This window comes from Myotis daubentonii, chromosome 3 (assembly GCF_963259705.1).
Source record: "Myotis daubentonii chromosome 3, mMyoDau2.1, whole genome shotgun sequence".
NCBI lineage: Eukaryota > Metazoa > Chordata > Mammalia > Chiroptera > Vespertilionidae > Myotis > Myotis daubentonii.
The window spans coordinates 112,158,409-112,446,766 of NC_081842.1; the positions used below are offsets into that span (position 1 = coordinate 112,158,409).

The window sequence follows — 288,358 nt, forward strand, 5'->3', positions numbered from 1 at the left end:
AGAAATTCACCAAGAGTAAGAATCTAGAGGAAATCAAGAATGACATAGCTGCAAAAAAGAACACAATGGAAGGTTTCAACAGTAGACTAGAATAGCAGTCGCCAACTGATGGTCCACGGACCACTGGTGGTCTGTGAGGTCCGAAAGGTTGGTGACCACTGGTGGTCCATGAGGTCCAAAAGGTTGGCAACCGCTGGACTAGAAGGAGGTGAAGACTGAATTAGTGAATGAGAAGACAGAGTAGTAAAAACACTCAATCTGAACTGCTATTGGGGAAAAAATGTAAAAAGCAGGAGGACAGTTTAAGGGAGATTTGGGACAATGTGAAACGAAGCAACATAAACATAATAGGGGTGCCAGAAGTAGAAGCTAAGTAAGGAATAGAAAACCAATTTTAAAAAATAATGACAGAAAACTTCCCTGACTTGGGGATGAAAAAAGTCACACAAACACATAGAGTCCCAAACAAGATGAACCAAAAAAGATCCACACCAAGACACATCATAATTACAATGGCAAACATTAACGACAGAGAAGGAATCATAAGGGCTTCAAGAGAGAGAGAGAAAGTTACCTACAAGGTATCTCCCAGTAGACTATCAAATAATTTCTCAACAGAAACCCATAAGACCAGAAGGGAATAAAATGAAATATACAAAGTAATGAAAAGAAAGGGACCAAATCCAATAATATTATATCCAGCAAGGTTACCTTTCAAAATGGAAGACAAGATAAGGAGTTTTGCAGACAAAAACACACTAAGGGAGTTTATTAGCACCAAACCAGTAATGCAAGAAATCCTACAAGGACTGGTGTAAGAAGAAGGAATAGAAAGATAGGGAGAAACAAAGACATAAGGAATAAAAATGGAAACAAAAAAAGTACTTAATAATAACAACCTTAAGTGTAAATAGATTAAATGCTCCAATCAAAAGACATAGGGTGGCTGAATGGATAAGAAAACATGACCCATATATATGATGTCTAGAAGAGACCCAGCTCAGAACAAAGGACTCACACAGACTGAAATTGAAGGAATGAAAAAAACAATTTTAGACGAATGGAAATGAAAAAAAAAGTTGTGGTAGCTACACTTATAGATGACAAAATAGACCTCCAAGTGAAGGCCATAACAAGAGATAAAGAAAGGCCATTTCATAATACTAAAGAAATATATCAACAAGAAGATTTAACTCTGGTAAAAATATATAGATCCAACATGGGAGCATCTAAATATATAAAAATATTTCTGGAAGATATCAAGAGAGAGATCGATAGCAATACAATCATAGTAGAGGAGTTTAATACACTTTTGACATCACTGGAAAATCTAAAGCATCAACAAGGAAACAGCAATTCTAAATGACTCACTAGATCAGATGGAACTAATTGACATCTTCTGAACATTTCACCCCAAAGTTATAAAATATACATTCTTTGCAAGTGCACATAGGATATTTTCAAAGATAGAACACATTAGGACACAGGCTCAGTCTCTACAAATTCTAGAAGATTGAAATCATATCAAGAATCTTCTCAGATCACAATGCCATAAAATTAGAAATCAACTACAATAAAAACACTCAAAAACAATTAAACACATGAGGGGCTAAATAGCATGCTATTAAACAATGAATGGGATAACCACAGAGATCAAGTAAGAAATATAAAAAACATTCTTATAACAAATGACAATGAAAACAAAACAATCCAAAATCTATGGGACACAGTGAAAGCAATCCTGAGAGTAAAGTTCATAGCATTCCAGTCCTACCTCACAAAACAAGAAAAGAAAATGGTAATAAGTTATCTAACCCCTAAAAGTTAAGGAATTAGAAAGAGAGCAACAAGAGAAGCCTGAGTAAGTAAAAGGAAGACAATAATAAAGATCAGATTGGAAATAAATGGCATAGAGACACACAAAAAAAATACAAAAAATGAATACAGACAGTCCTCGGGTTACGTTGGACTCGATGTATGTTGTTTTGTGGTTACATCACCATCTCCCATTTATTTATTTAAAAAGTTCTGTCATTTCAATGTATGTACATATGTGCTGTATGTTTTTATTATTTATTTACCACAAGTAAAGGTCAGGAATTGTTATTTTTCTTTTAATTTTTTTTACTGTTTCACTTCATTACTGCTGTGTATGTGCTCCATGTGAGTGACATAGGTGCTTATGTAGGTGGGTTTGGACTTATGTTGAAAATTGCATTACATCGCCCACCATAGGAATGGATCTCCAACGTAACCCAAGAACCTACTATAGAACCAAAAGCTGGTTCTTTGAAAGGATAAACATGTAGAGAGCACCTGGGAAGGCATGTGAGCATTTCTTTAATTATTGCCAGCTGAATCCAGTGGCATTGGCAGAGCCACATCCTGGAAATACACCTTGCTAGAGGCAGGTGTGTTGTCAGCTTGACCTTCAGCTCAGGCGTCAGGAGGTGGGTTTCATTATCTAAATCCAGCCAAGCACCAGGAACAAACACAATTATCTGGGCCCACCCAGAAGTGATAATTACAAAGAAGTCACAAGAATGCACATAATCTCCTTTGTCTTGGGCTTTAGTAAAACTTCCTGGTTTTTGCTATATAAAATAAACTCGCTGCTGTATTGACTCTGGGTCCCTGTCTCTCCATCAGAGGACAGTGGTCCCACCCAGTCCCAGCTTTCCCTACTGTATTTGTGTCTGTCTCTTTCATTTTCTCAATTCCCCATCATCCTTACTCAGGAACTGGACCGCTGTCTAGCCACACTGGATGCAAAAAAAAGAAATATTTATATTGAAATATTTATATAAACAAGATTTATGAACCTCTAGCCAAGCTCACCAAGAAATAAAAGAACAAAATCAGAAATGAAAGAGGTGAAGTAACAACCAACCCCACAGAAATACAAAGGATCATAAAAAATTACTATGAACAAATCTATTCCAACAAACTGGACAAGCTAGATGAAATGGACATACTCTTAGAAGATACAATCTTCCAAAACTCAATCAGGAAGAATCAGAAAACCTTAATAGGCCAATAACTGTTATGCCCAGATTTCAGGATCCCCAAAAGACCACCAGGGAGCCACCCGAGACTGATGAAAAAGCAAAGAGTTTTTATTCGAGCTAGCTCGGCTCCCCGACCACACTCACCGACACAGCGGCAAACAGCAGAGAGAGAGGGAGCTCTGTGTGGAGAGGGGTTTTATAGGGAGGTTGGAGTAAGGGGAGGAGAGAGTACTGTGGGCCCTGCCGATTGGCTGGGCGCAAGTCGGTGTCTTGTTACACAGGATGTGGTTGTATCTATGGCGTGCACTTCCCTTGATTATCATTGGTTAGTTTAAAGAAATCCTAGGTGTGGCTAGCAGAGGCTTGGGCTTCTGGGAAGAAGCTCCTTGCTGAGCACATGGCTAATGGCTGCTGCCCAAAAATGGAGGATCCGGGGTAAGATGGAGGGCGTAGCCCTTGCCCTGGGGCAAGATGGAGGGCGTAGCACTCGCCCTTTCATCCCCCCCTTGTCTTGAGAGTTACAGGCCCAATCATGGGTTGGTTTGCATTTCTACTTCACCTTCTGCTGCTAGAGGCCTGTACTGGGTACGCAGAACTATCAACTGAACCACCCCTATACACTTCTTGACAAATTGGACTAGTCTGTTAATAATGCAAGGGCCGAAAGTCAACAGCATTAGGAGGATTACAAGGGGTCCGGCGAGGTCCGCTGTCCTCCCGAGGGTGACCTGGCCAGAGGTCACCTTCCACTCAGGCTCCCTGCTGTCCTGGGCACAGAAGGAGCTGGGCCTGTGACCTGGCAGAGACAAACTACAACAAATGGTCTGGTGGAAGGGAAAGAAACCATTTCAGCTTCAACAACTTAAACACAACAAGAATGGTAACTGACCACCTTCCAGGACAGCTAATACATAGCTATAACAAAGTCCCTCAGTGTGGGAGACTGGACACTTGCCAGTTACTCCCAAAGACTACCAAGGATTGTAGACCATCACCGGTCTACAGCAACTGCTGGCAGCTACAGCTACATTTAAACCTGTAAGAGAATAAAAGGTTAATACAACATATTAATACAGTGAAACATAATACTGGCACCATGGCTGCTTCAGGCAGCCAAATCCTCCACTACTAAACATGAGATATGGCAGGGCTATACAAACATCTTAGGGAGGTGACTAAAGTCCACTCCTGACCCTCCTATATAAGGCAAAATTGTCCTCGCCTCTCTGGAGCCATGTCCATGAAGATGTAGGCATCACCTGAGTCTATTATACAGTTTTCTGCAGGTCACTGTCAGGGCTGTGCACTGTGGCCAGTTCTTCTTTCTAGCGGCAAACACAGTCTGTCCAATTTCCTTAAAATGTATTCTGGCATGGGAGAAGGTTGTTTTGCTGAACACAGGTAGCTCAACCCCTATGCAAATGGGCTTGGATCTTTGCCCAGCATACTGCAGTCTACAAGCTCAACATTCAGCCTCTGGTTCTCCTAACCCAACGAGGTTTCGGCCAGTCTCTGAGTCAGACTCCTACTCTCTTGGAGAACTTCAAAGTCCTGATGGCTTCCAGGTCCAGGGAGAGTGCCCCTTTGTTAACCCTGCCCATCAGCCACAGCACTCCACTCTCCTGCCTTTCCACCAGTTCCCTTTGTGGCAGAGCAGCAACCAGGCCTCCTCCAATGGAGCGCACCAGAAGGGGACATCAGCCCCCCTTGCGAGCCAGCTGCTTTGCCTAGGGTCTCCCGGGGGCCCGACCAGAGCGTCCCCCAGCAAATCCGGGAAGCCGCTGCCCTCTTGCAGTGGCATGGACTCAAGCAGGTGGTTCAGGAGCTGGGCGGTGTTGTGACTTCAGCTTTGTTCCTCCTCTGCTTTTCTAGCGGTCTGCAGCTGGTAACATAACTGCTAACACCCCCGCCCCCTTGTCTCAGCCCAGGCCGGTTGTCTCCCTTTAAGCAATGGGAGTTTCAAAGAAAACTACAGACTGCTCCCATAGAGTCCTCCCTCCCGGAGGCTGGGGTCCGACCTGTGGGGAAATATGACTCCTAGTCAGCCTGGAAATACAACGGGTGCATAGGGAGGTCTCCTGCAGACAGAAAGCCTGGAGATCACCTGAAATCCAGCTATAGACACTCTCAGAATCAGGAGGAGGGAGGAAGGGAAAGACCAAGCCACATCCTCCATGAGGATTCCAACAATTGAAAACAGCAAGTCAAACAAAACACAGTCACAGACAGGGTTAGGAATGATAGGGGGTGGCCTGCCAAACATGATTTCATAGGGAGTAAAGCCCAGGGTGTAAGGGGAGTTCCTTACCCAGTAAAGGGCATATGGTGGGAGAGCCACCCAGTCCCTGCCAGTCTCCATGGTTAATTTGGTAAGGGTCTCCTTTAGAGTTCTGTTCACCCTTTCTACCTGCCCTGGGTAGGTAGAACTCTGGGGCCTATAAGAATTTCCAATTTGCCCCAATAGCCCTGGATACTACCTGTGTTACCTGTGAAATAAAGGCTGGTCCGTTGTCAGATCCTATCATAACAGGAATACCATACCTGGGTAAGATGTCTTCCAACAGCTTACCACGAAATGAAAATTTTGGTTAATACCTTTTGAATAATTACCTATTTCAAGTTAGCCAAATTTAATTAATTTGAAAACTTGACAACTATTTTACTGTCAAATTTAATACTCTAACAATAATTTTAATTTACATCCTTGTGAAGGCTCTGAGAATTCCTGTTGTTAGGCTAGATTTAGACATAGGGTCTGTTAGCCAAGCCTCCGTTTATCTGGATTCTGATTTCAGCTGGACCAAATCTCTTTTGTTATTTGGTTCCTGATCGGGGCTGGGCATGGGAAGCAAGAAGCAGCCATGGGGACAGGAGACCTTCCTCAGAAGGGGCGAGTGTTCAAGCCCCTGCACCATTGAGGGGGTGAGGATCTGTGCCCCACCTCTGTTGAACCCCAAGTTATCTCCTACTGTCCCCCCAACTGTGCCTGTCTTAGGTTGCCCCTCCCTGAGGGGTCTTACCCATCATTGACTACCAGCCATCCTCTGGGCCAAGTAGGGTGATGTGAGGTTCAGTTCTGTCTCCTTGTTAACCTATGTCCCTCTGGCCTCCATGCCCAGCAACTGCCTTTGCATCCCCTCACCTGCTGGCGGGGCCCTGGCATTGATCATGGGGAACCCAGGTTTCTTCTCCAGAGAGGGTCCAGCTTACGCCATTGGGCAAGAGACAGATCCATGGTACCAGCTTTTCATGATCTCAGCTTGAACGGAGAGCTCAGATAACAGCTGTAGACAATTGGAATCCTCTTGGCAAAAAAAGGTCAAGAGAGGTCAATACAGAATGCTTAAGTGCCTTCCCAGGGGGCCTTCCACACAGTGGAAGAGAATACATCCTTTCATGTTTTACCTGAAATAATTGTTACCATATTACTGCTATCAGTCCCTTTTAAAGACTTTGACATAAGCTACTTAACTTTTGTTTAGGGATGGAACATATAGCCTTTAATTGTCCTTAGTTTAAAGAAAGCAGGGTTTTTTAGATTTACTATTGCCAGCTCTTATAAAGTCAACTGCTCAGAAACATTGGTCTATCATATCACTGAAATTATATTAAGACCGTGATTGCTAATTAAGTATTAAAAATATCTTCTTAAAAATAGTATTAAATAAATTTGCGAGGCAAGCACACTTTCTGCCCCATCCACATTTCTGTAGTAAAACTTTGCCTTAAAGCTCCACCCCTGAAATTCCATCCTGCCTCAGTGAGCAGACATTCCTTCTGTGATTGACTAAATCAGAGGGAGGGGCCTTTGCTGTTTCTAGATGGTGGCCCCCAGGGGCACAGCAAGCCATGTGGCTGACATGGTGGCTGCCAAGTCATGCAGCCCAAAATGGTGGCTGTCTACACTGTTGTTTTTTTGACCGAGCAAACCAAAATCCCTAAAAGATAGATGGCCAACATTATATTTCAGACAAAGTGAAATCTCATTAGCTGTTTATACCTTTTATAATTATCTCAAAGAATATCAATTAAATTTAAACTGGTTTTTGTATTAAAAATTTTCAGTTGAGGTCATAAAATTAATCCTCTTTTTTCATCAGACCAATAAGCAAAAGCATTTAGCTACCACAACACACAATTTTTCCCAATTCAATCTGAACCTTAAACATTTAGCTGGCAAGTCAAATATTCAGCATTTCTCAATCAGTAACATTTTTAAGAATAAACTTCAAAAATGCAAGACATAATCAACCAACAGATTCAATTCTGTCCTGTAGCAATATTTCAGCATTATTTCACTTCAAAATACCTAGACATAAGTTTTTATCATTTGAATTCAGTAAGCTCCAAGGTCCCAAGTTCCCAGTGGTTCTGGAAAACCACACCTGAGGCTGGCAAGCAGGTTTGGCCCAGCCCTTGATATTAAAATGACCATAATGCTTAAAGAAGTAGTTTGAGTCTGTCCCATAATGTCCGTCCAGTAAGTCCACAGAATAAAACAGAAAAAAACAACACAAACATAGACAACTTAAGGGCCCAAAAGTACAGTCTTCCAACTCCATGGAAGCAAAACCAAAAGCTAGATGATGGCCGTACGTCAACCGGCGGGAGCAACCTGCCTCATCTCAGATCCTCGAGGGGAATATACGTCCCTCCTGGGGAGCAGAACGTCTTCCGACTCTCCCTGCCCGTGGTCCTTCAGCAGTGCATCCACTTAGACCACTCCGGGAACTACAGAATTTCAGAAGTGAGCTCACACAGGACAGAACACACAACACAGGACAGAACATATAACACACAGAACAGAATACACAACACACAGACACCTACTGCGGCCAGTCAGGCTCTCTGGATCAGGGGTCCCTTGAGGGTCTTGGGGATCCCGGGCAAGCCCCCAAATGTTATGCCCAGATTTCAGGATCCCCAGAAGACCACCAGGGAGCCACCCGAGTCTGATGAAAAAGCAAAGAGTCTTTATTCGAGCTAGCTCGACTCCCCGACCACACTCACCGACACAGTGGCAAACAGTAGAGAGAGAGGGAGCTCTGTGTGGAGAGGGGTTTTATAAGGGGGGTTGGAGTAAGGGGAGGAGAGAGGACTGTGGGCCTTGCCGATTGGCCAGGCACAAGTCGGTTTCTTGTTACACAGGATGTGGTTGTATCTATGGCGTGCACTTCCCTTGATTATCATTGGTTAGTTTAAAGAAATCCTAGGTGTGGCTAGCAGAGGCTTGGGCTTCTGGGAAGAAGCTCCTTGCTGAGCACATGGCTAATGGCTGCTGCCCAAAAATGGAGGATCCAGGGTAAGATGGAGGGCATATCCCTTGCCCTTTCAATAACTACTGATGAAATTGAAGCAGTGATAAAAAAAACTCCCAGCACACAAAAGCCCTGGTCTGGGTGGCTTCACAGGTGAGTTTTACCAAATATTCAAAAAGATTTAACACCTGTTCTCGTAAAACTATTCCAAAACATTCCAGGTGAAGGAACACTTCCAAGCTATTTCTATGAAGCCAGTATTATCCTAATCCCAAACCCAGATAAATACACTACAAAGAAAGACAATTACAGTCCAATATCCCCTATGAACATAGTTGCTAAAATCCTCAACAAAATATTAGCAAACCGCATCTAGCAATACATGAAAAAGATCATACACCATGACCAAGAGGGATTTATTCCAGGGATGCAAGGCTCGTACAATATCTGTAAGTCAATAAACATGATACATCACATAAACAAATTGAAAGATAAAAATCACATGATCATATCAATCTATGCAGAAGAAGCATTTGACAGAATCCAACACCCTTTCTTGATAAAAACTCTCAGCAAAGTGGGAATAGAGGGATCATACCTCAACATAATAAAAGCCTTATATGACAAATCTACAGTCAACATCATACTCAATGCGCAAAAAATAAAACCATTTCCCCTAATAACAGGAACAAGACAGGGATGCCACTTTCACCACTCCTGTTCAACGTAGTACCGGATGTGCTAGCCATAATGATCAGACAAGAAGAAAAAAACAAATGGTATCCAAATTGGAAAAGAAGAAGTGAAGCTGTCATTATTTGCAAATGACATGATATTGTACATAGAAAACCCTAAACATTCTATCAAAAAACTACTAGACTTAATAAATGAATTTGGCAATGTAGCAGGATACAAAATTAACACCCAGAAATCTATGGCTTTTTCATACACCAATAATTAACTCACAGAAAGAGAAACTAATCTAACAATCCCATTTCCATTGCAACAAAAAATTAAGATACCTAGGAATAAAGTTAACTAAGGAGGTAAAAGATGCAAATTATAACAACAATGAGATATCATCTCATACCTGTCAGAATGGATACCATCAACAAATCAACAAACAGCAAGTGTTGGTGAGGATGTGGACAAAAAGGAATCTTCAAGCACTGTTGGTGAGATTATAAATTGGTGTAGCCATTAACAAATATAGTATGGACAATCCTCAAAAAATTATGGAACAGTCTTATGACACAGAAATTTCACTGCTGAGTATTTATTCAAAGAAATCTGAAACACTAATTCCAAAAGATATATGCACCCCCTATGTTAATTACAGCATTATTTACAATAGCCAAGATACGTAAGAAACCTAAGTGTCCATCAATAGATGCATGGATAAAGAAATATCCAACATTCAATGAAATATTGCTCAGCCATAAAAAAGAACAAAATTTTGTCATTTGCAACAACATAGATGAACCTTGAGACCCATGCTAAGTGAAATAAGCCATGCTGTAAAAGACAAATACCTTATGATTTCACTTACATGTGGAATCTGAAAAAACAAAATAACAAACAAACAAAACAGAAACAAACTCATAGACACAGAGAACAAATTGATGTTTGCTAGATGGGAGGGGTGTCGGGGAATGGATGAAAAGGTGAAGAAATTAAGTGTAAATTTCTGGTTACAAAAAGAGTCACAATGATGTAGAGCAGTGGTTCTCAACCTTCCTAATGCCGCGACCCTTTAATACAGTTCCTCATGTTGTGGTGACCCCCAACCATAAAATTATTTTCATTGCTACTTTATAACTGTAATTTTGCTACTGTTATGAATCATAATGTAAATATCTGATATGCAGGATGTATTTTCATTGTTACAAATTGAACATAATTAAAGCATAGTGATTAATCCCAAAACAATATGTAATTACATATGTGTTTTCCGATGGTCTTAGGTGACCCCTGTAAAAGGGTCGTTTGACCCCCAAAGGGATTGCGAACCACAGGTTGAGAACTGCTGATGTAGAGTATAGCATAAGGAATATAGGCAATAATATTGTAAAAACTATGTATATTGTCAGATGGTTACTAGACTAATTGGAGTGATCACTTGTAAGATATAAAATGTCTAATTAATATAATTGAAACTGACATAATATTGTAAATTAACTATTATAAAAAAATAAAAAGTTGTGTCTTTATTTAAAAAGAAAGAATAAACAGATGTCAAGAAAGAACTCATACTGGATGTTCTGGAGTGCATACAGGAAGCTTTCTAAAATAGATGCAAATTCCAGAAGTCAAAAGTGGAAAACACTGTAAAAAATGATTAAAAATGAAAACTATGTATTGCTAAAGCAACTTACAATTAGACCTAATTCAGAGACCATCTAGGCAAAAGGATTGTACCTTATTAATAAATCATGGATTCAATCCACACTATATAAAGAGCACAACAAATAAGAAAGGGGGAGTAAATGTCCCAATCCAACAGAAAACTGTATTAAATACCAGACATATCACAAAAGAAAGTGGTATAATGTTCAGTAATAATATGAAAAAATTACTCAGTATTACTAACAATCAGAATTAACAAAAACAATAATAAGTTAATACTTGCCAATCAAAAGAGCAAATATTTGGAAATTATATTTATGAGGTGGAGAGATCTGGTAAAACAAGCATTCTCAGACTATATTGGCAGAAGAACAGAATAAGTTTCTATGGTCTGTACAGAAAGATATGTGCAAGGTTTATGACCATGAAATAATTTGTAGTCATGAAATTGGAATCAAAGTATACTGTGATGACTAGATCAACATTAAGTTCTGTATTAAAGGTAAGGAGATTTCCAAGATGTATCATAAGGTGGAAACACATGAGAGAATACTTTATATAAAATAATCCTGTTTATGTTTTTAAAAATTTATTTAGTGCTTACTCTGTGGCAGACATCACTCTGAACTTTTTGTATATTTTACCTTTCTTAATCCTCATAAAACAGATTAATGAATCTCAGAGGGAAGGGGAGGCACGGGAGAGTTTAACCAAAGAATTATATGCATATATGCATAACCCATGGTCATAGACAATAGTTTGGTGAAGGCTGGGGGGAGAAGTGTGAGGGAGGAGGGCATCAAAGGGGGGAAAAGGAATATTTGTAATACTTTTAACAAAAAAGATTTTTAAAAATTCTACGAGTAGATAGTATTGCTACCCTCATTTTACAGATTAAAAAATAGACACAGAGAGTGCAATTTGCATAAAGTCACACAAATGAGAAGGGATTCAAACCAAAGTGAGTTGGTTTCTGTTAGGTCTGATCAAATAATTGAATCCATGTTCCCCTCCCTGGGAAACTGACCTTTAGATCGTTTGGCAACTGACATTCCCTTTAGCTTAGACCACCTTCTATTTGCTGAGACCAGGAACTTTCCCCTCCTGACTTGCCCCAGATCTGGACCTGTCCAGAGAATTCCCTCTGAAAAAGTCTTCCTAGATTCTTTTAAAATCTCTGACTCCCCATCCTTGGGTGCTGGCGCCACTTTGGGGCTCAACCCATCTGGTTTCTAGGTGACCTAATCCTATCTAATAATAGACAAACATGGTAATTAACCATACCTCTGCTATGCTTCCCATTGGCTAATCAGGGCGATATTCAAATTAATTGCCAACCAAGATGGCGGCCGGCAGCCAGGCAGCTGAAGCGAACATGAGGCTTGGTTGCCCAGCGATGGAGGAAGCCAAGATTTCCCGCCTGTCGCGGGCCCAGCTCTGAGCTGCACTCTAAGCAACTATGTTGCAATTATAGAATCTAAACACCCCAGGTACCTGCTTTCAGCCAGCCAGCCTCAGAGCTGGAGCCACAACAAAGTTTCAATTACAGAAGATAAATCAATCCCAGAATAAAAAAGAAAAAAAGAAAAAAGGAGAGACTGAGAGCTTCAGTTTTAGGCTTGGCCTGCCTAAAAACAGCCCTCAGCCCCTCATCCAGACTGGCCAGGCACCCCAGTGGGGACCCCCACCCTGAAGGGGATGTGGGCAGCCTGAAAACAGCCATCAGCCCCTCATCCAGGCTGGCCAGGCACCCAAGCAGGACCCCCCACCCTGATCTGGGATACCCTTCAAGGCAAACCAGCCGGCCCTCACCTGTGCACCTGGCCTCTATCCTATACAGTACAAGGGTAATATGCAAACTGACCCTAACAGCAGAAAGATTGGGAATGACTGGTCACTATGACACACACTGACCACCAGGGGGCAGATGCTCAATGCAGGAGCTGCCCTCTGGTGGTCAGTGAGCTCCCACATGGAGGAGCTCTGCTCAGCCACAAGCCAGGCTGATGGCTGCCAGTACAGCAGTGGTGGTGGGAGCCTCTCCTGCCTCCTCAGCAGCACTAAGATTGTCTGACTGCAGCTTAAGTCTGCTCTCCGCTGGCAAGTGGACATCCCCCGAGGGCTGCCGTGCTGCCAGAGGGATGTCTGATTGCCATCTTAGGCCAAATCCTCCGAGAAGCAGGCCTCAGCCAGCAGATGGTCATCCCCCGAGGGGTCCCAGACTGTGAGAGGACACAGGCCGGGCTGAGGGACCAACCCCCCACCCCAAGTGCACAAATTTTTGTGCACCGGGCCTCTTGTACTCTATAATAAAAGGCTAATATGCAAATAGACAGGAATGTCTGGTCACTATGATGCACACTGACCACAGGGGGCAGATGCTCAATGCATGAGCTGCCCCCTGGTGGTCAGTGCACTCTGTGGGAGTGCTGCTCAGCCAGAAGCCAGACTCATGGCTGGTGAGTGCAGTGGTGGTGGTGGGAGCCTCTCCTGCCTCTGCAGCAGCGTTAAGGATATCTGACTGCCAGATGTCAGTCAGACATCCCCCGAGGGCTCCCAGATTGTGAGAGGGTGCAGACTGGGCTGAGGGACACACACACCCTCCACCCTGCCCCCAGTGCACGGATTTCTTGCACCAGTCCGCTAGTAAATTTATAATTCTTTACCACTTTCCTCCCTAACAGTTTCCTCCCTCCTTTTTCAGTCTTATTTTCTCAATGTCCCTATATCCCTCCCTTCCAACTCCCTTCTCTCTTACCACCTCCTTATTCTCTCAGTAAATTTCCAAATGTCTATTAAGTGTCATGGGGAGAAGAGCGGGGTGCAGAAAGTATGTTTTGCTTCTTTTCTCCACATTTGGCTTTATTGTGTGGAAGATCATGTGTTACTTTTGTAAATGAAAATTTTATTTATTATTATTATTTTTAAAGTCTTTATTTTTGAAAGTATTACAGATGTCCCCTTTGTTTGTTTTCCCATTGACCCCCTCACCCCGCACTGCCCCTCCCAGGCCTTCACCAGGTGTCCTTGGCCAATGCATATATGCATATAACTCCCTCAGTTAATCACTCCTCCCCACACCCCCACCTTCCCTCTGAAAATGCTTCTATATCTCTGGATCTATTTTGTTCATCAGTTTATTTTGTTCATTAGATTCCACATATGAGTGAGATCATGTGATACTTGTTTTTCTCTGACTGGCTAATTTCACTTTTATTGTGTGAAGATCAGGTGTTACATTTGTAAATGAAAATTTTAAAAGAAAAAAGAAATCAATGAATTCTTCAGTTCAGTTCAGACATTTATTGTGCTTGGTTGCCAGTCCGAAGGACCTGAAAAACTAAACATTCTAAACAAATCTGGTCGGTTTAACTCTTAAAAAGAGTTAAGACTCAAAGATGGAGAGAGACAAAGAGCCAGAGAGCAAAAGGAAAAGGCCCCATAAAGAAAAACTTGTGTGCTCTGAACCATTCACTGCTCCCACCCCTGAAAGTGACAGGAATGTAAGGTATGGAGGTCAAGAGTAGAGTCAAAGAAGTGCTTTCAACCCCACCCCTGACAGCCAACTCCAGGTAATGACCCTCGGTTCCAGTGTAGTCGCCCCAGCGCCCAGCTGCTCTGAGCCGCAGAGCCAATGTTGCTGCATTCAGTCCAGAGAGCAAGAGGAGGGCGGGCAGTGAGCTCCCTGCAGCTCCCCCTCCAGGAGCCACCGGACGTGCGCGCGCAGGGGACACTAGGGAACCCTTTTGTGTACGTAGGACCCAGGAAACGAAACCAGCGCCTCCATTCAGCGCCAAGGTCGCTAAGAGGCCCCTCCCTGGTGACTTCCGGGGAGGTTGTGTAACCGGACACGCAGGAGCCACTCAGGGGCCAAAGGCAGCAGAGCCACTGCCTGTTGCCGGGGTTCTCTTTTCTGGTCAGCGCAGGGCGGTCACGGAGCAGCGGCAGCCACAGGTGAGCTGGGGGGGAGGGGGAGGGCTTCTCTGCCTCCTGGCGCGGGACTTCAGGGGCGGCTTGTGACACAGGGGCGCGAGGGCAGCGGGTTGCGCTGGCACTGAGATTGGCGGGTACCTGGTGGGACAGAGGTCCTGGGGGCCAAGGGAAGCCGCCCGGAAGTGGAGCCAGGGCTCAGGAAGGGCACTGCTGGCCACCGGGTGCTCCAGGCCAGGAACTTGCCCTGACAAGGATCCCCGTCTGAAACCGCCAGCCAAGCTCCGCTTCTAGTGGGTGTCTTAACAGCCCCGAAAGCACCTTGAATCAAGGCACGAACCTGGGCCCAAGGGGATCTGCCAGCCCATTGGGGAAGTTGGAAGGGACGAGTAATAGAGCCTGCTAGCTGTCGTTTAACAGTAAACACTAAATAGGAGTGTGGGTGGAACTATGCCAGACACCCTGGAAAATCAGCATTGGAAAGGGAGAGGCGGTTTGTAGAGGCCAAGACCATTATCTCAGGAGTCCCCCTGCCTGACTGAATCCTGCCTGTACTACTTAATATGGGGACTTCCAGCCAGTTTCTTCAAAGACCGTCCTTCCTTACCTCATTCTGGAAGTTGTACAACTATTAAGATTTACAAGAGTTAGAGTATGACGTGAATTAGTGAACTTTGTTAGGGCAGGATCTGGCACTGCAGAAAGTACTCAGTGAAAATCAGTTCTTATTGTTTGAATATTTGACTAAGTTCAGCTTCTCCATGCTTACTATCTGGTTCCCTGGGGTTTTATTTATACATTTACTTATTCCTGGAATTCTGGCATGGTAACTTCCCAGTTCCAGGAACAGGCAGGAAACTATTGTTTCTCCAAGTTTAGAAAGATCCGGAACATGATTAGTACTGTGCAAAGTGTCACTTACTTAGTGTCAAGTGTCAGACGATTTGGGATCACTTTTTCTCCCTTGAATTTTTGTAACAGCATAAGTTCCTCTTAATACTAACCTGACGATTGGAGGAGTTTGAAGGCTGAACTAACACAAGGCTGCTTGTAAAATGAGTGGACTTTTGCACTTAGGTAGAAAAGTGGCATTTGAAATAGCTAGGTCATAGGAGATTAAGCAGCCTTCAAATCTGTAAGGCAGCTGTTCTTTCTGACTGAAAGGAATGAACTAATGCAGTACACACCCTGTTGAATCAACAAGCACAAATTAAGTGCTTTGCCTTGGACTGGCTATGCTCTGGCCTTTCAGAGTGTAAAGTGCAGCTGGAGACAGTGAATGTGTGAGAACTCCATCCTCAAGTCTAATGACCTCTCCCTCCTAGTCCGTAACTCACAGAAATTTCCTTTTCTTGAATGAGACAAGCTCCCTCGGCCTCAGGACTTCTACCTATTCAGTTACCTCTGTCTGTAATGCCACAGCCTACCCACTCTTCACACACACTTCCTTCAGCTCTGGGATCTCTCTTCCTTGACACACACATCCCCACTACCTAACCCAGTGCCCCCATAACTCTATTATAGCAACATTGTACTTATTCATAGCACTTAGAGTGTTCATAATAAAGTATTGTCTGTCATTTTGTTCTAGTAATTGTTACACTGTTTTACATGCTGTATGCCTCTCATCATTTAAAAGGCACAAGTTTTATACTGTTAATATTTTACACAATATTTATAAATGTACATGTGCATTATATGTGTATATGTACACACACTGTATAGCAATTTCTTAAGTAGTACTAAATTGAAAAAGTCAAAGTACAGCTGTTAATTAGTACTAACAACTGTGCTTTTCATTTTTAAAATTTTGAATGTAGTAAGTGCTTATGAAATTTCTAGCCTGGCTAGAACTAAAAACAAAATGGCCATGAGTAAATATGAAATTATTAAGAGAGATACCATACAGATAGTCTTTTAACAAGTTTTACTGAAACTGGACAATTTGGGAGATTTTTTTATTTTTATTTATTTATTTATTTAATTTTTTTCCCCCCATCCTTCCCCTGCCCAGGAGATTTTTTTTTTTTTCCAATGAATCAAGGACATGAGCGTAAAGTACATGAACCATAAATCATTTTAATTCAGCTAGTGAGTGAGCATTAAGTAACCATTCATTTTTGGGGTGTAGTTTCCTCATTTATAAGGAGGAAAGGAAACAAATTTGTGAGGGACCTCTGGGAATTGTCAGCAAAGGCTTTGCAGAAGGAATAAAGCATCCATGCCAGGGTGACTGACATAAAGTTGTTTTTGTTTCTTTTGTCTTTTTGGTTTACTTGTTAGTTTTGTAGAACACTCGACCACCACTTTCTCAATTGGTCCCAGTTGATGCAATATCTACTTTTGTCTTCAAAATTTACTGTAAAATGTTATCTCAAAGTGGTTCTGAGCATGTTTGTTTTGTTTCCTTGAACATGAAATGCAGGAGTAGACTTTTATAGGAAGACTCCCCATTACCAGATACTTTGCTTTTGTAAATCAGCCTTAGCCACCTCACTTCCATCCCATACCTTGTACATGTATTTGGTGGACTGGTGAACTCAACATCTGTATAAATTCATCTGGTTTTAGTATACTTATCTTTTACCAAAACTACAGTTCAACAGATGAAGTATTTTTGTCCTCAGTGTTAACTAAAGCTTTTTAAATGCACAAAATTTACCTATGAACACAAGCTGAGCAACATAGAAAGTATTTTTTATTTTATTTTTTACAATTTCCTTCTTTTTTAAAATTTATTTTCTCTTTATTGATTAAGATATTACAAATGTGTCCTTATCCCCCCCAATGTCATCTCATCCCCCCAATCCTGCCCTCACCCTCACCCCCTGTTGTTCACATCCATCGCTTATGCTTATATGCATGTATACAAGTCCTTTGGTTGATCTCTCCCCAAAGTATTTTATTTGTAACCTACCTCAGCAAGTGTTCCTGTGCCCAGTTTCTCCCCTCCTCCAAGCTTAATAACTCATTTTCACTTATTCGCAGGAATTTAGGAACATTTATGTGATGGACTGTAGAGCAATAACTTGCTAAAATAATTTAGAACATATATCCCCCATCTTGGGAATCTGAGAAAAAATTTTAACTAGTTTGTCTAGGGCCGGCAATTAAGAAGCAAATTTGGATAAATAGTTCAAATCTAATTTTGCCTAATTTGTAGGCATAGTAATTTTAGGATTTTCCAAAATGAGGGATGCTTCCCCCTTGGGTTCCAGATTTTACAGTCATACTTTTTTAAAAGCAACAAGATAGAAATTTTAGAACCCCAAGACATAGTCAAAAGGGTTTCACTGTATTATGAACTGTGGAACAATTTACTGGATATCAGCTGAACTATTTCTCCTCCTGGTCATAGAAGTTTATAATTTGAAGTTTTTATTTGTCCTGAGGTAATTAATATTTCAATGGTACAGTATATAATATGACTTCATTAGAGACTATATAGGATAAATATGACTTTCTCTGTCTTAGAAGATTTTTTTGGAATTTGTTTCTTATAGAAGTAGTGGAGGCATTATTTAATTAAGGTATCATGTTAATTAAATAACTAATTCACCCAAGACTCAGCTCCGTCATTTCCAAAGCTGAGTGATGTTATGTGTTGTGATAGAATCATTAAGTTTGAGAAAATCAAAAGATCCTTAACACAGCAAATAGTGTACAAGGATGAACTTGGTGGATATCTTTAATCCACAAGTGCTTTATTCCACCTGGCATACACACAGGTACAACTGTCACTTAAAATTTTGCACCACAGCTTATGACATAACCATTTTTATGCTTGAGGCATTATGTAATAGTGAAAATTCTAAACGCTATGGGAAAATGAGGGCCCAGATTGTGTTCCACAGTATTTTTCCCAACAGATACTCATCCTTACAAACTTGTAGTTTAAGACTCAAAATAATGTAATCAAATAGGAAGGAAAAAAGCAAATAAGAACAAGTGTGCTCTGTTTTGGGGTCAGTTTAGTTTCTCTTCTTTGGATTTCTGTACAGGGAGGGAATGATCTCTGACCCTATGAAAGAAAGATATTCAAGTTGGCACTCATTTGGCAAGGACTTGTTAGGTCATAGCACTCCATTGCTCAGGAGCTTTTACCTTTTCCTCATGCGATTCACAGCATTTGTTAATGATTTCCTCTTTCTGGCATACTTGTTCTTTCTGACTGGTCCTGGACTCCCCAGGCTCAAACAGCTGAATGTAAAAACATATATTCTTAAATTAAAAATATTTTATTTTTTAAGTAAAATTCTTTATTTTAATAATTTTGAAGTCCTCTCTCCCCCCACAGACACACACAGGGGGGACTTGTCTGTGTTCCTCCTCCAGGTATTATTCAGGATTTCTCCTTGAAATTAGTATACATTTTTGACATTGTAGGCAAGTAGAGAATGATGGAAACAATGGTCCCTTAAAATTGTTGTAAAATTGGTTAAAGGTATAGGATATTTTTTGACTAATCATATTAAAGAGGGCTGTCCTATGAACAATCGAGGATAAATAAAAACTTTAGAGATGTCCTTTCCAGCATGTTGATAAAAGGATATACTTTAATTCTACTCCACAACCTTAATCTTTTAATTTTATATATCTATGAAGGTACTCTTAGCATATTTTAAGTTAATGGGTATTACTTTTAATGTATAATATTTGATCATGGAAATGTGAGATTAACAAAAGTAACCATGGCATGTGTTACATATGACTTACTGTTCCTAACCTAAAACATGAATGTGGCCTATAAAAACTTTTAGCCAACTTTGGTTGCATATATGTTTATTTAATTATTGATCATCTTATAGATTAACTGAAGAAAAACATAAATTTTAGTCTTTTAGCCTGATGAGGTCCACAACAGTTGGTTTCTGACTAACTAATGAAAGCTTAGGTTACTATTATTCTACGAAAATCCAGGAAGTCGAATTAGTAACTCAAACAAATGTTTTGCTTTATTCAAGAGCCAAGTAAACCCATTCCTAATTATTCAACCATTGCTGAATTTCTTGAGCACACATAATTAAGAGGTGATTATAATTGGAATGTTCATAAGAGTTTTACTAGTTTATAGAATTTTATGCTTAAAATTAAAATGAACCCTGGCTGGTATAGCTAAGTGGTTAGAGCATCTGCTTGTGCACCAAAGGGTCACAGGTTCGATTCCTGGTCAAGGGCATATACCTGGGTTGCAGGTTTGATCTCTGGCCCCTATTGGGGAGGCATCCAAACAGTGTGTCTCTCTCACATTGATGCTTTTCTCTCTCTCTCTCTCTCTCTCTCTCTCTCTCTCTCTCTCTCTCTCTCTCTTTTTTCCCCCTCCCTCCCTCCCTTCCTCTCTTTCTGAAAAATTTAATGGAAAAAATATCCTTGGAAGAGGATTAATAAAAAAAAAATTAAAATGAGAGGAGGGACATGAGTTCTTCCTAGGAACACCAGATTTTAGTAAAGAATATAGAGGAAAGTGTTGATTTTTAAAAATTTACCATTTAAGACACCACAGGAAGAGGCATTAATAAAGTGGTTGCAAGACGAGAGGACTTGGGAAGGTCGGGTCTGGTTTATGTTAGTGTGTGAGTCCAAGATAAGAGTCAGGTAACAGAGTTTTGCTTCATGTGTTAATTGTAATTAACAGGCACATAGGGGGTTGGGATATAAAGTATAGAGATAAGAAATGTAGTGACAGGATAGGAGTGGGAAAATATAGGATGGGATCAAGGCACTGGAAGGCAGAAGTACTGAGTACAATGTTTATTATTATTATTACTACAGCCCCGGTGCACAAAATTCAAAATTCATGCAGGGGGAGGGGGGAGCGGTGGGAGGTTCCCTCAGCCCAGCCTGCACCCTCTCCAATTGGGGAACCCTTGGGGGATGTCCAACTGCCGGTCATCCCTCTCGCAATCTGGGACCACTGGCTCCTAAACACTCACCTGCCTGCCTGCCTGATCGCCCCTGACTGCCTCTGCCTCTGCCTGCCTGCCTGATCACCCCTAACTGCTCCCCTGCCAGCCTGGTCGTCCCCAACTGCCCTCCCCTGCTGGCCTGTCTCGCCCTCAACCGCCATCCCCTGCCAGCCTGGTTACCCGCAACTTCCCTCCCCTGGAGGCCTGATCATCCCCAACTGTCCTCCCTGACAGCCTGATTGCCCCTAACCCCCTGCCAGCCTGATCTCGCCCCCAACTGCCCTCTCCTGCTGGCCTGATAGCCCCTAACTGTCTCTGCCTCGGCCTCCACTACCATGGCTTTGTCCAGAAGATGGCTGGTTGACCCAGTCTAATTAGCATATTACCCTTTTATTTATAAAGATAGATTATATAGGATAGGATTGCTTAAATGGAGGGGGAAAGCCTTTTTCATCAGGAGGAGATGCTCTTGGCAGACAAAAATACATAATCCCTATATCTGGACTGATAGCCATATGCACTATACTGCCAAACCGGTTATTAAAAAATTGAACCGCTTTCTTACACCTTACACCAAACAGCTATTGCCCTTAGAACCCCTCCTCAGCTCCCACCTTAGGTTCTGCCTTTGCAGTTCACCCAGATTAGATTCTGATTGGTCAGTTTCTATGCCAGTCAGTGTCAAAAGCTCTGCCTCGTAGGCAGCCATTGGCTCCTCGCAGTTCCCCCAGATTTGGTTCTGATTGGCCGGTTTCTATGCCAGTCAGCGTCTCCAGGCCTGATCTGCAGCCTCTGTGGCAGCTGCGGATCAGGCTTTGCCTCTCTCTCTCCTGGCCTCGCCAGCATCCATGGCAGCTGCTGATCAGGCCCTGCCTCTCTCCCTGGGCCTCATCCACAGCTGCTGCGCCCACCTCGCCCTGCCCACCCCCCACTGCTCTGCCTGCCGGCTGCCAGCCTTGCTGTGATAGGATCCTGTGGGCCACAGGGGAGGGACGGAGAGGTGGTCATTTAGGTCGTGACGGCCCCTGGCCTTTTATAATGTAGACTAGAGGCCCCCGGTGCACAAAAATTTGTGCACTCAGGGGGGTCTCTCAGCCCAGCCTACACACCAAGGGAGCCCTTGGGTAGGGTCCTGTCTGATTGCAGCATGGCTCCGGCTTCCCAGAGCTACAGGCGGGGGGAGGGACCAAGAGGCCAGTCCAACAGCAGCATGGCTCTGGTTCCCCAGAGCCTATGGAAGGGGGGAGGGACCAAGGGGCCAGTCTGAGGCAGCATGGCTCTGGTTCCACAAAGCCTGGGGGCACGGGGTAGGGACCAAGATTCCCAGATCGCAGCATGGCTCTGGTTCCCTGGAGCCTGTCGGGGAGGAGAGAGACCCAAAGGCCAATCTGATGGCAACATGGCTCCATCCCCACAGCTCCCTCCCACCACTGTGCCGCAGGTGGCCGGGACCCAGACTGACGCCCACCACGCCGGCCAGGACCCAGAACAACTCCCGAGCGCTGACCGAAACCCAGACTCAATCCCGTCGCAGCAGCCAGGACCCTAGTCGCTGTTCAGTCATCCGTCTGGTTGTTTAGGTCATGACGGCCCCTGGCTTTTTATATATTAGGATTATTATTATTATTATTATTATTTATTCTTCAATAGAAATAAACAAATACAAAATTTCAGTTAGATTGCCATGGAACTATAACTATGACAACCCCTGAGGGTGGGTTATCTGGCTAAAAACAGGTATTAAAGCATAGAACAAAGGTTCATGCCTTTTCAGATTTACCATCCACACTGGGCAGAACACATCCACAGGACCTGGAATTTCCAGAGGCATTTGCAGTAGTGGACCTGATAGCTAATGTTTCTCTCTCTCATGCTGGATCATGCTTGGAGCCCAGCCCTGAGCTATCCACCACCTGGCTGACCCACAACTTTCGAAGTTCTACTCAGAAACATAGCAATAGGGAATGGATCAAGACCAAAGGGTTGAAATGACCAGATTCTGGTAAACTAGATGAAAAGAGGATTATCTTATGTGCATATGTTCTTTCAGAGTATCTTGTTTTAAAAGTCATATTTGACCTATAAAATTACAGCCGATGTATTAATATCTGGTCTTCTTTTTCAGAACTTTGATAATCATGGACAAACAAAGTAAGTAAATTATGTATTTACTTTTCTCCTATAATGCTAAATCTGCTGTTAGTATATTATCAGAAGTTTTATTGAGTTTCTGAAATAATATAATTTGTTTTGTGTTGTTTATTCTTCAGAATCCCAAAGTCTAGTTCAGTGTTTTGATATACAGTATCCACAGATATTCACTACCAATAATTTTTTATTTAAAAATACAAACGCCTTAAACTTAAGAAATTTTAGGCCTACTGGAAAATATGTTGTATAATTTATACTATATTTCATCCAGACCAGTTTTCCCTTGTATGTGTATTTCATTTACATAAAGATAATTCAAGTCATATTAATTAACATAATACATTTAATATGTCAGTTCATTGTAATAAAATCCTCACATAAATCCCTAATATGTGTTTCATAACATACACATGTGAATAGTTTTAAATAAATACCAATCATTATATTCTGGCCTTTTTTTCTTTCAAGAAAAATTTAAATAAGTTAGGTATTGACCAAGCATGTAATAAGACATTGTCTGATTAAAAACCTAAAGCAGCCCTGACCAGTTTGGCTCAGTGGATAGAGTGTCGGCCTGCAGACTGAAGGGTTCCAGGTTTGATTCTGGTCAAGGGCATGTACTTTGGTTGTGGGCACATCCCCGGTAGGGAGCATGCAGGAGGCAGCTGATGGATGTTTCTCTCTCATCGATGTTTCTGACACTCTATCCCTCTCCCTTCCTCTCTGTAAAAAATCAACAAAATATATTTAAAAACCTAAAGCAATATGTGTGTGTGTGTGTGGGGGGGGGGATATTTTTTAAAAAGTCCTGTGTTCTAAAAGGATTTATATTCTCTCTTTAACTTTATGTAGGTAGCCAAAGATGTTTATCTCTCACCACAGTGTCAGCCTTGTTACATGTATATATTTATTAGGACCAGAACTTTGGCTCTTCTTCAGGAAGTTTCATGTTTTTCTCTTAGTGTTTGCTATGTTAACTTAATCTTAGTTACAAAACTCAAAGCTTTTTAAATGTAAGTTATATAAAGCTTTGAGTTTTGTAAATAAGATTAAATACATGTGTACATTTCACTTGTTTAATGTAAATTTTAGGATGCTTCAAATCACTTTTGAAAGATTCTTTCAGCCACAGTCATAATCACCTTTTAACTCTTCAGTTTCACATATATAAATTGTATGTACACGTGTGCATCGATAGAAGTGAAATGTACATATGTACATAAATATACATATATAAATTAAAATGAAATACCTTTACAACAATGTGATACTCCTATGACTTTATGTTATTTTAGGCTGCATTTCACAAATTCATTTTTAATTCATATGCTCTTTGCTCTACTTGACCACTTGCCCATTCATGTATTTATCTTTGTATAAATTTCCACTAATCCTGTTACCAGGATCATTGTTCTGGTACAAAAATCCCAGAGATAATGAGGTCCTAATTTCTTGATTCTGTGATGTCATGGATATATGTTTATCTTCACTATTGTGGTGAACAATGGTATTTGCTCAGAAGTGCCAAAGTGTGACATATCATTTACGGGTAGGTCTTAAAGTCAGATTTGCAGTTTGTTTCTTACAGATCCATTGAGTCTGATCCTGTTGTCTCTAACTCACGCTGAGAGTGGGGACTCTGGGCAGAGCCTTGAGAGCTCGAGAACTAAGCAAGGCCACTCATGTGATGCTGAGAAACAGAAAGGAATGTTTGGGAAAAAATGGCTTGCAGTAATTCAGAAATCTGTGACAATTTGGTGTGTCTATCCAGGGGAAAGTCCTGATGGAGGTAGCTCTGTTGCCTGAATTTGCAGTCTCCATGGACTCCAATCTGCTGAACTTATTATGAAGCAATTGAATGGAGGAGAGAGTGGGCCCACAGTCCAGTCTTCCTGCTGAAACCACGAATTGAGTGATCTTTAAAATCTCATGAAAGAGAAGCATACAGGGGAGGTGTCAGGTTGAATATTAGGCCAACATTTTCTTCTGTATTGATGCCATGTCCCCATGATTCAAAAAGAAATTTTGAATTTACAGTTATTAAGTCATATGAAAGAGAGGAGGACATAATAAAAATGGAGAGTCCACTAGACTTTATGTTCCATGAAGACAGAGCCAGTGTAGCTCCAGAGACTAACTCAGGGTTGAGACAGGAGATAATTATTGTTCAGCTGGGTTGGCCACTAAATGAATAATTGGAGAAACCTAAATATAAAGAACTAGGATGTTGAACTATTTGTACATATATTAGGATTAGTTATAGCACATTGTATATCATTTGATTAGCAAATAATAACATTTAACCTGTTAGTTTATTGTACTTAAGTCAGTTTTGATTTTTATAAGTCAAAATCAGTCAAATATTAGAATTCACTTTGATCAACCTTATTAGGGAAGTCCCAGAGTAAGCATGAAAAGGATATTTAAATACAGATATAGCCCGGCTGCCGGCATGGCTCAGTGGTTGAGCATCGACCTATGAACCAGGAGGTCAGAATTCCATTACCGGTTGGGGCCTATGCCCAGATTGTGGGCTCGATCCCCAGTGTGGGGTGTGCAGGAGGCAGTCAATCAGTGATTCTCTTTTATCATTGACTAGAGGCCTGGTGCTGGGGTCCCTTGGCCTGGCCTGTGGGGATCAGACCAAAACTGGCTCTCCGACATCCCCCAAGGGGTCCCAGATTGTGAGAGGGCACAGGCCAGGCCAAGGGAACCCACTAGTGCACAAATCTAGTATGCATATAAGATCTTTGGTTAATCTCTCCCCGCCTTCCCCCTCCCCGCTTCCCTTTGAGATTCATCAGTCTGTTCCATGTTTTCATGCTTTTGGTTTCCACTCCTACATTGAGCATCTGCCTCCTCGTGGTCAGTGTGCATCATAGCTACCGGCTGGTCAGCCGGTTGGCTGGTTGCTTAGGCTTTTATATCTATAGATGCTTCTATCTCTCTCTCTCCCTCTCCTTTCCTCTCTGAAATCAATAAAAATATATTTAAATACATATATATGCATTATTTTAAATATTAAAAAATTCCTAGAGCCATGATTATAGTTATCTTTAAAATCATCTATAATTCTTCCATTACCATTCTCACAAACCCTAGTTTTATTTATCTCTTCACACTCTATATGTGGTTTTCAAATCTTCTCTTTTCTAATACCAACAAAATCAGAGTATGGAAGTGAACACTATCCAGCACAGTTTAAAACTAGAAATTCAAGCCCTGTGAATTAAGCTGTTTCATTTTATCCAGAAGGGAATATGTTTACCCTGGTTGGTGTGTCTCAGTTGGTTGGGCATTGTCCTGCGCACCAAAAGGTTGCCAGTTTGATTTTTGATCAGGGCACATGCCTGGGTTGCAAACTCAATCCTGGTTGTGGGGAGGAACAGACATGTGGGATGTTTCATTCTTGAATCAATGTTTCTCGCCTCCCATTCCTTCTCTCTAAAAATCAGTTAAAATTTTTTTTAAAGGGAATTTGTTTGACACATGATTCTGTGTCAAAATAATTCTGATAACAGGCACAACGTGTATTAAGTGAAGAATTCCCTCTATTTCAATATAGCACAGATCATGCAAATGAAGTTACCTATCCACAGACATTATATTTTTCTTTTTAATGTGTATTTTGTTAAAGCTTAACTCTCCTTGAATTACAGATGCACAAATGAATGCTCCTCACCCAGGAACAAATTTCCCAGCTGGGTATCATCCTCAATATCCTCCGGCAGCATTCCAAGGTAAAAGCATTTGTTCAAAGAATAACGTGAAAATAAATCAGTCATTGATATTCCCCAAAAGGAGTGTGTGCATGTCTGTCCATCTGTCTGTGTATTTATTATAGTACTACTGGCCCCATGCACAAAATTCGTGCCCATTAAAGGGAATTAATTAGAGGAAATATTTTAATATTGCTATTTGCCCTTTCTCTACAGTAGAAGTGTCAGAGATGAAAGAAAATTAGTAAAATGTATACGAAAATCTCCCTCCTGTCTGAGTCTGGGGCACGCTGTGGGACCCAGAGTCAAATCCCCACCCACCCGCATGCGCCTCGAAATCGCACAAGACCCAGACCCTGCTCCACCCCATCAAGCCCCGCAGGGCAGGGGGCCCAGCCTCAGGTCCCCCAACCCCATGCCAGGGCGGGGGCGGGGTGTGGCCTCAGGTCTTCCTGCCTGGCCTCAGGCACGAGGGTGTGAGGGCGTGACGACTATTTGCATATTAGCTCTATTATGTAGGATTGCACTTTGTTGAAGGTGCAGTAATGAAATTGGCAGAGTAGTTCTTGATTTGTTTTGGTTGACTATATATTATCATCAATAGCATTAAAGTATTTTTTTATTGATTCTCCATCTCTTCAGAAAATTGTGATCATGAAATCAATCAGTTAAGAAATTTGATCCTGAGTGTTTTTGAGTCATGTGGAGCTGAGGTTAATTGTGTTCAGAGAGAGTCACAGAAAAGACATGACTGCTTTAAAGGAAGCTGCAGGCTATAGAAATGCAGCTACCTAGGGATATTCTCATCTTCATCTGATAGCAAGTGAAAGCTGTCCTTTTGTATACATGCTGGACCATGCCTTACATGTAGAGGGTCTTAGGAATGGACTATACAGTGGATTAAACTCCAGGGAAATTGTTAAACCAGAAAATTACATGGACAGTACTGGAAGGAATGACATGCCTGTACCTCTATACCAGGGTTTCTCAAAAGCGGCATTGTCATATTTTGGGATGGATAATTTTTTTTCATCAGGGTGCTATTTCGGGCATTTTAGGATATTTAGCAGCATTTCTGGCCTCTGTCCACCAGATGTCAGTGTCACCCTCCCTTCTAGTTGTAACAGCCAAAAACATCTTTAGAACTTGCCAAATATACCTTGAAGAGACAAAACTGTCCCCAGTTCTCTCTCTCTCTCTATATATAGAAGATATGATTTTTTAGAATTCCAGAATTTCCAGTTTTACAGAGTGCTTTGATCCTAGAAATGCTGGCTCCTAAAGCCTTTATGTTGGACCTTCTACTCAATGTTCTCTCTCTTTTCCATGAAGGCATTCCAGAATATTTGTGCAAATGACTCTAGATCATTGCTGATTCTTTCACTTTCTTAGGTATTAAGCATATTTTCATCTGAGTGTTGAATAGTAAAAATAAGGCCAGGGCCAATTCTATTCTGCCCAAAACTCTCAAAATATAAATGTATATGAAACCACAGATATTTCATTGAAAATTTGATGAAAGATAAAAACATGAACTTTAAGCTTCATAGAAACAGGATTCCTAAACTGAAATTTCAGTTTGTAGATACTGGGGTAAACCCAAAGACTTGATGTTTCCATTTTTCGGTATAGTTACAAATTATTTCACTTGTTCATATTGCAGGACCTCCAGGACATACTGGCTACCCTGGCTTGCAAGCTGCCTATCCTGGGATGCTAGGAGGCTATCCTGTCCCCCAGGCTGACTATTCAATCCCACCACCTGGCTGTTCAAGTGCTGGTCCAGTGGGCTTTCCTGTCCAACACCAGCCAGTATATAATCAGCCAGTTGGACCTGTAGGGGTACCATGGATGCCAGCACCACCATCTCCATCAGACTGTCCACCAGGGTTGGAATATTTAAGTCAGGTAATTTCAAATACCTCGAATAGTCATTCAAATAAAACTGTGCTTCCAGTTTACTTATTAACAAATGACTAATTAGCAAATGTCTGAAATGGTAAAACAACATTTTTTTGCAAACAAATTACTCTAATTCTTCTAGGTCAGGTTTACTTTTATTTTTATTTTTTTTTAAATATGTTTTTATTGATTTCAGAGAGGAAGAGAGAGGGAGAGAGAGATAGAAACATGAAAGATGAGAGATATTCATTTTTCAGCTGCATCCTGCATGACCCACCCTGGGGATGGAGCCCACAACCCAAGCATGTGCCCTCACCGGAAATCGAACAGTAACTTCCTGGTTCATCAGTCGACACTCAACCACTGAGCCACACTGGCTGGGCAGATCAGGCTTACTTTTAAAGCAAACTACATATGGCTTAAGAAATTGAATTTTCTATGATCTTAAATATAATCTGATACTAACCAACAGCAAACACTTATTAAGCACCATTTTCCAGGCTTTGTTCCTAAGTATAATACAAGTATTAACTCATTTGATCCTTATAAAAGCTCTATGATATTTAGGTGTTATAATTATCACTATTTATCACTCAACCACTGAGCCACACTGGCCAGGCCATTCAATAGATATTTTTAATTAAAAATATATTAACTTTCAATAAATATATATTGACCGGTGTGGCTTAGTTGGTTGGGCATTGTCCCATGCACTGAGAGGTTGTTGGTTCAATTCCCAGTCAGGGCACATGCCCGGGTTGTGGGCATAATCCCCAGGGAGGAGTGCAGGATGCAGCTAATGGATGTTTCTTTTTCCCCTTCCTCTCTCTCTAAAAATCTATAAACTATTCTTTAAAAAATAAAAGAAATAAAAAATATAAAGTATATATTAATTTCAGGTATACCTAGAAGTAATATAAATTATCATTAAATATTGATAATATTGGTAAGTATTGTTAATTGATTATATGTATTCTTTAAAATATAAAAACTGATGTTAATTTGGTTGGCTTAAAAATGTGATATATAATTTACAGTTTAACTTTTTGTTTTTATTATAATAGATAGATCAGATACTGATTCATCAGCAAGTTGAGCTTCTAGAAGGTATGTATTGATTGTGTTGATTATATTTCTAGAAAGAGAAGACATTTGTGCAAATAAAGGCATATCAACAGCCACAATTATAACACTTTAACAGATGTGGAATGATTAAAACTGGTTATTTACAAATGTCTCTCATCCTGATAATTCGTTTCTTAAACTTAGGAATCAAGTGGTAAAATACTATTACTCTGGGCATCCATCCTCATGATATAGACCCTAATTTAGAAGGAAACCAACCAAAATTTACTTTTGCTCCCTCTTCTCTCTAGAAGCACTTCAGTGATTTATCACTTTATCTAACCTCTCTCACTCTGGCTTTTCCTCTCCTAATATGTGATAACCTTGAGATTAGCACAGAGCCACGTGCGGTAGTGCACTTATCATAGTGCATTTCCAAAGTGAATACATTTTTTGAATATGGATGGGTATGTTGTAGAAAATTACAATCCTGCCAACAGTTTCTCTTGGGAATTCAGATGAACCCTGTAAAACGTTTTTGCCATGGGCCGAGGATTATCACTTAGGATGTTGAAGGATGCTGATCCTAGAGATCTGACTTCCTAAAACAGCATTCCTGCTCATGTGAATGGGTCTGACTCCAACAGATGTCTCTCTGGGTACAGTACTCCTCACGTATAATATGAGCATAGGAGGTCACCAGATGTTTCAAAACTCGTGACAGGAAGATTCATGAACCATAGTGTTTTTTTTCCTAGATATAGACTTTAATGAAAACTCTTCACCTCTCTGCAAAGTTTCTTACCACTAGTAGAAATTATAATGTTAATTTCACTAGTCGGTGATAGATTCAATTACAATAAAATTATTGTCTATTGTATTCAGATTACATACAGCATACATTGGTAGGTATTTATAATGTTCTCATTATTGTTAGTTTGTTTAAACTCCTGGAAAGGAGTTCTTTGTTGTTGGATAAATTGTATTCTGAATTTTTTTTCATGTTTTATTTTAGGGAATTTATTTTTGAGATTATAGATCCTCCCAAAAGACCCTATATAGTACAGTACTCCATTCATAGTTTTTAGATTTATAACATATATATATTTTAAAGTGTATACTAGTATATATTAATCATAAAACATAAAGTTCCAAATTTAGTAATTATTAACTATTTGTATGGGTTGCTCAGGAGCTGGAAAGACATTCTAAGGTGAGCAAATAGTATGAGCTCTTAAGTCTCCCTTTTAAACACAATTCTATGGAATTAGGAGAATATGGGTTTTCTTTTCCATGTCTCACACAGGACTCTTAATTTTGTATACTTTCATACTCTCTCCTAATTCTCTTCCTTTGTTGTTTTTCCTTTGTTGGAATCATCTCCAAACACCTTTCCTTTGCTTTCTCCCAATGTGACATGAAGTATCATCTAAAAATTGTATAACTAGATATTATAGTACCTTAGGATAGATTCAATAGTCTTTTATCATAATGGTCATAATGACTCCCTTTATGTTTTTAGTCTTAACAGGTTTTGAAACAAATAACAAATATGAAATTAAGAACAGCCTTGGACAGAGGATTTACTTTGCCGTGGAAGATACTGATTGCTGTACCCGAAATTGCTGTGGGGCTAATAGGCCTTTTACCATGAGGATTCTTGATCTTATGGGCCGAGAGGTCATAACTCTGGAGAGACCACTAAGATGTACCAGCTGTTGTTGCCCCTGCTGCCTTCAGGAGGTCAGTGAGCATTTACCTGGGTAATATGTAAAGTAGTTCAACAAGAATTATCACCCTTTCATTGAAACTGTATAATCAAATAAGATTTTCTAAAATTTGGTCCATGAACTATTGTTTTATGCTTGAGAGTAATTGGGAGAAGAAGGGTGGCAGGTGAAAAATAGTGAGCAGTTAGGCCCCTGGCCCTGAGAAGTTCATCTCATGGGAATGAGGTTCTGCTCAGAGTCAGACTTTGGGGAGAGTTGAGAAGATAAGGCATGTTGGTAAAGTCCCTTACTTTAAATGACCATGAGAGGTCTGGCTAAAGCCAGAGGAGGGCACTGCAGAGAATATCCTAGGATACAATTCCAGGATCAAGTGTACAGAAGAATGAAGAAAAGAACAGATATGTCCATCTCACAATTTTGGCCAACCTATTATGGAAGATACCTAGGAGATACCACCTTTGAGAAATGCCAACTCCTGTGTTCTTAAGTTCCCCATTAAAAAAATTAATATATTTGAGCACCTGAAATAGATATATGCTAGGTGTGGGTGCCTTCAATTACTTGTCAGCTCACTGGTACAGAACGTGGATCTCAGGGGAGGCACCAGTGAACAGAGAGCATACAGGAAAGTTGGTCTTTGCCTCTATCCCCACAGCTACTTGTCACAGCTGTCATTCCAGACAAGTAGCTGTGAGACCAGGTCACAGACTGACCGAGGCACAGGCACATAGATATTCGAAGTCTAAGACTGCATTTATTTTCAAAAGATAACTGAAGCTATTCCTACTGAATTATGTTGTGTTTCGTCATTTAGGTTAGGTATAATGGTATCTATCCATAGGAATATCTGAGGAAAAACAGAGTTTGGTGGAATATGCTCTGAATGTAAAAGGCACATTGACAAACATTATACTATTGACTTTAGAAAATAGTTTATGACAATGTCACTTACACATGAGCATTCTAAGGAACTCCCTAATACAAGCATGTCAAACTCAAAGGCTAACATGGGCCGAATAAACAAGGTTTAAGTTTATGTGGGCTGCAAAGTAACAAAAGCCTCAATTTTCATAGAAATATAGGTTTATTTCAATAGAGACATGCTGAATACAAAGAGCTGAAATAAGTGAGTACTTGTTAACATAAAATAATAGAACATTTTAATAAAAATTAATATTTTTTCTTGAGCATTAACTTACCAGACACTGAATACTGCACAAATTAATAAGCATAACAAAAATAAACCTATTTTTCTTGTTCTCCAAAAGCAAAATATTTCCCGTTGCGCACACCAAACAAATCAGTACAAGACTAATGACGTGGCAATCAGCTGCTAAAATATTTGCTGCTAGTATTAGTGGAGAGAAATTGTGTGCCTCTGTGTACAACGCATAAGGGAAATGAATGCAATACAATTATAGTAATCAGTCATTAGTGAATGTTGTAGTTCATCCTATCTAATAAAGAGTGAATGTGCTAATTGACCATCATGCCCTCAAAGATGGCGGCACCCACAGCCACAAGATGGCAGTGCCCAGTCCCCTCAGCTCTGCTGGTGTGGCAGGCACACAGCACGGCTGGGCCCGCCCCCAAGCGGGTCCAGCCTCTCCACATGACTACCTCCAGAGTATTCCAGTTTCTTCAACCCCTAGCTGCCCAGGGCCTGCCCGAGGCACAGGCAAGCCTCGGATGTCGGCTGCCCAGCTGATGCCCAAGGTGCAGGCAAGCCTTGGATGTCAGCTGCCCAGCCTCCCAGGGCTTCCTGAGGCTCAGGTAACTAGGGCCGGCCGAGGCTTGCACTGCTGGCAGTGGCAGCAGCAGAGGTGTGATGGGGGCGTCGCCTTCCCCTGATCCCCAGGTTGCCTCCTTCCCCTGAGGCCTCCCGGACTGTGAGAGGGGACAGGCTGGGCTGAGGAAATCCACCTCCAGTACATGAATTTTCATGCACCAGGCCTCTAGTTATTAATAATTATGTATAACAGGATATTGAAAAAATTAAGTTATGCAATTTTTATTAAAATATTTCTTACATACCATTATATTGGCCAGGCTACAAAAATATTTGTTGTGGACCATATGTAGCTCATGGGCCGCGAATTTGATATGCTCGCCCTAGGTTACCCCGCTAATAGCAGAGCCAAGATTCTAGGCCCCAGTTCCTTTCCATTATAGAGCCATTGCTACTCAGATTTGAAAATTGCACCAGCAATCAAGATTCTATTCATACATCTAAGCCACTGTTTTTATAGGAGTTTGAGAAAAACAACATCCTATATAATAAAAGCCCAGTGACCAAAATGGTGGAACGACCAGAGACCAGGGAAATCAGGCAAGCAGGCAAGTGGTTAGGGGCGAGCAGGCAAGCAGATGAGAGGTTAGGGGCGATCAGGTAGGTAGGCGAGCAGTTAGGAGCAATCAGGCAGGCAGCCGAGTGTTTAGGGGTGATCATGCAGGCAGGCGAGCAGGAGCCAGCAGTCTTGGATTGTGAGAGGGGTGTTCAACTGCCAGTTTAGGCCCAATTGGGCGAGCAGGAGCCAGCAGTCTCAGATTGCAAGAGGGTGCAGGCTGGGCTGAAGGATCCCCCTTCCCCCCATGCAAGAATTTTGTGCAGCAGGCCTCTAGTGTTTGATAAGTATGGAAATTTTTAATTGTACAGGTTTGGAGAGAAGTGCTGAAGAGTGGAGTCTATGCATGCAGCCTGTCTGAGTGTGTGACTCATCTCATCTACTTTGTAGCTAGGGAATCTGATAAAGTTAGTTAACTCTCTGTTCTTCATTTACTTCCTCCATGAATAGGAATAATAGCACCAACTTTTTGTAAATCAAGTGGTGCTTAGAACAGTGTCTGACACTTAGAATGTATTCAATAAATAAGAGCCATTATTAGACATCATTATTATTATTACAATTTACATGTTCTTTTGCTTTTGTAGATAGAAATTTATGCTTCTCCTGGTGTACCAGTGGGTTATGTTATTCAAAATTGGCACCCATGCCTGCCAAAGTTAACCATTCAAAATGAAAGGAGAGAGGATGTACTCAAAATTATTGGTCCATGTCTTGTGTGCGGCTGTTGTGCAGATGTTGATTTTGAGGTAAGAGATGTAATCATGTTAATAGGTTTTTCTTTCCTAATATAATAATAATATAAGTTGTGAGGATGTTACAAATATATTGAATAAATACGTGTATCCTAATATCTCAAGAGGGAGACACTGCTCATATATTTAACTTTGGTCAGAAAGGAAGTCATTAATCTCATTGAGCTTCAGTGTTGATTATGCTAAATGAAAAAAAAAAAAAAGCAGAGCCTTGCCTCACCCTCTTTACTGAGTGTTTGGTGTTTGTATTTGTTTGGTTTATCTATTGGCTCTGTGGTGTTTTCTCCATAAATATATATTCTCCTTTTTCTTTTCTCTCCTATCTTTTTTTCTCTCTCTTAGATATCATTTGTGCTCTCTTTTCTATCCCCTAATTATCTTTTCTAGGGTGGTTGCTTATATGCAGTTATCGGTGCCATGAGTACATTCATGCTTTGTTCCCTTTGGGTCATGTCTTGTTAAGGTGAATATTTTGGAATTAGTGTTCTACATTCTATTTTCATATTTCCTTTAGCATCCTTTTACTCTACCTCAACTTTACCTTTACCCCAAAACTCTCTTCCCCACTTTTCCCCTTTTGTTGTCCTGTTTCTCTTACCCTATCCCTGCTTTAGATTTTCCCTATTCCTTATTTTTACCCCCTGTTAAAATTTCACCCTACTTCTATATCTAATTACCAATCTCCTGCTTTAAATCTATATACACCTCTCTCTTCTCTTTCTTCACTGTACAAAGTTATTTTTCTCACTGTCGTTTTGTTGTTGTTTGCTTGATTGTTGAGTATATTGGGGGTTTTTTATGCTTGTTTATGAGATTGTTTTGCTTTTTATTTTTATTTTTCTGTTGTTTTTTTTTCTGGTTATTATTTTGCTTCTGTTTTCCCTCACCACACTTGATATTAGTTGTTGTTTGCAGTTTGCATTCATCTCCAGGGATCTGTTGCTGGAATTTGTTGGGATTAGTGGCTGTTCTATTGGAGTTTTCTCCCCATACAAATAGTTTCTTCCCCTCTTCCATTTCATCCTCTTTCTTTTCGCTCTCACTTTTTTTTTTCCTTCTCCCAATTTCATTTTTGCACTCCTTTTTTTTTTCTTTTTCTCTTTTTTCTTTTTCTCCTCTTGCTCTTTACCCCCTAATTCTCCTTGATCTGGTGGTCACCTTTATTTGGGGTTATTAGTATTGTGAATACATTTCAGTGCCTTGTGCATTGTGCCTTGTTGTGTTGTATTTTGTGCCTTTAAATCAATGCAGCAGAGAGAGAACTACATAACCAAACACCTGGAGAAGAGAGATCATGGGGAGACAAAGAAACAGCCCACATATGAAAGAAAAACATGCATCACCAGAAAAGGAAGTAAACAAAATGGGGGCAATGGAGGCAAGCAACCTGTCAGAGAAAGAGTTCAGAGAAATGGTCATAAGGTGGATGAAAAGAATGGAAGACAAATTCAACAATATGAGTAAGAACCAAGAGGAAATGAAGAAGGACCAAGAAGAAATGAAAAAATGACATCACTGCTATAAAGAACTCAATAGAAAGCATCAACAGTAGACTAGAAGAAGCAGAGGACCACATCAGTGAGCTAGAAGACAAGGTAGGAAAACATACCCAAGCAGAGCAGCTTCTAGAAAAAAAAAATTAAAAGGCAGGAGGAGAGCCTAAGAGAACTTTGGGACAACACCAAACAAAACAACATCCACATAATAGGGGTGCCAGAAGGAGAGGAAACTGAGCAAGGAATAGAAAACCTATTTGAAAAATAGTGACAGAAAACTTCCCTGATATAGGGAAGAAAAAACTGACACAAATTCAAGAAGCTCACAGAGTCCAAAACAAAATGAACCCCAAAAGACCAATGCCAAGGCACATCATAATTAAATTGGCAAACACCAATGACAAAGCAAGAATCTTAAAAGCAGCTAGAGAGAGACAGAAAGTTACTTACAAAGGATCCCCCATCAGACTAGCGACGGATTTCTCAACAGAAACACATCAGGAAAGAAGGGAATGGAATTAAATATACAAAGTCATGCAAAGGAAGGGTGTGAATCCAAGAATACTGTACCCAGCAAGGCTATCAATCAAAATTGAAGGTGAAATCAAGAGCTTCACAGATAAAAAGGACTACCGGAAGTTATTACCACCAAACCAGCAATGCAAGAAATGCTAAAGGGTCTGCTGTAAAAAAATAAATAAATAAATAAGAAGAAACAAAGGAGGAACAGAGGGGTAAAGAATAAAAATGGCGACAAACAAGTATCTATCAATAATAACTTTAAATGTAAGTGGATTAAATGCCTCAATCAAAAGACTTAGGGTAACTGAGTGGATAAGAAAACATGACCCATATATCTGCTGTCTACAGGAAGCCCAGTTCAGAAAAAAAAACATGCACACAGACTGATGGTGAAAGAATGGAAAAAGGTTTTTCAGGCGAATGGAAATGAAAAAAAAAAGCTGGGGTAGCAATACTTATATCTGACAAGTTAGATCTCAAAGTAAAGGACATAAAAAGAGATAAGGAAGGCCACTTCTTAATACTAAAGGGAGCAATCCAACAAGAAGAAATAACTCTGATAAAAATATACGACCCAATATAGGAGCACCCAAATAAATAAGAAAACTTCTGGAGGGGATCAAGGGAGAGATTGACAGCAATACAATCATAATAGGGGACTTTAACACCCCACTATCATCATTGTACAAATCCTCTAAACAAAAAAATCAGCAAAGAAAAATCAATCCTAAATGACTCACTAGACCAGATGAAATTAACTCACATCTTCAGAACATTTCACACCAAAGCCACAGAATATACATTCTTCTCAAGTGCACATGGGTCATTTTCAAAGCTAGACCATATATTGGGTCACAGACAAAGTCTCTTCAAATTCAAGAAGATAGAAATCATATCAAGCATCATCTCAGATCACAGTGGCATAAAACTGGAAATCAACTACAATAAAAACAATCCAAAAAAATCAAACCCATGGAGACTAAATAGCATGCTATTAAACAATGACTGGGTTACCAGAGAGATCAAAGAAGAAATAAAAAACATCATGGGAACAAACAACAATGAAAACACAGCAATCCAAAACCTATGGGACACAGCGAAAGCAGTCTTGAGAGGGAAGTTCATAGCTCTACAAGCCTACTGTAAAAAACAAGAAACAATGATAATAAATTACCTAACCCTATAACTCAAAGAGTTAGAAAGAGAGAAACAAGAAAAGCCCAGGGTGATGAGAAGGAAGGAAATAATAAAAGATCAGAGTGGAGATAAATGACATAGAGACCAAAAAAACAATACAAAAGATCAACAAAACCAAGAGCTGGTTCTTTGAAAGGATAAACAAGATTGATGAACCTCTAGCCAGGCTCACTAAGAAACACAGAGAAAGGACCCAAATAAACAAAACCAGAAATGAAAGAGAATAAATAACAACAGACTCCACAGAAATACAATGGATTGTTAAAAAAAAAATACTATGAACAACTCTACTCCAACAAACTAGACAACCTGGAAGAAATGGATATATTCCTAGAAAAATACAACCTTCCAAAACTCAATCAGGAAGAATCTAAAAATCTCAATAGGCCAATAACTATGGAAGAAATTGAAGCAGTCATCAAAAAGCTTCCATCAAACAAAAGCCCCGGACCAGACGGCTTCACAGGGGAGTTTTACCAAACATTCAAGGAAGAACTAAAACCTATCCTCCTCAGACTACTACAAAAAATTCAAGAGGAAGGAACACTTCCCAGCTCATTCTATGAAGCCAGCATTACCCTAATACCAAAACCAGATAAAGACAACACAATGAAAGAGAATTAAGGCCAATATCCCTCATGAACATAGATGCCAAAATCCTCAACAAAATCTTAGCAAATCGGATCCAGCAGTACATCAGAAAGATCATACACCACAACCAAGTAGGATTTATCCCAGGGATGCAAGGATGGTACAATATCCGCAAATCAATAAATGTAATACATCACATAAACACTTTGAGAGATAAAAACCACATAATCATATCAATTGATGCAGGAAAAGCATTTGACAAAATCCAACACCCTTTCTTGATAAAAACTCTCAGCAATGTAGGAATAGAAGGATCATACCTCAACATAATAAAAGCCATATATGACAAACCCACAGCCAACATCATAATCAATGGGAAAAGCTAAAACCATTTCCCCTGAGAATAGGAACAAGACAGGGATGCCCCCTCTCACCACTCCTGTTCAACATAGTACTGGAAGTACTAGCTGTTGCAATCAGACAAGAAGAAGAAATAAAAGGCATCCAAATTGGAAAAGAAGAAGTAAAACTGTCCTTATTTGTAGATGACATGATACTGTACATAGAGAACCCTAAAGATGCCATTGAAAATTATTAGACTTAATAAATGAATTCAGCAATGTAGCAGGATACAAAATTAATGCCAAGAAATCTATGGCATTTCTTTATACTGACAGTGAACTTACAGAAAGTGAGACTAAAAAAGCATTCCCATTTACCATCACACCAAAAAAATTAAGATACCTAGGAATAAACTTAACTAAGGAGGTAAAAGACTTAGATGCAAAAAACTACAGGACAATGAAAAAAGAGGTAGAGGAAGACATAAATAGATGGAAGAACATATCGTGCTCATGGATTGGTAGAATCAACATCATCAAAATGTCCATACTACCCAAAGCAATCTATAGATTCAATGCAATCCCCATTAAATTACCAATGGCATATTTCACATATCTAGAACGAATGTTCCAAAAATTCATCCGGAATAAAAAAAGACTTCGAATAGCTGCAGCAATCTTGAGAAAGAAGAACAAAGTAGGTGGGATCTCAATACCAGATATCAAGCTGTATTACAAAGCCACTGTTCTTAACACTAGAAAGACTGAAATTTAGTATATACCTATATTGCCCAAAAGCAGTCAAAATGACTGCATTGTGAAAGAATAATATCGGAGCACTCTTCACTTATGTTCCTTAGCTTTTCTAATAACTCACTTCTATTTGACATTTCTTTCATGAATTTAGGGTGCAAAAGAAATAAAATAAACAACTTATTAGAACAAGTATCACTGCATAAAGATTCGAATAACAAGTACTAGTTTAGCTTATTGAGCAACTGCAACTTATCAAGTATCGACAATTTATCATGTACTTGTATGTTATCATGTGACGGTAATCAAAAAAAAAATGAAAACTGTTATTTCAATACACAGCTGAACTGGTCATATAAGAAATTTACTCAATTCAATAATAAGAGTCTAAAATTTCCCAAGCAGTCAAAATGACTGCTTTTGGGCAATATAGGTATAACACACACACACACACATATATATATATATATGTATGTATATATACTGGAAATGAAGGAGGGGGAGGTAACTACAATTATTAATAAACGCATTTATATGTTGTACAAAAAGTCACAAAATTCTAAGACATTGTGTCCTTATATACATAATTGTTTTTCTAATTTAAATCAAAAATCAGTCAAAATGACTTCCTTGGGCAATCTAGTGTTAAAACAGATTGGTACTGGCACAGGAACAGACATATGGATCAATGGAATAGAATAGAGAACCCAGAAATCGACCCAAACCACTATGCCCAATTAATATTCAACAAAGGAGGCAAGAGCATACAATGGAGTAAAGACATTCTCTTCAATAAATGGTGTTGGGAAAATTTGACAGATATATGCAAAAAGATGAAACTAGACCACCAACTCACACCATACACAAAAATAAACTCAAAATGGATAAAAGACTTAAACGTAAGACGGAAAACCATAAAAATACTGGAGGAATCCACAGGCAGCGAAATCGCAAACATATGCCGTAGGAATTTCTTCTCTGATAAAGCTCCAAGGGCAATGGAAACTAAAGAGAAAATAAACAAATGGCACTACATCAAAATAAAAAGCTTTTGCACGGCAAAGGAAACCATCAACAAAACAACAAGAAGGCCCACTGCATGGGAGAACATATTTGCCAATGATATCTCCAATAAGGGTTTAATCTCCAACATTTACAGGGAACTCATGCAACTTAACAATAGAAAGATAAACAATCCAATAAAAAAATGGGCAATGGACCTAGATAGACACTTTTCAAAAGAGGACATATAGAAAGCCGAAAGACATATGAAAACATGCTCAAAGTCACTAATTATACTAGAGATGCAAATCAAAATGACAATGCGGTATCATCTCACACCCACCAGAATGGCTATCATCAACAAACAACAAGTGTTGGAGAGGATGCGGAGAAAAACGAACCCTTCTGCACTGCTAGTGGGAATGCAGACTGGTGCAGCCACTGTGGAGAACAGTATGGAGTTTCCTCAAAAACCTAAAAATGGAACTTACATTTGACCCAGTGATCCCACTTCTAGGAATATATCCCAAGAAGCCAGAAACACCAATCAGAAAGGATATATGCACCCCTATGTTCATAGCAGCTCAATTCACCATAGCTGAGATTTGTTAACAGCCTAAGTGTCCATCAGCAGATGAGTGGATTAAAAAACTTTGGTACATCTACACAATGGAATACTACACTGCGGTAAAAAAGAGGAACTCTTGCCATTTGCAACAGCATGGCTGGAACTGGAGAGTATTATGCTAAGTGAAATAAGCCAGTCAGCGAAAGATAAATACCACATATTTTCACTCATTTGTGGAATATAGAGAACAACATAGACTGATGAACAGGGACAGATCCAAAGACAGAGAAACAGCGATCAGACTATCAATTCCCAGAGGGAAAGTAGAGGAGGGTGGGGGTAAGGGGAAGAGATCAACTAAAGGACTTGTATACATGCATATAAGCCAAACCAATGGACACGGACAACAGGGTGATGAGAGCATGAGTGTGTGTGTGTGGGGGGAAGTTGTGGGTTAATGGGGGAATGAGGACACTTTTGTAATACCTTAAACAATAAAGAAATTAAAGATAAAAAAAAGCAGAGCCTTGCACTCAAATAAATATAAGCAAAGCAACTAAATTTAAACGTGGTTTTGTATAAAAGTCCTATACATTATCCATTTTGAATAGAAGGTTAACCTTGTTATCTACATCTGATTGCAAAAGCCTGTGATCCTTGCTTAGTCTGAAACACAGGCTGCCAATGCTCTTGGCCCTCTTCAGAAGATCTAACATGTTTGAATTCCTACAGAAAGTCCAATTATGCAAAGAGAGTTTTCAGAAAGATAGTGTAAGATGAGCTACCCAATTATACTTCTCTGTGGTCTTTCTTTATCTTTGTATTAAATTTGATTGTTAGAGCCCAGTTGGCATTGCTCAGTGGTTGAATATCAATCTATGAACCAGGAGGTCATGGTTTGATTTCCAGTCAGGGCACATGCATAAGTTGTGGGCTCAATCTCCAGTGTCGGGGGTGCAGGAGGCAGCCGATCAATGATTCTCTCTCATCATTGATGTGTCTATCTTTCTCTCCCTCTCCCTTCCTATGTGAAATCAATAAATGTATTTTGGGGGGAAAAAAAGATTGTTAGAAACCACAATATATCTTTGTACTTACTACATGGAGCAATTTCATCACAGCTGTTTTCCAACAGATGGCTTAACCTTAATAATTCATGTTATTTAGTTGCAAATATTAAAAGTCAGAAGGTTTTTTAACTGAATCTTGATTATCTTGTTCTATTGGAAAAGAAGAAAATGTGGTAAATTGGGCCCACATTTCTATAAAAGGGGCAGAAAACAGGCTGAACCTAAGTGGTGCTGCCCGTTGTGAATAATATGTGGGAACTCTGCCAGTCTCCCATGACTTTCTTAGGTTTTCCACTAGCCAGTTTCTTTCTGTTATATTATCTGCCTGGTTACATGATACTGAATTCCTGTGTTAGACCCTGGTTATATAAAGACAAATCATTTAAAAGTGATATAGATTGTGGAATAGGATTTATGCTATGTATGTATAAAGACTTTATAGATTTATGTATAATGATAGTTCTTTACATAGGGGTTATCATTCCTATCAAAGATCCAGAGGAGTAAAAAGGTAATTGTTTTTTCAGGGAGTATTAACAGAAGTTTGGCTAACATATATTTTATTTGTTTAAAAATAAGTGAAAATACTAGTGAAGCAAGCCAGACTTGATTGTGAAACTCTGATATTAATGCTAAGGAATTAGCAACCCTTCTCAATGGATGATTTAGAGCATCTGTTATAGGTAATAAATTAACTCTACTTCTGTGTATCTAGAATAGTGCTATTAAGTAACATCTTTGAGTGAAAATAGCACCTTGAAACATTTCTGAAAGCTAGCTGATGGGAAATGGAATGCAGAAATTATCAATATGAGGAACCATTATGGAATATGAATTCTGTTTGAATATGAATTGGCATGGCAACTTGGTATATGTAATAAATAGCAAGAGCAGAAGTTATGCCATAAGGAAGAAATAATTCAAGAGATATTTAATAAATGTACTAAGTGGAACTGATTCATGGATTTGATGTCAGTTGAAGATGAAAGAAAATTGGGAGAGCTGATCTCTGAAGATAAGAAGCTGAATGAATAATAATGCCATTGGCCACATTAAGAATCTTGGAGGAGAATTAGTTGATGTATGAAAAGCTAATAATTTGTATTTGAGTTGTATTGGATTTTAGGTATGTAGAGGGAAAAGTTGAGGGGTTTTCAACACACAGATGATAGTTGAAGCCATGAGTACATAATGCTCTAGGAACTAATTCACCAAGAACAAACTTCATATAATGGAACAATCTGCAATCGATCATATAAGAAGTATTTAAAGAAACATTAGACAAAACAAGAACCATAAGGAGAAGAATGAAACTAATATTAAAGGACAGGAAGTTTTGAAAACAAGACAGGTAGTAGAATGAAGATTGATAAAAACTCATTGGAAAGGACTTAGATACAGATGAAGATAAATTACTGAATGAAAATCTATGTTAGGAAAATAAAGGGGTATAATTTAAATTTAAAGTGATAAAACAAATTTGAAGGGATGGGAAGCTAGAATAAACTACTCTTGCATACATGCCAAAGAGGAGTACAGAAAGAGGACAGAGAATGTGCTGAGATAATGTTCAAATAGATAAATGGCTAAGAATCTCTAGAATACCTTTATCAATTATTTTTAATAATTAACATTTAAATTAAATAGTAATATCAGTTTATTTTTTCAGAAGTTAAAATCATTTCATTATATAGATTTTCTGTTTTTTAAGTATCTAGAATTTAGCTAAAAATTACTTAGTCCTGTTGACTTTTCAGCTGTAGATCATTTTTCACATTCTGAACTATAGGAATAAAAAAGAAAATATTAATATCTATTAAATCTAGTGCAGCATTATTGTGGCTCATAGGTTATCCTCTGTATTGTTCATTTTCAAAATTAAAAATAAATTTAAAAAACAAAATAAGATTACTTTACAAGCTACAAATACTTAGATTACAGCTATTAGCAGATAAAACACTAAAGGGTGCACAAGATTTACTTAGTCTGTTTTCCCAGAACAGTGTTGTATAACATAAAACCCCTAAAGATCAGTAGCTTAAAACAACAGGCATTTGCTATCATGCTTGTGAGTCTGCAGGTCAATTGTGTCTCAGTGGATACACATAGGCTTAGCTAGATGGCACTGATTTAGGCTTGAAGTTGGCCTTGGGCCTGCTCCAAGTGTGCTCATTCTAGAGCTCTAGCAAGAACTACATGATTTTATGGTGGCTGATCACTGGAGAGCAAGAGCCAGGCCAAATCGCTTAGCCATGTTTAAGGTCTCTGCTCACTGTCATATACACTAACATTCCATTGGTCAAACAAGTCACATGGCCAACCCTAAGTATCAATGTTCAGAGAAGAATACTGGGCCTACAGTGGGAGGGGTGGATGAATATTGATGAACAGCAACCCATGCTGTCACAGTTTTCATATTAAAAGAGTATTTCAGGTTTGTTAAGAACTTAAGCACCCACACTGGAATAAAATGAGTCAACTGTTTTTAGTTTCCCCACATTTATTTCGCAGTTCCAACTTGAGCTGGAGCTTCAAAGGATTTTGCTGTCACATGTGCTACCTTGTGTATATTTGAAAAGGACTTTTCTCTTCCTGAGTTGACACAACCCTATGTGTACACACCATGGTGAGTGTGGCTACCATCAGCTGCCATATGCCCACTTGGTGAGGTGCAACTGTCTAACTCTTTATAGTGATCCTGGAGTTTCTTCAGGCAGAACTGTAAAATCCAAAAAAATTACTTCAGAGCTTTTTTTCATACACCTTTCCTATTTTATTGTTCCGTCACTCTCCTGTTGTCCAATCTTACCCCAACCCTGGACCTGTGGCATCTCTTTAAGTTACTTATTAGACACTTTCCTTCACTAAAAATTGCCAGTCCTCTTTCCCAGCACCTTAGCACTTCCTGTTTGTCTACTGACATTGAGTGGTAATGTCCTTCCCATCACATGTAATCACTCAGCCTATGTACTAGTAAACTCTGTGCTTGTCTTAAAGCAGATGTCACATGGTGTTTAGTTTGCTACCTTCTTGATGGCTTCTAGAAATTTCATCAAAGAAATATTTAATGTTTGTATCTTTTCCTGCTTAAATTTTGTTTTAGATCACTTCAAATAATTTAGTATTGTGTCTTAATATACTAGTACAATATAAAATGTTAAATATTTCAGTAAAACTACTTTCTTTTTTTAAATATTTTTACTGATTTTAAAGGGGAAGGGAGAGAGAGAGAGAAACATCAATGATGAGAGAGAATCATTGATTGGCTGCCTCCTGCATGCCCCCTACTGGGGATCGAGCCTGCAACCCAGGCATGTGCCCTGACTGGGAATCATGTATCTATAAATACAGGAATTTATATACATCCAATGAGCAATATACTCTTCATAGTTATGTATTGCACATAAGCTTAATAACACATTTGTTTCATTTTATTCCAAATTTGAAAGTAGTTTCATTATTAGTTTTCTAGAATTCTTTAAGACCATCATTTTTTTTTTTTTTTTTTTTTTTTAGATTAAATCTCTTGATGAAGAAAATGTGGTTGGCAAGATTTCCAAGCAATGGACTGGTTTTGTGAGAGAGGCATTTACAGACACTGATAACTTTGGGATCCAGTTCCCTTTAGACCTTGATGTGAAAATGAAAGCTGTAATGCTTGGCGCATGTTTCCTCATTGTAAGTATATTCTTGCTAATGTTGGGTATTTACTTAATATCATTCTGAAAGATTCAGTAAAGTGTACCTTTTTAAATGACTTGCTTAAATTTATAGATTATATTCAAATATTCAATATTTAATGCTAGCTCTGAAATTCCATTTTCTCCTGATAGTCTGGATTCACAAATGACTAATTTCTCTGGAAATTCTATAGTTTCTCATGGCAATAGAAGGACTGTGTGTTATGGAGAGGCTCTGCTCTTTGGGGCTTCTATTTAAAAATCAAAATAGGTGCACTCAGATATGTGCTAAGGTGGAGTAGAACCCAGTGAAATGGGGAGATTTTGTCCTGATTCTTTATTAAATTAACTGTTCTACTACTTGAGTGCGAACTGCAATAAAAATGCATCCAATCCAACCACCAGATAGAACTGCCAGTTGACACACACAGGATAGAGCAGTATTCTAAACTTGTCTTCCATTAAATCACTTAGTGGTTCTCAACCTTCTAGTCCTTTAAATACAGTTCCTCATGTTGTGACCCAATCATAAAATTATTTTCATTGCTACTTCATAACTGTAATGTTTCTACTGTTATGAATCATAATGTAAATATCTGATATGCAGGATGATCTTAGGCGACCCCTGTGAAAGGGTCGGTCGACTGCCATAGGGGTCGTGACCCACAGGTTGAGAACCGCTGACTTAGGGAGATTTCAACGCCCCCCCCCCCCAAGTACCAAATCATACCCCCATTCAATTAAATCAGAAGCTCACAATCAAAAGTTTGTTGTTTAGCTCTTAAGGTGATTCAGTATGCAGCCAAAATCAAGGACACCTGGAAGAGAGCAACAGTTCTCAATCTTAGCTGCACAGTAGAAACACCTGGGTAGCTTTTTAAATTCCCTGTATCAAGACTGCACCCAAATAGTGAATCAAAATCTCTGGAGATGGGACCAAGCCTTCAAGCTGTTTACATCACTTCCAGGTGATTCTAATCTGCAAGCATGGTTTGGAACATCTAAATGAATATCTTAAATATTTATTTGGGGATGCACTCAGAAAAAAATAAAATATGAGAGAATATACAGCAAAAAGATCCATTTCCTTCAACAAGTAAATGTCTGGAAAATAAAAAGATAATAAAATGAGAGAGACTTAAAAGACAACTTAATGCAGTTTGTAGACTCTGCATACTGAATCGAACAAACCAGTATAAAAAGACATTTACACCTTGTGCTGTTAATTAAACTTTGGAACATTGAAACAGGCTAGGATAAATGAATGGGTAGAAAAATCTGACTCTATTCACTTATCTCCAAGCCTATAAAAAAAATTTACAGGCATTCATAGAAATTTCAACATTGACTGGCTATTGATGATTAATAACTTATTGGTTTTTTTAAGATCTGATATTTATGTAATGGTATAGGGAAGATAAGGCAGTCAGGATGTTTGGATAGATAGGACATGGGATTGGGGGTGGTAGTGGGATTGTTAGTAAATGACCATGGAATAGATTGGGCTTCTACTAAAGGACTATTAAAGACTGTGCAACCTCTAATAGACATTGGGAATACATTGAAATAGTTTTAGTTAACTCATTATGTTTAAACTAGATATAAATAAAATAGTTATAAATCCAAATTTTAGAAAGATAAATCCTGGTGACTGTGTGAGAAATGGATTAAAGAGAGGTATAATTGTAGTAGAGTAATTGCAAGTGATTGCAAATAAGGATTAACTTATTTCTGTTGAAGGGATAAAGGAAAATGATAGATGTGAGAGATAAAATCCATAGGATTTGACTTTAAGTCATGGAAGAGAGAATCTAATTAGGCATTGATGGAGTGAGACCAGCTGGGGACACAGTGGACAAATTTGGAAGAGAAATCATAAAACTGGGCCAAACAGTTCTAAGTGGTATTCTAACTCTAAGATGGCTTTCATTCCCCTGAAATAAATCTAAAAGTTGTACATGGTATTCCAGTCTTAAGAAAAGTTATATTATTAGAGAAAGAATATAAAAAGTTTAGGAAGAAAGGTTCAAAAAGAGTCATTACACGAGACCTGAGAAAAAGTGAAATTGAGAGAAATTATCAGATGACTAATTAAATCCATACAGGTATTAATAAGTGATTAGAATTATAGGATTTAATTGCTATTGAAATGGGAAGCTGAAGCTATCAACTTTTCCCAGATCTACTTATAATAATCAATTTTCTTGGTTAGCAGATATGTCATTCTGTTTCATCATATTTCATATCCCTTAGCATTTATGCATCCAAGAATTGACCTCAGTTTTATTACTGAAAACTTATTTCTGTATTTTGTTTTTATTTAGGACTTCATGTTTTTTGAAAGCACTGGAGCCAAAGAACAGAGAGCAGGAGTATGGTAGTGGATTAATAAACATCTCTGAAAATGTGAAGTTAGAATATTGATTGGGACTATGTACAAGTAAAAAAATTAGTTTTCTTTATTGAAATTACTTATAAAATACGTGAATTATACTGTGATGCCTGAAGCTTCGGGTATATGATTTCCAATTTCAAACCATATAGTTTATTTTCTGTATAACTTATAAATTTGCTTATACATTTGCTTTCATTTTATACATTTTGTATTTCATTGTATATTGCAGAGAAATAACATAAGGAGCTTTACTTTTAAACATTGATAAATGTGCTTTATTTTCAATTTTATAGCAAAATTAAAATAATTTCACATAAAATTATGTATTATTTTATTAAATTTAGTTACAATTACATATGTAACAACTAATGTCATTTTGCAAATATTGTATATTCAAAAAAGTTAAAACTGAACATAACTTCAGTTTTCTTTACAATTATGTTCAAACTAGAGGCCCGGTGCATGAATTCATGCATGGGCAGGGTTCCTCAGCCTGGCCGTTGATCAAGGCCTATTGGGGGACTGGCTGGCCAGGGGGGAGGGGCCGTGGGAAGTTGGCCGGCTGGGGAGGAGGAAGGGCTGCGGGAGGTTGGTCAGCCAGGGGGGAGGGGCTGCTGGATTTTGGCTGGCAAGCCCTCCGATCAGGGCCAGAGGGGAGGGGCCACGGGAGGGGGACTGGTGGGCCAGGGAGGGCGAGAGGCCACAGGAGGTTGGCCAACCGTGGGGAGGGGCCGAAGGAGGTTGGCTGTGGGAGTGCACTGACCACCAGGGGTAAGCTCCTGTATTGAGCACCTGCCCCCTGGTGGTCAGTGCGTGTCATAGCGACTGGTCGACCAGTCGTTCTGGTCATTTGGTCATAATGGTCGCTTAGTCTTTTATATATATACTAGAGGCCCTGTGCACAAAAATTTGTGCACTGGCGGTGGGGGCAGTGTCCCTCCACCCCACTTGTGCCCTCTCACAGTCTGGGAACCCTCGGGGGATAACGACCTGCTGTCTTAGGCCCGGTCCCAGGTGGTAGAGGGCAGGCCCAATCCCTAGGTGCAGCTCCTGGTCGGGCTCAGAGCAGGGCCGACTGCGGAGTTGGGGCACCACCCCCTGTCATGCACAGAGCAGGGTGGATCAGGAGGTTGCGATGCCACCCCCAGTCATACTCAGGGTAGGGCCGATTGGGGGGTTGGGGCACTGCCCCCTATCACACTCAAGGCAGGGTTGATGGGGAGGTTGCAGCGCCACCCCGTCACACACAGAGCAGGGCCAATCGGGGGGTTGGGGTGCTGCCCCCTGTCACGCACAAAGCAGGGCCCATCAGGGGGCTGGGGAGCTCCCCGCTGTCACGCACAGAGTAGAGTGGATCAGGGGGTTGGGGTGCTGCCCCCGTCACACTCAGGGCAGGGCCGATGGGGAGGTTGTGGCTCTACCCCGTCACACACAGAGCAGGGCCCATGGGGGGGTTGGGGCACCGCACCCTGTCACACACAGAGCAGGGCCGATCAGGGGGTTGGGGTGCTCCCCCCTATCAGGCACAGAGCAGGGCTGATCAGGGGGTTTGGGCGCTGCCCCCTGTCACGCTGCTCCAGGGTCCAGGAGGCCTCGCGGCTCCGCTGATCCCAGTGCTGGGAGGCCTCGCGGCTCCGCTTGACACAGGGGCAGTGAGGCTACGCTGCTCAGCTGATCCTGGTGCTAGGAGGACTCACTGCTCCGCTGATCCCAGTGCTGGGAGGCCTCACTGCTCAGCTGATCCCGGGGCAGTGAGGCCTCGCGGCTCCGCTGATCCCGGTGCTGGGAGGCATATTACCCTTTTACTATATAGGATAGAGGCCTGGTGCACAGGTGGGGGCCGGCTGGTTTGCCCTGAAGGGTGTCCTGGATCAGGGAAGGGTAGCGAAGTTACGGTTAATTACCATGTTTCTCTTTTATTATATAGCACTAGAGGCCCGGTGCACAAAAATTTGTGAACTCGGTGGGGGGGAGGTCCCTCAGCCCGGCCTGTGCCCTCTCACAGTCTGGGACCCCTCGGGGGTGACCACTTGCTGGCTTAGGCTGGCATCCTGGGGGATTGGGCCCAACCTGGCAATCAGACATTCCTCTGGCAGCCCAGCAGCCCTCGGGGGATGTCCACTTACCAGCGGGGAGCAGACCTAAGCTGCAGTCAGACATCCTTAGCATTGCTTCCACCACCACCGCTGTACTGTCAGCCATCAGCCTGGCTTGTGGCTGAGCAGAGCTCCTCCATGTGGGAGCTCAATGACCACCAGAAGGTAGCTCCTGCATTGAGCATCTGCCCCCTTGTGGTCAGTGTGTGTCATAGTGACCAGTCATTTCCAGTCTTTCTGCTGTTAGGGTCAGTTTGCATATTAGCCTTTTACTATATAGGATAGAGGCCTGGTGCACAGGTGGGGGCCGGCTGGTTTGCCCTGGTGTCCTGGATCAGGGTGGGGGTCCCGCTTGGGTGCCTGGCCAGCCTGGGTGAGGGGTTGATGGCTGTTTGCAGCTGGTCACAGCCCCTTCACGGTGGGGGTCCCCACTGGGGTGCCTGGCCAGTCTGAGTGAGGGGCTGAGGGTCATTTTCAGGCTGGTGGGCGACTGAAGCTCCCAACCTCTCCTTCTTTTCTTTTTTTTTTATTCTGGGATTTATTTACCTTCTATGGCTGTCACTGGAGCTGAGAGCCAGCTCCAGCTTGAAGCCTCAGCTGCTGAAAGCAGGCATCTGGGGTTTGTTTGGCTTCTATAATTGAGACACTGTTGCAGCTCCAGCTCTGAGGCCTCCGCTGCTGAAAGCAGGTATCTGGGGTTGGTTTAGCTTCTATAATTGCAACATTGTTTCTTAGAGTGCAGCTCAGAGCCTGGCCGCAGCAGGCGGGAAACCTTGGCTTCCTCCATCGCAGGGGCAACCAAGCCTCCTGTTCACTTCAGCTGTGTGGCTGCCGGTTGCCATCTTTGTTGGCAGTTAATTTGCATATCCTGCTGATTAGCCAATGGGAAGCGTGTCAGAGGTATGGTTAATATCAGGGCCAGCCTGACAAGGTTGAGCTGGGCTGAGGCAGGGAGGTGGGAATTGAGAAAAGAAAGAAAGACAGGAAAGCAGGATCGGGAGGACCCCAGTTCTTGAGGAACTGAAGCAAGTTTATTAGCCACACAATCTTATTTATACACAACACACTGAGTAGGAGGTCTGTCAAGAGGAATGTATTCTTTGTTCCTCTTAATCTCTAAGGGAGAGACACAGAAGAAGGGCAAGTTCTCAGTACAGCATATCTCAGTAAATAGTTACAGACTTCTTGGTAAGCTATGAAAGGCTGTTCTTATTCTACAAAGGTTGCTCTCATTCTACTGATAATCGCCATCCAAACAAGTCTGGGAAAACTGTGTGGGTAAGGGTCTCAGCCTTGCTAGCCTCTTCAGGTGCAAGGACCTTGCCAGCTTACATCTGGCTTCCAACAGATCCCCCTTCTTTGTTTTTTAGGCAAAGTTCATGTTTCAGGGTCTGACAGTTTCTTATGTGTCCATGTCAGCAGTAATATTTCAGTTCTGGATGGTGGACAAATGGTGAAAATGCAGGTCCAACCCTCTCTGGTTTGGTCCTGGGCAACCTGCAGCGACGCACAGCTGCTGACTGCTAGCATGATAAGGTGTCTTCACCATCTTTATTTCTGGACTGCTTCTCTTCTTGTTGTCTCATGGGGCCACTGCTATTCTATGGCTGGAGCAGTCCTGATAATTCCTCTCTGTTGCAGGAATCCACATGGTCTTGGAGTTGTTTTCTGAAAATATACAAATGTATTCTCGACCAAAGGTTAATAAAGGAATCATATCTATAATTTAGACTTGGGATTCTTTTAATTTTTGTCCAAACGATTTTCCTTTGGCTTATTTTGACACCACATATGTTTTTCATGGGTGTCTTACTATTAGCATTATAAATGAAAAAATTAATTTTCAAGTAAAAATTTTAAAGCAATTAAGGCATTTACTTAACAGGTTATTATTCCACTATCCCCCATTTTTTTGTTTTTTAGTATTAGGAGGTTTTTGGAAATTTTATAATGTAGTCTAGATAACTTTTAATTTTAATTTTTTTGTATAAAAATATGACTGCTTTAGGTTAACTGTATGTTAAGCAAGGAATGACTTTAGGACATTTCATGGGCTGTCAGCCAAGTCTCTGTTTTCTGGGTACCGATCTCAGCTGGTTCAAGTCTCTTTCTGTTATCTGGGTCCTGATCTGAGCTGGGCATGGGAAGTGGAAAGCAGCCATGGGGACAGGAGACCTCCCTCAGATGGGACGAGTGTTCAAGCCCCTGTATAGTTGGAGGGGTGAGGATCTGTGTCCCACCTCTGTTGACCCCCAAGTTCTCTCCTGATGGCCCCTCTGCAACTGTGCCTGTCTTAAGTTGTTCCTTCCTTGAGGAATCTTACCCGTCTCTGGCTAACCATCCATCCTCCGGGGCCAAGCAGGGTGATGTGAGGTTCAGTTCTGTCTCCTTGGTAGCCTATGCCTCTGTGGCCTCCATGCCCAACAACTGCCTTGAAATCCCCTCGCCTGCTGGCAGGGTCCTGGCATTGATCACATATCTTGGGGAATCCAGGTTTCTTCTCCAGGGAGGGCCCAGCTCATGCCATTGGGCAAGAGACAGATCCATGGTACCAGCCACCATGAGGCTTCAACCTCAGCATGAACAGAGCTCAGGCAACAGCTGTGGGCAATTGGAAGAGGGACCCCTTGGCAAAAAGGGCAAGAGAGGTCAATATAGAATGCTCAAGTGCCTTCCCAGGGGGCCTTCCACACAGTGGAAGGGATTAAATCCTTTCATGTCCTTATTAAATTGCTGCCAAACATTCAAAGAATTAGTTTGTAAGTTTGTTTGGGATAAATGTACAACATGCTGTTGTAAAATATCAAAAAATATTAATGACATTGGAGAGTAATATCATGTAAGGATATTCTTTGCTTTAGGCCATGGCAATTCAATTTTAAACGGGAAATGACATTAATTAAATTTCTTCAATTAGTCTTTCAGTAACTTTACACTAGCTATATTCAGGAAGGCAAAAACCCAAATTTACTTTTCTATATTAAACCTTTACAGCAAGTAACCTACAGGGTTACTTCTCGGATGTTGACTGATAGTGCCGCAAGGTCATGTATTTCAAGTCAAAGTTATTAAATTTGGTTGAATTAAAAAATCCTTTAAAAAGAGAGAATAAATTTTTGAAAACATTTCAGGGCCTGTGAAATGTCCCAAAGTCATTCCTTGGTTATAGTTTTGAAATTAAACTTGATAGACCATCAAATACATATGTGTATATAAGATTTAAGTCTATATTCAATTCTGTCCTCTAGATTTTTCATGAGGCAAATTTAGATTATTGAACAATTTTTAGTATTTTGTTATTTCAGAATATCTAATTCAATTTAGCAAACTCCCAAAGCCTTAGGCTGCCATTGACTGGAAATAATTAGTCTTGGGCTTTATTCTGTACATTTGTAAAGAGATTCCAGCTCAAAACTCTTATCTAAATGTCCAAAAACAGGACAGTTGCACGCATTAGTTTTAAGCCAACCTTTTCTCTTCACACATGCACAGAAATCCCAGATGCATTTTTAAATTTTGTAAAACTTTTCAAATGTGAGAAGGAGACTTTAAATTAGAATACTTGGGGAGGAGGCGTCCATATTGGATTGCCATGTGCTCCCTTCTTCCCTTCCCCACATGCTTTGGGGGAAACTTCCCTAGGCAATATTACTGTACATATGATTACTGCTAGCATGGCAGGAAAGACATTCTCAGGTGTCAGGCATCTGTACCGTCTTCTTTACCATGCCCCAGGTGGTCTCCAGGCTGTTTGTTGTCCGGCTCATCCTCCTCCTGCTGCTCATCTTCAGTGGACTGCTTGGAGTAGCTGTTCTCTGTGGCTTGATGTAGTTGATTGTCTGCAGCTGCATGGTGTGGCTCCAGGCGCAAGGTCCTCAATAGTCTGCCTAGTTTCTCTCTTGGATCCCTGTTGCAGTTTAATATTTCTAGCAGGAATCCACACAGGTTTGGAAAAATTCTCTGGGAATATACAAGCATACCCTCTGCCAAAGGTTAATAATGGGTCAGGTCCCTTCCATAAACCAGATTCCGGATCATTCCATTTAAGTAGACCATTTTCTTTTGTTTTATTCTGACACCAATGTAGCTCCATAGGTGTCTTTCCATCAGCATCACAAGTGAAAAAATTTAAAGTAATTAAGGCTTGGTGCAGCCTACCCGTAAGTGATTTCTCCATCATCCCTCCTTTTTGTTTTTCAAGTTGGGATTTTAGCTGCTGATGCTGTCGTTCCATAATGGCCTGTCCTTGGGAATTATATGGTATTCCTGTAATGTGCTGAATTTTCCACCTTTTATAAAATTCCTGGAATTGACAGCTTATATAAGCAGGCCCATTATCAGTTTTAATAACTTTTGGAATTCGCATGATGGCAAAAGCAGCTAGGCAATGATTAATAACTTGTTTTGCCATTTCTCCTATAGAAGCAGTAGCCCATAGGACTTTTGAAAAGGTATCTACAGAGACATGCAATGCCCCAAGACGTCCAAAAGGAGTATAATGTGTTACATCCATTTGCCAGATATGGTCCCTTAGCAAACCTCTAGGGTTGACTCCTGTGCTAGGCCCTTGAGGTAGATGTAACATGCAAGTGGGACATTCCTTGATAATCTGTTTTGCCTGCTGTCGAGAGATTGAGAATTGTTTGGACAACATTTTGACAGGCTGATGTAAAAGCTGATGAGACTCTGAGGCCTGTTTTAATAAAGCTACCAATTGATCAGCATGTGCATTTCCTTTAGTTAATGGGCCAGGTAATACACTGTGAGCCCTGATATGAGTGATATAAAAAGGGTATTGCCTCTGCTGCACAATCTGCTGGACTTGTTGAAATAGTAAGAATAAACTTTTGTCACTAAGCCATTTCAACCGGGCATTTTCAATTCTACTTATAGGCCCGAAGCATAAGAGGAATCAGAAATTATGTTAACCGGCTGTTGGAAATCTTGCAACACAGCCTTAATAGCTTCCAATTCAATTCTTTGCACAGCAGTATGATTGGTCAGTATGACTCGGTCTGAATTTATTGTATGATAGGTGGCTTTCCCATTAGATGACCCGTCAGTAAAAACAGTTCATACTCCAGGGATAGGTTCCTGCCTAGTATTTTTTGGTATAATAATGGGGGTGTAATATAAAAATTGTAGTAGTTTATCTTTTAATAGGTGACAGCTAAGTTCCCCTGAATAGCCACTTAACCCAATTTGCCAATTTAAATCAGTCTGAAATAACATTTCTAATTGCTTCCCAGTGAGGGGAAGATAGATGCATTTTGGTTCTTCTCTAAGCTGCCTGCAATGCTTTCTAAACTGAGATATCAGTTGAGCCATCAGTTCTACATAAGTAACAGCAGTTTTAGAAGACTGATGCCCTAGGTGGACCCATTCAATAATAGCGGGAGAGTCTTTATTTTGGAAGATGACTCCAGTGGGACTACTTGCAGTATGGTTAATCTGTCTCAATAAAGGCAATTCAGGCTGTACCTGTGCTACTTGGGCTAAGGATATTGCCTGCTCAAGTCTTAGAAACTCCTTTCTGGCGTCATCTGTTAGTATTCTGGGTGAGGAAAGGTAAGAGTCAGCCCTAAGTATATTAAATAAATTTGTCATATCTCACGTAGAGATTTTTAGGTAAGGTCTTAACAGTTAATGTCCCCTAATAATTTCTGAAAGTCATTTAAAGTTTTAAGGCTATCTTTTCTTAGTTCTACCTTTTGCGGCCTAATGCATTGGTTTTCAATTGTGGTTCCCAGATATTTAAAAGGTGTCTCTTTCTGTACCTTTTCTGGAGCAATTTTTAAACCCCATTTAGGGAGCTCCTTTTCTAATTGGAAAAACATTTCCAAAGTCTGCTCTTCCCGTGGACTTGCTAAGAGCAAGTCATCCATGTAATGAATAATGTAACATCGGGAATATCTGTCCCTTAAAGGCTGAACAACTTGAGCCACATATTTTTGGCACAAGGTAGGGCTATTGGCCATTCCTTGAGGCAAAACCTTCCACTGATATCTTCTCATGAGTTCTATATTATTAATAGATGGCACTGAAAAGGCAAATCTTCGTTTATCTTGAGGTGCCAAGGGAATGGTGAAAAAACAATCCTTAAGATCTACTACTATAAGAGACCAATCTAAAGGGATTTGCGAAGGCGCTGGGAGTCCAGGTTGCAAAGCTCCCATGGTATGCACGGTAGCATTAGCTGCTCTAAGATCATGTAACAATAGCCATTTTCCTGCCACCTTCTTAGGTATAATAAATATAGGCATATTCCAAGGACTATTGGAAGGCTCTATGTGACCAGCTCCTATTTGCTCCTGTATCAATTCATGAATATGACCTAATTTCTCCTTGGTTAATGGCCACTGATACACCCATATAGGTTTATCGTCTTTCCATTGTATAAGATCAGCATGGGGGTGAGGAGATTGAGCAGTGACCACTCCTAAAAAGGTTGATATCCTAATCCTCGTCTTCCTGGGTTTTTTACGCTTTGACCAGTCTGATATCCCTTCTGAGCTATAAACTGCTGTCCTTTGCCGGTAATAATACAAGCTTATAAACCTTCTAAGACATCCCGGCTCCATAAATTGACTGCAATTCTAGAGACAATGTAGGGCTGAAACCATCCTGTCTGTCCTTCCTCATCTTGCCACCTTAAGACTGCAGCACTACGTTGTGTGTTATCAGGAACTCCCCCCCCCCCCCCCAATTGAGTCCATAGCTTCTGCCATGGACCAACTTGGAGGCCAGAATTCTTTGCTGATAATTCTGACATCTGCCCCAGTGTCTACTAGGCCCTTAAACATTTTTCCTTCTATTCTTAAATTAATCATAGGATGGGTTTTACTAATTTCCTGTATCCAATAGATGTCTGAGCTTCCAAACCCTTGTAACCCTCTTTTCCTGTTTATAGCCTCACCTTGCAGAACATAAGGTAAAAGTAGTATCTGAGCAATCCTTTGTCCTGGAGTAATTCGAATAATATGATTACATTCTAATATAACTTTAATCTCTCCCTCATAGTCTGAATCTATGACCCCAGGCAAAACAGTTAATCCTTTCAGAGTGTTTCCACTTCTCCCTAAAATTAATCCTAAAGTTCCCGGTGGCACAGGTCCCCAGATTCCTGTAGGAACAACTTGCCAAGCCATATCGGGGGTCAAAGTGACTGCTATAGTACTGCTAAGATCTAGGCCTGCGCTCCCTGGAGTGACTCGGATCAGAGAGTCCACTGTGGGCTTTGCAGGGCAGATCTCCCCTTTTAATGACGGGGCTGGCGGCCATACCCTGTGTTTTGATCTAACGGTTGCCCATTTTTATGGAATCTCGATTTATAATGCCTGGCCCAATGGTAGCCCTTCTGGCACCTAGGACACCACGAGGTTGGATCTGTGTTGATCAGTTCAGGAGGCAGGATGTTCACGCCTTTCCCTACAGCGCCTCCTTGTGTCCTTCTTAGTTGCCTACAATCTTTTCTAAAATGTCCTGTTTTTCCAGTTATAATACCTTTTATTTTCTACGGTTACAGCGGCAGCGAGTAAATTCGCTTGAAAAGTGCCTGACCCCACATTCTGACATGCTCGAATCATTTCTGTAATGGTACTACCTTTTCTCAGAGTCATCAGGCATTTCTTACAACCATCATTGTCATTTTCATAAGCTAATTGATGAATTAAAATGTCTCCTGCTATCTCATGTTGAATCTGTCGTCTCACTGCTCGAGTGAGAAGAGCCACAAAATCAGAAAATGATTCTAAAGGCCCCTGAATACATTTACTAAAAACTCCCTCAGAGTCCCCTTTTTCTGGTAAAGCCCACCAAGCTTTCCTTCCACAAACTCTAATTTGCTCATATGCCAGTTGCACATAATTTAACTGATTTTGCATGTCATTATATTTTCCCAGTCCTGCTAACATTTCATAAGTTATTTGAGCATTCAGCCTGCAGTTTGTATGGGCTTGCTCCTGGCATTTCTCCAAAAATTCAACCTTCCATAGTAAATAATTTCCCACATCCAGAGTTGCACGAGTTAGAGAATATCAATCATGAGGAATTAAGAATGTTTCAGAAATATTATTCATAATTTCTCCTGTAAAAGGAGCCGTTGGACCATTTTGAATTACATTTTCACGTAAGGCCTTTATCATTTTAAAGTCAATTTTTTCATGGTGTCTTATTATCTGATTCGGGATCTGTGGGTCAGCTATCTGTATGATAGGAAAAGCAAGCCTTTCTTCCACTGGCATGTCCTTTAATCCTTCTCTGATGGCTTTTTGCACAGGTGATTCTATTAATGGCGAATTAAACATTTCAGGATTAGGACATGGAGGTGGAGGTGGAGGGGGCCGTGAAGGCCATTCCTCCAATTTTTCTTCCTGCTTCTCTCTAGGAGGAGCAGAGGGAACCAGCCGAGGAGGCTCCTTCTCAGCCTCTCTAAAAGGCTCTAGCAAACGCAATATTGTGTTCCCATGGAAAAACAGTTTTTTGAGGTACGTTTTTTCCTGCTGCTGAGCTTTTCTCAAGTTCTGACTAACTTTTTGGCAAGCTTTCAAGATCTAATGTACCTTCTAAAATTTTAACTCCTTAAGCATGCAAATCAAAAGTCTATAATAAAGTTTCTTACTTTTTTTTTTTTTTAAAGCCGAATCTACTTTTCCTGCCCCGTTAGCCTGGTTAAGAAAAACGTTCCCACCCAGCTTACAGATCCGGACTTCTGCAGCTGATCGTGGGCTTTTGTGTGTGGTGAAATAACCCCCACCTTTACAGTGAATTCTTTGTTCCCCACCCTGCCAGAGAAACTTAGTTTTTTCGCTCTAGCGAAACCTTCACTTCCAGAAGTCCCTGTTCGGGCACCAGATGTTGTAAATGTTCCCTCGATGTCCTGCGTGGTTCAGGGTTCAGGATCTGGAAGAGGAGCTGCACACAAATGAAAGAAAAAAGGCAAGAGATAATTTGGGAATATTGGGGGCCAGGCGGGTAAGTCCAACTCAGGAGGAAGGACTTCCACTGGTGCTCAGGCCTCACCAACCTTTTATAGTCAGAGGTAAACAAGGTAGTGGTTACCATAGTTACACAGTTCTTGTGAGTTTCACTTGTTTTGACCATAGTTACACTTCCTGCACTTCCCTCAGCCCATTAGCTTCCCAGATAAGATCTGGGGAGTGTTATAAGGTCAAGCCTAATTATGCTAAGAGGACTGTGCCCTCTAAGCTGGGACTTCTTTGTGACTTTGCCAACAGGTCAATCCGAGGCTTAACCCTATATCAGTTCCCCACAAACAACCCTTCTCAGAGAGGTGACCTTGGTTAAAACACATAGCGCTAAGAAGGGGAACAAACATATTAAGAACAGTATGCCATATACGCCAGGTCCCTTGAAACATTTGCTGTGCAGATGTTTCTTCCCTGAAGCAACTGTGTCAAGCAGCAAGGATGGGCTGGCTTCTGGCATTATAGATTGACACCACTGGATAAATCCTCTAAATAAAAAATCAGCAAAGAAACAGCAATGTTAAATGACTCACTATATCAGATGGAACTAATTGACATCTTCAGAACATTTCACCTCAAAGCTACAGAATATACATTCTTCTCAAGTACATATGGGATATTTTCAAAGATAGACCATATATTAGGACACAGACAAAATATCTTCAAATTCAAGAAGATAGAAATCATATCAAGCATCTTCTTAAATCACAATGGCATAAAATTAGAAATCAGCTACAATAAAAACAATGAAAAAAATCAAACACTTGGAGGCTAAATAGCATGCTATTCAACAAAGATTGGGTTACCAAAGAGATCAAAGAAGAAATAAAAAGCATCCTGGAAACAAATGACAATGAAAACACAACAATCCAAAAACCATGGGATACAGTGAAAGCAGTCCTGAGAGGGAAGTTCAAAGCTCTAGAGGCCTACCTCAAAAAAAAAACAAGAAAAACTGGCAATAACTAATCAGCAAGATGGCAGCGTAGGGAGTGGACCTGTGCGTGCTTCTCTCTCACAGCATCATTGAAACTACCAACTATGAGGCAAACAACCACCACTCAGAACCATGGGGAAGTTGGCCCAGTGGGAGATCTACAACTGGAAGAAAAGAAAGAAGCACAGTGAGACTGAGTGGGAGCTACAGAGGCGCCAAAAACAGAGGTACGCAGTCACATGCCAGGTGGGCTGCAACTGGATTCGAGGGTTTTTTTCAATCGGAAGTGGTTATGAACCCTCGAATCCTCTAGGCTTGCTCGGGGCGGGTCTCTGAGGCCCCAGATCCCACGGGGAGAGGCGGCCACGGCCTTGCAGCGGTCGGAAAGTGAGGGAAGCTCTGACGCGTGGCTGCTCTCCGGCACTGAGGGACACGAAGTCCTGGTGTCCCGGGGAGTCAAGGGGGGCGGAGATGCCGCCATTGCTATTTCCTCCGCGCTGGCGACTCCCTGAGATCCCGCCCTACTCAATTTACATCCCCATCCGGGCTTTGCCAGAGCCACAAGAGGAAATGACTGTGCTTTTACAAACTCTCAAATCCACTGAGCTGGTTTGGGCGGGTCTCTGAGGCCGCAGGCCCCACGGGGATAGAGGGCATGGCCTTGCAGCGGTCGAAAAGCGAGGGAGGCTCTGGCACGCGTCTGCTCACCGGCACTGGGGGACGCAAAGCCCCGGTGTCCCGGAGAGGCAAGGGGCCACGGAGACGCAGCCAGTGCTATTTGCTCCGCCATGGCGACTCCCTGAGACCCAGCCCTAATCAATTTACATCCCGATCCAAGCTGTGCCAGGTGCACAAAAAGACCCACCTGCACTTTTGCAGACTAACCCAACAAATTGCAGACTTCAACTGCTCACAGCCATGGGAGACACACTCAAGAAGCAGACCCAGGAGAACCAAGATGGCGACATAAGGAAGAGACCTGTGCGTGCTGCCTCACACAACAACATCGAAACTACTAACTATAGGACAAGCAGCTATCATACGGAACCATAGGAAAGTTGGCCCAGTGGAAGCTCTACAACTGGAAGGAAAGAAAGAACATTGAGACTGAGTAGGATGTGCAGAGACACCAAGTACAGAGCCCAACCCAACAAACTGCAGATTTCAACTCCTCTCATAGAAAGAAGAGCATTGAGACTGAGTAGGATGTGCAGAGACACCAAGTACAGAGCCCAACCCAACAAACTGCAGATTTCAACTCCTCTCATAGAAAGAAGAGCATTGAGACTGAGTAGGATGTGCAGAGACACCAAGTACAGAGCCCAACCCAACAAACAGCAGATTTCAACTCCTTGCATAGAAAGAAGAGCATTGAGACTGAGTAGGATGTGCAGAGGCACCAAGTACAGGTCGGAACAACCCCGGTGAGGTCAAAACAACCCCAGTGAGGCCAGGAAGGCCCCGGTGAGGCCGGGATGCCCCCGGAAAGATCGAGACGGCCCTAGTGAGGTCAAGACTGCCCCAGTGAGGTTGGGACGGCCCCGGTGAGGTAGAAACAGCCCAGGTGAGGGCAGGACAGCCCGGCTAGGTTGAAACGGCCCTGGTGGGGTAGGGACGGCCGCGGTTAGGTTGAAACGGCCCCGGTGAGGTTGAAACAGCCCTGGTGAGGTCGAGACCGCTCCGGTCAGGTTGAAGCAGCCCTGGTGACGTCGAGATGGCCCCGGTGAGGTTGCAATGCCCCCGGTGAGGTCGAGACGGCCCCGGTGAGGTTGAAACTGCCCTGGTGAGGTTGGGACGGCCCTGATGAGGTTGAAACAGCCCCAGTGAGGTAGGGACAGCCCTGGTTAGGTTGAAACAGCCCCGGTGAGGTCGGGATGGCCCTGGTGAGGTTGAAGTGGCCCCGGTGAGGTCAGGACGACCCCGGTGAGGTCAAGACGGCCTCGGTTAGGTTGAAACGGCCCTGGTGTGGTAGGGACGGCCCTGGTTAGGTTGAAACGGCCCCGGTGTGGTAGGGACAGCCCCGGTGAGGTTGAAACTGCCCCGGTGAGGTCGGGATGGCCCTGGTGAGGTTGAAACGGCCCCGGTGAGGTTGGGACGCCTCCGGTGAGGTTGGGACAGATAATGGGGACCAGTATAGACTGATGAACAGGGGTAGATGCAGAGGCAGAGCAACATTGAACAGACTGTCAAACTACAGTGGGAAGCCTGGGGCGTGTTTTGGGGGGGGGGATTAAGAGATCAACCGAAGGACTTATATTCATGCATATAAGATTGACTAATGGACACAAGACACCAGGGGTGGGGGTAGGGGCTGGGGGAATGTCAAGGCAGGGAAAAAAGGAGACATATGTAATACTCTTTGTAATACTTTAAGAAATAAAAATTATTGAGGAGAAACTAAGATGGCAGCATAGGGAAACACCAAAATTGCTGCCTCCTACAACAACTTCAAAACACAATAAAAAGACAAAACGGACATCATCCAGAACTTACAGGAAGGCTGGTGGAGTGGAAATTCTACAACTAGAAGGAAAGAGAAAAGCACATTGAGGGTCAGGAGCTGCAGAAGTAAAGTGTAAAGGTAGGGAGGCTCAAGAGTGCATGGAAAGGGGCTGGTACCTGAGGACGCGGCTGTCTTTTTGAATCGAGAGGGAGTCACAAGCTCCCGACTGCTCTGAACTCCGGTTCCGGGAAGTCTCTGGGGACCCAGGACTCATACGGGGAGAAACTGGACTGTCTGGCAGTGGGCAGAACTCAGAACTCGAGGGCGGCTTTCTCTCAGAGGTGCTTGCAGCAATTAAATTATCAGGACACTGAGACACGCACGGCCCCTTAGGGCAGGGCTGAGAATCCGCCATATTTCCTTGCTCCTCCCTTTGATTCCCTGAGACCCTGCCCCACCCAGGCTGCAGCAGAGACTTTTGCATATGAATGCCCTGGCCCTCTGCAACCTGAAAATTACCTAACAAACTGCAGCTGGGCCACAGACCCAGAACTTCCAAGGGAAGGCCCATGGCCCCACAGCAGCTTGCATTGCTTCACAGCTGGGCCTCATCAGGGCACCTCCAAACTCCAAAAAATGAAGGGGAATCTGCAGTTCTCTTCATAGCTCCTGATGGGTAACCTCCAAGAGCCAGTGTACCCAGTGGTCAGAGGGGGACCATCCGGATTACAACTCCTCAGATCCATAAGGGACACACAGAGGGGGCAGACTCAGTGAGCACCAAAGCCCCACTGAAGCAAGTTTTGCCCCAGAAGGGTGTCTTCAGCACAGAAGTTCTCCCACTGCAGACAAGACGATTCTCACTGCTAATTGGCCTGGAGGTCAATTCCTCCCAGTGATCCTACAACAATCAAGGCATAACTACAACAAGACTGTGCACAAAGCCCACAAGGGGGTGCACCAAGAGTGTCCACCTCAGGTAACGGGGGAGGCTGAGCCACTGCACCCTACAGGACACCTAGCACACAAAACCACTCTACCAACACAGGGAAGCATAAGAAATGCGGAGACAAAGAAACAGGTCACAAATGACAGAAATGGAGGAAAGCAAACGACTGGATATAGAGTTCAAAACCACATTTATAAGGTTTTTCAAGAATTTTATGGAAACCGCCGATAAATTTAGTGAGGCCCTCAAGAAATCTAGTGAGACCCTGGAGGATATGAAAAAAGACCAACAAGAAATTCAGCATACACTGACTGAAATAAAGAATAATATACAGAGATCCAACAGCAGACAAGAGGATCCCAAGAATCAAGTCAAAGATTTGAAATATAAAGAAACAAAAAATACCCAACTGAAAAAGAAAAAAGAAAAAAGATTCCAAAAATATGAAGATAGTGTAAGGAGCCTCTGGGACAACTTCAAGCGTACCAACATCAGAATTATAGAGATACCAGAAGAAGAGAGAGGGCAAGATATTGAAAACCTATTTGAAGAAATAATGACAGAAAACTTCCCCTACCTAGTCAAAGAAATAGACTTACAAGTCCAGGAAGCGCAGAGAACCCCCAAAAAAAGGAACCCAAAGAGGACCACACCAAGACACATCGTAATTAAAATGCCAAGAGCAAAAGACAAAGAGAGAATCTTAAAACCAGCAAGAGAAAGAAAGTCAGTTACCTACAAGGGAGTACCCATACGACTGTCAGCTGATTTCTCAACAGAAACCATGCAGGCCAGATGAGAGTGGCAAGAAATATTCAAAGTGATGAATAGCAAGAACCTACAACCAAGATTACTTTATCCAGCAAAGCTATCATTCAGAATAGAAGGTCAGATAAAGAGCTTCACAGATAAGAAAAAGCTAAAGGAGTTCATTACCACCAAACCAGCATTATATGAAATGCTGAAAGGTATTCTTTAAGAAGAGGAAGAAGAAAAAGGAACTCTTACCATTTGCCACAGCATGGATGGAACTGGAGAGCAGATAAATACCACATGATCTCATTCATTTGTGGAATATAATGAACAACATAAACTGATGAACAAGGACTGATCCAGAGATGGAGAGGCATTGATTGGACTGTTGGGCCTTGGAGGGAAGGTAGGGGAGGGTGGGGGTAAGGGGGAAAGATCAACCAAAGGACTTATATGCAAGAATATAGGCCTAACCAATGGACACGGACAATGGGGGGAGGAGGGGGGAGGGCATGAGCGGGGAGAGGAGGGGGTAACGTGGGGATAAGGACACATATGTAATATCTTAATCAATAAAAATATTTATTTTTTGTTCATATTTTTTTATTTTTTATTTTTTTTATTTATTTTTTATTGCTTAAAGTATTACAAAGGGTATTACATATGTGTCTATTTTATCTCCCCCGCCCTAGACAGTCCCCTAGCCTCCCCTATTCCCCAGTGTCTTATGTCCATTGGTTATGCTTATATGCATGCATACAAGTCCTTTAGTTGATCTCTTACCCCCCCTACCTCTTGCCCCCGAACCCTCCCCGGCCTTCCCACTGCAGTTTCACAATCTGTTTGAGGCAGCTCTGCCTCTGTATCTATTATTGTTCAAAAGTTTATAATGGTCTCTATTGTCCATGAATGAGTGAGATCATGTGGTATTTTTCCTTTATTGACTGGCTTATTTCACTTAGCATAATGCTCTCCAGTTCCATCCATGACGTTGCAAATGGTAAGAGTTCCTTCCTTTTTACAGCAGCATAGTATTCCATCGTGTAGATGTACCACAGTTTTCTAATCCATTCATCTACTGATGGGCACTTAGGCTGTTTCCAGATCTTAGCTATGGTGAATTGTGCTGCTATGAACATAGGGGTGCATATATCCTTTCTGATTGGTGTTTCTGGTTTCTTGGGATATATTCCTAGAAGTGGGATCACAGGGTCAAATGGGAGTTCCATTTTCAGTTTTTTAAGGAAACTCCATACTGTCGTCTTCCATAGTGGCTGCACCAGTCTGCATTCCCACCAGCAGTGCACAAGTGTTCCTTTTTCTCCACATCCTCTCCAGCACTTGTCGTTTGTTGATTTGTTGATGATAGCCAGTCTGACAGGTGTGAGATGGTACCTCATTGTTGTTTTGATTTGCATCTCTCAGATGATTAGTGACTTTGAGCATGTTTTCATATGTCTCTTGGCTTTCTAAATGTCCTCTTTTGAAAGGTGTCTATTTAGGTCTTTTGCCCATTTTTTGATTGGATTGTTTATCTTCCTTTTGTTAAGTTGTATGAGTTCCCTATAAATTTTGGAGATTAGGCCCTTATCAGATATGTCATTGGCAAATATGTTTTCCCACACAGTGGGTTTTCTCGTTGTTTTGTTGGTGGTTTCTTTTGCTGTGCAGAAGCTTTTTATTTTGATGTAGTCCCATTTGTTCATTTTTTCTTTAGTTTCAAGTGCCCTAGGGGCTGTACCAGTGAAGAAATTGCTTCGGCATATGTCTGAGATTTTGTTGCCTTTGGATTCTTCTAGAATTTTTATGGTTTCCTGTCGTACATTTAAGTCCTTTATCCATTTTGAGTTTATTTTTGTGTATGGTGTAAGTTGGTGGTCTAGTTTCATTTTCTTGCATATATCTGTCCAATTTTCCCAACACCATTTGTTGAAGAGACTATCTTGGCTCCATTGTATGTTCTTGCCTCCTTTGTCAAATATTAATTGAGCATATTGGTTCGGGCCGATTTCTGGGCTCTCTATTCTATTCCATTGATCTATATGTCTGTTCTTGTGCCAGTACCAGGCAGTTTTGAGAACAGTGGCTTTGTAATACAACTTGATATCTGGTATTGAGATTCCACCTACTTTGTTCTTTCTCAGGATTGCTGCAGCTATTCGGGGTCTTTTTTTATTCCAGATGAATTTTTGCAAAGTTCGGTCTAGATCTCTTAAGTATGCTGTTGGTATTTTAATGGGAAGTGCGTTGAATTTATAGATTGCTTTTGGTAGTATGGACATTTTAATGATGTTGATTCTACCAATCCATGAACACAGTATGTTCTTCCATCTGTTTATGTCTTCCTCTATATCTTTTTTCAACATCCTGTAGTTTTCTGAGTAGAGGTCTTTTACCTCTTTACTTAAGTTTATTCCTAGGTAGCTTAATTTTTTTTGGTGCAATGGTAAATGGGATTGTTTTTATAATCTCTCTTTCTGAAAGTTCACTATTGGTGTATAGAAATGCCTCAGATTTCTTGGGGTTAATTTTGTATCCTGCTACATTGCCAAATTCATGTATTAAGTCTAGTAGCTTTTTGATGGAATCTCTAGGGTTTTGTATGTATAATATCATGTCGTCTGCAAATAAGGACAGTTTTACTTCCTCTTTTCCAATTTGGATGCCTTTTATTTCTTCTTCTTGCCGAATTGCAATGGCTAACACTTCCAGTACTATGTTGAACAGGAATGGTGAGAGGGGGCATCCCTGTCTTGTTCCTGTTCTTAGGGGAAATGGTGTTAGTTTTTGTCCATTGAATACGATGTTGGCTGTGGGCCTGTCATATATGGCTTTTATTATGTTGAGGTATGATCCTTCTACTCCCACCTTGCTGAGAGTTTTTTTCAAAAATGGGTGTTGAATTTTGTCAAATGCTTTTTCTGCATCAATTGATAAGACCATGTGGTTTTTTTCTTTCAATTTGTTTATGTGATGTATCACGTTTATTGATTTGCGGATATTGTACCATCCTTGCATCCCTGGGATAAATCCTACTTGGTCATGGTGTATGATCTTTCTGATGTACTGCTGGATCCGATTTGCTAAGATTTTGTTGAGGATTTTGGCATCTATGTTCATGAGGGATATTGGCCTGTAATTCTCTTTCATTGTGTTGTCTTTACCAGGTTTCGGTATTAGGGTGATGCTGGCTTCATTGAATGAGCTTGGAAGTGTTCCTACCTCTTGAATTTTTTGTAGTAGTCTGAGGAGGATAGGTTTTAGTTCTTCCTTGAATGTTCGGTAAAACTCCCCTGTGAAGCCGTCTGGTCCTGGGCTTTTGTTTGATGGAAGCTTTTTGATGACTGCTTCAATTTCTTCCATGATTATTGGCCTGTTGAGATTTTTAGATTCTTCCTGATTGAGTTTTGGAATGTTGTATTTTTCTAGGAATTTGTCCATTTCCTCCAGGTTGTCTAGTTTGTTGGAGTAGAGCTGTCCATAGTATTTTTTAACAATCATTTGTATTTCTGTGGGGTCTGTTGTTGTTTCGCCTCTATCGTTTCTGATTTTGTTTATTTGGGTCCTCTCTCTCTGCTTCTTGGTGAGTCTGGCTAGAGGTTTGTCAATCTTGTTTATCCTTTCAAAGAACCAGCTCTTGGTTTCATTGATTTTCTGTATTGTTTTTTTGGTCTCTATGTCATTTATTTCTGCTCTAAGCTTTATTATCTCCTTCCTTCTGCTCACTCTGGGGTTTTCTTGTTGCTCTCTTTCTAATTCTTTGAGTTGTAGAGTTAGATGATTTACTACCATTTTTTCTTGTTTTTTGAGATAGGCCTGTAGAGCTATAAGCTTCCCTCTCAGGACTGCTTTCATTGCATCATCCCATAGGTTTTGGATTGTTGTGTTTTCATTGTCATTAGTTTCCAGGATGATTTTAATTTCTTCTTTGATCTCATTGGTAACCCAATCAATATTTAATAGCATGCTATTCAGCTTCCAGGTGTTTGAGTATTTTGGGTTGTTTTTATTGTAGTTTATTTCTAATATTATGCCATCATGGTCTGCAAAGACGCTTTTTATGATTTCAATCTTCTTGAATTTGGGGATACTTTGCTTGTGACCCAATATATGGTCTATTTTTGAATATGTCTTATGAGCATTTGAGTAGAATGTATATTCCCTGGCTTTGGGGTGAAGTGTTCTGAAGATGTCTATTAAGTCCATCTGATCTAGTGAGTCATTTAGGATTGCTGTATCTTTGCTGATTGTTTGTTTAGAGGGCTTATCCAGTGCTGTCAGTGGTGTATTAAAGTCTCCTACTATGATTGTATTGTTGTCGATCTTTCGTTTGATATCTTCCAGGAGTTTTTTTTATGAATTTGGGTGCTCCTTCATTGGGTGCATATATGTTTACCAGGGTTATATATTCTTGTTGTATTGAACCCTTTAGTATTATGAAGTGGCCTTCCTTATTTCTTGTTATGGCCTTCACTTTGAGGTCTATTTTGTCTGATATAAGTATTGCTACCCCAGCTTTCTTTTCCTTTCCATTTGCCTGAAAGATATTTTTCCATCCTTTCACTTTCAGTCTGTGTGAGTCCCTTCTAATGAGGTGGGTTTCTTGTAGACAGCAGATGTATGGGTCATGTGTTTTTATCAATTCAGCTACTCGATATCTTTTGGTTGGAGCATTTAGTCCATTTACATTTAAAGTTATTATTGAAAGGTACTTGTTTGTAGCCATTTCTTTTTTTGTGTGGTTGTTTTCTTTCTGAGATTTTTATTTCTTCTCTTTATACCAGTCCCTTTTGCATTCCTTGCATTGCTGGCTTGGTGGTGATAAACTCCCTTAGCCTTTTTTTGTCTGTGAAGCTTCTTATTTCCCCTTCAAGTTTGAATGATAGCCTTGCTGGATAGAGTATTCTTGGATTCAGTCCTTTGCTTTGCATCACTTTGTAAATTTTCGTCCATTCTTTTCTTGCCTGATGTGTTTATGTTGAGAAATCATTTGACAATCTAATGGGAGATCCCTTGTCTGTAACTTTCCGTCTCTCTCTTGCAGCCTGTAAGATTCTCTCTTTGTCCTGAACATTTGCCATGGTAATTATGATGTGTCTTAGTGTGGGTCTTTTCGGGTTCACCTGTTTGGGACTCTCTGGGCTTGTGTGACTTTTTTCTTTCCCACCTCAGGGAAGTTTTCTGATATTATTTCTTCAAATAGGTTTTCTAATCCTTGTTCATCCTTCTGTTGTTCTGGTACTCCTATTATTCGTATGTTGTTTTGTTTCATGTTGTCCCAAAGCTCCTTTAGGCTCTCCTCCTGTCTTTTAATTTTTTTCTCCAATTGCAGTTCATTTTTGGTGTGTTTTGCTTCCTTGTCTTCTAATTCACTAATTCGGTCCTCCTCTTCTCCTAGTCTACTGTTGATACTTTCAATGGATTTTTTCATTGCAGCTATATCACTCTTCATTTCTTCTTGGGTCTTACTTAAGTTGTTGATTTTTTCATCTGTTTCTTCTTGCTTCTTGCAGAGGTTGTCGATTTTTTCCTCCATCCGGTTTATGCACTCTAGGACCCTTATTCTGAATTCTTTTTCTGTCATGTTGCATGCCTCTGTATTACTTAGCTGCTTTTCTGGAGAGTCCTCCTTCTCTTTCCTTTGGGGGTTTCTTTGTCTACCCATGTTTGATCTCACTGACATATCTAGACGTTGAGTCGTTCAGTGGTTGCTCCCTTGGTGGCAGTGACTCCTTGGTCTGTGGTTGCTCTTCGGGTGGTTGCGGTAGCAGCTGCTCTTCAGTTGGCAGCAGCTCCTCTGGTGGGTGCTGTTCACAGCTGTGGTGGCTCTTCTGGCTGTTGGGGCGAGGTTTCACGTACAGCTGCTGTTCCTCAGCAGAGAATGTGGTGCTCAGGAGGTTGTTGTTGCTTGGATCTGCTGTGTTGATTTAAAGGCACAAAATACAACACAACAAGGCACCACGTACCAGGCACTATACACAAATATATTCACGATATTAATAACCCCAAATAAAGGTGACCACCCGAATTAAGAGAATTAGGGAATAAGGAAGAAGGAAGAGAAAAAGATAAAAGAGAAAAAAGAAAAGAAAAGTAGGGACCAAAAAAAGGAGTGCAAAAATGAAATTGGGAAAAAGGAGGGGGGAAAATAAAAGTGAGAAAAGAAAAGAAAAGAAAAAAAAATAGAGCGAAAAGAGAGAATGAAGTGGAAGAGGGGAAGAGACTTTTTATATGAGGAGAATACTCCTATAGAACAGCCATTAATCCCAACAAATTCCAGCAACAGTTCCCTGGAGATGAATGCAAACTAGAAACAACCAATAATATAACGATGAAAATAGAATGGAGAACACTAATCCCACAATAAAATAAAGAGAAAATAAAATGGCACTTTAAAAAATGGTAAAATGGTAGCAGTAATAATACTGATTAAAAATAAGAAGGTAGTAATTAAAATGGTAAAATCAGTTGATGGAAAAAGAAGAAAAAAAAAGAAAAAAAAGAAAAAAAATTGGTTTTTTAGTTAAAAGGTGAAAAAAGAAAAAAAAATTGCAGTAGTGAAGGTCCTTCCCTTCTTCTATTCTTCAGTGTGGCTCGCCTTAGACCTGCCAGGTATTCAGGAGAGTGTTGATTTCCCTGCGATATACTGTTCCTCTGTGTTGTAAACCACAGTCCTCATTGTAAAGCAGGTCGCATTTATTTCCCAGACTGCCTTATTTTGTGTTTAGCAAAGAGTCAGTTTGTGGGTCAGCCTCTGGGTGGCAGTGTTCTGGGGTTGGCCTCTGAGGCTATAGGGCCTCTCTGTCCAGTGTAAGTTCACTGCCCAGAGCTGACTGCGTAATAGTTAGTTACCGGCGCTATGTTGTTGCTGGGATTGAAAATCCCCCTATAGGCCAGACCCTGTTAACTCCCAGGGACTGATCAGGTTATCTTAATCCTTGATCTCGTACAGGGTGGAATCTGGGTGTGGCTGTGCTCCTTGCCTGGGGGCTGGGGGGAGAAGTCTCACTCTCTGGAGAGAATGGCTGCCCCAGTCCTGGGCTCAGGGGTGTCTCAGCACTCAATTCGCTGCCACCTCTCCTGGCTCCCCCTCTCTCCCCAGACTCTCCCCAGATTCCACTCCTCCGCACACTCTCCCTCTCTTCAGCACAGTTGTGTGTCTATATCCGAAATGTCCCATGAACAGGATTCAGTGAAAACAAACAAACAAACGCCGGCCACGGAAACGGGGAAGGCTTGGTTTCTGTAAGCTTCTTCTCTTACCGGGACTGCATGGTCAGGTCAGCTCTTCAGGCTTCCACCTTTAGGCTCAGTCCTCCGTGATCACAGAACCCAGCTCTCAATTTCCCTGGCGGCGCCAGGAATCCCGCGGTTCTCCTTTCCCCCGTCAGGGGCTGTGCCTGTCCCAAGGGACGCGGCTGTTTGCCACGCGGTCTCCCTCCGGCCCTCTGGGCTCCGAGGTCTGGCAAACTTTCCTGCCCAAATCCCTGGTTTTTTTACCTTTCCAGGGGAGTTCTGCTCTTCTAGGCTGCAAACCATCTCACCAGCTGAGCAATTTCGCCAATTCGGTGTGGGTGTTACTAGTTTAGCTGCTCATTCCACTTGCTCAAGGACATGACCTGGGACGTGTCTGCCTATATCGCCGCTATCTTCGGTCTCACTCAAAAATATATTTTTTTAAAAAAAGAAATAAGAATTATTAAAATAAAATAAAATAAAATGGACACATGAAAAAAAATAAAAGAAATAAAAATATTTTTATTGATTTTTAGAGAGAGAAGGACAGAGAGATAGAAACATTGATGAGACAGGAATATCATCATCATCATCATTGATCAGCACACCCCCTAGTGGGGATCAAGCCCGCAATCCAGGCATTTTCCCTGACTGGGAATTTAACCAGCAACTTCTGGGTTCCTGGGTTCCTGGGTTTTGAGCAACACTGAGCCACATTGGCTGGGCTGGCTCTGCATTTGAATCCTAGCTCTCACGGTGTGAAATCTCTTGAAAGTAACATCCTCTCTTGTGTCAGTCTCTGTTTCTTCATCAGGAGAATAAGAATAATATTTTCCTATCTGGTTGTACTGATGATTTCTAACGTTAAGGCCACCATTTACTGAGCACCAAGTACTTAACATGTGTCAGTTCCTGTGGTTATTACTATTAGAATAAAATATCATGGACTATGAGGGTGATCTTTCACCCCATTGATTGGCAGAGTTGATTCAGTTGATATGGCTGGCTAGGCAGGTGTCCCCTTCCTCCCTCACTGATCCATGTGGTCCTCCGCAAAGCTGGGCACTCAGTTGAAGAGGACGACCTATCCCCCTCCACCCAGAGGAAAGGACTGGTCTTCAGTCAAGGGTATATGAGTAGCTATGCTCCCTGCTAGAACCTCCAAACAAGCTCTCAAGGCCCGTTTTTAGGAGAACATCGGGTAGACAAGGTTCCAAGACTCCGTATATATCCAAATGAGGCACTGCATGTGGCAGTCTGCCTTTCTTTAAAAATAAAATAAAATAAAGTAAATGTTTTTAAAAAGAGCACAGCAGATATAAAGATACGTTTTAGGCATGTAAAAATCAAATACTGAGGAGGCATCAAGAAGAGTTGAAGGTGGTTACCATTAGGAAGACATCTGGGGTATATGAAGAGGAGTGGAATAAAAGACTATTCTTTTAAAATAAATTTCCTGCTTAACCTTTAAAACCGAAGTCATCCCTGGCAGAGTAGTTCAGTATTTTATAGCATTGTCCCCATACACCAAGGTTTGGGGTTCCATACAACAATCAACCAATAAATGTATAAATAAAAAAAAACAAAAACAAAAAAACTGGTAATAAACCATCCAACTCTGCAACTTGAAGAATTAGAAAAGAGAGCAATAAGAAAAGTCCGGAGTGAGCAGAAGGAAGGAAATAATAAAGATCACAGTGGAAGCAAATGACATAGAGATAAAAAAAATACAAAAAATCAATAAAGCCAAGAGCTGGTTCTTTGAAAAGATAAAGAAGATTGACAAACCTCTAGTCAGGCTCACCAAGAAACAAAGAGAGAGGACCCAAAAAAACAAAATCAGGTATGAAAGAGGTGAAGTAACAACTGACCCCACAGACATACAAAGGATTATAAAAAAATATTATGAACAACTCTACTCCAACAAACTGGACAACCTAGATAAAATGGACATATTCCAAAATAAGACAAGCTTCCAAAATTCAATCAGGAAGAATAAAAAAAAAAACAAAAAACTGAGTAGGCCGATAACTACTGATGAAATTGAAACAGTAATCAAAAAACTTTCAGCAAACAAAAGCCCTGGACTAGACAGCTTCACAGGGAAGTTTTATCGAACACTCAAAGATGACCTAAAACCTATCCTTCTCAGATTATCCCAAAAATTCAAGAGGAAGGCATACTTCCAAGCTCTTTCTATGAAGCCAGCATTACCCAAATTCCAAAACCAGATAAAGACACTACAAAGAAAGAGATTTATAGGACAATATCCTTGATGAGCATAGATGCTAAAATCCTCAACAAAATTCTAGCAAATCAGATCCAGCATGACATTAGAAGATCATACACAATGACCAAGTGGGATTTATTCCAGGGATGCAAGTCTGGTACAATACCTGCAAATCAATAAATGTTATTAATCACATAAACAATTTGAGAGACAAAAATCACATAATCATATCAATTGATGCGAAAGGCATTTGACAAAATCCAACAGCCTTTCTTGATAAAAACCCTCAGCAAAGTGGGAATATAGGCATCATAACTCAACATAATAAAAGCCTTATATGACAAACCTACAGCCAACATCATACTTAATGGGCAAAAACTAAAACAATTTCCCCTAAGAACAGGAACAATACACTTTCACCACTCCTGTTCGACATAGTACTGGAAGTGCTAGTCATAGTGATCAGACAAGAAGAAGAAATAAAAGGCAACCAAATTGGAAAAGAAGACTTGAAACTGTTATTATTCACAGATGACATCATATTTTATTTAGAAAACCCTGAAGACTCCGCCAAAAAACTACTAGACTTAATAAATGAATTTGGCAATCCAGCAGGATATGAAATTAACACCCAGAAATCCATGGCTTTTTTATGTACCAATAATAACTCACAGAAAGAGAAGCTAAAAAAACAATCCCATGTAACATTGCAACAATTAAGATACCTAGGAATAATCTTAGCTAAGGAGATAAAAGATTTATAGTCAGAAAACTACAAGATATTGAAAAAAAGAGATAGATAAATATATAGACAAGTAAAAGAATATACTGTGTTCATGGATTGGTAGAGTCAACATCATTAAAATGTCCATACTACCCAAAGCAATCTATAAATTCAATGCACTTCCCATTGAAATAACAATGGCATATTTCACAGACCTTGAACAAACCCTCCAAAAATTCATATGGAATAAAAAAAAAGACCCTGAATAGCCGCAACAATCCTGAGAAAGAACAACAAAGTTGGAGGGATCACAATACCAGATATCAAGCTATATTAAAAAGCCACTGTTCTCAAAATTGTCTGGTACTGGCACAAGAACAGACATATAGAACAATGGAACCAAACAGAGAACCCAAGATAGACCCAAGCCATTATGCTCAATTAATATTTGACAAAGGAGGCAAAAGCATACAGTGGAGTCAAGACAGTATCCTCAATAAATGGTGTTGGGAAAATTGGACAGATACATGCAAAAAAATGAAACTAATCCACCAAGTGACACCATACACAAAAACAAACTCAAAATGAATAAAGGACTTAGACATAAGATGGGAAACCATAAAATCTTATTTTTTTTAAAAAATATATGTTTTATTGATTTTTTACAGAGAGGAAGGGAGAGGGATAGAGAGTTAGAAACATCGATGAGAGAAACATCGATCAGCTGCCAAGGTACATGCCCTTGACCAGAATTGAACCTAGAACCCTTCAGTCCGCAGGCCAACGCTCTATCTACTGAGCCAAACCAGTTAGGGCAGAAATGATAAAATCTTAGAAGGCTCCATAGGCAACAAAATAACAGACATATGTCATAGCAATATCTTTACCGATACAACTCCTAGGACAATGGAAACAAAGGAGAAAATAAACAAATGGGACTACATCAAAATAAAAAACTTCTGCACAGCAAAAGAAACCATCAACAAAACAACAAGAAAGCCCACCATATGGGAGAACATATTTGCCAATGTTACATCCAATAAGGGTTTAGTCTCCAACATTTATAGGGAACTCATACAACTTAACAAAAGGAAGATCAACAATCCAATCAAAAATGGGCAAAGGACCTAAATAGACACTTTTTTAAAAAGGACATACAGAAGGCCAAGAGACAAATGAAAACATGCTCAAAGTCACTAATCATTCAAGAGATGCAAATCAAAACAACCATGAGGTACTATCTCACACCTGTCAGAATGACTATCATCAACAAATCAACAAACAACAAGTGCTGGCCAGGATGTGGAGAAAAGGGGACCCTCTTGCACTGCTAGTGGGAATGCAGACTGGTGCAGCCATTGTGGAGAACAGTATGGAGTTTCCTCAAAAATTAAAAATGGAACTCCCAATTGACCCAGTAATGCCACTTCTAGAAATACATCCCAAGAAAACTGAAACACCAATCAGAAAGGATATATGCACCACTACGTTCATAGCAGCACAATTTACAATAGCTAAGATTTGGAAACAGCCTAAGTGCCCATCAGCAGATTAGTGGATTAAAAAACTGTGGTACATTACATAATGGAATACTACCTGATGTAAAAAAGAAGGAATTCTTACCATTTGCAACAGCATGGATGGACCTGGAGATCATTATGCTAAGCGAAATAATCCAGTTGGAAGAAGATAAATATCACATAATCTAACTTATTTGTGGAATATAATGAACAACATAAAATGATACCAAAAATAGAGCCATAGTCATAGAAGCATGGAACAGACCGTCCAACCTAAGAGAGAAGGGGGGTGGAGGGTTGGTAAAAGATCAACCAAAGGACTTATATGCATGCAGATGAGCATAACCAATGAACACAGACAGTAGCGGGGTGAGGGCATGTGCTTGGGGTGAGAGCAGCTGGGGAGAGGTCAATGTGGGGGGAAAGGAGACTTATGTAATACTTTATGTAATACTTTAAACAATAAAGAATTTAAAAAAAACTTTTGGTGTCACTCTTGCTGCTTTAGTTGCATGATGCCTCTATAACAGTTGGCTGCAAAACAAATGCTAAATGCTAACTTTTTGCCTTTTCTATATTTAAAACAAATATCTTCTTAGGATTTCTTTTCATTAGGGAAAATAGGTACTAATGTAGGTCTTTCATAAAAGTGAAATGGTGAAAGAAAACTTTAAAAAGCCAATCTTACCACTATACCTCAAAAAAAAAAAAAAAAAGGGCAGGGATACCCCTATATGTGTATATGACATATATATGTAAATGACAAATATGTATATATGACATATATATGTATATTTGTATATTTAAATTAATTAAGCATTAATTTCAGACAATACAATGTACAAAAAGCATTACTAGAAGAAAAACACTTCATAAAAACAAAGGTTCAATTCACCAAAAAGATACAACTTTTAAGTTTTGCCTAATCATATAACCTCAAAATATCTGGGGGGAGGGGAATCTAAGCAGAAATAAATAAATAAATTCAAAATTAATAATTACAGCTGAAGTTTTAATATTCCTCTGAATAAATGATATAACAAACAAACAAAATAAAATAACTGTGCAAGCAATAAATTCAGCCAATAGGAAAAAACACTGTATCCACAGTTGAAGACTACACCTATTTTTCTAGTAATTGTAAAATATATACAAAAATTGACTGTGCACCAAAGGGCCATAATGTAAGTCTCAAAATATTTCAAACTATTAAAATCATTCACAGCATGTTCTTAGAGCACAATAAAATTATAAATAATAAAAATATAATTAAAATTTTTCATTCCCTTGGCAATTAGGAAATAAACAAGTGTCAAGGAATAAATCATAATGAATTTCTTGAGGTATTAGGCTTTTAAAAATAATGTGGAAAGCCCAAAAGTAAAAAGTGAAAAATGCAGTAAAAGGTAATTAAAAATGAAAATGTATGTATCATGACAACAACTTTAAATAATTTACAATCCAGAGACCCACTGGGCAAAAGAACTGTACCTTATTTAAGAGAAGAGGACTTCAACTACACAACATGATAAAGTGCACCAACAAATCAGCGGGGCAAAGAAATGAACATCCCACAGAAAAATGGGTATTAAATACAGATAAATCACAGAATAAAATGGTAAATGATGGTAATCATATTAAAAAGTACTCAACCTTATTAATAATTGTTAATTACAAATAAAAATAAGATAATCCTTGCTAAGCAGAGTAGCAAACATTTAGAACTGATAATATGGAATTGGAAAACAAGCATTCTCATACTTTATTTGCAGAAGAATAGAATATTTTTCTGTAGTTTGTACAAAAAAGATATGTGCAAGGATGATGACTACAGCAAAATTTATAATAGCAAAAAACTGAAAATAAAGTAAACCTAGATTATTAGATCAGTGATACAGTTCTGTACTAAAGGCCTAGAGATTTACATCAGAAAACAGTTTGTATAAAATAATCCTACTTACATTAATAAAAAAACACTATATAGATGTGTATATACATATTTGTACTGTTAAAAAAAATTTAAATGGAGACTAGTCTTGAAAATTTTGAGCAGACAAAAACAGTTTAGTCATACAAATAAAGCTTAATTTATTTTGCAAGACAAACCTGGTTCATTTCATATTTATGCCTCTAGAAATCATGAGCACACCTTGAACTGTTTCCCAATATTGATAACCTTTAGAAATTCTAATATAACTAATCACTGTAAAAAATAAAGTCACTGCTTTTTCACTATATAAGCTACTTATTAACATACCCCTGAGCTTCACTCCATGTTTTGGTTTAATTGCTCCCAGTTTGGAAATCATCTTTTTGGTGTCTGCACAATAAACTTTCACTAATTACTACTTCAGTGAATCATTGATTTTACTTCTGTTACTTCTAAACTTTTTGACAGTATAATAACATTTACTGAGTGCTTATTCTGTGGCAGGGACCCATTCTATAACCTTTATATATTTTATCTCCTTAATTCTCATAAAAATCCTATGATGTGGATGCTATTATTACCCTCACCTTACCTACATAGATACTGTCAGGTAACTTTCACAATGTCACAGAGATGAGTGGGTGAGAAGGATGAAAGTGATGAGAGCATTACAACCAAAGTGGCTTGGTTTTCTTCCCTCCTTTTTTCATCTGATTTTCTGTTTCTCTCTGTATTCCTCTTCTTCCTGCTAACTCTCTTCTCCGGTCCCACCTACCTCTCTCTTAATTAAATCTTCAAATCTCTGTTAATCATGGTTTACAGTGTAATGGCGAGAATAGTGAGAAAGAAGAGGATAATTTCACTTTTTTCTCCATATTAAGCCTTATTATTTGGAAGGTCCTGTGTTACTTTTGTAAATAAAAAAAAAATTTAAAGAACAATCAATGAACAGTTCAATGTATCAAGTATGTATAGAAAGGTAAATATTCTATGCACCACCTAGTCGCTTTGTGTCTAAAACAAGATAAAATGTCATTTGACAGAAAGAGGAACAAGGCAAGAGCAATGATAAAAGACCTTAAAGAAAAACAAGCTTGACCAGTCCTCACTCATACTCAGAGCACCGCCAGCTTCCCGGCTTTGAAAGCAGCACGCATCCAAGGGACAGAGGATGAGCCAGAGCCAAGGAAGGCCCTCTAGGGCCGAGGCCCACCACCCCAGGCAGCCACCTCTGGGTAATGACCCCAGTTCCAGCGGGTGTGGACGTCCCAGTGCCCTCGCTGAGCTGAGCCGCAGAGCATGTCGATGGAGTCCGTCCAGAGAGCAAGAGGAGGGCGAGCGACGGTCTCCCTGCAGCTCCGCCTCCAGCAGCCACGGGAACCATAGGAGGAGAGCTGGCACCAGGCCCCTGGAGGCCCAACTTCCACCCCGCGACCCAACAGGGCAGCCCAAGAACGCGGCAGGCAGGGCCCAGCGGCGGGGGCGGGGCGGGCGGAGGAGGGGCACAGTGTCAGCGTCCCAGGGTGGGGTGGGGTCTCAACGGCCACGGGAAGCAGAAAGCCGCCAAGAAGTGGAGCCAGGGCTCAGCAAGGGCCCCTGCTGCCCAAGTGGTGCTCTAGGATCTCCGCCTGAATCCGCTGGCCAGGCGTCTTCACAGCCGCGAGAGCACCTTGAATCAAGGCACGAACCTGGGCCCAGGGGGATCTGCCAGCCCATTGGGGAAGTTGGAAGGGAGGAGTAATAGAGCCTGCTAGCTGTCGTTTAACAGTAAACACTAAATAGGAGTGTGGGTGGAACTATGCCAGACACCCTGGAAAATCAGCATTGGAAAGGGAGAGGCGGTTTGTAGAGGCCAAGACCATTATCTCAGGAGTCCCCCTGCCTGACTGAATCCTGCCTGTACTACTTAATATGGGGACTTCCAGCCAGTTTCTTCAAAGACCGTCCTTCCTTACCTCATTCTGGAAGTTGTACAACTATTAAGATTTACAAGAGTTAGAGTATGACGTGAATTAGTGAACTTTGTTAGGGCAGGATCTGGCACTGCAGAAAGTACTCAGTGAAAATCAGTTCTTATTGTTTGAATATTTGACTAAGTTCAGCTTCTCCATGCTTACTATCTGGTTCCCTGGGGTTTTATTTATACATTTACTTATTCCTGGAATTCTGGCATGGTAACTTCCCAGTTCCAGGAACAGGCAGGAAACTATTGTTTCTCCAAGTTTAGAAAGATCCGGAACATGATTAGTACTGTGCAAAGTGTCACTTACTTAGTGTCAAGTGTCAGACGATTTGGGATCACTTTTTCTCCCTTGAATTTTTGTAACAGCATAAGTTCCTCTTAATACTAACCTGACGATTGGAGGAGTTTGAAGGCTGAACTAACACAAGGCTGCTTGTAAAATGAGTGGACTTTTGCACTTAGGTAGAAAAGTGGCATTTGAAATAGCTAGGTCATAGGAGATTAAGCAGCCTTCAAATCTGTAAGGCAGCTGTTCTTTCTGACTGAAAGGAATGAACTAATGCAGTACACACCCTGTTGAATCAACAAGCACAAATTAAGTGCTTTGCCTTGGACTGGCTATGCTCTGGCCTTTCAGAGTGTAAAGTGCAGCTGGAGACAGTGAATGTGTGAGAACTCCATCCTCAAGTCTAATGACCTCTCCCTCCTAGTCCGTAACTCACAGAAATTTCCTTTTCTTGAATGAGACAAGCTCCCTCGGCCTCAGGACTTCTACCTATGCAGTTACCTCTGTCTGTAATGCCACAGCCTACCCACTCTTCACACACACTTCCTTCAGCTCTGGGATCTCTCTTCCTTGACACACACATCCCCACTACCTAACCCAGTGCCCCCATAATTCTATTATAGCAGCATTGTACTTATAGCACTTAGAGTGTTCATAATATATTTAATTTTGTTCATTTTCCATCTCCACCACTTTGCTGCATGCTTAAGTATAGGGCCTTGCATGTTAATAATTTTGAAATGGAGATGAGGGAATTGGTTTCTTCCTGGGAACGACAGAATTCACTTAAGCATATGAAGAGAATCATTGACTTTTATTTACCACTTATGATGAGCCAATAGAAAGAGTTAGTAAAGGGCAGTCAGGGCAGGACAGGATCTGAAAAGGGGTAGGACTAATTAATATTAGTGAATTGGTCCAAGATAAATCACACTAGGAACAGACAGTGTCATCTGTGTTCATTGTAATTAGGCAAACAGAGGTTGGTTTTAAAGTGGAGAGATAGGAAATGTAGTCTTTCCCACTACGGAAAGGCTGGGACAGGATCAAGGCACTGGAAGCAGAAATACTGAGCACAATGTTCTGTTTGGTTATTTGTTTGTTTTCTGTAGAAATAGGCAACACAAAGTTTCCATTGGTTGGCCATGGTGCTATAACTCCTATAACAACTGAGAGTAGGTTTCCTACCTAAAAGCATGGTGGATGTGCAGAACAGGGGATCAGGTCTACACAAATTTACCATCCACATGACCTAGAATTTCCAGAGGTGTTTGCAGTAGTGATCTGATAGCTAACCTTTCTCCCTCTCATGGTGGACTACGCCTGGATCCCGAGGCTAGGGGCTAGAATCATATGCTCTCCTTAGGTTGTGTAAGTTGTGAAGACACTAATTTTTAACTTAGTTGCCCTGTGGGTCTTAACACTCAAAGTGTTTCTTCATTGCTTTTTGCCTCATTGGGCCCTCTCCTGCCAGGTTTTTAGAAATTTTTCACCATCCTAGGCTGACCAACAATTCTAAAATCCTACTCAAAAACTTAGCAATGAGAATGGGTTAAGCCAAAAGGATTTAAATGGCCAGATATGTATATGACTTTGTAGTTGATGTGTGTGACTTTGTAGTTTCAGAGTATCTTCTTTCAACTGTCCCATTTGACCTATAAATTTGTAGATAATGTATTAATAGTAGATCTTCTTTTTCAGAACTCTAACTCATGGATGACCAAAGTAAGTCATTTGCTTTGTTTATTTTCCTCCCTATTTGTTAATTCTGTTAACAGGTTGTCATATGCTTTATTTAGTTTTTGAAAAGATATAATTTGCTTTGTGTTGCTTATGCTCCAGAATCCAATGCCTAGTTCAGTATTTTAGAAGATATACACAAATATCCACTACAGTTACTTTTCCCTTTAAAAAATAAACAATAAAAATCTTAGAGAAACCTAATAAATGTCAGACTTATTGGAAAATATGTAATATATACCATATTTGATCCAGATTGTTTTTTTCCTTTTCTAGTGCATTTTATATACATAAAGATTATTCAAGTCACACTAATTAACAGATAATAAATTTGATGTGTCAGTTCATTGTAATAAAAGTCTCAGATCTCCTGATACATATTTCAAAACATACATAAGTGTATAGGTTTCAATAAATACCAATCATTATGCTCTGGATTTTTTTCTATCAAGAAAATTCTAAGTTAAATAAATATTTATCAGCATCCTATATAATAAAAGGCTAATATGCAAATTGTCCCCTTGGGAGTTTGACCAACTGGGAGTTGGACTGCTTCCTGTGACGTGTGCTGACCACCAGGGGGTGGTACGGAATGAAGGAAGGCCCCAGCTGGCAGCCTGGGGAAGGAAGGCCCTGACCAGCCCTTATGGTTGGCCAGGCCTAAGGACCCTACTAATGCACGAATTTCGTGCACCAGGCCTCTAGTTAAATATAAGGCCTCTTTTAAAAATATTAATGTTCTAAAGAGAAAAACAATACATATTAGGAAAAATTATCGAGGACATAAGCCTGAGAAAAACAGTGTTAAAGAACTGCTGCTAACCTAACAATAAGATGTACTTATACACCTACAATGATCAGAACAGTGTGGTATTGGTGAAAGAATAGATGAATAAATCAATGGAACAAAATAGAGAGCCCATAATTAGACACCATAAATATTGTCAACTGATCTTTGGCAAAGGGGCAAAGGCAATACAATGGAGCAAAAATAATCCTTCAACAAATGTGCTGGAACAACTAGACATCCACATTAAAAAAAAAAAAAAAAAGAACCTAGATACAAACCTTACACCCATCACAATAATCAAGTCAAAATTAATTACAGACCTAAATGTAAAATGTGAAACTAAAACCCTTAGAGATGACACAGAAGAAAGTCTAGATCAGCAATTTTCAACATTTTCATCTCACGGCACACATAAACTAATTACTAAAATTCTACTGCACACCAAAAAGTATACTTTTTACTGATCTGACAAAAAGTAGATATAATATTGATTCATTCACACTGGACAGCTATTGTGGTGTTGGTTGTCATTTTTTATTTAACAATCTAAGGGAAAGAGGTCAGTGCCCTGACTAAATAGTCATGTATTTCATGTTTTCAAAATTCTTGCAGCACACCAATGTGCCTGCTAGAGCACACTGGTTGAAAATTGCTGGTCTAGATGATTGTGGGTATGGTGATGCCTTTTTAGATAGAACACACACAAAAACACAACCCATGAAGAAAATGATTGATAAGCTGGACTTCATTAAAATTAAAAACTTCTGCTCTACAAAAGACATTATCAAGTGAATTAGAATACAAGCCACAGACTTGGAGGAAATACTTGAAAAAGACATATCTGATAAAGAATTGTTATCCAGAATATACAAAGAACTTTTAAACTCCACAAGAAAACAAAATACCCATTAAAAATGGTACAAAGAACTTGACACCTCACCAAAGAAGATATACAGATGGGAAATAAACATGTAAAGATACTCCACATCCCATGTCACCAGGAAAATAAAAAATAAAAACAAAAACAAAAAATGAGATACCACTACATACTTATTAGGATGGTCAAAATTCAGAACACTGACAATGCCAAATGCTGGTGAGGATGAGGAGCAACAGGAACGCTCATATATTACTGGAGTTAATGCAAAATAGTGAAGCCACTATGGAAAAAGAATTCAGCAGTTTCTTACAAAGCTACATATTCTTACTATAAAATATTTACCCAAAGGAGTTGAAAATTAGTCCACATAAAAACCTGTTTCTCAGTGTTTATAGTTGCTTTATCTTATTTAAAAGCAAACATGATCTTCTTCAATAGGTGGATGGATAAATACACTCTGTACATCCAGACAATGGAATATTCTTTAGTGTTATAAAAGAAATGAGTTATCATGCCATCAAAATTTCTCCATGACATTACATGGATAAATTTTAAATGCGTATTAGTAACTGAAAGAAGCCCATCTGAAAAGGCTGTATACTGTATGATTCCAACTATCTGCCGTTCTGGGCAGTAAAAAAGATCAGTGTATACCAAAGGTGGATCTTGCAAGAAGAATGAGTTGGCAGAGCACAGAGGATTTTTAGGATCATTAAAATACTCTTTATAATATTATAATAATGATTATATGTCATGATACATTTGTCCATACCTATACAATGTTCAACACCAATAGTAATCCTTAAGGTAAACAATGAACTTTGGTTGTATCAATGTAGGTACATCATTGGGAAAAATGTATCATTCCTTTGAGTGATGTAGAAATGGGACATTTGGGAAAGCTTTGTACTCTCCCTCTTAATTTTGTTGTAAACCTAACTTCTATAAAAAAAGTTCTTACCACACACACACACAAAAAATGTTGTTTTGAAATGACCTTTCTTCTCCCTTTTATCTTCATTAATATATCCAAGATGATGTTTATTTCTCACTACAACAACAGCTCACTATTTTTTTTAGATACTCTCAGGACCAATAATCTCTCAACTATCGCTTATGAAGTTTCATCATTATCTTTTAATGACTGCCATATTGGCTTAATTTTGTTTACAAAACTCAAATTTTTTTAAATGTAAATTTATGCAATATTAAGCAAATATGTTTTATGGCTACAAACATTAGGATGCTTCAAATCACTTAACAATGATATATTAAGCCATGGTCATAATCACTTTTTAACTCTCCAGGTTCATTGAAACAATTGTACCTGTATGTATATGTGTGTAAAAATAGAAATAAAATCTATGTATATATGTAAATATATGTAAAAGTAAAATACTTTTAAAACAATGTGATAGTCCTATCATTTTTGTAATTTATTTTAACTTGCATATCACAAATGCAGAAATCCATTCATAATTCATATGTCCATTCACATATTTTCTCTTTGTATGAATTTTCCCCAAACGTACTAAAACCAGGATCATTACTCTAGTACCAAAACTAGAGATTAAGAGTTTCTAATATTTTGAATCTTTCAGTTCCAAATGTGTGTGTGTTTATAGTTGTTGAAACAATAGTCTTTTTTAAGAGTCCTGAAGTGTGACATATCATTTAAAGGTAGGTCTTTAAGTCAGATTTGTAGTGTGTTGTCTTGAGATCTGTTGAGTCTGATCCTGTCGTCTCCATCTCAGGCTGAGAGTGGTGGCTCTGGGCTGAACCTTGAGAGCCAGAGAACTAGGAGTGAGGCCACTCATGTGACACTGAGGAACAGAAAGGAATGGAAGGGAGGAAATAGCTTGCAATATTTCAGAAATCTGTGACAATTTGGTGTGTCTATCCAGGGTAAAGCCCTGATGGAAGTAGCTCTGTTGCCTGAATTTGCAGTCTCCATGGACTCCATTCTGCTGAACTTATTATGAAGCATTTGAATGGAGGAGAGAGTGGGCCCACAGTCCGGTCTTCCTGCTGAAACCACGTATTGAGTGATCTTAAAAGGCTCATGAAAGAGAAGCATACAGGGGAGGTGTCAGGTTGAATATTAAGCCAAAATTTTCTTCTGCATTGATGCCATGTCCCCATGATTCAAAAAGAAATTTTGAATTTACAGTTAGTAAGTCATAGGAAAGAGAGGAGGACATAATAAAAGTGGAGAGTCTACTAGACTTTATGTTCCATGAAGACAGAGCCAGTGTAGCCCTAGAGCCTAACTCAGGGGTGAGACAGGAGATGCTCAGTAAATACTTATTGTCACGCTGGGATGAATCCTATATAATAAAGAGCTAATATGCTAGTTAGACCGAATAGCAGAACAACCATCTGGATGACCTTCCAGAAGAAGCCAGGGTTGGGAGGGCCAGCCAAGTCAGCTGGAGCTGCGAGGGCCGAGCCCCTTGCATGAATTTCGTGCATCAGGCCTCTGGTAATTAGAATAATTAGAGAAACACAAATATGAAGAAGTGGGATGTTGAACCATTTGTACATATATTGGGATTATTTAAGGCATGGTTATGATTTTTATAGGTCAAAATCAGTCAAATATTTACTTTGGTCAACTTTATTAGGGTAGTTCCAGAGTAAGCAAGAAAAGGATATTTAATACAGATATATATGCATTAATTCAAATATTTAAATATAATTTATAAAAATGATTATAGATATCTTTAAAATCATCTATAATTCTCCCATTACCATCCACATATCCAACTAATTACATTTATCTCTTTCTTCACAGTCTATTTGTGGTTTAAATTTTTTTTTTCTAATACGAAAAAAATTGAAGTATAGAAGTGAACACTCATCAGGCATAATTGAAAACTAGAAATTCAACCCCAGTAACTCAGCTGTCTCAGTTTATCAAAAAAGGAATTTGCTTGAAACAGGATTATACTGCAAAATAACTATCTACAGAGATTCAAGATGGCAGCAGAGTAAGTAGAAGTTACGCTCATTTCCTCCCAGGACCAAACTAAAATTATAACTTAAATATAGAACAATTACCTTGATTGAAGACTAGCTGAACAGAGGTCTTATAAAGGATTTAGAGAAGCCACATTGAGACTGGTAGGAAGGATGGAGACCTAAAAAGGGCTGGCCCCACACCCACAGGGTGGCAGCTAAGAATCCAGATGGATATCTTGGCTGAAGAGGTCCCTCCTGAGGAACATGAAAGTCTCAGCCCCATGCCAAGATCACCAGCCCAGAGCATCAGAGCTATAAAGAGGAGCCCACATAATATCTGGCTGTGAAAATCAGCAGGGACTCGGTCCTCCTGGGAGAGATGGGAGTCTGCTAGGCACCCTCCTAAAGGGCCAGCACACAAAATCTACTTGGCAGCCACTCACCCTAGGCTTCAGTGGAGGGAAGTGGGTGGCTCAGAGCAGACTAGAGTCCTGTGAGGAGAGCCTGGATAGTGTGGATCCAGGGTGAGAGCTGAAGGGACAGCCACAAGGGTCCATGTGTTGAATCTCTTTCCCACAGGACAGATGCCATCTCCATTAGCCTGGGAGAATGCAATAACTCTACCCACTGGACTCCTGTAGCCCCACCCTATGAAGCTTGTGCCCTGCTGAGGAGTCAGATTCCTGGGCCCAGCTGTAGAGGTCTGGGTAGAGTCAGGAGGTGTCAGAGACTGAGTTGTATGGCTCTGAATGAGGACCATTCCCCCCACCTTCCCATGAGTCTGATTAGTGCAACCCCCTCATGAGAAATCCACTAGCTCCACTATTTCAACTCCCTGTAGTCCTACCTATTGAGCTCAAACTTTCTGGGACATCCAGGCAGAATCCAGAACAGACTGAGTTCTGTGGCTCTAGGATGGGGGAAACTTTTCCCTCATAATCCAAACTAGTGCAGGTGCAAAGCACTCATTTCACTTGACCAAATCTGTTTTGGCCTAATAATCTCTGCTGACCTCTGCCTGATGACTCCCTGAAACCCTGTCCCACCACAAAGGTCTGTGGGCACCCAGTGGGTGGAAGCTAAATTTGGTATACCCTGGAACTTTTGCTGCGTCCAGCAGAGGCAGCCACAAACTGTGGATCTCTATTTACTCCAAACAAGTTGTTCAGGGCCAGTCACAGGCAGTGTCAAACATTGACCTGCAGCAGAGTCCTCAGATGGCCCAGAACCAACACACCAAGTGACTAGCTTCAGAAAACATCAGAGCAGGATCCAATTAGCTCCATAAGTGGCACACCTTAAAGGTAGGCCTCAGAAGGCACCAGACCAGGCAGAGGCAAATTTGCCTTCACATGATCAACCTCTGCACAGCAGCTTATACTATCTAGTCAGGTTTTATCCACATAGCCAGCCGGACTGAGGGTCAACCTCATGCATGAATGAGCCAACAGCAATCAAGATTCAACTTTAGCCAAGCCATTGTGGCCTAGTGGTTGAGTATCGACCCATGAACCAGAAGGTCACAGCTCGACTCCTGGTCAGGGCACATGTCCTGGTTGTGGGCTTGAGTAAGGGGCGTGCAGGAGGCAGCTGATCAAAGATTTTCTCTCAAGGGAGGAAAAATGGCAGTGATATAGACAGATGTGTTCCGTGCCTTATCCTGGAGCAGATAGGGTGAGCAGCTGAAACGAGTAACATCCAGCCCGAATTGGCAGAGGAGATTCAACTGGGAGACAGTTTGCAGCCAGGAAAGGCAGAGGACTCCGGGCGAAAGAAACACATCAGGCCAAAAAAGAATGGACAGAAATTTACAAAGTGATGCAAAGCAAGGGACTGAATCCAAGAATACTCTATCCAGCAAGGCTATCATTCAAACTTGAAGGGGAAATAAGAAGCTCCACAGACAAAAAAAGGCTAAGGGAGTTTATCACCACCAAGCCAGCAATGCAAGAAATGCTAAAGGGACTGGTGTAAAAAGAAGAAATAAAAAGCTAAGAAAGAAAACACGCACAAAAAAATAAAAATGGCTACAAACAAGTGCCTTTCAATAATAACTGTAAATGTAAATGGACTAAATGCTCCAATCAAAAGACATCGAGTGGCTGAATGGATAAAAAAACATGACCCAGCCCTAACTGGTTTGGCTCGGTGGATAGAGCATCAGCCTGAGGGCTGAAGGGTCCCAGGTTCGATTCCAGTCAAGGGTATGTACCTTGGTTGAAGACATATCTCCAGTAGGGGTTGTGCAGGAGGCAGCTGATCAATGTTTCACTCTCATCGATGTTTCTAACTCTATCCCTCTCCCTTCCTCTCTGTAAACAATCAATAAAAAAATATATTAAAAAAACACACATGACCCATATATTTGCTGTCTACAAGAAACCCACCTCATTAGAAGGGACTCACACAGACTGAAAGTGAAGGGATGGAAAAATATCTTTCAGGCAAATGGAAATGAAAAAAAAGCTGGAGTAGCAATACTTATATCAGACAAAATAGACCTCAAAGTGAAGGCCATAACAAGAGATAAGGAAGGCCACTTCATAATACTAAAGGGATCAATACAACAAGAAGATATAACCCTGGTAAACATATATGCACCCAATGAAGGAGAACCCAAATTCATAAAAAAACTCCTGGAAGATATCAAGGGAGAGATCAACAACAATACAATCATAGTAGGGGACTTTAATACATCACTGACATCACTGGACAAATCCTCTATTCAAAAAATCAGCAAATAAACAGCAGTCCTAAATGACTCATTAGATCAGATGGACTTAATTGACATCTTCAGAACATTTCACCCCAAAACCACGGAATATATGTTCTTCTCAAGTGCTCATGGGACATTTTCACAAAGAGGCCACATATTGGGTCACAAGCAAAGCATCCCCAAATTCAAGAAGATTGAAATCATACCAAGCATCTTTTCAGACCACAATGGCATAATATTAGAATTAAACTACAATAAAAACAACCCAAAACACTCAAACACTTGGAAGCTGAATAGCATGATATTAAATATTGATTGGTTACCAATGAGATCAAAGAAGAAATTAAAGACATCCTGGAAACTAATGACAATGAAAACACAACAATACAAAACCTATGGGACACAATGAAAGCAGTCCTGAGAGGGAAGTTTATAGCTCCACAGGCCTACCTAAAAACAAAACAAAACAAAAACAAACAAACAAACAAAAAAAAACCAAGAAAAAATGGTAGGAAATCATCAAACTTTACATCTCAAAGAATTAGAAAGAGAGCAACAAGAAAAGCCCAGAGTTAGCAGAAGGAAGGAGATAATAAAGATTAGAGCAAAAATAAATGACATAGAGACAAAAAAAAATACATAAAATCAATGAAACCAAGATCTGGTTCTTTGAAAGGATAAACAAGATTGATGAGCCTCTAGCCAGGCTCACCAAGAAACAAAGAGAGAGGACCCAAATAAACAAAATCAGAAATGATAGAAGTGAAAAAACACCAGACCCCACAGAAATACAACGGATTTTTAAAAAATACTATGAACAACTCTACTCCAACAAACCAGACAACCTGGAGGAAATGGATATACTCCTAGATAAATACAACCTTCCAAAACTCAATCAGGAAGAATCTACAAATCTCAATCCTATCTAATAAAAGAGAAAAATGGTAATTGGTGTACGACGATACCCTTTTCATTGGCTAATCAGGGCTATATGCAAATTAACTGCCAACTAAGATTGGCAGTTAACTGCCAACAAGATGGCGGTTAATTTGCATATGTAGGCACAATGCAGGGAGGCGAAAGGGAAAGCAGGAAGAAGCCCCCTGCCACTGACAGTGATCGGAAACCCAGGGGGGAGCTAAGAGCTGGGGGGCAGGGCAAAGGCGGCCCTGGGGCCGCCTTTGCCCTGCCCCCCAGCCATGATCGGAGAATCAGGTGCCTTTTCCGCCCTGGCCAGTGATAGCAGGAAGTAGGGGTGGAGCCAGCGATGGCAGCTGGACATGGTCGAAGCTGGCAGTCCCGGGAGCTAGGGGTCCCTTGCCCTTGCCTAAAGCGAAGCCCACGATCGCGGGGCCGCTGCAGCTGTGGGTCCCCGCTGCCCGGGCCGGACGCCTAGGCCAGAGGTGTTAGGCCTGGGCAGGGGCGGAGCCTGCAACCGCGGGGAGCTGGGGGTCCCCTGCCCAGGCCTGACGCCTCTGCCAGAGGCCTCAGGCCTGGTCAAGGGGCCGATCCGGTGATTGGTGATCGGAGGGTGATGAGGGTCAACTCCTCTGGCCGAGGCATCAGGCCTGGGTGGGGGGCGGAGCTGGGGATTGGGGGGATATGATGGTCCCCTTGCCCAGGCCTGAAGCCTGGGTCAGAGGTGTCAGGCTTGGGCGGGGGGTGGAGCAAGCGATCAGAGGGAGATGGGGGTCCCCTGCCCAGGCATGATTCCTGGGCCAGAGGCCTCAGGCCTGGGCGGGGGCCAGAGCCAGTGATCAGGGGGAGATGGGGGTCACCTGTCTAAGCCTGACACCTCTGGCGGAGGCATCAGGCCTGGGCAAGGGGCCGATCAGGCGATCGGAGGGTGATGGGGGTCAACGCCTGAGGGCTGCCAGTATGTGAGAGGGGGCAGGCTGGGCTGAGGGGCACTCCCCCGCCACACACACACCCAGTGCACGAATTTCGTGCACCGGGCCCCTAGTAGTCCAATAACTATGGAAGAAATTGAGGCAGTCATCAAAAAGCTTCCCGCAAACAAAAGCCCAGGGCCAGACAGCTTCACAGGGGAGTTTTACCAAACATTCAAGGAGAAACTAAAACCTATCCTCTTCAGACTATTCCAAAAAATTCAAGAAGAAGGAACACTTCCCAGCTCATTCTATGAAGCCAGCATCACCCTAATACCAAAACCAGATAAGGACAAAATAATGAAAGAGAATTAAGGCCAATATTTCTCATGAACATAGATGCCAAAATCCTCAACAAAATCTTAGCATATTGGATCCAGCAGTACATCAGAAAGATCATATACCATGACCAAGTAGGATTTATCCCAGGGACGCAAGGATGGTACAATATCTGCAAATCATTAAACGTGATACATCACATAAACAAATTGAGAGGAAAAAACCACATAGTCATATCAATTGATGCAGAAAAAGCATTTGACAAAATTCAACATCCATTTTTGATAAAAACTCTCAGCACAGTGGGAATAGAAGGATCATACCTCAACATAATAAAAGCCATATATGACAAACCCGCAGCCAACATCATACTCAATGGACAAAAACTAAAACCATTTCCTCTAAGAACGGGAACAAGACAGGGATGTCCACTCTCACCACTCCTGTTCGACACAGTACTGGAAATATTAGCCATTGTGATTAGACAAAAAGAAGAAATAAAAAGCATCCAAATTGGAAAAGAAGAAGTAAAACTGTCCTTATTTGCAGATGACATGATATTGTTATGGGTTTACTCAGCGAGATAGACCACTGACTCAGAATTTAAATTTAAGAGCCTTTATTAAGCTGTCCAGCTGACTATAGTTACAGCACGCTGCCGGAACAGAGGCCAAACTGCAGCACTGATTGCAAGAGTTACATTTTATATTAAATTTTGTGGAGGCCCAGAGAAAATGTGTCTTTCAAATTATGGACCCCCCATATGGAGGAAACTCTCTTTATTTATACTTTCTCCAGTCTTTTGTCTCCCAAATTTGGAATGAGACTTCCAGGCCTTCTGAGAAAGAAAGCCTGCGTACTGGGAAGGGGCCATGAGATCATATCTCAAGGCCTGGCCTGATATCAGTACCTTCCTATCTATGTGTTTTAGGAACAGTTAGCACAGCATGACCCATCTGGCCAAAGCACCAGATATGCAGCCCAGCACATTCCCCACTGGTTTTATGTACATGAGTCAAATCTTTGACTTTTTTGGGTCATTGTTGGGGAGGGAGTTATATTGACCCCTAAGGACTATAAGCTTGATAGAATTAATTCTTTGCCAAATAAAGTCAGTGGGCCTGTTTATAAGATAAGGGCCAGGAGTAATCTTCAGAGGGTCCGAAGAGTCTTGGGCTGTCTTAAGCCAGGTGTGATGAAGCCACGTCAGGATCCCGTCAACCTTGACTGCCATGGGGGTGGTCCTTTCCAAGTAGGAGTCAGTCCTTGGGTGGCAAATTTCTTTACCCAAACAGAGTCACCAGGTTGGAAGGGATGAACCGGATACAGGCAGATCATCTCGGACGTGCTTCTTGTCTGCTTTCTGGGTAGACTGTAAAGCCTGAAAGAACTTGAGTAAACTGGTGAGATGAGTAGTTCATGGTCTGGAAGAGTCACTAGAATCTGTAAAGGCCCCACTGGTTTTAGGGCAGCCTCCCGGGCTGCTTCGTCTGCCTCCTAGTTCCCTCTTGCTTCTGGGGAGTCCCCTTGTCTTACATACATAGAGGTGGAAAGACTTAGTTATATCTGGTAGTGCCAATCGGCCTATCATCCTTGCTCTGCTGATGTCTGTCTAACTGCCTACTATATTACCTCAAGGATCCTGGCTCTGAATTCTTTCAGGGAAAATGGGTGTTGAATTTTCTTCTGTAACTACTTCGAGCTGAGGAGGGTCAGAAGTTTCTCTCAGAGCCAAGAGATCCTTGCTATCTGTCAGAGGGACGATGAGGCCTGGGCACAGAAGGAGGTGGGCGTGTGACCTGGCAGAGACAAACTGTAACAAATGGTCTGGTGGGAGGGAAAGAAAACATTTCAGTTTTAATAACCTCTATTGAAACAGAATTTTTCTCCTTAAAATTATCCCTCTGTTTATTAAAATACTAGTTTATTTACTGTATTCAATTTGGCCTGATTGTTTTCATAAACACAACAAGAATGGTAACTGACTACCTTTGCTGGAATTTCATGATTGAATCCCAATGTGCCCCAGAGGGCCAGGAAGCCAAGCCATCCAGCCACCATCAGGCCCGCCTGCAGTATCTGCTGCCCATTGTCCTTGCTTTTAGGCCCATCTCAGTAGCCCTCCTACTCGTCGCGGCCCAGAGTGCATGGGGGTTCCATGCTCCCCTTCTACTCTGACCAACCACCAGTGATGGTAGGACATGGGCCTAACGCTCCAGTGCCAGCCATTTTCAGGGCTACGAAGCAAGATACCAGGTTTCTCCATGGCACTTGTATTGGCTTCAAGTCTTTAGAGCTCAGACAGGGCTCTTTAAAACATGATATTCCAGTCCAAGTTTTCGTTCAATAAAACCACTATTGGAAACCGGTCTTATTGAATTTATGCAAAGAAATGTATTGCCAAGATTTATTTAGTATTGCCAAATTTCGGAGGAGTTATATAAGGAGAAAAAGCCACTGACCTGCCTTAAGATCTTCTGATTTTCCTTGCCAGTCCTTTTTAAGGACTCTCTAGAGTTATAACAAACCAGTAACTGTTGGATTTCTTTTATCAGTCCTCCCTAAGTACTTTGGCATAACTATTTACCCTCTGTTTAGGGAGGCAGAATGTAAATTATTTACTCCTTCTGGCTTACTGGTCTGTACCATTTGATTAATTTCCTTTCAACATTTCTCTTCTCCTTCTTACTTTCAAATTAGCCTTTAAACCTTCTTTCTATGTCCTTTAAAAATGCATAACCAGGCCTCAGACCTTCTACTCAGTAATTCCTTATTCTTAGAAACCTCAATCCTTTATAGCCAGTATTTCTTAGATTACTAAGAGCAGGTGCTTCCTTCCCTATGCAATTTCAAGTATTGGAGGGGTTAAAGAAAACAAAACGGGGCAGAGAAAAAACTTACTGTGCTTCCAGCATAGTTCAGATAAGTAAAAATCAACAAAAAATTCTGGTCTGCTTTCCCTGCCGATGGTCCCCCTCTTTTCTGCATTAACCATTTCCTTAGCTGCTCTCCCTCCTAGATTTTTCCTTCTTTACACCCCAGAGGCTCAAATCCTTCTCCTTTACCACTTTTGATCTCTCTGACTATCCCCTTGTCCCCCAGCCTAGGGCTCCTCTATCTCAGCAGGCCGAGAGTCTACTACCCTATCTAGTGAATCCTACCGCCACTACCCTATCTCACACCCACTCTGGAGCAGTTTTCACCTCTCTTCCTCCCCTAGTTAGAGTGGATGCTGTCCCCAACAGAGACCTACTATAAAGAGAAAATGTACTAATCTTAACCTAACAAGCCTTTATTTAAACTTCTTTTGGTTGCAACTTTATACCTTTAAATTAAGCCTAGACTTTTAAAATTTTAACCTAACACAACAAAATTATACCTCAGGGAAAAGCAATTAAAAGTTCTCTACTGTCTCTCCAGCCCCTTAAAACAGGGTTTGCCCTATCTTTAAACAAACAACAGAAAGAGATAACAAATACTCTCATGTGTACAGCCAGACAGCACAAAGTAGCTTTTGCTTCACACAGACTCTCACACTTACATTCATACACCAGACAGTCTGAGTTTTTTTGCTTCTACCAAATGTTTACTCAGAGTTTAAGCAATCTAACCAATTTCTGACTAATTGCCTAAGGGAGCTCTATGGCTTCCCTGGAGGTGATCAAGCTCCCCTTCCACTCACTGGGAGTGGGCCAGTCTGACAGGGGGTCGACAAAGATGACTGACCCTAACCCATTTTGACAAAGAACAAAGACAAAAAAACCAGACAAATGCAACCTAAGGTTGCCCAGAACCTGCAGCTCACTCCTTGAAGTCCTGAAAATTTTTCAAAAAACATTGCAGCGGGGTGCACACAGAAGCAGATGGCTGTTTGACAACAAACACCAAGATAACAAACCCAGACAGACAAACACAGTGCAGCCTACAGCCGCACGAACCAGAGACCCTGGCCACCATCGTGGCCATGGGTCAGGACCAGGAGTACCGTTGCGTCCAGCCCTCCATATAGGTCCTTCCGTGGGACGTCCCAATTCCAGATTAACGACTGGTCTTCCTTACCTCTCTCGAGAGTCCAGTGGCTCAGTTTCCGAATTGAAAGTTTTGGGTGGAGTCTACTCCACCTCCCTGGGACCTGGGACGGAGACTGGGAGCCTCCTTGGTAGTCATTTCCCACAGGGATGTGGGCTATCTTGCTGCATGCCCTGCGATAAATGGGGGAGAGTCTCCTGCCTTAACTAGGGGGTCCCTCTCACCACTGCCGGGGGAGAGCCTCCTGCCCTAAATAAGGGGTCCCTCTCTCCCCTGCCGGGGGAGAGCCTCCTGCCCTAAATAGGGGGTCTCTCTCACCCCTGCCGGGGATCTCCCAGGTGGCCTCCAAATGTTATGGGTTTACTCAGCGAGATAGACCACTGACTCAGAATTTAAATTTAAGAGCCTTTATTAAGCTGTCTAGCTGACTACAGTTACAGCACGCTGCCAGAGCAGAGGCCGAACTGCAGCGCTGACTGCAAGAGTTACATTTTATATTAAATTTTGTGGAGGCCCAGAGAAAATGTGTCTTTCAAATTATGGACCACCCATATGGAGGAAACTCTCTTTATTTATACTTTCTCCAGTCTTTTGTCTCCCAAATTTGGAATGAGACTTCTGGGCCTTCTGAGAAAGGAAGCCTGCCTGCTGTGAAGGGGCCATGAGATCATATCCCAAGGCCTGGCCTAATGTCAGTACCTTCCTATCAATGTGTTTTAGGAACAGACAGCACAGCATGACCCGTCTGGCCAAAGCACCAGATATGCAGCCCAGCACAATATTATACATAAAAAACCCTAAAGACTCCATCATAAAAACTATTAGACTTAAAAAATTAATTCAGCAATGTAGCAGGATACAAAATTAACACCAAGAAATCTATGGCATTTGTATACACCAATAGTGAATTTACAGAAAGAGAGACTAAAAAGGCAATCCCATTTACCACTGCACCAAAAAAAATTAAGATACCTAGGAATAAAATTAACTAAAGAGGTAAAAGACCTCTACTCAGAAAACTACAGGACATTGAAAAAAGAGATAGAGGAAGACATAAACAGATGGAAGAACATACCATGTTCTTGGATTGGTAGAATCAACATCATCAAAATGTCCACACTACCCAAGGCAATCTGTAAATTCAATGCACTTCCCATTAAAATACCAATGGCATATTTCACAGATCTAGAATGAACTCTCCAAAAATTCATCTGGAATAAAAAAAAAGACCCTGAATAGCTGCAGCAATGCTGAGAAAGAAGAACAAAGCAGGTGGGATCTCAATACCAGATATCAAGCTGTATTATAAAGCCACTGTTCTCAAAACTGCCTGGTACTGGCACAAGAACAGACATATAGATCAATGGAATAGAATAGAGAGCCCAGAAATCAACCTGAACCAATATGCTCAATTAATATTTGACAAAGGAGGCAAGAACATACAATGGAGTCAAGACAGTCTCTTCAATAAATGGTGTTGGGAAAATTGGACAGATACATGCAGAAAATGAAACTAGACCACCAACTTCAACCATACACAGAAATAAACTCAAAATCGATAACGGACTTAAATGTAAGATGGGAAAACATAAAAATACTAGAAGAATCCAAAGGCAACAAAATCTCAGACATATGCCGAAGGAATTTCTTCACCCATACAGCTCCTAGGGCATTGGAAACCAAAGAGAAAGTAAACAAATGGGACTACATCAAAATAAAAAAGCTTCTGCACAGCAAAAGAAACCATCAGCAAAACAAGAAAGCCCACTGCATGAGAGAACATATTTGCCAATGTTATCACCGATAAGGGTTTAATCTCCAACATTTATAGGGGACTCATACTACTTAACAAAAGGAAGATAAACAATCCAATCAAAAAATGGGAAAAGGACCAAAATAGACACTTTTTAAAAGAGGACATTTGGAAAGCAAAGAGACATATGAAAACATGCTCAAAGTCACTAATCATCCAAGAAATGGAAATCAAAACACCAATGAGGTATCATCTCACATATGTCAGAATGGCTATCATCAACAAATCAAAAAACGACAAGTGCTGGAGAGGATGTGGAGAAAAGGGAACACTCTTGCACTGCTGATGGGAATGCAGACTGGTGCAGCCACTGTGGAAGACAGTATGGAGTTTCCTCAAAAAGTTAAAAATGGAACTCTCATTTGATCCAGTGATCCCACTTCTAGGACTACATCCCAAGAAAACAGAAACACCAATTGGAAAGGATATATGAATCCCTGTGTTCATAGCAGCACAATTTACCATAGCTAAGATTTGGAAACAGCCTAAGTGCCCATCAGCAGATGAATGGATTAGAAAACTGTGGTACATCTACATGATGGAATACTATACTGCTGTAAAAAAGAAGGAATTCTTACCATTTGCAACAGCATGGATGGAACTGGAGAGCATTATGCTAAGTGAAATAAGCCAGTCAATTAAAGATAAATACCACATGATCTCACTCATTTATGGATAATAAAGGCCATTATAAATTGGTGAACAAAAATAGATACAGAGGCAGAGAAGCATTGAACAGACTGTCAAACTACATTGGGAAGTCCGGGGAGGGTTGGGGGGTGGTGGTAAGAGATCAAGCAAAGGACTTGCATGCATGCATATAAGCATAACCAATGGACACAAGACACTGGGGGGTAGGAGAGGCCGGGGGAATGTCAAGGGGGGAAAAAAGGAGACATATGTAATACTCTTTGTAATACTTTAAGCAATAATAATAAAAAAATAAAAAATAAAACGTGCCTAATTAATTGCTTTTAAAAAAATATTTTCTCTCATCAGAGGTTTTTTTTTAAAAAATTTATTTTCTTCTGTAAAGTATTACAAATCGTAGTACATATGTGTCCCTTTTTTCCCCATTGACCTTCCTCCAGCTTCCCCTACCCCACCGGCACATGCCTTTACCCCACCCTACCCCCAGTGTCTTGTGTCCATTGGTTATGCTTATATGTGTGCATATAAGTCCTTCGATTGATCTTCCCCCCGCAATACTCCCCAGCCTTCCCACTGTAATTTGACAGTCAGTTCGATGCTTCTCTACCTCTGTATCTATATTTTTGTTCATTAGGTTATAATGTTCTTTATTATCCATAAATGAGTGAGATCATGTGGTATTTTTTTTCACTGCCTGGCTTATTTCACTTAGCATAATGCTCTCCAGTTTCATCCATGCTGCTGCAAATGGTAAGAATCCCTTCTTTTTTTAAAGCAGTGTAGTATTCCATTCTGTAATCCACTCTTCTGCTGATGGGCACTTAGGCTGTTTCCAAATCTTAGCTATTGTAAATTGTGCTGCTATGAATATAAAGGTGCATATATCCTTTCCAATTGGTGTTTCTGTTTTCTTGGGATATATTCCTAGAAGTGGGATCACAGGGTCAAATGGCAGTTTCATTTTTAAATTTTTGAGGAAACGCCATACTGTTTTCCATAATGCCTGCACCAGTCTGCATTCCCACCAGCAGTGAAGAAGGGTTCCTTTTTCTTGGCATCCTCGCCAGCACTTGTCATTTATTGATTTGTTGACGATAGCCATTCTGACAGGTGTGAGGTGGTACCTCATTGTTGTTTTGATTTGCATCTCTCGGATGATTGGTAATTTTAAGCATGTTTTCATGTGTCTCTTGGCTTTCTGAATGTCCTCTTTCAAAAAGTGACTACTTAGGTCCTTTGCGTATTTTTTGATTGGGTTGTTTCTCTTCCTTTTTTAAAAAATTTAAAATTCTTTATTAGTTAAGGAATTACAAATGTGTCCTCATTCCCCCCCCATTAACCCCCATCCTCCAACCCCCACCCCCCCCACTCATGCTCTCATCCTCCTGTTGTCCATGTCCATTGGTTTGGCTTATATGCATGCATACAAGTCCTTTGGTTGATCTCTTCCCCTTACCCCCACCCTCCCCTACTTTCCCTCTGGGGATTAATAGTCTGATTGCTGCTTCTCTGTCTTTGGATCTGTCCCTCTTCATCACTCTATGTTGTTCTCTATATTCCACAAATGAGTGAGATCATGTGGTATTTATCTTTCTCTGACTGGCTTATTTCACTTAGCATAATACTCTCCAGTTCCATCCATGCTGTTGCAAATGGCAAGAGTTCCTTTTTTTTTTTTTTTACAAGATATTGTGGTTATTTTTTTATTTTTTATTATTAGTTAAGGTATTACAAATGTGTCCTCATTCCCCCCATTAAACCCCAATCCCCCCCCCCCACCCCGCAAACTCACGCTCCCATCCCCCTGTTGTCCATGTCCATTGGTTTGGCTTATATACATGTATACAAGTCCTTCGGTTGATCTCTTCCCCTTACCCCCGCCCTCCCCTACTTTCCTTCTGGGGATTGATAGCATGATCGCTGTTTCTCTGTCTTTGGATCTGTCCCTTTTCATCAGTCTATGTTGTTCTCTATAATCCACAAATGAGTGAGATCATGTGGTATTTATCTTTCTCTGACTGGCTTATTTCACTTAGCATGATGCTCTCCAGTTCCATCCATGCTGTTGCAAAAGGCAAGAGTTCCTCTTTTTTCATCGCAGCATAGTATTCCACTGTGTATATGTACCACAGTTTTCTAATCCACTCATCTGCTGATGGGCACTTAGGCTGTTTCCAGATCTTAGCCATGGTGAATTGTGCTGCTATGAACATAGGGTGCATATATACTTTCTGATTGGTGTTTCTGGCTTCTTGGGATATATTCCTAGAAGTGGGATCACTGGGTCAAATGGGAGTTCAATTTTAGTTTTTTGAGGAAGCTCCATACTGTTCTCCCCAGTCGCTGCACCAGTCTGCATTCCCACCAGCAGTGCACAAGGGCTCCTTTTTCTCCACATCCTCTCCGACACTTGTTGTTTGTTGATGATAGCCATTCTGACAGGTGTGAGGTGATACTGCATTGTCGTTTTGATTTGCATCTCTCGTATAATTAGTGACTTTGAGCATGTTTTCATATGTCTTTTGGCCCTCTGTATGTCCTGTTTTGAAAACTGTCTATCTTGGTCGATTGCCCATTTTTTTTTTTTTAATATTTTTTTTTTTTTTATTGCTTAAAGTATTACAAAGGGTATTACATATGTATCCATTTTATCCCCCCGCCCTAGACAGTCCCCTAGCCTCCCCTATCACCCAGTGTCTTATGTCCATTGGTTATGCTTATATGCATGCATACAAGTCCTTTAGTTGATCTCTTACCCCCCTACCTCCTGCCCCCCAACCCTCCCCGGCCTTCCCGCTGCAGCTCGACAATCTGTTTGAGGCAGCTCTGCCTCTTATCTTCCTATTATTAAGTTTCATGAGTTCCTTGCAAATGTTGGAGATTAAACCCTTATTGGTGATATCATTGGCAAATATGTTCTCCCATGCCCTGGGTCTTCTTGTTGTTTTGTTGATGGTTTCCTTTGCTGTGCAAAAGCTTTTTATTTTAATGTAGTCCCATTTGTCTATTTTCTCTTTAGTTTCCAATGCCCTAGGAGCAGTATCAGAGAAGAAATTCCTTCGACATATGTTTGTGATTTTGCTGACTGTGGATTTCTCTAGTATTTTTATGGTTTCCCGTCTTACATTTAAGTCTTTTATCCATTTTGAGTTTATTTTTGTGTATGGTGTGAGTTGGTGGTCTAGTTTCATCTTTTTGCATGTATCTGTCCAATTTTCCCAACACCATTTATTGAAGAGACTGTCTTGACTCCATTGTATCCTCTTGCCTCCTTTGTCGAATATTAGTTGGGCATAGTGCTTTGGGTCAATTTCTGGGTTCTCTATTCTATTCCATTGATCAATATGTCTGTTCTTGTGCCAGTACCAAGCTCTTATAAGAACAGTGGCTTTGTAATACATCATGATATCTGGTTTTGAGATCCCACCTACTTTGTTCTTCTTTCTCAGGATTGCTGCAGCTATTCAAGGTCTTTTTTAATTCCAGATGAATTTTTGGAACGTTCATTCTAGATCTGTGAAATACGCCATTGGTAATTTAATGGGGATTGCATTGAATCTATAGATTGCTTTGGGTAGTATGGACATTTTGATGATGTTGATTCTACCAATCCATGAACACGGTATGTTCTTCCATCTGTTTATGTCTTCCTCTATCTCTTTTTTCAGTGTCCTGTAGTTTTTCACATATAATTCTTTTACCTCCTTAGTTAAGTTTATTCCTAGGTATCTTAATTTTTTTGGTGCAATGATAAATGAGATTGCTTTTTTAGTCTCCCTTTCAGTAAGTTCACTATTGGTGTAAAGAAATGCCTTAGATTTCTTGGCATTAATTTTGTATCCTGCTACATTGCCGAATTCATTTGTTAACTCTAATAATTTTTTGATGGAGTCTTTAGACTTTCCTATGGACAGAATCATGTCATCTGCAAATAAGGACAGTTTTACTTATTCTTTTCCAGTTTGGATGCCTTTGATTTCTTCTTCTTGTCTGATCGCAATGGCTAGTACTTCCAGTAGTATGTTGAACAGGAGTGGTGAGAGGGGGCATCCCTGTCTTGTTCCTGTTCTCAGGGGAAATGGTTTTAGTTTTTGCCCATTGATTATGATGTTGGCTGTGGGTTTGTCATATATGGCTTTTATTATGTTGAGGTATGATCCTTCTATTCCTACCTTGTTGAGAGTTTTTATCAAGAAAGGGTGTTGAATTTTGTCGAAAGCTTTTTCTGCATCAATTGATATAACTATGTAGTTTTTATCTCTCAATTTGTTTATGTGATGAATCACGTTTAATGATATGCGGATATTGTGCCATCCTTGCATCCTTGGAAGACTCCAACTTGGTCATGGTGTATGATCTTTCTTATGTATTGCTGGATCTGATTTGCTAGAATTTTGTTGAGGATTTTGGCATCTATGTTCATGAGCGATATTGGCCTATAATTCTCTTTCATTGTGTTGTCTCTATCTGGTTTTGGTATTAGGGTGATGCTGGCTTCATAGAATGAGCTGGGAAGTGTTCCTTCTTCTTGATTTTTTTGGAATAGTCTGAGGAGGATAGGTTTTAGTTTCTCCTTGAATGTTTGGTAAAACTCCCCTGTGAAGCCATCTCGCCCCGGACTTTTGATTGCTGGGAGCTTTTTGATGACTACTTCAATTTCTTAATCATTATTGGCCTGTTGAGATTTTTAGAATCCTCTGGATTGAGTTTTGGAAGATTGTATTTTTCTAGGATAATTTCCATTTTCTTTAAGTTGTCTAGTTTGTTAGAGTAGAATTGTTCATAGTATTTTTTAACAATTCTTTGAATTTCTGAGGGGTCTGTTGTTATTTCGCCTCTTTCATTTCTGATTTTGTTTATTTGGGTCCTCTCTTTGCTTCTTTGTGAGCCTGGCTAGAGGCTCATCAATCTTGTTTATCCTTTCAAAGAACCAGCTCTTGCTTTCATTGATCTTTTTTATTGTTTTTTGGGTCTCTATGTCATTTATTTCTGCTCTGATCTTTATTATGTCCTTTCTTCTGCTCACTCTGGGCTTTTTTTTGTTGTTCTTTTTCTAATTCTTTGAGTTGGAGAGTTAAGATTTACTATCATTTTTTCTTGTTTTTTTGAGGTAGACCTGTAGTGCTATTACCTTCCCTCTCAGGACTGCTTTCATTGTGTCCCATAGATTTTGGGTTGTTGTACTGTTATTGTCATTAGTTTCCATGGTGTTTTTAATTTCTTCTTTGATTTCACTGGTAACCCAATCATTATTTAGTAACATTCTATTCAGCTTCCAAGTGTTTGAGTTTTTTGGATTGTTTTTATTGTGGTTTATTTCTAATATTATGTCCTTGTTATCTGAGAAGATGCTTGGTACGAGTTCAATCTTCTTGTATTTGGGGGGACTTTGCTTGTGATGCAAAATGTGGTCTATTTTTGAAGATGTCCCATGTGCACTTGAGAAGAACGTATATTCCATGGCTTTGGGTGAAATGTTCTGAAGATGTCAATTAAGTCCATCTGATCTAGTGAGTCATTTAGTATTGCTGTTTCTTTGCTGATTGTTTGTCTAGAGGATTTATCCAGTGATGTCAGTGGTGTGTTTATGTCCCCTACTATAATTGTGTTGTTGTTGATCTCTCCCTTGTTATATTCCAGGAGGTTTTTTTTTATGTATTTGGGTGCTCCTGCATTGGGTGAATATGTTTATCAGGGTTATATCTTCTTGTTGTATCAATCCCTTTAATATTATGAAGTGACCTTCCTTATCTGTTGTTATGGCCTTCACTTTGAGGTCTATTTTGTCTGATATAAGTATTGCTACCCCAGCTTTTTTTTTCATTTCCATTTGCCTGAAAGATATTTTTCCATCCCTTCACTTTCAGTCTGTGTGAGTCCATTTTTCTGAGGTGGGTTTCTTGTAGACAGCATATATATGGGTCATGTCATTTTATCCATTCAGCCGTTCAATGTCTTTTGATTGGAGCATTTAGTCCGTTTACATTTAAAGTTATTATTGAAAGGTACATGCTTGGATTCATTTCTATTTTCATGTCTGTGTTCTTTCTTACCTTTATGTTTCTTTTTACAGCATTCCTTTTAGCATTTCTTGCAGTGCTGGCTTGGTAGTGATAAACTCCCTTAGACTTTTTTTGTCTGCAAAGATCCTGATTTCCCCTCCAATTCTGATTGATAGTCTTGCTGGATAGAGTATTATTGGATTCATTCCTTTGCTTTGCAACACTTTGTATTCCTCCTTTCATTCCCTTCTAACTTGATGTGTTTCTGTTGAGAAATCATTTGATTATCTGATGGGGGATCCCTTGTAGGTAAGTCTCTGTTTCTCTCTTGCAGCCTTTAAGATTCTCTCTTTGTCTTGTACATTTGCCATCATTATTATGACATATCTTGGTGTGGGTCTTTTGGTGTTCATCTTGCCTGGGACTCTCTGTACTTGTGTAACTTTTCCTTCCCCATATCTTGGAAGTTTTCTGTCATTATTTCTTCAAATAGATTTTCTAATCCTTGCTGCTCTTCTTGTTCTTCTGGAAGCCCTATTATGCATATGTTACTCCATTTCATGTTGTCCCAAGCTGCCTTAGGCTCTCCTCCTGCTTATTAATTGTTTTCTCCAGTTGCTGTTCAGATTGAGCTTGTTTCTCTGCCTTATCTTCTAACTCACTAATTTGGTCCTCTGCTTCTTCCAGTCTGCTGTTGAAACTTCCCATGGTGTTTTTGATTGTAGCTATATCACTTTTCATTTCTTCCTGATTTTTGCATAGATTGTTGATTTTTTCATCCATCCGGTTTCTGCTGCTGCGAGTTTTTATCAAGAAAGGGTGTTGGATTTTGTCAAATGCTTTTTCTGCATGGGTTGATATGATTATGTGATTTTTGTCTCTCAATTTGTTTCTGTGATGTATCATATTTATTGATTTTTGGATATTTTACCATCCTTGCATTCCTGAAATAAATCCCACTTGGTCATGGTGTATGATCTTTCTAATGTATTGCTGATTCCTATTTGCTAGAATTTTGTTGAGGATTTTGGCATCTATGTTCATCAGGGATATTGGCCTGTAGTTCTCTTTTTTTGTGGTGTTTTTATCTGATTTTGGAATTAGGGTAATACTGGCTTTATAGAAAGAGCTTGGAAGTGTTCCTTCCTCTTGAATGTTTTGGAATAGTCTGAGTAGGATAGGTTTTAGTTCTTCTTTGAATGCTTGGTAGAACTCCCCTATAAAGCTGTCCAGACTGGGGCTTTGGTTTGCTGGAAGATTTTTGATCACTGTTTCAATTTCTTCAGGAGTCCAGCCTATCCAGGTTTTTTGATTCTTCTTGGTTGCATTTTCGGAGCCTGTATTTTTCTTATAATATGTCCATTTTTTGTCCTTTTAGTTGGAATAGAGTTGTTCGTAGTATTTTTTTTTCATAATTATTTGTATTTCTGTGGGGTAGGTTGTTATTTCACCTCTTTCATTTCTGATTTTGTTTTTTTGGGTCCTCTCTCTTTGCTTCTTGGTGAGTCTGGCTAGAGGTTCATCAATCTTGTTTATCCTTTCAAAGAACCAGCTCTTGGTTTTGTTGAGCTTTTGTATTGGTTTGTTGTTGTTGTTGGTTTTGGTCTCTATTTCATTTATCTCTGCTCTGATCTTTATTATTTTCTTCCTTTTGCTTACAGTGGGTTTTTCTTGTTGTTCTCTTTCTAACTCTGAGTTGTAGGGTTAGGTAATTTATTACCATTGTTACTCGTTTTTTCAGGCAGGCCTGTAGAGCTATGAACTTCCCTCTTAAGACTGCTTTCACTGTGTCCCATAGATTTTGGATTGTTGTAATTTCATTGTCGTTTGTTGCCATGATGCTTTTTATTTCTTCTTTTATTTCTCTGGTAACCCAGTCGTTGGTTAATGCTATTAAGCCTCCAGGTATCAGGCCTAAACCAGCAATTGGACATCCTTCTCACAATCCTGGACCGCTGGCTCCTAACTGCTCACCTGCTTGCCTGCCCGATCGCCCCTAACTGCCCCCCAGCCAGCCTCCACCTGCTGGCCTGATCACCCCTCACTTCCCTCTGCCAGCTTGCCAGCTTGGTTGCCCGTAACTGCCCCCCCCCCCCGCCAGCCTGATTGGCCCCCACTGGCCTGGTCTCCCCTTACTGTCCCCCCTCCAACCTGGTCACCCCCTGCTGCCCCCCACTGGCCTGGTCACCCCCAACTGCCCTCCCCCACCAGCCTGGTTGCCCTTCACTGATCCCCCCCTTCCAGCTTAGTCACCCCTCACTGCCCCCTCTGCCAGCCTGGTGGCCCCACACAGCCTGCTGTTCAGTTGTTTGCTCATCCCTCACTGCCCCCCCTTCTGGCCTAGTCACCCCACACAGCCTGTTATTCAGTCATTTGGTCACCCCTCATTACCCTGCCCCCTGCCAGCCTGGTCACCCCACACAGCCTGCTGTTCAGTTGTTTGGTCGCCCCTCACTGCCCCCCCCTTGCCAGCCTGGTTGCCCCACACAGCCTGCTGTTCAGTCGTTTGGTGATCCCTCACTAACACCCCTGCTGGCCTGGCCACCCTACGCAGCCTGTTCGGTCATCCGTTCAGTTGTTTCGGATGTGACAACCCCTGGCTCTTTATATATATAGATAGTCACAACACTGGTTCCTTCCTTCAAATGACTTTTCTACAATTCTAACCATTCCGTTAATCACAGTGGTGTTGAATCTCCTTACTATAAGGATGAATATCAAATTCTCTCCCATTAGGCAGTGAGGACGGTGGTTTATATCTGTGCTTCTCCTTTTAAATTCCAGTGCTCCACACTTCTAAAACTTCTTCAGATATAATTCAAATTATGGACTAACTCACTCTTCTGCTCAAAATCTTCTAATGCCTGTGAGTCACACTTGGAGTAGAATCCAAACTCCTTATTAAGGTGAACCTCTCCTTTCTTTACTGGCAGCCATTTCTAGTCTTTCTCTCCCTTATAATGGTCTTCTTTACCTCAAACATGCCAAGTTCATTCTAAAATTGGGGATTTTTGCATTTAGTTTTCCTTCTACCTAGAACATTTCTCACCAGATCATTGCACAAAGCTTTTCCCTTCTCATCTTTTAGTCTCAAATGAAATTTCACCTATTTAAAAGTGACTTGTTGATACCTTTCCCTCTCCCCATGCATTTTCTCCATCAGTTCAATCTGAAATATTTTCTAAAAGAATTTATTTTCTATCTCCCAGAAGTTGCCTGTAAGCTGGGTGAGGGCAGGTTGCCTTGTTGATAGCTGTATCCTCTGATTGTAGAACAGAGTCAGATTATAGATCACCTGTAAATATCTGTTCACTATAAGTAATGAATTATATAAGCTGTAGTATTGGATAGTGGCGTAAACACCTGTACTCATCGCTTTCCACAACCACATCAAAATTACAACTGTTTAGTAATACAGAACAACCATCATTCAGAACCACTTGAAAGATGGCTGAATGGAAGTCCTACAAATAGAAAAGTAAAGAAGAAAGCACACTAAGACTTGTAGGAGGGGTGAGGGCATGGAACAGACTGGTCTGGCACCTATGTGTTCCTCTTTTTTTTTATCTGGAGGGAGATCATCTCTGCAGAGACCACCCATGAGGAACAAGGGGTGAGCCCCACACCAGACCCCATCCCAGGGTTCTAGAGCTGAGAAGAAAAGTCCCCATAACTATGGGCTGTAAAACCCAGAGAGGATTGTGGCTAAGAGACAGGGAGGCTGCTGGAGACCCAGCTAGTCCTTTTAAAGGGCTTGTGTGTGGAAGCACTTGCCTCTATACTTCTGAGCTCCAGTACTGGGCAGTTTTGGAGAACCCAAACATATGGAGAAGAACTTGAATGTCTGGCATCAGGGAAGAAATCCAGGAGTAGCTTTCTCCCAGACAAGGGTACTCACAAGTGTCAATGTTCCTGTGTTGGGGCCTCCCCTGTCACAGGGCTGATTGGCAGCCATAGCTGAGTCTCAATCAGCCTGGAGCACACTGTTAGCTCCACTCTGGGGATTCCTTGAGACCCCACCCCATCCCATTTGCAGCTGTTTGCAGCAGCTTTTCCATGTGAATGGTTTTTCCTGGCTCAGGCTTCAGACTTTGCTAAAATCTCTCAAACAAGCTGCAGCTGGTGACAGCCTTCCCCAAGCCTATCAATAAAAGGACCAACACCTGACACTAGCACCAGCCTGCCTTGTTTCACAGCTAGGCCTCACCTCCTGCACAACAGCTCTCCCACTATAGTTGCAGCTGGTTTTCACAGCCAATTGGCCTGAAGGTCAATTTCTCCCAGAGCCACCAACAAGAATACTAGTAAACGCTCATCTACAAGACTTGCACACAGCCCACACAGGGACGCAACTAAAGTGCACAGCTCAGGTGACTGGGGAGGCTGAGCCACTGGGCCCTACAGGATACCTACTACACAAGGCCACTCTACATAGCAGCTCTACCTAATATAATATATAGGAACAAACATAGAGAAACAGACAAAATCCAGAGACAAAGAAAAAGGTTACAAGTGAAAGAAATGGAAGCAAGCAAACTACTGGTTACAGAGTTCAAAACCATGATTACAAGGTTACTCACGGATCTTCATGAGTATTTCAAGGGGCTTAGTGAGACTTTCAAGGATCTTAGTGAGAATTTCAATGATATGAAAAAGAACTAGTAAGAAACATACACTAACTGAAATAAAGAACAATTTACAGGGATTCAACAGTCGAGTAGAGGATTCCAAGAATCAAGTCAATGATTTGAAATATGAGGAATCAAAAAACACCCAATCAGAAGAGCAAAAAGAAAAAAGAATCCAAAAAATATGAATATAGTGTAAGGAGCCTCTGGGACAACTTAAGTGTACCAACATTCGCATATTGGGGTTCCAGAAGGAGAAGGGAAAGAGTAAGAAATTAAAAACCTATTTGAAGAAACAATGACATAAAACTTCCCCTACCTGGTGAAAGAAATAGACTTACAAATCCACGAAGCACAGAGAGTCCCAAACAAGAGGAACCCAAAGAGACCCATGCCAAGACACATCATAATTAAAATGCCAAGGGTCAAAGACAAAGAGAAAATCATAAAAGCAGCAAGAGAAAAGCAGGTAGTTAACTACCAGGGAGTGCCCATACTACAGTCAGCTGATTTCTCAACAGAAACTTTGCAGGCCAGAAGGGAGTGGCAAGAAATATTCAAAGTGATGAATAGTAAGGACCTACCCAGCAATGCTCTAATTTAAAATTGAGGGTCAGATAAAGAGCTTCACAAACAAGAAAAAGCTAAAGGAGTTCACCACCACCAAACCAGTGTTATATGAAAGGTTGAAGTGTATTATTGAAGAAAAGAGAACAAGAAGAAGGAAGAGGAAGGAAGGAAGGAAGGAACGAAGGAACGAAGGAACGAAGGAAGGAACGAAGGAACGAAGGAAGGAACGAAGGAAGGAGGAGGAGGAGGAGGAGGAATTAAAAATATGAACAATAAAATGGCAACAAATATATGCCTATCAGCAATCCAATCTAAAATCAAAATAAACAAACAAGAAATCTAATGAACAAAATAAACTGGTGAATAAAACAGAATTAGAGGCATGGAAACATGGAACAGACTGATGCATCTCAGATGGAAAGGGGGAGGAGTCCAGAAAGAGATTAACCAAAGATCTTACCTATGTACACAGACAGTAGTGAATACATGGGGTGGTGAACACATGGGGTGAGGTGGAAGCCAGGTGGAGGAGGGAAATGAGGTGAAAAAAGGGGACATCAGTAATACTCTCAACAATAAAGATTTTTTAAAAAACATACAACAGAAACAACAAAATAAAAAGTGCCTTGGTTGGGTGGTTCAGTTGGTAGGAGAGTACTACCATACATACACCAAAAGACTGTGGAGGCAATTGATCAATATTTCTCTCATATCAATATTTCTTTCTCTCTCTCTCTCTCTCTCTCTCTCTCTCTCTCTCTCTCTCTCTCTCTCTCTCTTTCCAATAAACATATCCTCAAGCATGGTAAAAAAGATACAACCTTATTTTTTTTTAAACAAAGGACATCAATATAAGGTTATGCATTTCTCATCAGTGTTCCATTCATTTTTTTAAAATTGTTTTATTGCTTAAAGTATTACAAAGAGTATTACATGTGTCTCCTTTTTTTCCCGCCCTTAACAATCCCCCAGCCTCCCCTACCCCCCAGTGTCTTATTTCCATTGGTTATGCTTATATGCATGCATACAAGTCCTTCAGTTGATCTCTTACCTGCCACCCCCTGCCCCTCAACCCTCCCCGGCTTTCCCACTGTAGTTTGACCGTATGTCCAAGGCAGCTCTACCTCTGTATCTATTTTTGTTCATAATTTTATAATGGTCTTTATTATCAATGAGTGAGTGAGATCATGTGGTGTTTTTCCTTCATTGACTGGCTCATTTCACTTAGCATAATGCTCTCCAGTTCCATCCATGCCGTTGCAAATGGTAAGAGTTCCTTCTTTTTTACAGCAGCATAGTATTCGATCATGTAGATGTACCACAGTTTTCTAATCCATTCATCTACTGATGGGCACTTAGGCTATTTCCAGATCTTAGCTATGGTGAATTGTACTGCTATGAATATATGGGTGCATATATCCTTTCTGATTGGTGTTTCTGGTTTCTTGGGATATATTCCTAGAAGTGAGATCACAGGGTCAAATGGGAGTTCCATTTTTAGTTTTTTGAGGAAACTCCATACTGTCTCCACAGTGGCTGCACCAGTCTGCATTCCCACCAGCAGTGCATGAGGGCTCTTTTTTCTCCATATCCCCACCAGTACTTGTCATTTGTTGATGATAGCCATTCTGACAGGTGTGAGATGATACCTCATTGGTGTTTTGATTTGCATCTCTCAGATGGTTAGTGACTTTGAGCATGTTTTCATATGTCTCTTGGCTTTCTGAATGTCCTCTTTTGAAAGGTGTCTATTTAGGTCCTTTGCCCATTTTTTGATTGGATTGTTTATCTTCCTTTTGTTAAGTTGTATGAGTTCTGTATAAATTTTGGAGATTAGGCCCTTATCAGATATAACATTGGCAAATATGTTCTCCCATTCAGTGGGCTTTCTTGTTGTTTTGCTGATGGTTTCTTTTGCTGTGCAGAAGCTTTTTTTTTTTTTTTTTTTTTGATGTAGTCCCATTTGTTTATTTTCTCTTTGATTTTCAATGCCCTAAGAGCTGTATGGGTGAAGAAATTCCTTCGGCATATGTCTGAGATTTTGTTGCCTTTGGATTCTTCTAGTATTTTTATGGTTTCCCATCGTACATTTAAGTCCTTTATCCATTTTGAGTTTATTTTTGTGTATGGTGTAAGTTGGTGGTCTAGTTTCATTTGTTTGCATGCATCTGTCCAATTTTCCCAGCACCATTTATTGAAGAGACTATCTTGACTCCATTGTATGTTCTTGCCTCCTTTGTCAAATATTAATTGAGCATATTGGTTCGGGTCAATTTCTGGGATCTCTATTCTATTCCATTGATATTTATGTCTGTTCTTGTGCCAATATCAGGCATTTTTGAGAACAGTGGCTTTGTAATACAGCTTGATATCTGGTATTGAGATCCCACCTGCTTTGTTCTTCTTTCTCAGCATTGCTACAGCTATTCGGGTCTTTTTTTTATTCCAGATGAATTTTTGGAGAGTTCGTTCTAGGACTGTGAAATATGCCGTAGGTATTTTAATGGGAAGTGGGTTGAATTTATAGATTGCTTTGGGTAGTATGGATATTTTAATGATGTTGATTCTACCAATCCAAGAACATGGTATGTTCTTCCATCTGTTTATGTCTTCCTCTATCTCTTTTTTCAACATCCTGTAGTTTTCTGAGTAGAGGTCTTTTACCTCCTTAGTTAAGTTTATTGCTAGGTAACTTAATTTCTTGGTAAGAAGGTAAATGGGATTGTTTTTTTTAGTCTCTCTTTCTGTAAGTTCACTATTGGTGTATAGAAATACCATAGATTTATTGGTGTTAATTTTGTATCCTGCTACATTGCCAAATTCATTTCTTAAGTCTAATAGTTTTTTGATGGAGTCTTTAGGGTTTTTTATGTATAATATCATGTCATCTGCAAATAAGGGAAGTTTTACTTCTTTTCCAATTTGGATGTCTTTTATTTCTTCTACTTGTCTAATTGCAATGGCTAATACTTCCTAAATTATATTGAACAGGAGTGGTGAGAGTGGCATCCCAGTCTTTTTCCTGTTCTTAGGAGAAATGGTGTTAGTTTTTGTCACTTGAGTATGATGTCGGCTGTGGGTTTGTCATATTTGGCTTTTATTATGTTGAGGTATGATCCTTCTATCCCCACCTTGCTGAGAGTTTTTATCAAAAATGGGTGTTGGATTTTGTCAAATGCTTTTTCTGCATCAATTGATATAACTATGTGGTTTTTTTCTTTCAATTTGTTTATGTGATGTATCACGTTTATTGATTTGCAGATATTGTACCATCCTTGCATTCCGGGGATAAATCCTACTTGTCATGGTGTATGATCTTTCTGATGTACTGCTGGATCAGATTTGCTAAGATTTTGTTGTGGATTTTGGCATCTATGTTCATGAGGGATATTGGCCTGTAATTCTCTTTCATTGTGTTGTGTTTACCTGGTTTTGGTATTAGGGTGATGCTGGCTTCATAGAATGAGCTAGGAAGTGTTCCTTCTTCTTGAATTTTTTGGAATAGTCTGAGGAGGATAGGTTTCAGTTTCTCTTTGAATTTTTGGTAAAACTCCCCTGTGAAGCCGTCTGGTCCTGGGCTTTTGTTTGCTGGAAGCTTTGTGATGACTACTTCAATTTGTTCCATAGTTATTGGCCTTTTGAGGTTTTTAGATTCTTCCTTATAGAGTTTTGGAATGTTTTATTTTTCTAGGAATATGTCCATTTCCTCCAGGATGTCTAATTTGTTGGAGTAAATTTGTCCATAGTATTGTTTAAAAATCATTTGTATTTCTGTGGGGTCTGTTGATATTTTGCCTCTATCGTTTCTGATTTTGTTTATTTGGGTCCTCTCTCTTTGCTTCTTGGTGAGCCTGGCTAGAGGTTCATCAATCTTGTTTATCCTTTCAAAGAACCAGCTCCTGGTTTCATTGATTTTATGTATTGTGTTTTTTTTGTCTTATGTCATTTATTTCTGCTCTAACCTTATTATCTCCTTCCTTCTGCTCACTCTGAGCTTTTCTTGTTGCTCTCTTTCTAAATTTTTGAGTTGTAGAGTTAGATGATTTACTATCATTTTTTCTTCTTTTTTTGAGATAGGCCTGTATAGCTATAATCTTCTCTCTCAGGATTGATTTCATTGTTTCCCATAGGTTTTGGATTGTTGTGTTTTCATTGTCATTAGTTTCCAGGATGTTTTTAATTTCTTCTTTGATCTCATTGGTAACCCAATCAATATTTAATAACATGCTATTCAGCTTCCAAATGTCTGAGTATTTTGGGTTGTTTTTATTGTAGTTTATTTCTAATATTTTGCCATCGTGGTCTGAAAAGATGCTTGGTATGATTTCAATCTTCTTGAATTTGGGGAGACTTTGCTTGTGACCGAATATGTGTTCTTCTTGTGAAAATGTCCCATGAGCACTTGAGAAGTATGTACTTTCGTGGCTTTGGGTTGAAGTGTTCTGAAGATGCAAATAAGTCCATGTGATCTAGTGAGTCATTTAGGATTGCTGTTTCTTTGCTGATTGTTTGTCTAGAGGTTTTATCCAGTGATGTCAGTGGTGTATTAAAGTCCTTTACTATGATTGTATTGTTGTCGATCTCTCCTTTGATATCTTCCAGGAGCTTTTTTTATGTATTTGGGTGCTCCTGCATTGGGTGCATATATGTTTATCAGGGTTATATTCTCTTGTTGTATTGATCCGCTTAGTATTATGAAGTGGACTTCCTTATCTCTTGTTATGGCCTTCACTTTGAGGTCTATTTTGTCAGATATAAGTATTGCTACCCCAGCTTTTTTTTCATTTCCATTTACCTGAAGGATATTTTTCCATCTCTTCACTTTCAGTATGTGTGAGTCCCTTATTCTGAGGTGGGTTTCTTGTAGACAGCAAATATATGGGTCATGTTTTTTGTCCTTTCAGCCACTCGATGTCTTTTGGTTGGAGCTTTTAGTCCGTTTACGTTTAAAGTTATTATTGAAAGGTACTTGTTTGTAGCCATTTCTTTTTTGTGTGTGGCTGTTTTCTTTCTGAGCTTTTTATTTCTTCTTTTTACACCAGTCCCTTTAGCATTTCTTGCATTGCTGACTTGGTAGTGATAAACTCCCTTAGCCTTTTTCTGTCTGTGCAACTTCTTATTTCCCCTTCAATTTTGAATGATAGCCTTGCTGGATAGAGTAATCTTGGAATCAGTCCTTTGCTTTGCATCACTTTGTACATTTCTGTCCATTCTTTTCTGGCCTGATGTGTTTCTGTTGAGAAATCATTTGATAATCTAATGGGAGATCCCTTGAATGTAACTTTTCGTCTCTCTCCTGCAGCCTATAAGATTCTCTCTTTGTCCTGAACATTTGCCATGGTAATTATGATGTCTCTTGGTGTGGGCCTTTTTGGGTTCACCTTGTTTGGGACTCTCTATGCTTGTGTGATTTTTTTCTTCCCCACTTCTGGGAAGTTTTCTGATATTATTTCTTCAGTTAGGTTTTCTAACCCTTGTTCCTCTTTCTGTTGTTCTGGCACCCCTATTATTAGTATGTTATTTCGTTTCATGTTATCGCATAGCTCCCTTAAGCTCTCGTCCTGTCTTTTAATTGTTTTTTTCTCCAATTGTTGTTCAGTTTGGGTGTGTTTTTTTCCCCCCTGTCTTCTAATTCGCTTATTCGGTCCTCCACTTCTCTTAGACTACTGTTGAAACTTTCAATGGTGTTTTTTATTGCAGCTATATCACTTTTCATTTCTTCTTGGTTCTTACATAATTTATTGATTTTTTCATTTGTTTCTTTTTGCTTCTTGCATAAGTTGTTGATTTTTTCCTCCATCCGATTTATGCACTCTAGGACCCTTAATCTGAATTCTTTTTCTATCATGTTGCATGCCTCTGTATCACTTAGCTGCTTTTCTGGCAAGGTCTCCTTTTCTTTCCTTTGGGGCTTCCTTTGTCTACCTGTGTTTGATCGTACCACCATATCTAGATGTTGAGTCATCCAGTGTCTGCTCCTTGGGTGGCAGTGGCTTCTTGCGCTGCGGTTGTTCTTCGGGCGGTTGTAGTAGCAGCTGCTCCTCAGTTGGTAGAAGCTCCTCTGGTGGGTGCTGTTCACAGTTGTGGTGGCTCCTTGGCTTGTGGGGGGAGGCTTCACACACAGCTGCTGTTCCTCAGACAGAGGGTGTGATGATCAGGAGGCTCCCATTCAGTTTTTATAAATTGCATATTCTAAGTTAAATTTTGCATAGCCCTGACTTTTAAAATATTTTGGAGCTCAGTACTTTAAAATTATATTCTATTTCTATGAAATTATTATTCTATGCACTATACATATAAGCTTATGAAGTTTCATTGTCATCAAAATTCGCATGGAATAGAGAATATACACTGTGCCTATTATGTAATTAAGACAGTTTTGCTCTTTATAAATGTTTTGCCTACCTTGGTTCTCAAATTGTATTTCAAGAGAGCTGAGGGTACTAAATTGTGAAATTTAAATTTATCTTAATACTAGAGGCCCAGTGCATGAAATTCATACACTGGGGGGTGTCCCTCAGCCCAGCCTGCACCCTCTCCAATCTGGGATCCCTCTCACAATCTGGGACTGCTGGCTCCTAACTGCTCACCTGCCTGCCTGCCTACCTGATTGCCCCTAACCACTTCTGCCTGCCAGCCTGATCACCCCCTAACCACTCCCCTGCCAGCCTGATCAATGCCTAACTGCTCCCCTGCTGGCCCGATCGCCCCCAATTCCCCTCCCCTGCAAGCCTGGTCCCCCCAACTGCCCTCCCTCCCCTGCAGACATGATCACCAACAACTGCCCTCCCCTTCTAGCCATCATGTGGCCACATGGGGGTGGCCATCTTGTGCGAGGGCATGATGGTCAATTTGCCTATTACTTCTTTGTTATATAGGATCATAGTGGATTTTTTTTTTTCATTTAGAGGGTCTCAAAAACTTCTTGCAAATGTTAACTCACACAAGTATCTGGATAGTACTAAATGGAATGGCAGGCCTTTACCTCTGTACCTGGGTTTTTAAATAGTGGCATTATATTTTTGGATGGAAAATTCTTTTCCTCAGGATTGTTTTAGGCATTTTAGGATATTTATCAGCATTCCTGGTCAATATCACTATCCCCTCCCATTGTGACAACCAAAAACATGTTCAGATTTTGCCAAATATCCCTTGAGGGGACACAACTGGCCCCAATTCTATACATCAAAGAGCTACTATTTGTTAGAGTTCTAAAATATCATTTTTTTGCAGCCTGTTTTGGTTCTGGAAACACTGACTCACAATTTCTATGATTGGCCTTCTTCCCAATGCCATCTCTTTTCCATGAAGAAATTCCAGAATCTTTATGTAGGCGACTCTAGATCATTGTTGACTTTATTTATTTTCCTCAGGTTTCTAACATTTATATCTAAATTTTTAACAATAATGGTAAGGCTGCAAGTTGACTTGATTCACATTCCACCACCCTCATAATAGAAGTATATATGAAACCAGAGATATTTAATAGAAAACTTGCTGAAAGACAAAAACACAAACCTTAAGCTTTGTTGAAACAGTATTCTTTCTTTTTCCCAGTGAGCTTTTGGTGTTTCAATTATTTATTTTTCTTTTACCTTTATTGTTGAAAGTATTACATATGTCCCCTTTCTTGTTTTTTTTTTTCCCCCATTAACTACCTCCACCTTGCACCTGCCCCTCCAAGGCCTTCACCATGCTATTTTCTTTTCTTTTTTTTAAATCTGTTTTAAATTTTATTTTATGTAGCTCACAAAATGCTTTTGTGTTCTGGTTGATAAGTGGCTTGATAGATTTTGTGGTATTGAAAGAAGTATATTTAATTCCAGATTTATACTTCAGCCTCCTCAGTAGTTAGCATGTCTTTTATCTTCCACCATGAGATTTGATGGTAATGCTTAATGATATGTGTTGCAGAGGAACTCATATAGTTTCAGGCCTATGTTCAGTTTAACCTCTAGGGAGCCAGATAATTCCTCAAAGACATTATAATGTTCCATGTTCATAATGTAAATGATTTGGGGAATTCAAAGAAAGCAGCATAACATATAATTGCCTTATTAATCCTGTAAAGTCTCTTATTCTAATGAAAATAGCACAATGCCTCACAAACAGCTAGTGTGCATGCTTTTAAAAGCACTCTGCTGCACCATTAGGATGAAAATATACATTGACATTTTCTTATTAATTCTGAAGTTCTGTGTTTTCTTTCTTTAGGCAATCTATTCCACTTTCTGAAGCTATTTCAAATTTAGCTTGGCAGTCAAAAGTAGCTTAAAAGTGATCTGTACTTTTATTTTTGGAAATAATTTTCATCTTTAAATGCCCTCCTGGAACATTTCATTGTATCTCTCCAAGTAGTATTGGTTTCTCTCTCTACTAACTAGCAAGTCAAAATAATGTAACAATGTGACTTAATTGATTTACAAAAGAAGTTGTAATGTTTAAAAAATAATAAGTGCCAAAATAATATTAAGGGCAATTGATTTACAAAAGAAGTGGTAATGTTTAAAAAATAATAAGTGGCAAAATAATATTAAGGGCTTGTGTATTAGAGGACTAAAAGTATAGATATTTTTGAGAGCAAAATATATAATTTAAAATATATCACATTCTCAAGGAAATTATTGAAATGTTATTTTCATCTATAGCTCCTAATTAAGGAATGTGTTGGTGAACATTATAGAAGCAATTGACAGAAACTCATGATGAGCGTAATTCAGTGGAGGAGATAGATGACTTTATCTCACACAACATTTTTCAAGGATCCCTAGCTATTGAGATATTAGCATGTTATACATATTCCCACATAAATGCTTTGTGATCACATCACTTTGGGAAGTGCTGGGTGATAGACTATAAAATATTTCTGTAACATAAACCTTAGTTTTACACAGAATTTCATGTGACTAATTTTGAATGTTTCATCCAAATGAATCAAGTCTTACATCATTTTAAGAATTTGGGGCATGGAGCTATGTTGCTCACACCAGGTGAAGACAGCAATTGAAGACAACAATTGACTTCAGCAGGCATCAGATGCCCCTAAAGTGAATTCTGCTCTGTGGGGTCAGCCCCTGCACAACAACAGTTTCTCTGCTGCAGTCACAGCAATTCCTGATAGCCAATCAATCAGGCTGAGAGTAAGTCCTTCTGACTGACGTTCCAACAGCAATAAAGGCTCAACTACAACAGAGGGCACACACACTGGACTCAAGTGAGCATGGAGATTGTGCCCCTGAGCCCCACAGGACACCTACTACATAAGAACACTAGCAAGGCTGGGAGAGGTATCAGATCTACCTAATACACAGAAACAAACACAGGGAGGAAGCCAAAATGAGAAGACCAAAAATATGTCCCAATTGGAAAAAAAAAAGAACAAAACTCAAGAAAAAGAACTAAACAAAATGGAGACCAGCAATCTACCAAATGCAAAGTTCAAAACACTGGTTACAAGGATGTTCAATGAACTTACAGAAAGAGTAGATGACCTCAGTGAGAAGTTTAAGAAAAAGATAGAAAACATAAAAAATGGATCCACCATGCTATTTTCTATGTTCATGGGCTATGCATGTATGCATATAAGTTCCATGGTTAATCTCTCCCTACCCACACACACACTCACTTTCCCTCTGAAAATTTTCAGTTTGTTCCATGCTTTTATGTCTCTGGATCTATTTTGTTCATCAGTTTATGTTGTTCATCAGATTCCACATATGAGTGAGATCATATGATACTTATCTTTCTCTGACTGGCTTATTTTGCTTAGCATAATACTTTCCAGGTCCCTCCATACTGTTGCAAATAGTAAGAGTTCCTTCTTTTTTTTTATAGCTGCATAGTGCTCCATTGTGTAAATGTACCACAGCCTTTTTATACAATTGTCTCCTGATGGGCACTTGAGCTGTTTCCAAATCTTAGCTATTGTAAATTGTGCTGCTATGAACATAGGGTTGCATATATACTTCTTAATTTGAAATTTCAGTTTGTAGATAACTGGGGAAATTCTAAATGTATTGATTAATGTTTCTGTTTTTCTGTCCAGATACAAACTATTTTACTTGTTCATATTTCAGGACCTCCAGTATATAGTGGCCAACCTGGCCTCCAGAATGCCTATCCTCACCCCGAGGCTGACTACTCAGTTCCACTCCCTGGCTATTCAGGTGCTGGTCCAGTGGGCTTTCCTGTCCAACACCAGCCTGTGTATAATCAGCCAGGTGGACCAGAAGGGGTACCATGGATGCCAGCATCACCATCTCCATCAGACTGTCCACCAGGGTTGGAATATTTAAGTCAGGTAATTACAAATACCTCAAATAAAACTGTGCTTCCAGTTTACTTATTGACAAATGGCTAATTCACAACATTTTTTTTATTAACAAATTACTCTAATTCTTCTAGGTCAGGTTTCCTTTTAAAGCAAATGTATTTTCTATGATCATGAATATAATCTGTGATACCAGTAAATAGCAAACATTTATTAAGCACCATTTTCCAGGCTTTGTTTCTAATACAAGTATTAACTACTTTTATCCTTTTAGAAATGCTATGATATTTAGGTGCTATAATTATTAACATTTTATGAAAGAAGAAACTGAGGTCCAGAGAAGTTACATGAAATGTTCAGCATCAAAATGCCAAGGAAGTAAGAATGGCTTTTTACTTCTTGAACTTTGGTTCTGTATCCTGGTTCCCTAATCCCAATACTTAATAATTTCCTAGGCATAGGAAATAATAAACAACAAAGTTTAGTGCTGAGTTTCAATAAGTGGTACCAAGAAAAGAGTTTGAATATTTTATATAATATGACTCACTTTTTATTTTAATTAATAAAATTACATTTTTATGATGCTTTTCTTCTTCAGAAAACCCAGTTTTATAGAAACTATTGTCAACCAATAGTTGTTAGTGCCAGTTCAATGCCTATAGGAATTCCCTATTTAAGGTACAGTGAAGAAGGAAACTTTGATCAGTGCCAACAACTCAATTGAGATTCAGCATGGCTGTGGAACAGCTCGAATTTGTTGCAATTAATTATGAAATAGCATGGCTGTGGAACATCCCAGTGTGAGGCAGCTCTTAAGTGAGGCACCCCAAGGGTGAGGCCTCTCTCCAACTAGACAGCTGTGCTCTTCCCCAATCTACTCTGGTCCAAAGTGCTCCAGCTGTTCCTCTCTGTTCCACACTACTCCTGGCTGCTCCATTCTGGTCTGGTGAAACATCTTTGGTATTGCAGCTCCAGCCAGGGAAACTCAATTTTCAGTGTATGGTGGAAAGGGAAATTATGCTCCCTGAGTCAGAGGGGAGCTGACTTACATAGAAATAAATTCCCTATCCCTCATTGCTGATTGGTCTGTCCTCATGCAAATGAGGACTTTAAATCCTCACAGTTTGATTGATCCTAAAAGCTGTCCTATCCTAATTCATCAGAATGAAACTGCTCTGATTGATCAGTAAAGATATTGATAAGAACAAAGCTGCACAGCTCTGAATGGACAGGGAAAGTCTCAGTCCTATTGGTTGACATACAATTCCAGGAACTCCTTTAAACAGGCTGGCCCAGATGACAGGAACACAGTGCAGGCAGGCAGTTCAGTGCAGGAGGCATGCAGCTTAGTGCAGGCTTCTCCCTGAAGTGTGGCTTGCATAAGAGGCCTCTGTTTAGAAATGGCTACTAGGATCTTTTTAAAAATTTGAGCCCAGTTAGTCATCAGGATCCCTTCTTGATAGGTATCTTCTTCCTGAGGGTTAATACTGCCAATAAAAAAATAAAATCCTGGACTTTATGTACTACAAAATAGTTTATCAGCAATATGAGACTTTATATTTGTTTGGTATTAGGAATCTCATAGATAAAGTAGAAACAGAAGTTCTAATGTATCAATTTATAAATAAATAAATATTCGTATAATAGCCAATCACTACTCTCTTTACTAATTTAATTTCTCATAATGCACTTAAGCAGCATATAAGAATTTTAGTAGTTCACATATTCAAGAAATAACTAAGTAGATTTTTTTAAAATCAGGGACTCAGAGGAAATTGTTCTGTATGTAGCTATAGATTCAGAGTGTCCATCACCATCTTGAACTAAACCATTATAAGTAATTTAAATATAATAGGTGGTAATTGTATATTTTAATCAAATCCATTACTTTGCTAGTACAATTTATGTTCTAAATCTACAAATAGAAAGGAACTTTGTAGAGAGATAAAGATGGATTCACTGGTGAAAAAAACAGATCCAGAGACATAGAAGCATGGAACAGACTGATACATCTCAGAAGGAAGTTATTTCTTACTACAAATAATGATATCAAGTATACATAGAAAATAATTTTGAAATTTATAGAAAAAAGTTTTTTAAATGGATGAAAAGGTCTCACTAATTTCTAAACATCTTTTAGAATGAATAGTGTTTTCTCATTTTTATAGGTATTTCTGTCAAAGTAATTTGCTCAGCTTAATAGTGAACATACTCAACATTCTTTATAAATTATAAACTATTTAACCTTAGTTTTACACTTTAAATTAATACAATTATTAAATATTGATATTGACAAATATTGTTATTTACATACATTTTAAAATATAAAAATGATTCTTAATTTGGTTAACTTAAAAAATCATGATGTATACTAACAGCTTAATTTTTTTATGATAATAGGTAGATGAGATACTGATCCATCAGCAAATTGATCTTCTGGAAGGTATGCATTTATTCTATTATCATCCTATCTAATAATAGACAAACATGGTAATTAACCATACCTCTGCTACGCTTCCCATTGGCTAATCAGCAGGATATGCAAATTAACTGCCAACAAAGATGGCCGCCAGCAGCCATGCAGCTGAAGCGAACATGAGGTTTGGTTGCCCTGGCGATGGAGGAAGCCAAGGTTCCCAGCCTGGCCTGCCGCAGCCAAGCTCTGAGCTCTGGATGCCATAATGTTGCAATTATAGAACCTAAGCAACCCCCCAGATACCTGCTTTCAGCCAGCCAGGGCCTCAGAGCTTAGAGCGCCAGTGATGGCAACAGAGTTTCAATTATAGAAGCTAAACAAACCCAGATACCTGTTTTCAGGCGGCAACGGCCTCAGAGCTTGAGCCGGCTCTCAGCTCCAGTGACAGCTATAGAAGGTAAATAAATCCCAGAATTTGAAAAAAAAAAAAAAGAAAAAAGAAAAAAAAAGAGGCTGGGAGCTTCAATTGCCTGCCAGCCTGAAAATGGCCCTCAGCACCTCACCCAGACTGGCCAGGCACCCCAGTGGGGACCCCCACCCTGAAGGGGGTGTGACCAGCTGCAAACAGCCATCAGCCCCTCACCCAGGCTGGCCAGGCACCCAAGCAGGACCCCCACCCTGATCCAGGACACCCTTCAGAGCAAACCAGCTGGCCCCCTCCCATGCACCAGGCCTCTATCCTATATAGTAAAAGGGTAATATGCAAACTGACCCTAACAGCAGAAAGACTGGGAATGACTGGTCACTATGACACACACTGACCACCAGGGGGCAGATGCTCAATGCAGGAGCTGCCCTCTGGTGGTCAGTGCGCTCCCACAGGGGGAGCTCTGCTCAACCACAAGCCAGGCTGATGGCTGCCAGTACAGCAGTGGTGGTGGAAGCCTTTCCTGCCTCCTCAGCAGCATTAAGGATGTCTGACTGCAGCTTAGGTTTGCTCCCCACTGGCAAGTGGACATCCCCTGAGGGCTGCCGGGCTGCCAGAGGGATGTCTGATTGCCATCTTAGGACCAATCCCCCAGGGAGCAGGCCTAAGCTAGCAAGTGGTCACCCCCGAGGGGTCCCAGACTATGAGAGGGCACAGGCCAGACTGAGGAACCCCCTATCCCCGAGTGCACAAATTTTTGTGCACTGGGCCTCTAGTCTAAATATATAAAAGCCTAATATGCAAACTGTCCCCTTGGGAGTTCAACTGGGAGACCGGGAGTTCAATCGCTCATCATGACATGCACTGACCACCAGGGGGTGGCATAGAATGAAGGATGGTCCCCCTGGCAGCGGGAAGGCCCCAATCTGCCTACTGATGGGCACTTGAGCCAGGCCTAGGGACCCTACTCATGCATGAATTTCGTGCACTGGGTTTCTAGTTTATCTATACTAGTAAAAGGGTAATATGCTAATTAGGGTGGATATCTTCTGGATGTACATCTGGACATCCATCCAGGACAAAGCCATAGCTGCTGCAAGGGCCTAGGGCCAGCGCCATGTGGGAGAGGCAGGCTGGTCCAGCACTCGTGCGGGAAGGGCGGGCCAGTTCGGTGCTAGTGCGGGAGGGGCGGGGCAGGCCAGGGTGGGCCCCTTTTGCAGAGATGGTGAGAAGGCATTGACTCACCCCCTTTCACAAAGGTGGTGCAGGACAGGCCACAGCGCGGCCTGGTCCCAGTGCTACCCTTATCTATACTAATAAAAGGGTAATATGCTAATTAGGGCAGACATCTTCTGGATGTCCATCTGGACATCCATCCAGGACAAAGCCACAGAGGCAGCAATGTGGGCCTGGTCCAGGTGCCAAGCCTCCACAGAGGCTAGACGGGGTGCAACCTGCTGTACCTCAACCTCCCACAGCTCCTAGTCCACTTGGCCTGGCTCCAGATCACCCCTCACCCACCAGTGGGTGGGGGGCAGGGCCAGCGCTAAGAAGCGAGGGGTGAGGCCTGGCAGCTGCAGCGGTTGGCAGTGGCAGCAGCAGCAGGGTGATGGGGGCAGCGCCTTCCCCTGATCATCTGATCACCTCCTGCAGAAGAGGAGATCCCCTGAGGGCTCCTGGATTGTGATTGATGGCAGACCAGGTTGAAGGACCCCCTCTTTGCCCCCCGTACATTAATTTCGTGCACCAAACCTCTAGTCAACACTAATAAAAGAGAAAAATGGTAATTGGCGTACGAGCTACCCTTTTCATTGGCTAATCAGGGCTATATGCAAATTAACTGCCAACTAAGATTGGCAGTTAACTGCCAACTAAGATTGGCAGTTAACTGCCAACAAGATGGCGGTTAATTTGCATATGTAGGCACAATGCAGGGAGGCAAAAGGGAAAGCAGGAAGAAGCCCCCTGCCACTGACAGTGATCGGAAACCCAGGGGGGAGCTAAGAGCTGGGGGGCAGGGCAAAGGCGGCCCTGGGGCCGCCTTTGCCCTGCCCCCCAGCCATGATCGGAGAATCAGGGGCCTTTGCCGCCCTGGCCAGTGATAGCAGGAAGTAGGGGTGGAGCCAGCGATGGCAGCTGGACATGGTCGAAGCTGGCAGTCCCGGGAGCTAGGGGTCCCTTGCCTGGGCCTAAAGCGAAGTCCACGATCACGGGGCCGCTGCAGCTGCGGGTCCCCGCTGCCCGGGCCGGACGCCTAGGCCAGAGGTGTTGGGCCTGGGCAGGGGCGGAGCCTGCAACCGCGGGGAGCTGGGGGTCCCCTGCCCAGGCCTGACGCCTCTGCCAGGGGCCTCAGGCCTGGTCAAGGGGCCGATCCGGTGATTGGTGATCAGAGGATGATGAGGGTCAACTCCTCTGGCTGAGGCATCAGGCCTGGGTGGGGGTCTGAGCCGGGGATTGGGGGGATATGATGGTCCCCTTGCCCAGGCCTGAAGCCTGGGTCAGAGGCGTCAGACTTGGGCGGGGGGTGGAGCAAGCGATCAGAGGGAGATGGGGGTCCCCTGCCCAGGCATGAATCCTGGGCCAGAGGCCTCAGGCCTGGGCGGGGGCCAGAGCCAGTGATTGGGGGGAGATGGGGGTCCCCTGTCCAAGCCTGACACCTCTGGCGGAGGTGTCAGGCCTGGGCAAGGGGCCGATCAGGCGATCGGAGGGTGATGGGGGTTTACGCCTCTGGCCGAGGCATCAGGCCTGGGCAAGGGGCAGACCCAGCAATCGGAGGGGTCTGGGCTCTGTCAGAGGCGTCAGGCCTGGGCAAGGGGCCGATCCTGCGATTGGAGGGTGATGGGGGTCAACACCTGAGAGCTCCCAGTATGTGAGAGGGGCAGGCTGGGCTGAGGGACACTCCCCCCCCCCCACACACACACCCAGTGCACGAATTTCGTGCACCTGGCCCCTAGTATATATATAAAAGGCTAAGCGTCTGTCCTTCCCTCCAATCAGTAGCTATGACATGCACTGACCACCAGGGGGCAGACGCTCAATGCAGAAGCTGCCATGATGTGCACTGGCCATTTAAAAATAAATGGCACCATGGACCTGGTGCTGACAAACCAACACTCGGTTTCCCCCAAGTAGGACACAGGACCTAGCACCACCCCAGAGCGACACCCCACCAAATCACAGCCAAAGCTGTCAAGACCCCAAGGCACAAAATGCAACCACAGCCCAGCTCAGGCCAGAAATGGTCACTGAGGGCACTGGGTAATGATGTCATGTAGCAATGCCTGGCATCCTCTCCCTAGCAACTAGCTCCCTTGGAGTTTCTTCAGCCCAGGAACCTGGCTTGCTTTACAGCCAGGTGCAAACATTTACAGTTCAACCAAATGTTTTTGAAACATTTTTCCATGCCTCATCTCATTTGATACTCACAGAAGTCCTGGGTTAGGTAGATAGTAAAGACTTAGTAAAATCCTATTTTCTTTTCATTAGCAAGACAATGGAGATTTAGAAAGTTTAGAAACTTGACCCAACTGAAGAGAAATAAGAAACAGTGTAACTTGAAAATGACTTCAGGTTTTCTCACTGCGCAGAATATAGTCAAACACTGCTACAGTTAAATATTTTACCATTTTTTTCTACTGCATGATCTACCATAATAATCTGCTTCTTATTGATATATACTGCTGTGTTGTTGAAAATTACCTTAAAGAAAATTTGGGTGCTTCATTGAGCTGGAAAAAGTTTAGCTAAATCAGAAAGCAGGTCTAATTAAGCAAGTTTATCGATATATATATAAAAGTCTATATGACTCGCACATGCGTGATACATATAAAGCTCTTGCTGGCACCAGTCTCATGTGTGTATTTCAATCCGTCATTGTAGATCGTGAATTTGGTTGACACTTCTATTATAAAGAAAGGGCGAATAGTGATATTAAAATATTTCTTCTAATTAATTTCCTTTCATGTGCACAAATCTGTGCACCAGGACACTGGTATTTTCATAAAAAGAAGACATTTATGCAGATAAAAGCACATCAATAACCACAAACATAACAACTTTTGTTATGTGTTCATTAAGCCTCATTATTTACAAATGTCTCTCTTCCTGATAATAAAATAATAAAGATTATCATCAGCTCATTCCTTGAAATTAGGAGTAAAATGTTAAAATGCTATTTCTTTGGGCATCTGTCCTCATGACACTGAGCCTAATTTAGAAGGACAACAATCAAACCTTATTTTTGTTCCTCCTTCACTTCAGTGATTCTATTACTTTATCTGACTTGTATCACTTCAGCTATTTTCTCCCCAATTTGTGATAACCTTGAGATTGACACAGAGCCACATGCAATAGTTCATGTTTCTTTAGTACCATGTATTAATAGTTGCATTACTATATTTCCAAAGTAAGTGAACTTTTAAAATTTGGATGGGTATGTTTTGGAAAATCATATTCCTGCCCACACTTTCTCTTCAAAATTGAGATGAGCCCTGAAAAACCTTTGTTCCATGGATTGTGAATTACCAGCTTAGATTAAGCAACCCTACAATGTTGGATTGTGCTAACCAGCAAATCCATTAGCCTAGCTTCCTAGAAGAGTACTCCTGATCATTTTAAATGACACCTTTGACTCTACAAGATGCTTCCAGTGCTCCCCAAATGCAAAAATAAACTTTGGAAGCCACTAGATGTTTCAGGACCACCAACAGAGGACAAAGACCTGGATAGTTTCAGTAACTATAGTGTCTTACTTCTAGATATAAGACTTTTTGAGAAAACTGCTAAATTTTAGAATATACCTGTTGAATCCATCTTTTTAAAAAATTTATCTTTATTGTTGAAATTATTACAGAAGGCCCCTATTTTTCCCCACTGAGCTCCTCCATCCCATACCCCCCACCCCGCCAGGCCTTCACCACACTATTGTTTGTGTCCATGGCTATGCCTAAATGCATACAAATTTTTTGGTTAATCTTTTCCCACCCACCCCCGCCTTCCCTCTGAGATGTATCAGTTTTCCATGCTTCTATGACTTTGGATCTATTTTGTTCATCAGTGAATCCACCTTTATCTCTCTACAAAGTTCCTTTATGTTTGTAGATTTAGAACATTAATTGTACTTGCAGACTAATGGATTTGATTAAAATATAAAATTACCACCTATTACATCTAAATTAGTTATAATGGTCTAGTCCAAGATAGTGATGGACACACTGAATCTACAGCTACATACAGAACAATTTCCTCTGAAAGAAATCCAGAAACTAGCTGTGTGACTTCTATATACTGGGCAAATGAGAGAAAACTCATATTGAAACAGATAAGAAAGGCTGTAACACTGTTATCATAAACTCCACACCTGGTATAGTGACACACAACCAGGAGGGAACTCAGAACTCCCAGCTTCTCCCTGAGTAGCAATGGGTATGTACATAACATGTGGTGCTCCAACTTTTAAGATTTCTATGTACAGGATGAGTTGCCAAAACACCTAGCTTTGAAAGCCAAGGGGCCTTGTGTTCATGTCCCACAATGCTACAACAAACACAGAGACAGTTAATAAAGGTCCTATGGCTCAACACACAGCGGCAACAGATTGACACAAGCCAGTCTTTATGTGAAAGTAGAATATTTGTTTTTGGAAAAAAAGTGTATTTCTAAATTTGGGGCACAGGTTTCTAATTTAACACACACCTAGGAGCCAACAGCAATACTCTCCAGAGATCACAGAGGCCAATGGAAGCCAACTTCATGATTTTCCTCTGTCCCACCCCAGGTCACTTATATCCCCCAAAAGGAGCTTGTGTACTTGTCTGGTATCCCTAGCTGTTGTGGCTGTCATTCAGGATACACATCCATTGGTAGTCTGGCTCTGATAGCCAGCAGGGCTTGTGTTTATGGATTCAAGGAGAAGGTGTCATACAAAGAAAGAGTTCTTAGCTGCCCATTCCCCCAGGAATCAGTTCAAATAGAAGAGAGAAACTCCCATTTTCTAATCTTCACCTAAAAAAAGTATGTTTGCATACTTTAAAAGTTGTTACCTGAAAGTCTGCCTTCCAATCAGCCTGTATCTAGGCATTGACTGAGAGTCTGTCCTTTGGGAGATTAAAAGGTCTTGGCATATTCTAAACTACTGGTAGCCATTAAGAATAAGAAGACTGCTTGGACAATTATAAGGTCTGAGAAACAACTAAGAGGTAAGTCAGAGTTGAATGGGAGGTTTTATCTGCTACAAAAGCTACTTCTTTAAAACTGAGAGAGGTGGCTGTTTTATTTAATTTTCAGAAACCAACACAGGGAGTCAAGGAAAATGAAAAACAAAGAATTATATTCCAAATAAACAAAAATAAATAAATAAAAACTCAGAAAAGACATTAATGAAACAGAGGTAAGTGATTTACCTGAAAAAGGGTTCAAAATAAGGTTCCAAAGATACTCACTGAGGTCCCGAGAACAATGAATGAACAAAGTGAAAATTTAAACAACGGACAGAAAGTACCAAACACAAATAGATTGCTGAAGAATACAGGAACTGAACTGAAAATTTAAATATAGGGATTTAACATAAGAAAATATGAAACAGAAAAACAACTTGGAACATTTTAAGATAGGACAGTAGAATTTATCCAATCATAGGAGCATAAAGAAAAAAGAATGAAAAAGAGTGAAGATAGTCTTATGGGATAACATCAGGTGGACCATGCTGGTTAGCAAACTGGCTCCTTACTCTGAGGGCAAGGAGAGGCCTAAGAGGCAGGTGACAACAGATTGATAGGTAACAGATTTAATAAGTAAGGAAACTTACTTATGAGAATTACCTTGGTTCCCACAGGATGAGTAGATCTCATTTGCTTCTAGAATCTGAAAAATTTATATAGAGACCTTAATTCAGTATACATATACATATATATATATATATATATATATATATATATATATATATTTCAAATGGTTTTAACTTATTCTCTCAATGTTATGTCCTTGAAACAGCTCCCACTGTGGGAAAGATAGGTAGATCTTACATTCCAAAGACAGGTTAAAACACTGGGTCCAGCTTGTGAGTCAACCAGCAGTTTGATTTTTTTTTAATAACTTTAAATATATTTATTGATTTCAGAGAGTAAGGGAGAAGGAGAGAGAGATAGAAACACCAATGATGAGAGAGAATCATTGATTGGCTGCTTCCTGCACACCCCCTACTGGGGAATGAGCCTGAAACCCAGGCATGTGCCCTTGACCGGAATCGAACCTGGGACCCTTCAGTCCGCAGGCTGACGCTCTATCCACTGAGCCAAGCCGGCTAGGGCAAGTTTGATTTTTTTTATTACCTCCAACAACAGAACAATATTTGCATTATAGAGATCTGAGAAAGAGAAGAAAGATAAAGAGGCTGAAATCTTATCTAAAGAATAATGGCTGAAAGCTTCTGTAATATAGAGAAAGACACAGACATCTAGATCTAAGACTCAGAGAATTTCAATAAGAAATTCTGGTTTGGATCTTGAAGGGAAGAGCAGCTGTGATCAGAAGCCCAGTGTTACCTTCACTCAGAAAGATCTTGGATAACTCTCTGGACCCTAAAAACACAATACCCAGGGACCAGCTGCCTCAGCTGAGGACCCACAAATACCGAGACTCCAGCCACCCCGACCACAGGTGCCTAAAAAGTTTGTGCAGGGGGAGACAAATCGGTGCCAAATATGCGGATGGGCCCTGTGCTTTCTCACAGAGCAGAGAGAAGAAACAGCTGAATCAAAAAACATCCACCTGGAATTGGCGAATTAAACACAGCTGGTAAGGCAATCCATGGATAGAAAGGTCAGAGATCACCCAGAGCAGCGGTTCTCAACCTGTGGGTCGCAACCCCTTTGGGGGTCAAACAACTCTTTCACAGGGGTCGCCTAAGACCATTGGAAAACACATATATAATTACATTTGTTTTTGTGACTAATCACTATGCTTTAATTATGTTCAATTTGTAACAATGAAAATACATCCTGCATATCAGATATTTACATTACGATTCATAACAGTAGCAAAATTACAGTCATGTAGTAGCAACAAAAATAATTTTATGGTTGGGGTCACCAACATGAGGAACTGTATTAAAGGGTCGCAGCAATAGAAAGGTTGAGAACCACTGATCTAGAGAGAGCTCTACCTCCTCAGATTCAGCTGGGTGTTTGTTGTTTGCATTTTTTTGATTAGTTGTTGTTCTTTTTAAAATTTTCTCCCCATATACATATATTTTCCCTTCTTTTTTCTTATTTCTTTTCTCTCTTATATTTTTACGTTTTCTCAATATCATTTTTGCACTCTTATCTCTCCCCTAATTCTCTTTTCTCTGGTGGTCACCTTTGTTTGGGGTTATTGGTGAATACATTTGTGTTTGGTGCCCTGTGCATTGTATCTTGTTGTGTTGTATTTTGTGCCTTTAAGACAATGCAGGAGAGATAGAGCTACATACCCAGACACCCTGAGAGGATCGAACATAGGAAGACAAAGAAACACCCCGAATGAAAGAAAAGGAGGAATCACCAGAAAGGGAAGTAAATGAAATGGAGGCAAGCAATATGTCAGGGAAAGAATTCAGAGCAATGGTCATAAAATATAAGGACATTGAAAAGGATGGAAGACAAATTCAACAATATGTGTAAGACCAAGAGGAAGTGAAGAAGAACCCAGAAGAAATGAAAATGACATCACTGGAATAAAGAACACAATAGAGAGCATCAACAGTAGACTAGAAGAAACAGAGGACCACATCAGTGAGCTATAAGAAAAGGTAGGAAAAAATACCCAAGTGGAGCAGCAACTGGAAAAACTTAAAAAATAGGAGTAGTGCCTAAGGGAACTTTGGGACAACACGAAATGAAACAACATCCTCATAATAGAGATCACAGAAGGAGAGGAAACTGAGCAAAGAATAGAAAACCTATAGGAATAGTGACAGAAAACTTCATTGATACTGGGAAGAAGAAAAAACTCACACAAGTCCAAGAAGCTCACAGAGTCCCCCAAAAAAATGAACCCAAAAGGACTGATGCAAAAACACATTATAATTAAATTGGCAAACACCAATGACAAAGTAAGAATCTTAAAGGCTGCCAGAGAGAGACAGACAATTACCTACAAGGGATCTCCCATCAGTCTATTGAGTGATTTCTCAACACAAACACAACAGCCCAGAAGATTCCCTGGACTGAAATATAAAAAGTTATGTAAAATAAGGGTCTGAATCTAAGAATGCTGTACTCAGTAAGGCTATCAATCAAAGTTGAGGGGAAATAAGGAGCTTCACAGACAAGGGCTAAGGGAGTTTATTACCACCAAAAAAGGAATGCAAGAAATGCTATACGGACTGCTGTAAAAATAAGAAATAAGAAGGGAAGAGGGAACACAGGCATAAAGAATAAAAATGGTGGCAAACAAGCACCTATCAATAATAACTTTAAATGTAAATGGATTAAATGCCCCAACAAAAAGACATAGGGTAACTTAGTGGATAAGAAAACATGACCCATATGTCTGCTGTCTATAGGAGACCCAACTCAGAACAAAGGATTCACACAGATTGAGAGTGAAGGATGGAAAAAGGATTTTTAGGTGAATGGAAATGAAAAAAAAAAAAAGCTGGGGTAACAATATTTATATCTCACAAATTAGACCTCAAAGTAAAGGCCATAACAAGAGGTAAGGAAGGCCATTTCACAATACTAAAGGGAGCAGTTGAACAAGAAGATATAACTCCGGTAAACATATATGCACACAATACAGGAGCACCCAAATACATAAAAAATTCTGGAAGATATCACAGGAGATGTTCACAGCAATACAGTCATAGAAGGGGTCTTTGAAACCCCACTAACACCACTAGATAAATCCTCTAAACAAAAAATCAGCAAAGAAATATCAATCCTAAATGACTCACTAGATCAGATAAACTTAATTGACATCTTCAGAACATTTCACCCCAAAGCCACAGAATACACATTCTTCTCCAGTGTACATGGGTCCTTTTCAATGATAGACCACATATTGGGACATAGACAAAGACTGTTCAAATTCGAGAAGATTGAAATCATATCAAGTATCTTCTCAGATCACAATGGCATAAAATTAGCAATCAATTACAATAAAAACAATGAAAATAAATAAAAAACATTGTTTAAAGCTTGCTATTAAACAATGATTGGGTTATCAAAGAGACCAAAGAAAAAATAAAAAGCATCATGGAAAGAATGACAATAAACACACAACAATTTCAAATCTATGGGACAGTGTGGAAGCAGTCTTGAGAGGGAAGTTCATAGCTCTACAGGCCTACCACAAAAAACACCCAAGAAAGAATGGTAATAAATTATCTATCCATACAATTTAAAGAGTTAAAAAGAGAGCAACAAGAAAAGCCCAGCATAAGCAAAAGGAAGAAAATAGTAAAGATCAGAGCAGAAATAAATGACATAGAGATTAAAAAAAATACAAAAGATCAACAATACCAAGAGCTGGTTCTTTGAATGGATAAACAACATTGGTGAACCTCTAGACAGGCTCACCAAGAAGCAAAGAGAGAGGACCCAAATAAACAAAATCAGAAATGAAAGAGGCAAAATAATAATAGATCCCACAGAAATACAAAGTATTGTTACAAAAATACTATGAACAACTCTTTCCCAATAAACTAGACAATCTAGAAGAAATGTACATATCGCTAGAAAAATACAACCTCCCAAAACTCAATCATGAAGAATAGAAAAACCTGAATAGCTTGATAACTACTGAACAAATTGAAGCAGTGATCAAAAATGTTCCAGCAAACAAAAGCCCTGGTCCAGATGGCTTTAGAGGGCAGTTCTACAAAGCTTTCAAATAAGTACTAAAACCTATCCTCCTCAGACTATTCCAAAATATTCAAAAGAAAGAAAGACTTTCAAGTTCTTTCTATGAAGCCAGCATTATCCTAATTCCAAAACCAGATGAAGACACCACACACACACACACACACACACACACACACACACACACACACACAGAACTACAGGCCAATATCCTTGATGAACATAGATGCCAAAATCCTCAAATAAAATCTAGCAAATTAGATTCAGCATTACATTAGAAAGATCATACACCATGAACAAGTGGGATTTATCCTGGGTATGCAAGGATGGTACAATATCCATAAATCAATAAATGTGATACATCACATAAACAAAATGAGAGACAAAAATCACATAATCATATCAATTGATGCAGAAAAAGCATTTGACAAAATCCAACAGCCGTTCTTGATAAAAACTCTCAGCAAAGTGAGAATACAGGGATCATCCCTCAACATAATAAAAGCCTTATATGACAAACCTACAGCCAACATAATACTCAGTGGGCAAAAACTAAACTCATTTCACCTGAGAACAGGAACCAGACAGTGATGCCGACTTTCACCACTCCTGTTGGATATAATACTGGAAGTGCTAGCCATTGTTATCAGACAAAACGAAGAAATAAAAAACATCCAAATTGGAAAAGAAGAAGTAAAACTGTCCTTATTCGCAGATGACATGATACTATATATTGAAAACCCAAAAGACTCCATCAAAAAGTTACTAGACCTAATATGTGAATTTGAAAATGTAGCATGATACAAAATTAACACCCAGAAATCTATGGCTTTTTTATACACCAATAATCCTATACTAATAAAAGAGAAAAATGGTAATTGGTGTACGACGATACCCTTTTCATTGGCTAATCAGGGCTATATGCAAATTAACTGCCAACTAAGATTGGCAGTTAACTGCCAACACGATGGCGGTTAATTTGCATATGTAGGCACAATGCAGGGAGGCGAAAGGGAAAGCAGGAAGAAGCCCCCTGCCACTGACAGTGATCAGAAACCCAGGGGGGAGCTAAGAGCTGGGGGGCAGGGCAAAGGCGGCCCTGGGGCCGCCTTTGCCCTGCCCCCCAGCCATGATCGGAGAATCAGGTGCCTTTTCTGCCCTGGCCAGTGATAGCAGGAAGTAGGGGTGGTGCCAGCGATGGGAGCTGGGCGCGGTCGAAGCTGGCAGTCCCGGGAGCTAGGGGTCCCGTGCCTGGGCCTAAAGTGAAGCCCACGATTGCAGGGCCGCTGCAGCTTCGGGTCCCTGCTGCCCGGGCCGGACGCCTAGGCCAGAGGCTTCCTGCAGGAGCGGAGCCTGCAACCGCGGGGAGCTGGGGGTCCCCTGCCCAGGCCTGACACCTCTGCCGGAGGCCTCAGGCCTGGTCAAGGGGCCAATCCGGTGATTGGTGATCGGAGGGTGATGAGGGTCAACTCCTCTGGCCAAGGCATCAGGCCTGGGCCGGGGGCGGAGCCGGGGATTGGGGGGATATGATGGTCCCCTTGCCCAGGCCTGAAGCCTGGGTCAGAGGCGTCAGGCTTGGGTGGAGCAAGCGATCAGAGGGAGATGGGGGTCCCCTGCCCAGGCATGATTCCTGGGCCAGAGGCCTCAGGCCTGGCCGGGGGCCAGAGCCAGTGATCGGGGGGTGATGGGGGTCCCCTGTCTAAGCCTGACACCTCTGGCGGAGGCGTCAGGCTTGGGCAAGGGGCCGATCCTGCGATTGGAGGGTGATGGGGGTCAACGCCTGAGGGCTCCCAGTATGTGAGAGGGGGCAGGCTGGGCTGAGGGACACCCCCCCCACACACACACACCCAGTGCACGAATTTCGTGCACCGGGCCCCTAGTTAACTCATAAAAAGAGAAATGGAAAAACAAAATCATTTACTATTGCACCAAATAATTAAGATACCGAGGAATAAACTTAACTAAGAAGGTAAAAGACCTGTACTTGGAAAACTTAAGGACATTGAAAAAAAGAGATAGAGGAGTCATAAACACATGCAAAAACATACCATGTTCATAGACTGGTAGAATCAAGATCATTAAAATGTCCATACTAACCAAAGCAGACTACAGATTCAATGCAATCCCCATTAAAATAGCAACGGCATACTTCCAAGATATAGAACAAACTGTCCAAAAATTAATCTGGAATAAAAAAAGACCTTGAATAGCCACAGCAATCCTGAGAAAGAACAACAAAGTTGGAGGGATCACAGCACCAAATATCAAGCTATATGACCAAGTCACTGTTCTCAAAATTGCCTGATACTCACAAGAACAGACATATAAACCAATGGAAAGGAACAGAGAACCCAGAAATAGACCCAAGCCATTATGCTCAATTAATATTTGACAAAGGAAGCAACAGCATACAGTAGAGTAAAGACAGTCTTTTTAATAAGCAGTGCTGGGAATTTGGTCAGATACATGCAAAAAAATGAAACTAGATCACCAAATTACACCATACACAAAAACAAACTCAAATTGGTTAAAGGACTTAAATGTAAGATGGGAAACCATAAAATACTAGAAGAAACAATAGCCAGCAAAATCTCAGACATCTCTCGTAGCAATATGTTTGCAGATACATCTCCTATGTCAAAGGAAACTAAGGAGAAAATAAACAAATGGGACTACATCAAAATAAAAAGCTTCTGCACAGCAAGAGAGCATCAACAAAATAACTAGAATGCACCCTGCATGGGAGAACATATTTGCCAATGATATTTCAGATAAGGGTTTAATCTCCAACATTTACAGAGAACTCATACAACTTAAAAAAAGGAAGATAAACAATCCAATCAAAAAAATGGGCAACTGAGCTAAATAGACACTTTTCAAAAGAGGACATACCGAAGGCCAAGAGACATATGAAAACATGCTCAGTCACTAATCACCCGAGAGATGCTAATCAAAACAACAATGAGATATCATCTCACACCTGTCAGAATGGCTATCATCAATAATCAACAAACAACAAGTGCTGGCGAGGTTGTGAAGAAAATGGAATCCCTGTGTACTGCTGGAGGGAATGCAGACTGGTGCAGCCACTGTGGAAGACAGTATGGAGATTCCTCAAAAAGTTAAAAATGGAACTCCCATTTGACCCAGTAATCCCACTTCTAGGACTATATCCCAAAAAGCAAGGAACTCCAATCAGGAAGGATATATGCACCCCTATGTTCATAGCAGCACAATTTACAATAGCTAAGATTTGGAAACAGCCTAAATGCCCATCAGCAGATGAGTGGATTAAAACTGTGGTACACCTACGCAATGGAATACTATGCCGCTATAAAAAAATTGGAACTTTTACCAATTGCAACAGCATGGAGAGCATTATGCTAAGCAAAATAAGTTAGCCAGGGAAAGATAAATATCACATGATCTCACTCATATGTGGGATATAATAACCTTCTGGATGACCTTTCAGACAAAGCCGGGGCTGTGAGGGAAGCCCGGGTCCCAAGTGCCAGAAGGAAGCTGGTGCCAGCAGCTGGGGGAATGAAGGCCTACTGTTGTACATATTTCATGCAGGGCCTCTAGTCTTGAATAATTCACTTCTCAACCTGACAACCCTTTCATTCTGATACCTGTATGATCAATCACACATCTCTTAGGAAACAAAGGAGAGAATGTGCAAGTATGCATCAGTTTACCACTAAACTTCACGTTGTTAACATCTCAGGAAGTTGTGCTGTGAATATTTGTTTGCTGTTTATTATTAAACTTTTCATTTCCTTTATGTTAAAGTTTCATTTACATTTCATGTTCTTTTTTAAAAAAGTGTTTATTTTTAGATTAAACAGTACATTAGATATGAACTGTATATAAGAATGGTTAAAACAGGAAATTATTCGGGGGTCTGGAACAGATTAATTCAATTTACATTATTTCTAATGTGAAAAAATGATACTTTTTTTTTAAGTCCTAAGAATGAATTCAGTTCTAGAAACAAGGCTCCACTGCACTTGCAAGTTACAAAATCTACACTAATAAAAGGCAAAAATGCAAATTGACTGTACCTTTGCCACACCTTAAGCCATGCCCACCAGCCAATCAGAGCGACTATATGCAAATTAATCCAACCAAGATGGCAGCCAGCAGCCACGGAGCTGGAGCAAACAGGAGGCTTCCCTTCCACCCACCCTGGCCGGCTCTGAGCTCCTCTTAAGGCTACAAAGTTTCAATTATAGAAGGTAAATAAATCCCAGAATAAAAAAGAAAAGAAAAAAAGGAAAGGCTGGGAGCTTCCATCACCGGGGGGCTTGGCCAGCCTGAAAACAGCCATCAGCCCCTCACCCAGGCTGGCCAGGCACCCCAGCGGGACCCCCACCCTGATCCAGGGTACCCTTCAGGGCAAACCAGCCAGCCCTCACCCATGCACCAAGCCTCTATCCTATATAATAAAAGGGTAATATGCAAACTGACCCTAACAGCAAAATTACTGGGAATGACTGGTCACTATGACACACACTGACCATCAGGGGGCAGACGTTCAATGCAGGAGCTTCCCCCTGGTGGTCAGTGTGCTCCCACAGGGGGAGTTCTGCTCATCCACAAGCCAGGCTGATGGTTGCCAGCACAGAGGTGGTGGCGGGAGCCTCTCCCGCCTCCTCAGCAGCACTAAGGGTGTCCAACTACAGCTTAGGACTGCTCCCTGCTGGCAAGTTTACATCCCTGAGGGCTGCCGGGCTGCCAGAGGGATGTCTGACTGCCAGCTTGGGCCCAATTCCCCAGGGAGCAAGCCTAAACCAGCAGGTGGACATCCTCTGAGCGGTCCCAAACTGCAAGAGGGCATAGGTCGGGCTGAGGGACCCCCCCCCCCGAGTGCACAAATTTTTGTGCACCGGGCCTCTAGTTAATATATAAAAGTAAGTTGTGTTTTTATATGTTAATGATGAACTATCAGTAAGAGAAGAAGACAATCCCATGCTGGCTGGGTGGCTCAGTTGGTTGGAGCATTGCTCTGTACACCAAAAGGTTGTGGGTTCTATTCCTGGTTAGGACACATATATAGTGTGTGGGTTCAATCTGTGGTCAGGGCACATGTGGGAGGCAACTGGTCAATATTTCTTTCTTACCTCTCTCTCTCTCTCTCTCTCTCTCTCTCTCTCTCTCTCTCTCTCTCTCTCTCTCTTGCTCTTTCTTCCTCCCTCTCTATAAATAAATAAATAAACAAATAAATAAAAACATAATCTCAGGTAAGGATTAAAAAAAAGAAAAAAGAAAGAAAAACAATCCCACTTATAATTGCATCAACAAGAATTAAATACATAGCAATTAATTTACCCAAGATGGGGCAATACCTATACACTTAAAAGTATAAGAGACTGATGAAAGAAATTGAAGAAGACACACAAAAAAGAAAAAAAATATTTTGCATGGATTGGAAGAATACATATTGTTCAAATGTCCATACTACACAAAGCAATCTTCAGACTACAATTCTAAAGGCAGTTTTCATTGAAAGAAAAGAACAATCCTAAAATTGTATGGAGTCACAAAAGGTATCAATAGCCAAAACAGTTTTGAGAAAGAAGAACAAATCTGGTGGCATTACACTTCCTGATTTTAAACTAAATTACAAAGCTATAGTAACCCAAACAGCATGGTACTGGCATAATAGCAAACACAGAGATTAATGGGACAGAATAGAGAGCCCAGAAATAAACCCATACATATATGGCCACTTGATTTATGACAAAGAACAAAAATATACGATTGGAAAGGATAAGCTCTTCAATTAAGGTACTGGGAGAACTGGATTATCACATGTAAAATAATGAAACTGGAACAATATCTTACACCATATACAAAAATAAACTCAAAATATATTAAGTATTTGAACATAAGACCAGAAACCATAAAACTCTGAGAATAAAAAACAACATGCGGGATAAGCTCCTTGACATTGGCCTGAGCAATGGTTATTTGGACACTTTAGAAAAGCACAGGTAATAAAAACTAAAGCAAGTGGAATAACATTAAACTAAATATATTCTTTTTTTTTTTTTTTTTTGCATCGCCCAAACACCCCCAAGTGGCCTTTATTTTGCAAAATTATTTCCAATACCACTTTTACTACGATACTATTTAAATGAAAAAATTCACAAAATCACAAATTATGTGCCTAAAAAAGTTACTTCTACGTTGAGGCTGTACACTTCAAACAGAATTAATTCCGAAACCTGAGTAGGTGGATCATACATACACCAGAGCTACTGTCATGTGGCCTGGCCCAGCAAAGCTGATTTCTACACCCAAGAATATATTTTTCATTGATTTTTTTTTTTAGAGAGTGGAAGGGACAGAGAGGGAGGGGAGGGGAGTGGGGGAGAGACATAGATTGGTTGCCTTCTGCATGCTCCCCAACCAGGCCAGGGATGGAACCTAAAGTCCAAGTACCTGGCCTTGACCTGAAATCAAACCCGTGACCTTTCAATGCACAGGCCGATGCTCTAACCACTGAGCAGCACTGGCCAGGGCAGAGTTGTAGGGCTCCTGACCTGGCCAATGCTTGCTCGCCAGAGCCCTGGCAGGCCTGTCTTACCTCTGCCCCTGCTCCTCCCGCCAGCATCCGTCCTCAATGCTCTTGGCTGGCTGACCTGAGGAGCACCTTCCTCCGTGTCAGGGGCCACAGGGTTTCCATCTTCCTCTGGAATGTTCTAGTTTCTTGATGAGCTGCCTGGAATTGCTATGGCCATCCCTCCACCGATCTGAGGAGCCACTGATGGAGCAGAGAGGAAAGAACGGTTCTCTGGTGAGATGCTGGGTCCACCCCTCTATCAGGACTTCCTGCCATCGGAGACGGACTCTCCTGGCCATGTAGGCCTGCCTGAATGGTGTGTGCAGGAGGCATGCAGCCAAATGATGTGAAAATGTCACGTCACTTGGGTCTCTGTACCTAGGGCTCTGAGACTGGCTATGGAGTTCAGGCTGGGACATGGTCCCCACAGCGCATGGGGCAGCCACACCTGCTTGGTGGCAATTCAGATACTTACTTGCCTACAGCTACTCTGAGACAGGAAAGGAAAGTGAGCTTGTTATTCTACTTATCACTAACTCCACTTCCTGTCTGAGATTTAGACATGTAATAGACTTCTGTTCCTTCGATCAGGTCTTTTTATCCCCAGTGAGTATTCTGGGAGAAATTCCCAGAGGGGGACATCCAGAGCAGTGAATGTAGGGCTTGAGGTACAAAAGTACACTTGGCACTTAGTGGCTGGGTGACCCTGGACAATGTTATTACTTCATCCCTGAACCTCAGTTTCCTCATCTATAAGATGGGGATAAAAACAGCACCTATTGCATAGTTAAAATTAAATACATCAATGCAAGTAAGACATACTAGTATGTGCCTGGCACATCTAAGTCTTCAACAGACAGCTGTTATTTATACACAGTGGTGTCTTCAATCAGGGACGGAGGGCTTAGCACAGAAAATAGTGGATTTTGGCCACTCGCATGTTTTCTCAGCTCCTGAACCATGTGCTGCCCCCCCCCCCCCCAGGCCGTCCAGCACATCCAGAGTCTTCCTTAACCTTCGCAGGAGCTGGTCAGAGGCTCTCATCTGCGTAACTGAGTAACAAAAGCAATTTTGACTCAGGAGACAAGACAGTAGAGTTTAATCTTCAAACTTGATGGACTTGGAAGCGTTCCTGTCGATATAGAAGACTTTGTTTGGGGTGGCGAAGCCAAGGCCCGCGCGCCCGCCATGCTTCCAGCGCAGGGCCCGCGTGTAGTCCTGCTGCAGGCTCTGCTGCAGGCTGCTGGCCGCCGTCCTGTCCAGCGCCATGTTAGGCCTCCTGGTCATGTCGGGGGTGCGGCCAAATGAAGGGGACAGATTTTTAAAGCCGCCCATAAGTTTGAGAAATTTCAGCTTCTGTTCCTCGTTTTCAAAACCAACAGTATCCCACTGGCCAAACTGAGTGCCTGTCCACGTCTGGGTTCCAGAGGCTTCCGTTTTGCCTGACTCACGATCAATTTCTTCCTGCAAGGCTTTTCGCCTCACCTGGTCTATGTGTGCCTCGTCCATGTTGCCTTTCTTCTCCAGCACCACCTCTAAGTCTGTGTCAGGCTCCTCCTTCCAAAGTCCTGCTGCTTTGCTCCCCTTCCTCTTCTTCTTCTTCCTCTTCAGAGGTGGCTCCTCAGGGCCTGGCTCCCCGGCCCTTTCAGCGGGCTTCGTTTTCTTCTTCCCAGGGGCCTTGAGGCTGTCTCCTGCCGCGATGTGCTCTGAAGCCTCAACTTTGACTGGCTTCTTTGCACATCTTTTCCTAGGACTGCTCTCCAGGGACCTGGAAGGCTTGGGGTGGTCAAGGGAGGTGTCTTCCTCCTGGTGGGTTTTCGTTTTCTTCTTCTGGTTCACGTTGTGTTCCCTGGGGCCTCCCTGCTTCCTCTTCTGCCCCAAGGCTGCCCGTTGCTGGTCATTCTTTCCAACTGAGCCTGCATGCAGGGCGTCCCTGGCCGAGAAGGCTGCCACCTCCTGGGCCTTTCTCTCCTTCTTGTGTTTTTTGAGCTTTCTGCCAACTCTGGTCACTTCCTCGACCTGTCTGGGGTCCAGGGAGGTCTTCACCCTCACACCAGGAGACAGAGCCAGAGGCCATGAGGACTTCCTCTTCTTTTTCTTCTCCCCATTGAGGAACTTGGGTGGAGCGAGAGCCTGTGTCCTGGGGCTGGGAGACGTCTCTGTCTGCCTGGCACGGAATGTGGTCTCAGGTTCTTGATGCTCCTCACAGACAGTGCTGTACTCCTTCTTTTTCTTCTTCTTCTTTTTCTTCACCAGAGGGGTCTCGGGTGCCTGGCCCTGGATCCCACTCTTCGTGGGTGATGTGGCTGTGGTGGGACAGACCTCAGTGTTATAACTGTTACTGTTCAAAACCAAGTACTGAGCCTCTGGTTCTTTAACCACCACCTTCTTCTTCTTGTTTTTCTCTGGAAGCCGAAGGCCCCGGTCTCCTATCTGGGTCTTGGTGATCATTCCTGCAGGCCACCCCGCTCGGCCGCCACAGAGCACCCTCCACCGTGACCCGGAAATCGATCCTGAGATGCGGCTAAATATATTCTTTACAACACAGGAAACCATGAAAAAAAATTAAAAAGCAACCTTTGTAATGGGACAAAATATTTGCAATTATATATCTCATAATTATATAATGAATACACAAAATATATAATGAACTCATACAATTCAGTTGGAAAACAACAATTTATTTCTTTTAATACTTGTTGGAAGTATTAAATATGCCTAATTCCCCCCATTAACTCCCTCTAGCCTGCCCCAACCTCCTCATCCCATGCCTTCAGCACCCTATTGTCTGTGTTCATGGTTTATGCTTATACACATACAAGGTCTTTGACTGATTGCCTCCCACCCTCTCCCGCCTTCCCTCTGAGATTCCACACTCTGTTCCATAATTCCATGTCTCTGGATCCACTCTGTTCATCAGTTTATTTTGTTGATTAGATTCCACATCTGAGTGAGAGTATGTGATACTTGCCTTTCTCTGACTGATGTATTGTCACTTCGCATGATACTCTCCAGGTCCATCCATGCTGTGTCAAAGGGTAAGAGTCTTCTTTTTCACTGCTGTGTAGTATTCCATGGTATAAATGAACCACAGCTTTTATATCCACCCACATACTGATGGGCATTTGGTCTATTTTCAGATATTAGCTATTGTAAATTGTGATGCCACCTCCCAGGAGGCCCTTTGGGGTGCTGCCTGCGGGCCCGATTGCCTGCTACCCAGTCACCACCGCCACTTCCCAGCAGACCCTGCTGGGTGCTGCCTTTGGGTCCCAATTGCCTGCTGGGCTCACGTTGCCGGGGTGATGCCACCAGCGTCCTGCCCAGACATTATGGGCGCTGCCATCTTTGTCATGGAGTGGGGGTTAATTTGAATATTACTCTTTTATTAGATAGGATTTGTTATTGAAAGTATGACATGGGTCCCCCTTTCCCCCCCACTAATCTCTTCCAGCCCACTCCTGTCCCCATAACAGGCCCTCAACACCCCATTTTCTGTGTCCATGGGTTATGCATATATGTGTACAAGTTCATTGGTTGTTCTCTTCCTACCCACCCTCTGCTGCCTTCCCAGTGAGGTTCAACAGTCTGTTAATGGTTCTATGACTCTAGGTCTATTTTTTATCATCAGTTTATTTTTGTTCATTTGCTTCCACATATGAGTGAAATCATGTCTTGAAATCCTATCTTTCTCTGAATGGCTTATTTCACTCCACATAATACTCTCCAGGTCCATCCATGCCATTACAAATGGTAATGTTCTATCATTTTTGTTTCTAAATAGTATTCCATTGTGTAAATTTATCATGATTTTTTATCCACTGATCTGCTGATGGGCACTTAGGATGTTTCCAAGACTTAGCTAATATAAATTGTGCAGCTATGAACATAGAGGTGCATACATTCTTTCTTTTTTTTTTTTTTTTAATATATTTTATTGATTTCTCACAGAGAGGAAGGGAGAGAGACAGAGAGTCAGAAACATCGATGAGAGAGAAACATCGATCAGCTGCCTCCTGCACATCCCCCACTGGGGATATGCCCGCAACCCAGGTACATGCCCCTGACTGGAATCGAACCCGGGACCCCTCAGTCCGCAGGCCGACGCTCTATCCACTGAGCCAAACCGGTTTCGGCCATACATTCTTTCTGATGATGGTAACAGGTTTCTTAGGATATAGGATATAGTCATATAAATGGGATGACTGGGTCAAATGGGAGTTCCATTTTTAATTTCTTGATGAAACTCCAAACTGTTTTTCACAGTGGCTGCACCAGTCTGCATTCACCAGAGTTATATCCTCTTGTTGTATCAATCCCTTTAGTATTATGAAGAAGCCATCCTAATCCATTGTTACAGCCTTCCCTTTGAAGTCTATTTTGTCAGATATAAGTATAGCTACCCCAGCTTGTTTTTCACTTTTGTTTTCCTGAAAAATATTTTTCCATCCCTTCATTTTCAGTCTGTGTGAGTCCCTTGTTCTGAGGTGGGTCTTTTGTAGACAGCATATATATGGGTCACATTTTCTTATCCATTCAGCCACCCGACGTCTTTTGATTGAAGCATTTAATCCATTTATATTTAAGGTTATTATTGATAAGTACTTGTTTGCAGCCATTTTTATTCTTTATGCCTGTGTTCCTTTTTCCTTTCTATTTATTCTTTTTACAACAGTCCCTTTAGCATGTCTTGCATTGCTGGCTTGGTGGTAATAAACTCCCTTAGCCTTTTTTTTGTCTGTTAAGCTCCTGATTTCTCTTTCAATTTTGAATGATAGCCTTGCTGGATAGAGTATTCTTGGATTCAGTCCCTTGCTTTGCATCACTTTGTGTACTTCATTCCATTATCTTCTGGCCTGATGTGTTTCTGTTGAGAAATAAGTTGATAGTCTAATGGGAGATCCCTTTTATGTAACTTTCTGTTTCCCTCTTGCATCCCTTAAAGTTCTCTCTTTTCTGATAACGTTTGTCATCATAATTACAACGTGTTTTGTTGTGGGTCTTTTGGGTTCATCTTGTTTGGGACTCTGTGTTTATGTGACTTTTTCTTCCCCAAATCAGTGAAGTTTTCTGTCATTATTTTTTCAAATAGTTTTCCTAATCTTTTCTCCTCTTGTCCCTCTGGCACCCCTATTATATGTATGTTACTTCGTTTCATGTTGTCCCAAAGCTCCCTTAAGGCTCTCCTGCTGCTTTATAGTTTTTTTTTCTCCAAATGCTGTTCAGATTAGGTGTTTTTGATACCCTTTCTTCTAACTCACTGATTCTATCCTTCTCTTCTTCTAGCCTATTGTTGAAACCTTGCATTGTGTTTTTTATTGCAGCTATATCATTCTTCATTTTCTCCCAATTCTTATATATGTTGGTAATTTTCTCATCCAGCCGGTTTAGTAACTGTATGACTCTTACTCTTAATTATTTCTCTGACATAGTGCTTGCCTTCATTTCATTTAGTTAATTTTCTGGTTATTCCTCCTTTTCTTTCCTTGAGGGGTTGTTTCTTTGTCTCCCCATTTTTCTGTCTCTTTCTGGCCCTAGGCTCCCTGCTTGGGGTCTGAGGGGCTAAAGCCACTAGCAGTTCAATGATCTTGGACTCACTAGATCAGAGGCTGGTTCTACCTTGAGTTTTACACCTTTATTGTCTCTGCTCTGTGTTGTACCCCCATTCTACCCAGTTCTGGTCCCTTGGTTGTCCACTAAAGATTCTCAAGGTTGGCAGGGACCTGTACACAGTTCCTATGGTGTGTGACTCCCTGTCCAGGGAGTCACTGAAATGCAGGTCACGTGGGCCGCATGGAGCCCAGAGTCCTCTGACATGCAATTCACTGTGCAGCCCTGGCACCCAAGGCATAATGGCACCCTAAGACCTTCTGGAAGCACACATGCAGTGTGCTGAACACACCAGGGCACACCAGCAGATCTGACCTGGGCCAGGGGTAGGGCATCTACCAGGTGACAGCTCTGTCTGTGCTGGGGGATGGAGCCTTCCTTGGCCTGAGGGCTCTCTACTTGCTGGAGAGTGGATCCTGCACTGGCCTGAAGGCTATGTCTGTGCCTGGGGGCAGAGCGTACACTGATCTGCGGCTCTGTACTGGGATGGGGTATAGAGCAGGAGTGGGCACCCTTGGCTTGCACTCACAGCATGGGGACTTGTAGAATGGGATCCTGTGAAGCTGAGTTTGGGCTCTGGTGATGAGGCACAGCTCAGAATGTCTCTCTGGTGACACTCACTAAAGACCCGTGGAGTGGTACCATGCTGCTCACTGCCGGGGCACAGTGGTGGTTCCATGCAGGTTATATCTTCAAGCGGCTCCCTGCACAGATCCAGGTGTGGTAACTGAGGTTGGTCTGAGTGTTTGTGTGGCTTCACTTCTGGCATCCATTGCTCTCCTCTACAACATGGTGTGGGTTTCCATCCACTGCAATTCTGAAGGGAGCCAGGTGCTGAGACATGTGTTGCATGGGGTCTGTGGATGAAGCAGTGGGCTTGGCAGGAGGAGCATGCACCCTGAGACTCACCTAGGTGTCCAGGCTTTGAGGGGTTTGGGGTAAGCAGCTGAATCAGTGGGTTTGGCAGGAGAAGTGCACACACCAAAACTTTCTGAGGGGTCCAGGCACCCATACATGAATTGAATTGAGTCTATGCCACAAGCAGTACATTTGGCAGGCGAGGCATGCACTCCAAGTCTCACCAAGGGGTCCAGTCGCTGAGGCACGGGTTGCATGTGGTCTGCTACTAAAGCAGTGGGCTTGGCAGGAGAGGTGTGCACTCTGAGACTCATTGAGGGGTCCAGGCACCGAGTTGTGTGGAATCTGCAGCTGTACCAACAGGCTTGGCAGAAGGGGAGCACACTCTGGGGCTCACAGGAGCCTGCAGCTGGAGAGGCTGAAGTCACGGAGTCTGTGGGTCTGCAGATGAAGTAGCAGGACTTTGGCCAGAGTGGCTGCAGGGTCCAGAGCGGTGTCTGATGACAGTCTGGGTGGTGATGAGTCTGGGCTTCTAGTCACAGCAGCTCTCCCCTTCAAGATGGTGTGGTTTCTGTGCCAGAGCTGGCTACCCCAGGAGTGCTTGCAGCGGCTCCTCATTTAGAAGAACCTGGTCTGCCACCTCCTGAGGTTCCTGCTGGATATAACTTCCCTTCAATCACACACACACACATACACACACACACACACACACACACACACACACCACATGTCCACACACTCCCTTTTCTCTCCCTCCCTCACTCACACTCTCTTCCTCCTGCTGTCCTGCTGGCCACCATCTTAAATCCCCCTGTTGGTATTTCTTTTTTTTTTTTTTTTTTTTTTTTTTTTTTTTTTTTTTTTTTCAGTTGATCAGCAGAGCCAGGTTCTCTAGCCAGGTTCGGTCTTTTTTTTTTTTTTTTTTTAATTAAATCTTTATTGTTCAGATTATTACATTTGTTCCTCTTTTTTTTCCCCCCCCCCATAACTCCCCTCCTCCCAGTTCCCGCCCCACCCTCCGCCCTCACTCCCCACCCACTGTCCTCATCCATAGGTGCACGATTTTTGTCCAGTCTCTTCCCACATCTCCCACACCCCTTTCCCCCCTAAGAATAGTCAGTCCATTCCCTTTCTATGTCCCTGATTCTATTATAATCAACAGTTCATTCTGTTCATCAGATTATTAATTCACTTGATTCTTAGATTCACTTGTTGATAGATGCATATTTGTTGTTCATAATGTGTATCTTTACCTTTTTCTTCCTCTTCCTCTTCTTAAAGGATACCTTTCAGCATTTCATATAATCCTGGTTTGGTGGTGATGAACTCCTTTAGCTTTTCCTTATCTGTGAAGCTCTTTATCTGACCTTCAATTCTGAATGATAGCTTTGCTGGGTAAAGTAATCTAGGTTGTAGGTTCTTGGTATTCATCACTTTGAATATTTCTTGCCACTCCCTTCTGGCCTGTAAAGTTTCTGTTGAGAAATCAGCTGACAGTCGTATGGGTATTCCCTTGTAGGTAACTCGGTTTCTTTCTCTTGCTGCTTTTAAGATTCTCTCTTTATCTTTTGCTCTTGGCATTTTAATTATGATGTGTCTTGGTATGGTCCTCTTTGGATTCCTTTTGTTTGGGGTTCTCCGCGCTTCTTGGACCTGTAAGTCCATTTCTTTCACCAGGTGGGGGAAGTTTTCTGTCATTATTTCTCCAAATAGGTTTTCAATATCTTGCTCTCTCTCATCTTCTGGCACCCCTATAATTCTGATGTTGGTACGCTTGAAGCTGTCCCAGAGGCTCCTTACACTATCCTCGCATTTTTGGATTCTTTTTTCATTTTGCTTTTCCGGTTGGATGTTTTTTGCTTCCTCGCATTTCAAATCATTGACTTGATTCTTGCGCTCCTCTGGTCTGCTGTCGGGCGTCTGTATAATATTCGTTATTTCAGTCCGTGTATGCTTAATTTCTCGTTGGTTCCCCAATATAAGATCGAGGGTCTTATTAGTTTTCGTGTAGATCTCATTAAGTTTATCGACAGCTTCTAAACAGTTCTTGAGGGACCTTAAAAGTGTGGTTCTGAACTCTATTTCTTCCATTGACAATTTTGTCCTGTTTCTTTGTCTCCGCATTTTGTTATGCTTCCTTGGTGTACCCCCTAGTGGTCTTTGTTCGAAGTCTTATAGTTAAATCTTGATTGTTGTAGCTAATTCCAGGGAGGGTTTGACCTCCAGGCCAAGTGGCTATGAGAATCAGCTGTGTCAGCAGTGAGAGAACTTCTGTCCTCTAGGGAGGTGCTAATCTAGCCTTTGCCTGAGGCTATCCGGCAAATGCCTTTGCCTGAGGCTATCCGGCAAATGCCTCCGTGCAGGGCTTGGGCGGGGCGGGTCGCACAGGATCAACAGGGTGGGCCGGAGAGAGCAGTTATGGCGGCTCTCAGTCCTGTCCCCAGGGGCTCTGCCTCTCTGAGTCCCAGCACCCGCTGCAAAGCTCGGAGAGAAAGCTGCACTCGCTCTGACCGAAGCCAGACAGTCCCGCTTCTCCCGTTTGAGTCTGGGTTCCTAAAGACTCGCCCAGATCTGGTGCTCAGAGTCTTCGACTCCCTCCCGATTGAAAACAACAACCGCGCCCTCCGCTGCCAGCCCGCTCTGCGCACTCCGCACCTCAGAATTTGACTTCACCACTGCGCCTCCTCTGAGTGTCCGTGTGCGTTTCTCTTTCCTCCTAGTTGTAGGACTTCCACTCAGCCAGCGTTTCTGTGGTTCTGGGTGATGTCCGTTCCGTGTTTTAGTTTCACTTTTGAAGTAGTTGTTCAAAGCAGCAAACTCCGGCGTTAACCTATGCCGCCATCTTGGTTCTCTCCTCCGGTGAAGAAGCCAGGTTCGGTCCCCCTGTTGGTATTTCAATAGGGATTGCATTGAATCTGTAGATTGCTCTGGGTAATATAGACATTTTAATGATGTTGATTCTATCAATCTATGAACATGGTATATTCTTCCACTTGTCTATATCTTCCTCTATCCCTTTTGTGAAGATCCTGTAGTTTTCAGAGTACAGGGCTTTTACCTCCTTGAGTAAGTTTATTCCAAAGTATCTTCATTTCTTTGTAACAATGGTAAATGTTTGTTTTGTTTGTTTGTTTGTCTGTTTTTAATTTCTCTTTCTGAGAGTTCACTATTGGTGTATAAAAATGCTATGGATTTTTGGGTGTTAATTTTGTATCCTGCTATGTTTCCAAATTCACTAATTAAATCTAGTAGTTTTTTATGGAATCTTTAGGGTTTTCTATGTACAGTATCATGTCATCTACAAATAATAACAGTTTTACATCCTCCTTGTCAATGTGGATGCCTTTTATTTCTTCTTATCTTATCACTATGACCAGGACTTCAAGAACTATGTTGAACAAGAGTGGTGAAAGAGGGCATCCCTGTCTTATTCCCATTCTTAGGGGAAATGGTTTGTTTTTGCCCACTGAGTATGATGCTGGCTGTAGGTTTGTCATATATGGCCTTAGGTTGAGGTACATTTCCTCTATTACCACTTTGCTGAGTTTTTATCAAGAAAGGGTGTTGGGTTTGATTGCAGAAACTAATAAAGTATTATCTAGATAAAAAATAAATAAATAAAAAAAGAAAGGGTGTTGGGCCCTGACCGGATTGGCTCAGTGGATAGAGATTCGGCCTGTGCTCTGAAGGGTCTCAGGGTCAATTCCACTCAAGGGCATGTACCTTGGTTGCAGGCACATTCCCAGTAGGGGGTGTTCAGGAGGCAGCTGTTAGATGTTTCTCTCTCATCGATGTTTCTAACTCTCTATCCCTCTCCCTTCCTCTCTGTAAAAAATCAATAAAATATATATATTAAAAAAAAGAAAGGGTATTGGATTTTGTTGAATTTTTTTTCTGCTTCAATTGATATGATCATGTAATTTTTGTTTTGCAATCGGTTTATGTGCTGTAACACATTTATTGATTTACAAATATTGTACCAGCTTTGCATCCTGTAATAAATTCCACTTGGTCATGATGAATTATCTTTTTGATGTGTTCCTGGATCTGGTTTGCTAAATTTGTTGAGGATTTTAGTGTCTATGTTCATCAGAGATATTGGCCTGTAGTTGTCTTTCTTTCTCATGTCTTTATCTGGTATTGGAATTAGGGCCATGGTCGGCAAACTGTGGCTCGCGAGCCACATGTGGCTCTTTGGCCCCTTGAGTGTGGCCACGAAGTTTCAATCCACTGTACATGCACGCCCACACTTGGTATTTTGTGGAAGAGTCACACTCAAGGGGCCGCAGTTTGCCGACCACTGAATTAGGGTAATTGTAGCCTCATAAAAAGAGTTTGGAAGTGTTCTTTCCTCTTGAATTTATTGGAATAGTTTGAGAAGTAGGGGTGTTAGTTCTTCTTTGAATATTTGGTAAAAGTCCCCTGTGAATCCGTCTGGACCAGGGCTTTTGTTTACTTTGAGTTTTTTTTATTATTATTATTGCTTCAATTTCATCAATAGTTATCAGCCTATTCAGGTTTTCTGATTCTTTTTGAGTGAGTTTTGCAAGGTTGTATTTTTCTAGGAATATGTCCATTTTGTCTAGGTTGTCATGTTTGTTGACATAAAGTCATTCATAGCATTTATTATAATCTACTAGAGGCCCGGTGCACAAAAATTTGTGCATTCGGGCGGGGGGGATGTCCCTCAGCCCAGCCTGTGCCCTCTCACAGTCTGGGACCCCTCGGGGGATGTCCACCTGCTGGCTTAGGTCTGCTCCCCAGGGGATTGGGTGGGCCTAAGCTGACAATCAGACATCCCTCTGGCAGCCCAGCAGCCATCGGGGGATGTCCACTTGCCAGCAGGGAGCAGATCTAAGCTGCAGTTGGACATCCTTAGTGCTGCTGAGGAGGCAGGAAAGGCTCCCACCACCATTGCTGTACTGGCAGCCATCAGCCTGACTTGTGATTGAGCAGAGCTCCTCCATGTGGGAGCTCACTGACTACCAGAGGGCAGCTCCTGCATTGAGCATCTGCCCCCTGGTGGTCAGTGTGTGTCATAGTGACCAGTCATTTCCAGTCTTTCTGCTGTTAGGGTCAGTTTGCATATTAGCCTTTTACTATATAGGATAGAGGCCAGGTGCATGGGTGGGGGCCGGCTGGTTTGCCCTGAATGGTGTCCCAGATCAGGGTGGGGGTCCCGCTTGGGTGCCTGGCCAGCCTGGGTAAGGGGCTGATGGCTGTTTTCAGCTTGTCACACCCCCTTCAGGGTGGGGGTCCCCACTGGGGTGCCTGGCCAGCCTGGATGAGGGGCTGAGGGCTGTTTACAGGTGGGCCACACCCCCTTTAGGTTGTGGGTCCCCACTGGGGTGCCTGGCCAACCTGGATGAGGGGCTGAGGGCCGTTTCAGGTGGGCCAACCTGCAACTGAAGTTCCAAGTCTCTCCTTTTTTTCTTTTTTTCTTTTATTCTGGGATTTATTTATCTTCTGTAATTGAAACTTTGTTGCGGCTCCAGCTCTGAGGCCGGCTGGCTGGAAGCAGGTATCTGTGGTTTGTTTAGCTTCTATAATTGCAACATTGTTGCTTAGAGTGCAGCTCAGAGCCCAGCCGTGGCAGGTGGGGAACCTTGGTTTCCTTCATCATTGGAGCAAGCAAGCTCATGTTCGCTTCAGCTGCCTGGCTGTCGGCCGCCATCTTTGTTGGCAGTTAATTTGCATATCCTGCTGATTAGCCAATGGGAAGCGTTGTGGAGGTATGGTTAATTACCATGTTTTTCTATTATTAGATAGGATTGTATTTCTATGGGGTCAGTTGTCACTTCAGCTCTTTTGTTTTTATTTTATTTATTTGGATTTCTTTTTGTTTTCTGGTGAGCCTGGATAGAGGTTTATCAATCTTGTTTATCCTTTCAAAGAACCAGCTCTTGGTTTTATTGATTGTTGTGTGTTTTTTAATCTCTAAGTCATTTATTTCCCCTTTGACCTTTATTATTTCCTTCCTCTTACTTGTTCTGGGTTGTTCTTGTTGCTCTCTTTCTAATTCTTTAAGTTGTAATGTTAGACAACTTATTACCAGTTTTTCTTGTTTTTTTGAGGTAGGTCTGAAGTGCTATGAACTTCCCTCTTAGAACTGGTTTCACTGTGTCCCATAGGTTTTTGATTGTTGTTTGTTTATTTTTATTTATTTACAGGATTCTTTTTTATTTCTTCTTTGATCTCTTTGGTAACCCATTCATTGTTTAATAGCATGGTATTTAGCCTCCATGTATTTGATTGTTTTGAGTGTTTTTATTGTAGCTGATATCTAATATTATGCCATTGTTGTCTGAGAAGATGCTTGATATGATTTCTATCTTCTTGAATTTGTAGAGACTTAGCTTGTGTCCTAACATGTAGTCTAGCTTTAAAAATATCCCATGTGAACTTGAGAGGAATGTATATTCCATACATTTGGGGTGGGATGTTCTGGTGATGTCATATAGTTCCATCTATCCTAGAGTGTCATTTAGGATTGCTATTTCCTTGTTGATGCTTTATCTAGAAGTGATGTCAGTGGGGTATTAAAGTCCTCTTCTATGATTGTATTGCTGTCGATATCTCCTTTGATATCCTCCAGAAGTTTTTTTTTAAAAAATATATTTAGATGCTCCTGTCTTGGGTGCATATATATTTACCAGAATTATAGTGTCTTGTATCGGCCACGATAGTATTATGAAGTGGCTTTCTTTATCTTTTGTTATGGCCTTCATTTAGAGGTCTATTTTGTCAGATATAAATATTGCTACACCAGCTTTATTTTTCATTTCCACTTGCCTGAAAAATTTTTCCCATCCCTTCAGTCTGTGTGAGTCCTTTGTTCTAAGGTGGGTTTCTTATAGACAGCATATACATGGGTCATATTTTCCTGTTTAAAAAAGATAAATAATCTTGTAATTTTAAAAGTATTACATATGTCACCTATTTCCCCCCATTGACCTCCTCCAGCCTGACCCCACATCCCTGCCCCATGCCTTCAGCACCATATTGTCTATCCATGTGTTATGCATATATATGTACATCATCTCTGGTTGATTATCTCCCACCCACCCAACTTCCTCCTCCTTCCCTCTGGCATTCTGCACTCTGTTCGATGCTTCCATGTCTCTAAATCCACTCCATTCATCAGTTTATTTTGTTATTTAGATTCCACATATGAGTGCATTCATGTGATACTTGTCTTTCTCTGACTGACTTATTTCACTTAGCATGATACTCTCCAAGTCCCTCCATGCTGTCTCAAAGGGTATGAGATTCTTCTTGTTTTTTACTGCAGCATAGTATTCCATGGTATAAATGTGCCACAGCTTTTTTATCCACTTACCTACTAACGGGCACTTAGGCTGTGTCCAGATCTTAGCTATTGTAAATTGTACTGCTATGAACATAGGGGTGCATACATTCTTTCTGATTGGTGTATTGGGTTAGTTAGTATATATGCCTAGAAGGAGGATCACTAGGTCAAATGGAAGTTCCATATTTAATTTATTTTTCCAAAATTCCATACTGTTTTCCATAATGATTGCATCATCCTGCATTCCCACCACCAGTGTACTAGGGTTCCCTTTTCTCCTCATCCTCTCCAGCACTTGTTCTTTGCTAATTTGTTGACGGTAGCCATTCTGACAGGTGTGATGTGATACCTCATTGTCATTTTAATTTGCATCTCTCTGATGATCAGTGACTTTGAAAATTTTTTCATATGTTTCTTTGCAATCTGTATGTCCTCTTTGGAAAAGTGTCTATTTAGGTCCTTTTATTATTTTTTAATTGGATTATTTGTCTCCCTTTTGTTAAGTTGCAGGAGTTACTTATATATTTTGGATATTAATACTTTATCAAATGTATCATTGCCAAATATGTTCTTCCATACAGTGGGCCCCCTTTTCGTTTTGTTGATGGTTTCTTTTGCTGTGCAGAAGCTTTTTATTTTGATATAGTTCCATTTGTCTATTTTCTCCTTAATTTCCTTTGCCTTAGGAAGTGTATCTATAAACATATTGCTACAAGAGATGTCTGATATTTTGCTCCCTATGGTTTCTTCTGGAATTTTTATGGCTTCATGACTTACATTTAAGTCTGTTATCCATTTTGAGTTTATTTTTGTGTATGGTGTAAGTTGGTGGTCTAGTTTCATTATTTTGCATGTATTTGACCTGTTTTCCCAACACCATTTATTGAAAAGACTGTCTTGACTCCATTATATGCTCTTGCCTTTGTTGTCAAATATTAATTGAGTGTAATTGCTTGAGTTGATTTCTGGGTTCACAATTCTGTTTCATTGATCTATACACCTGTTCCTGTGCAAGTACCAGCATGGTTCATTATCATTATTACTAGAGGCCCAGTGCACAAAATCATGCACCAGTGGGGTCCCTCGGCCTGGCCTGCAAGATCAGGCTGAATCCAGCACCCTGACATCCCTTGAGGATTGCAAGAGGGTGCAGGCCAGGCCAAGGAACCTCACTGGTACAAAATAGGAGCTGGGGACAGACGCGGGCAGTTGGCCAGCCAAGGAGTGCTCCAGAGCATGTGCAGCCTATATCACGCAGTCTTGATCAAAATGACCAAGGAACAAGCTAACCTACCAGTCATAGCGTCTGCCCCCTTGTGGTCTGTGTACATCATAACAACTGGTTGACCAGGTGACTGTCTGCCCTCTGATGGTCAGTGTACGTCATAGCAAGTGTCTGAGTGGCCTTAGCATATCATTAGCATATTGCTCTTTGATTGGTTGAATGGACGACCAGATGACTAGACACTTAGCATATTAGGCTTTTATTATATAAGATCATTATTGTTTAAAGTATTACATGTCTCCATTGTCCCCAATTAACCCCCATTGGCCACACCCACCCCCTAGGAGAAGCCCCCACTGCCCCAGTGTCTGTTTCCATTGGTTATGCTAATATGCATGCATACAAGTCCTCTTGTTGATCTCTTACCCCCTTTTCCCACCTTCTTTCTGAGGTTGGACGGTCTGTTCAGTGTTTCTGTATCACTGGATCAATTTTTCCCCCCATCAGTTTATGTTTTTCATTAAATCCCACATATGAGTGAGATTTTTATCTTTCTCCAACTGGCTTATTTTGCTTAGCAAAATGTTCTCCAGGTCCATCCATGCTGTTGCAAATGGTAAATGTTCCTTTTTTTAAAAAAAGAAATAAATTCTTTATTGTTTAAAGTATTACATAAGTCTCCTTTTTTTTCCCATTGACTTCTCTGCAGCCTCCCTCATGCCCTGGCACATGACCTCATGCCACCCCCAATTTGTGTCCACTGGTTATGCTTATATGCATACATACAAGTCCTTTGGATGATCTATTTCCCCTCACCCCCACCTTCCCTCATAGGTTGGACAGTCTGTTTGATAATTCTATGATTCTGGTTCTATTTTTATTCATCAGTTTATGTTGTTCATTACATTACATAAATGAGTGAGATCATGTGGTACTTATCTTTCTATTACTGGCTTATTTCACTTAGCATAATGCTCTCTGGTTCCATCCATGCTGTTGCAAATGGTAAGAATTACTTCTTTTCTACATCAGCATAGTATTCCATTGTGTAGATGTACCACAGCTTTCTAATCCACTTATCTGCTGATGGGCACTTAGACTGTTTCCAAATATTAGCTATTGTAAATTGTGCTGCTATGAACATAGGGGTACATATATCCTTTCTGATTGGTGTTTCTGGTTTCTTGGGATATATTCCCAGAAGTGGAATTACTGAGTCAAATGAGAGTTCCATTTTTAATTTTTTGAGGAATCCACAGTGGCTGCACCAGTTTGAATTCCCACCAGCAGTGCATGAGTGTTCCTTTTTCTCCACATCCTCTGCAGCACTTGTCATTTGTTGATTTGTTGATGATAGCCATTCTGACAGATGAGATGATACCTCAGTGCTGTCTTGATTTACATCCCTTGGATGATTAGTAACCTTCAGCAAGTTTTCATATGTCTCTTGGCCTTCTGAATGTCCTCTTTTGAAAAGGTGTATATAGGTCATTTGTCCTTTTTTTTATTGGATTGTTGACCTTCCTTTTGTTAATTTGTATGCGTTCCCTGTAAATTTTGTAGATTAAACCCTTATCTGAGATAGCATTTCGCAAATATGTTCTCCCATGCATACAGTGGGCTTTCTTGTTGTTTTGTTGTTGGTTTATTTGCTGTGCAGAAGCTTTTTATTTTGATTTAGTCCCATTTGTTTATTTTCTCCTAGGTTTCCATTGCCCTAGGAGTTGTATTGGTAAAGACATTGCTATGACATATGTCTGATATTTTACTGCCTGTGAAGTCTTCTAAGATTTTTATGGCCTCCCAACTTACATTTAAGTCCTTTAACCATTTTGAGTATATTTTTATGTATGGTGTGAGTTGGTGATCTAGTTCCATTTTTTTTTGCATGTATCTTAACAATTTTCTCAGCACCATTTATTGAAGAGACTGTCTTGATTCCATTGCATGCTCTTGCTTCCTTTGTCAAATATTAATTGAGCTTAATGGCTTGGGTTGATTTCCAGGTTATCTCTTCGGTTGCATTGGTCTATATGTCTATTCTTGTGCCAGTACCAGACAGTTTTGAGAACAGTGGCTTTGAAATATAGCTTGATATCTGGTATTGTGATCTCTCCAACTTTGTTCTTCTCTCTCTAGATTGCTGTTGTTATTCGTGGCCTTTTTTTATTCCAGATGAATTTTTGGACAGTTTTTTCAAGGTCTGTGTAATGTGCCATTGGTATTTTAATGGGGATTGCATTGAATCTATTAATTGCTTTGGGTAGTACGGACATTTTAATGATGTTGGTTCTACAAATCCATGAACATGGTATGTTCTTCCATTTCAAAGCATCTTCTTTTACCACAATAGCATAAAATTAGAAACCAAATACAATAAAAACACTCAAAAATATTAAAACACATGGAGGCTCAGTACCATTCTGTTAAACAATGAATGGGTTACCAAAGAGATCACGGAAGAAATAAAAAACACCTGATAACAAATGAAAATTAGCACACACGAACCCAAAATCTATGGAACATCAAAAGCAGTCCCGAGAAGGAAGCTCATAGCACTATATAGGCCTACCTCAAAAAACTAGAAAAATATTTAATATGTTATGTAACCTTACAACATATATAATTAGGAAGAGAAGAATAAGAAAGTATCAGGATAAGTAAAAGGAAGTAAGTAATAAATAGCAGAATCACAATAAACCACATAGAGACAAAAAAGACAATACAAAAATAAGTAAAACCAACAGCTGTTTCTTTCAAAGATAAAACAGATTGGTAAATATCTAGACAGACTCCTCAGAAAACAAACAGAGGACTCAAATATACAAAATAAAATAAAAATAGCTGAAGTAACAACTGACCCCACAGAAATACAATTGACTATAATAAAATGCTATGAATGACTTTTTTCCAAGAAACTGAACAACCTGGACAAAATGGACATATTCCTAGAAAAATACAAGCTTCCAAAACTCAATCTGGAAGAATCAGAAAACCTGAATAGGCTGATAACTACAGATGAAATTGAAGCAGTACTTTAAAAAAAAAAAAAAAAACTGCCAGCAAACAAAAGCTTTGGTCCAGTTTCACAGGGGAATTTTACCAAACATTGTAAGAATTAATCCCTATCCTCAAATTATTCCAAAAAATTCAAGAAGCAGGAATACTTCCAACCTTTTTTTTATGAGGCCAGCATGACCCTAATTCCAAAATCAAATAGGCACTACAAAAAAAGACAATTACAGACCAATATTCCTGATGAACATAGATATTAAACTCCTCAACAAATTATAAGCAAATCTGAGCTAGCAACATATTAAAAAGATCATACACCAAGTGGGATTTACTCCAGGGATGCAAGGCTGAAACAATATTCACAAATTAATAAGTGTGATACATCACATAAACAAATTGAAAGACAAAAAGTCACATGATCATATCAATTAATGCAAGAAGAGCATTCAATAAATCCCAACACCAATTTTTGATTTAAAAAAAAAAAAACACTCTCAGCAAAGTGGAACTAGTGGGAGCATACCTTAACATAATGACAGACAACATCATACTTAATGGGCAAAAACTAAAACCATTTTTCTTAAGTACAGGAACAAGACAGGGTTGCCCACTTTCACCATTCTTGTTCAGCATAGTACTGGAAGTCCTAACCTCAGCAATCAGACACTAAAAGAAATCAAAGGCATCCAAATTGGAAAGGAAGAAGTAAAACTCTCATTATTCACAGATAACATGATATTGTACAAAGAAAACCCTAAATACTCCATAAAAAACTACTAAGTTCAATAAATGAATTAGGCAACATAGCAAGATACAAAATTAACACTGAGAAATTGATGGCATTTTTATACACCCAATAAAGATATCTCAGAAAGAGAAACTAAAATAGCAATCCCATTTACCATTGCAACAAAAAATTAAGATACTTAGGAATAAACTTAACCAAGGATGTAAAAATCCCGTACTGGGAAAACTACAGGATGTTGAAAAAAGAAACAAATGAAGATAATAACAAGTGGAAGAATATACCATGTTCATGGAATGGTACAATAACCATCATTAAAATGTCCACACTATCCAAAGCTATCTATAAATTCAGCAATCCCCATTAAAATACCAATGATATATTTCACAGATCTAGAACACACACTCCAAAAATTTACATGGAACCAAAAAAGACCCAGAATATGTGCAGCAATCTTCAGAAAGAAGAACGAAGTTGGAGGAATCACAATGCCAGATATAAAGTTATATTACAAAGCCACTGTACTCAAAACAGCCTGGTATTGGCATCAGAACAGGCATATGGGTCAATGAAACAGAACCCAGAAATTGACACAAGACATTATGCTCAGTTAAAATTTGACAAAGGAGGCAAGAGCATACAATGGAGTAAAGAAAGTCTCTTCAACAAATGGTATTTGGAAAATTGGACAGGTACACGCACAAAAAAATGAAACTAGACCACCAACTCACACCATATACAAGAATAGACTCAAATTGGATAAAAAATTAAATGTAAGTTGTGAAGCTATTATAGTCTTAGAGAAACCATAGGCAGCAAAATATCAGACATCTCCCAGAGCAATATGTTTACTGATATATCTCCTAGGACAATGGCAACTAAGAAGAAAATAAACAAATTGATCTCCATCAAGATAAAAACCTTCGGCACACTAAAACCAACCATCAACAAAAAAAGAAGAGAGCCCACTGCATGGGAGAATATATTTGCCAATCATACATGCGATAAAGGGTTAATTTCCAAAATATATAGGGAACTCATACAACTTAACAAAAGGAAGACAAGAAATCCAATTTAAAAATGTGCAAAGGACCTAAATAGACATTTATCCAAAGTGGACATACAGAAGGCCAAGTGGCATTTTAACAGTTGCTTAAAGTCATTAATAATCTAAGAGATGCAAATCAAAACAACAATGAGTTATCACTCACACCTGTCAAAATGGCTATCATCAAAAAACCAACAAATTACAAGTGTTGGTGAGGATGTGGAGAAAAGGAAATCCAAGTACACTGCTGGTGGGAATGCAGACTGGTGCAGCCTCTATAGAAAACAGTATGGAGTTTATTATCCTAAGAAATAGGAAACACTAATCAAAAATAATATATGCACCCCTATGTTCATAGCAGCACAATTTATAATAGCTAAGATTTGGAAATAGCCCAAGTGCCCATTAGCAGATGAGTGGTTATAAAAACATTTACACAATGGAATACTACCAGCTGTAATAGAGAAAGAACTTTTTTCATTTGCAACAGCATGGATGATCTGGAGAGTGTTATGCATGTATACATATATGCATAACCCATGGACACAGACAATAGAATGCTGAAGGTCTGGGGTAGGGGGCAGGTCAGGCTAGAAGAGGTCAATGGGGGAACAAAGGGGACATATATAATACTTGCTACAATATAGATTTAAAAATAAAATATAAAACCAAAGAACAAACAAAAAAATTGTATATGAAATATAAACAAGTATTTAAAGTTAAAAACTGAATGAAATATTACAAAATACAATACTATGTGGCTGTAAAAAAAACAAAACAAAGAAGAAGAAGAAGAATCTCTTACCCTTTGAGACAGCATTGAGAGACCTGGCAAGCATTATGCTAAGTGAAATAAGCCCATCAGAGAAAGGCAAGTATCACATGATCTCACTCATATGTGAAATCTAATGAACAAAATAAACTGATGAACAAAATAGATCCAGGGACACAGAAGCATAGAACAGACTGATGAATCTCAGAGGGAAGGCAGGGTGGAGAGAGGTGTGTGGGGAGATATTAGCCAAAGAGCTTATATGCATGAATGCATAACCCATGGACACAGATAATAGTGTGGAAGAGGACTGGGGGGTAGGGTGGAGAGGGTCAATGGGGAAAAAAGGGAACATCTGTAATATTTTCAACAATAAGGATAAATTAATAAAACAACTCATATATCTCAACACCAAACAAGTAACCTAATTTTAAAATGGGCAGAGGAAATGAACAGACACTTCTCCCAAGAAGACACACAAATGGCCACAGATATATGAAAAGATGCTCAACTTCACTAGCTATTATGGAAATGCAAATTAAAAAACTACAATTAGATACCACCTCATCCCTGTTAGAATGGCTATTATCAACAAGACAATAAATAACAAGTGTTGGGGAGGTTGTGAAGAAAAAGAAACCCTCATTCACTGCTCATGGAAATGTAAACTGGTACAGCCACTATGGAAAACAGATAGAGGTTCTTTAAAAAATTAAGGATAAAGATATCATATGACCCAACAACCCCTCTTTTTTGTATCAACCTGAAATTTTTGAACATTTATTCTCAAAGTCACATGCACCCCTATGTCCATTGCAGCATTATTCATGGTGGCTGAGACATGGAAACAGACAAAATTTACTTCAATAGATAAAAGTTGGTACATATATGAAGTGGAATACTATTCAGACATAAGAAAAGATTAAATACTCCCATTGGAGATGACATGGATGGACCTTGAGAATATAATGTTAAATGAAATAAGTCAGACAGAAATGTTGAAGACTCATATTATTTCACTTATATGTGGGATATAAAACTGAAATCAAAAAATGAACAAACAAGAAAAGCAAACAAACAAAAGTTCATAGACACAAATAACAGTATAGTGGTTACCAGAAGAAAGGTGGGTAGCAAAGGGAAAAGTTGGCCTAATATATGGTAATGGAAGATGATTTGATTTTAAGTTGTGGGCACACAATGCAATATGAAGATCATGTATCAGAGAAATATGCATTTGAAACCTATATAATCTTATTAACCAAGGTGACCCTAATGCACTTAATAAAAATAAAAAAATAAAAACAAAATATATTTAATATACCTTAAAAATATAACCAGCCATAGAATTCTATGTTGTTTTTATTTATTTATTTTTAAGTAACTGGAAAGATATTTAGAGATTGTGTAATACCATTGATCTCATTTTACAGATAAACAAGCAGATTTTTGCGATTTAGCTACTTAATGAAACACATAGATAATAGATCCCAAGTCATAAAACAGTTTGTTTGTTTGCTTGTTTCATGAAACATTTGACTGGCAGATGTTGAAATCAAGGGTTGTTCTTATAAAGGCACTAGAGGCCCAGTGCATGAAATTCGTGCATGGGAAGGGGGGGTTCCTCAGCCCGCCTGCACCCTCTCCAATCTGGGACCACTCAAGGGATGCCTGACTGCTGATCCTGCAGGGATCGGGCCAAATCCAGCAGTCGGACATCCCTCTCACAATATGGGACCCCTGACTCCTAACCACTCGCCTGCTTGCCTGCCTGATTGCCCCTAACTGCTTCTGCCTGCCAGACTGATTGTCCCCTAAAGGCTCCCCTGCTTGCCTGATTGTCCCCAACTGCCTTCCCCTGCTGACCCTATCGCCCACAACTGCCCTCTTCTGCAGGCACGGTCACCTACAACTGCTCTCCCCTGCAGGCCTGGTCGCCCAGAACTGCCCTCCCCTGGCGGCTATCTTGTGGTGGCCTTCTTGTGGTGGCCATCTTGTGGCATCCATCTTTTGGCAGCCATCTTGTGGTAGCCATCCTGTGACAACGTGGGGGCAGCCATCTTGTGATGACGTGGGGGGAGCCATTTTGTGATGATGTGAGGGCATCGCACAAGGGCCTGAGGGCCACCTAGGCTTTTATTAGTATAGATAATCCAGGGCCTATGTAAATCAGAAGAAAGACACCTGAGGGAGGTCATGGTGCTAGACTTGCACAGCATGTCTCTATCTGAATGAAAGTCCATCCACACACATATTAGAGAGTAATTTTGTCTCCATATATTTATTTTAATCACTTGTTATTTGGATGGCTTCTGACATCCTATGACCCAAGTTAATGAGGGCTCTGAACAAGTGGGACCAAGAATTGCTCCTTCCTGGCTCTAAGCAAGGAGAGGTTTCCATCGTGTGGTTCAGTTGTGAAGACTTCACTAAGATACCAGGCAGGTGTCAGTATTTAGCATATTTATTTTTCTCCTGTGAAAAGATTAGGCCCTATAAGATACAGTGTTCACTTAAGATGCCAGTGATATAGATATCCTATGAGTTGCAGCCTGGTTGCCAAGCACCTTACCCCCTTGTCTTATACCACCTCCCACCTCTGAACAACTGCTGCACTAAACAAGGGTGCCCTGGGCCCAGTGTGATGTTTTGATTCACCTTCTACTTTCACATGTGCATTGAGAGTAAACACCGTCATTACCTTCCCTCACACAGTGCAAACACTAAGCAATGAATATGGTGTAAAGTAAAACCACAGCCAATTTATTTTATATCCTATTTTACAGAGCATAAACATAGCAATCATCCTCTGTTCCCTCCTTAATTGAATATCTGAAAACTGTATCAAGCCTGCAAGTCTACATATTCTGCATACACCTAAGCACGATTGTGACCATCTTCAGTGCAGCCCATTCCTTAGCAGCTAAGTCTCCCTTTCTGACATGACTCTATTGAATTAGGAGGATATGGGTTTTCTTTCTATGTCTCACATAGATCTCATATTTTATACTTTCATACCCTCTCCTAGTTCTCTTCCTTGGCTATTTTTCTCTGCCTAGATCATCTCTAAACACCTTTTCTTTTCAATCTCCCAATGTGACATGAAGTATCATCTAAAGTAATATCTGAAAATATTTGATTTTAAGAATTTAGATTAATTATATTTTTAAACATAAAGGTGATTAAGATGTCCTCTTCTTTATTTTCAGTCATCATACATATTGAAACAAATAACAAATATGAAATTAAGAACAGCCTTGGACAGAAGATTTACTTTGTCACCGAGGATAATAATTGCTGTACCCGAAATACTTGTGGGGCTCATAGGCCTTTTACCATGAGGATTCTTGATCTTATGGGCCAAGAGGTCGTAACTCTGGAGAGACCACTAAGATGTGGCTATTGTTGTTGCCCCTGCTGCCTTCAGGAGGTCAGTGAGTATTTATCCAGGTAATATATAAAGTAGTTCGACAAAAATTATCACCCTTTCATTGAACCTGTATAATCAAATGAGATTTTCTAAAATCTGGTCCATGAACTATTGTTTTATGCTTGAGAGTAATTGGGAGAGGAAGGGTGGCAGGTGAAAAATAGTGAGCAGTTAGGCCCCTGGCCCTGAGAAGTTCATCTCATGGGAATGAGGTTCTGCTCAGAGTCAGACTTTGGGGAGAGTTGAGAAGATAAAGCATGTTCGTAAAGTCCATTACTTTAAATGACCATGAGAGGTCTGGCTAAAGCCAGAGGAGGGCACCACAGAGAATATCCTAGGATACAATTCCAGGATCAAGTGTACAGAAGAATGAAGAAAAGAACAGATATGTCCATCTCACAATTTTGGCCAACCTATTATGGAAGATACCTAGGAGATACCACCTTTGAGAAATCTCAAATCCTGTGTTCTTAAGTTCCCCATTTAAAAAATAATATATTTGTGCACCTGTAATAGGTATATGCTAGGTGTGGGTACCTTCAGTTCTATAAAGGCCAGGTGTCTATTTCATATTACTTGTCAGCTCACTGGTACAGAACGTGGATCTCAGGGGAGGCACCAGGGAACTGAGAGCGTACAGGAAAGTTGGTCTTTGCCTGTATCCCTACTGGCCTGAGACCAACCCTTGCCTGGTCAGTCATTCCAGACAAGTAGCTGTAAGACCAGGTCACAGACCAAGTTACAGGCACATAGATATTTGAATTCTAAGACTGCATTTATTTTCAAAAGATAACTGAAGTTATTCCTACTGAATTATGTTGTGTTTTGTCATTTAGTTTAGGTATAACAGTATCTATCCATAGGAATACCTGAGGAAAAACAGAGTTTGGTGGAATATGCTCTGAATGTAAAGCGCACAAAAATAAACATCATATTATTGACCTTAGAAAATAGTTTAGGACAATGTCACTTACACATGAGCATGCTGAGGAACTCCCTAGGTTACCCCGCTAATAGCAGAGCCAAATTTTCAGGCCCCAGTTCCTTTCCATTATAGAGCCATCGCCACTCAGATTTGAAAATTTCACCAGCAATCAGGATTCTATTCATACATCTAAAACAAAACAAAAAACACTAATTCATCAAAATAGAGATTTAAATAGTGGTTGCCTAGGACTGGGGAGAGGAGGATAGGGAAATGTTGGACAAACTACACCAACTTTTAGTTATAAGAGGAATAAGTCCTGAGGCTCAAATGTACAGCATAGTGAGTATAATAATACTATGTTGTATACTTGAAATTTGCCAAGAGAGTAGACCTCAACTGTTTTTATAGGAGTTTGAGAAAAGAGTTCCTTAAAAATTTCAACAAGTTTCATAAGTATGGAAATTTTTAAATGTACAGGTCGGGAGAGCAATGCTTAAGAGTGGAGTCTATGTATGCAGCCTGTCCGACTGTGTGACTCATCTTGTCTACTTTGCAGCTAGAGAATCTGATACAAGTTAGTTAACTCTCTGTTCTTCAGTTACTTTCTCCATAAATATGAATAATAGCACCAATCTGGTGTTTGTTGTCAATTAAGTATTGCGTAGAACAGTATCTTTTACTTAGAAGTTGGCAAAGGAGGTGAATAGACATTTTTTCCAAAGAATTAATAAAAGTGGCCCAAAGATGTTTGAAAAGTGTTCAACATAACTAATCATTAAGAAAATTAAAACCAAAACCACTATGAGATGTCACATTACCCCTGTTAGAATGGTTGTTATCCAAAAACAAGACATAATTTGGCAAGGTTGTGAAGATAAGGGAACACTCGTACACTGTTGGTAGGAATATTAATTGTTACAGCCATTATGAAAAACAGCATGTGATCCACCAATCCCTCTTCTGGGTATATATGCAAAGGAAATGAGGTCAGATTTTCAAAGAGATATCTACATTTCCATGTTAATTGCAGCATCAATTACAATAAACAAGATATGGAAATAACCTAAGTTTTGGTTGATGGATTCATGGGTAAGAAACATGATATAGATACAGATATATAGATATACACAATGGGATATTATTCAGCCAAATAAAAGAAGAAAACCTTGCCATTGAGACAACATGGATGCACCTAGAGGCCATTGTGCTGAGTGAAACAGGTAAGACAGAAACAGACAAATGCAGTATGGTATCACTTACATATGGAATCTAAAAACAAAAACAAAAAACACTAATTCATCAAAATAGAGATTTAAATAGTGGTTGCCTAGGACTGGGGAGAGGAGGATAGGGAAATGTTGGACAAACTACACCAACTTTTAGTTATAAGAGGAATAAGTCCTGAGGCTCAAATGTACAGCATAGTGAGTATAATAATACTATGTTGTATACTTGAAATTTGCCAAGAGAGTAGATCTCAAGCATCACTATATGAGGTTACTGATGTGTTAACTAACCTGATTGTGGTAATCATTTCACAATGTATATGTATATCAAATCATCACATTGTACACTTTAAATATATTACAACTGTACTTATCAATTATACCTCAATAAAACTGGAAAAGAAAATTATTGCCCATTCCAAAAAATGCACTTAATGAATGAAAGCTCTTATTAGACATGAGTGATGATGATGATGATAGCAATGATTACACATTACATATATTATTTTACAGATAAAAATCTATGCTCCTCCTGGTACACCAATAGGTTATGTTATTCAGACCAAGCACCCGTATGTGCCTAAGTTTACAATTCAAAATGAGAATAAAAAGGATATACTAAGAATTATCGGTCCATTTTTTGCATGCAAATGTTGTGGAGATGTTGATTTTGAGGTAAGAGATATGATAATTTTTATAAGATTTGAGGTAAGAGATGTGATAATTTTTATAGGATTTCCTTACATTTTCCAAATGTAGGGAAAATATAATTTTGTGGGAAGTTACAAATATATTTTTAAAAATGTGTATCCTAATTCTCAAGCAGGAGACAATGTGCTCATATATTTAACTTTGGTCAGAAAGGAAGTTATTAATCTCATTGAGCTTCAGTATTGATTGTGCTAAGTCAAAAAAAGAAAAGTGGAACCCTGCACTCAAATAAATATAAACAAAACAACTAATATTTCAATGTGGTGGTTTCTGTATAGAGGTCCTATACATTATCCGTTTTGAATAGAATGTTAGCCTTGTCATCTAACCTTTGTCTGACTGACAAAGCCTTAATGATCCTTCCTTAGTCTGAAACACAGGCTGCCAGTGCTCTTGGCCCTCTTCAGAAGGTCTGACATCTTTGAGTTCTTACAAAAAGCCCAATTATGCAGAGAGTTTTCAGAAATATAGTGTAAGATGTGCTACCCAGTTATGCTTCTTTGTGTTCTCTCCTTTACCTTTGTATTAAATTTGATTGTTAGAAACCACAATATATCTGTATACTTACTACATGGAGCAATTTCATCACAGCAGTTTTCCAACAGATGGTCTAGCCTTAAGTCCAAATTATTTAGTAGCAAATATTTAAAAATCAGGAAATTTTATGAGCTAATCTTGACATGATTCTCTTGGAAAATCATAAAAATCTGTTAAACTGGGCTCACATTTTCACAGAAGGGGCAAAAATATCCTACAACTAACTGAGCATGGATGCTCTGCCACTTTCCCAACTTCCACAGGCTTTCCAATATTCCCTTCATTTTTTATATTTCTTGGCTGACTTCCCCAGCTATGTGATCTTTCAATTCTTCTGTTAGACCCTGGTTATGTAAATATTAATTCTTTCCTCCATGGATTTAACAGGCTCATGACAGAAATGGACAATTCTAAGAAGACACACACAATGTAAAGGCTCTTTTAAAAAATGTATCTTTATTATCGGAAGTATCACAGATGTCCCCTTTTTTTCCCCACTGCCCCCTTTGCCCTGCACCCACCCATCAGGCCTTCACTGCACTTTTGTTTGTTTCCATGGGTTAGGCATACATGCATATAAATTCTCTGAGGAATCTCTTCCCATCCCCTATGTGGAATATGTATAATGTTTATGTTTGTGTGTGTGTAATATGTATGTGTAAGAACTTTATATAGATGTATGTAAAATAATCATTCTTTATGTAGGATATGGCATATGTATCAAAGATCCAGAGGAGTGGAAAGATAATTACTCATTTGGGGAACAATATTAATGGAAGTTTAGCTGTCATGTATTTATTTTGGAGAAATTGGTGAAACTAAAAAAAAATGTGAAGTTATTATAGTTAATGCTAAGGAATTTAGATTGCATCCAGCATGCATTTGCAATAGAATACTTAGAGCATTTATTATATGTAATAAATTAACTTCTATGCATCTAGAATGATGCGAACTAGGTACCATCTTTCAGAGATTTGAGAAATGATCATTTGAGTCAATTTCTTTTTTATATCAAACAAAATAGACTCTATTTTTTATGTTTTCTTTTTTAACTTTATTTTTTTATTGTTGACACTATTACAGATGTCCTCATTTTCCCCTACTTTGCCCACCTCCACCCAGTCCCCTACCCTCTGGCCACCACCACACTGTTGTCTATATTTATGGGTTATACATGCATGTTCTTTGGCTAAGCCATTCACCTTCTTTCAACCAGTCCCCTCTCTATCCTACCCTTGACACTTAAATTAGGAATTTTGAGTATGAGGGACCACAATGGAATATGGACTACATCATGGTGTCAGTGGTTATGAAAACTTGGGGTAGAAAAGAGATAAAAGCCTGAACACAGCAGGGGTTGTTCCATAGGAAGAAATAACTCAGTGATATTTTATAAATATATTGAATGGACTGCCTCATGAATTTGATGTAAATTGAGAATGAAAAAACATCTGGAGATGAATCTATGTCTGAGAATTAAGAAGCTTAAATAATGTGTTTGGCAATGATAAGAATCTTGAAGGAGAAACAGTTGAGTTTCTCCTTCAAGCTACTGATTTTTATTTGAGTCACGTTGAGTTTTAGGTATGTAAAGAAAAATATTGGAGTGTTTTCACATACACATAGTAGTTTAAGCCATGAGAAGATTATCCCAATGGTGTGGAAAATACAATAGATTCTCATCTACATCCTGTAGAGATGATAAGGGAATCTGTCTCCTTCCAAGACTCTTGGTAAGGGAAAAACATGTACACATTAAACTGATATCCCAATCCAGGCCCCTTTATGAATTTGAAATCTGAATCCACACCATTATTATGGTATGTTTAGGAGTCTTTTTTTTTTATTGCTTAAAGTATTACAAAGGGTATTACATATGTATCCATTTTATCCCCCTGTCCTAGACAGTCCCCTAGCCTCCCCTATCCCCCAGTGTCTTATGTCCATTGGTTATGCTTATATGCATGCATACAAGTCCTTTAGTTGATCTCTTACCCCCCTACCTCCTGCCCCCCAACCCTCCCCTGCCTTCCCACTGCAGTTTGACAATCTGTTTGAGGCAGCTCTGCCTCTGTATCTATTATTGTTCAAAAGTTTATAATGGTCTCTATTGTCCATGAGTGAGTGAGATCATGTGGTATTTTTCCTTTATTGACTGGCTTATTTCACTTAGCATAATGCTCTCCAGTTCCATCCATGATGTTGCAAATGGTAAGAGTTCCTTCCTTTTTACAGCAGCATAGTATTCCATCGTGTAGATGTACCACAGTTTTCTAATCCATTCATCTACTGATGGGCACTTAGGCTGTTTCCAGATCTTAGCTATGGTGAATTGTGCTGCTATGAACATAGGGGTGCATATATCCTTTCTGATTGGTGTTTCTGGTTTCTTGGGATATATGCCTAGAAGTGGGATCACAGGGTCAAATGGGAGTTCCATTTTCAGTTTTTTAAGGAAACTCCATACTGTCTTCCATAGTGGCTGCACCAGTCTGCATTCCCACCAGCAGTGCACAAGTGTTCCTTTTTCTCCACATCCTCTCCAGCACTTGTCGTTTGTTGATTTGTTGATGATAGCCAGTCTGACCGGTGTGAGATGATACCTCATTGCTGTTTTGATTTGCATCTCTCGGATGATTAGTGACTTTGAGCATGTTTTCAGATGTCTCTTGGCTTTCTGAATGTCCTCTTTTGAAAGGTGTCTATTTAGGTCCTTTGCCCATTTTTTGATTGGATTGTTTATCTTCCTTTTGTTAAGTTGTATGAGTTCCCTATAAATTTTGGAGATTAGGCCCTTATCAGATATGTCATTGGCAAATATGTTTTCCCACACAGTGGGTTTTCTCGTTGTTTTGTTGATGGTTTCTCTTGTTGTGCAGAAGCTTTTTATTTTGATGTAGTTCCATTTGTTCATTTTTTCTTTAGTTTCAAGTGCCCTAGGAGTTGTATCAGTGAAGAAATTGCTTCGGCATATGTCTGAGATTTTGTTGCCTTTGGATTCTTCTAGAATTTTTATGGTTTCCTGTCGTACATTTAAGTCCTTTATCCATTTTGAGTTTATTTTTGTGTATGGTATAAGTTGGTGGTCTAGTTTCATTTTCTTACATATATCTGTCCAATTTTCCCAACACCATTTATTGAAGAGACTATCTTGGCTCCATTGTATGTTCTTGCCTCCTTTGTCAAATATTAATTGAGCATATTGGTTCAGGCTGATTTCTGGGGTCTCTATTCTATTCCATTGATCTATATGCCTATTCTTGTGCCAGTACCAGGCAGTTTTGAGAACAGTGGCTTTGTAATACAACTTGATATCTGGGATTGAGATCCCACCTACTTTGTTCTTTTTCAGGATTGCTGCAGCTATTCGGGATCTTTTTTTATTCCAGATGAATTTTTGCAAAGTTCGGTCTAGATCTCTGAAGTATGCCGTTGGTATTTTAATGGGAAGTGCATTGAATTTATAGATTGCTTTGGGTAGTATGGACATTTTAATGATGTTGATTCTACCAATCCATGAACACGGTATGCTCTTCCATCTGTTTATGTCTTCCTCTATGTCTTTTTTCAATGTCCTGTAGTTTTCTGAGTAGAGGTCTTTTACCTCTTTACTTAAGTTTATTCCTAGGTAGCTTAATTTTTTCGGTGCAATAGTAAACGGGATTGTTTTTATAATCTCTCTTTCTGAAAGTTCACTATTGGTGTATAGAAATGCCTCAGATTTCTTGGGGTTAATTTTGTATCCTGCTACATTGCCAAATTCATGTATTAAGTCTAGTAGCTTTTTAATGGAATCTCTAGGGTTTTGTATGTATAATATCATGTCGTCTGCAAATAAGGACAGTTTTACTTCCTCTTTTCCAATTTGGATGCCTTTTATTTCTTCTTCTTGCCAACTTGCAATGGCTAACACTTCCAGTACTATGTTGAACAGGAGTGGTGAGAGGGGGCATCCCTGTCTTGTTCCTGTTCTTAGGGGAAATGGTGTTAGTTTTTGTCCGTTGAGTATGATGTTGGCTGTGGGCCTGTCATATATGGCTTTTATTATGTTGAGGTATGATCCTTCTACTCCCACTTTGCTGAGAGTTTTTATAAAAAATGGGTGTTGAATTTTGTCAAATGCTTTTTCTGCATCAATTGATATGACCATGTGGTTTTTTTCTTTCAATTTGTTTATGTGATGTATCACGTTTATTGATTTGCGGATATTGTACCATCCTTGCATCCCTGGGATAAATCCAACTTGGTCATGGTGTATGATCTTTCTGATGTACTGCTGGATCCGATTTGCTAAGATTTTGTTGAGGATTTTGGCATCTATGTTCATGAGGGATATTGGCCTGTAATTCTCTTTCATTGTGTTGTCTTTACCTGGTTTTGGTATTAGGGTGATGCTGGCTTCATAGAATGAGCTTGGAAGTGTTCCTTCCTCTTGAATTTTTTATAGTAGTCTGAGGAGGATAGGTTTTAGGTCTTCCTTGAATGTTTGGTAAAACTCCCCTGTGAAGCCGTCTGGTCCTGGGCTTTTGTTTGATGGAAGCTTTTTGATGACTGCTTCAATTTCTTCCACAGTTATTGGCCTGTTGAGATTTTTAGATTCTTCCTGATTGAGTTTTGGAATGTTGTATTTTTCTAGGAATTTGTCCATTTCCTCCAGGTTGTCTAGTTTGTTGGAGTAGAGCTGTCCATAGTATTTTTTAACAATCATTTGTATTTCTGTGGGGTCTGTTGTTATTTCGCCTCTATCGTTTCTGATTTTATTTATTTGGGTCCTCTCTCTCTGCTTCTTGGTGAGTCTGGCTAGAGGTTTCTCAATCTTGTTTATCCTTTCAAAGAACCAGCTCTTGGTTTCATTGATTTTCTGTATTGTTTTTTTGGTCTCTATGTCATTTATTTCTGCTCTAAGCTTTATTATCTCCTTCCTTCTGCTCACTCTGGGGTTTTCTTGTAGCTCTCTTTCTAATTCTTTGAGTTGTAGAGTTAGATGATTTACTACCATTTTTTCTTGTTTTTTGGGATAGGCCTGTAGAGCTATAAACTTCCCTCTCAGGACTGCTTTCATTGTGTCCCATAGGTTTTGGATTGTTGTGTTTTCATTGTCATTAGTTTCCAGGATGTTTTTAATTTCTTCTTTGATCTCATTGGTAACCCAATCAATATTTAATAGCATGCTATTCAGCTTCCAGGTGTTTGAGTATTTTGGGTTGTTTTTATTGTAGTTTATTTCTAATATTATGCCATCATGGTCCGCGAAGACGCTTTTTATGATTTCAATCTTCTTGAATTTGGGGATACTTTGCTTGTGACCCAATATATGGTCTATTTTTGAATATGTCTTATGAGCATTTGAGTAGAATGTGTATTCCCTGGCTTTGGGGTGAAGTGTTCTGAAGATGTCTATTAAGTCCATCTGATCTAGTGAGTCATTTAGGATTGCTGTATCTTTGCTGATTGTTTGTTTAGAGGGCTTATCCAGTGCTGTCAGTGGTGTATTAAAGTCTCCTACTATGATGGTATTGTTGTCGATCTCTCCTTTGATATCTTCCAGGAGTTTTTTTTATGAATTTGGGTGCTCCTACATTGGGTGCATATATGTTTACCAGGGTTATATCTTCTTGTTGTATTGATCCCTTTAGTATTAGGAAGTGGCCTTCCTTATCTCTTGTTAAGGCCTTCACTTTGAGGTCTATTTTGTCCGATATAAATATTGCTACCCCAGCTTTCTTTTCCTTTCCATTTGCCTGAAAGATATTTTTCCATCCTTTCACTTTCAGTCTGTGTGAGTCCCTTCTTGAGGTGGGTTTCTTGTAGACAGCAGATGTATGGGTCATGTTTTTTTATCCATTCAGCCACTCGATGTCTTTTGGTTGGAGCATTTAGTCCGTTTACATTTAAAGTTATTATTGAAAGGTACTTGTTTGTAGCCATTTCTTTTTTTGTGTGGCTGTTTTCTTTCTGAGCTTTTTATTTCTTCTTTTTATACCAGTCCCTTTAGCATTCCTTGCATTGCTGGCTTGGTGGTGACAAATTCCCTTAGCCTTTTTTTGTCTGTGAAGCTTCTTATTTCCCCTTCAAGTTTGAATGATAGCCTTGCTGGATAGAGTATTCTTGGATTCAGTCCTTTGCTTTGCATCACTTTGTAAATTTCAGTCCATTCTTTTCTGGCCTGATGTGTTTCTGTTGAGAAATCATTTGACAGTCTAATGGGAGATCCCTTGTATGTAACTTTCCGACTCTCTCTTGCAGCCTGTAAGATTTTCTCTTTGTCGTGAACATTTGCCATGGTGGTTATGATGTGTCTTGGTGTGGGTCTTTTCGGGTTCACCTTGTTTGGGACTCTCTGGGCTTGTGTGACTTTTTTCTTCCCCACCTCAGGAAAGTTTTCTGATATTATTTCTTCGAGTAGGTTTTCTAATCCTTGTTCATCCTTCTGTTGTTCTGGTACTCCTATTATTCGTATGTTGTTTCGTTTCATGTTGTCCCAAAGCTCCCTTAGGCTCTCCTCCTGTCTTTTAATTTTTTTCTCCAATTGCAGTACATTTTGGGTGTGTTTTGCTTCCTTGTCTTCTAATTCACTAATTCGGTCCTCCGCTTCTCCTAGTCTACTGTTGATACTTTCAATGGAGTTTTTCATTGCAGCTATATCACTCTTCATTTCTTCTTGGGTCTTACTTAAGTTGTTGATTTTTTCATCTGTTTCTTCTGGCTTCTTCCATATGTTATCGATTTTTTCATCTGTTTCTTCTTGCTCCTTCCATATGTTATCCATTTTTTCATCTGTTTCTTCTTGCTTCTTGTAGAGGTTGTCGATTTTTTCCTCCATCCGGTTTATGCACTCTAGGACCCTTATTCTGAATTCTTTATCTGTCATGTTGCATGCCTCTGTATTACTTAGCTGCTTTTCTGGAGAGTCCTCCTTCTCTTTCCTTTGGGGGTTTCTTTGTCTACCCATGTTTGATCTCACTGACATATCTAGACATTGAGTCGTTCAGTGGTTGCTCCCTTGGTGGCAGTGACTCCTTGGTCTATGGTTGCTCTTCGGGCGGTTGTGGTAGCAGCTGCTCTTCAGTTGGCAGCAGCTTCTCTGGTGGGTGCTGTTCACAGCTGTGGTGGCTCTTCTGGCTGGTGGAGCGAGGTTTCACGTACAGCTGCTCTTCCTCAGCAGAGGATGTGGTGCTCAGGAGGATTCTGTTGCTTGGATCTGCTGCGTTGATTTAAAGGCACAAAATACAACACAACAAGGCACCACGTACCAGGCACTATACACAAATATATTCACGATATTAATAACCCCAAATAAATGTGACCACCTGAATTAAGAGGATTAGGGGATAAGGAAGAAGGAAGAGAAAAAGATAAAAGAGAAAAAAGAAAAGAAAAGTAGGGACCAAAAAAAGGAGTGCAAAAATGAAATTGGGAAAAAGGAGGGGGGAAAATAAAAGCGAGAAAAGAAAAGAGAAAAAAAAAAAAGAGCGAAAAGAGAGAATGAAGTGGAAGAGGGGAAGAGACTTTTTATATGAGGAGAATACTCCTATAGAACAGCCATTAATCCCAACAAATTCCAGCAACAGCTCCCTGGATATGAATGCAAACTAGAAACAACCAATAATATAATGATGAAAATAGAATGGAGAACACTAATCCCACAATAAAATATAGAGAAAATAAAATGGCACTTTAAAAAATGGTAAAATGGTAGCAGTAATAATACTGGTTAAAAATAAGAAGGTAGTAATTAAAAGGGTAAAATCAGGTGATGGAAAAAGAAGAAAAGAAAAGAAAAGAAAAGAAAAGAAAAGGAGCAGAAAAAGAAGGGAAAAAAAAGAAAAAAAATTGGTTTCTTAGTTAAAAAGTGAAAAAAGAAAAAAAAATTGCAGTAGTGAAGGTCCTTCGTTTCTTCTGTTCTTCAGTGTGGCTCGCCTTAGACCTTCCAGGTATTCAGGAGAGTGTTGAGTTTCCCTGCGATATACTGTTCCTCTGTGTTGTAAACCACAGTCCTTATTTTAAAGCATGCCGCATTTATTTCCCAGACTGCCTTATTTTGTGTTTAGCAAAGAGTCAGTTTGTGGGTCAGCCTCTGGGTGGCAGTGTTCTGGGGTTGGCCTCTGAGTCTATAGGGCCTCTCTGTCCAGTGGAAGTTCACTGCCCAGAGCTGACTGCGTAATAGTTAGTTACCGGCGCTATGTTGTTGCTGGGATTGAAAATCCCTCTATAGGCCAGACCCTGTTAACTCCCAGGGACTGATCATGTTATCTTAATCCTTGATCTTGTTCAGGGTGGAATCTGGGTGTGGCTGTGCTCCTTGCCTGGGGGCTGGGGGGAGAAGTCTCACTCTCTGGAGAGGATGGCTGTCCCAGTCCTGGGCTCAGGGGTGTCTCAGCACTCAATTCACTGCCACCTCTCCCGGCTCCCCCTCTCTCCCCAGTCTCTCCCCAGATTCCACTCCTCCGCACACTCTCCCTCTCCTTAGCACAGGTGAGTGTCTGTATCCGAAATGTCCCATGAACAGGATTCAGTGAAAACAAACAAACAAACGCCGGCCACGGAAACGGGGAAGGCTTGGTTTCTGTAAGCTTCTTCTCTTACCGGGACTGCATGGTCAGGTCAGCTCTTCAGGCTTCCCCCTTTAGGCTCAGTCCTCCGTGATCACAGAACCCAGATCTCAATTCCCCTGGCGGCGCCAGGAATCCCGAGGTTCTCCTTTCCCCCCGTCAGGGGCTGTGCCTGTCCCAAGGGACACGGCTGTCTGCCACGCGGTCTCCCTCCGACTCTCTGGGCTCAGAGGTCTGGCAAACTTTCCTGCCCAAATCCCTGGTTTTTTTTTTTTTACCTTTCGAGGGGAGCTCTGCTCTTCCCGGCTGCAAACCCTCTCACCAGCTGAGCAATTTCGCCAATTCGGTGTGAGTGTTACTAGTTTCAGCTGCTCGCTCCATTTCCTCCGGGCTAGGAGTCTTAATACATAGAAATAGATCCTGAGTGGCAGGATCAAATGGGAAAGCACACTAGAAGGAGATTAATCACCAAAGGAACCTGCTATTCTTACAGAGGAGGGGGAATCTATCTTTACATTAACATATTTAAAAATTGCATAATTCCCTAGGAACCAAGAATAAACTGCATGCAATAGAATAGCTTGCAAGCATACAAAAACACTTAAACAGTAAAGAGACTAAACAAAAAAGGGAAGAATGATACCAATAATAAAGGACAGGAGTATTTGAAGATAAACCAAATAGAACCTCTGAAAATGAAAAATAGTCATTAATAAAACATCATTGGAAAGATTGAGCTGCAAACTAGATACAGGTAAAGAGAACTGGATTATCCATATTTGGAAAATAAATAGGTGAGGAAAGCATTATAAATTTGAAGGGACAAAATAAAACTGAAGGGAGATAGAAGAAAAAAACTACTCTTCCATATGTCAAAGAGGAGCTACAGTGGAAGAGAATGCACTGAGATGCTATTCAAAGAGATAAATGACAGAAAGTTGCTAACTTGATACCATGCACCCTCAGATTCAAAAAGTACAAGGAGTTCTGTGTGTGAAAAAAAAACACACAAAAACCTGACACTCATATATAACTAAGGTAAACAGGAAACTTCAAATTATAAAAGAAAATATAAAATATGCAACTGTGGGGTTCCAATCAAGATGGTGGCATAAGTAAACATGGTACATGAATCCTCCCACAATTATATCAAAATTATAACTAAACTAGAAGAAAACCATCATTCACAACAATTTGAAATCTAGCAGAATATAAGTCCTGCAACTAAAGATATAAAGAAGAAGCCACATTGAGGAGGAGCAGAGAATCTTTGCAACTGATAAGTTTGGGGACAAATCCCTCCCACTATGTATGAACAGCAATCAAGGCTCAACTACAACAAGAGGGTGTACACAGCCACACAGAAGGCACATCTGGAGTGCCAGACTGGGGTGATCAGGGAGGCTCTGCCACTGGACCCTGCAGAACACCTGCTACATAAGGTGACTCTACCAACCCCAGGTAATATAGCCAGTACATAGAAGGAAACACAAGTAGGCAGGCAAAATGAGGAGACAAATAAATATGTCCCAAATGAAAAAGCATAACAAAATTCCAGAAAAAGAACTAATAATAGAGACAGCAGTTTATGAAATTCAGAGTTCAAAACACTGGTTATAAGGATGCTCAATGAATTTAGGGGAAGAATAGATGGACTTAATGAGAAGTTCAACAAAGATAGAAAACATGAAAAAGAAGCAGTCAGAAATGAAAAATGCACTGGCTGAGATGAAGAGTACATTACAGGAAATTAACAATAGAGTGGATTAAGCATAGGATCAAATTAGAGATTTGGAAGATAAGGAAACAGAAAACAGCCAATTAGAACATCAAAAATAAAAGGGAATCCACTAAATGAGGATAGTATATGGAGGCTTGGGACAACTTCAAGTGTACCAATGTTCAAATCATGGGAGTGCCAGAAGGAGAAGAGAAATATCAAGGAATATAAAAAATGATGACAGAAAACTTTCCTAACTTGCTGAAGGAAATAGTCATACAAGCCTAGGAAGCACAGAGAGTCCCAAACAAGATGAACCCAAAGAGGCCTACACCAAGACACATAATTAAAATGCTAAAGGTTAAAGACAAAGAGAGTATCTTTAAAGCAGCAAGAGAAAAGCAGTGTTACCTACAAGGGAGCTTCCATAAGACTGTCAGCTGATTTCTCAACAGCAAGCAGTGGCAATAAATATTCAAAATGATTCAGAACTTACTCTACCCAGCAAAGCTGTCATTTAGAATTGAAGGACAGATAAAGAGCTTCACAGACAAGAAAAAGCTAAAGTAGCTGTAAGAAATAAGGCAAGCCCCCCAATCCAGGGGTCCTGATAGAACACAAAACATACTCGGGAGCCAGGCAGCAAGGCAAATATCTTTACTTCCACGTAGAAGGGTGTGCACACCAGCAGGTGGTCTGTTCGGCTTTATAGTCTCTGACATGCATGACCTGTCCCTTACTCTTGATTGGAGCTCAGGTGCACAGTCTTTCCTGATTGGCTAGTTCAAAGGGAGTGGTTGGCTTTTGCTGTTTCAAGATGGCGGCTTCCAGGGGTGCTGCAAGCCAGCGGCCAACATGGTGGCTGCCAAGTCATGCAGTCCAAAATGGTAGCTGTCTAAACTGTTCTTTGGCAGGGAAGATGATTTGTTTTTTCTCACAACTCCCCCTTTCCTTTATTTAAACTCCTTTCTTCAAAATTGGCTGACATTCATTGACTTTCATGCTCTACAGTGTCTAGGAAAAGACTAATTTGCTGTTTGGTCAATGCGGTTTCAATTAACCCTTGGATAAGAACCCCCATCCCCATACATTGGATGATGTAGCATCCCATCACTATAACTTCTAATCAAAGGGGTGAATGTGGACACCATTGCTCTAGTGCAGTGATGGCGAACCTATGACATGCATGTCAGAGGTGACACACGAACTCATTTTTTTGGTTGATTTTTCTTTGTTAAATGGCATTTAAATATATAAAATAAATATCAAAAATATAAATCTTTGTTTTACTATGGTTGCAAATATAAAAAAATTTCTATATGTGACATGGCACCAGAGTTAAGTTAGGGTTTTTCAAAATGCTGACACGCCGAGCTCAAAAGGTTTCCCATCACTGTTCTAGTGCATCAGAGAAAGGACCTTGATCCCAGGTTCCAGCTCACTCATCACTAAAGCTGTCAGTGCCTGTGGGGCCTCAGTGATGGTCCATCTGCTGTGTTGTCAGGGATGAATGTACAACACTGGCCCCCAACATTACACATATTTCTCCTTTTTCTGTCGGAATCAGATCCAAGGCCAACCTACTCTCCCAGGTCATCCTGCTGCTAGCATCTGGCTGCTCAGCTATCCCTTTAACTTCGTCTCAAGTATAGATAACGAGCCTTTGCTGGTTATAGTAAATATAATTAATCCAGCCACATTCTTGTTTACAGTGGGCCACCAGAACAGGACAGACTCAAATCCTGCAGCAATCTGATTTCTAGCCTTAAACTCCTTTGGCATGCCTCCTGGAACCACAATGGAATCTGTGTATATATGAGGATCAAAGCAACCCCCTGGATTCTCTCTCCTCTTCGTAGTCTGTGTGTCCATTGAAAAAGGTTTATGATATGCCAAAGTGAAAGCGATAGCCAATTGTATCAGAGAGCAAGTTCCACTCCAACTGCTGGGGAAGGCCACAAATCAGGGCCCCTCATGACACCACCAGACATCAGCACGGGGTATTGACATTGCAGCATGATTGCCTTCTGAGGATACTCGGTCATTTATGCATCCAGATAAATTTCTCATAAATCCCAAGCACTGTTTCCTCCTTTGAGAGGCAGAAGGTATAGTTTATGTCAGAAGACAGGGCTAGATGATTTGGAGGGGGAAGGTGGGTCCTTGCTCTTTACCTCTGTTGAATGAGAAGAATAGGGAAAGAGTCTTACAGGAAGCGTTTCCCCAGGTGGTTTCCTCCTGGTACAAGGCAAGCACACATTCCATCCCATTACTGTCTGAGATCCATCTGAATGGAAATGGGACCACTTGGGCCTCTAGCCTTCTTGCTGCACCAGTATAACAGCCACTTTTATTTAGAGAGCGTACAGAATATTTAGACCATTCCACCCTGGCATTCGTTCCCTTATATCCTACTTCTACTTGCATGGTGGTGGCAGTGGCCTAGGGGATCTTTTCCTGTGACCTCTACCCCTAAATCTAGTTCTAGCCAATCTTTTGACCTAAAGGTTTAAATATCCAAGTCATTCAAGTTATCTATAATAAATAACTGGGTAAGCATGATCCAGGTTGTACACATTTCTCCAGCCCACATTGTAAGCCTCTGTAATTTTCCAGAATCCTAAAGCAAATAGAGCCCTGTACATGATGGGTATTAAGAAAACTCACAGTTTTTAGTGTCAATTTCAAGGGGATATGTCCTATATGGCTGTTCAAGTTGAGGCGTGTCTGCCCTTAACCTCGGTGTGATGGGTCCAACCTTGCTCTGCAGTCTGAACAGCAGTCTCTGTGGTAAACAACACAGGTTGGGTCCTTCCCAGAAGGGTTTCAACTTGCTTCCCTTCCAAATCTTGATTAGAACAAATGTAGTCTTCCAGTCAATGGCGATGAACCGGAAACTCAAGAGGGCTTTGGGTCAGGAGGCCTTCTAACCTGAGAGAGATTAAAGTAGAAATGATACCCAGTACATATTTCTTAAGAAATTGGTCCCTAGTTTCCATTGTAGGAAGATCTTGAGGCATTCCAGTGTCTATTAGAATCACCTACACCCAACTCCAGGTTAAAAAAAAACAATAAGACTTTTCTTAAAATTCAAACCTTAGGAAGGTTGTCAAACTTGATTTTACCAGATTAAATATTAAAGTGTATTAGACAGAAAAAGAGGCTAGCAAACTTCAGTTCCCATGATTAAAAGATGGTCTCTTATTTATTAAATACCTGTTTAATATAACATAATTATTTTATATAATAAAGAGGTAATATGTAAATTGACCACCACACCCTCGCACAAGATGGCCTCACCCATGTGGTCAAAAGATGGCCACCACAAGTTGGCCAGCAGGGGAGGGCACTTGTGGGCAATCAGACCAGCAGGGGAGGGCAGTTAGGGGTGACCGGGTCAGCCAGGGAGGGCAGTTGGGGTGGGGGCCAGGCTTGTAGGAAAGGGCAGTTAGGGGTGACTAGGCCGGCAGGGGAGGGCAGTTACGGGCAACCAGGTCAGCAGGGGAGGGCAGTTGGGGGCAATCAGGCCAGCAGGGGAGCAGTTAGGCATCAATCAGGCTGGCAGGCAGAAGCAGGTAGAGGCAATCAGGCAGGCAGGCAGGCAGGCAAGTGGTTGGGAGCCAGCAGTACCAGATTATGAGAGGGATGTCTGACTGCCTGTCAGACATCCCCCGAGGAGTCCCAGATTGGAGAGGGTGCAGGCTGGGCTGAGGGACAACCCCCAGTGCACTAATTTTGTGCACTGGGCCTCTAGTTTTATTAGAATAGAACTGAGCAAAATAAAGCTTATTTTCTAACTTCATTTGTCCTTGGGTGTGGACAGCAAATGACACTAATTGGATTTCTCCCATCAGTCTCCCTTAGTACTTTGGCATAAGCTATTTACCCTCTGTTTAGGGAGGCAAAATACAAATCATTGACTCTTTAAGTGTCCTTGGTTTAGGAAGATATTTTCTAGATGGCTCCAAATTGCTGTTTTACTATTTCAGCTTTCCTGTTCTGCTTGTACTGGTTTATTTGCCTATATCATTTAATCAATTTCCTTTTAACATTTCTTTTTATAAGCTTCTTATAACTTCCACAGACATTCTTACAATTTTCAAAAACATGTTTACAACTTCCAGAAATAATCACCTCTATAAACCACTTTTTTCCTCTTTAAAATGCATAATCATGCCTCAGTCTTTCCATTATGTATTTCTATTCTAATAGTCTTTCTTTCTGTCATACCATCAGCAACTTTTCTTTCTTTTTTTAATGTATTAGAATTCTTCACTCTTAGAAATCTTAATTTTTCAATGATTACCAAAAAGTAAACAGCCAACATTTCTTAGATTAACATTTATGACATACTTTAAATGCACTTTTACTTTCAAGAAAATATACCTTCAATAAAGTACAAGAGATCTTCTGTAATAAAAACTAAGAGCAGGCAAATTAAACTGTGTCTAGAAATTAATGTTTCATTTTTTAAAAAAAATATTTAGATGTTTATCATTTAACCCCGCAATGCTCCAAAGCCTTTAAGTTAATTAAGATTTTTGGAAAATTATGTATAGGCATATGAAGCTAGAGAAAATGCAGGGAGAGGAGGGAGCAGGCTGTTCCTAGGCTTCTAGCCGCTTGGATTTAAACTGCCAGATTTTTCCTTAGAGATAACATGTTAAGGTTACTGCTGTGGCTTCTGTTTCTGGCCCTCCAGGCCAGCCCTTCCCTAGGCCAGTTGTTCTACAATCGTGAACATTATGTTAGTTTTCTGTTTTTGCCTTTCTTATTTTTATGAACATAGATTTTCTGAGCCTCTTTTAATGGCTTTTCTGCACTTCTTTAACTTTATCCTTCCAGTTCTTTAACTTTTCAGTTCTCTTGAGATGTCAGGTCAACTATTGATGACAAAATGTAATTTTTAATATTTCTTGGCCCAACAGGTCCTCAGGATCTGGCCCAGAGTAGTTTCTCATTTGATCTTTTAGTCTTGGTAAAATTCAGAAGGTCCTTCTTCTTTGCCTTGCTGAATATTGAAGGCTTTACTTAGGTTCTGAGTCCAACTGGGGCTCCTGGGTTTGGAAATCTTACACTGCTGTAAGCACACCAGGGCCAGCCAGGTGCTCTCTTTCCCAGATAGCCATAGCATTTCATTTCTGTCTGCCCTTGTTCTCTTTCAGGCTTTTTTTTTTTTTCTTTTACAGGCTGGCCGCTTCCTCCAACAGAGAGCAATCAGTCTCTTCTTGAGTGACTAGACTTTTATTATTAACATATTTATAATTATTACTGAAAAGCTTTTTCACAAATTCTTTATTTTAGTTACGTTTATTTATTATATCTTAACAACTTTGAGATTTTAAAGCCAATCATTACCTAAAGCATTTTCTTGACCAAGAACTGCCCATTTTCATGGAAGCATTGATCTTGTTACCCAACCCAGCCTGCATAGCTTACTTCCTTATGCAATTTCAAGTATATTGTATTGGTCTAATTTAGTTCAAAAATATTTCTTTTTAGGGAGAGAGAGTAGATCTTTGTGTCACCTCAGGACCCTTGAGATGTCACAAAGCTGTCTCTCAGTTAAATTCTCAAAATATTACATTCGGAAAATCTGTCAAATAAACCCAATTTAAATATTAAAACTTAAACCAGTTGTAACATTAAAGATTTGGTCTTGACCACAGAATTAATTATTTTCAATTTGGCTATTAAATTTTTATATTTTAATAATGTCACAGATATGATATACTTTGAATGTCTCAGAGAAAATGCTGGAAGGACATGCCTACCTCCCGCCCATTTCCTTGTTGCAAGGGCGCAGGAGTGGCAAGCTGTGCCCACCCCATAGCCTCAGTTTCGTTTCCGCCAGCCTGTGTAGGTTTGTGATGTCACAGGCAGGTGCTGAACCACCCAGTCCCCTGTAATACCAACACTGCCTGCTGGATGTTTAATGGACATGATGTAAGGCAGGGCTTTGCAAATTCATCCACCCTGCCCCTTTCAGAGCACCTGCACAAGTTTCAAGAGTGTGCCTTTTATTCTTCAGCTTTTAAATTTAAAAGCCATTTTCAAAGCTGCCTTAGAATATTAAAATCTTAACCCAGCACAGCAAAATGACCTTTGGTTCTGAGTGGCACAAAGCCTACAGGGAGGGTTCCCTATATTCATAAACCAGGGGAAAGCAAAGTCCCTAAAAGATCAAAAGTCAACATTACATTACAGACATACAGACAGAAATCTCACTAGCTAAAAGTTTCTGGCTGGCCAACACCCTGCCAGGGATAGCAGGATGAATCCCCAAAAATAAGGATTCTTGGCAGCTGCTGGGGCATCCGGCAATCTCTGTCACATGTTCAGCCTCACCACGCATAACTGGGCTTCCCGAAAGCAGGAATTTCCCCATCTTTAAACAGACTAAAGAAACAACTAAAAGACATAAAACATCAACAAATACTCTCATACAGGCATGCGCCACACTGAAAGTTTACACTGCAGAGCAATGTCTTTTGTCCCTGGTTTGGGGCACTGCCTCTCCCCAGAATCTCAGCATTCTCCCAATGGACTATTTTGGGGAATGTATTCCCTAGGCCTAGAATTTCTGATTCCCATCCTCAGCAGGTTGCTTGTGACTATGTACTCAACCCCCCATATTGGAGGTTTCTCATATTCCCTGAGATCTGCTTCATCCTTCTCTGGCCACTTCCCTCGCAGGAGAATGGAACCACAGATCAGAACTCCACACTCACTTTATGTCCAAGACACATCCCAGTCACATATGCCCGACCTCCGAGGATACCCAATCACCAAAGTATTACTCAGTCCAATTTCCCACCTTGGCTCATGCTTACCTGATTGCCACAGGTCTTGCTTGGGCCCTGCATGTGTTGCTGGCTGACTCTTGATCCTGAAATCATAGGTGGCCCAGGGTGGATGGATGTCCCTCCCTCTGAGGCTGCTGCAACTTGGTAGTGGGGTGCACCTCCTCAGGAGAGGGGTCCAATTTCCCTGTGATGACAAACGGTATCCCGGATGAGACCCCAGATTGTAAGAAATAAGGTGAGCCCCCCAGTTCAGGGGTCCTGGTAGAACACAAAACATACTCAGGAGCCAGGCAGAGAGGCAAATATCTTTACTTCTACATAGACCTGTACTTTACTCTTGATTGGAGCTCAGGCACACCGTCTTTTCCTATTGGCTAATTCAAAGGGAGGGGTTGGCCTTTGCTGTTTCAAGATGGTGGCCCCCAGGGGAGCTGCAAGCCATGGGGCCAACATGGCAGCTGCCAAGTCATACAGTCCAAAATGTCAGCTGTCTAAACTGTTCTTTGACAGAAAAGATGATTTATTTATTTCCACATAGTTCGTTACCATAAAAACAGTATTACAAGAAATGTTAAAGGATCTTCTTTAAGAAGAAGAAAGATTAAAAATATAATAATAAAATAACAATAAATACATACCTATCAATAATTACTTTAAGCACAAATGGATTAAATGCTCCAATGAGAAGACATACAGTGGCTGAATGGATAACAAAACAAGGCCCTTACATATTCTGTCTACAAGAGGCTTTCTTCAGATCAAAAGACACAAACACTGAAAGTAAAAGGATGAAAAAAGGTATTTCATAAAAATGGAAATAAACAAACAAAAGCTGGGGTAGCAATAGTTACACCAGACAAAACAGACCTAAAAAATAAAAATAAAATAAATGGACAAACAGAATAGAAACAGACTCATAGATACAGAGAATATTTTGATAGTTCCCAGAAGGGTGTTGGAAGTATGGGTGAAAAAGGTGAAAGGATTAAGAAGTACAAGTTGATAGTTACAAAATGTCATGAAGATGTAAAGTACAGCATAGGGAGAGTATAGTCAGTAATCTACACTAATAGAAGATAAACATGCAAATTGACTGTACCTTCGCTGCACCTTAAGCCACGCCCACCAGCCAATCGGGGTGACTGTATGCAAATTAATCCAACCAAGATGGGGGCCGGCAGCCACAGAGTTGGAGTGAGCAGGAGACTTGGTTGCCCCAGCGATGGAAGAAGCCAAGGTTCCTGGCCAGCTGCTGCCTCCTCACAAGGCAACAAAGTTTCAATTATAGAAGGTAAATAAACCCCAGATACCTGCTTCCAGTCACCATGGCCACGGAGTTGAAGCGAATAAAAAAAAAGGAAAGGCTGGGAGCTTCAGTCGCTGGGGGCTTGGTCAGTCTGAAAACCACCATCAGCCCCTCACCCAGACTGGCCAGGCACCCAAGTGGGGACCCTCACCTGGAAGGGGGTTTGGACAGACTGAAAACGGCCCTCAGCCCCTCAACCAGGCTGGCCAGGCACCCCAGCGGGACCCCCACCTTGATCCGGGACACCCTTCAGGGCAAACCAGTTGGCCCCCACTTGTGCACCAGGCCTCTATTCTATTTTTTTTTTTAATTAAATCTTTATTGTTCAGATTATTACATTTGTTCCTCTTTTTTTCCCCCCCATAACTCCCCTCCTCCCAGTTCCTGCCCCACCCTCCGCCCTCACTCCCCACCCACTGTCCTCATCCATAGGTGCACGATTTTTGTCCAGTCTCTTCCCACATCTCCCACACCCCTTTCCCCCCCAAGAATAGTCAGTCCATTCCCTTTCTATGTCCCTGATTCTATTATAATCAACAGTTCATTCTGTTCATCAGATTATTTATTCACTTGATTCTTAGATTCACTTGTTGATAGATGCATATTTGTTGTTCATAATTTGTATCTTTACCTTTTTCTTCCTCTTCCTCTTCTTAAAGGATACCTTTCAGCATTTCATATAATCCTGGTTTGGTGGTGATGAACTCCTTTAGCTTTTCCTTATCTGTGAAGCTCTTTATCTGACCTTCAATTCTGAATGATAGCTTTGCTGGATAAAGTAATCTTGGTTGTAGGTTCTTGGTATTCATCACTTTGAATATTTCTTGCCACTCCCTTCTGGCCTGCAAAGTTTCTGTTGAGAAATCAGCTGACAGTCGTATGGGTATTCCCTTGTAGGTAACTGAGTTTCTTTCTCTTGCTGTTTTTAAGATTCTCTCTTTGTCTTTTGCTCTTGGCATTTTAATTATGATGTGTCTTGGTGTGGTCCTCTTTGGATTCCTTTTGTTTGGGGTTCTCCGCGCTTCTTGGACCTGTAAGTCCATTTCTTTCACCAAGTGGGGGAAGTTTTCTGTCATTATTTCTCCAAATAGGTTTTCAATATCTTGCTCTCTCTCATCTTCTGGCACCCCTATAATTCTGATGTTGGTACGCTTGAAGCTGTCCCAGAGGCTCCTTACACTATCCTCGCATTTTTGGATTCTTTTTTCATTTTGCTTTTCCGGTTGGATGTTTGTTGCTTCCTTGCATTTCAAACCATTGACTTGATTCTTGCGCTCCTCTGGTCTGCTGTCGGGCGTCTGTATAATATTCGTTATTTCAGTCCGTGTATGCTTAATTTCTAGTTGGTTCCCCAATATAAGATCGAGGGTCTTATTAGTTTTCGTGTAGATCTCATTAAGTTTATCGGCAGCTTCTAAACAGTTCTTGAGAGACCTTAAAAGTGTGGTTCTGAACTCTATATCTTCCTTTGACAATTTTGTCCTGTTTCTTTGTCTCCGCATTTTTTTATGCTTCCTTGGTGCACCGCCTAGTGGTCTTTGTTCGCAGTCTTATAGTTAAATCTTGATTGTTGTAGCTAATTCCAGGGAGGGTTTGACCTCCAGGCCAAGTGGCTATGAGAATCAGCTGTGTCAGCAGTGAGAGAACTTCTGTCCTCTAGGGAGGTGCTAATCTAGCCTTTGCCTGAGGCTATCCGGCAAATGCCTCTGTGCAGGGCTTGGGTGGGGCGGGTCACACAGGATCAACAGGGTGGGCCAGAGAGCGGTTATGGCGGCTCTCAGTCCTGTCCCCAGGGGCTCTGCCTGAGTCCCAGCACCCGCTGCAAAGCTCGGAGAGAAAGCTGCACTCACTCTGACCGAAGCCAGACAGTCCCGCTTCTCCCGTTTGAGTCTGGGTCCCTAAAGACTCGCCCGGATCTGGAGCTCAGAGTCTGCGACTCCCTCCCGATTGAAAACGCCAACCGTGCCCTCCGCCGCCAGCCCACTCCGCGCACTCCGCACCTCAGAATTTGACTTCAGCACTGCGCCTCCTCTGAGTGTCCGTGTGCATTTCTCTTTCCTCCTAGTTGTAGGACTTCCACTCAGCCAGCGTTCCTGTGGTTCTGGGTGATGTCCCTTCCGTTTTTTGGTTTCACTTTTGAAGTAGTTGTTCAAAGCAGCAAACTCCGGCGTTAACCTATGCTGCCATCTTGGTTCTCCTCTCCTGTGTCCAGGCCTCTATTCTATATAATAAAAGGGTAATATGCAAATTGGCCCTAACAGTAGAATGACTGGGAATGACTGGTCACCATAACACACACTGACCACCAGGGGGAAGATGCTCAATGCAGGAGCTGCCCCCTGGTGGTCAGTGTGCTCCCACAGGGGGAGCTCTGCTCAGCCACAAGCCAGGCTGATGGCTGCCAGCACAGCAGTGGTGGGGGGAGCCTCTCCTGCTTCCTCAGCAGCGCTAAGGATGTCCGACTGCAGCTTAGGTCTGCTCTCTGCTGGCAAGTGGACATCCCCCAATGGCTTCCAGGCTGCCAGAGGAATGTCTGACTGCCAGCTTGGGCCCGATCCCCCGGGGAACAGGCCTACACCAGCAGGTGGACATCCTCTGAGGGGTCCCAGACTACAAGAGGGCATAGGCCAGGCTGGGGGACCTTCCCAAGTGCACAAATTTTTGTGCACCGGGCCTCAAGTATTCTAATAGCTATGTATGTTGTCAGATGGTACTAGATTTACTGGGGTGATCACTTAGTAAGTTAAATAATGTCTAATCACTGGCTCATACACCTGAAACTAATAGAATATTGTATGTCAACTATAATTAAAAGATATTATTTAAAAAGAAATTAATAAAAAGGAATAAGCCCTAGCTGGCTTGGCTCAGCAGATAGAGTGTCAGCCTACAGACTACAAGGTCCCAGGTGTGATTCTAGTCAAGGGCACATACCCTGGTTGTGGGTTCTGTCCCCAGTGGGGAACATGCAGGAAGCAGCCAATCAATGATTCTCTCTCATCATTGATGTTTCTATCTCTCCCTTTCTCTTCCTCTCTGAAATCAATAAAAAATATATATTTTAAAAATATGAATAATACTAGCCAATGTAGACAGCAGCTCTAGTCACAATAGCCAAAAAGTAGAAACAATCCAAATGTCCATCAACAAATGAATAAACAAAATGTAATCCTATCTAATAAAAGAGAAACGGTAATTAGCCGTACATCCGCTACTCTTCCCATTCGCTAATCAGGGTGATATGCAAATTAACTGCCAGCCAAGATGGCGGCCAGCAACCAGGCAGCTTGAAGCTAACATGAGGCTTGCTTGCTTCAGTGATGGAGGACTCCAACGTTCCCGCCTGCTGCTGCCAGGCTCTGAGCTTGCAGTTTGAAACATTGTTACAAATATAGAAGCTAAACAAAACCCCAGAAACCTGCTTTTAGACAGCCAGGATCTCAGAGCTGGAGTTGAAAAGTGTTTCGTTTATAGAACCCAAACAAAGCAGATACCTGCTTTCAGCAGCAGAGGCCTAAGAGGTGGAGCCTAGTCTCAGAGCTAAAGCTGGCCCAGAATAAAAAAAAAGAAAAAGAAAAAAAGGAGCAGTTGGGAGCTTCAGTCACCTGCTAGCCTGAAAACAGCCCTCAGCCCCTCACCGAGACTGGCCAGGCACCCCAGTGGGGACAACCACCCTGAAGGGTATGTGACCAGCTGCAAACAGTCATCATCCCCTCATCCAGGCTGGCCAGGCACCCCAGTGGGGACCCTCATCCTGATCCAGGACACCCTTCAGGGCAAACCAGCTGGCTCCACCCATGCACCAGGCCTCTAACCTTTATAGTAAAAGGGTAATATGCCTCCCAGCACCGGGATCAGCGGAGCCGCGAGGCCTCCCAGCATCAGGATCAGCATGACAGGGGGCAGCGCCCAAACCCCCTGATCAGCCCTGCTCTGTGCATGACAGGGGGGAGCTCCCCAACCCCCTGATGGGCCCTGCTCTGTGTGTGACAGGGTACAGAGCCCCAACCCCTCTGATGGGCCCTGCTCTGTGCATGACAGGGGGCAGCACCCCAACCCCCTGATTGGCCCTGCTCTGTGCCTGACAGGGGGTGGCACCACAACCTCCCTATCGACCCTGCCTTGAGTGTGACAGGGGGAAGTGTCCCAACCCCCCAATCGGCCCTACCCTGAGCGTGACTGAGGGTGGCATCGCAACCTCCCAATCCGCCCTGCTCTGTGCATGACAGGGTGTGGTGCCCCAACTCCCCAATAGGCCCTGCTCTGAGCCCGACCAGGGGCTGCACCTAGGGATTGGGCCTGCCCTCTGCCACCAGGGAGCAGGCCTATGCCAGCAGGTCGTTATCTCCCGAGGGGTCCCAGACAGCGAGAGGGCACAGACCTGGCTGAAGGAACCCCCCTTCCCCAGAGTGCACAAATTTTTGTGCACCGGGCCTCTAGTCTTATATAATAAAAGGCTAATATGCAAATTATCTCCATGAGCAGGAGTTCGACTGACCGGGAGTTAGATGTGCACTGACCACCAGGGGGTGGCGCATAACATGGCAGGCATCAGCTACATGGCACTGGCAGTAGGTGGAAATGGTGATGCTGCCGGCCCCATGGGCCCCAAGGAGAGTGCAACCATGATGTGATGGTGGAGCAGGTGAGTGGGCCGTGCCAGGCCAAGGCAGATGTGAACAAGGGCCCCAATCACCCGCCAGTCTCCCTAAAGACGGCGGTAGTAGAGGGGGTCGGGGCTGGAAAGCAGGTGGTGTCAGGCCAAGATGGGTGCGAGCAGGGACCCTGATCACCTGCCAGTTGCCCCAGAGAACAGCCCTAATCACTGGCTAAGGCTAGGGACCTTACCTGTGCATGAATTTGTGCACCAGGTCTCTAGTGTATAAATAAAATAAAATATGCAAGTGTAAAGAGGAAATCTTATCTCTAGGGATATGTGGCATTTTACTATAGGTTTACTAATTGTTTTTCTTCTTTTTGTATTGTCTATTAATATCCATTTATCTGTTGCATTGTTTACATTTTTCTTCTCAATTTATAAAAATTAATTTGTTTATTATAGACAATCCTGCATCTATCCTCTGATTTACATTTTAAACAAATCTAACCCTTGTTTTTAAACTTTATATTATATATACAAAAATTTTAAATCTTGTATGGTCATGTATATCTATTTTTTATGGCTTTCAGTTATCTTAATTATGAAGGTCCTCCCCAAACCTTCTATTTATTAAAATGGTTCTTATTTATTTTTATAATTAAATCTATAACCCACCAGGAAATTTATTAGCAAAGGATAGGAACAAACTATTTTCTTTCAATGACTAGACAGTTTATCATCAGAATTTATTAAGTGAACTATTTATTCTTTGCTAAATTGAAATACTATGCTTGCTGTACATTAAATTCCACAAATAATGGAATGTATTTCTAAATTCCCTCCTCTGTTGCATTGACCTAACTATATGGTTTTATAAGCAGTACCTTATGATATGATTATGGTGACTTAATGATATGTTCTCTGTTATAGCAAAATGATCACTCATTCTTCATCATATTTTCTTGCTATTATCTTCTGTTCCTTTTGTATGAGCATAAAGTTCTTTTCATTCAATTTTTGAGAAGTTAGAATATAATCAGATTATGTAAAATATATTATTTTTTAACTAACATATTTATGATACTAAACCTATGCTATCCCAGAGTGTTTTGTCTTTTTAAAAAATTCTTTATTGTTTAAAGTATTACATAAATATTTTGCCCCCATTGATCTCTTCCCGGCCACTCCCACCCCCCAGCACATGCTGGTCGATGCTTCTATGTCTCTGGTTCTATTTTTGTTCATCAGTTTATGTTGTTCATTATATTCCACAAATGAGTGAGTTCACGTGACATTTGCTTTCTCTGACGGGCTTATTTCGATTATCATATGTTCAACAGTTCCATCTATGCTGTTACAAATGGTAAAAATTCCTTCTTTTTTTACAGCAGTATAGTATTCCATCATGTAGATGTACCACAGCTTTCTAATCCACTCATCTGCTGATGGGCACTTAGGTTGTTTCCAAAACTTAGCTATTATAAATTGTGCTGCTATGAACATAGGGGTGCATATGTCCTTTCTGATTGGTGTTTCTGTTTTCTTGGGACATATTCCTAGAAGTGGGATTACTGAGTCAAATGGAATTTCCATTTTTAATTTTTTGAGGAATCTCCATACTGTTTTCCACAGTGGCTGCGCCAATCTGCATTCCCACCAGCAGTGCAAAAGGGTTCCTTTTTCTTCACATCCTTGCCAGCACTTGTTGTTTGTTAATTTGTTGATGATAGCCATTCTGACAGGCGTGAGATGATACCCCATTGTTGTTTTGATTTGCATCTCTTGGATGATTAGTGACTTTGAGCATGTTTTCATATGTCTCTTGGCCTTCTGTAAGCCTTGCTTCCAAAAGGGTCTATTAGGTCCTTTGACCATTTTTTGATTGGATTGTTTATGTTTTTGTGGTTTTTTTTGTTAAGTTGTATGATTTCCCTATACATTTTGTAGAATAAACCCTTATTGGAAATAACATTAGCAAATATAATCTCCCATGCAGTGGGCTTTCTTGTTGTTTTGTTGATGGTTTCTTTTGCTGTACTGAAGCTTTTTATTTTGATACTAGAGGCCCAGTGCACAAAAATTTGTGCACTCGGGGGAAGGGGGGGGGTCCCTCAGACCGGCCTGTGCTCTCTTGCAGTCTGGGACCCCTCGGGAGATAATGACCTGCTGGCTTAGGCCTGCTCCCTGGTGGCAGAGGGCAGGCCCAATCCCTAGGTTCAGCCCCTGGTCTGGCTCAGAGCAGGGCCGATTGGGGAGTTGGGGCGCCTTCCCCTGTCATGCACAGAGCAGGGCAGATTGGGAGATTGCGATGCCACCCTCAGTCACGCTCAGGGTAGGGCCGATTGGGGGGTTTGGACACTGCCCCCTGTCACACTCAAGGCAGGGTTGATGGGGAGGTTGCGGCGCCACCCCCTGTCATGCACAGAGCAGGGTCAATCAGGGGGTTGGGGCTCCATACCCTGTCATGCACAGAGCAGGGCCCATCAGGGGGTTGAGGAGCTCCCCACTGTCACTCACAGAGTAGGGTCGATAGGGGAGTTGGGGCACTGCCCCCTGTCACACTCAGTGCAGGGCGGATCAGGGGTTTGGGGCACCGCCACTGTCACACTCAGGGCAGGGCCGATGGGGAGGTTATGACTCTACCCCATCACACACAGAGCAGGGCCCATGGGGGGTGGTGGTTGGGGCACCGCCCTCTATCACCCACAGAGCAGGGCCGATCAGGTGGTTGGGGCGCTGCCACTCTCACACTCAGGGCAGGGCCAATGGGGAGGTTTTGGCTCTACTCCGTCACACACAGAGCAGGGCCTGTGGGGGGCAGGGGGGTTGGGGCCCCGCCTCCTGTCACACACAGAGCTGCAGGGCGATCAGGGGGTTTGGGCGCTGCCCCCTGTCACGCTGATCCCGGTGCCGGGAGGCCTCGTGGCTCCACTGATCCCGGTGCTGGGAGGCATATTACCCTTTTACTATATAGGATAGAGGCCTGGTGCACGGGTGGGGGCCGGCTGGTTTGCCCTGAAGGGTGTCCTGGATCAGGGTGGGGGTCCCCACTTGGGTGCCTGGCCAGTCTGGGTGAGGGGATAATGGCTGTTTTCTGCTGGTCACACACCCTTCAGGGTGGGGGTCCCCACTGGGGTGCCTGGCCAGTCTGGCTGAGGGGCTGAGGGCTGTTTTCAGGCTGGGACTGAAGCTCCCAACCACTCCTTTTTTTCTTTTTTTTTTTTTTATTCTGGGCCAGCTTTAGCTCTGAGGCCTCGGCTGCTGAAAACAGGTTTCTGGCCTGTGTTTACCGTCTGTATTTGATACAATGTTGTGGTCCGGCTGGCTGAAGCCCCGCTGAGTAAAGCAGTTTCTGGGGTATTTTTAGCTTCTATATTCACAACATAGTTGCTTAGAGTTGCAGCTGAGAGGCCAGCAAGTCAGGCGGGGAAAGTTGGAGTTCTCCGTCACTGAAGCAAGCAAGCCTCCCTGTTCGCATTAGCTGCCTGGCTGCCGGCCGCCATCTTGGCTGCCAGTTAATTTGCATATCTCGGCCCTACTCTGTGAGTGACAGGGGGATTAGCCAATGGGAAGGGTAGCGGTCGTACGCCAATTACCATGTTTCTCTTTTATTAGTGTAGATAGTCCCATTTGTTTATTTTCTCCTTAGTTTCCATTGCCCTAAGACCTGTATTGGTAAAGATATTGCTATGACAAATGTCTGCTAATTTGCTGCCTATGGATTCTTCCAGGATTTTTATGGTTTCCTGTCTTATGTTTAGGTCCTTTATGCATTTTGAGATTTTTTTTGTGTGTATGGTGTGAGTTGGTGCTCTAGTTTCCTTTTTTTTTTTTTTTTTGCATGTATCTGACCAGTTTTACAAACACCATTTATTGAAGAGACTCTCTTGACTCCATTGTATTTTCTTGCCTCCTTTGTCAAATATTAATTGAGCATAATGACTTAGGTTGATCTCTGGGTTCTCTGTTCTATTCCATTGGTCTATATGTCTGTTCTTGTGTCAGTACCAGGCAGATTTGAGAACAGTGGCTTTGTAGTATAGATTGATATCTGCTATTGTGATCCCTCCAACTTTGTTCTTCTTTCTCAATATTACTTCAGCTTTGTGTATATTGTACCAGCATTGCATTCCTGGAATAAATCCCACTTGGGCATGGTGTATGATCTTTCTTATGTAATGCTGGATCTGTTATGCTAGAATTTTCTTGAGGTTTTTAGCATCTATGTTCATGAGAGATATTGGCCTGTAATTCTCATTCTTTGTAATGTCTTTATCTGGTTTTGGAATTAGGGTAATGCTGGCTTCATAGAAAGAGCTTGGAAGTGTGCCTACCTCTTGAATGCTTTAGAATAGTCTGAGAAGAATAGGTTTTAGTTCTTCTTTGAATGTTTGGTAAAACTGTCCTGTGAAGCTGTCTAGCCTCAGGCTTTTGTTTGCTGGAAGGTTTTTGATGACTGCTTCAATTTCCTCCTTAGTTACCATCCTGTTGAGATATTTTATTCTTCTTGATTGAGTTTTGGAAGCTTGTATTTTTCTAGGAATATGTCCATATCCTCTAGGTTTTCCAGTTTGTTGGAATAGAGTTTTTCATAGTATTTTTTTCCAACCTTTTGTATTTCTGTGGGATCTGTTCTTATTTTGCCTCTTTCATTTCTGATTTTGTTTATGTGGGTCCTGTCTTTCAGGTTCTTGGTGAGCCTTGCTAGAGGTTCATCAGTCTTGTGTATCCTTTCAAAAAAAAAACAAAAACAAAACACAAAAAAAACAGCGCTTGGTTTCACTGATCTTTTGTATTTTTTGTCTTTATACCATTTGTTTCTTCTCTGATCTTTATTATCTCCTTCCTTCTGCTCACTCTGGGCTTTTCTTGTTGCTCTCTTTCTAATTCTTTAAGTTGTAGAGTTAGATAATTTATTACCAGTTTTGTTTCTTTAGGTAGGCCTGTAATGTTATGAAATTCCCTCTCAAGTTTGCTTTTACTGTGTCCCATAGGTTTTGGATTGTTGTGTTTTCATTGTCATTCACTTCCTGGTTGTTTTTAGTTTCTTCTTTGATTTGTTTGGTAACCCAATCATTTTTTAATAGCATGCTATTCAGCATCCAAGTGTTTGAATTTTTATTGTTTTTATTGTAGTGGATTTCTAATTTTATGCCATTGTGATCCGAGAAGATGCTTGATATAATTTCATCTTCTTGAATTTGGAGAGACATTGCCTGTGACCCAATATGTGGTCTATCTTTGAAAATGTCCCATGTGCACTTTAGAAGAATGTATATTCTGTAGCTTTGGGTTGAAATGTTCTGAAGATGTCAATTAGGTTCATCTGATCTAGTGAGTTGTTTAGGACTGCTGTTTCTTTGCTGATTTTTTGTCTAGAGTATTATCCGGTGATGTCAGTGGGGTATTAAATTCCCCTACTATGGTTGTATTGCTGTTGATCTCTTCCTTGATATTTTCCATAACTTTTTTTATGTATTTGGGTGTTCCTGCATTGGTTGCATATATGATTACCAGAGTTATATCCTATTGTTGTATCGATCCCTTTAGTATTATGAAGTGGTCTTCCTTATCTCTTGTTATGGCTTTCACTCTGAGTTCTATTTTTTTCAGATACAAGTATTGCTACCCCAGCTTTTTTTTCATTTCCATTTGCCTAAAAGATATTTTCCCATCCCTTCACTTTCATTCTGTGTGAGTCTCTTGTTCTGAGGTGGGTCTCTTATAGACAGCAGATATATGAGTCATGTTTTCTTATCCATTCAGCCACTCAATGTCTTTTGATTGGAGTATATAGGCCATTTTCATTTAAAATTATTATTGATAGGTACTTGTTTGTAGCCATTTTTATTTTTTAAGCCTATCTTCCTTCTTCTCTTTTTTTCCCTTCTTTTTTCAACAGTCTCTCTAGAATTTCTTGCACTGCTGGCTTGAAAGTGATAAACTCCATTAGCCTTTTTTTCTCTGTGAAGCTCCTGATTTTCCCTTCATTTTTGAATGATTGCCTTTCTGGATAGAATATTCTTGGAATCAGTCCCTTGCTTTGCATCACTATATTTAGTTCTTTCCATTCCTTTCTGGCCTGATATTTTTCTGTTGATAAATAATTTGATAAACTAATGGGAGATCCCTTGTAGGTAACTTTCTGTTTCTCTATTGTAGCCTTGAAGATTCTCTCTTTATTGATGATGTTTGCCAATGTAATTACAACATTTCCTGGTGTAGATATTTTTTGCTTCATCTCGTTTGGGACTCTCTGTGCTTGTGTGACTTTCTTCTTCCCCAAATCAGGGAAGTTTTCTGACATTATTTCTTCAAATAGGTTTTCTAAATCTCGTTCCTCTTCCTGTCATTCTGGAATCCCTATTATATGTATATTGCTTCATTTCATGTTGTCCCAAAACTTCCTTAGGCTCTCCTCCTGTCTTTTGATTTTTTTCTCCTATTTCAGATTGTGTGTGTTTTGCTTTCCTGTCTTCTAATTCTCTAATTCTGTCCTCTGCTTCTCCTAGTCTACTGTTGAAAGCTTCCATATTGTTTTTTTTATTGCTGCTATATCATTCTTTATTTGTTCCTGATTCTTACAGAGGTTGTTTATTTTCTCATCCATTTGGTTTATGAAATGTATGGTCCTTAGTATGAATTCTTTTTTTCTGACATATCACATGCCTCTATTTCATATTGTTCTTTTTCTGGTGATTTCTCCCTTTTCTTTCCTTTGGGGGTTGCACTGTCTCCCCATTTTCACTCTCACCAAAAGATCTAGGTGTTGAGTAGCACAGGGTGTGTGGCTGCAGTAGTGGGCTTGGTGGTAGGTTGTGCAGTCATGTGTGGCAACTGCTCCTCAGGTGGTCACAAGCAGCATCTGCTCTTTGGGCAATCTCAGGTGGCATCCACTCCTCAGGTGGTTGTGGAGTGGCCATTCCTCGTGCAGTTGCAGGGCAGCTGCTCCTCTCTTGTGTGTGGGTCATGGCCTCTCCTCAGAGGGTTACTGGCAGCGGCCTATCATCATGTGGTTGAGGGGTGGCCACTCTGCATGGTCACAGGGTGGTCACTCATCATATGGTCACGGGAAGCAGCAGCCACTCATCACGTGTCATGGGTGGCAGCAGCTCCACATGTGGTCATGGGCAGCAGCTGCTCCTTGAGTGGTCGTGAGTGGCGGCTGCTCCTTGTGAGATTGTGGGACTGCTGCCCCTCATGTGGTTTTGGGCAGCTGCTCCTCAGGTGGTCACAGGGTGGGTGCTACCTGGGGGGGGGGCACTGCTCCTTATGCGGTCATGGGAGGCAGCTGCTCACTTGGCTGCTGGAGTGGTCATGGTGCCTGGGGCTGCTGCATAAGGCTCCGTTGTTCACACATGCAGTTACTGCTTCTGGGGTTGTTGTGTAAGGATCAGCTGATCGTGTACTTGGTCTTGGAGCCCTGAGCTCCTGCGTAAAGCTCAGCTGCGCCCGCATTCAGTCTCAGACAACGGGTTTGCTGCGTAAGGCTCAGCTGTTTACAAGCATTCATGTGGTCACTGTTCTTAGGGTTAAAGCATCTTGTTGCCGGGAAAGGAGTGTGCTCTGGAACTCACAGTAGCCCTCAGTTGGGGGGGGGGGGCGGGGGCTGTATTCCTGGTGTCTTTGAGTCAGCAGCCGAGGCAGCAGGTGCCTGGCTAGAGTGGCTGTAGAATCCTGGGTGGTGTCTGAGAGAACCCAGGGTGGAGGTGAGGCTGGGCTTCCAGTCACAGCAGCTCTCCCTTTCAAGATGGTGTGGCCTCTGCAGCGGAGCTGGCACTCTAGGAGAGATAACAGCAGTAGCAGGGTCTTCTTGGTAATTCAAACCTGGTCTGCCAGCCCCCGAAGTTCCTGCAAGATCTAGCTGTCCCTCACTCAGTCACACACACACACACTACATGTCCACACACTCCCCTTTTGCTCCCTCCCTCATTCACACTCTCTCCCTCACTGCTGTCCTCCCACCTACCATCTTGGAATCAATAGAGAATTATTCAAGTCTAATAGTTTTAGATGGAGTCTTTAGGGTTATCTATGTGCAATATCATGTCATCTGCAAATAATGACAGTTTTACTTCTTCTTTTCCAATTTGGATGCCTTTTATTTCTTCTTCTAGTCTGATCACTATGGCTAGAACTTCCAGTAACATATTGAACAGGATTGGTGAAAGTGGGCATCCCTTTCTTGTTCCTGTTCTTAGGGGAAATGGTTTTAGTTTTTGTCCATTCAGTATGATATTGGCTGTAGGTTTGTTGTATAAGGCTTTTATTATATTGAGTATGATCGCACTATTCCCATTTGGCTGAGAGTTTCTTATCAAGTGATTGGATTATGTCAAAAGTTTTTTCTGTATCAATTGATATGCTTATGTAATTTTTGTCTCTCAACTTGTTTATGTGATGTGTAAAGTCTATTGATTTGTGGATATTGCATCCCCAGAAAAAAATCACACTGGACCATGGTATATATATGACCTTTCTAATGTAATGTTAAATCCGATTTGCTAGAATGTTGTTGAGGATTTTAGCATCTATGTTCATCAGGGATATTGGCCTGTAATTCTCTTTCTTTGTAGTGTGGTGTTTTTTTTTCTTCGGATTTGGGGATTAAGTAATGCTGGCTTCATAGAAAGAGCTTGGAAGTGTGCCTTCCTGTTGAATTTTTTGGACTAGTCTGAGGAGGCTGAGTTTTAGCTCTTCTTTGAGTTTGGTAAAACTCCCCTATGAAACTGTCCAGACTAGGGTTTTTGTTTGTTGGAAGTTTTTGATTACTGATTTAATTTCATCAGTAGTTATATGCCTATTCTGGGGTTTTTTTATTCTTCCTGATTGATTTTGGAAGCTTGTATTCTTCTAAGATTACATCCATTTCATTTAAGTTTTCCAGTTTGTTGGAGTAGTTGTTCATAGAATTTTTTTTACAATACTTGGTATGTCTGTGGACTCAGTGGTTACTTTACCTCTTTCATTTCCGAATTTGTTTATTTGGGTCCTCTCTCTTTGCTTCTTGGTGAGCATGGCTAGAGGTTCATCAATGTTGTTTTTCCTTTCAAAGAACAAGCTTTTGGTTTTATTTATCTTTTGTAGGTTTTTTTTGTTTGTTTGTTTGTTTGTTTTGAGTTTTTTTTTATTATTGTTGTTGTCTTGGTCTCTATGTCATTTATTTCTGTTCCAATCATTATTATTTCCTTCTTTCGGCCTACTTTGGGCTTTTCTTCTTCTTCTTTTTTTTTTTTTTTTCAAAATGGGCTTTTCTCTTGCCCTCTTCCTAATTCTTTAAGTTGTAGGGTTAGATAATTTATTACCACTTTTTCTTGTGTTTTGAGGTAGGCCTGTAGAACTAAAAAGTGTCCCAAAATTCACACAAGAAATAATTTTGATAGAAAACACAGGTTTATAATTAAAAATTGTAAATTTTGTTGATTCATAAAGTATACGGTATAGGGTTATGTACAGAATAGCATATCGGGCAAATGGCCTCCACAGCTTTGCTGGCACATACGCACTCTTTTGTTATTGTCTGAGCAGCCGCATTTTCGAAAAAGAATGGTCTGATCATGCCTCCAGCCCAAAATCCGCACCAAACAGTGACACGTTGTGGATGCATTTGTTCCTCAACAATTACTCATGGATTTTATGTACCTTAAATGTGACAATTTTGTCAATTAACCAAGCCATCAAGATGAAAATGAGCCTCATAGAAATTCAGCCACATTTATGCAAAACGGTCATGGAAAATTTCAACAAAAGAGTACGTATGTGCCAGCAAAGCTGTGGAGGCCATTTACCCTATATGCTATTCCTTACATAACCTTATACTGTATACTTTATGAATCAATAAAACATTTACAATTTTTAATTATAAACCTGTGTTTACTATCAAAATTACTTCTTGCATGAATTTTGGGACACTCTTTATGAACTTCACTCTCAGGACTGCTTTCACTGTGTCCCATAAATTTTGGATTGCTGTGTTTTCATTGTCATTGGTTTCCAGGATGCTTTTTACTTTTTCTTTGATCTCTTTGGTAACCCAACCATTGTCTAAGAGCATGCTATTTATTCACCAAGTGTTTGATATTTTTCATTGTTTTTATTGTAGTTGATTTCTAATTTTATGCCAGGTCTGAGAAGATGCTTGATATTATTTCAATCTTTTTTAATTTGGAGAGACTTTGCCTGTGACCCAATATGTGGTCTATTTTTAAAATGTCCCATGTGCACTTGCAAAGAATGTATATTCTGTAGCTTTGGGGTGAAATGTTCTGAAGACGTCAATTAATTCCATTTGATCTAGTGAGTCATTTAGGATTGCTGTTTGTTTGCTGATTTTTTATTTAGAGTATTACCCAGTGGTATCAATGAGGTATGAAAGTCCCCTACTATGCCCTGGCCCATGTGGCTCAGTAGATAGAGTATCAGTATGTGGACTAATGGGTTCCAGCTTCTATTCTGGTCGAGAAGACTTACCTCGGTTATGGGCTCCTCCTTGGCCCAGGTAACTGGTGGGGTTCATGCAGGAGGCAACCAATAGATATGTTTCTCTCACATCAATTTTTCTCTTGGTCTTTCCCTCTCTTTCCTACTCTCTTTAAAATTAATGGAAAAATATCCTTGATGGAAAATTTTAAAAAGTAAAAAAAAAAAAAAAAATGTCCCTTACTATGATTGTGTTGCTGCCGATCTCCCCTTTGATATCTTCCAAAAGATTTTTTAAGTATTTGGGTGCTCTTGTATTGGATGCATATATGTCTAGCAGAGTTATATACTGTTATTGAATTGCTCCCTTTAGTATTATTCAGTGGCCCTTCTTATCTCTTGTTATGGACTTCACTTTGAGGTCTATTTTGTCAGATATAAGTATTGCTACACCAATTTCGTTTTATTTCCATTTGCCTGAAAAAATTTTTTCCAACTCTTCACTTTTATTCTGTGTGAGCCCTTTGTTCTGAGGTGGGTTTCTTGTAGACAGAAAATACATGGCTCATTTTTTTTTATCCATTAAGTTACCCTATCTCTTTTGATTAGAGCATTTAATCCATTTACTTTCAAGATTATTATTGATAGGTACTTGTTTGTTGCCATTTTTATTCTTCATGCCTTTGTTCCTTCTTCCCTCTCTATTAATTCTTTTTTTAAAATTAAATCTTTATTGTTCAGATTATTACAGTTGTTCCTCTTTTCTCTGCCATAGCTCCCCTCCACCCTGTTCCCACCCCACCCTCTGCCCTTACCCCTGCCACCCAGTATTCTCATCCATAGGTGTACAATTTTTGTCCAGTCTCTTCCCACACCCCCCACACCCTATTCCCCCCCCCTCCGGAGAATAGTCAGTCCACTCCCTTTCTATGCCCCTGATTCTATTATATTCACCAGTTCATTCTGTTCATCAGATTATTTATTCACTTGATTCTTAGATTCACTTGTTGATAGATGCATATTTGTTGTTCATAATTTGTATCTTTACCTTTTTCTTCTTCCTCTCCTTAAAGGATACCTTTCAGCATTTCATATAATACTGGTTTGGTGGTGCTGAACTCCTTTAGCTTTTTCTTATCCGTGAAGCTCTTTATCTGACCTTCAATTCTGAATGATAGCTTTCTGGGTAAAGTAATCTTGGTTGTAGGTTCTTGCTATTCATCACTTTGAATATTTCTTGCCACTCCCTTCTGGCCTGCATAGTTTCTGTTGAGAAATCAGCTGACAGCTGTATGGGTGCTCCCTTGTAGGTAACTGTTTTTTTCTTGCTGCTTTTAAGATTCTCTCTTTGTCTTTTGCTCTTGGCATTTTAATTATGATGTGTCTTGATGTGGTCCTCTTTGGATTCCTTTTGTTTGGGGTTCTCTGTGCTTCCAGGACTTGTAAGTCTATTTCTTTCACCAGGTAGGGGACGTTTTCTGTCATGATTTCTTCAAATAGGTTTTCAATATCTTGCTTTCTCTCTTCTTCTGGCACCCCCATAATTCTGATGTTGGTACGCTTGAAGCTGTCCCAGAGGCTCCTTACACTATCTTCGTATTTTTGGATTCTTTTTTCATTTTGCTTATCTGGTTGGGTGTTTTTTGCTTCTTCATATTTGAAATCGTTGACTTGATCCTTGAGTTCCTCTAGTCTTCTGTTGGGAGTCTATATAATATCCTTTATTTCAGTCAGTGTATGCTTAATTTCTATTTGGTCCTTTTTCATAACCTCAAGGGTCTCACTAGGTTTCTTGAGGGTCTCACTAAACTTATTGGCAGTCTCACTAGATTTCTTGAGGGTCTCACTAAATTTATCAGCGGTTTCTAGAAAATTCTTGAAAAACCTAACAAGTGTGGTTTTGAACCCTATATCCAGTAGTTTGCTTTCCTCCATTTCTGTCATTTGTGACCTGTTTCTTTGTCTCCGCATTTTTTTATGCTTCCCTGTGTTGATAGAGTGGCTTTCTGTGTTAGGTGTCCTATAGAGCCGGGGTCCAGCCCCAGCAGGTCCAGGGGTCCCCAAAGGTGTGGACGGAGTCGGCGAAGAAGGAAGGGCATGGAGACAGTGTTCAGTTGATCAGCAGCCTAGCCAGGATCTCTAGCCCGGATCTCCAGAGAGGTTCTGCTTCGGATCTCCAGCGAGGTTCTGTAGCCATGTTCCCTCGCTAGGTTCTCCAGCCAGGTTCTGTCCAGGCTCTCCAGTCAGGTTCAGTGTCCAGGTTCCAGTCAGGTTCTCCTGCCAATCTCTGTAGTCAGGTTCAGTCCAGGATCCCTTGCCATGTTCTCCCGCTAGGCTCTGTCTCTAGGCTCCGAGGCCAGTCCCTCTCCAGGATCCTCCGGCATGCTCTCTCCAGCGAAGTTCTTCTGTCTCTAGTTCTGTGTTCTAAATTCTGTGTTCTGAGTTCTGAGTCTTTCTGTCTTGTTACAACTGTATTTATACCAGTTGATTTAATCCTATCAATCTCTATTACAAAGGTTAGGGCGTTTCTTATCTCCATTCCAGGGAGAAAAGATTATGTAGTTTAAGCATGATTGTTCGTAGTTAAAGGGATTAATTACCCGCCTGGCACTTAGTTGAGGGGTTTTATTCCCTCCCTAACTTCAGGGGAAAATCCCTACCTGGGGATTCAACCTTTCTCGGAGAGGTGATTTTGGTTAAAACACAGCGCCAAGAAGGTGAGCAAACATATTAAGAACCGTATGCCATATATGCCAGGTCCCTTGAAACAGCAAGGATGGACCGGCTCCCGGCACTATAGTACCCAGTGGCTCAACCTCCCCAATTACCTGAGGTGGACACTCTTGGTGCACCCCTTTGTGGGCTTTGTGCACAGTCTTGTTGTAGTTAAGCCTTGATTGTTGTAGGTATCACTGGGAGGAATTGACCTCCAGGCCAATTGGCTGTGAGAATCAGCTGTGTCTGCAGTGGGAGAACTTCTGTGCTGGAGACACCCTTATGAGGCAAGACTTGCTTCAGTGGGGCTTTGGTGCTCACTGAGTCTGCCCCCTGAGTGTGTCCCTTATGGATCTGAGGAGTTGTAATCTGGATGGTCCCACTCTGACCACTGGGTACACTGGCTCTTGGATCTCTAAGGAGGTGCTAATTTAGCTCTGCATGAGGCTACCCAGCAGGAGCTATGGAGAGATTCCTCTTCTTTGTTTGGTGTTTGGAGGTGCCCAGATGAGGTCAAGTTGTGAAGCAATGCAAGCTGCTGTAAGGCCTTGGACCTTCTTTTGGAAGTTCTGGGTCTCTCTGATTCAGTTGCAGTTTGTTAGGTAATTTTCAGGTTGCAAAGTGACAGGCCTTTCATATGCAAAAGCCTCTGTGCACAGCTTGGGTGGGGTGGGGTCTCAGGGGATCAAAAGGGCAGAGCAAGCAGCTATGGCTGCTCCCCAGTCCTACCCTACGAGGCCCCATGTCTCAGAGTCCCGGTAATTGCTGCAAGCACCTCTTAGAGAAAGCCGCCCTCGAGTTCTGCCTGATGCCAGAGAGTCCTGTTTCTCCCCATATGAGTTTGGGTCCCCAGAGACTCACCTGGAACTGGAGTTCAGAGCAGTCGGGAGCTTGAGACTCCCTCCCGATTGAAAAAGACAACCGTGTCCTCAGTTTCCAGCCCTCTCCACATGCGCCACATCTTCAGCTGCCAGCCCCCTCCACTTGCTCCGTGTCCTCAGCTGCCAGCACTTTTGGCATGCACCTCTGTACCTCTGCACTTTACTTCCGCACCTCCTCTGAGTCTCAGTGTGCTTTTCTCTTTTCTTCTAGTTGTAAAATTTCCACTCAGCCAGCCTTCCTGTGGTTCTGGATGATGTCCGTTTTGTCTTTTAGTTGTATTTTTGAAGTGGTTGTGCTAGGCAGCAATTTCTGGTGTTTACCTATGCTGCCATCTTGGTTTCCTCTATTACTTCTTTTTACAGCAGTTTCCTTATCATTTCTTTCATTGCTGGTTTGGTCATAATAAAATCCTTTAGCTTATATTTGTCTGTGAAGCTCCTGATTTCACCTTCAATTATGAATGATAAACTTGCTGGGTATAGCATTCTTGGATTCAGTCCATTGCTTTGCATCACTTTGTATATTTCATTCCATTCCCTTCCTACCTGATATCTTTCTGTAGAGAAATCAGTTGGTAGTCTAATGGGAGATCCCTTGTAGTTAACTTTTTGTCTCTCTCTCTGGCAGCCGTTAAGATTCTTACTTTGTCATTGATGTTTGCCAACTTAATTATGATGTGTCTTGGTGTCTGTCTTTTTGGGTTTATCTTGTTTGGCAATCTGTGTGCTTCTTGGACTTGTGGGAGTTGTTTCCTTTCCAAAGTCAGGGAAGTTTCCCGTTATAATTTCTTCAAACTGGTTTTCTATTCCTTGCTCAGTTTCCTCTCCTCTGGAACCCCTATTATGTGGATGTTGTTTTATTTCATGTTGTCCCAAAGCTCCCTTAGGCTCTCCTGCTTTTTTAAGTTTTTGGTTTTTTCCAGTTGCTACTCTTCTTGTGGGGTTTTTTTCTACATTGTCTTCTAACTCGCTGATGTGGTCCTTAGCTTCTTCTAATCTACCATTGAAACTTTCCATTATGATCTTAATTACAGAAATGCCATTTTTCATTTCCTCTTGATTATTCTTCATTTCCTTTTGATTCTTACACATGTTGTTGAATTTGTCTTCTATTCTCAGCATCCTTATAACTATTGCTCTGAATTCTTTCTTTGACAAATTACTTACCTCGATTTCATTTATTCCCTTTCCTGGTGATTCTTCCTTTACTTTCTTATGGGTGTTGTTTCTTTTTCTCCCCATAATTGTTGTTTCTTTCTTTTTTTTTTTTTCTATGTATTAGATCAAACTTCTATACCACCCAGATTTTTTTGTAATTTTGTCTTATATACTAGATGTTTTTTGGGACCCAGTGGTGTGATCTCTTGTGTCTTCTGGGCTGGATATTCCAGGGATGCCCCCTACTTGGGATATTTGGATTCTCTTGGTGTAGTTAGGTCTTGAGTTTTATTGTCCCATTCATGGATAGAGTCTCCTCTCTGGGTATCTGTTTATGTAGCTCACTCTCTACCACATTTACCAAATAGCATGATATACAACTCAATAAGACACTACACAAAGGGAACAAAACACAAATGTACTCATGACATTGAAACCCCAATAAAAGTGACCACCAGAGAAAAGAGAATTAGGAGAGAGAGAAGAGAGTAAAAATGATTTAGAATGGAGAAAAGATATTTGAGAAAAGAAAAAAGAAGAGGGAGGTGAGGGTATATACTGGGGGTTTGAAGTGGTCAGGGATTGGTTAATGGGGGGAAAAGACTATGTAATACTTTAAACAATAAAGAATTTAAATTTTAAAAATAAAAATAAAAAAGTAGAAAAATATTAATGTGGAGGAAACACCATAAAACAAACAAACCTATAATAATAAAAGTATAATAGCTAATTAGACTGGATGTCCTTCCTGACCACCTTCCAGATGAAGCCGGGGCTGCAAGGGAAGCACAGTTCCCAGGTGCCTGCCGATGGCTGGAGGGAAGCCTGGGTCCCGGGTGCCAAAGGGAAGCTGGTGCTGGCAGCCGGGGGAAGGAAGGCCTACTTTTGCACGGATTTTGTGCATTGGGCCTCTAGTGAACCATAAAATGCAAACAAAAAATACCCAGAAAAAGGGGATGAAATAATCTGAAGAGGCAGAGCTTATTTATAGAAAGTAAGGTTAAGGAATTGAATGAATATGAGAAGGACAATGTTTCAGTTTAGAGGAGGTAGGAAAAGAATAATTGGATAAGAAGAAAATTAAAAACAAACAAACAAAATAATAAATAAAAAATTTAAAAATTCAAAGATAACATAAAAAATTTGTCTATTAATTTATTTTTGGAAAAGGAGAATAAAGGAGAGAGCAAATAGGCTTGAGTTTAGTGAGTGAAACTAATTAAACAATTAAGAGAAGAAGAGAGCAAGAGAGGAGAATAATAAAAAAAAAAAGGATAAAGAAATTGGCTAGCCAAGAAAGAAAAAAGAGAAGCTTGCATGGATTTGGAGCATGAGAGAGGAAATTAGATATATGAGTAAGCTAACAGAAACCAAAATAATAATAACACGTCAAAAAAACAGATAAAGATCAATTTTTAACAAGGGGTAAAAAGAAAAGAGAGATAAAATGTAAAGCGGTACAGGAGAGGAGAAAACAGGATGAAATAGAGAAGTGAGGAAGAAAAGGGTGGGGAAAAAGAAAAAAAAAACAAGATAAAATAAAATAATGATAAAATATAGAATGAAGAAAAATAATACAAAGAAAATAAAAGATAAAACAACAAGTAAAGGAAAAAAATTTAAATAAAAGAAAAAAAATAAAATAGTGAAGTGTCGTTCGCTTCAGCCGAGTTTTAATGCCCCAGGTGGGCTGGTTTTATTTGTTAATAAAACATGAAGTGGATTTAACAAATAGAAGAGTGAGACACCACTCTTCTGTTTTGTCTGGCATTTCTCAGTTTCCTGTTAGGTAGTCAGCACTCTGTTGAAGTTCCAAGTGATCCACTGCTTCTCTTTGTCTGTCTCCACAGCCTTGGCTACAAGTAGGCAGGACCAATCTGCCCGCTTTGCCTGTCTGCCTGCTGTCAGTCTTAATAACTCACCACATGATCTCACTCATTTGTGGAATATAGAGAACAACATAGACTGATGAACAGGGACAGATCCAAAGACAGAGAAACAGTGATCAGACTATCAATCCCCAGAAAGAAAGTAGCGGAGGGTAGGGGTAAGGGGAAGAGATCAACCAAAGGACTTGTATGCATGCATATAAGCCAAACCAATGGACATGGACAACAGGGGGATGAGAGCATGAGTGGGGGAGGGGAGGTTGGGGGTTAATGGGGGGATGAAGACACATTTGTAATACCTTAACCAATAAAGAAATTTTAAAAAAAGAGTCTGTTTCTGACAAGAGCTTTAATTGGGGGTGTTTCCGTATTGTTTTTGGGGTCTGAATGGCCATTCCTCAACCCAGTCCCCAAGAGTTCCCTGGGGCTATTCAGAGTCTTTATTTTCTCTGCAAAGCTCATGGCTGAGTGCAGCAGCACTATCTGCCTGAGGCTTCTGGGAGGAGCTGGCTCTTCAGGAGAAAAATGGCTGCTTAGGTTTGGAGCGTCCCAAATGTCTCAGTGCGATTCCTGGTCACCTCTCCCTGTCTGCTCCCTTTCACAGCCACTCCCCAGCCTCCACAACACTGCACCTCCACTGTCACTGCAGCCTCAATGAGTGTTTGTAATTGAAAGGTTCCATGAACTGGATTTAACAAATAAAAGCAAGGACAAAACAGAGGCAAAACAACCATGCAGGTGCGAGTTTCTCTCCCCACGAGCACCACGCAGCTCAGGTACCTCTTCATGCTGCCTTTCTGGGCACAGCCTCTCACGGCTGTGGACTTAGATCTAGATTCCCCAGCCGCCAGAAGCCCTGTGGACCTTCCTTCCACAATCAGGTGTTACGCCTGTCCCCAAGGGATGCAGACGTGGTGCAGCGCAGGTTCCTTCTGACCCTCTCATTCCAGGTGGCCGCATGTCTCTCTCTTCAGCCCACATCCCCATCCTACCATTCTCCAGGCATCCTCTGCCCTTTCAAGCTATTGATTGTCTCGCCAGTTATGTCTAATTCACCAATTCCAGGTGGATGCTATTCGATTTACTTGTTCCATCTATCTGCTCTGTGACAAGGTGTAGGACACAGCTGCCTATTTGGCTGCCATTTTGAATCCTGCCCCTCAGAGAGTTATTATGTCTTTTAATTTATTTTTATCTGATTGTATTCTTCATAAAACAATATGGATTCATCATCTAGAAGTTCTGCCTTTTTTGTTAAGCTTAATCTTGAGTAATTTATAGCCATTTATTACCAACTAGGGGCCCGGTGCATGAAATTCATGCACTGGGTGTGTGTGTGTGGGGGGGGGGGAGTGTCCCTCAGCCCAGCCTGCCCCCTCTCACATACTGGGAGCCCTTAGGCGTTGACCCCCATCACCCTCCAATCGCAGGATCGGCCCCTTGCCCAGGCCTGACGCCTCTGACAGAGGCATCAGGCCTGGGCAGGGGACCCTCATTTCCCCCCATCACTGGTTCTGCCCCCAGCCCAGGCCTGATGCCTCTGGCCCAGGCATCAGGCCTGGGCAGGGGACCCCCAGACCCCTCCGATTGCTGGCTCTGCCCCTTGCCCAGGCCTGATGCCTCAGCCAGAGGTGTAGACCCCCATCACCCTCCGATCGCCTGATCAGCCCCTTGCCCAGGCCTGACGCCTCTGCCAGAGGTGTCAGGCTTGGACAGGGGACCCCTATCTCCCCCTGATCACTGGCTCTGGCCCCCGCCCAGGCCTGAGGCCTCTGGCCCAGGAATCATGCCTGGGCAGAGGACCCCCATCTCCCTCTGATCGCTTGCTCCACCCCCCGCCCAAGCCTGACGCCTCTGACCCAGGCTTCAGGCCTGGGCAAGGGGACCATCATATTCCCCCAATCCCCGGCTCCGCCCCCCACCCAGGCCTGATGCCTCAGCCAGAGGAGTTGACCCTCATCACCCTCCGATCACCAATCACCGGATCGGCCCCTTGACCAGGCCTGAGGCCTCCAGCAGAGGTGTCAGGCCTGGGCAGGGGACCCCCAGCTCCCTGCGGTTGCAGGCTCCGCCCCTTCCCAGGCCTAGCACCTCTGGCTGAGGCGTCCGGCCTGGGCAGCGGGGACCTGCAGCTGCAGCGGCCTCGCAATCATGGGCTTCACTTTAGGCCCAGGCAAGGGACCCCTAGATCCTGGGACTGCCAGCTTCGACTGTGCCCAGCTCCCATAGCTGGCTCCACCCCTACTTCCTGCTATCACTGGCCAGGGCGGAAAAGGCACCTGATTCTCCGATCATGGCTGGGGGGTAGGGCCCCAGCCTTTGCCCTGCCCCCCAGCTCTTAGCTCCCCCCTGGGTTTCCGATCACTGTCAGTGGCAGGGGGCTTCTTCCTGCTTTCCCTTTTGCCTCCCTGCATTGGGCCTACATATGCAAATTAACCGCCATCTTGTTGGCAGTTAACTGCCAATCTTAGTTGGCAGTTAACTGCCAATCTTAGTTAGCAGTTGATTTGCATATAGCCCTGATTAGCCAATGAAAAGGGTAGCGTCGTATGCCAATTACCATTTTTCTCTTTTATTAGTGTAGATAGGGAAGAATACTTGTATTTTTAGGGGCTGATTACTTAAGAAAAGATATTTATTTCTATTTACCTTTTATCTAGTTATTTAACTGTATTTTAGTATTAAATTTAGGTGTTTGTGCTTAATTTACGTGGGTTTTCTAAGTATAAAATCACAGTGCAAATGAGATTATGCTAATTCTTATATTAATTATATACCAACTAGAGACCTGATGCACGAATTCATGCACAGGTGGGGTGCCTCGGGGTGGCTGTGGGGATCAGGCCCCAGTTTGCACTTCCAGCCTGGCAGTCCTGCAGCCCCACCTGGCACCCTGCCAAGGCCTGGCACCCTACCGAGGCCTGGCACTGTCCCCTCACCTGTTCTACCATCCCACCTGTAGGGCAATTAATCAGAGCTAGGCCTCTACCCAGCTCCCTCAGCACCTGGGATTCGGGAAGCAGCCCCGCTCCCTGCACCACCACTGGTCGCTGTCTACAGATCGCTCAGCAGGGCAATTGGGCTCCCACTTGCACCCGCCTTGGCCTGCTTCATTATCCTCCCATGGTCCGGCTCTCATCAGGGTCCATTGGGGCCAGCAGTGCCTCCACTGCTGCCCACTGCCAGCACTATGTCACCAATGCCCACCTTGTTCCGCTCAGCCCCCTGGTGGTCAGCGCACATCATAGCGAGAGGTCGAACTCCTGGTCTCTTGGTCGAATGACCACCCGAGTGGACAATTTGCATATTATGTTTTTATTATATAAAATAGACTTGGTTTTTTTCCAGCCTACTTATACTGCAAAATTATAATGATGATGACAATAGTGAGAATACCTATCAAGTTGATGATTTCACAGTAGCAAATATTCCATAATTTAGAAAAATATTACTTTTAAAATATTTCATAATTTAAAAAGACATTTCTATTGTTTTTCATGTCATTTTCCTTTTCCTACTTTGCCTAGAGCAAGAATCAACATACCTTTTTTCTGTATAGGGCCATGTAGACAATATTTAAGGTTTTGTAAGACATATGGCTATTGCCACAGCTACTCAATTCTACCATTGTAGCATGAAAGCAGTCATAGACAATATATGAATGAATGGACATATTTGTCTGCTAATAAAACTTTATTTAAAAACACAAGGAAAGAAGATTTGTCCCACTGACCATTATTTGCTGACTCCCAACTGAGATTTTTATTAGGAATTGAAACTTAACTTTTTAAAAGGAAGAATATTATAGTGGTCAAGAGTTCAGACTTTGAAGATAGAATGCCTGGGTTTGAAACCCATCTCCACAATTTCTTATCTGTGTAATGTTGGATAAAGTACTTAACCTTTCTTTTTTCAATTGTTTTGTGAAATTTTCAACTAATAATAATAAATACTTTGCAAGATTATTTTGAGCATTAAATTACCTCTCAATCATAAAGTCTTTGTATGTCATGCATATGCTAAATCCTTAATTAGTAAATAATAAAATATCTTTTCAGCAGCCAGTGATATGAGCATTTGTTTTGAATTGCATCAGTTTTCTAGTATTTTATACTTTATACAGTATATTGTTTTGATGCTAATCTAGGTATATGTGCTAGTGTCATATTTGGGTTTGTTTTGGGGGGTTGCATTGTATTTACATTATAGGTGAATCTACACTATTCTTTTAAAAATATCTTTAACATTGGGGAGGTCAATCAGGGAAAATGGAGAATATGTACTAGTAAAACTTTAGACAATAAATAAAAAGAATATTTTTAACAATTATTGTTAAACTAGAGGCCCGGTGCATGAAATTCGTGAATGGGTAGGGTCTGTAGGTCTGGCTGGCGATCAGGGCCGATCCGTGGAGTGACCAGCAGGGCAACCGGGTGGAGGGGCCCTGCTGGCACCCACCTTGGCTGGCCTGGGGCCTTGCAGGCTGGGGGCAATTCCTGCGTTAAGCATCTGCCCCCTGGTGGTCAGTGTGTGTCATAGCAACCAGTCATTCCCCTAGTCATTCTGCCGTTCAGTCGGTTTGCATATTAGGCTTTTATTATATAGGACTAGAGGCTGGTACACAAAAATTTGTGCACTCGGGGGTAGGGGGTCCCTCAGACCAGCCTATGCCCTTTCACAGTTTGGGATCCCTCGGGGGTGACCACTTGCTGGCTTAGGCCTGCTCCCTGGGGGATTGGGCCTAAAATGGAAATCAGACATCCCTCTGGCAGCCCAGCAGCCCTTGGGGGATGCCCACTTGCCAGCAGGGAGCAGACCTAAGCTGCAGTCAGACACCCTTAGCGCTGCTGAGGAGGCAGAAGAGGCTCCCACCACCACCGCTATACTGGCAGCCATCAGCTTGGCTTGTGGCTGAGCAGAGCTCCCCTCTGTGAGAGCACACTGACCACCAGAGGGCATCTCATGCATTGAGCGTCTGCCCCCGGTTGTCAGTGTGTGTCATAGTGACCAGTCATTCCCAGTCTTTCTGCTGTTAGGGTCAGTTTGCATATTACCCTTTTACTATATAGGATAGAGGCCTGGTGTACAGGTGGGGGCGGCTGGTTTGCCCTGAAGGATGTCCCGGGTCAGGGTGGGGGTCCTGCTTGTGTGCCTGGCCAGCCTGGATGAGGGGATGATGGCTGCTTGCACCTGGTCACACTCCCTTCAGTGTGGGAGTCCCCAATGGGGTGCCTGCCCAGTCTGGGTGAGGGGCTGAAGGCCGTTTTCAGGCTGGTGGGTGACTGAAGCAACCAACCTCTCCTTTTTTTCTTTTTTTTTTAATTCTGGGATTTCTTTACCTTCTATGGCTGTCACTGGATCTGAGAGCCAGCTTTAGCTCTGAGGCTCGGCTCCAGCTCTGAGACCTCGGCTGCTGAAAGCAGGTATCTGGGTTTGTTTGGCTTCTATAATTGAAACACTGTTGCAGCTCCAGCTCTGAGGCCCGGCTGGCTGAAAGCAGGTTTCTGGGGTTTGTTTAGCTTCTATAATCGCAACAGTGTTTCTTAGAGTGCAGCTCAGAGGCCGGCAGCGGCAGGCAGGGAACGTTGGGGTCCTCCGTCATTGAAGCAAGCAAGCCTCATGTTCTCTTCAAGCTGCCTGATTGCTGGCCGCCTTTCTTGGCTGGCAGTTAATTTGCATATTGCCTTGATTAGCCAATGAGAAGCGTGTTGGAGGTATGGTTAATTACCATATTTTTCTATTATTAGATAGGATTATTGGTATTAAGTTTATGTATTTATACATTTAATTCAAATATAATATACCATAATGGTATCCACACTACTGATACAAAATGTATGGTGGCCCTAGTTCCCATACATAACAATTTTCCAACTTCCTGGACATAAAATGGATGTCCTACAACTCAATTCAATTTTGACACTAATACTACTCGGAGTTGATGCAGACCCCTCAGGTTACAGGCTTGGTCCCACTGATTGCCCCCCTTTCCAGATGCTAATGACAAGTCCTAGACATTGTGCACTTCTGACTTACTGCTATAAGTCTAGAGTTCCTGTGACCCCCATATCAGATTCCATAATTTGCTAGAATAGATGGCAGAGCTCAAAACTATACTTCACTCATGTTTACAGGTTTTTATAAAGGATATTATAAGTATGCAGATGAACAGCAAGATGGAGAAATATATAGGGTGAAGTCTGGAAACGTCCTGAGTTCAGGAGCTTATGTCCCATGGCGTTGGAGTGCACCACCCTTCCAGAACATATTTACATTCACCAATATGGAAGCTTTCCAAACCCCATCATCTAGAGCTTTTACATAGGTTTCATCACATAGGAATGAATAATTAGATCATTGGTCATTGTTGATTAGGTCAATCTCTAAGCCCCTGTCTCCTCCCCACTGGTCAAGGTAGGGGTCAAAGTGTCAAGTCTCTAATCATTGCATGGACTATCTGGTGACCAGCCCCCATCCTGAAGCTATCAAGGGCCTGTAGCCACCAGTCATTTCATTACCCTCAAAAGATTCTCAGAGAATCCACAAGTTTTAGGATCTTTGTGCCAGGAAACTGAAAAAGACCAAATATAAAAAAAGGCTCTCCTATAATTCTTTTTTTTTGTAATTGGAGCTTTTTTTAATTAAAAAAAATAATGGACACATAAGAGGACAGGCTAACACTAAACATTACTCTATTCTTTTTTCTTTTTTTTTTTTTGTACTGGCTGTGGACATTTTTTTATTTGACAGTCTGAGGGGAAACAGGTCAGTGCCCCTGAGTAAATAGTCAGGTATTACATATTTTAAAGATTCTTGTAGCACAATGGTTGAAAAATCAATGGTCTCCATGATGGACTAACAGTGGTTCTCAACCTTCTGGCCCTTTTTTAATTATTTTTTTTATTGCTTAAAGTATTACAAAGGGTATTACATATGTGTCCATTTTTTCCCCACCGCCCTTGACAGTCCCCTAGCCTCCCCTATCCCCCAGTGTCTTATGTCCATTGGTTATGCTTATATGCATGCATACAAGTCCTTTGGTTGATCTCTTACCCCCCTCCCTCCTGCCCCCAAACCCTCCCCGGCCTTCCCACTGCAGTTTGACAATCTGTTTGAGGCAGCTCTGCCTCTGTATCTATTATTGTTAAAAGGTTAACTAGAACTTAGTTTAAGATTACCTAGTCCTGATATCTTTTCAGTTGTCACTATTCATATTTCTTATTCTTCCCATCAAAAAACCCTCTGTTTTTTTACTTTTTTGCATGATTATTGGTAAAGTTTGAAATTTCTTGCTATAGGAATAAAAAAGGGAAATATTAATATCTGTTAAATCTAGTGCAGCATTATTGTGTCTCATAAGTTATCCTCTGTATTGTTCATTTTCAAAATTAAAAATAAACTTAAAAAACAAAATAAGATTACTTTACAAGCTACAAATACTTAGATTACAGCTATTAGCAGATAAAACACTAAAGGGTGCACAAGATTTAGTCTGTTTTCCCAGAACAGTGTTGTATAACATAAAACCCCTAAAGATCAGTGGCTTAAAACAATAGGCATTTGCTATCATGCTTGTGAGTCTGCAGGTTAATTGTGTCTCACTGGATACACATAGGCTCAGCTAGATGGCATTGATTTAGGCTTGAAGTTGGCCTCAGGCCTGCTCCAAGTATGCTCATTCTAGAGCTCTAGCAAGAACTACATGATTTTATGGTGGCTGATCACTGGAGAGCAAGAGCCAGGCCAAATCGCTTAGCCATGTTTAAGGTCTCTGCTCACTGTCATATACACTAACATTCCATTGGTCAAACAAGTCACATGGCCAACCTTAAGTATCAATGTTCAGAGAAGAATACTGGGCCTACAGTGGGAGGGGTGGATGAATATTGATGAACAGCAACCCATGCTATCACAGTTTTCATATTAAAAGCATATTTCAGGTTTAAGAACTTAAGCGCACACACCGGAATGAAATGAGTCAACTGTTTTTAGTTTCCCCACATTTATTTAGAACAGTGGTTCTCAACCTTGGCTGCACATTAGAATCACCTGGGAATCCTCCAGAATGAGGCCCAGAAATCAGGATTTTAAAAAGATTTCCAGGTGACACTAATAAAAAAAATAATAACTTCAGAGCTTTTTTTCATACACCTTTCCTATTTTGTTGTTCCCTCACTCGCATGTTGTCCAGTCTTACCTGAACCTGTGGCATCCCTTTAAGTTACTTATTACGTACTTTCCTTCACTCAAAACTGCCAGTCCCCTTTCCCAGGCCCTTAGCACTTTTTGTTTGTCTACTGACATTGAGTGGTAATGTTCTTCCCATCACAGGTAATCACTCAGCCTATGTAAACTCTGTGCTTGTCTTAAAGCAGATGTCACATGGGGTTTAGTTTGCTACCCTCCTGATAGCTTCCAGAAATGTAATATAAGAAACATTTCATGTTTGTATCTTTTCCTGCTTAAATTTTGGTTTAGATCACTTCAAATAATTTAGTACTGTGTCTTAATGTACAATATAAAATGTTACATATTTCAGTGAAACAACTTTCATATAAGTTTTCTATAGCAAAGAAACAATTTTTTTAATGTATCTATAGGCACAGGAATTTATATGCATCTAATGAGTGATATAAAATATTGCATGTAAATTTAATAAAATACTTGTTTCATTTTATTCCAAATTTGAAAGTTGATTTAGTATTTTCTAGAATTCTTTAAGACTGTCATTTTTTTCAATTTAGATCAAATCTCTTAATGAAGAAAATGTGATTGGCAAGATTTCCAAGAAGTGGACTGGTTTTGTGAGAGAAGCATGTACAGATTACAGTGACTTTGATATCCAGTTCCCTTTAGACCTTGATGTGAAAATGAAAGCTGTGATGCTTGGTGCGTGTTTCCTCATTGTAAGTCTATTCTTGGTAATCTTGGGTATTTTTTTAATATCACTTTGAAAGATTCAGTAAAGTGTATCTTTTTAAATGAACTGCTTAAACTTATAGGTTTTATTCAAAGGGTGCCCCATTTAATCCTAGCTCTGAAATTCCATTTTCTCCTGATGGTCTGGATTCACAGGTGACTAGTTCCTCTGGAAATTCTATAGTTTCACATGGCAATAGAAGAGGCTCTGGTCTTTGGGGCTTCTATTTAAAAATCAAAATAGGTGCACTCAGATATGGACTAAGGTGGAGTAGATCCCATTGAAATGGGGAGATTTCATCCTGGTTCGTTATTAAATTAAATGCTCTACTACTTAAGTGAAAACTGCTTAAAAGTGCATCCAATCCGGCCATCAGATGGAACTGCCAGTTGACACACATGGGAAAAAGCAGTGATTCTACACTTGTCTTCCATGACTTAGGGAAAATTTAAAAACCTCAAGTACCAAATCAGACCCCCATTCTATTAAGTCAGAAGCTCACACATTTGTTGTTTTGCTCCTAAGGTGATTCAATATGCAGCCAAAATCAAGGACACCTGGGAGAGAGCAACAGATCTCAAACTTAGCTGCACAGTAGAAACACCTGGGTAGCTTTTTAAACTCCCTGTATCAAGACTGCACCCAAATAGTGAATCAAAATCTCTGGAGATGGGACCAAGCTTTAAGCTGTTAACCTTTCAGACCTCACAGACCTCGCGGACCACTGGTTGGCACCGCTGGTTTAATCACTCAAGCATGGTTTGGAACCACTAAATGAATATCTGAAATATTTATTTGGGGATGCACTCAGAAAAAAAGATAAAACATGAGAGAATTTACAACAAAAGGATCCAGTTCCTTCAACAAATAAATGTCAGGAAAATAAAAAGATAAAAATAAAATTCAACCTAGTAAAATTTGTTGACCATGTTTGCATATTGATTTGAATAAATCAATTTAAAAAACATTTACAATGCATTTAGGGAAATTTGAACCTTGGCTATTTAATGATAATGAATTAAGGTTGGATTTTGTTTGTTCTTATTTTTAACTTTAAATTTTTTTAATTTATTTTTCAAATATAGTTGACATACAATATTATATTAGTTTCAGGTGTACAATATACTTATTAGACATTTATATACTTAACTAGAGGCCTGTTGCACGAAGAGATTTGTGCAATAGGCCTTCCCTTCCCTTGGCTGCTGGCACCAGTTTTCCTCTGGCACCCGGGACCCAGGACTTCGCTCCAGCTGGGCTCCGGCCAGAGCCCCCCTCCAGCTATCAGGCTTCACTGCTCCTCTGATCCTGGGGCCATGAGGCCTCGCTGTTCGGCCGGCTTTGGGGCCGTTTGGCTTGGCTCCACCGCTTGGAGCCTACATATGCAAATTAACCTCCATCTTTGTTGGCAGTTAATTTGCATATCTACATGATTAGCCGATGGGAAGTGTAGCGAAGGTACGGTCAATTACCCTTTTTGTCTTTTATTAGATAGGATGATGTGACTTGCACAATAAGTCTAGTACCCTGCTGGCACCATATATATTTATTAGAATATTATCGTCTATATTACCTATACTGTACTCTACATGTCCATGATCATTTGTATAACTAGCAATTTGTACTCAATCCCTTTCATGTTTATCGCTCACCCTTCCAACCTCCACTAAAAATTAAGGTGTTTTTTAAGCTGTGGTGATGACATTGTGGTTGTGTGAAAGCAAAACACCATCCATATATTTGAGGGGCACATATTGAAGTAAACCAGTATAAAATGGTATATCAGGGTTTGTTTTTTTAATAATGGGGTGAGGGCAGGGAGACATAGGGGGTGCAGTAATTGTTGAACCAATATTGGTCATGTTAATCATTCAAGCTGGGTGAAGGGTTGTTGGGACTTTATTATGGTATTCCACCTAATTTGGGATATGCTTAATATTTTCTATAAATCTTAATATAACCAAGGTTCTTTGTAAAAAATTTTCCAATAAGTGTTCATTTCACATAAAAAGTCAAATCTAACCTTGTGGAAACAGTTCAACTAACAGCTGGGTAATGTGAAATATATGATGTGTTTGAGGAAGAGAGTCTTAGATGTTTGGATTGATGGGAAATGAGACTGGGGTGGTGGTGGGTTTATTAGTAAATTACTAAGGGCTTCCTCTAAAGGGCCTTCAAAGATCAGGTAACTTTTTATAGAGTTGTAATTCATTAAAATTGTTTCATTAAATGTTGATTTTAAACTAGGTATAATGTAATAATGTAAATCAAATATAAATCTTGGTGTCTGTGTGAGAAATGAATTTGAGAGGTAAAATTGCAATAGTGTAATCGCTAGTAATTGACAATAAGGATAAAATTATTTCTGTTGAAGGTATAAAGGAAAACGATAGATTTAGGAATTGTGAATTCCACAGGGTTTGGCTGAAGTCATTGGGGTAGGGTCTGTATTGATACTAATGAAATAAAATAAGCTGGGAACACAGTGGAAAAATTGGAAGACAAATGAAACTAACACAAACATTCTATCTCTTAAGAAAGCTGTCATTCTTATGACAATTTTTTAAAAATTTTACATGGAACTCTAGTCATAGAAAAAGTTCTGTTACTAGAGAGGGACTAAAAAAGTTGAGTAAGAAAAATTGAAAGAGGAAGATTTCTAGGGAACTAGAAAAAAGGAAATATATTGAAATTACCAGATCATTAAATTAATGCAGATATCAACAAATGAGTAGAATTACAGGATTTAATTGCTAATAAAATAAAGTGCTGACGGTAGAGCTTATATAGCTATGGACTTTTCACAGATTTAATTATTACAGTTAAATTTTCTTATTTAACAGACATATTACTGTTTTCCTCAGAACATTTAGCATTTCTACATCAAATGATTACCTGTTTTGCTGCTGAAAACTCATTTCTGTATTTTTGTTTTTATCTAGGATTTTATGTTTTTTGAAAATAATTCATGTCCTCAAATACTGGGTTCATTCCTGAAAGCAAGATTGTGTTAGTGTTTTAATGAGTGTCTAAAAAGTTGAAGTTCTATACTCATTGGGACTGTCTAAAAGAAAAATCAGTGATTTTTTAAAAATAATTATACAATATGTGAATTACTCTGTGATTCCTATAGTCCAGGTATGTGATTTCACTTTTAAATTATATAGTTTATTTTCTGTATTATTGCTTATAAAAGATTTATACATTTTCTTTGAATGTCCATTATGTATTCAGGAGAAATGACATAGGACATTTTACCTTTGAACATGAAACTTCTTATGCAAAACTACTTTGAATTATAGTCTAATTTATTTTCCACTTTTATAATAAAAAATAGATTATTACTAATTTATAAAATTATACTTTATTAAATCATTATAATTTACTTCATTTGTAACAAGTAATATTATTTTGCAAATCATGCATATTCAAGAGTTAAATATTTAACAAAATTTTAGTCTCCTTTATAATTATGTTCAAATAATACTTAATATACATATTATCAACAAAATAAAATTCAGAATTTTCACTATATTTAACTTCTTCTATAATCTAATCTGGTATTATAAATAAAATTTTCATACTGACATGACAGTAAGTTAACAATTTCTTATGGTTTTTAGTGGACAAAAACATGATTCTGTTCCAAAGGACACATTTTAAAGACTCACTCTAAAACTGGGGTATTGTTATAATTTTTGAAGTAATTTTTAATATGGAATGATTAGCTCCTACATTCTATCATCCATTGAACATAAAAAACTCTATGTGTTAATAGATATGCATATTCTTTCACAGAGTAAAAACTTCAATAGTAGTCTATTATTACCTATACTAGGGGCCCGGTGCACGAAATTCGTGCACTGGGTGGGGGGGGGGTTTCCCTCAACCCAGCCTGCCCCCTCTCACATACTGGGAGCACTCAGGTGTTGACCCCCATCACCCTCCAATCGCAGGATCGGCCCCTTGCCCAGGCCTGATGCCTCTGACAGAGGCATCAGGCCTGGACAGGGGACCCTCATTTCCCCCCATCACTGGTTCTGCCCCCAGCCCAGGCCTGATGCCTCTGGCCCAGGCTTCAGGCCTGGGCAGGGGACCCCCAGACCCCTCCGATTGCTGGCTCTGCCCCTTGCCCAGGCCTGATGCCTCGGCCAGAGGCGTAGACCCCCATCACCCTCCGATCGCCTGATCGGCCCCTTGCCCAGGCCTGACGCCTCCGCCAGAGGTGTCAGGCTTGGACAGGGGACCCCTATCTCCCCCCGATCACTGGCTCTGGCCCCCGCCCAGGCCTGAGGCCTCTGGCCCAGGAATCATGCCTGGGCAGAGGACCCCCATCTCCCTCTGATCGCTTGCTCCACCCCCCGCCCAAGCCTGACGCCTCTGACCCAGGCTTCAGGCCTGGGCAAGGGGCCCATCATATTCCCCCAATCCCCGGCTCCGCCCCCCACCCAGGCCTGATGCCTCGGCCAGAGGCGTAGACCCCCATCACCCTCCGATCGCCTGATCGGCCCCTTGCCCAGGCCTGACGCCTCCGCCAGAGGTGTCAGGCTTGGACAGGGGACCCCTATCTCCCCCCGATCACTGGCTCTGGCCCCCGCCCAGGCCTGAGGCCTCTGGCCCAGGAATCATGCCTGGGCAGAGGACCCCCATCTCCCTCTGATCGCTTGCTCCACCCCCCGCCCAAGCCTGACGCCTCTGACCCAGGCTTCAGGCCTGGGCAAGGGGACCATCATATTCCCCCAATCCCCGGCTCCGCCCCCCACCCAGGCCTGATGCCTCAGCCAGAGGAGTTGACCCTCATCACCCTCCGATCACCAATCACCGGATCGGCCCCTTGACCAGGCCTGAGGCCTCCAGCAGAGGTGTCAGGCCTGGGCAGGGGACCCCCAGCTCCCTGCGGTTGCAGGCTCCGCCCCTTCCCAGGCCTAGCACCTCTGGCTGAGGCGTCCGGCCTGGGCAGCGGGGACCCGCAGCTGCAGTGGCCTCGCTATCGTGGGCTTCGCTTTAGGCCCAGGCAAGGGACCCCTAGATCCTGGGACTGCCAGCTTCGACCATGCCCAGCTCCCATAGCTGGCTCCACCCCTACTTCCTGCTATCACTGGCCAGGGCGGAAAAGGCACCTGATTCTCAGATCATGGCTGGGGGGCAGGGCAAAGGCGGCCCCAGGGCCGCCTTTGCCCTGCCCCCCAGCTCTTAGCTCCCCCCTGGGTTTCCGATCACTGTCAGTGGCAGGGGGCTTCTTCCTGCTTTCCCTTTCGCCTCCCTGCATTGTGCCTACATTTGAAAATTAACTGCCATCTTGTTGGCAGTTAACTGCCAATCTTAGTTGGCAGTTAATTTGCATATAGCCCTGATTAGCCAATGAAACACGTAGCGTCGTACGCCAATTACCATTTTTCTCTTTTATTAGTGTAGATAATAAAAGCCTAGCAACCATAATGGCAGAATGACCAGAACTACTGCTTGACCAGTCACTATGAGGTGCACTGACCATCTCTTGGTCCCTTTCCCCAGTCGGCAGGCTCCAATTCCTCGATGGCGAACAGGGACCCGGAGGTGGGTGGCGGGGGATGCAGGCAGCGCCAGGCCAAGGCCCCTGTCCTGCCAAGTCGCCCCACACACAGAGGACAACCCATAGTGGGAGTTGATGCGGTGTGCAGGCAGAACAGCCAACCTCTTCTTCCCTCCCGCTGGCTGGCAGGCTCTAATTGCCCGATGGCAAACAGGGAACCAGAATGGGTGGCGGTGGGTAGCGGGGCTGGCGAGCGGTTGGAATGGTTGACCTCTCAGTCTCTCCTCCTAGCCGTCAGGCTCCGATCACCTGATGATGTACGGGGAGCCAGGATGGGTGGCAGGGTATGTGGGCTATGCCAGACCAAGGCCCCGCCCCGCCAGTTGCCCCACTCACAGAGGGTGGCAGGGGGTGGGCCAGGAGCAGGCAGGACCGGCCAACCTCTGGACCCTCTCCCCCAGCCATCAGGCTCCAATAGCCTGTTGGCAAACTGGGAACCTGGGTGGGTGGCAGCAGGGGGCGTGGCTGGATGCCAGCAGCCAGGGAAGATGGCCCTGATCACAGGCTAGGCCTAGGGACTGTACCCACCCACAAACTCCATGCACTGGACCTCTAGTTTATAATAATCAAATAACTGAAATGAAAAATTGATGACATATTTCATAATATATTTTATTTTTTAATTTAATTTATTGGGGTGACACTGGTTAACAAAATTATACAGGATTCAGGTGCAAAATTTCACAACACATAATCTGCTTAAACTATACTGTGTTCAGCACCCCAAATCAAGTCTCATTCCATGACTATTTATTCCCCCTGTAACCTTCTTCCACCTCACTCCTTCCCTGTCGAGTAAGACTCCCTCCACGTTCTGCGTGGAGTACGGTTCGGTATCTGAAAGAGGAGCCGCACAACAAATGAGAGAAAAAGACACGAGATAATTTTGCAATATTGGGGGACCAGGCGGAAAAGTCCCGAAGGACTTCCTCCGTGCTCAGGCCGCTCCAATCTTTTATTGATCTGGAGTAGCCCTTAGGGTAAGGAGGTTTCAATGACACACAGATCAGCAGACAATTTCCAGGAATAGACAAAGTATCTGATTAGCTCATCAATAGATTTCCAGGAGTATCTGATTAACAATAATCAACAAGGATCTACATAAGTATCTAAGGAATTAAGTGAACTAAGGTGGGGATGCTTCAACTATTATTACCTAAATTAACTGAGTGGTTCCTAGATTAACTGGGTAGTGCACAGCCCTGACCTTTGCTAGGACTTTCAAGGGCTACTAGCTTTTGGGGGGTCTCTGTCTAAACTCAGCTAGTGAAGACAATGAATGGACTCCGGTACTTCCCCCCCAGGGGTCCTCAAACTTTTTAAACAGGGGGCCAGTTCACTGTCTCTCAGACCATTGGAGGGCCGGACTATAGTTTAAAAAAAAACTATGAACAAATTCCTATGCACACTGCACATATCTTATTTTGAAGTGAAAAAACAAGACGGGAACAAATACAATATTTGTATTTGCATGTGGCCCGCGGGCCATAGTTTGAGGACCCCTGCCCCAGGCAATCACCAGGCTTGGCCTTGTCCATGAGTTTTTTTTCTCTTTTATTTTTCTTTTTTGCGCAATCCCATCCCCTATACCTACCCCCACAACCCCTTCTCAACAGCTGTCAGACTGCCTTCTATCTATGAGTCTGTTTTTACTGTGCTTGCTAGTTTATTTATTTATTTTTTCATTAGATTCCACCATATGAATGAAATCATATGGTACTTGTCTTTCTCTGACTGGCTTATTTCACTTAGCATAATGCTCTCCAGGTCCATCCATGCTATCACAAAGGGTCAGATTTCCTTTCCATTATATTAATGTACCAACGCTTAAAAAAATTGTGTGTGTGTGTGTGTGTGTGTGTGTGTGTGTGTGTGTGTGTGTGTGTGTTGATTTTAAAGTGACTGGAAGGGAGAGGGAGACAGAAAGAGAGAAACATCAATATGAAAGAGAAACACTGATCAGTTATCTCCCGCAGGCACACCACTGGGGATTCAACCTGAAACCTGGGTATGTGCCCTGAGCAGTAATTGAACTGGTGTCTCTTTGGTGCATAGGACCATGCACAACCAACTGAGACACACCAGCCAGGGTCACAGCTTTTTTAACTATTTATCTACTGATGGACACTTGGGCTGCTTCCAAATCTTGGCTCTTATACATAACACTGCAGTGAACGTAGGGGTGGGTATATATTTTTTGAATTAGTGTTTCAGGTTTCTTTGGATATATTCCCAGAAGTGGAATCACTGGGTGATAAGGCAGTTCCATTTTAATTTTTTGAGGTAACTCCACAATGCTTTCCACAGTGGTTATACCAGTCTGCATTCCCACCAACAGTGCACTACAGTTCCTTTTTCTCCACATCCTTACCAATATTTGTTTTTTGTTGTTTTATTGATGACTAGAGGCCCAGAGCACAAAATTCATGCATGGGTAGGGTCCCTAGACATGGCCGGTGATCAGGTCCGATGGGGGACTTCTGGCTGCTGGCCAGGGCCTTCCTTCATTCTGAGCCACCCTCTGGCGGTCAGCGCATATCATAGCAAGGGATCAGTCTCCCAGTTGAACTCCCACAGGAACAATTTGCATATTAGGCTTATATATATGTTGCTGACAGGTGTGAGGTGATATCTCATTGTGGTTTTATTTTGCATTTCTATTTTTTGTTTTTCCCCAAAAATCTTTATGATTGAGAGTATTATAGAGGCTTCCCTCCCTCCCATTGCCCTTCTCCACCAGGTTCCTGCCACACCCCAGGTCTTCACCACCCTATTGTTTGTGTCCACGGGTAATGCATTTATGCATATAAATTCTTTAGTTAATTCCGTCCCACCATCCCATCCTCCCTCTGTGATTTATTAATCTATTGCATGTTTACATGCCTCTGGTTCTATTTTATTCATTAGTTTATTTTGTTCATTACATTGCTTGTTCATTTATTTTTATTTTTGTTGTTGTTAATCCTCACCTAAGGATAATTTTCCATTGATTTTTGGAGAAAGTGGAAGGGAGAGGGAGAGACAGAGAAATAGAAACATCTATGTGAAAGAGACACATCAATTGGTTGCCCCCCACACATGCCTGGACCAGGGCGCCCAGGGAATCAAGCCTGCAACCAAGGTATATGCCCTTGACTGGAATTGAACCCAGGACCATTCACTTTGTGAGCCGACACTTAGCCAGGCCTATTTTGATTTTTAGATTCAATCATTGATAGATATGTATTTATTGCCATTTTATGGCTCATATTTTTTATCTTCTTTTCCCTCTTCTTAAAAAATACCTTCAACATTTAATGTAATACTGGTTTGGTGGTGATGAACTCCTTTAGCTTTTTCTTGTCTGTGAAGCTCTTTATCTGTCCTTCAATTCTAAATGAGAGCTTTGCTGGGTACAGTAATCTTGGTTCTTTGCTATTCATCACTTTGAATATTTCTTGCCACTACCTTCTGACCTGCAAAATTTTTGTTGAGAAATCAGCTGCTGGTTATAAGGGCACTCCCTGTAGGTAACTAACTGTTTTTCTCTTGCTGTGTTTAAGATTTTCTCTTTGTCAGAGATAACTTTTATTAATACACTGTTGCATGAAGAGATTCATGTAATAGGCCTTCCTTTACCCTGGCTTCTGGCGCCGGTTTTCCTCCAGCACCCAGCACCCAGGCCTTCGCTCTGGCCGGCCTCCAGCTGGAGCCAGCCTTGGGGCCATGAGACTTTTGCTGCTCTGCCAACCCCGGGACCATCGCTGCTCTGGCCCCTGAGCCGTCAGGCTTCACTCCACCTCTTGGAGCCTACGTATGCAAATTAACCACCATCTTTGTTAGGTTAATTTGCATGCTCTCCTGATTGGCTGGTTAGCATAACGAAGGTATGGTCAATTTACATGTTTGTTTATTATTAGGTAAGATGGCAGCATACTATGTGTATATCTTTGTATATACTTTGCTTTTGTCACTGAATAATATAGCTTTACATTTATTTCACACCAGTACATAAAAATAAAAATTTCATTATTTTAATGATTACCTAAAAAAAAAAAAAAAAAAAAGATTTTCTCTTTGTCTTTAGCCCTTGGCATTTTAATTGTGATGTGTCTTGGTGTTGGCTTCTTTGGGTTCCTCTTGTTTGGGACTCTGCTTCCTGGACTTGTAGGTCTATTTCTTTCACTAGGTAGGGGAAGTTTTCTGTCATTATTTCTTCAGATAGATTTTTAATATTTAGCTCTCTCTCCTCTCCTTCTGGCACCCCTATGTTGCAAATGTTGGTATGCTTGAAGTTGTCTCAGAAGTTCCTTACACTATCCTCGCTTTTTTTTTTTATTCCTTTTTCTTTTTGCTCTTCTGGTTGGGTGTTTTTTACTCCTTCATATTCCTAATCACTGATTTGATTCTTGGTATCCACTATTCTACTGTTGATTCCCTGTAAATTATTCTTCATTTCAGTTAGTATGTACTTCATTTCTGACTGGTACTTTTTCATGTATTTGATGTTCTGAATTATTTCCTTGAAATTCTCACTAAGTCCCTTGAAGCTCTCATTGAGATCCTTGATCAACCTTATAAGCATTGTTTTGAACTCTGTATCTAGTAGTAGTTTGCTTGCTTCTATTTCACTTAGTTCTTTGTCTGGAGATTTCTTCTGTTCTTTCATTTGTAACTTGTTTATTTATCTCTGCACTTTGGCTGATTCCTTGGGTGTGCTGAACATCTTCTCTTATGTCTATTGGACATCTGTATATCCTCTTTAGAGATGTGTATTATTAAGGTCCTTTGCTCATTTATTTCCTATATTATTTATTATTATTGATTTCAGAAAGAGAGGAAGGAAGAGGGAGACAGAGATTGAAACATGGATGATCTATTGGCTGCCTTCTACGTACCCCCTACTGGGGATTGAGCCCATAATCCAGGCATGTATCTCAACCGGGAATCAAACCAGTGATGTCTTGCTACATGGGACGACACTCAACCAACTGAGCACCACCCAGGCATACTCCATTTTTTTTTTATTTTGTTTCCCTTTCTTGAGAAGATATATGAGAGAAAAAAAATGCTACAAAAAAGTCCAAGATTTTAATGCATATGTTTCTTCTAGGATTGTTATGGTTTTGAGTCTAACATTTAAGTCTTTAATCCATTTTGACTTTATTCTTGTGTATGGTGTAAGACAGTGGTCTAGTTTCATTTTTTGCATATATCTCTCCAATTTTTCCAAAACTATTTATTGAATAGACTATCTTTAGTCCAGTGTACATTCTTTTTTTAAAGTTACTTTCACTGTTTATCACATTACATTATTATTACAGTTATTATTACAATTATTACAATTATTCCAGAAGGAAAGGTAGGAAGGGTTTTTTTTTCTTTTTAAAGAATTGAGGGCAAGCAATGAGGGAGATATGGGTCAGAAAAATTCTATTTCAGAGACATGAAAGGCTTATCTGCATCTCCCACTCTACAATAATCAAAATAAGGAACTATTATCGTTTTTAAGTGGGAAAAGGCCTTGTTTACAATAAGCTCACTTCATTTTCTCCTGTGTCTGCATTTGTTACATTCTTTTTTAAAATTTCTTTATTAGTTAAGGTATTATAAATGTGTCCTCCTCCCCGCACTAACCCCCAACATCCCCCCCCCCCCACCGACTCATGCTATCATCCCCCTGTTGTCCATGTCCATTGGTTTGGCTTATATGCATGCATACAAGTCCTTTGGTTGATCTCTTCCCCTTACCCCCATCCTCCCCTACTTTCCCTCTGGGGATTGATAGTCTGATCACTGTTTCTCTGTCTTTGGATCTGTCCCTGTTCATCAGTCTATGTTGTTCTCTATATTCCACAAATGAGTGAGATCTTGTGGTATTTATCTTTCTCTGACTGGCTTATTTCATTTAGCATAATGCTCTCCAGTTCCATCCATGCTGTTGCAAATGGCAAGAGTTCCTTCTTTTTTACTGCAGCGTAGTATTCCATTCTGTAGATGTACCACAGTTTTTTAATCCACTCATCTGCTGATGGGCACTTAGGCTGTTTCTAAATCTTAGCTATGGTGAATTGTGCTGCTAGGAACATAGAGGTGCATATATCCTTTCTGATTGGTGTTTCTGGCTTCTTGGGATATATTCCTAGAAGTGGTATAACTGGGTCAAATGGGAGTTCCACTTTTAGTTTTTTGAGGAAACTCCATACTGTTCTCCACAGTGGCTGCACCAGTCTGAATTCCCACCAGCAGTGCACAAGGGTTCCTTTTTCTCCACATCCTCTCCAACACTTGTGTTTGTTGATTTGTTGATGATAGCCATTCTGACAGGGGGAGATGATACTGCATTGTCATTTTGATTTGCATCTCTTGTATAATTAGTGACTTTGAGCAAGTCATAATATGTCTTTTGGCCTTCTGTATGTCCTCTTTAAAAAAGTGTCTATTTAGGTCTGTTACCCATTTTTTGATTAGACTGTTTATCTTCCTTTTGTTAAGTTGCATGAGTTCCCTGTAAATGTTGGAGATTAAACCCTTATTGGTGATGTCATTGAGAAATATGTTCTCCCATGCAGTGGGCTTTCTTGTTGTTTTGTTGATGGTTTCCTTTGCTGTGCAAAAGCTTTTTATTTTGAAATAGTTCCATTTGTTAATTTTCTTTACAGTTTCCATTGCCCTAGGAGCAGTATCAGAGAAGAAATTCCTTTGGCATATGTTTGTGATTTCACTGCCTGTGCATTCCTCTAGTATTTTTATGGTTTCCTGTCTTATGTTTAAGTCCTTTATCCATTTTGAGTTTATTTTTGTGTATGGTGTGAGTTGGTGGTCTAGTTTCATCTTTTTACATGCATCTGCCCAATTTTCCCAACACCATTTATTGAAGAGACTCTCTTGACTCCATTGTATACTCTTGCCTGCTTTGTCGAACATTAATTGGGTATAGTGGTTTGGGTCGATTTTTGGGTTCTCTATTCTATTCCATTGATCTATATGTCTGTTCTTGTGCCGGTACCAAGCTGTTTTAAGAACAGTGGTTTTTTAATACAGCTTGATATCTGGTATTGAGATCCCACCTACTTTGTTCTTCTTTCTCAGGATTGCTGCAGTTATTCAAGGTTTTTGTTTATTCCAGATAAATTTTTGAAACGTTCATTATAGATCTGTGAAATATGCCATTGGTAATTTAATGGGGATTGCATTGAATCTATAGATTGGTTTGGATAGTATGGACATTTTGATGATGTTGATTCTACCAACCCATGAACACGGTATGTTCTTCCATCTGTTTATGTCTTCCTCTATCTCTTTTTTCAGTGTCCTGCAGTTTTTTGCATATAAGTCTTTTACCTCCTTAGTTTTTATTCCTAGGTATCTTAATTTTTTTGGTGCGATGGTAAATGGGATTGATTTTTTAGTCTCTCTTTCTGTAAGTTCACTCTTGGTGTAAAGAAATGCCTTAGATTTCTTGGCATTAATTTTGTATCCTGCTACATTGCCGAATTCATTTATTAAGTCTAATAATTTTTTGATGGAATCTTTAGGGTTCTCTATGTACAGTATCATGTCATCTGCAAATAATGACAGTTTACTTCTTCTTTTCCAATTTGGATGCCTTTGATTTCTTCTTCTTGTCTGATCGCAATGGCTAGTACTTCCAGTAGTATGTTGAACAGGAGTGGTGAGAGGGGGCATCCCTGACTTGTTCTTGTTCTTAGGGGAAATTGTTTTAGGTTTGGCCCATTGATTATGATGTTGGCTGTGGGTTTGTCATATATGGCTTTTATTATGTTGAGGTATAATCCTTCTATTCTCACCTTGTTGAGAGTTTTTATCAAGAAAGGGTGTTGAATTTTGTTAAATGCTTTTTCTGCATCAATTGATATGACTATGTGATTTTTATTTCTCAATTTGTTTATGTGATGTATCACGTTTATTGATTTTCAGATATTGTACCGTCCTTGCATCGCGGGATAAATCCTACTTGGTCATAGTGTATGATCTCTCTGATGTATTGCTGGATCTGATTTGCTAGTATTTTGTTGAGTATTTGGGCTTCTATGTTCATGACGGATATTGGCCTATAATTCTCTTTCATTGTGTTGTCTTTATCTGGTTTTGGTATTAGGGCGACACTGGCTTCATAGAATGAGCTTGGAAGTGTTCCTTCTTCTTGAATTTTTTTCAATAGTCTGAGGAGGATAGGTTTCAGTTCTTCCTTGAATGTTCGGTAAAATTTCCCTGTGAAGCTGTCAGGCCCCGGGCTTTTGATTGCTGGGAGCTTTTTGTTGATGGCTTCAATTTCTTCCATAGTTATTTGCCTATTGAGATTTTTAGAATCTTCCAGATTGAGATTTGGAAGATTTTATTTTTCTAGGAATATGTCCATTTCCTCCCGGTTGTCTAGTTTGTTATAGTAGAGTTGTTCATAGTATTTTTTTTTTAACAATTCCTGGAAATTCTTTGGGGTCTGTTGATATTTTGCCTCTTTCATTTCTGATTTTGTTTATTTGAGTCCTCTCTCTTTGCTTCTTGGTGAGTCTGGCTAGAGGTTCATCAATCTTGTTTATCCTTTCAAAGAACCAATTCTTGGTTTCATTGAACTTTTGTATTGATTTTTTTGGTCTCTATGTCATTTATTTCTGCTCTGATCTTTATTATCTCCTTCTTTGTGCTCACTCTGGGCTTTTCTTGTTGCTCTCTTTCTAATTCTTTGAGTTGTAGAGTTAGATGATTTACTACCAATTTTTTCTTGTTTTTTTCAGGTAGGCCTGTAGTGCTATAAACTTCCTTCTCAGGACTGCTTTCCTTGTGTCCCATAGAGTTTGGATTGTTGTGCTTTTATTGTAATTAGTTTCCAGGGTGTTTTTAATTTCTTCTTTGATCTCATTGGTAACCCAATCATTATGTAGTAGCATTCTATTCAGCTTCCAAGTGTTTGAGTTTTTTGGATTGTTTTTATTGTAGTTTATTTCTAATATTATGCTATTGTGGTCTGAGAAGATGCTTGGTATGATTTCCATCTTCTTTAGCTTGGGGAGACTTTGCTTGTGACCCAATATGTGGTCTATTTTTGAAAATGACCCATGTACACTTGAGAAGAACGTATATTCCATGGCTTTGGGTAGAAATATTCTGAAGATGTCAATTAAGTCCATCTGATCTAGTGAGTCATTTAGGATTGCTGTTTCTTTGTTGATTTTTTTTTCTAGAGGATTTATCCAGTGATGCCAGTGGTGTGTTTAAGTCCCCTACTATGATTGTGTTGTTGTTGATCTCTCCCTTGTTATCTTCCAGGAGGTTTTTTTATGTATTTGGGTGCTCCTGCATTGGGTGCATATATGTTTATCAGGGTTATATCCTCTTGTTGTATCGATCCCTTTAGTATTATGAAGTGGCCTTCCTTATCTCTTGTTATGGCCTTAACTTTGAGGTCTTTTTTGCCTGATATAAGTATTGGTACCCCAGGTGTTTTTTTTCTTCCATTTGCCTGAAAGATATTTTTTCATCCCTTCACTTTCAGTTTGTGTGAGTCCCTTGTTCTGTGGTGGGTCTCTTGTAGACAACATATATATGGGTCATGTCTTTTTATCCATTCAGCCATTCTATGTCTTTTGATTGGAGCATTTAGTCCATTTACATTTAAAGTTATTATTGAAAGGTACTTGCTTGTAGTCATTTCTATTGTTGTGCCTGTGTTCTTTCTTACCTTTTATTTCTTCTTTTTACAGCATTCCCTTTAGCATTTATTGCATTGCTGGCTTGGTAGTGATAAACTCCCTTAGCCTTTTTTTGTCTGCAAAGATCCTGATTTCCCCTTCAATTTTGATTGATAGTCTTGCTGGGTATAGTATTCTTGGATTCAGACCTTTGCTTTGCAACACTTTGTGTACCTCCTTCCATTCCCTTCTAGCTTGATGTGTTTCTGTTGAGAAATTATTTGATAATCTGAGGGGGATCCTTTGGAGGTAACTCTCTGTCTCTCTCTTGCAGCCTTTAAGATTCTCTCTTTGTTGTATACATTTGCCATCATTATTATGATGTGTCTTGGTGTTGGTCTTCTGGGGTTCATCTTTCTTGGGACTCTCTGTACTTGTGTAACTTTTTTCTTCCCAATATCTGGGAAGTTTTCTGTCATTATTTCTTCAAATAGATTTTCTAATCCTTGCTGCTCTTCTTGTCCTTCTGGCAGCCCTATTATGTGTATGTTACTTTGTTTCATGTTGTCCCAGAGCTCTCTTAGGCTCTCCTCCTGCTTTTTAATTTTTTATCCAGTTGCTGTTTTCTCTACCTTATCGTCTAACTCATAATTTGGTCCTCTGCTTCTTCTAGTCTACTGTTGAAACCTTCCATCGTGTTTTTGATTGTAGCTATATGACTTTTCATTTCTTCCTGATTCTAGCATAAGTTGTTGATTTTCTCATCCATCTGGTGAATGAATTGTACAACTATTACTCTGAATTCTTTTTCTGTCATGTTGCATGCTTCAATTTCATTAATTTCCTTTCTTGGCAACTCCTCATTTTCTTTCCTCTAGGGGTTGGGTCGTCTCCCCATTCTGACTATCTCCAGATGGTTCAAACGTCGAGTTGCATGGGCCTGGGCCGTGTGCAGTGGAAGCTTCGCACCACCCTAGTGTCACTGAAGAGCTCTGACACAAAGATGTGTTGCTGTTGTGGGTTGGTGGGAACCAGGCTCGCTCAGAGTCAGTGTTACCAGCGCTCAATATGGGCTCATGTGCAAACTTAGAATCAGGGACCCTGCCTGCACCATGCTGAAATAGAAACCCCCCTGGAGTGTGTTGAAAATCAGAGCCCCCTAGTGTGCGCCAGGAATCAGAGTTCCCCAAGAATCCAGTATCAGAGTCTTTGTTGCTTCGCGTGGCCTCACATTGAGAATCAGGGTTCCTGTATGCACATGTACCAAGAATTGGAGTCGCTGGCTCTTAGTGTGAATGTACAGGGAATCAGGAATCCCAAGCACAGGTTAGAAGAAACACAGTGAAGTCACTGATGCTTGGTGCTGCCTCCTGCTCAAAGAATCGGGGTCCCAGGACCCGTGCTGTGTGGAACAAGTTCCTGGTGTTTGTGTGTTAGCTCCCAGGCTAAGGTTCCTGTAGCCCGTGTTGTGCGGGACAATTTCCTGGTGTTTGTGCGTTTCCAGGCTAAAGTTCCTGTAGCAGCACTAAGGCCTGGCAAGGGGTGGGTCTATCAGTTACTATGGCGCTGCCTGCAAGCCTGCAGGGAGGGGGGTGGGCTCTGTTACTCACAGAGATCTGTTGGGGGATGTCTGGATTCTTGTTGTCCGTGGGTCTGTAGCTGTGGTCACAGGTCTTTGTCCCCAGTGGCTGCAGGATCCTGGTTTGCATCTGAAACCAGACTGGGTGGTTCTGAGGCCAGGATCCTAGTATTAAGCAGCTCTGTTTCTCAAGATGGCATGATCTCTGTGCCCACGCTGGCCTCCCAGGAGTGTCCAAGCTTGGAGCGGGGCTCCACTGTCTAAGACTGCCTGGTTTAGCAGCCACTTAGAAGACCTGCAGAATCTAACTGTCCCTAGCTCATACACTCCTCTATCACTCCCTCGCGCTCTCACACTCCCTCCCTACCTTCCTGCAGGTCGCCATCTTCTCCAGTGTACATTCTAGCCTTTTGTATCAAATATTAATTGACCATAGAGGCATTGGTTTATTTTTGGGCTCTCTATTCTGTCCCATTGATTTATATGTCTGTTTTTATGCCAGTACTATCCTGTTTTGATTACTTAGGCCTTGTATTATAGCTTGATATCAGGTAGCATGATTCCTCCAACTTTATTCTTCTTTCTCAAGATCACTGTTGCTATTCAGGGTCTTTTGTGTTCCATAAATTTTTAGAATATTTGTTCTAGTTCTGTGAAATATGCCATCGGTAGCTTTGGCTAGATTGGTTTGGTTAGTAAGGACATTTTAATGATATTAATTCTTCCTATTCATGAAAACAGTATGTGCTTCCAGTTATTTGTATCATTTTCAGTTTCTTTCTTCAGTGTCTTATAATTTTCTGAGTACAGGTCTTCTACATCCTTTGTTAAATTTATTCCTAGGTATTTTATTATTTTTGAAGCAATTATGAATAGGATCATTATCTTAGTTTTCCTTTCTGATAGTTCATTGTTGTATAAAAATGCAACCTATTTTTGGATATTTATTTTGTATCCAGCTACTTTACTGAATTCATTCATCAGTTTTAGTAATTTTGGGGAAGAATATTTAGGGTATTCTATATACAGTATCATGTCATCTGCAAATAATGATAGTTTTATTTCTTCCTTTCCAATTTGGATGCTTTTATTTCTTCTTCTTGCCTGATTGCTGAGGCTAGAACGTCCAGTAGTATGTTGAATAAGAGTGATGAAAACAAGTAGTGTGGTGAAGGCCTGGGGTGGGCCAGGGCCTGGGAAGAGGAGTCCTAAGGGGGGTGGGTATTGAGGGACATCTGTAATGCTGTCAACAATAAAATATAGTAAAATACTTTACAAAGTTAAAAAATAAGTGGTGAAACCAGACATCCCTGTCTTGTTCTCCATCTTGTATTTTTTGATTGGAAAAAAAAAATGAACAATCAATTCAGGTGGTGTTATGAACCCTGCATATTTACCTCCTTTTCCCTTTCAAACTTTCTTTAAAAGAGAAAAACTTGTGATACCACTTAGTAAAACCAATACCAGTACTAGAAGCTAGGGTTTCTACCTATCAAAAATTAAAGGAAATTTTGTAATCTATTTTGTGTGGAAGATTGCATTAAGAGAGAAGTCCAACCCACAATTTCCCTCATGCAAAGGAAAAGTGTGCTTAGAAAATCAGAGCCTTGGGGAGAGATTCCCTTTCATCTTTAGCAGAACTCCACTAATAGGCACCACTCTTAATGGTAAACATCAGCAACAACAACATACAACCAACACCATGAGCTCCTAATGTTGAGAACATTGGGATGTCAGGGGCGCTATAGGAAAAGCTAAGTCTAATTAGTCAAATAATTCACCAGATGACAAACGCCAATGAGAAGTTACCATGCACTCACATGTGTTTGTAGTTGGTACAGACAAGCATGCCAAGTAAAGTGAGGTCCTTGCATAGCAGGATCCTAGTGGCATTATTTATTCCAGTTGAAGAAGGAGAGGGCTTTCCAGGGTATCTATCTGGTACCACACATACTCAAAATAAGACGAAAGGTATTGAGATTATCTCTGTGACAGCTACATCTTGCTTTCATTCACTCCCTCCCGCCTTCACCCTCTTTGTATTGGATCCAGCAACTCTTATTCAGCAAAATAAAACTGCAACCTATATAAACAGGTGCACCCTTCTTCAACTATGTGAAGAAGATCTGAGCTACATAGTTTCTTCAGAACCCATTTAAGTTCAAATATTCGACAAATCTCATTAAATATTTACAAAGAGAAAAATCCTCAAACATGAGAAATTAGAATTTAAATGAAAAAATTATCATGAATTGCCACAAATGTCTGAAAATTAATAATCTCAATGAGGTTTGAGGGAACATTGTATATTTGTTTCTGGAACAGGCTATTCAGAAAAAGGAATGCTCTGCTGTAATAACATTTTAATGAATTTGAAAAATATTATTACCACATTTCAAATTGTAATGAAGAAAAATTATTGCATAATATATAAAGATAACACAAGAAAGTAAAATATTTTCAAAATTCTTCCAGAAGTCAGATAAACACAATGTACAGAGAGAAAGGTAATTCTGGATGAACAAATACATCAACTTCAATTTATGCACAGCAGGAATTCCAGAAGCAGAAATCAATGGAGCCAAGAGAATAATAACAAAATAAAAAGTAAGAAAACTTATTTGCAAAAAGGACAAACTATACTCTCTAGGTGAATAGATTTAGCATATATCAGAAAAATTCATTAAAATGCCTATTTATGATTATTTTTTATAAATCAATTACTACATGCCTGCCCTATGCAGACACTGTTAGGCCTTAGTAGAATGGTTTCTATGGCCTAATGTCCATGATTGTCCCCAGACTAGCTCATTTTTTCTTACCTCACCAAAAGTGCTTAATCAATTTAGTACTGTAATCACAGGCATTTAAAAGGACCAAATGATGTGTAACAAAAAAGGTAAATCCTACAACAGTGCTTAATGCCTTGCTCCCATTTTCTACGCCTGCCTTTGAGGGGAGTCTTACCTCAGAATGATGTGACATATAGAGATGTGGTGTCATGGACTCACTCAGAACAGGGGTTCCATTTCCCTGTCTTTTCTACCCTGAAGAGAATAAAGAAAAAGCATATCTCAAATCATTGTCTGCCCACCAAATCCTAGATCTTGGCTCTAAATACCATTCTCCACTAGAATTGGATTCTCTGGTCATACTCAGAAATGAGTCAGGCACAAGTATAAGATGAATCTCGAAAAACTTATGGAAAAGCCAAGGAGATGTTCAAGGAATAATGGTGGGGTATTAAAGGGGTGAAGATACCAAATTGAAAGGGCTCCCATCAGGAAAATTAAGGAAATATGAGCAGCAAAATATTTATAGGAAGAGATCATTACCTATTGAATAAATTAGGATACCACACATCCCTACTGATAGAAATGCATAAATTAAAAGATTGATGAGTAAAACATACATATAATTTCAAATTACATCCTCACAATATCCTTTTAATTTTAAAGAGGGAAAGAGAAACATTTTTAAAAAAATATGTTTTTATTAGTTTCAGAGAGAAGGGAAAGGGAGATAGGGAAAGAAACATCAATGATGAGAGATAATCATTGATCGGCTGCCTTCTGCTCGCCCCCTACTGGGGATTCAGGGGCGGGATGCAACCCAGGCATGTGCACTGACTGGGAATCCAACTGTGACTTCCTGGTTCATGGGTGGATGCTCAACCACTGATTCACACCGGCCAGGTGAAAGAGTAACTTTTACAGCAGAGCCTAGTGATCAGGTGATTGAAATGTTCATCTTCAGTAGTGGGGAAAGTGTAACTGAGTACCATCTGATAGGATACAATAAGTCACAGCATCACCAGAATCTTGACACATCCTTTAGGACAGCACTTGGTGAAGTAATGTGTTCCAAGTTTTATTGAAACATAATTAATAAATAATATTTTATTAGATTTAGTATAAATATGATTTTATATCTAAATAATCAAAGTGTAATATGCTAATTAGACCAGAAAACCTTCCGGACTAAGCCACAGCGGCAGGGCCGAGGCAGAGGCAGCTGCCAGCGGGGCAGGGGGCCGAGCCCCTTGCACGAATTTCATACATCAGGCCTCTAGTGTGTATATATTGCAAAAAGTTTATCACAATATTCAATCAACATCCATCACCTCATAAAATTACAATTCTTTTCTTTGTGATGAGAACTTTTCAGACTTAATCTGAAAAGTAGGAACTTTAGTATACACAATACGGTATTGTTAACTATACTCACCATGATGTACATTACATCCCCGGGACTTATTTGTTTTATAACTTGAAGTTTGTACCATCAGTCCACCTTTGCCTATTTGTTCAATCCCCTAACCATGACCTCTGGAAATCAAAAATCTGTTTTCTTTATCAATGCATAAATTCTATTTTTGTTTAGATTCCACATGAAAGTGAGAGCATATAGTATTTGCCTTTCTCTATCTCATTTCATTTAGCATAATGCACTCAGGGTTCATCCATGTTGTTGCAAATAGTAGGATTGTCTTCTTTTTTATGGCTGAATAATTACACACACACACACACACACACACACGGTGACGAAAAGTAAACTTATAGTTGTTCATATGAAAATTATTGTAGTAATAAATAATAATAAAAGAGTAAACTCTGTGTTTAATATACTCACAGAACTCACAAAGTATAAACCTACTTTTACCCCACCCTGCATACATATAACATTCATACCCATTCATCTGTCCATGGATACTTAGGTTGCTTTCATGTCTTGGCTATTTTAAGTAGCACTGCAATAAACATGGGCATGCCTATATCTTTTCAAGATAATGATGTGTTCCTTTGGATAAATATCCAGAACTGTTTTGTAGTTGTATAAAATACACACATCTAAAAATATGGCTAGTGCCCTGGCTGGTGTTGCTAGGTGGTTAGATCGTTGTTCTGGGATACCTGGGTTGCAGGTTTGATCCCCAGCTCATTTGGGGAACATGCAGGAAGCAACCAATTGATATGTCTTTTTCACATTGATGTTTCTCCCTCCCACCTTTCCTTCTTTCATTCTACTCTCTCTAAAAATCAATGGAAAAAATACCCTTGGGTAAGGATTAACAAAAAAATGAAAATAATAAAAATCTGGCTAATATTGTGTACTTACGTTGGAAGGAGACTGAAATTAGGATTTTCTAAAGGGAACTTCAGGTTTATTAGTGTACCTGGAATTTTTTAGCAGTGTATTCTTGTATCATTTGGTAAATTTAAAATAAGCTAAATTTCAAAATATATGGTGATAATAATTTTGATTTTAAAAGAAAAAACAACAACCCAGAACTGGAATTGCTAGGTGATATGGTATTTTTTTTTTTTTTTGAGTAATCTCTGTACTGTTTTTCTTTGCGGCCATACCAATTTACATTCCAAATAACAGTGCACAAGGGTTTCCTTTTTTCCATATCCTTGCTAACATGTTATTTCTTGTCTTTTTGAATTGCCCATTCTAATAGGTATGAGGTGATATCTCATTGTGGTTATGATGTGCATCTACTTGGTTAGTGATGCTGAGTAGATTTTCATATGCCTGTTGACCATTTGTATGTGTTATTTGGAAAAATGTTTATACAGATCCTCTGCCCTTTTTTAAAAAAAATCTTTATTGTTGAGATTATTACAGATGTCCATCTTCCCCCCACCCCCATAGCTCCTCTCCACCCGGTTCCCACCCCACCCCAGGCCCTCACCACCCTATTGTCTGTGTCCATAGGCACTGTATACATGCATATAAGATCTTTGTCTAATCTCCTCCCGCATGCTCCCCGCACCCCCTTCCCTCTGAGAATCGCCAGTCTGTTCCATTTCCATGCCCCTGATTCTATTCCATTCACCAGTTTATCCTGTTCATCAGATTCTTGATTCATTTGATTTTTAGATTCACTTGTTGATAAGATATGTATTTGTTGTCACTTTGTTGTTCATAATTTTTTATCTTTACTTTTTTCTTCTCCCTCTTCTTAAAGAATACCCTTCAGCCCTAACCGGTTTGGCTCAGTGGATAGAGTGTCAACCTGTGGACTGAAGGGTTCCAGGTTCGATTCTGGTCAAGGGCATGTACCTTGGTTGCGGGCACATCCCAGGTAGGGAGTGTGCAGGAGACAGCTGATCGAGTGTGCAGGAGGCAGCTGATCGATGTTTCTCTCTCATCGATGTTTCTAACTATCCCTCTCCCTTCCTCTCTGTAAAAAATCAATAAAATATATATTTTTTAAAAAGAATACCCTTCAGCATTTTATATAATACTGGTTTGGTGGTGATGAACTCCTTTAGCATTTTCTTGTCTGTGAAGCTCTTTATCTGACCTTCAATTCTAAATAATAGCTTTGCAGGGTGGAGTAATCTTGGTTGTAGGTTCTTGCTATTCATCACTTTGAATATTTCTTGCCACTCCCTTCTGGCCTGTATAGTTTCTGTTGAGAAATCAGCTGACAGATGTATGGGTGCTCCCTTGTAGGTAACTGTTTTTTTCTTGTTGCTTTTAAGATTCTCTCTTTGTCTTTTGCCCTTGGCATTTTAATTATAATGTGTCTTGGTGTGGTCCTTTTGGATTCCTCTTGTTTGGGGTTCTCTGCGCTTTTTAGACTTGTAAGTCTCTTTCACCAGGTAGGGGAGGTTTTCTGTCATTATTTCTTCAAATAGGTTTTCAATATCTTGTTCTCTCTCTTCTTCTGGCACCCCCATAATTCGGATGTTGGTACATTGAAGTTGTCCCAGAGGCTCCTTACACTATCCTCATATTTTTTTATTCTTTTTGTTTTTGCTCTTTTTGTTGGATGTTTTTTGCTTCCTCGTATTTCAAATCATTGACTTTATTCTTGGGATCCTCTAGGCTACTGTTGAATCCCTGTATATTATTCTTTATTTCAGTCAGTGTATGCTTAATTGCTGACTGGTCCTTTTCCTTTTCCTTTTCCTTTTTTTTTTTTTTTTTTTTTGGCATTCTCACTAAGATCCTTGAAGGTCTCACTAAGTTCCTCAGAGATTTCCAGAAAATTCTTGAGTAACCTTATAACTGTGGTTTTGAACTCTATATCCAGTAGTTTGCTTTCTTCCATTTCTTTCATTTGTGACATGTTTCTTTGTCTCCACATTTTGGATACTTCCCTGTGTTTGTTTCTATGTATTGGGTAGCTGCTAAGTCTCCTTGAATTGATAGAGTGGCCTTGTGTAGTAGGTGCCCTATAGGGCCCAGTGGATCAGCTGCCCCAGTCACCTGAGGTGGCCACTCTTGGTGCACTCCTTTGTGGGCTGTGTGCTCAGTCTTATACTTGAGCCTTGATTGCTGTTGGTATAACTGGGAAGAATTAACCTCTAGGCCAATTGGATGTGGAGGGCAGCTGTGAATACAGTGGGAGAGCTGCTATGCAGGAGACATCCTTATGGAGCAGGATTGCTTCAGTGGGGCTTTGGTGCTCACTGAGTCTTCCCCTTGAGTGTGTCACTTATGGATGTGAAGAGTTGTAATCTTGTATGGTCTCACACTGACTAATGGGTGCACTAGCTCTTGTATCTCCAAGGAGGTGCAAAGTCAGAACCGGGGAGGTCCCAGCATGAGAACAATGACCACTGAGAGTACCTCCGTCAGGAAGAAAGTTGCCCTCGCATTCCTGCCCTGATGCCAGACAGTCCAGTTTCTCCCCATATGTTTCTGGATCCCCCAGCGCCTTGCCCGGCATGGAGCTCAAAGCAAGTGGGAGCATTTAAATTCAGGTGGCAGTGCTGGCCTTTTAAGAGGAGCAGCTGGGTCTCAAATAGCATGTGTGTCACTCAGCCATAATCCACACTTGTTTTTACAGTCCATAGTTCTTACTGCCCATAGGGACTTCTTTCCCCAACTCTAGAACCCTGGGTTGGGGGTCTGGTGTGAGGTTGGTTTCCAAAGAGGCAATGTCCCTCCCAATTAAAAAAGCAAAGTGACACATGGGTGTCGGACCAGCTAGTTCTGCGCCTCTGCACCTCCTACCAGTCTCAATGCACTTTCTTCTTTACCTCTGTAGTTGTAGTACTTCCACTCAGCCAGCTTTCCCGTGGTTCTGGATGATAGTTGTTTCTGTATTTTAGTTGTAATTTTGATGTGGTTGTGGGAGGCAGCAAGTACAGGTGTTTACCTATGCTGCCATCTTGGTTCCTCTCCTTCTCTGCTCATTTTTTAATCAATTGTTTTTTCTTACTGAGTTGCAGGATTTCTTTATATATTTTGGGTATTAACACCTTATCATATATATGCTTTGAAAATATTTTCTCCCATTTCGTACATTGTATTTTTATTTTATCAATGGTTTCCTTTACAGAAACTTCTAGTTGGATAAAATACTACTTAATATTTTTTTTCTTTTGGTGTCAAATCCAAAAATTTATTGCCAATACCTACGTCAAGAAGCTTACCTCCTGTGTTTTCTTCTAGGGGTTTTATGGTTTCAGGTCTTACATTCAAGTCTTTAATCCATTTTTAGTTGATTTTGGTATATGGTATAAGATAGAGGTCTAGTTTCATTCTTTTGAATGTTGTAATACAGTCTTCCCAGCACCATTTATTGAAGAGGCTGTCCTTTTCTCATGATATATTCTTGGCTCCTTTGTCATATATCAAATGAATATATATGTGTGGGTTTATTTATGGGCTCTCTATTGTGTTCCATTAATCTATGTGTTTGATTTTATGCCAACACCATACTCTTTTGATTACTATGGCTTTGTAATATAGTTTGAAATTTGAAAAGGTAATGCCTCCAGTTTTGTTCTTCTTTCTTCAGATTGCTTTGGCTATTGGTATCCTCTGTGGTTCCATACAAATTTTAGGATTTTTTTTTCTTTCAGTGAAAAGTGCCATTGGTATTGTGATAGGGGTTGCATTGTTTTGTGTAGTGTGGTGACATTTGAACAATATCAATTCTTCCAATTCATAAGAAAATCTTTCCATTTTTCTGTCTTTCTCTGTTTGTTTTTTCAGTATCTTATAGTTTTCAGTGTACAGGTATTTCACCTCCTTGGTTAAATCTAATTTAGGTATTTTTTTATTCAATTGTAAATGGATTGTTTTTTAACTGCTCATCCTGATAGTTTTTTATTAGTGTATAGAAATGAAAGTGATTTTCGCATGTTGATTTTGAATCCTGCAATTTAACCTTTTCATTGAATAGTGTTATAACATTTAAGTTATGTAGTGTTAGGTTTTCCTTATGATAATCATGTCATCTGCAAATAGAGACTGTTTTACTTCTTTCTTTGATTTAAATGTCTTTTATTATCTTACCTAAATTGTTCTAATTTCCAGTCTATTTTGAATAAAAGTGGCAAGAGTGGACATCCTTGTCCTGTTCCTGATATTAAAGGAAATGCTTTAAGTTTTTCACCATTGAGTATATTAGCTATGGGTTTGCCATTATGGCCTTTGTTATGTTGAGGTATATCTCCTCTATATTTGAGAGTTTTCACCAGGAGTGGTTATTGAATTTTGTCAAATGCTTTTTACATCTATTGAGATTATCACAAAGTTTTCACCCTTTATTTTATTAATGTGTGTATCATATGGATTAATTTTCAGATTGTTATTGCTTTTCTTTTTTTTAGAGAGAGAGGGGAAGGGATAGAGTTAGAGAAATAGAAACATGGATCAGAGAGCGACATTCATCAGGTGCTTCCTACACACTCCCTACTGGGGATTGAAACCAAAACCCGGACATGTGCCCTGCCCAGGAATCTAACCAGTAGCCTGTTGGCTAATGGGTTGATGCTCAACCACTAAGCTACGCCAGCCAGATGATATGTGGATTTTGAATTATCCTTGTATCCCTGGAATAAATCTTACTTGATCATGGTATATAATTTTTAATGTATTATTGGATTTGGTTTGCTAATATATTTTTTCAGAACTGTTATGTCTATGTTCATTCGATATATTGACTTGTAACTTTCTTTTCTTGTAGTGTTTTTATCTGGTTTTGGTATCATGGTAATGCTTTCTATATAAAATGAGTTTGTATGTATTCCATATCTTCCAGGGGGTTTTGTTGTTGATGGTAATTGTTTTGGATTGTTTCTCTCTTTCTCTCTCTTCTTTCTCTCTCTCTCTTCTTTCTCTCTTTCTCTTCTTTCTTTCTTTCTTTCTTTCTTTCTTTCTTTCTTTCTTTCTTTACTTCTTTCTTTCTTTCTTCCTTTTTTTTTTAGAAGTATGTGTATTTATTATTCTTTGTATGTTTGGTAGAATTCACCAGTGAAACCATTTGGTCCTAGACTTTTGTATGTTGAGAGGTTGTTAACTGACTCAGTCTCCTCACTAGAAATTAATCTGCTCAGATTTTCTATTTCTTCATGATTTAGGCATGGTTGTTTGTATGCTTTAGGGATTTATCTACTTCTATAGTATACAGTAGTTCATTGTAGTTTCATTAGTTTTTGTATTTCTATGATATTAGTTATATCTCCCCTTACATTTCCTCTTTTGTTTTATTTCTTTTTTTCTTGGAGAGTTTTTTTGGTGCACAGGACAATGCCCAACAAACTAAGCCACACATTTTTTTAAATTCTTTATTGTTGAAAATTTTACATATGTCTCCTCCCCTCCCCCCCATTGACCTCTCCTCTCCCTCTCCTACCTACCAATTGTCTATGTCCATCATATCCATGGATACGAGTACTTTGGTTCATCTCTTATCCTCTCCCACCCTTCCCTGCATTCCCTCAGTCTGTTCCATGCTTCTATGTCTCTGGATCTATTTTTGTTCATTAGTTTATGTTGTTCATTAAATTCCACAAATGAGTGAGATCATATGATATTTATCTTTCACTGACTGGCTTATTTCACTTAGCATAAATGCTCTCCAGATCCATCCAAGCTATTGCAAATTGTAAGAGTTATTTCTTTTTTCCAGCATCATAGTATTCCATTGTATAGATGTACCATGGTTTTTTAATCCATTTATCTGCTGATGGGAACTTAAGGCTGTTTCCAAATCTTAACAACTGTATATTGTGCTGTTATAAACACAGGGGTGCATATGTCCTTTCTGACTGGTGTTTCTGATTTTTTGGGATATATTTCTAGAAGTGGGAGTACTATATAAAATGGGAATTCCATTTTTAATTTATGAGGAAACTCCATACTGTTTTCCACAGTGGCTGTACCAGTCTGCATTCTCACCAGCAGTGCAAGAAGGTTCCTTTTTCTCCACATCCTGGCCAGCACTTGTTTGTTGATTTGTTGATGATAGCCATTCTGACAGGTGTGAGATGTTACCTTGTTGTCATTTTTATTTGCATCTCTCAGATGATTAGTGACTTGGAGCATGTTTTCATATGTCTCTTGGTCTTCTGTATGTTCACTTTTGAGAAGTCTCTATTTAGGTACTTTACCCATTTTTTGATTGGATTGTTTATCTTCTTTTTGTTAAGGTTGTATGAGTTCCCTATAAATTGTGGAGATTAAGCCCTTATCAGATGTAACATTGGAAAATATATTCTCCCGTGAAGTGGACTCCCTTTTTGTTTTGTTGATGATGTATTTTGCTGTGCAGAAGCTTTTTATTTTGATGTATTCTCATTTGTTTATTTTCTCCTTAGTTTCCATTGTCCTAGGAGCTGTATCAGTAAAGATATTACTACTACATATGTCTGATATTTTGCTGCCTATGGATTCTTCTAATATATTTATAGTTTCCCATATTATGTTTTAAGGCTTTTATCCATTTTGAGTTTATTTTTATGTATGGTGTAAGTTGGTGATCTAATTTCATTTTTTTTTTGCATGTATCTGTCCAATTCTCCCAACAACATTTATTGAAGAGACTGTCTTAACTCTATTGTATGCTTTTGCCTCCTTTGTCAAATATTAATTGAGCATGCCCTAGCTAGTTTGGCTCAGCGGATAGAGCATTGGCCTAGGGACTGAGGGGTCCCAAGTTCGATTGCAGTAAAGGGCACATGCCCCAGTTGCAGGCTTAATCCCCAGTAGGAGGTGTGCAGGGGGCAACCCATCAATGATTTTCTCTCATCATTGATGTTTCTATTTCTCTCTCCCTCTCACTTTTTCTCTGAAATCCATAAAACATAATTTTAAAAATATATATTATTTGAGCATAATGGCTTTAGTTAATTTCTGGGTTCTCTGTTCTATTCCATTGGTCTATATGTCTGTTCTTATGAAAGTACCAGGCAGTTTTCAGAAGAGTTGTTTTGAAATATAGCTTGATATCTGGTATTGTGATCCCTCCAATTTTGTTCTCTTTCTCAGGGTTGCTCTGGCTATTCGGGGTCATTTTTATTCCAGATGAATTTTTGGAGTTTGTTCTAGGTCTTTGAAATATGCCATTGGTATTTTTTTACAATCCTTTGTATGTCTGTGGGGTCAGTTATTATTTCACCTCTTTCATTTCCAATTTTGTTTATTTGGGTCCTCTCCCTTTGTTCCCTGGTGAGCCTGGCTAGAGGCTCATCATGGTTGTTTTTCCTTTCAAAAAACCAGCTCTTGGTTTTATTGATCTTTTGTATTGTTTCTTTGGTCTCTATTTCATTTATGTCTGCTCTGATCTTTATTGTTTTCTTCTTTCTACTTACTCTGGGCTTTTATTGTTGTTTTCTTTCTAGGTTTTTCAGTTGTTGAGTTAGCTAAATTATTATCAGTTTTTTGAGTTAGGCCTGTACTGCTAAGAACTTTCCTCTCAGGACTGCTTTCATTGTGTCCCATAGATTTTGGATTGTTGCGTTTTCACTTTCATTTGTTTCCAGAATGTTTTTTGTTTATTCTTTGATCTCTTTGGTAACCCATTAATTGTTTAATAGCATGCAATTTAGCCTCCACATTTGTTTTTATTGTAGTTGAGAACTAATTTTATGCCATTGTGATCTGAGAAGATGCTTGATATGATTTCAATCTTCTTGAATTTGTAGAGACTTATCCTGTGTCCTAATATGTGATCTTTACAAATGTTCCATGTGCACTTGAGAAGAATGTATATTCCTTAGCTATGGGGTGGAATGTTCTAAAGATGTCAATTAATTCCCTCAGATCTAGTGAGTCATTTAGGATTGCTATTTCTTTGCTGATATTTTGTCTAGAGGATTTATCCAGTGGTGTCAATGGGGTACTGAAGTCCCCTACTATGATTGTATTGCTCTCAATCTCTCCCTTGATATCTTCCAAAAGTTTTTTTTTTTTAAATGTATTTGGGTACTTCTGTATTAGCTGCATATATATTTATCAGAGTTATATCCTCTTGTTGAATTGATCCCTTTAATATCATGTATTGGCCTTCTTATCTCTTATTATGACCTTCACTTTGAGGTCAATTTTGTCGGATATAAGTATTACTATACCAGTTTTGTTTTTTTTCATTTCCATTTTCCTAAAAAATGTAGCAGTCCTTCACTTTCAGTCTATGTGAGTCCCTTGTTTTGAGGTGGGTCTCCTGCAAACTATACTATCTAATAAAAGAGAAACATGGTAATTAGCATACGACCGCTACCCTTCCCATTGGCTAAACAGGGAGATATGCAAATTAACTGCCAGCCAAGATGGCGGCAGGCAGCCAGGCAGCTTGAAACTAACATGAGGTTTGCTTGTTTCAGTGACAGAGGAAACCAACATTCCCCACCTGCCTTGCCAGCCTCTGAGCCTACAGTTGGAAGCATTGTAACAAATATAGAAGCTAAACAAAACCCCAGAAACCTGTTTTCAGCAAGCCGGGATCTCAGAGCTGGAGTTATACATTGTTTTGATTATAGAACCCAAACACACCAGATACCTGCTTTCAGCAGCAGAGGCCTCAGAGCTGGAGCCAGAGCTAAAGCTGGCCCAGAATAAAAAAAGAAAAAGAAAAAAAGGAGCAGTTGGAATCTTCAGCCATCATCCCCTCACCCAGGCAGGCCAGGCACACCAGTGGGGAACCCCACCCTGAAGGGGGTGTGACCATCTGCAAACAGCCATCATCCCCTCACCCAGGCTGGCCAGGTACACTAGTGGGGACCCCCACCCTGATCCAGGACACCCTTCAGGGCAAACCTGCCAGCCCCACCCATGCACCAGGCCTTTATCCTATATAGTAAAAGGGTAATATGCCTCCCAGCACCGGGATCAGCAGAGCCGTGAGGCCTCCCAGCACTGGGATCAGCGGAGCTGAGAGCCCTCCCGGCACTGGGATCAGTGTGACAGGTGGCAGCGCCCAAAACCCCTGACCGCCCTTCCGCTATGTGTGTGACAGGGGGCAGAGCCACAACCTCCCTATCTGCCCTGCTCTGTTCGTGACAGGGGAAGGCGCCCCAACCTCCTGATCAGCCCTGCTCTGTGCCTGATATGGGGGAGCTCCCTAACCCCTTGATTGCCCTGCTCTGTGGGTGATATAGGGCAGCGCCCCAAACCCCCCCCCACCCCCGCAATGGGCCCTGCTCTGTGTGTGATGCGGTAGAGCCATAACCTCCCCATTGGCCCTGCCCTGAGTGTGACAGTGGTGGCACCCCAACCCCCTGATCGGCCCTGCTCTGTGGGTGATAGAGGGTGGCGCCCATACCCCCTGATCTGCCCTGCTCTGTGTGTGACAGGTAGCGGTGCCCCAACTCCCCTATTGGCCCTAATCTGTGAGTGACAGGGGGGAGATCCTCAATCCCCTGATGGGCCCTGCTCTGGGCATGACAGGGGGGAGCTCCCCAACCCCCTGATCGACCCTGCTCTGTGCGTGACAGGGTAAGGGACCCCAACCCCCCTGATGGGCCCTGCTCTGTGAGTGACAGGGGGCAGCGCCCCAATCCCTGGGTTGGCCCTGCTCTGTGCGTGACAGGGTGTGGTGCCGCAACCTCCCCATCGACCCTGCCTTGAGTGTGATAGGGGGTGGTGCCCCAACCCCCCAATCGGCCCTACCCTGAGCGTGACTGAGGGTGGCATTGCAACCTCCCAATCCGCCCTGCTCTGTGCATGACAGGGGGCGGTGCCCCAACTCCCGAATTGACCCTGCTCTGAGCCCGACCAGGGGCTGCACCTAGGGATTGGGCCTGCCTTCTGCCACCCGGGAGCAGGCCTAAGCCAGCAGGGCATTATCTCCCGAGGAGTCCCAGACTGCGAGAAGGCACAGGCCAGGGTGGGGGACCCCCCCCCTTCCCCCCTAGTGCACAAATTTTTGTGCACCAGGCCTCTAGTATATATATATATATATATATATATATATATATATATATATATATATATGTGTGTGTGTGTGTGTGTGTGTGTGTGTGTGTGTGTGTGTGTGTGTGTTCTTATCAATTCAACCACCTTATGTCTTTAGATTGGAGCATTTAATACATTTACATTTAAGGTTATTATTGATAGGTACTCGTTTGTTTCCATTTTTATTCTTTATGCCTGCGTTCCTTCTTCTTGTTCTATTTACCCTTTTTAGAGCAGTATCTTTAGCATTTCAGGCTTTGTGTTAATAAACTCCCTTAGCCTTTTTTGTTTGTGTTGTTCCAGATTTCACTTTCAATTTTGAATGATAGCCTTACTGGATAGAGTATTCTTAGATTCAGTTCCTTTCTTTTCATCACTTTGTATACTTCATTCTATTCCCTTTTGGCTTGATTTTTTCTGTTGAGAAATCAGTTTAATGCAGTGGTTGCCAACTTTTCGGACCTCACGAACTACCAGTGGTTGGTGACCACTGCTCCCAAGGTTTCCTTAAACCAGCAGTTGTCAACCTTTCAGACCTCATGGACCACTAGTGGTCCACAGACCACCAGTTGGTGACCGCTGGTCTAACGGGAGATCCCTTTTAGGTAACTTATTGTCTCTCTCTGGTAGCCTTAAAATTTTTACTTTGTCATTGACGTTTGCCAATTTAATTACAATATGTCTTGGTGTAGGTCTTTTGGGTTCATCTTGTTTCAAATTCTGTATGCTTCTTGAACTGGTGTGAAATTTTTTCTTCCCAAAGTCAGGGAAGTTTTCTGTCAGTATTTCATCAAATAAGTTTTTTATTCCTTGTTCAGCTTCTTTTCCTTCTGGCACTCCTATTATGCAGATGTTGCTTCATTTCGTGTTATTCTTTATCTCCCTTAGCCTCTCCTGCTTTTTCATTTTTTTTTTCCAGTTGATGCTCTGCTTGGGTGTTTTTTTCTACCTTGTCTTCTATCTCGCCAATCTGGTCCTCAGCCTTCTAGTCTACTGTTGAAACCTTCCGTTGGGTTCTTTATGGCAGCTATGTCATCTTCTTTTCCTCTTGATTCTTACACATGTTGCTGAATTTCTCATCCAGCCTTTTCAGCATCCTTATAACCATCACTCTGAATTATTTCTCTGACATACTGCTTGCCTCCATTTTATTTATTTCCTTTTCTGGTGAATCCCCCTTTTCTTTCATATGTAGGTTGTTTCTTTCCCCATTTTTGCTGTTCCTTTGTAATTGTTTCTATGTGTTACATCAAACTGCTATGCCACCTGGATATTTTTAAAATATATTTTATTGATTTTTTACAGAGAGGAAGGGAGAGGGATAGAGAATTAGAAACATCGATGAAAGAGAAACATCAATCAGCTGCCTCCTGCACACCTCCTACTGGGGATGTGCCCACAACCAAGGTACATGGCCTTGACTGGAATAGAAACTGGGACCTTTCAATCCACAAGCTGATGCTCTATCCATTGAGCCAAACCAGTTAGGGCCACCTGGATTTTTTGAATTTGTCTTATATAGTGGATGTTTTGTGGGACCCAGTGGTTTAATCTCTCAGGTCTTCTAGGCTAGCTTTTCTAGTAATTTCCCCTACTTGAGATTTGGCTTCTCTTGATGTAGTTGGGTCTTTCATGTTATTTTCCCTTTTGTGTATGGAGTCTCCTCTCAGGGTGTCTGGTCATGTGGCTCAGTCTCTACCCCATTGTGTCAACTGTTGTGGAGGTGCTGACTGAACAGCACAAAATACAACACAAGATATGACACAAAATAAATGGAACACAAATGTACTCATGACACCTATAACACCAATAGAAGTGACCACCAGAAAAGAGAGATTTAGGAGAGAGAAAGGAGAGCAAAATGATAGCGAGAAAAGGAAAAAAAAAAGAAAGGAAAGGGAAAAGAGAAAAAAGAATGAATATGGGGAGACAGCACAATAAAACAAACAAGCCAAAAAGTGCAAATAAAAAAACATCCAGAAGAGGCGGTAAGGTGGAGAGTAGAATCTGTAGAGGCAGAGCTTAAAGACAGAAAATAAGGTTAAGGAATTGAATAAATATGGGAAGGACCACAGTTTAGCATAGAGGAGGGAGAAAGAGAATGAGTGATTATGAGGAAAAAATAAATAAAATTATTTATCTATGTATTGAAAAAGCAAATAGAGGAGAGAGCAGATAGGCCTGAATTTGGGAAGTGACACTAATTAAAAAATTAGGAGCAGAAAAGAGCAAGAGAGGATAGGGAAGAAAGAGAAACAAATTTGAGTAGCAAAGAAGAGAAAGGGAAATGAAATAAGGGCAGGGAAGAGGAAATTAGATATATGAATAAGCCAACAGAGACTATAATAATAACACATCAATAAAGCAGATAAGGAAGATCACTTTTTAACAAGGAGTAAAAAGAAACAAAAAGGAAAAGCTAAAGCAGAGAAAAGAGAAGAAAACCAGCATGAAAGAGGGAGGCATGAGGAAGAAAAAGGTGAAAATGAAAAATAAAATAAAATTGAATAACAATCCTATATAATAAGGAGGTGATATGCAAATTGACCGTCATGCCCTTGCACAAGATGGCCATGCCCATGTGGTCACAAGATGGCCGCCCGTATGGTCATATGATGGCTGTGCCCATGTTGTCACAAGATGGCCACCACAGATGGCCAGTAGGGGAGGGCAGTTGTGGGCAATCAAGCCAGGAGGGGAGGGCAGTTGGGGGCAACCAGGCCTGCAACAGAGGGCAGTTGGGGGGGACCAGGCTGGCAGGGGATGGCAGTTAGGGGTGACCAGGCTGGCAGGGGAGGGAAGTTGGTGTGACAAGGCCTGTAGGGGAGGGCAGTTAGGGATGACCAGGCAGTTGGGGGCGATCGGGCCAGCAGGGGAGCAGTTAGGCATCGATCAGGCTGGCAGGGAGTGGTTAAGGGGTGATCAGGCTGGCAGGCAGAAGCGGTTAGGGGCATTCAGTCAGGCAGGCAGGCAAGTGGTTGGGAGCCAGCAATACCAGATTGTGAGAGGAATGTCCTTAAAATGTAATTTCTAGTTCACTTTGAAACATCTTATTCACTACACCTAACCCATTAGTTAAGGGTATTTTAGCACAGTGGTTATTGGGTATAGGCCCAATACTTGTGTGTGTGGTATCGGGCCTAAACCGGCAGCGGACATCCCCTGAGGGGTCCCAGATAGGAGAGGGTGCAGGCTGGGCTGAGGGACACCCTACCCCCCAGTGCATGAATTTTGTGCATCAGGCCTCTAAGTATACATGTATCAAATGATTACATTGCACACCTTAATCTTACACAATGTTATTTATCACCTATATCTTAGTAAAGGATAGGCAAAGAAGGAAAACAAATATTCATAAACACCCCTTTATCCATCACTAGAAAAAAACACGTGAGATTTGCATCAGGTATGCCCATGGCTCATTTTTCTTTGTTTCTTTGTTTGTTTCTTTATTTTTTTTATTTTTTATTTTTTAGTTAATCCACACCCAAAGATATTTTTCCATTGGTTTTTTAGGGAGAGTGGAAGAGAGAAATATCAATGTGAGAGAAACACCTCAACTATTTGCCTCCTGCACGAGCCCCGACCAGGGCCTGGGCCGTGGAGGAGCCTGCAACCGAAGTATGTGCCCTTGACCAGAATTGAACTGGTACCCTTCGGTGCACAGGCTGATGCTCTATCCACTGAGCAAAACTGGCTAGGCTCATTTTTCAATCCATGACTCAAAATATAAAATATATACATTATGGACTTGAATTGTCAATCAGCTCCTGCTGATTCTTCTTTGTTTTCTTGTTCACTGTTACTCATATGAAATCCCACTCAGACTTCTTGGGAGAATAGCATGAAGTTCCCACAGAGAAACTCCTCATGTGAGTGAGTAGTAGCCACACATAAAGTAAGTTTCATGCCAGGAGATGAATAAAGGAAAAATATTCCATCATCTGTGCTGTGACTTTTAGAACTTTGTTTAAGGTGCATATTGACTCGTGAACTGAACCAGTTTACCCGTACTCATTGCTCAACTGCCTCCTGGGACTAGGCAAGTAAGATAAATTTGTGGGGCTGCAGGTATAAGACCTCAAGGAATGAGGGATGGAAGAGGGATTGGCAGTGCAGCCCACTCTAATATTTCTCAAATTAAAAACAAAGAAACTACTTTGTTAGCCAAACCCTCACCTAATTAGGTCAAAAAGTTTCCATTTGCACCCACCTACTAATAGTGTTTTCACGACTAAGCACTACTTACTTTTCAGAAGCAAAGTGTCCATGAATAAAATTTAAGTAGTTAAAACAATTTATTATTAGCATCAGCATTTCCTTGTTATTAAATGTGCAGACTATGGAAATTTCCAATTAGAGTTAGTAGTAACCCACCTCTGCCACTTATTAACTCTGTGCCTCTGTTTCTTTTTACCAGCTCTGGATTTGGGCAAGTCATGTAACTGCTTTTTGTCTCAGTATCCCCATCTATAAAATGGGAGTATTAATAGGAAGAACCTATTCATTCATTTGTGGCTATCACTCTAAATAATCTCCATGCACCTCAGTGGGATGTTGTGAGGATGAAATGAGTAACTGTATGCAAAGTTCCTAGAACCATGCCCTGCATGTTGTAGTTCACACTACAATGGTGTTACTGACTTTTCCCTTTTCAAGTCAAATGCTGTTTTTAAGTTAGTATCTGATATTGTCTATCATACCTACATATTTTGTGTGGGTTTTTTTTGGAAATTATTCAATTGCTTCGCTCTTTAAGAAAGCCTTAAAATGTAATTTCTAGTTCACTTTGAAACATCTTATTCACTACACCTAACCCATTAGCTAAGGGTATTTTGGCACAGTGATTATTGTCAAGCATCAACATGAATAAGAACTTCCAAGAGAGCTTGATAAAATAGGGATTGCTGGGCACATTCTCAGAGTTTATGATCAGTAGACCCAAGTTGCTGCCTGAGAATTTGCATTCTAATCTTTTCTAATGTGGTACTGATCCCACTCATCTGGCCTTCACACTTGAAAACCATGGTCTTACCAAATGAGATGTAATATTTCTTGATGGAAAGAAGTTTGAAAATGTAAATTTATTTCTCTACATTACTACATACACACATATAATTTAAAAGATGTATTAGCTTGTTAACATCATTTACCATGTAGTTAAAAGGTAAGACATTAAACAATTATGTAAGTATAAATATTTAGGAAATTTATCATTCATGTAACATTTCTACATATGTTTCAATGTTGAAATGTTTTTAAAATATATTATTTTACAAACATGGGTTTTTATATTTGCAAGACCACTAACCCATCCATGTGTATTTATCTGACAGGTCTCTATATGATCACTGCTCATTCAGGGCAAGAAAGTGTCCTGGATATCCTCCTTTATGCCCATTTCTCCCTTTCTCCTTGGTAAAATTCCAGTTTTAAAAAAATCAACAAATAAAAAACACCTTTTCTTGGTTCCAAACGTGATTTGGGTTTTTGTATGTATGTGTGTATGATATTTTCTTAGATTTTCTTTTAAAAAAATGGTATTACTTTTGAAATGGCTTATATTTTGTAAATAAGTTTTCCTTACCTAAAGTTATGCCTAAGTTAAAACACGGAATAACATTTTAAAAATTTACTTTTCCAGCTATTGTAAAATTGGCAGTAGGTACTCATAGCAGGAATTGACTCATTTTACCAGATACAGTACATTTGTGACCATTACTTATCACAAATGTAGGAGGGAAGTAAGATTGGGAATATGAAAAACTTGGTGCTTCAAGCAATAAAAAACTATTTAAGCTGATACTGATTATTGTATTTCCTTATCTTTTTTATTGTCTACAGTTTTACATAAGTTTCCTTTTTCCTAATTGACCCTCCACACCCCAACCAATCCCACCCCAGGAAAACCCCCACCACCCCAGTGTCTGTGTCCATTGGTTATGCTAATATGCATGCATACAAGTTCTTTGGTAGCTCTCTAACCTCCCCTCCTTACCTGCCATTTGTCTCTGGATCCATTCTTTTTCATCAAATTATGTTGATCATTATATCCCACACATGAGGGAGATCATGTGTGTTGGTAAATGTTTCCATCCACGTCCTGCGTGGTTCAGCATTTGGGATCTGGAAGAAGAGCCACACACAAATGAAAGAGAAAAGACATGAGATAATTTGGAAATATTGGTGGACCAGGCAGACAAGTCCCACTCAAGGAGAAGGACTTCGTCCTCTGGTGCTCAGGCCTCACCAAGCTTTTATTCAACTGGGATACACCCATAGCATAGCCCTTAGGCAGGTGACCCCCAGCAACAGGCAGACTAGCCCATCAGCAAGGATTTACATAATAATAAATGGGGAAGTTGCTTCAGCTACCACTGTCTGGACAAACAGAGGTGGCACCCAGCTCCGACCTTTGCAAGGGCTTCAAGGATCACCAGCCTTCCGGGTTCTATGTCTATGCTTATCAGCAGGTGAAGACAATAGGTGGTCTTGCATAATGTGATATTTATTTTTCTCCACCTGGCTTATTTCGTTTAGCATAATGCTCTCCAGTTCCATCCATGCTGTTGCAAATGGTAAAGGTACCTTCTTTTTTATAGCGGCATAGTATTTCATTGTGTAGATGTTTTTTAATCCACTCATCTGCTGATGAACACTTAGGCGGTTTCCAAATCTTAGCTATGGTAAATTGTGCTGCTATGAACATAGGTGTGCATAGATCCTTTCTGATTGGTGTTTCTGGTTTCTTGGGATATATTTCTAGGAGTGGGATTACTGGGTCAAATGGGAGTTCCATTTTTAACTTTTTGAGAAAACTCCATACTATCTTCCACAGTGGCTGCACCAGTCTGCATTCCCACCAGCATGTAGTTGATGATAGTCCTTCTGACAAGTGTGAGGTGGTACCTCATTGTTGTTTTGATTTGCATCTCTCAGATGATTAGTGACTTTGAGCATGTTTTCATATGTCTCTGGGTTCTGTATGTCCTCCTTTGAAAGGTGTCTATTTAGATCCTTTGCCCAACTTTGATTGGATTGTTTACCTTCCTTTTGTTAAGTGTATGAGTTCCCTGTAAATTTTGGAGATTAAACCCTTATCAGGAATATCATTGGCAAATATGTTCTCCCATGCAGTGGGCTTTCTTGTTGTTTTGTTGATGGTTTCTTTTGCTGTGCAGAAGCTTTTGATTTTGTTGTAGTCCCATTTGTTTATTTTCTCCATAGTCTACATAGCCCCAGGATTTGTGTCTGTATATTGCTACATTTGTATCTTTATATTGCTACAACATATGTCTGCTATTTTGCTGCCTATGGTGTCTTGTAGGATTTTTATGGTTTTTTGTCTAATGTTTAAGTCCTTCAACCATTTTGAGTTTGTTTTTGTGTATGGTATAAGTTGGTGAATAGTTTCATTTCTTTGCATGCATATTACCAAATTTTCTAGAACCATTTATTGGAGAGACTGTCTTGACTCCATTGTATGCTCTAGCCTCCTTTGTCAAATATTAATTGAGCATAATGGCTTGGGTCTATTTCTGGGTTCTCTATTCTGTTCCATTGATCTTTATGTCTCTCTTGTGCCAGTACCAGGCAGCTTTGAGAACTGTGGCTTGGTCATATAGCTTGATATCTGGTATTGTTATCCCTCCAAGTTTGTTATTCTTTTGCAGGATTGCTGTGGCTACCCGGGGTATTTTTCTTATTCCAGGTGAATTTTTGGAGAGTTTGTTCTAGATCTTTGAAATATGCCATTGGTATTTTATTGGGGACTGCATTGAATCTGTTGATTGCTTTGGGTAGTATGGAAATTTTAATGATGATGAGTCTACCAATCCATGAACATGGTATGTTCTTCCATTTGTTAATGACTTCCTCTATCTTTTTTTTCAATGTCCTGTAGTTTTCTGAGTACAAGTCTTTTACCTCCTTAGTTTATTCCTAGGTATCTTAATTTTTCTGGTGCAATAGTAAATGGGATTTTTTTCCCCATTTCTCTTTCTGTGAGTTCATTATTGGTGTATAAAAAGCCCATAGATTGATGGGTGTCAATTTTGTATCCTGCTACATTTCCAAATTCATTTATTAGGTCTAGTAGCTTTTTTGATGGAGTCTTTTGCGTTTTCTGTTGTAAATGTTTCCTTCCACATCCTGCGTGGTTCAGGGTTCAATATCTGGAAGAGGAGCCGCACACAAATGAAATAGAAAAGACAAGAGATAATTTGGAAATATTGGGGGACCAGGCGGGTAAGTCCAACTCAAGAGGAAGGACTTCCACCCGTGCTCAGTCCACACCGACCTTTTATAGTCTGAGGTAAACAATGCAGTGGTTACCATAGTTACAGTTCTTGTGAGTTTCACCTGTTTTGATCATGTTTACACTACCTGCACTTCCCTCAGTCCATTAGTTTCCCAGGTAAGATCTGGGGAGTGTTATAAGGTCAAGCCTAATTATGCTAAGAGGACTGAGCCCTCTAAGCTGGGACTTGTTTGTGACTTTGCAGCAGGTCAGTCCGAGGCTCAACCCTATATCAGTTTCCCACAGTTTTCTATGTATAGTATCATGTCATCTGCGAATAAGGACAGTTTTATTTATTCTTTTCAAATTTGGATGCCTTTTATTTCTTCTTCTTATCTAATAGCTATGGCTAGCACTTCCAGTACTATATACAACAGGAGTGGTGAAAGTGGGCATCTCTGTCTTGTTCTCGTTCTCAGGGGAAATGAGTTTAGTTTTTGCCCATTGAGTATGATGTTAGCTGTAGTTATGTCATATAAGGCTATATTATGTTGAGGTATGATCCCTCTATTCCCACATTGTTGAGAGTTTTGTTTGTTTTTTTTATCAAGAAAGGGTGTTGGCAAAGGACTTATATGCATGCATATAAGCATAACCAATGGACATAAGACACTGGGGGGTAGGGGAGGCCAGGGGATTGTCAAGGGCGGGGGGGGGGGGGGAAGGAGACATATGTAATACTCTTTGTAATACTTTAAGGAATAAAAAAAAAGAAAAAAGAATTTAAAAAAATCATTCACAAAAAAAAGAAAGAAAGAAAGGGTGTTGGATTTTGTCAAATGCTTTTCCTGCATGGATTGATATGATTATGTGATTTTTGTGTCTCAATTTGTTTATGTGATGTATCACATTTATTGATTTGTGGATATTGTACCATCCTTGCATCCCGGGAATAAATCCCACTTGGTCATGGTGTATGATCTTTCTAATGTAATTCTGAATCCAATTTGCTAGAATTTTCTTGAGGATTTTAGCATTTATGTTCATCAAAGATATTGGCCTTTAGTTCTCTTTTTTGTGGTGTCTTTATCTGGTTTTTGGATTAGGGTAATGGTGGCTTCATAGAAAGAGCTTGGAAGTGTGCCTTCCTCTCAAATTTTTTGGAATTAGTCTGAGTAGGATAGGTTTTAGTTCTTTCAGTGCTTGGTAGAACTCCCCTGTAAAGCATCTGGACCAGGACTTTTGTTTGCTGGAAGATTTTTGATCACTGATTTAATTTCTTTGGTAGTTATCAGGCTATTCAGGTTTTTTGACTCTCCTAATTGAGTTTTGGAAGTTTGTATTTTTCTTAAGAGTATGTCCATTTCATTCGGGTTGTACATTTTGTTGGAATAGAGTTGTTCATAGTATTTTTTCATAATCATTTGTATTTCTGTGGGATCCGTTGTTATTTCACCTTTTTCATTTCTGATTTTGTTTATTTGTATCCTCTCTCTTTGCCTCAGGGTGAGCCTGGCTAGAGATTCATGAATCTTCTTTATCCTTTCAAAGAACCAGCTCTTGGTTTTGTTGATATTTTGTATTATTATTATTATTACTAGGGGCCCGGTGCATGAAATTCGTGCACTGGGTGTGTGTGGGGGGGAGTGTCCCTCAGCCCAGCCTGCCCCCTCTCACATACTGGGAGCCCTCAGGCGTTGACCCCCATCACCCTCCAATCACAGGATTGGCCCCTTGCCCAGCCTGACGCCTCTGGCCTAGGCGTCCGGCCCGGGCAGTGGGGACCCACAGCTGCAGCGGCCCCACGATCGTGGGCTTCGCTTTAGGCCCAGGCAAGGGACCCCTAGCTCCTGGGACTGCCAGCTTCGACCGTGCCCAGCTCCCATCATTGCCTCCACCCCTACTTCCTGCTCTCACTGGCCAGGGCCGAAAAGGCGCCTGATTCTCCGATCATGGCTGGGGGGCAGGGCAAAGGCGGCCCCAGGGTTTCCGATCACTGTCAGTGGCAGGGGGCTTCTTCCTGCTTTCCCTTTTGCCTCCCTGCATTGTGCCTACATATGCAAATTAACCTCCATCTTTTTGGCAGTTAACTGCCAATCTTAGTTGGCAGTTAATTTGCATATAGCCCTGATTAGCCAATGAAAAGGGTAGCTCGTACGCCAATTACCATTTTTCTCTTTTATTAGTGTTGATTAGTAGTAGTAGTAGTAGTAGTAGTAGTATTTGGTCTCTATGTCATTTATTTCCACTCTGATATTTATTATTTTCTTTCTTATGCTTACACTAGGCTTTTCATTTTGCTCTCTTTCTAAATCTTTGAATCGTAGGGTTACATAATTTATTATCAAAACTTGTTTTTTGACGTAGGCTTGTAGAGCTATGAACTTCTCTCTCAAGACTGCTTTCACTGTGTCCCATAGATTTTGGATTGTTGTGTTTTCATTGTCATTTTTTTCCAGTATGCTTTTTATTTCTTCTTTGATCTCTTTGGAAACCCAATCATTGTTTAATAGCCTACAGGTGTTAGATTTTTTTTATTGTTTTTATTGTAGTTGATTTCTAATTTTATGCCACTGTGATTTGAGAAGGTTCTTGTTATGATTTCTATCTTCTTGAATTTGAAGAGACTTTACCTGTGTCCCAATATGTGGTCTATATTTGAAAATGACCCATGTGCACTTGAGAAGAATGTACATTCTTTGACTTTGGGGTGAAATGTTCAAAGATGTCAATTAATTCCATCTGATCTAGTGAATCATTTAGGATTGATGTTTCTTTGCTGGTTTTTTTGTTTAGATGATTTGTCCAGTGGTGTTAATGGGGTATTAATGTCCCCTACTATGACTGTAGTGCTGTCAATCTCTCCCTTGATATCCTCCAGTAGTTTTTTTTTTTTTAATGTATTTGGGTGCTCCTGTATTGGGTGCATATATGTTTACCAGAGTTATATCTTCTTGTTGAATTGCTCCCTTTAGTATTATGAAGTGGCCTTCCTTATCTCTTGTTATGGCCTTCACTTTGAGGTCTAATTTGTCAGATATAAGTATTGCTAGCCAAGCTTTTTTTTTTATTTCCACTTGCCTTGAAAACCTTTTTCCATCCTTTTACTCTCAGTCTGTGTGAGTCCTTTGTCCTGAGGTGGGTCTCCTGTAGACAGCAGATATGTGGGTCACGTTTTTATCCACTCAACTACCCTGTGTCTTTTTATTGAGGCATTTAATCAATTTATATTTAAAGATATTATTGATAGGTACTTGTTTGTCGCCATTTTTCTTCTTCCTTTTTTTTCCCTTTTTTTTTAGGGTGAAAGAAAAAATGGAGAAGAGGATGCCAGCCCTCAGCCCCCCTGAGACAGGGGCTGCATCCACCACCACCCACCCCCACTTCTCCATCCCATCCTGGGGCTCTAAAGGCCCCAGTGTGGTCGCAAGAAGAGGTGACTGTCACCATGCCAGGACGTGAAAGGAAGGAACTGAAGCTGCTGCTGTTGGCTCTGCATGTGCATTTCCCCCCTCCCTTTCCTTCCCTCCACCACTGCGCTGCTGCCTTCACAGCAGCTGGGCAGCTAACTGTCCCCCAGGGAAGGAGAGAGGCCAGGAGCAAGACAAACCCTGGTGTCGAGGGCTGACTTTTGATAGATTGCAGCGAGGGAGCTGCTCTGCTACGTATGAAACCCTGACACAGAATCAGGTTGTCCACAAATGGTTTAGCACCAGGTTCCCCACAGAGGTGTGTTGCATAAAGGGGAAAGGAGCAGCCCCCATTCTGGCCACACCCCATTTCCCAGGATGAAGGGCTCTCTGCACCAAACCCTGGTCCTAACAAGGGGGGCATGGGGTGGGGTCATGATGGCCTGCTGGCAGGGACAGTGAGGGACAGTCTATCCAAGGCCAACCAAGGCTCGATGGTGCTCCCTTATTGTTCTTCCTGGGTGGGAATCTGACTTACAGGCATTCAGTCATAATCCCACAGATGGTAGTTTCACCCCATTGGCTCCCCAGCCAAACACATACAGCCATTTTTATTCTTTATGCAAGTGTTCCTTCTTTCCTACATATTTCTTCCTTTTGCAGCACACCCTTCAGCATTTCTTTCATTGCTGGTTTTCTGGTAATAAAATCCCTTAGTCCTTTTTTGTCTGTGAAGCTCCTGATTTCACCATCAACTTTCATTGATAGCCTTGCTGGGTACAGTATTCTTGGATTCAGACCCTTGGTTTGCATGACTTTTTATATTTCATTCCATTCACTTCTTGCCTGATGTGTTTCTGTTGAGAAATCAGTCTATAGTCTGAAGGGAGATCCCTGGTAGGTAACTTTCTGTCTCTCTCTGGCAGCCTTTAAGATTCTTACTTTGGCCGAAACCGGTTTGGCTCAGTGGATAGAGCGTCGGCCTGCGGACTGAAAGGTCCTGGGTTCGATTCCGGTCAGGGGCATGTACCTTGGTTGCGGGCACATCCCCAGTGGGAGATGTGCGGGAGGCAGCTGATCGATGTTTCTCTCTCATCGATGTTTCTAACTTTCTATCTCTCTCCCTTCCTCTCTGTGAAAAATCAATAAAATATATTAAAAAAAAAAGATTCTTACTTTGTCTTTGGTGTTTGCCAATTTAATTATAATGTGTCTTGGTGTTGGTCTTTCAGGTGCATCTTGTTTAGGACTCTGTGAGCTTTTTGGACTTGTGTGAGTTTTTTATTCCCAATATCAGGGAAGCTTTCTGTCATTATTGCTTCAAAGAGGTTTTGTATTCCTTGCTCAGTTTCCTCTCCTTCTGGCACCCCTATTATGCAGATGTTGTTTCGTTTCATGTTGTCCCAAAGTTTCATTAGGCTCTCCTCCTATTTTTTAAGGTTTGTTTTCTAGTTGCTGCTCTGCTTGTAGGTATTTTTTCCTACTTTGTCTTCTAGCTCACAGATGTAGTCCTCCACTTCTTCTAGTCTACTGTTGATGCTTTCTATTGTGTTCTTTGTTGCAGTGATGTCATTTTTCATTTCTTCTTGGTTGTTCTTCATTTCCTCTTAGTTCTTACACATATTGTTGAATATGTCTTCCATCCTTTTCAGCATCCTTATGACCATTGCTCTAAATTCTTTCTCTGACATATTGCTTGCCCCTATTTCATTTACTTCCTCTTCCAGTGATTCTTCCTTTTCTTTGTATGCGGGCTGTTTCTTTATCTCCTCATTTTTGCTCCTCTCAGGGTGTCTAGTTATGTAGCTCTCTCTCTCCTGCAACACAACAAGACACAATGCACAGGGCACCAAATGATATTGGGAAAAGAAAAAATGTAAGAGAGAAAAGAAAGAGAAGACAAAAGGAGAAAAATATATGTATAAGGGGAGAAAACTCCAAAATATCAACTAGATGAATGCAAACAACAAACACCCAAACAAGAAACACCCAGATGAATCTAAGGAGGTAGAGCTTATTTCCAGAAGGTTAGGTCAAGGAATTGAATGAATGGGGAAATAGCCACAATTCAGAATAGAGGAGTTAGAAAGAGAATGACTGTAGAAGAAGAAAAATAAAAAAACAAAATACAAAAAGAGAAAATATATATATATTAAAAATACATATATATATGAAAACTTATATATATCCCATATAATAAAGAGCTAATATGGCAAGTGTTGTCATGCCCTCACGCCCTTGTGCCCTTGTGCCCTCATGCCTTCGTGCCAGGACCGGGGACCTGAGCCTGGGCCAGGGGACCTGAGGCTATGCCCCCTCCACAGCAGGGCCTGACGGGGGACCTGAGGCTGTGACCCCCGCCTGGTGGGGCTTGACAGGAGACCTGAGGCTATGTCTCCCACCTGGAGAGGTTTGTCTGGGGACCTGATGCCATGCATCCCACCTGGTGGGGCTTGATGGGGGACCTGAGGTTGCGCCCCTCACCCTGTAGGGCTTGACAGGGGTGCAGCTGACTGGGTCTAGGACTTTTGTGATTTTGATGCACACACGGGTGTGCGGGGACATGACTCTGCTTCCCGTGGTGCGCCCCAGACTCTGACAGGAGGGAGATTTTCATATACATTTTACTAATTTTTTTTCATCTCTGACACTTCTATTATAGAGAAATGGCAAATAGCAATATATTTCCTCTAATTAATTCCTTTTTAATGTGCATGAATTTTGTTCACTGGGCCACTAGTGTATGTATATATATATATATATTCCCCTTTCTTTAATCTATCTATCTATGTATTCATCTATTATTGGAAAAGGAGAATATAGAGAGTAGATAGGCCTGAGTTGGTGATTGTAATTAATTAAGCTATTAATAGAAGAAGAGAACAAGCAAGGAGAGGAAAAACAGAAGTAAAAAAGAAGAAAGAAAACACACTAACAAACAAACAAACAACAACAAGACAGAAAGAAATAAAAAAGAAAAAAGGACAAAAAATTTGGATAGTGAAGAAAGAGAAGAGAGAAGTGTGCATGGACTTGGAGCAGGGGAGAGGAAATTAAATATATGAGTAAGATTAATTTTTAACTGGGAGTAAAAAGAAAGAATAGAGAAAAAGTAAAGCAGGAAAAGAGTAATAGAAACAGGATGAAAAAGGGGGAAAGTGAGGAAGAGAGTCTTAACATAAAGGAAAAATTGAAATAGAGTAAAATAATGCTAAAAGAAAAATAGAATGTAGAACACTAATCTCAGAATAAACTAAAATAAAATAAAGAAAAAATAAAATAAAACTTTAAAAATAGTTAGAAAGAGAATGAGTGTAGTAATCATACTAGTAATAAATAGAAATATAATAATAAAAAGTAATAATAATAAATAAAAATATAATAATAAAAAAGTAAAATCAAGTGTGAAAAAAATTAGTTTCTTAAGTAAAAGATAAAAAATTAAAAAGTGAAGTATTGAAGGTTGTTCACTTTCTCTACTGTTCTGTTTGGTACATCTGTTTCCTGTCAGGTAGTCAGCACAGTGTTGAAGTTCCCTGCGATCCACCACTTCTCTGTGTCATAAGCCATAACCTTGTTTTCAGGCAGGTGGGATCTCTCTGCTCAATTTGTTTCTCCCTGCCTTCAGTTGTATTTACACAAGAGTCACTTTCTGACACAACCCCTGGGTGGCAGTGTTTCTGTATTAATATATGGGACTAAATGGCCCCTCTATGTAGTGTTTAGAGTCTTCTTTCCCTTCCACACTTAATACTGGGTTGGAGAGACAGATTGACCCAGAATTGGTTTCCTGCTCATCTCTCCTTATTCTTATCCCCAGTTTCCACAAAAACAACTTTCCCCTGCAGTCTCAGTGAGTATTTATAATTGGAAGATCCTATGTACTGGATTTATCAAGCAAAAGCAAGGAGGTAAAAAAAACACAATGGGAACCATGCCCACTTGCATCTTTTTCCCCTGGCACTGCACAGCTGGTATAGAACTTCAGGCTGCCTTTCTGGGCACAGATTCTCACAGCTGTGGGCTTATATCTAGAGCCCCCCTCTGCCAGCAGCCCTGTGGGACCCCCTTCCACTTTTGAGGGCTACACTGAGCCCAAGGGTGTGGGTTTGGTGGAGCGCAGTCTCCCTCTGAGACTCTAGATCCCACTGCATGCATTTCTCCCTCCAGCCTGGATCCCAGATCTCAACTCTCTCTAGGCAATCAATCTTTGACCTTTCTGTCCATGGATTGCCTCACCAGCTGTGTTTACTTCTCCAATTCCAGGTGGATGTTATTTGATTCAGCTGTTCCTTCTATCTGCTTTGTGAGAAGGTGTAGGGCCCATCCACGTATTCGGTGCTGCATTGTCTCCCCTTGCACAAACTTTTTAAGTGCCCACAGTAGGGGAGGCTGGAGTCTTGGTGTTTGTGGATTCTCAACTGAGGCAGCTGGTCCCTGGGCATTGTGGTTGTAGGGTCCTGGGAGGTATCCGAGGTCTCCCTGGTTGAAGGTATGGCTGGGCTTCCAATCACAGCTGCTCTCCCCTTCAAGATGGTGTGGTCTCAGTGGCAGAGTTGGCCACTCCAGGAGAGATTTCAGTGGTAGTAGAGGCTGCCTAGCCAGGGGAGCCTGGTCCACTAGTCCCCAACATTCCTCTGGAGTATAGCTGTCCCTCACTCACAAATACAGACACTCCCTGCCAGTCCATACACTCTCCTTTCGCTCTTTCACTCACACACTATCTTGCAGCCTGCCATCCCATCACCAGCCATCTTGGATCTTGTATTTGCTTATCTTATTGAAATTTTAGATGTTTGTTGTTAAAGTAGCCACATCCTTATGAAGAAGAGTGGATTATTCCCTCTTTGTTAATATACACAGTGTCCAAAGAGATAAAATGATCTAGGACTTCTCTTGTGGTCAAAAGATCAAATAGTATTCCCATGTCAGATGACACGACTCAAGATTTAAGTCTCAGGCTTTAAGGAACAAAGATCTATAAAGCCCAGTTTTTCTAAATAGTGGTCTCTATTTTGTTCCTGCTTGGTTTTGGCACTGTCCTGTTTTATTGTACAGGTCACAGACCTCCATACGTGAGGTATGGAATTGATGCAATTTTCAATTGAAGAAATAGTGCCAGGTTTACCTCCATGACTCTTAAGTTTTAAGGGAATTGATATTTAGAAAATTATTAGTCAAACCACTCTATTAAAATAAGTCTCTTAAAGAATTAATTTCATGTAGCCTTAAGGAATGAAGAGTAATTGGTGCTGGGGCTGGTGTTGCTTAGTGGTTGAGTGTGGAACTATGACCTTGGAGGTCACAATTCAATTCCCAGTCAGGACATATGCCCAGGTTGCAGTCTCAATCCACAGTAGGGGGCATGGGAGAGGCAGACAATCAATGACTCTCTCTCATCATTGATGTTTCTATCTCTCTCCTTTTTCCTTCCTCTCTGAATTCAATAAAAATACATTTTTTAAATAGTAATCAGTAACAAATTGAGTACAATCAGATTAGTGGATCTAAGAAATCAGTAAAATCATAGCATTTTTCTTATCAAATAAAAATATGGCCAGGATTTAATTTCAGCTACTGAATTTTCTAGCTATGTGATTTTAGATAAAAACCATAAAGACTAATCTCTAAAGGTCAATTTATTTCTAGAATTAAGTTAATAATTGCCTCTTCTTAGGGTTTTTGTTAGGATTAAATAAACATGTTTTATCATTATTGTTAATGTACCACTGATTCTCAAATTTGCATTACACTGCAAGAACTTTTTTCTGATTTGCAGATAATGCTTTGAGAGACAAATGTTTTCAAGAGTAATGTTATTTATTTTATTTAATACTAGAGGCCCGGTGCACAAAAATTTGTGCACTTGTCGGGGGGGGGGGGGTCCCTCAGCCTGGCCGGTGCCCTCTCGCAGTCTGGGACCCCTCAGGGGATATCCACCTGCAGGCTTAGACCCGCTCCCTAGGGGATTGGGCCAAATCTGGCAATCAGACATACCTCTGGCAGCCCGAGAGCCCTCAGGGGATGTCCACTTGCCAGTGGAGAGCAGGCCTAAGCTGCAGTTGGACATCCTTAGTGCTGCTGAGGAGGCAGGAGAAGCTCCCACCACCACCGCTATACTGGCAGCCATCAGCCTGGCTTGTGGCTGAGCAGAGCTCCCCCTGTTGGAGCGCACTAACCACCAGGGGGCAGCTCCTGCATTGAGCATCTGCCTCCTGGTGGTCAGTGTGTGTCATAGTGACCAGTCATTCCCAGTCATTCTGCTGTTAGGGTCAGTTTGCATATTACCCTTTTATTATATAGGATAGAGGCCTGGTTCACAGGTGGGAGCTGGCTGGTTTGCCCTGAAGGGTGTCCCGGATTAGGGTGGGGGTCCCCGCTTGGGTGCCTGGCCAGCCTGGGTGAGGGGCTGATGGCTGTTTGCAGCTGGTCACACCCCTTCAGGGTGGGGGTCCCTACTGGGGTGCGTGGCCAGTCTGGGTGAGGGGCTGAGGGCCGTTTTCAGGCTGGCCAAGCCTGTTGGTGATGGAAGCTCCCAGCCTCTCCTTTTTTTCTTTTTTTTTAATTCTGGGATTTATTTACCTTCTATAACTGAAACTTTGTTGCTTTTGAGTGGAGCTTAGAGCCAGTGGCAGGCTGGCTTCCTCCATCACTGGAGCAAGCAAGCCTACTGGTCACTTCAGCTCCATGGCTGCCGGCCGCAATATTGGTTGGGTTAATTTGCATACAGTCGCTTTGATTGGCTGGTGGGCGTGGCTTAAGGCATAGTGAAGGTACGGTCAATTTGCATGTTTGTCTTTTATTAGATTAGATACTTAGGCTAGCATGGTCCACACTGAAGAAATAGGTACTCTCTTATACTGCCAGTGTGTATTTGTGACATAAGTTTAAGTTTTGATATGATTCAAATAATTATATATGTGTATATGGATTTATTTGCTGAACAACTCACACATCTGTAGTTTTGTTTTCCACTTTATTTTCCAAATGTTAAAGTTTTATACTAAATTGTGAACTCAGTTTTAATTTGACTTAATTTCTACATTTCAAACATGAACCTCTGGAACTTCCTCTGGTATTCACACCGGAGTATGGAAGAGCATGTGTATAACTGTAGAACTGTGTGACTAGAGGAAACCTTAAAGGCTAGTGTTATGTTTAATAAAATGGTTCTGATGTGTAACGATCCAGCTCCTGTTGTGAATACAACCCTTAAACAATGTTTGATTTTGAGGTTTCTATATAGCATCATGATTCTCATAAATATAGGGAACAAGAAAAGAAAATTAAGAAGTCAGATCTGAATGAAGAGTCTTGTAATAAAGCACTGTCTTTTTCAAAACTCCAGATATACCAGATTTTGAGTGAGACATAGTGTTTCCATTTCCTTTAATCACTTATTTATGTCATTTTTCTGTAACCTGTGAAACAGGTTATTAGGGCCAAGAGAAAACAGTTTGGGGATGTTTGTTTGATCCTTTCTGTCCAGAAACGGATCAGGTTTCAACATTCTAATCTGGCTAAGGGATTATGAGATTACCACTGTCCTGTGAACTATTTCATTTTGAGTTGAAACTTCAATCAGCTTTTCTTATCTTCCCAGGGAGCATTTATCTCCCTGAAGGGCATAGTTCATTTAGGCTTGGCCTAGTTTTATCTTTCCCTAAATTGCATATTTATTGTGGTCTTTCCCCTTATTAATGGTCAATGGGCACTTGTCTCTCCCTCCTGAATACCTAGGGCTATGAGGTGCTAAACCTCTGGCCCTATTTATAGGGAAGGCCTCCATGGTGAGGGACAAGGTAGTCTTTCATGCTCACATCCATTCACGGGAGGTTCAAGTCACTTCTCTTTGTTCAGGGGCTTTAAAAAATGTCCAAGAAAGTTGTGTTGTCTCTGGGTAAGGTTAGAAAATGGGCTCATGCACAAGGGAAGCTCACCATAGTGTCCCTTCCACTCAGCTCAGGGTCTGAATGCAGTGAAGATGTTCCATAAGAAACTCTACCGGACAGAAGGGAATTCAAGGTAATGAAAAGTGAAGTATTCAAGGTAATGAAAAGTGAGGATCTTAACCAAACTGGATTTTCTGGCATCAGGTCAGAAACTCAGGGGTGACTATCTCCCAGAAAGTGGTGCTCTCAGGGGTCATTGTTCCTATGTGGGGACCTCCCCAGTCCCAGGACAGACTGGCAGCCATTTCTGTTTGCTCTGCCCTGTTGATTCCCAGAGACCCCACCCCACCCAATTTGCAGCCCCACCCAACTGGTGTGTAGTGGCTTTTCCATATGAATGGTCTGTCTTTCCTCAGACTGCAGACTTTGCTAAAATCTCTTAATCAAGCAGCAGCTGGGTCAGGGAGCCACAAACCTATCAATAATAGGCCCAAGACCCAGCATTTACACCAGCCTGCATTTTTTCATGGCTGGGCCTCACCTGGGTACTTCCAAATCCTATACAAATAAGAGGAATCTGCAGATCTCTCTTTACCTCCTGCCAGGTGGCCTGAGACAGTGGCTCAGTGTGTACCTCCCTGGAAATGCAAAGCCAGTGCACCCAGCAGTCATACCAGATTAAAACTCTACACATTCACAAGTAACACACTCAAGGGGCAGACTCAATGAGCACCTGCTGGGGTCCAACCCAAGCAGGTCCAGGGGTCCCCAAAGATGTGGACAGAGTTGGCGAAGAAGGAATGACACAGAGACAGCGTTCAGTTGATCAGCAGCCTAGCCAGGATCTCTAGCCAGGATCTCCAGCCAAGTTCTGGTCTGGATCTTCAGTGAAGTTCTGGTATGGATCTCCAGAGAGGTTCTGCTCAGGATCTCCAGCCAGGTTCTGTAGCCATGTTCCCTCGCTAGGTTCTCCAGCCAGGTTCTGTCCAGGTTCTCCAGCCAGGTTCAGTCACCAGGTTCTAGTCAGGTTCTCTTGCCAATTTCTGTAGTCAGGTTCAGTCCAGGATCTTTTGCCATGTTCTCTCGCTAGGTTCTGTCTCTAGGTTCTGAGGCCAGTTTCTGTCCAGGATCTTTTGCCATGTTCTCTCCAGCAAAGTTCTTCTGTCTCTAGAGAACGTTCTTTGTAGGTTCTGTGCCTAGGTTCTGTCTCTCTTGGTTCTGTCTTCTAAGTTCTGTCTCTTTCTGTCTGGCTACATCTGTATTTATACCAGTTGATTCAATCCTATCAATCTCTATTACAAAGGTTGGGGCGTTTCTTATCTCCATTCCAGGGAGTAAAGATTATGTAGCTTAAGCATGATTGTTCGTAGTTAAAGTGATTAATTACCCGCCTGGCACTTAGTTAAGAGGTTTTATTCCCTCCATAACTTCAGGGGAAAATCCCTACCTGGGGAAACAACCTTTCTCAGAGACCTTGCTTAAAACACATAGTGCCAAGAAGATGAGCAAACATATTAAGAACAGTATGCTATATATGCCAGGTCCCTTGAAACAGCAAGCATGGACCGGCTCCCGGCAAGCACCAAAGCCCCATTGGAGCAAGTCCTGCTGCAGAGGGGTGTCTCCTGCATAGCAACTCTCCCACTGTGGTCACAGCTGGGCCCCACAGCCAGTTAACTAAAGGTCAATTCCTCCCAGTGACACCAACAGCAATTAAGTCACAACTACAACAAGACTTTGCATACAGCCCTCAAAGGGGTACACCTAGAATGCACAGCTCAGGTGACTGGGGTGGCTAAACCAGTGGGCCCTGGTGATTCCCTGAGACCACACCCCATCCACTTACTACACAAGCCCACTCTACCAACTCAAGGAGACATAGCAGCTCTACCCAATACATAGAAACAAACACAGTGAAGCAACCAAAGTGAGGAAACAAAGAAACATGTCACAAATGAAAGGAATTGAAGCAAGCAAACTACTGGATATAGATTTCAAAACCATGGTTATAAGGTTATTCAAGAATCTTCTTGAGACCTCCAAGGAACTTTGTGAGACATTCTTTAAGAAGAAGAAGAAAAATAAAAAGATCAAAAATATAAATAATAATAGGCAATAAATACATATCTATCAGCAATTGAATCTAAAAATCAAAATAAGCAAATAAGAAATCTAATGAACAGAATAAACTGGTGAATAAAATAGATCTGGGAGAACCAAGATGGCGGCATAGGTTAACGCCGGAGTTTGCTGCTTTGAACAACTACTTCAAAAGTGAAACTAAAACACGGAAGGGACATCACCCAGAACCACAGGAACGCTGGCTGAGTGGAAGTCCTACAACTAGGAGGAAAGAGAAACGCATACGGACACTCAGAGGAGGCGCAGTGGTGAAGTCAAATTCTGAGGTGCGGAGTGCGCGGAGCGGGCTGGCGGCGGAGGGCGCGGTTGTTGTTTTCAATTGGGAGGGAGTCGCAGACTCTGAGCACCAGATCCGGGCGAGTCTTTAGGGACCCAGACTCAAACGGGAGAAGCGGGACTGTCTGGCTTCGGTCAGAGCGAGTGCAGCTTTCTCTCCCAGCTTTGCAGCGGGTGCTGGGACTCAGAGAGGCAGAGCCCCTGGGGACAGGACTGAGAGCCGCCATAACTGCTCTCTCCGGCCCACCCTGTTGATCCTGTGCGACCCGCCCCGCCCAAGCCCTGCACAGAGGCATTTGCCGGATAGCCTCAGGCAAAGGCTAGATTAGCACCTCCCTAGAGGACAGAAGTTCTCTCACTGCTGACACAGCTGATTCTCATAGCCACTTGGCCTGGAGGTCAAACCCTCCCTGGAATTAGCTACAACAATCAAGATTTAACTAGAAGACTGCGAACAAAGACCACTAGGGGGTGCACCAAGGAAGCATAACAAAATGCGGAGACAAAGAAACAGGACAAAATTGTCAATGGAAGAAATAGAGTTCAGAACCACACTTTTAAGGTCTCTCAAGAACTGTTTAGAAGCTGCCGATAAACTTAATGAGATCTACACGAAAACTAATAAGACCCTCGATCTTATATTGGGGAACCAACTAGAAATTAAGCATACACGGACTGAAATAACGAATATTATACAGACGCCCGACAGCAGACCAGAGGAGCGCAAGAATCAAGTCAATGATTTGAAATGCGAAGAAGCAAAAAACATCCAACCGGAAAAGCAAAATGAAAAAAGAATCCTAAAATGCGAGGATAGTGTAAGGAGCCTCTGGGACAGCTTCAAGCGTACCAACATCAGAATTATAGGGGTGCCAGAAGACGAGAGAGAGCAAGATATTGAAAACCTATTTGAAGAAATAATGACAGAAAACTTCCCCCACCTGGTGAAAGAAATGGACTTACAGGTCCAAGAAGCGCGGAGAACCCCAAACAAAAGGAATCCAAAGAGGACCACACCAAGACACATCATCATTAAAATGCCAAGAGCAAAAGATAAAGAGAGAATCTTAAAAACAGCAAGAGAAAGAAACTCAGTTACCTACAAGGGAATACCCATACGACTGTCAGCTGATTTCTCAACAGAAACTTTGCAGGCCAGAAGGGAGTGGCAAGAAATATTCAAAGTGATGAATACCAAGAACCTACAACCAAGATTACTTTATCCAGCAAAGCTATCATTCAGAATTGAAGGTCAGATAAAGAGCTTCATAGATAAGGAAAAGCTAAAGGAGTTCATCACCACCAAACCAGGATTATATGAAATGCTGAAAGGTATCCTTTAAGAAGGGGAAGAGGAAGAAAAAGGTAAAGATACAAATTATGAACAACAAATATGCATCTATCAACAAGTGAATCTAAGAATCAAGTGAATAAATAATCTGATGAACAGAATGAACTGTTTTATTTTTTTTGTCTTTTTTTTGTTTTTTTTATTTTTTTTTCTATGAACTGTTGATTATAATAGAATCAGGGACATAGAAAGGGAATGGACTGACTATTCTTGGGGGGGAAAGGGGTGTGGGAGATGTGGGAAGAGACTGGACAAAAATCGTGCACCTATGGATGAGGACAGTGGGTGGGGAGTGAGGGCGGAGGGTGGGGTGGGAACTGGGAGGAGGGGAGTTATGGGGGGGAAAAAAAAGAGGAACAAATGTAATAATCTGAACAATAAAGATTTAATTAAAAAAAATAAAATTAAAAAAAAAACAAAAAAAAAAAAAACTGGTGAATAAAATAGAATTAAAGGCATGGAAATGGAACAGACTGAAAATTCTCAGAGGGAAGAGGGGTGGCATGGGGGTGGGAAGAGATTAAACAAAGATCTTATATGCAATTATGCATTACCTATGGACACATACCATAGAGTGGCAAAGGCCTGGGGTGGGACAGGAACCAGGTAGAAGGCAGCAATGAGGGGGGGATACTCCCAACAAAAATGATTTAAATAAGTAAATAAATAATTAAATAGTAAAAAATAAACTTCCTGGAATCAAATGAAAGTGAACACATAACAACCCAAAATCTATGGCACACAGCAAAAGCAATCCTGAGAGGGAAGTTCATAGCATTACAGGCCTACCTCAAAAAATAAGAAAAATTAATAATAAACTATTTAACCCTAGAACTTACAGAATTAGAAAACGAACAACAAGAATAAAAACAGAGAAAGTGAAAGAAAGAAAATAATAAATATTAAAGTGGAAATAAATGACATAGAGACTTAAAAAGCAATACAAGAAAATCAATGAAACCAAGAGCTGGTTCATTGAAAAGATAAACAATATTGATCAACCTTTAGCCAGACTCATCAAGAAACAAAATCAGAAGACCCAAATAAACAAAATCAGAAACAAAGGAGAGTAAAGTAACAGGTGGCACTACAGAAATACAAAGGATTGTAAGGAAATACTATGAACAACTATATGACAACAAGCTGGACAATGTGGATGAAATGGAAAATTTCCTAGAATGATACAATCTCCCAAAACTGAATCAGGAAGAATCAGAAAACCTGAAAAGGACAATAAAAATTGATGAAATAGAAGCAGTAATTTAAAACACACACACACACACACACACACACACACACACACACACACACACACCCAGCAAACAGAAGCCTGGGTCCAGATAGCTTCACAGGGGAGTTTTACCAAACATTCAAAAAATAACTAACAACTATATCCTCAACTACATCAAAAAATCCAAAAGGAAGAAACACTTCCAAGCTCTTATTATGAGGCCAGCATTATCCTAATTCCAAAACCAGAAAAAGATACTACAAAAAAGAAAGAACTACAGAACAATATCCCTGATGAAAATAGATGGTAAAATCTTCAAGAAAATATTAACGAATTAGAGCCAGCAATATATTAAAAGGATCATACACCATGACCAAGTGGGATTTATTCCAAAGCTGCAAGGCTGGTACAATATTTTCAAATCAATAATCGTGATACATCACATAAACAAATTGAAAGAGAGAAATCACATACTCATATCAATTGAAGCAGAAAAAGCATTTGATAAAATCAACACCCTTTTTTGATAAAAACTCTCAGGAAAGAGAGAATAGAGGGAACATATCTCAACATAATAAAGGCCATATGTGACAAACCTACAGTGAACATCATACTCAATGGCAAAAAAACTAAAACCATATCCTCTAAGTACAGGAACAAGACAGGGATGTCCACTTTCACCACTCTTATTCAACATAGTACTGAAAGTTGTAGCCACAGTAATCAGACAAGAAGAAATAAAAGTCAACAAAATTGGAAAGGGGGAAGTAAAGCTCTCCTTATTCACAGATGACCTGATATTGAACATAGAAAACCCTAAAGACTCCACCAAAAAAAACTATGAGAGTTCATAAATGAATTCGACAACATAGCAGGATACAAAATTAACACCCAGAAATCTATGGAATTGTATACTAATAATGAACTCTCAGAAAGAGAAACTAAAAAAAAATCAGATTTACTATTGCCATAAAAAATTAAGATACTTAAGAATAAACTTAACCACGGAGGTAAAAGACCTGTACTCATAAAAATACAGAATATTAAAAAAATAGATAGTGGAAGAATATACCAACCAAGTTCATGGATTGGTAGAATCAACAGCATTAAAATTTCCATATTACACAAGGCAATCTACAGATTCAATTCAATCCCTATTAAAATACCAACAGAATATTTCACAGGTCTAGAAAAAATACTCCAAAAATTTATATGGAACAAAAACGATCCTGAATAGCTGCAAAAATCTTGAGAAAGATGAACAATGTTGGCGGAATCACAATACCAGATATCAAGTTATACTACAGATCCACTGTGCTCAAAATAGCCTGATACTGGCACAAGAACAAACATATAGATCAACGGAACAGAACAGAGAAACCAGAAATTGACGCAAGCCATTATGCTCAATGAATATTTAACAAAGGATGCAAAAACATACAATTGAGTCAAGACAGTCTCTTCAATAAATGGTGTAGAAAAATTGGACAGATACATACAAAAAAATGAAACTAGACCACAACATACACTATTCACAAAAATAAACTCAAAATGGATAAAAGATTTAAATGTAAATAGGGAAGCCATAAAAATCCTAGAAGAATCCTTAGGCAGCAAAATCTCAGACATCTCTCCTACAAATATTTTTATGGATACATCTCCTAGGGCAAAGGAAACTAAGGAGAAAATAAACAAATGAGCCTATCTACAGTAATAAAAGGATAATATGCTATTTTGACAAGATAGACCAGACCTCTTCTGGATGTCCTTACGGAAAAAGCCATGGTGACGGGGGCCAACGTAGAGCTGGTTAGGGGTGATCAGACAGGCAGGGAGAGCAGTTATGGGTGATCTGGCCAGCAGGGAAGAGCAATTAGGGGAGATCAGGCTTGCAGGGGAGAGCAGTTAGGAGCGATCAGGCAGGCAGGCATAGGCGGTTAGAGGCAATCAGGCAGGCATAGGGGGTTTGGAGCGATCAGGCAGGCAGAGGGATTAGGGGTGATCATGGAGGCAGGTAGGTGAGCGGTTAGGAGCCAGCAGTCCCGGATTGCGAGAGGGATCCCGGATTGGATAGAGTGTAGGCTGGGCTGAGGGACCCCTCCCCCTGTGCATGAATTTCATTCACCAGGCCTCTACTAGCAAAACAAAAAGCTTCTACACAGCAAAAGAAACCATCAACAAAAATAAAAGGGAGCCAACTGTATCAGAGAGCATATTTGCCAATGATACACCTGATCAGGGATTAATATTCAAAATATATAAGGAACTTATACAAATTAACTAAAAAAAGACAAAACTCCAATTAAAAATGGTCAAAGGACCTAAATAAATACTCCTCCAAAGTAGGCATACGGATGGCAAAGAGACATGAAAAAATGCTCAAAGTTACTGACCATGAGAGAGATACAAATTAAAACAACAATGAGGTATCACCTCACACTTGTCAGAATGGCTACCATCAACAAATCAATGAATGACAAGTGCTGGCGAGGATGTGGAGAAAAGCGAACCCTAGTACACTGATGGTGGGAATGCAGACTGGTAACGCCATTATGGAAAACAGTATGGGGTTACCTCAAAAATTAGAACTGCCATCTGATCGAATGATCCCACTTCTAGGAATTCATCCTAAGAAACATGATACAACAATCAGAAAAAATCTTATGCACCCTTATGCTTATACAACATAATTTAAAATAGCTAAGATTTGGAAACGGCACAAGTCCCCATTGGTAGATGAATGTATAAAAGAAAACCTGTAGTACATTTACATCATGGAATACTTTGCAGCAGTGAAAAAGTAGGATTTCTTACCCTTTGAGACAGCATGAAGGGAACTGGAGCATATTAAGAGAAATAAGCTAGTCAGAGAATGAAAAGTATCTCATGATCTCACTCATATGTAGAATCTAATGAACAAAATAAACTGATGAAAAAAATAGATCCCTAGACAGAGAAGCATAGAATAGACTGAGAAATCTTGGAGGCTTGGAGGGAAGGTGAAGGTGGGGAAGGTTGGGTGGGAAGTGATCAACCAAACAACTTGTATCTCTCTCTCTCTCTCTCTCTCTCTCTCTCTCTCTCTCTCTCTATATATATATATATATATATATATATATATATATATATATATATATATATATGTAATATGCTAATTAGACTGGACGTCTTCCTGACGACCTTCCAGACAAAGCCATGGTGGTGGAGCCAAAGCAGAGGTGGTTAGGGGCGATCAAGCCAGCAGAGGAGAGCAGTTAGGGGGATCAGGCCAGCAGGCAGGTTAGCAGTTAGGAGCCAGCAGTCCCGGATTGCAAGGATGTCTTACTGCTGGTTTAGACCCGATCCCTCAAGAATCAAGCCTAAACCAGCAGTCGGACATCCCCCAAGGGGTCCCAGATTGGAGAGGGTGCAGGCCAGGCTGAGGGACCCCTCCCATGCACAAATTTCATGCACTGGCCCTCCAGTATATATAATACTATATATATTATCCTATATAATAAGAGGATAATATGCAAATAGACCAAACAGCAAACAACCAAACAACAAATCAAAGCATAATATGCTAATGATATGCTAAGGCCGCTCAACCGCTTGCTATGATGTGCACTGACCACCAGGGACAGATGCTCGAACTGGTAGGTTAGCTTGCTGCTGGGGTCTGGCTGATCAGGACTGATCTAGGCAGGCTGGACATGCCCTGGAGCCCTCCTGTCATCTCCCCCCAGCTGGCCAACCTTCTGTGTCCCTCCCCATCCCCATTCATGCACCAGTGGGGTTCCTCGGCCTGGCCTGCACCCTCTTGCAATCCAAGACACCTCGGGGAATGTTAGAGAGCCTATTTTGGCCCTATCCTGCAGACCAGGCCAAGGAACCCCACTGGTACATAGATAGATATAGATTAGATATAGATATAGATATAGATATAGATATAGATATAGATAGATAGATAGATATAGATACAGATATAGATATAGATATACCTATATACCTATATATATCTATATCTGTATCTATATCTATCTATCTATCTATCTATCTATCTATCTATCTATCTATCCTATGGACACAGACAATAGGTGATGAAGGCTGGCAGGGGCAGGGGTGGGCTAGAAGGGGTCAATGGGGGGCAAAGGGGACATAAGTAATACTTGCAACAATAAATTTTTAAAAAATAAAAATAAAATAGAAAACAAAGAGAACCTACCCAGTTTGGCTCAGTGGATAGACGTCAAGCTGTGGACTAATGGGTCCTGGGTTTGATTCCAGTCAAGGGCATATACCTTGGTTGTGGGCTCCTTCCCCAGCAGGGCCCTGGTCAGGGCTTGTGCAGGTGGCAACCAATTGATGTGTTTCTCTCATATTGATGTTTCTCTCTGTCTTTCCTTCTCTCTTCCACCACTCTCCCTAAAAATCAATGGAAAAATATCCTGGTGTGAGGATTATAAAAAAAAGAGAGAGAGAATTTTTTTTTAATCTTGGTATACAAGGACTATTAATGACTTTTAAGTGGAAACCTTGCAACCCAGGAGAGAGAGGGATTAGTGATATATTCAAACTGCAGAAACAATCAAGTGTCCATCAATGGATGAACAGATCTAGAAAATGTTATCTACACTAATAAAAGAGAAAGATGCAAATTGGCCATACCTCCATGATGTCCACTAGCCAATCAAGAGTGAGCATGAAAATTAACCCAACAAAGATGGCGGGTTAATTGACATACACGGGCGCCAAGCTGCTGGGGGCTGGGCAGCACCAGGCTGCCTGGGTCCCGTGGTTGGGCACCACGTCCACAGGCTCCCTGGACCTTTGCCTCAGGGCAAAGAGCAGAGCAGGAGAGCGGGCAGAGAGCAGGAAGCTTGCAGGACTTGGCTCCCCAAGCCACCAGACAGAGAGCAGAAAGGGAGAGCTGGCAGCTGGGAGGGCGTGGCTCCCTGTCTCCCCACATTCCTCATCGCAGCTGTGGAAACTGACAGCAGGAAGGAGGAAGTCTCATCCCCACAGAATCAGCCAAAATCAGCCCTTGGTCAGACAGCTCTCAGTGGTCTGACAGCCAGAACTCTCATTCATCTGCATCTCAGACCCTGACAGTAGAGAGGTGGGACTATGTTTAAAGTACAACTGTTGAGCCAAAACCGGTTTGGCTCAGTGGATAGAGCGTCGGCCTGTGGACTGAAAGGTCCCAGGTTCGATTCCGGTCAAGGGCATGTACCTGGGTTGTGGGCACATCCCCAGTAGGAGATGTGCAGGAGGCAGCTGATCGATGTTTCTCTCTCATCGATGTTTCTAACTATCTATCTCTCTCCCTTCCTCTCTGTAAAAAATCAATAAAATATATTAAAAAAAAAAGGTACAACTGTTGATTCAACGTAGCTCTGCAGCCGAAAGATGCTGGTGTTATAGACAGAAACTGTCTGAAGAGCAATGCGCGTCTGATCTTGAAAGAAGGCAACGCCTGTGACAGAATGTATCTAAAAAGCAGCTATTGGAAAAATGTTGCTCTAAAGCTGAAAAACACTGACATCGTTGACAGAAAATGTCTAAAGACCAATGTGCCTTAGAAGTTGAAAGAAGGCGGTGGCAATGACAGAATATGTCTAGAGAATAGTCATCAACAAGTACTACCAATACTGGTAGGAACTGTCTTATCAGCAAAAGTGGAGTACAGGAGGATGCAATTCTTGAACATAGCTGTGTTGGAATGACTGTTAGATGTGAATTTTGCCTATCACTAAATTTCTCAGATGAAAAACCATCTGATGGGAAATTTACTCAATGTTGTCGCAAAGGGAAAGTCTGTCCAAATGATATACATTTTCCAGATTACCTGCCATATTTAAAAAGATTAATGACAAAGAAACTGCTAAACACCGAGGATTATTACTTGATGACACTATCTGGAAAGATACAATGTTGATGCAATCATCCTTAATATGCCCAAACAACTACAGCAACTTTTTGCATACATTTGTGCGTTTGGATGTCTTTCTGCTGCCAACAAATTATGGGATAAGAATAAATCTCATTTTATTGGAGATTTCTGTTGGAAATTACACCATAGAGAAGGTGCCTTTGTAAACTGTGAAACGCATGCTTCATCTAATAAAACAGAAACATGCAAATTGACCCTACTTCTGCTACACTCACAAGCCACGCCCGAAAGCCAATCAGAGCAACTATATGCAAATTAACCCAACCAAGATGTTGGCCAGAAGCCAGGGAACTGGAGCAAACAGGAGGCTTGGTTGCCCAGGCGATGGAGGAAGCCAAGCTTCCCACCTGCCCTGGCCAGCTGTAGCCTCCACAAAAGGCAACAAAGTTTCAATTATAGAAGCTAAATAAATCCCAGATACCTGCTTCCAGCTGGGAGCTTGGGTGGCTGGGGTATGTGGCCAGCCTGCCAACAGCCATCAGCCCCTCACCCAGGCTGGCCAGGCACCCAAGCGGGGACCCTCACCCTGATCCAGAACACCCTTCAGGCCAAACCAGCCAGCTCCCACCTGTGCACCAGGCCTCTATCCTATATAATAAAAGGGTAATATGCAAATTGACCCTAACAGCAGAATGACTGGGAATAACTGGTCACTATGACACACACTGACAACCAGGAGGCAGACGCTCAATGCAGGAGCTGCCCCCTGGTGGTCAGTGTGCTCCCACAAGGGGAGCTCTGCTCAGCCACAAGCCAGGCTGATGGCTGCCAGCACAGCGGTGGTGGTGGGAGCCAGCGCTAAGGATGTCTGACTGCAACTTAGGCCTGCTCCCCACTGGCAAGTGGACATCCCTTGAGGGCTCCCAGTCTGCCAGAGGGATGTCTGACTGACAACATAGGCCCAATCCCCCAGGGAGCGGGCCTAAGGCAGCAGGTGGACATCCCCTGAGGGGTCCCAGACCGTGAGAGGGCACAGGCCGGGCTGAGAGACCCCCCTGAGTGCAAAAATTTTTGTGCACCAAGCCTCTAGTCCCATTAAATAAAAATTCAATATCAAGACTCAATATAAAGAGTGAAGTTGCTAAAACCATTAAAAAGGCCCAACTTCTTATTATTGATGAAAGCGCCATGGCATCCAATCATGCTATAAACACCATAGATTACTAAGAGAAATTATGAATTCGAATGTTGCATTTGGTGGGAAAGTTCTCCTTCTTAGAGGGGATTTTTGACAATGTCTCAGTATTGTGCCCCATGCTGTGCAATCGGCCATAGTACAAACGAGTTTAAAGTACTGTGATGTTTGGGGATGTTTCAGAAAGTTGTCTCTTAAAACAAATATGAGATCAGAGGATTCTGCTTATAGTGAATGGTTAGTAAAACTTGGAGATGGCAAACTTGATAGCAGTTTTCATTTAGGAATGGATATTATTGAAATCCCCCATAAAATGATTTGTAACAGATCCATTATTGAAGCTACCTTTGGAAATAGTATATCTATAGATAATATTAAAAGATATATAAATGTGCGATTCTTTGTCCAAAAAATGAGCACATTCAAAAATTAAATGAAGAAATCTTGGATATACTTAATGGAGATTTTCACACATATTTGAGTGATGATTCTATTGCCTCAATATATGATGCCGAAAAGGAAAAATTTCCCATTAAATTTCTTAATAGTATTACTCCTTCAGGAATGCCATGTCATAAATTAAAATTGAAAGTGGGTGCAATCATCATGCTATTGAGAAATCTTAATAGTAAATGGGGTCTTTGTAATGGTACTAGATTTATTATCAAAAGATTATGACCTAGCCCTAACCGGTTTGGCTTAGTGGATAGAGCGTTGGCCTGTGGACTCAAGGGTCCCAGGTTTGATTCTGTTCAAGGGCATGTACCTTGACTGCGGGCACATACCCAGTAGGGAGTGTACAGGAAGTAGCTGATCGATGTTTCTCTCTCGTCGATGTTTCTAACTCTCTATCCCTCTCCCTTCCTCTCTGTAAAAAAATCAATAAAGTATATTATTTTAAAAAGAGTACGACCTAACATTATCAAAGCTAAAGTATTAACAGGATCTTCAGAGGGAGAGGTTGTTCTGATTTCAAGAATTGATTTGTCCCCATCTGACACTGGCCTCTGATTTAAATTAATTTGACTACAGTTTCCTGTGATGCCAGCATTTTCAATGACTATTAATAAATCACAAGGACAAACTCTAGACAGAGTAGGAATATTCCTACCAGAACCCGTTTTTGCAAATGGTCAGTTATGTGTTACTTTCTCTAGAGTTCGAAGAGTGTGTGACATTAAAGTTAAATTTTTAAATACTTCCAAGGGAAATTAGTCAAGCACTCTAAAAGTGTTTTCACTCTTAATATGGTATATAGGGAGATATTAGAATAAGTTTAATCACTTTATCAGCCATTATTTGCACCATTGTTGTTTTTATATCATGTTTTTGTTGTTTTTATATCATGAGTTTGTTGTTGTTGTTATATCATTTTGTTATTGTTTATTTATTAATCAAATTATGTATTTTTCATGTACATTTTACTCATTTCCTTTTATCTCTCACACTTTTATTATAGAGAAAAGGCAAATAGCAATATTAAAATATTCCCTCTAATTAATTCCCTTTCAATGTGCATGAATTTTGTGCACTGGGCCACTAGTATATATGCAATAGAATATTCAGCCTTAAAAATGAAGGAAATCCTCTCATTGTTGACAAGATGCATAAACCTAAAGTATACTGTGCTAAGTAACATTAGCAAAAAAGAAGAAAGAAAGAAAAGAAACAACATCAAATATTGCATGACATCACTTATATGTGGAATCTAAAAAGTTGAACTCATAAAACAGAGAGATGCAAAGTGGTAGCTCCTAGAAATAGGGGGAGAGAGGGAAAAGGGGAGGTTGGCAAAAAGGTATTAAATTTCTTTTACAAGAGGAGTAATTTCTGATGATCTAATATGTAATGTGGTGACTATAGTTGATAAGACTGTCTTGCATGATTAAAATTTAATAAGAACTTAAATGTTCTCACAAAACAAAAGATTTTGTATGCATATATATATATATGTGCAGCCCATATATATGCATATATGTGCATATATATGCATATATGAGCATATCCTATCTAATAAAAGAGCAATATGCAAATTAAACATCACTCCATCACTCCGTCACAAAGATGGTGGTACCCATAGCTACAAGATGGTGGCGCCCAATCACCTCAGCCCCGCCACTGAAATGTCCAGGCCTGTTGGCAAGGCAGGTGGCAGGGGAGGTGGGGGGGGCCAAGGGGCAGAGCCGGTGATCGGAGGGGGCTGGTGTGGAGCCGGCTCCAAGGAGAGCATGGAGAGGGCCTTAGCCATCAGTAGGACATCCCCTGAGGGCTCCCAGTAGTGAGTGGGGGGCAGGCTGGGGTGAGGATCTGCTCCCCGAGTGCACGAATCTCGTGCACTGGGCCCCTAGTATGTATGTGTGTGTGTGTGTGTGTGTGTGTGTGTGTGTGTGTGTGTATATATATATATATATATATATATATATATATATATATATGCATATATGTGTGCATAACCCATAATAGAATTGGGAGCCCAGAATGAAACCCAGACATATAAATTCAATTAATTTTTTAATACTGATCCAAAGGTATGTTTGTATTTATTTTAAAGAGGAAGGAAGGGAGAGGGAGAGGGAGAGAGAAACCTTTATGTGATTTCCTCCTATACTCACCACAACCAGAGATTCAACCCACAATCCTGGTATGTGCTCTGACCAGGAGTCAAACCCACAACCATTTTTTGAATAGGCTACTGCTCCATCTGTGTCATGTCAGCCAGGGAAGATCAACTATTTTTTACAAGGGACCTAAGACTATTCAATAGGGAAAGGATAGTCTGTACAATAAATGGCATTGAAAAAATCCAATATCTACAAGCATAGGAATAAAACTGGATGGACCTCTATCTTTCATCACTCACATAAGAAATAACAAAATGTATTTTAAATAATGTAATATCTGAAATTATAAAACTCCTAGAAGAATATACCATTGTGGGAGTGTTAATTGGTACAGACATCTTGGAAAATGGCACGGTGTTTCCTTAAAAAATCTATCTATCTATATATAAAAGCCTAAGCGGCTATTACAACCAAACATCCGGAACAACCAGTTGCTATGACGCACACTAACCACCAGGGGGAAGATGCTCAATGCAGGAGCTGCCCCCTAGTGGTCAGTGCACTCCCACAGCTAACCTCCCATGGTCCCTCCACCAGGCTGGCCACGGTCCCTCCAGCCAACCTCCCGTGGTTCCCCCCCACGTTGATGGCTGCAGGGCTAATCAAGAGACCTCACCTGTGCATGAATTCATACACCAGGCCTCTAGTTAAATATAAACTATAACATGGTCCATCCATCCCACTTTCAGATACATATTTGAAGTAAATGAAATCATTATATGGAAGAGATATCTGAACTCCCATTTTCAAAAACTTATTGCGATGTAATTGGCATAGAACAATGCATACCTTCAAGGTTTATAAGGTGTTAGTTTAATAATCTGTATGTTACAATATGATTACAACAATAGCATTAGCTAACACCTTTATAATTATCATTTTTTTGTTTTGAAATTAATATGTACTGTCTTAGCAAATTTGGACTTTATGGGTACAGTATTGTTGACTATAATCACACTAGAGGCCCGGTGCATGAAATTTGTTCACGGGGGGGGGGGGGGGCTCAGCACAGCCTGCACCCTCTCCAATCTGGGACCCCTTGGAATTGGACCTAAATGGGCAGTCGGACATCCCTCTCACCGTCTAGGACTGCTGGCTCCCAACCACTCCCCTGCCTGCCTGATTGATGCCTAACTGCTCCCCTGCCAGCCCGGTCACCCCCAACTGCCCTCCCCTGTAGGCCTGGTTCCTCCCAACTGCCCTCCCCTGCAGGCCTAATCGCCCCCAACTGCCCTCCCATTCAGGCCTGGTCCCTCCCAACTGCCTTCTCCTGATTGCCCACAACTGCTGGGCATCTTGTGGTGGCCATATTGTGTCCACATGGGGGCAGCCATTTTGACCACATGGGGGCAGCCATCTTGTGTGTTGGAGTGATAGTCAATTTGCATATTACTCTTTTATTAGATAGGAGGATTATTATGCATTACTCCAGAACTTATTTATCTACTAGTTGCAAGTATGAATCTTAAACATCTCCCCAATTCCCCCACACCCTCATAACTACCATTCTACTCTTTGGTTTTATAAGTTAATTTGTTTTGGATTCCATATGTAAGTGATATCATATAGCATTTGTCTTTCTCTGTCTGACATATCTCATGTAGCAATATGGCCTCAAGGTATAACTTGTTGCAAGTGACAGGATTTTCTTATTACTCATCTCATGGCTGAATAGTTTTCCATATAGGTATAGATATATCAATTTTCTGTATCTATTCATTCATTGACAAACACTTAGGTTGTTTCCATATCTTGGCTGTTGCGAATACTGCTGCAATGGACACTGTTGTGCAAATCTCTTTAGGTTTGCAATTCCTTTCAAGATATACCTAGGGATTTGGATTGCTGGAGTATATAGAAGTCCAATTTTTAATTTTTTGAGTAACCACCATACTGTTTTCCATAATGGATATACCAGTTTATATTTCCCACCCACAGTGTATACAGCTTCTATTTTCTCCAAATCCTTGCCAAAATTTACTATCTTTTGTCTTTCTAATTAAAAGCCATCCTAACTGGTAAGGTGAGGTAAGGTGATATTTTATCATGGTTTTGATTTGCATTTCCCTGACTATTAATAATCTGAGTGGATTAGAAAACTATGGTATATCTGTACAATGGAATACTATGCTGCTATAAAAAAGAAGAAATTCTTACCATTTGCAGCAGCATGGATAGAAATAGAGAGCATTACGCTAAGTGAAATAAACCAGGCAATGAAAGGAAAATACCACATGATCTCACTCATTTATGGAAAATAAAGATCATTATAACCTGATGAATAAAAAGATAGATACAGAGGCAGTGAAGCATTGAACAGACTGTCAAATTACAGCAGGAAGGCTGGGGAGTGTTGGGGAGGGGGGAAAGAGATCAACCAAAGGACTTGTATGCATGCACAACCAATGTACACAAGACACTGCGGGGGGGGGGGGGGGGGGGGAATGAGGGCATGTGCCAGGGGCTATAGGAGGCTGGGAGAAGGTCAATGGGGAAAAAAGGAGATATATGTACTACTATTTGTAATACTTTAAACAATAAAATAAAATAAAGTAAAATAAAATAAAAAATAATAATCTTGAGCACCTTTTCATATACTTGATCATCATCTCTATTTGTTCTTTAGAAAAATGTCTATTCAAGTACTTCATCTATTTTTTATTTGGATGATTTGAAGTTTTGCTATTGAATTGTAAGAGTTCATTATATACAGGGTGGGGCAAAAGTAGGTTTACAGTTTTTCATATACAAAATAATACAATAATTAATAATAAAAGAAAAAATTGCTTCATGTACACACAACTGTAAACCTACAGTTTTTCATATGGAAAAACAGTAAATCTACAGTTTTTCATGTGGAAAATAATACAGTAACCTATACTAATAATAGAGGAATATGCAAATTGTCCAGGATGTCGTCACAGTAACGACCGAACAGCAGGCTGAATGGGGCAACCAGGCTGGCAGGGGGGTTAATGAGGGATGACCAAATGACTTAACAGCAGGCTGCATGGGGTGACCAGGCCAGCAGGGGGTTAGTGAGGGAGGACCAAACAACTGAACATCAAGCTGCGTGGGGCAACCTGGACGGTGGGGGGGGGCAGTTGGGGGCAATCAGGCCCTCAGGGGGAGTAGTTAGGGATCAGGCCAGCAGGGAGGGCAGATAGGGGCGATCAGGCAGGCAGGCAGGTGAGCAGTTGGGAGCCAGTGGTCCCAGATTATGAGAGGGTCCCAGATTGGAGGGGGTGCAGGCTAGGCTGAGGGGACCTGTCCCATACATGAATTTAATGCACTGGGCCACTAGTTAATAAATAATAATACAAGGATAAACTGTGTTTCATGTACTCGCAACTGTAAACCTGCTTTTTCCACACCCTGTATTTTGAATATAAGTCCTTTTCTATTTTTTGTATATTTTTAATATTTATTGTTGAAAATATTACATAAGTCCTCCTTTTTCCCACACTAACCTCTTCCAGCCTGCTCCTGTCCCTCACCCCCAGGAACTCACCACCCCATTGTCTGTGTCCACGGGTTATGCATATATGCTTAAAAATTCCATTGGTTGACCTTGTCCCAACTACCTACCCAGGCCTTCCCTCTGAGGTTCAACAGTCTGATCATGCTTTTATGTCTCTGGATCTATTTGGTTCATTAGATTCCACACATGAATGAGTTCATATGATATGTATCTTTTTCTGACTGGCTTATTTCACTCAGCATAATACACTCCAGGTCCATCCATGTTGTTGCAAATGGTAAGAGTTCTTTTTTTTATTGCTGCATTGTAATCTTTTGTGTAAATGTACCACAGTTGTTTTTTTATCCACTAATCTGCTGATGGGCACTTAGACTGTTTCCAAATCTTAGCTATTGTAAATTGTGCTACTATGAACATAGGGGTGCATATATTCTTTCTGATGAGTGTTTCAGGTTTCTTAGGATACATTCCCAGAAGGGGGATCAAATGGCAGTTCCATTTTTAATTTTTTGAGGAAACTCCATACTGTTTTCCACAGTGGCTGCACCAATCTGCATTCCCACCAGCAGTGCACGAGGGTTCCTTTTTCTCCACATCCTCACCAGCACTTGTCGTTTGTTGGTTTGTTAATGATAACCATTCTGACAGGTGTGAGGTGGTGCCCCATTGTCATTTTGATTTGCATCTCTTGGATAATTATTGACTTAAAGCATTTTGTCATATGCCTTTTGGCCTTCTGTATGTCAACTTTGAAGAACTGTCTACTGAGGTAGGTCCTTTGTCCATTTGTTAATTGGATTGTCTTACTTTTGTTAAGTTGAATGAGTCCCCTATATATTTTGGAGATTAACCCCTTATCAGATGTATCATTGGCAGATATGTTCTCCCATTTAGTGAGCTCTATTGTTATATTGTTGGTGGTTTCTTTTGCAATTCAAAAGCTTTTTGTTTTAGTGTAGTCCCATTTGTTTTTCTCCTTAGTTTCCATTGTCCCAGGAGATGCATCAGTAAACATACTGCTACAAGAGATGTCTGAGATTTTGCTGCCTATGGATTCTTTTAAGACTTTTATGGTTTCACATCTGTCATGTAAGTATTTTATCCATTTGAGTTTATTTTTTTGTATGGTGTAAGTTGGTGGGCTAGTTTCATTTTTTGCATGCACCTGTCCAATTTTCTCAATACCATTTATTTAAGAGACTGTCTTTACTCAATTATATGCTCTTGCCTATTTTGTCAAATATTAATTGAGCATAGTGGCTTGGGTTGACTTCCAGGTTCTCTGTTCTGTTTCATTAATCTATATGTCTGTTCTTGTGCCAGTATCAGGTTGTTTTGAGCACAGTGGCTTTGTAGTATAACTTGATATCTGATATTGTGATTCCTCCAACTTTGTTCTTCTTTCTCAAGATTACTGCAGCGATTCTGGATCTTTTTTGGTTCCATATAAATTTTTGGAGAGTTTGTTCTAGGTCTGTGATATATGCCATTGGTATTTTAATAGGGATTGCATTGAATCTGTAGATTGCCTTGGGTAATGTGGACATTTTAATGATAGTGGTTCTACCAATCCATGAGCATGGAATATTCTTCCACTTATCTATATCTTCCTCCATCTCTTTTTCCGTTGTCCTGTAGTTTTCAGAATTTAGATCTTTTGCCTTCTTGGTTAAGTTTATTCCTAAGTGTCTTAATTTTTTGTTGCAATAGTAAATAGAATTGTATTTTTAGTTTATCTTTCTGGGAGTTCACTATTGGTGCATAAAATGCCATTGAACTCTGGGCTACTTTGTATCCTGCTATGTTGCCAAATTCATCTATGAAGTCTTGAATTTTTTGTGAACTCTTTAGGGTTTTCTATGTACAGTATCATGTTACCTGTGAGTAATGAGAGGTTTACTTCCTCCTTTCCAAATTGGATGCCTTTTATTTGTTCTTCTTGTCTGATCATTAAGGCCAGGATTTTCAGGAATATGTTGAATGAGAGTGGTTAAAGAGGGCACCCCTGTATTGTTCCTGTTCTTAGGGAAAATGGTTTTAGTTTTTTCCCATTGAGTATGATGTTGGCTGTAAGTTTATCATATATGGCCTTTATTATTTTGAGGAATGATCCCTCTATTTCCACTTTGCTGAGAGTTTTTATTAAGAAGTGTGTTGGATTTTGTGTAATGCTATTTTTGCTTTGATTTATATGATTATGTGACTTTTGTCTTGAATCTTTTTATGTGCTGTATCACATTGATTAATTTGGAGGTATTGTAGCAGCCTTGCATCCCTGGAATAAATTCCACTGGGTCATGATGTATGATCTTTTTAATGTATTGCTGGATCAAATTTGCCAATTTTTTTATTTCTTTTTCCCCCTTTTATTGATTAAGGTATTACAAATGTGTCTTTATCCTTCCATTGACCCACACACACCCCCAATCCTTCCCTCATCCTCAACCCCTGTTGTCTGTGTATATTGGTTATGCTTATATGCATGCATACAAGTCCTTTGGTTGATCTCTCCCCTTGATGCCCACCCTCCCCTATGTGCCCTCAGAGGTTTGAGGACCTGATATATGCTTCTCTGTCTCTGGATCTGTTTTTGTTCATTGGTTTATGTTGTTCATTATAATCCACAAATGAGAGAGATCATGTGATAATTATCTTTCTCTGACCGACTGATTTCACTTAGCATAATGCTCTCCAGCTCCATCCATGCTGTTACAAATAGTAAAACTTCCTGCCTTTTTACAGGAGCATAGCATTACATTGTGTAGATGTACCGAAGTTTTTTAACCCACTCATCTGCTGATGGGCAATTAGGCTGATTCCAAATATTAGCTATTGTAAATTGTGCTGCTATGAACATAGGGGTGCATATATCCTTTCTGATTGGTGTTTCTAGTTTCTTAGGATATATTCCTAGAAGTCAGATTACTGGGTCAAATGGGAGTTCCATTTTTAGTTTGTTGAGGAATCTCCACACTGTTCTCCACAGTGGCTGCACCAGTCTGCATTGCCACCAGCAGTGCACAAGGGTTCCTTTTTCTCCGCATCCTCGCCAGCACTTGTCATTTGTTGATTTGTTGATACTAGCCATTC

The 288,358-nt window shown here is 41.0% G+C and overlaps 3 protein-coding genes and 1 non-coding gene across 6 annotated transcripts; 3 read left to right on the plus strand and 1 right to left on the minus strand.

The window, feature by feature from the left end:
* Positions 1–14,364: 14,364 nt before the first annotated feature.
* PLSCR1 (phospholipid scramblase 1) lies at positions 14,365–47,828 on the plus strand. 3 transcript variants are annotated; one of them, XM_059688206.1, is made up of 9 exons: positions 14,366–14,566; positions 22,574–22,599; positions 26,259–26,339; positions 27,982–28,226; positions 29,285–29,327; positions 30,808–31,028; positions 33,948–34,109; positions 45,172–45,333; positions 47,660–47,828. In XM_059688206.1, exons 2-9 carry the CDS (start codon positions 22,587–22,589, stop codon positions 47,714–47,716), a joined length of 984 nt encoding a protein of 327 aa, XP_059544189.1. In that variant the 5' UTR covers positions 14,366–14,566; positions 22,574–22,586; the 3' UTR covers positions 47,717–47,828. The 3 variants fall into 3 exon arrangements, with proteins under 3 accessions (XP_059544190.1, XP_059544189.1, XP_059544191.1); XM_059688207.1 differs by lacking the exon at positions 22,574–22,599 and having other exon boundaries at positions 14,365–14,566; XM_059688208.1 differs by lacking the exons at positions 14,366–14,566; positions 22,574–22,599; positions 27,982–28,226 and having other exon boundaries at positions 26,271–26,339.
* LOC132232166 (small nucleolar RNA SNORA36 family) lies at positions 46,510–46,647 on the plus strand. The gene has a single exon (XR_009452309.1). It is a non-coding gene; the product is annotated as a small nucleolar RNA SNORA36 family (small nucleolar RNA).
* Positions 47,829–61,464: 13,636 nt separating the features above from the next.
* LOC132229683 (phospholipid scramblase 2-like) lies at positions 61,465–221,621 on the plus strand. Its single transcript, XM_059686205.1, has 8 exons — positions 61,465–61,473; positions 118,778–119,032; positions 121,403–121,445; positions 163,043–163,263; positions 165,931–166,092; positions 215,456–215,617; positions 218,574–218,592; positions 221,461–221,621. The coding sequence occupies exons 1-8, from the start codon at positions 61,465–61,467 to the stop codon at positions 221,619–221,621; spliced, it is 1,032 nt and encodes a 343-aa protein (XP_059542188.1).
* LOC132230570 (lysine-rich nucleolar protein 1-like) lies at positions 140,334–141,767 on the minus strand. Its single transcript, XM_059688209.1, has one exon. It carries the CDS (start codon positions 141,700–141,702, stop codon positions 140,350–140,352), a length of 1,353 nt encoding a protein of 450 aa, XP_059544192.1. The 5' UTR covers positions 141,703–141,767; the 3' UTR covers positions 140,334–140,349.
* Positions 221,622–288,358: the final 66,737 nt, after the last annotated feature.

Excerpts from the sequence above, each read along its gene's own strand:
- PLSCR1 (XM_059688206.1), top strand. Across the intron at positions 31,029-33,947 it reads GCCCCTGCTGCCTTCAGGAG|ATAGAAATTTATGCTTCTCC; the intron begins GTCAGTGAGCAT and ends TTGCTTTTGTAG. Across the intron at positions 34,110-45,171 it reads GTGCAGATGTTGATTTTGAG|ATTAAATCTCTTGATGAAGA; the intron begins GTAAGAGATGTA and ends TTTTTTTTTTAG.
- LOC132229683 (XM_059686205.1), top strand. Across the intron at positions 121,446-163,042 it reads GCAAATTGATCTTCTGGAAG|TCATCATACATATTGAAACA; the intron begins GTATGCATTTAT and ends CTTTATTTTCAG. Across the intron at positions 166,093-215,455 it reads GTGGAGATGTTGATTTTGAG|ATCAAATCTCTTAATGAAGA; the intron begins GTAAGAGATATG and ends TTTTCAATTTAG.
- LOC132230570 (XM_059688209.1), bottom strand. The coding sequence starts at position 141,702 with ATGATCACCAAGACCCAGATAGGAGACCGGGGCCTTCGGCTTCCAGAG.